General features: G+C 45.6%; 1 protein-coding gene across 1 annotated transcript; it reads left to right on the forward strand.

Moving 5' to 3' along the window:
• Positions 1-25094: 25094 nt before the first annotated feature.
• Positions 25095-235629, forward strand: REPS2 (RALBP1 associated Eps domain containing 2). Its single transcript, XM_075539155.1, has 20 exons — positions 25095-25322; positions 96251-96374; positions 109132-109280; positions 113367-113493; positions 126506-126603; positions 141487-141625; positions 144990-145053; positions 149543-149685; positions 157550-157644; positions 158141-158143; positions 162717-162783; positions 164636-164689; positions 170010-170055; positions 172902-173038; positions 188351-188412; positions 195021-195113; positions 223869-223952; positions 224870-225015; positions 226261-226366; positions 234960-235629. The coding sequence occupies exons 1-20, from the start codon at positions 25095-25097 to the stop codon at positions 235026-235028; spliced, it is 2034 nt and encodes a 677-aa protein (XP_075395270.1). The 3' UTR covers positions 235029-235629.
• The last annotated feature ends 52729 nt before the right edge of the window (positions 235630-288358 follow it).

Raw genomic sequence — 288358 nt, forward strand, 5'->3', positions numbered from 1 at the left:
CAAAGGCCAAGGAGGACAATTTTTTTTTTCTTTTACAAGTGCAACTGCAGGGTCTTTAGAACATTCCTTTAGAGCAGTGGTTCTCAACCTTCCTATGCCACGACCCTTTCATACAGTTCCTCATGTTGTGGTGACCCCTAACCCTAAAATGATTTTCGTGGCTACTTCATCACTGTCATTTTGCAGTGAAAGGGTCGTTTAACCCCCAAAGGGGTCAACCCTCAGGTTGAGAACCACTGCTGTAGATGGTTTTGCAGAAAACTTAGTTGTTTGGCTCAGTACGTTGAGTCCAGAGGACTTTCTTGGCTGTGATCTTTCTGGAAGCAGCCCGGCAAGCCTTTCTTCCCAGAAGCTGATGAGTGGGTTCAAACTACTAACCTTTGGGTTAACAACTAAGTACTTAATTGTGATATCCCTGCGGCTTCTTTCTGTTTTTCAAGTGGCATAATGTTGTCGAGGTTCATTAACGTGGCATCTGCTGGCCCTTTTCTGGATGAACACTATTCTGGGGTAGGGTTATACCACCTTTTGGGTATTCGCTCATTGGCTGGTGAACATTTGGAGTTGTTTTCACTTTAGGACTGTCCTGACTCATGCTGCTGTGACGATTCATGCACATGTTGTGTGCAGTCATATGTTTTCCCTTTTCTTGGGTAGACACCAACGTGTGGAGTTGCTGGGTCCTATGGTCCTGCTAGGTGAGATTTTTTTTTACATGCTCACCAGCTGGGGTCGAGGGTTCCGGCTTCTGCATGTTCCTCACTCGCATTTGGTACTTGGTACTCCCTGTTGATGACAGCGATCTTAGTGGGGTATGCTCTGCATGTGATGAAGCCTCACACTTTGGACTAAGTATGCATTTGAAGTCAACTGTTAAGAACAATCCCGGGTGTGTATGAAGGGTTTCTAATCCTGCCTTTTGACCAGATCTTAAGTCTGGCCAAGTGTTGCTAGTTGGGGCTCTCACTGGTGGAGGTGGGGTCGCGAAGGAGGGGAGGTGTGAGCCGTTTTGCTGTGTTTTAATTTATATTGGCTTAAATGAGACAGCCGGTGTAGGTAAACATAGAGACTGAGTTTCATAACTTCAAAAATATTTCAGATTCCAGCCCGATTTGGTGCTATGCAGGTAAGCATGGCACATACCCCACTTCCCAAATGCAAAGAATGACACAGGTGACCAATCGTTCCTCTTCTGTATTATTCGCAAAGACATATTCCTTCACACCCCGCCCTCAGAGGTTCTACAGCTTTAGAATCTAAAGCTTAAAAACAAATCAATTTTATTAGCTGCTGATTCTGGTGCTAAATGTCTTCCATTTCAGGTAAGATAATACAAAATCTAATCAAACTCACTGCTGGCATGTCAATCCCGATGCATAGACATCTGCTTGAACATGAACCAGCACTTGCCTCTCTTGCAGTTCAAAGGGAAAGCAGGCATTGTCCACCAGATGGGCGGCAGCCACAACAAAAGACTAAGCTGAGGCGTTGGGGAATCTTTCACTATATTTAAGGCGGAAAACATGACCTGAGCACACCCTTGGTCTCACATGTCTGCTTAAGGTTAAAGTGCAGGAGCCCAGATACACAGAGGTCTAGGGGCAAACTTCCGTATTGAAAGGAGTACCACCTCCCCAGCCCCACCCCAACCCCAATCACTGCCATTGAGTCATTGCTGACTCATAGCAACCCCCTGTGAGTTTCTGAGACTGTAACTGTTTTCAGTCTCAGCAAGCCCAGTCTTTCTCCCGCGGAGTTGCTGGTGGCTCCGAACTACCGACATTGCGTATCGCAACCCACTTCCTAACCACTACACCACCAGGGCTGCTTGAAATGAGTACGTAGGGTTGCAAAAGAGTTGCCGATAGGGTGGCCATATTTAAGTGTTTTTGAACTATGGAATGTAATGTAGAATGTACGTTTTCACACATAGATCTTGGACCCCGTGGTTTAGCTCGATTGACTATATTTTCCACATCGTGTTTCAAATTATCCCCTCCCCACTTTTACTTTTGTTCCAGAATATGTCTGACGGTCTAGCCTGTCATTTCACCTGAACACAAGTCAGAAGGCATCCTTTTACAATAAGGATGGTTTATATATTTTTTCTTTCCCTGGAAACTATGCTTTTGTCATGCTTTAAAAATAAGCAATAATCTGTTTACCTCATTGATTGTTTATTCTAGATTCAAATTTCCCTCAGGGTGGAGACTTCATTTTTACATTTTTTATTATTGAAAATTTTAGACATACAGAAAATAGAATAACAGATTGAGCCCCCATTTGCCTATCGCTTTGGTCAGCAACTAGCAAGTCATGGTCATGTGTCCTCTATAGCTCCCTCTTCTCTCCTCTAAGCCCTGAAGGCTTTTTTCCTTTCCAACACATCATTTCTGTACATGTACACGTGTGTGTGGCCAAATGCATGTTTAAAGGGTACAACTCTGTAGCATGTAGCACATTTCCAATGCCGGTACACCATCACCTCTGTCTAGTTCCAGAATGTTTCATCGCTCCAAGGAAACTTCCTGCTCATGAACCATGATGCTCCATTCCGCTTTCGCTTAGCCCCTTGCAACCACTAAGGTGCTTTATGTCTGTCTCGCTTTACCCTTCATACAAATGGGTACCCCTTACCATTTCATTTTTTGGGGGAATCTTTTTATTGTGCATTAAGCAGAGGCTTACAGAGCAGATCATCTGTTTTCTGGGCAACAATTCTTGCATATTTTGTTTCAACTCATCCATCACAATCCCCTCTATGTATCACCATTTCTCCCACTTCTGCTCGGTGTTTCCTGTTTCCCCTCCTCCTCCTTTTCTAGCCCTCCAAACATTGTCCTTGGGCCAATGCTGCCCCCCTGCTCATTATAGGTTTAGAATCAATCCCAGACAGACGCGATATGAGGGGGCATCAAAATGCTCATGGAAAAAGTCCATTATCTTTTCATTCAATTTTCCATGAGCTTTTTTGAATCCCCTCTGTATGAATTTCATCCATGAGTATCTTTAAAAGATCAGGACTCTTTTTCTTTAAGCCTAACCACAAGACCATGTTCACACTTGAAAAGAATTTAAAGAAAATGTTTACCGGTTTGAGTCAGGATCCTAATAAGATGCAAAGATTGTGGTGGGATATGCATTTTAAGATTCCTTTTATGCAAAATTTACTTCTCTATCTCTTCCTCCACTGCCCCTCCACCTCACTTAAACAAACAAACAAACATTTTCTTAGGACATAATCCAGACCTCATACAATTCAGTAGAGAATCCCACTGTCTGATTTGGGCTGTCTGTTTCTCTGTGGTGGTGTTTTAATATGTTTCTTCAACTTTTGTATTATCTGCACCTTGGTCATTCTGTCTGGAACTGCACTGTCCAATATGGTGACCACTAGCCCCTTGTGGCTACTGAGCACTTGAGATGTGACTAGTCAAATTTGAGATGTGTGACATACGAGTTCATTTCAAACATTTGAAAAAAAGGAAATCGACACAATTTCTGTATGTATGGATTGTGATAAGAATTGTATGAGTCCCTAATAAAATGATATTAAAAAATAAAGTTTTATTTTAATAATCATTTTTAAAAGCAATTGAGATGTGTTATAAGTTATATAATACACATCAGTTTTCAAAGACTTCAGGCAAAAAAGAGATGCAAATGATCTTACTAAATATGGGGGTAAGTAAAAAAAATTATTACTAAGGTGCAGTTCATACACACATGGCTTTATTCCAAATAAAACATGTTTAAATATATCTTTGTTATCGGTGGATGGCTGCAGACAAGTTCTGGCCACAGTAATATACTTGTTTTAGTCTCATTATGATGCTAACAAAGAAAAGATTCAAGGCCAACAGTGGTGTCCCAGGTCCATTCAAGGCAGAGAGGGCAGCGTAGAAGGTTATGGTGACTATTAGCGGGATCCCAAAGGGGTCATCCTGATGTACTTCTTAAAGGATGCATGACAACCAGCGGAGTTTACTAGAAAGAAGTTTTAAGACAATGGATGTGTTAGGGTTCTCTAGAGAAACAGAACCAGGACACTTATTATTTTATATGTATAAAAGGATAGGTTTATACAGCGAGAAGGAATATAACAGCAAATTAGTCCACACAGCAGTACAGAGGGCTCCGTTCAACTCATTTTCATGGAATAATTAATATACTACTGAAAGTCCTTCAACTCACTTGGGCTGCCAGTCCAAGGTCAAGTACTCAGACAGTGGATTCTTCCCTCAGGCAAGATAGGCAGAGTCTGCCGGCAGGCAACACACAGTTGGGCGGGTTGTTTGGGAGCAGTGGTACTTCCTAGATGGTGCTCTGTGTATTTATCCAAAAACACATAATATCCGGCCCTTTTGGTGATGTTAGTAGTTATCGATCATCAATGTTGGATTCATTTGTTCATTGTCATTGTTGTTAGCTGTCCTTGAGTTGCTTGTGACTCCTAAAGACAATGGAACAAAACAATACCACCCCCATGCTAGGTTGTAGCTCCAATTATTGTGATCCATAGGGTTTTCATTGGCAGGATTTTAGAAATAGATTACCAGGCTTTTCTTCCTAGTCCTCTGTACCTGGAAAACTCTGCTAAAATTGGTCAGCATTCTAGCAACACACAAGTCTCCAGTGCCAGATGGGTGTACTGGTTGGAAATCAAACTTGAGTCTTCTTCATTGAAGAAGTATTGGTTTATTAGGCATTGCAAAATAATGCGATTTTAATTCTGTCACTCCTTCTGCATTTATTTGCTAGGAAAAGCTCTATAAAGAGGAACCTCCCACATCTACCTCATTTCCAATGTGAGGCCCAGTGGAACAGTCCCACAGGGAAGGCAAGACTAGTGCGTGAGAGTTTGTTTTCATTAATCAATTCTCAGAGGAGTTCATTGGCTCCCAGGCAGTTGATAGATTTGAAAGACTGCATAGCCATGCTTATTTGTTTGTCCTTCTCAGATAGATTTACAAACCTCAGCAGGAATGAATGTGCGAGTGTGAAAGCAAATGGAAAACGATCTGCTCCCACACTAAGCTACATTCTACATCATAAATGGCCAGTCGTCTTCAGGACTGTCAAGGGCACCAAGACAAAGGAAGATGAAGGAAACATGACAAATAAAGGCAACATGTCATCGTGGATTGGATCCTGGACCAGGAAAAATCAATTATCTCTCCCTTTTTACGCCAAAGGACATTGGTGGGAAAATTGCTAAAAATGGAATAAGCTTTGTAGATTAGCTCTAGCTCCTTTCCGGGTTTTGATTATTGTATCTTTGTTTTCCAGAAATCTACACTCAAGCATGCAGAAGTGAAGGGATAGTATGTCTGCAAACGATTCAGAAGGGAACGGAGATCAAAAGACAAAGAAGGTGATGGAGCAAGTGCGGTAGCTCTTTGGTGGGGTGGGGGGGGGTGCGTCGAGGTGAAAGATATTCAGGAATATTTTTTGAACTGGCATATTCTTGGTTGTTGAAAGATCAGTATAGAGACATTGTGAACAATTTGTACACCATTCTTTTTTTTGGTTTCAATATGATGGGGCTTTCTTCTTTTATTAATAAATCTTTTTATTGGGGCTCATACAACTCTTATCACAATCCATACATACATCAATTGAGCAAAGCACCCTTATACATTCATTGCCCTCGTCATTCTCAAAATTCGCCTTCTGCTTGGGTTCCTGGAATCAGCTCGGTTTCCTATTATTCCCCCTCCCCCTCCCTCCCCGCTCCCCCCTGCACCCTTAATAGTTTATAAATAATTATTTTATCTTATCTTACACTGCCCGGCGTCTCCCCTCACCCACCTTCCCATTGCCCATCTCCCAGAGAGGAGGTTACACATAGATCCCCAAGATCGGTTCCCCCTTCCCTCCCAGTGTCGCCACTCCCACCGCTGGTCCTGAGGGATTCATCCGTCCTAGATTCCCTGTGTACACCATTCTTAATGCATGTATCAACATCCTAAAATGGCATAAAATTCGTTTCTAAATTCTGTGACTTTCCAGCTTAAAACTTGGAGTCTGAAAGTCATACCAACAAAATAAAATAATGTCCAAGAATTAGAAAACACACTCCCATTCTCCTTGTGAATTAACACAAACATAGGTGGGAGCAATGTGAACTCAAAGCATATTAAGACGGACTTTGCACAGTTGAGAGGTACTCTGTGAGGAACTGGAGAAGAATCTTCTCAATAGTGGCTGAAAGGACAAACCCATCTGTGTGGGAAGAAGCATGGCCAGAGTGCTCCTTAGAGACAAGGATGGCGAGACTTCATCTGACATACTTTGGACGTGTTGGCAGGAGATAGCAGTCCCTGGAGAAGGACATCATGCTTGGTAAAGTAGAGGGGCAGAGAAAAAGAGGAAGGCCTCCGATGGGCGCAGGCATAGGAGCAATCGTGAGGATGATGCCGGACCGGGCAGTGTTTTGTTTTGTTGTGCAGAAGGTTGCTATGGCTCTGAATTGACTGGATGCCACTTAACAACAACAACAACTGCAAGGAACAAGTTACAAACTGTGAGAAGTTAAGAACCTCTTCACACTGAGCGCCAATGTGGCTGCAGATGCACTCTCTTGGATCACGGGCTCTGGGAGAGGAGGCCCAGGCAGCCCCGGGGGGAGAGGTGCACAGGATGGGGGCCAGAGGTCTTTCTTGAGTCAGTGAGGAGCTAGGGCCTCCTGCTAGGAAAGGAACCATCATGGGTGCAGAGCCTCTACTCTCGTCCATCTCAGAGCTGGCTGTATAGACCCCTGTTTACTAGCTTGATATTAGACCCACACGAGCCACCCGGAGCCAGAACTCTCCAACAAAGTTTCAAGTTCCACATGCACAGGGATGGAGGTGAAAATAGGAGTTGGAAGAGTCCCCCCTGCTGAGAATTTCCATTTCCATCACAGCTATAGGAGTCAGACTCTCCACTTTAACAAGATCCCCAGGGGGTCACTGAGGAGCTGTAAGACTCACCTGGGGATCTTGTTAAACTGTAGATTGAGAGTCTGACTATCTGGTATGGAACGGCATGTTTTCAGCTGGGGCTGGACCAGAATGAGTTTGCGGCCCAGGGTCAATACTATTTTTACATTGTTTTTTTAAAAAAATCATTTTATTGGAGGCTCATGCAACACATCACAATCCATACATTTGTACATTTGTTGCCATCATCATTCTCAAAACATTTGCTTTCTACTTGAGCCCTTGGTAGCAGCTCCTCATTTTCCCCCTCCCCTCCCTGCTCCCCCTTCCCTCATGAACCCTTGATAATTTATAAATTATTATTACTTTGTCATGTCTTACACTGTCTGACATCTCCCATCGCCCACTTTTCTGTTGTCCGTCCCCCAGGGAGGAGGTTATATGTAGATCCTTGTAATCGGTTCTCCCTTTCCACCCCACCTTCCCTCCACCCTCTGGTATTACCACTCTCACCACTGATCCTGAAGGGATCATCAGTCCTGGATACCCTGTGTTTCCAGTTCCTATGGTTTTTAAACGGCCAAATCGCAGGATAAGGTGCCATGTAGCAGCAAATAACTAAGGCAAGGCCTTATCTTAAGCACCTTGAAGTCATGAGGCCTGAGGCCTACATTGCTGCCTGAACAGTCAAATCATTTTCCCACCTGATTCTGTTATAATCTGTGAATAAGAGTGGATGTAGAGGACAGTATTTCCAAGATATAACCACATTCATATTGTTATTTGGGTAACTCTTATGAATGAGATTATGGTGCCTAGAGGTCATCAGGAAGCAGCTCAACTAAAATTTAAGTCCTGTGGTTTTTTTAGTGACTGCCTATCCCACCTAGAGAAAAGAGTTTCTCAAAGAAGTTAAAAAAAATATGGATACATGCGTTGACATGGAGGAGCCTAGAAAACATTGTGCTGAGTGAAAGAAATCAGACAGAAAAGGACAAACTCCACTTCTTTGAAATATCTGATGTAGGTAGGCCAATACATGATGACAAAAGGTGATTATTGGTTTCCAGGTAACCCTGGTGGTACTTCAGAGTTGGCACTGGCTTGTTAACTGCTAAGTGGGCAGTTCAAACACACCAGCCAGCCCACCAGGAAAGAGGCAGCTGTCGGCTGCTATGAAGATTTACAGTCTCAGAATGAATCTGAATCGACTCAGTGGCAGTGAATTTGCTTTAGTGAGGTCCAGGTGGGAAGGAGAAAGAAGGTGTTGCTTTGCAGAATTGAGTGTCTGATAAGGGTTGCCATGGTGACCTGGGACTTTGAAGAACAGAAATCGATTGTCTCATAGTTCTGGATGCTGAAAGTCCAAATCATGGTCTTGGCCATGTGGATTCTATGAGCCTATCCCTTAGCATCTGCTGGCTAATGGTCAACCTAAGTATTCCTTTGCTTGTAGACGGACCCACATATTCTATCTCCCCACCCCCACCCCCTGCATGTCTCCACATCTGTGCTGCTCTTTTTATTAATTTATCTATCTATTTATTTATTCAAATCATTTTATTGGGGGCTCATACAGCTCTTTTCATAATTCATACATACATCGATTGTATAAAGCACATCTGTTCATTCGTTACCCTCACCATTCTCAAAACATTTGCTCTCCACATAAGCTCATGGCATCAGCTCCTCATTTCCACCGCTCCCTTCCCACTCCCCCATCCCTCATGAACCCTTGATAATTTCTGAATTATTATTTTATATCTTACACTATCTAACGTCTCCCTTCACCCACTTTTTTGTTTCCCATCCCTCAGGGAGGAGGTTCTATGTAGATCCTTGTAATTGGTTCCCCCTCTCTACCCCACCCTCCCTCCATCCTCCCAGTATCGCCACTCACACCACTGGTCCTGAAGGGATCATCCATCCTGGATTCCCTGTGTTTTCAGTTCCTATCTGTACCTGTGTACATCCTCTGGTCTAGCCAGATTTGCAAGGTAGAATGGAAATCATGATAGTGGGGGTGAGGGTGGTGAGGAAGTATTTAGGAACTAGAGGAAGGTTGTATGTTTCACGGTTGCTGCACTGCACCCTGATGGTGTGCTGCTCTTTTTATAAGACACCATTCAATTGAGGAGATTTAAGACTTCACCCACTCTGGCATGGCCTCATTCACCACCCAAGAAAATCTCGATTACTACACATAACCATACTTATAGGCCAACAGGTTCAGATGTTCGCATGTTTGGAAGGTTGTTGTTGTTATCATGTTGTTAGGTGTCACTGAGTGGGTTCAAGCTCATTGTGACCCTATGTACAATAGGATAAAATACTGCCCAGTCCTGTGCTATCCTCACAATTGTTGTTATAGTTGAGTCCATTGGCACATCCACTGTGCCAATCCATCTCCTCTAGGGTTGTCTTCTATTTTTGCTGGCTCAATGTTTTACTGGACGTCCTTTTCCAGGGACTGGTTGCTCTCGTGATAACACATTCAAAGTATGTGAGACAAAGTCTCTCCATCATCACTTCCCAGTTTTCTGCACCAGCCTTGTTACCAGCCTCCCCCTTCCAAAAAGTGTTCCTTAAAAGTGAAAATGTATAAGACACAGGACGCTAAGCGTGGGATGCTGCTAGGAAAGGGGGTGGAAACTAGGAGGGGATTGGGTGACAAAGGCAAACAGAAGCTTCCAAGGAAAGGGCATGATGGCAGGACACTGTGCCATGGTGCTTCTCGCACTGCTCAGGTAATTCTCATCCGTCAATTTAAATCAACAATAGTTTCTGGAGCCCCCATTGGGAAGACTTGGAGCCCGTTACTTGGAAACTGCGTTTTCTGTAAAAGAAAATGTTTCAGTCTCGTTGTCCTTATTGAATTCCTTCATTGGTTTTTAAGACTCTGTATTTAAGAAGCTGGTTTTTATTTTTAATTGGAAGTTTCTCCAAAGAGAACTGACACATCCAGAGGAGGCATGCTGTGTGCCCAAGAGAATGTTGTTCAGAATACCGTATCACTGTCGATGGAAACCCATGAGGTGAAACTGGGATATACGAACTAGCAGTCTCCTGGGAGTTGACATAGCCCCCCTCTCCCCCCCAGAAGGGACAAAGCCACGTTGGCAATTTTTAGATGACCCAGCAGCCCCATTGCCGTGGCCAAAGTAGTAAGGGGCAGGAAACAACAATGGAAATGAGACCAACTGTTGTCCGTCTGTATTCGCTGTCAAAGGGCGTGCTAGGTAAGAACTTGCAGGTGACTTGCGCTACAGGCGCTCTCTCTGTGAGAGGCGGGTCAGGTGACTGTGCTATAAACTCCAGGCTTGGATTAGGTTCTCAAGGAGCCCTGGTGGCACAGTGGTTACATGTTGGGTTGCTAGCCGCAAGGTCAATAGTTTGAAACCACCAGGAACTCCTCAGGAGAAAGACCAGGTTTTCTAGTGCTGTAAAGAGTTTCAGTCTCGGGAACCCCACAGGGCAGTTCTACCCTGTCCTATAGGGGTGCTCTGAGTCAGCATTTGACTTGTTGGCAGTGAGGAGCAGAAACAAAGCCGGGAAGTCTTGGGGAAGTGCTTCACTGTGGAGGTGCCTCACTGATCGGGGTGCTCAGGACACAGGGAGGCAGAGAGGGTAGCAGGTGCTCACCCCTTCCAGGTATTGTGCGCTGGTGAGGGGGAAATCAGGTCTTTCTTTGGCGATATTGTCGATGGAGTCATGCCAGTGTAGGATGGGTGCTAGTCCTAATCCCTTTGAAGTGATGCCTTCTAAAAGGAGGAAACAGACCCACGTATGGGGGGGTGGTGGAAGAAGGGGGGAGTGGAGAGAAGGCATCGACGACAGGGACAGATGCATGCATAAGCAGCACAGGCATGCCAAGGATTGCTAGTTGCCACCAGCAACCAGGAGAGAGGCCAAAACTAATTTGTCTGTGGACACCCCAGAAGCCACTGACACTGCCGATGCACTAAATGCAGACTTCTAGCCTCCAGCATGGTGAGTAATGGAATTTCTCTTCTGGAAAACCACTTACTTTGTGGTCCTTTGTTAGGGCATCCCCCGGAAACTAAGCCAAGAATCTCCGCAAAGGTGTGGGCTCAGCTGATGATGACTGCTAGCAAACCGATAGGACCGAGCCGAACGGCTCCGGAGGGGTTTCAAGACTCCTTCTCAGGGGAGCAGACTGTCCTATCTTTCTGCCTTGCAGTGGCTGGCAATTTCAAACTGCGGACATTTGGGGTAGCAGCTGAGCTCTTAAGCATTGTACCACCAAGACTCCTGAACCCATGGGGAACCCCAAACCAAATTAACCTGCCATCAAATCAATTCTGACTCCTATTATCCATTGTCAGATGCCGTTGAGTTGGTTCTGACTCATGTATGGCAGAACGAAATCCTGCTTGTCCGGCCTTACACTAACCTCACAATTGTTCTGTCTGGGCCCATTATTGCAGCCACAGTGTCTGTTAATCGAATCCAGGGCCTTCCTCTAATTTGCCGCCCCTCTACTTTACCAAACATGATATCCTTTTCCAGGGACTGAGTTTCCTGGTCACGTGTCCAAAGTTTACGGAGATGAAGTCTCCCCAGCCTGGCCTCTAAGGACCATTCTGATTATACTTCTTCCAAGAGAGATTGGTTTATTCTTTTGGCAGCCTTCTCGCTCTCCTATGAAGCATCTGGCAGGCTTGAGTCAGCAACCTGGCAGTCGCCAGCCCAATGCCTGTACTGGAGAATTGGTCCCCCCTTGAGGCACAGGACTGGTCTTTCATGTTGGGGTCAGTTGGTCATTGGTGGTGGGCTGATTGGTGAGGTGCCACCTCGCAAAAAGGGCTCCAATTTAGCTGGGGGTGACTCACTGAAGAAGGTGAGCCATTAGCAGAAAACACTAAGTGTGTCACCTCAAAACCAAACTCACTGACCTTGAGTCCATTCTGACTCATAGCGAGTCTATAGGACAGAGTAGAGTGGCCCCCATGGCTTTCCAAGTTATAGGGATAGAAAGCCTCATCCTTCTCCCACGGAGCAGTTGGTAGTTTTTAGCTGCTGACCTTGTGGTTAGCAACCCAATGCATAACCACTATACCACGTGGGGTTCCTGGGTGAATCACTTGGTAAAGGGAATCTTGCCCTAAAATTTTTGCACAGTAGTTATGGTAGGAAGTCCCTAGTTAGTGCAAGGGCTTGACTAGTTGAACGGTTGGTAGTTTGAGCTCACCCCCAACCTTGAAAACTCCTCGGAGCGATTCTACTCTGCACACAAAAGATCGTCATGACTTGGAACCAACTAGATGGGCTCACAACAACAGTCGTGAGATATTTCCCAAGTCCTTTTTCCTTCTTCCTGAACTCACAGCCTTCTTTGCAGTTAGGTGCAGCCATGTGACTCAGTTCTAGCCAATGAAAAACAGGCCAAAGCGCTACTTCTGGGTTTGGCCCCAAAGACCTCTAAGCAGTTTTCTGGATTCCCCCTGTTTTGAGCTTTGCTGGACTTCCTTGATCTTTGTCCAACGGCTCAACGATGCAGAGGACCTGGGGTAGCAGTGGACTCTGAGGCCCTTGGGGATGGAGGGGCCCCTTAGTCGTGTCCCTGGATGAGCACCAAGTGATTCCACCCACCCTGGTTGATCTGTCTCGAGTTGTCTGCGTCAACAGGTAGCCTACCCTGACTCACTTAATGACCCCTCCATGTTCCACAACAGGAACATTTTCTACAGCATTGGTGTTCAGAACCCTACCAATTTATTCAATAACAATCCTTTGCTTCCATCTGTGGTAATGGCAGGGCTGAATGACTATCATTAGGACATTTCTCCTATTCTTTACAAAAATAGAAAAATGCTCTGACAGTACTTTTGGGTGTTATGGTCATCAGAAATAGTACCATGAAAATATATGACCAGAATAATTATTATCCAGATTTGTTGGGGGAAAAGGAGACCAGGCAGCTGCCTTCTCAGGGCTCAGCAGCTCGCTGTTGTTAGCAGGAAGTGAGAACTCTTGGCTCCAGTTTGCCTGATGTAACTATTGGACTTTCCTGGTGCAAAGACAGCTTTGTATGCTTCTCGGTCATGCCATGGGGGCTTTGCTGGTATCTTACACAAGAGTGGGCAGGGCTTCTGAGAACAAGTTGCCCGCTCACAGCCACCATCTCAACTTGTCAATTTTAAAAATTTAGAGTTGGCATTAGTAAGGGCAAGGGCATGTTCTTTCTTTTCACACACACCAGAGGCTCACACACTACTCACATACAACCATTACCCCCCCCCCACTCACACTCACACAGACACACACACACAGCTAGATATCATTTCACCAATGTTTAAAACAAGTTTCCTGGAAGACAGGAACGTTTAAGATTCTGTCGTCATTAATAGCTTGTTGGGATGTAGGGAATGTCAAGAAACCCATCCCTTCTCTGAGCCTATTGCTCTCCCTGAGTGAGGGTGCCCAAACTGGGCATCTACAATGAAATTACTCATGCGTCTCACCCCGGCAGGTGGGAATAGAAAGCGCGAGCCTCAGAGGAGATAGACCCCTAAAGTGGGTGTGCTTTTCACGTGGAATCCGGGGCAGGGGGAGCCCCCTTCCGAGGCAGAATTCAGGGGCAGTGGTGGAGGAAACCAATGAGTATACCATGGATCATTAGAAGAATGAACACATCTGTTTTAGGAGAAGTACAGCCAGAATGTTCCTTAGAGACAAGGATGCTGAAACTTGGTCTCACATCCTTTGGACATGTTGGCAGGAGGGACCAGTCCCTGGAGAGGGACATCATGCTTGTGAAAGAGGCAGATCCTTAATGAGATGGATTGACGTGGTGGCTGGAACATCCCGCTCAAACCTCATAAGGATTATGAGGCTGGCACAGGTCAGGGCAGTGTTTTCTCCTGTTGTGCATGAGTCAGCACTGACGTGATGGCACCGGCAGCTACAACATTGGTGGAGAGAGAGACAAAGGCAAGATGGGCTGAGCCAGGACTGACCTCTTTCTTCCCCCTTCCATCACTTCACCTTCCATGGAGGAGATGAAGGGAGGGGAGCTTGGTAGGGATGTGCTGGGGCTCTTTCATATATAAGGGAGCTTCGAAGAAATTGTGGTGTCTGTAAGAGCTCCCAATAAAATGATACGAAAAGAAAAGGTTGTGGAAAGAAGGAATGGAAAGATCATGAAACCTCCTTTTTGAAACCTCCTCATATCCTCTGCTGGGGACTAGAGTAGAAACTTGCTCATCAAAATGCAGCTCGGAAAAAAGATTTGCACTCACGCTGTTCATGATTTACCTTGCTTCATTATTAGGGGAGAAAAAGAGTTTAAATCACCCAAACAGGTAGTAATGTTTACATCGATCAGGCCGTTGTGAAGTATTTTTTAAAGTCCACAATCTATGAACTGCCTTCCGCCGTAATCAATATTACTCATGAAAGATGCAGACACCTGGAGAACCCATACTGATTTCTTCCCATTGCACCCCCACCCCCTGTGGCATGTAAAGCAGACTTCAAATGGTTGCCCTCCAGTTAATGTCAACACCTAGTGACCCTATAGGACAGTGCAGACCTGCCTGATGGGGTTTCCTAGGTTGCACATCTTACTGAAGCAGCCTGCCACTGCTTTCTCCCACGGAGTTGCTAGTGGGTCCAAACGACCAACTTTGGGGTATGCAGCCAAGCATTTTAAGTACAGCATCACCAAGGCTCATTAAACTGGTCGTCCAGCCAAACGATTTCTATTGAGGCAATTCGGCCTCATAGCACCCTGTGTGGGGTTTTTAAGGTATAAATCTATGGGAACAGACAGCCTCATCTTTTTCCTGAGAAGCAGCGGCTGGGTTTGAACTGCTGACTTTGCTGTTAGCAGCCGCATGCACAACCAGGGTTCCTTGTAAACTGAAGCATAAGGAAATATTAGGTTCTGATACTTCTAAGGTTGGCAATTTTTAAAAAGGGGTTCATTAATATTTTAGGCTTTGAGGGTCATGGTTTTCTTGTCACAGTTGAATGCTTTTGTTGTGTGAAAGCAGCCTTAAACAATCCATAAAGGAATGGGTGTGGCTGTGTTCTAATAAAACTTTATTTATGGACCCTGCAGTGCAAATCTCATGGAATTCTCCCATGTTGTGAAATATTATTCAATTCACAGAGAACACTGCTTTTTTCCTAAGCATGAAAAAGAATTTTTTTCTTGTAGATTAGGTGAGGGCTTACCGATCAGATCATTATGTTTGCATTAAACAACTTATCGAAGCTCCCAATGGCTCGTCCTGTTCCTAACCATTTTTTATAGAAGAAATAAAAGCATCTCTTTACTGAACAGCTGCGCAGAAACAGGCAAGGGATCAGCTTTGGTCTCCTGGTCCCAAAAGGGAGGGGCCTGGGGGAGGCCTGAGGTGGGTCCTAGGCAATGAACCTCAGGTGGAGCCACTGCCCGTCCGGAAGCAGTTTGCACGTGTTGCTCTGCTGCTAAATAGGTTTAGGTGGAGTTTCCAGATTAGGACGAAAGATTTGAAGATCTACTCCTCAAAATCAGCCTATGAAAATCCAATGGATCACATTGCTGTGATCTTCAAGAATCGTGGGGATTTTGCAGGACTGGATAGCCTTTCTCCTCCTTGTGTGTGGGGTGGGGTCCCCGTGAATCAGTGGTTTCCAGGCTCATGCAGACTCTCCTGTGTCGAGCAGTGAGACTGGATTTCAGAGGAGAAGAGCGTAACATGGTTCTCCTGGAGTGTATTGCTATTCTGCCTTTTCTGGCTACCAGAGATAGAATAAATGGGTACAATTTGTTATTGTTAGGTGCTGTTGTACAACAGAACACAGCTCTGCCCGGTCCTTAGAATCCCCAAAAGTATGGACTTCTTGATGGTTCCTGTTCCCCATCAGCCTTAAGGGATATGCATGTTTCTAGTTTCTACAGTCTTATGTGTGTGTCTCTGGAAGTGGGATAGAGCGGTTTCTTCTATTAAATAACATGTAGGAATGAAGACTAGCACTTGATGTTCCTTACATATTTAATTTTTTCCCCAAATACATTTGTTTTCCTCCTCAGTTTTAAAACAACAACAACAATAGCTGCTGTTGTGTTTGTCTGGCAGTTACTTACCAGGCTTAATGTATGTTTACCCTTACAATCCGGCCTTCAGATCCGTAGATGTTTACCCAAATGAACTGAAATGTGCATTCCCAGAAAAACCTGTGCACCAATGTTCATAGCCACTTTATTCATAATTGCCCCAAATTGAAAGCCACCAAGATGTCCTTGGACAAACGAATGAAGCAACCAATGCTGGCACAGCCATGCTGTGGAGCTTTATTCAGTGATTAACAAGAGATGAACTGGCCACACTTTGAAAAGACCCAGAGGGACCGTAAATGCACGTTGCAAGGTGAAAGAAGCCACCCTGAAAAAGTTACACTCTGCATGATTCCAACTCGTATGATATGTTGGATAGAGACAAAGCTACAGAAACAGTGAAAAGGGCAGCGGTGGCCAGGGATTCACAGGGCTGAGGCAGGAGAGCACAGATTATTTTCAGGGTCATGTACCTGCTCTGCAGGACACTGTCATGGTAGATCATCAACATCCTGTGTTTGTCAAAATTTATAGGACTATACAACACACAGAGGACCAGAACCATGGACTTTAGTTAATAGTAATGTGGTTTACCAACCCCTCTTTTTAAATCATAAATTAAGAAGGGGGTTACATTTTGGATCCTTAACTTTGTATCCAACAGATTAAATTACAAATCAAACTGTAGTTAATAGTGATGTGGCTTACCCCTTTTAAATCGTAAACTAAGAGGGAGTTACATTTTGGATCCTTAACTTTGCATTCAACAGTTTAAATTACAAATCAACACCCTCAAAAGTTTATCCTACCCCCGCTGCTTGACCCCCCTTCTCCTTCATGTGGGTTACTACCCTCCCTTATACCCACGTTAACACCCGTCCCCTGTCTAGTCTCTTACTTTCTCTTCTCTCCCTCACTCTCCTGCCCTTGGCAGGGGCCAATGCCTGTTCCTTTTGGTATGAATGCTTTCCTCTTGGTTTGTGAATATGTTTTTCACTTATAATGGTCTCATATAATATTTGTCCTTTTGTGTTTGAGTCATTTCACTCAAACTGATGTTTTCCAGGCCCATCCATATCGGGAAGTGGTGCTTGGTTTCTTTATTTTTTAAAAGTTTATTTTATTTTATTGAGGGCTCTTATAGCTCTTATCATAATCCATCCATATATCCATTTTATCAAACACATCTTTACATACGTTGTCATCTTCTTTTTCAAAATATCGACTTTCTATTTGAGACCCTGGTATCAGCTCCTAATTTACCCCCTCCCTCCCCCTTGATCATTTATAAATTATTCTCATTTTTCATGTTTACACCAACTGCTGTCTCATTGGACAATTTTTCTGCTGTCTGTCCCTCTGGGATGAGGGACCATACGTTGATCATTGTGATCTCTCCCCCTAACCCTCCTAGTATCGCTGATCTCCTTATTGGTCCTGAGGGGTCTATCTGTTCGTGTACCAGGGTTTCTTTATCCAACTTCCCACTCATGGGCATTGAGGTTGTTTCCATCTTCTTGTTGCTGTGAACAGTGCTGCACTGAACCTGCACATGCATATGTCTGTCTGAGTTATGACTCATTCTTCTTTAGGATATGTTGAGGGAATGCTGGGTTGTGTTGTTGCTGTTAGGTGCTCTTGAGTCAGTTCTGACTCATAGCGACCTGATGTACTACAGAATCAAACACTGCTTGGTCCGGTGCCATCCTCACAATTGTTCTTACTTTTGAGCCCATTGTATAAACTACTGTGTCAATCCTTCTAATCGATGGTCTTCCTGTTTTTGTTTTTGTTTTTTGCGGACCCTCGACTTTACCAAGCAAGATGTTCTTTTCCAGGGACTGCTCTCTCCTGACATGTCCAAAATATGTGAGACGAATTCTTGCCTCGAAGGAGCATTCTTGCTGTACTTCTTCTGAGACAGATTTAGTTGTTCTTTTGGCCATCAGGGTACTTCCAATATTGTTTTCCAGTGCCATAATTCAAATGCATCATTTTTTTTCTTCAGCCTTCCTTATTCAATGTTCAACTTTCAAATGCATATGAGATCATTGAAAACATCAGGGCTTGGGTCAGGCGCACCTTAGTCCCCAAAGTAACACCCTTGCTTTTCAACAATCTAAAGATGTCTAGCACAGCAAATTTACCCAAGGCAATGCGTCCTTTGGCCTCTCGATAGCTTCTTCCATGAGCACTGCTTGTGGATCCAAGCAAGATGAAATCCTTGACAACCACTTGTCTGTCAGTTAGTCACACTGTGGTGGCTTGTGGCTTGCTGTGACGGGGGAGGCTCTGTCGCTGGTGGGTTCCACCTGCTGACCTTGCAGTGAGAAGCCCAACGCATAACCACAATGCCTCCCGGGCTTTAGAGAAGAGAAATCCCTGAGGCAGTGCCCAACAAGAAAGGCTCGATGACAGGACCTGGGTGACTGATGAGGCTGGGGAAGTGGAAGGAAAGGACAAAGAAAGAGGAGGCTTTCTACTCCTGTAAAAAAAAGTTAGTGTTTTACAAACTCACAAGGACAGTTCTACCCTGTCCTATAGGGTCACTATGAGTTGTCATCAACTTGATGGCAGTGAGTTGTTCTTGTTGTTAAGTCCCATAGCACTTAGCCCAGGGTGCAAAATTTAGCACTGAATTGTCTTTTCTTGTTGGTTTATGTTTCTTGCCTTAGTTTTGACTTTTCCTTGGGGCTGTACACTCCTTCCTTGAAGGAACATACCTTATCTTGTGTGTGTGTGTGTGTGTGTCTGCATGTAGATCCATGTTGTAGATTTTAAAATTTCTCACAGTACTCTAGGACGCCGCGATGCAAGCTTCCTGCTCCACTAGTACATGTTGACTGCCTAAGTGACAGATTTACAGACACAGATGGGAGACTTCCTGCCCATCTCTGCAGTCTATGGAGCTTCATAAATATCTGTCTGATTTCTTAAACTGAGTTGAGTAATGAAGAAGATCTGTGCCAAACCCAGTGAGTTAGTTAGTTTATTGTGCCAACGTGACCGATAAGCACATGTGGGGTTAATTGAAAGGCGGAGGGATAAATGGCTCAGTGAGCCTCGCCTTTCTAGGTCTCAGGTCTCTTGCTTTCTGATGGTCGCGCTAGGGTGCAGCTGTGTTAGCAGTTCCCTGCTTCAGCTGGCAAGGCTGACTTCCTACAAGACATTCCCAAGGAGAAGCCACATAGACCTACCCTGATGCAGCCCTGGGTGCTGAAGCACCCATGTGGAGACCCCTGCCAGCGCTGAGATTCTTACACATTCACTGACTCAGCTTTCTTCCTGCAGTCGGCATCATTGCGTCTGTTTTGTGAGATGGAGGACTTTGTGGACTTGTGTTGGAAATATGGGTTAATGGGTTAATGTTGGACTTGTGGGCTTGAGCAGCACTGGGTTGGGATGTTTTCTTGATGCGCCCTTAACTGTTATATAAACTTCTCTCTTATAAATGAGTTTCTGTGGATTTGTTTCTCTAAAGTACCCACACTAACACACCCAGTATTCCGTTGGGCAAATCAAATAATTGATGTGCCTATTTTCTCATCTGCGAAATGGAGATAAAAGCATCTTCAACCTACCTCTGAGAGTTCCTGTGAGGCCAAAATGAATAATGCGTACGAAAAGTGCTTTGAAAGGCCACTGATCACTGCGTGCCCGACAGATATTATTGGTACCTCACATTTCCTTTGCCGTGAGTCATAGAGGAAAGTGGAGCTTGGTGTTTATCATGGAGGGGGGCTTCCTTTGTAACCTCAGTTTGAATGGTACACCATTCTCAAGGACGGCTGAGGACAAACAGAAAGGTTGTTCGTTGCTGTCTGTCTACCGTAATAGGCAAAGAGCCCTGGGTAGTGTGGTGGGTTATGCATTGGGCTGCTAGCCACAAGGCCAACAGTTCAAAAACACCAGTCCCTTCAAGGGAGAACGATGAGGCTGTATACTCCCATAAATATCTACAGTCTCAGAAAACCCAAGGGACAGTTTTACTCTCTCCTATAGGGTTGCTGTGTGTCAGTATCGACGTGATGGCAGAGGATTTTTGGTTTGGATCCAATTGATTGCTCCTCTTGGTCCCCATTATGTATCCCAGAATGCAACATTTCCTGGTGCTTCGCCATCTCCTAGAATGAAACATTTCCTGGTGCTTCGCCATCTCCATGATCTCTGATATGTTTCAGTCCACTGTTGTGGCTGTTTTCAACGCATGCCCTCGAGGGCTTCTTTTGTTCTCACAGACTCTCTGCCAAACAAGATGTCTTCTTCTAGCGGTTCATCTTTCCTGATGACATAGCCGGAGTCAGCGACGGGAAGCCTCACCTTCTGGTTGTATTTCTTCTAAGGCACATTTGTTCATTCTCCTAGAAGCCCCACGGTCCGTCCAGTTCAGTCTTCTTCACCAACACCACAGTTGGAGCACATCAATTCTTCTGTCTTCCTTATTCAACTGTCACACGCATATGAGGCGACTGAAAGACCATGGCTTGGGGCAGGTGCACCATAGTCATCAAAACTGACCAATAGATGGTGGACTCCAAAGGGAGGGAGGAAATAAGCATGATCTCTTGGCTTCTGGCTTTCCTGACTCCACGGTGGGTGTTTGAGGAGCTGGGATGATCTGGAATGTTTGTGTTTTCTTGTAAACATGGATGATAGGAGAAGTTGTGGAAAATGCAAAGGTGGTGAGATTTTGACATGGAAATTCCCAAGCTAAGTTACTCACCACTGTTTCTAAGTTACCCATCCTTTCTGTACCCATGCTCCCTTGACTCTTGATGTCTTAGTCCTTTCATTTCTCTGCATTTTAAAAGAGAAATACTGTCCTGGCCATCTTTTATGAGGTTGACATCCTTTTTTTTTCTTTCTGCTTATACCTCTCTTCCTCTACCCATTATTCTTTGTCATCATTTCTTCTCCTGAGGAGAAAGACCGGGCTTTCTCCTCCCGTAAAGAGTTACAGTCTCAGAAACCTACAGGGGCAGTTCTGCCCTGTCCTGTAGGGTCACTCCGAGTCAGCACCGACTCCACGGCAGGGAGTTGTGAGTGCCATCTGCTGATGATTTTTTCTTCTCATCATCTTCTGGTCTTCATCCTCATTTTAGCTGGACCACAATAACAAGGTATACTTCATATCTTCCTTGATGTGCCATTTGTCTTCTGTTTTTCACTTATGAGTTAAAAAAAACCTATTTGCTGTGGTCATTGCGAAGATACAAAAACACTCAAGTCCAGCATCTACATGCACCAATTCAGTAGCAATGACTGGACTCTTCCAGTTGCGCCACCTCTCTTACCCTTCTTTTCTGAATTGCCCCTCCCCCAGTGACTGCTTTCTGGTTTGAATGAAAACTATTTGGCACAGAAGAAGTACACCACCATCCACCACCAGAGGAATGAAATCCATACAATCCAAAGTCGAAGGAGGGATCTGGATCATTGTGAGAATCCGGTGTGCAGAAGGCGATGGGTGACAATGGGAGCCAAGATTCATTTGTGGAACAACATAGGAAATAAGCCTTTGTAGAGCTCCCTCCACCCTGTCTAAAACTGAGGGACATGGTCACTAAACAGAGTGTTTGGAAGAGGGGAGCAGAGATCAAAGGCATAAACCTGACCTGAACAGACACAACTTTGTTAGTTGATCCCTGCTATCATGCAGACTGGACCTGATCTGCTTTCCAGAATTGTCTATATTTTTTGCTTGTGTGGTTTTTGTCTGCTTTTTGTTTGTTCATAGTAGAGTGTATCTCAGAGGTGTCATGTCAATGGAGGTCACCCTCTTGAACCTGTGTTATAGGCTTTTCTATTGTTCAGTACATGAAACCCAGGATTGATGAACCTTATAGGACCAGCAAGTAAAAGAAGGGGTTCATGGGGAGGGGGATACAGTGGTGGCAAAGTGTGTGTATAAAAGGGAGATGATGTCAAGGAGACCATGTAGAAAAAGAATGTTTAGAAACTGATTGTGTGTGTATGTATGTATGTGTGTGTGTGTGTATGTGTGTGTGTGTGTGTGTGTATATATATATATATATATATATATATATATATATATATATATGCCATAGTGAATGAAGGGGGAAGTGCAGAGTGGAGACCCAAGGCCCATTTGTCGGCCACTGGAGATCCCCTCATAGAGGGGTTTAGAAGAGGAGATGGGTCAGTCAGGTTGCGATGTAGTACCAATGAAGAACACAGCCTTCCCCCAGATCCTGGATGCTTCCTTCCCCCAACTACCATGATCCGAATTCTACCTTGCAGGACTGGATGGGGCAGAGGTTGTACACTGGTGCATATGGGAGCTGGAGGCACAGGGAATCCAGGGTGGATGATACCTTCAGGACCAGGGGTGTGAGGGGCGATGTTGGGAGAGTGGAGGGTGAGTGGGTTGGAAAGGGGGAAATGGTTACAGGGATCCACATGTGACCTCCCTGGGCGATGGATGGCAAGGAAGGGGGGAAGGGAGACTCCGGATAGAGCAAGATATGACAAAATAGCAATCTATAAATTATCAAGGGCTTGTGAGGGAGGGGGGAGCGGGGAGGAAGGGGAAAAAAAGAGGACCTGATGCAAAGGGCTTAACTGGAGAGCAAATGCTTTGAGAATGATTAGGGCAAAGAATGTGCAGATGTGCTTTATACAATTGACGTATGTATATGTATGGATTGTGATAAGAGTTGTATGAGCCCCTAATAAAATGTAAAAAAAAGAAACTGTGTTAGCAAGTGTATAATTCTACTAGATGTCATTTAAATATGGAATGATATGATATATGTGTTAAATCCCAACTAATTACAAAAAGTTCCTTGGGTTGAAACTTTTTATATATCTCTTTATTAAAGCAATTTCTGAAATGAATTTTTCTTTTAAATTGGTGGTTAACTTTGGGTTAATTTCTTTCTTTTTCTTTTAAATAATTTTATTGGGGGCTTTTACAGCTCTTATCACAATCCATATATCAATTGTATCAAGCACATTTGTACAGAAGTTGCCATCATCATTTTCTAAACATTTGCTTTCTACTACCTTGGGCTGCTTTCTTTCCCCCTCTGTGTTAGTGTTTCGGCTAATCTTAATGAATATGCATGTGCAATCCCTTCCAGGAAGGTTGACATTTATGAGAGAACTTTGGGAAAAGACAGGCAAGTATGCAGGACTAATGACCGCATCTCCAGCGTTGATGGACCCCAGGTTGTGGGGTAAACATTTTCCTTCCAGTGAAGTCCTTTCAAGACTTGTTCCTTTTTTTTTTGATTCTTCAGCCAAGACAGCAGAAGAGATGATTTATTGTTCACATTACACCGAGCCACAACTGAGGGCAGAACGAGTCCAGAATGCAGAATTCCTTAGGTCCGGGGCAAAGGATCAAAGCCAGACTGGTTAGTGTGAGCAAGGTGCCGGATCTCTTGGTGATCGAATGCCGACGGGGTTCCAGATGCGGAGACAGTGAGTAGCAGGCAGTCAACAGCTTGTAGCAGTGTTCCGGCCTCAGGCACTCCAGAGTCCTGCAGCTGTGCCTTCGGAGAGGGCGCCTGGTTGCTGTACTTGGACCTCTGCTTCATCTTTCTTCTCTTGCGCTTCAGTCTGGGCATTCTCTTCCACCTCCACTTGGCTCTTATGGCTCGGGGGTTTCTAACAAGATGGCGCTAAAGCCCAGAGAGCTCAAGACTTGTTCTTAAAAGTAGCTGGAGCGCTAGTCAGGGGAAATGAGGGGGAGCAAATAACCTTTGAAAAATGATAGCGGGGATAAAGGGGAGCAGATTTTACGGAGTTCAAGAAGAAAGAACTTGCTTTGAAAGGGATTGCAGTAGCAAGTGTCCAATACTGCTTGCTGTGATTGAACTATGGAATGTTATGATGTCTGTAAGAGCTCCCAATAAAATGATTTTTGGAAAAAAAAGCAAGAGAAAGAATAGTGTTCTCACTTGCAAATGGGGAGGAATTGGGGGATGGTGCCTGGGCAGGAGTCTAAAGATGTAGGTGTACTGTGCAGGTGTACTAGTTTTGAAGCTTTAAAAAAAAGACTATATTTTTAGGCCTTAGTTGATCAACCTGTTCCAGGCTGATATCTACTTAAGTCCAAATCATAGGACAACTCTAAGGAGACAGTGGACGTTCACGACTGCCATCTCTACCAGAACAGATGGTCATTGGAGAATGGCTGGTGGGCTTCCACCTGAGACCTTAAAGATAGCAGTTGAACACTTTCTCTGGGAGCTCCAAGGGCTCCTTCTTAGGCTGTAGATACTCAACCAGTTTGGGCCAAGGGAAAGTGCAGATGAAACCGTTCTCTCCTCATCTGGCAAACCAGGAGTTGGGCAAAATGATCCACCCAAAAGGGCCTTGTGATTCTTGGTAGGTACCAGTCGATTTCACCCTTTAGGGCCCCTACTTAACAGAGTAGGACCGCCCCGTGGGGAGATCTTGGTTGTACTTTTGACTGGAGCAGATACCCAGGCTTGCCTCTTTGCCAGCCGTGGGGGGTTACATATGGCTAATCTTTCACTTGGGGCTCCCCTGGCTCTACGATTTTGCAGTAGGGCTCAAGGTCAGGTTGGAAGCATTCCTGGGAAAGTGGCCTAACCCAGTAGCCGCCCTGGGACCTCGTTCCGATGGGGGGGCCATGTACCCCCAGCTTTTCGGGACGGAAGCAACACTGCCAAGCAAAGGAAATGGATGTTAGCTGGCTCCGGCCCTTTTTCGAGAAGGGCCTTGGAGCTCTTGGCGTGGGCACACACCTGCTCCACCTTCCCAGGGTCAGGGCCGGTCTCCCTCGCCCCGCAGTCGCCTCTGCCCAGGTGTCGGACCCGCCAGCCCTCCGCCCAGCTCCTGCGGAGCCACCTGCTCACGTCCTGGCGCGGTGGGGCGCGGCCCCTGGATGATGGGCTGCAGGTGAGGGGCGGGTCACCTGCGCAGTCGGGCGGGGCCCGGGGCGGCGATTGGCCGGCGCGCGCCCGTCTCCATGTGCCGCGCTGCAGAGGCACAACATTCACCCGGGGGCGGGGCGCGCGCCGGAGGAAGCGGCGGCGCGGCGGCAGCTGCGGGGCGTGGGGGCGGCAGTGAGGCCCCAGCCGACTCGGCGCGGCGCGGCCGGCCCTGCAGCCATGGAGGCGACGGGCGGGAGCGGCTCCGGGCCGTCGCTGCTGCTGAGCGACGCCGAGCAGCAGTGCTACTCCGAGCTGTTCGCGCGCTGCGCTGGCGCCGCGGCCGGGGCTCCCGCCGCCGGGGCCCCCGAGTCCGTCCGCCCTGTCCCCGCCGCGGCCCCAGCAGCCGCGGGCCCCGTGGCCGACCTGTTCCGGGCGTCGCAGCTGCCCGCTGAGACGCTGCACCAGGTAGGGCCCCGCGGCCCCGGGTCTCAGCGCGTCGCTGGGGACCTTGTGTGTGGCGAGAGGGGCGGGCGACAGGGCTGACCTAGGAGCCCAGAGGTTGCGGCCAGGTAGCAGAGGCAGGGCTCAGCAGGTCAGACGCGGATGGCGGCGACGCCCTTGTCCCCCGGGGGACACCCAGCCTTCTCCGCAGCTCAGCCTCGCACATGGCCGGGTGCACGCTCCTCTCCCTTCCTGGAGACCGGCTGCCACTCCCCCTGCCTCGGCCATTTCTGGGGCTCTGCAGCCGCCCAGCCACAAAGTTTGCCCTGTTCTGGAAGTGCTGTTTGCTTTGGCTGGTGTCTGGGTTCACCTCTGCTCTCCTCTCCTGCCCCTCCCTCCCGGAATGAGGGTGCTCAGGGTACCTTCTCTATGTGTATAGTCTGTTGGGCTGGGGTCCCAGGACGAAGGGTGTGTGTGTGTGTGTGTGTGTTTTCTGTCTGACCGTAGTGTTGTGTGTGTGTGCGTGTGCGTGCGTTCTGTCTGTCCATAGGGTTGTGTGTGTGTAGTTTGTCTGTAGGTGTGTATGTGTATGTGTGTCTGGGGGCCCAGAACTAAGAGGGTGTGTGTGTGTAGTCTGTCTGTAGGGCTGGAGGCCCAGAACTAAGAGGGTGGGGTGGGGTGGGATGTGTGTGTGTGCATGTGTGTGTGTGTGTGTGGGGGGGGGGTGTCGTCTGTCTGTAGGGCTGGGGGTCCAGAACTAAGGTTCTCCTGTGCATGGACAGCAAGGCTATTAGATATCAAATCTGGAAAATGTTAATGACAGGCTTTAGAGCAGGGACTTGGGGCTGGCTGCAAGAGGACTCATATCAAGGCAAAGCTGGGCTTGCCATTTGGGGCTGTGGGTAGCTCCCACACCTCCACGGTGGAGGACAGCTGTAGCTTCTGATCCCAGCCTGACTTGGACTTGAAATAGAATGGGAAGGAAGTGGGTGTTACAGCTCCCTCCTTTTTGCCGCTTCCAACCTGGAAAAAGGACGAGGGGTGGGTGAGCCACCGCAGATGCCGTTTTGTGCTTTCTCTGCAGTAAGCACTTTGTCACTGGGCGCCACCAGCACTTCGTGGTGATATGATGCTTCCTAGCAGGCTCAGCACGGGGAAGGCAGCTCTTCTTTGAAGCAGTTCCCAGGTTTGCAATGGGATGTTTCTGGGATGTTTCCCGTGGTGATTGATGAAACCTGGTTCCAAAGGAGCACGCGAGACTTTAGTGGTTCACTAGCAAGATCCCTCTTTAGAAGATATTTTTATTCATTGAAGACTGTCTGTGGGGTTTGCTGTTGGCATGTGCGTGGGTGCCCATATGTTTGTGCTACTGTTGCTGTTGACGGCTGTCAAGTTCTGATTCCGACTCATGGCGACTCAATAGGGCAGAGCAGAATTGCCCCAGAGGGTTTCTGAGGCTGAAATCTGTACAAAAGTGAATCGCCAAGGCTTTTTGTCCTCAAAATGGCTGGTGGGTTCCCCTAGTGACACTTTTGGTAGCAAAGTGCTGGTGACGTCGAACTGCCTGGCTGTTGGAGCTGGCAGGCCTCCCATTACGCACCTGTAAGTGGCTATCTGTAAATTGCCTCGTAAGCAACCTCGAAGCCCTGGGAAAGTCATGTCTTCAAACACCAAGCATGGCTACTCCATGACCCCAAATGAACCCAAACCCCTGACCTTGAGTTGATTCCAAACCCAAGCGACCATGGGAGGATTTCCAAGGAGGTAAGTCTTTACAGGAGCATACAGCCTCATCTTTCTCGTGCCAAGCTGTTGATGGTTTTGAATCTCCTCACGTTGGTCATCGCTGCCCAACACTGCCCCTCTGCCCCCCCCCTTCAGTGCCACCAGGGCTCCTGCCTGAGGCCCTCCGGTTACTCCCAGGTACAACCCCAACCAAAGCCCCCAAACCCACTGCTACCAAGGCAGTTCTGTCTGACAGTGATCCGTTAGGTCAGAGTACAACTGCTCCATTGGGTTTCTGAGACTGTCATTGTTTTCGGGAGCAGACAGCCTCATCTTTGTCTCAGGTAGCAGCTGGTGGACTTGAACTGCTGATCTTTTCTTGGCAGCCCACCACTTAACTCCCTATGTTACTTGGCTCCTTCCCAGCATGCTATCTCCACTGAGCTGCTGGGCGGTGCCCAACATCACCACACTCAGCTGCGAACTGAAAGGTTATTAGTCAGACCCTCCCAGAGGTACCCTGGAAGAAAGGCCTGGCAGTCTGCATTTGCAAGGTCACAGGTATAAAACCCTGTGGAGGGCAGAGCTCTGAAGCGATTTAGGTAGTAAGGATGGCCACTGGTTGGTTTTCGCTGGTAACTTCTTCCCAGCTGAGAGAGGAGTGGCAGTTGAGAACCTGTCTTCAGTGAATTGAGGAGGGGAGCCCTGGTGGCTACTCAGTGGACAAGGTCAGCAGTTCAAAACCACCAGCCATTCCTCAGGAGAAAGACGAGACTTTTTTACTACCGTAGGGAGTTACAGTCCTGGAACCCCACAGGGGCTGTTCTAGTCTGGCCTTCAGGGTCCCTGTGAGTCGAGATTCACTCGATGGCAGTGAATTTCGTTTTGGTCACATGGAATTGAGGGTGTTGCGGGGGGAGATAGGCAAACACAATGTGAGTTCATTGGTTGGCTCCTCAGCCATCAGGGAGGAGGGGGACTTTTCCTGGTATTCGAAACTACGCTCCCTTGCAGCCTATGTGATTGAAAAAGAAACCAAGGCACAATGCTTTGTATATGAAGCAGATTATCTGCTTGATGGCCAGTTGTGATCTGCTTGCAAGGCTGCTTCAGAGGGTGGCAGAAGAGGGCTGCCCTTGAAGATGGTTGGACCGAAACTCTGAGGGCTTGATGCTCCCTTCTTGGATCCAGCCAAAAGCACCCTGTGGCCCTGGAGCCTGATAAAATGGCCCTGGCCCACTGCTCTCTAGACAGGCGATAAGGAACTCCCAAGGCTCTGGAACAGGGAAGTGTTAGCCGAAGAGAGGAAAACAACAGCAGGTGCTCCCTGCCCCGCTTTCCCTCTACTCTTGGGAGGCTTGCGATGGGGTGGGTTTGAGTGGGTGTCGCTGTGTTCCACTAGCCTCGATGTGCATGACCCCTGTGTATGTCCTCCAGTTTGGAAAACAAAGGAAGACATTTTCACTCCCTTCTTGTTCAACAACAGGAACTTGTAAATATAGATTCAAGTGGCCCAACAGGTATAACTACTCCAATCGTGGTGACAGTGACCTCATCAGCTGAGGGAGTTTCAATGGTAAAAACCAGGATTTCCTCACAGAAAACAAAAACCTCCGACCCTCTGTCACCGAGTTGATTCTGACTTACAGCGACCCCACAACACAAGAGTCGAACTGCCCCATAGGGTCTCTAAGGCTGACATCTTTGAAGGAAGAGGGTCTTTCTAGTGGGTTCACACCTCCGACTTCTTCCAGTTACCCAGGGCTCCTTAATAAGCATGTGATTAAGGTGAACCCAATGTTTTTGGGAACGGTGGAAATTTTACCTATTTAGTAAATGTTCCATCAAAGTATTTAACTCGAAATGAGGATGGCAACATATATGCAAATGTACTTGCTACAACTGATCTATGGATTGTCATGAGAGCTGTAAGAGCCCCCAATGAAATGATTAAAATTTTAAACAAGCATTTACTTGATCTTGTCCTTGGAGTCAAAAGAAGCCATAGCACCTGTTCACTTTATCACGGACTCCAGCCTACAGTTATCTTTGGAGTGGTTTGTCAGGAATTTTGTTCCAATACTTCATAGTAGCCTTAGTGCAAAAGACATTTTGGTGTCTCTCTAGAGTACTGATCTGCCTTCCTTCGCTGATATATTCGTACAGGCTAGATGTTAGGAGTAGGAGGCAAACATGGTAGAATGAAACACTTCTAAGCTCGGAGGAATAAAAAAGATAAATGTCAGAGAAGTAGGTCAATAACTACTACTTGCTTAGTATTTTGAGATTTGTCTGTTAGTGGTTCCCTGATCCGTGCATTATTTCCTTGCTATTCAAAGGGTGGCTGATTTACTAGCAGACGAAAAGTGTGGTGGGTGACTTGGGGCTCGGGTTCTTTCATCTCCAGAAAGAATGTAGATCAAGAGTCCCTAGACTTGTGTAAATGCTGTGTGTGTGTGTGTGGGGGGCATAATCGAGGCTTTGCAGAGCATTCGGGGCCCCTGTCACAACTATCCTACTCTGCCATTATTGCAAGGGATAGTCACCATTATTCACTAAACCTTGGGATGGGCCCCCGTTTGCTGACCCCCACTGTAGATGATTCTGATAGGGCTGTTTGCAGGTATCATGATCACAATTTCCCTTTTTGGACCCGGGTCCCGTTTAGCATCTCTGCCCATTAGAGATGGGGCATCTCTGGCCCTATACCTTGAATCTGAGCTACCTATGAATTGCTTTGGATAGTAGAATGTGCTGGCAGTTTGATGTGTCAGTTCCCAACTCAGCCCTCCAGAAACTTCTACTCTCCCTCCCAGATCCCTCCAATCATCACAAGTACACATCTGGGCCAGTCTGTTGCAGGATGAGAGACCACAGAAAGCAGCAGTGGCACCGGGGGACCTCAGCCACCATAATTTACCTTCTCATGTCACAGTTTTTTCATCTGTATGAGAGTTTACCTGTCTCACTCAAAAGGCTGTGTGAGAATTAAGTAACTTGATATTTATAAATGGCTTAGAGTAACTAATGATTAGAAAGCAGTATGTGCAAATAAAAATTGAACAAATATGCACATGGGGGCCGAGTGAGGACTTACAAGTCAAGCGCTTCCCTATGGAAACCTGGGGGTTCGGTTGAGGGATTGTAAGGATTGAGGAACCCTGCTGGCTCCATGGGTTAAGTATTAGGCTGCTAACAGAAAGGGCTGACCCTACCATCTGTTCCCCAGGAAAAAGATGTGGATTTGGCTTCTGCAAAGACTTACTGTAGGGCAGTTCTTCTCTGACCTGTAGGGTCACTATGTGACGGAATGGGCTAGGTGGCCATGGCTTTGGTTGTGAATGAAGGTTATGCTGTTGAGTGTCCATCACATATCAAAGTCCTCAAATTATAGCTGTTAGTCTTGATGGCCAGATTACTGACTGTTGTCAAATTGGAAGAGACATAGTTGGAAGATTCCAACTATGGGAGTACGAAAAAGAGCAATTTAAAATCATTTTATTGAGGGCTTATACAACTCATATCACAATCCATACATACATCTATTGTGTCAAGCACATTTGCACATTTGTTGCCATCATCATTCTCAAAACATTTGCTTTCTACTTGAGCCCTTAATATCAGCTCCTCAATTTTTTCCTCACCCCCACCCTCCTTCCCTTCCTCACAAACCCTTGATCATTTATAAACTATTTTTTCATGTCTTACACTGACCGGTGTCTCCCTTCACCTACTTTTCTGTTGTCCGTCCCCCAGGGAGGGAGTTCTAAGTAGATCAATGTGATCAGTTACCTCTTTCTCTCCCCACCTTTCCCTTCCCCTCATGGTATTACTACTCTCATTATTGGTCCTGAGGGGTTTATCTGTCCTGGACTGAAAGAAGCAATTATGTCAGTGTATCCACACAACATATTTGAGTATCTGGTGTGTCAGGCACTGTCTTAGGTACTGAGGTTATAGCAATGAATGAAACCAAACCCCCTGCCCTTATGGAGTTTGCATGCTAACACACGTTTTTTTTCTCAATGTTTTAGAAATTTATTTTGTGGGGAACGTAGGGAGGGTATAAAAAATACCTTAAACTGGCAAGTCCCCCCCCTTATTTTATTTATTTTTCAACTTTTTAGTGTGCATTAGCAGAAGGTTTACAGAGTGAATTACCAATTTCACATTCAACAATTTGTACACATTCTATGTCAACTCATCCATTGCAATCCCTTTAATGGGCCATGGCTTATCCCACTTCCTCCTTGTGTCTCCTGTTTCCATTTTTCCCCATTTCCTAACCCTGAAAGCTTTGATCCTGGATCCATGCTGCCCTTTTGTTCTTAGATGCTAGCTTCTTCTACCACATGGGTGAATTCACTTCCAGCCTGGAAGGATAGCTAAGGTCCTTAGGAGACTTCTTAGAGACAAGGGTGATGAGATTTTTTCTCATGTACTTTGGGCATTTTATCAAGAGATACCAGTCTGATTGGGCTTCCACTCAAGTGCTCCTCAATACAAGAACACTGTTCTATTAAACTGGCATACCATGATGCTCACCTTCTCGACAGGATCACTAAAGACAAAGAAAAGAAAATGTGAAGAAAGCTGAGGTGCCCAGCTATCAAAAGATATAGCATCTGGGGTCTTAAAGGCTTAAAGGTAAACAAGCGGCCATCTAGCCCAGAAGCAACAGAGCCCACCTGGAAGAAGCACACCAGCCTATGTGGTAATGAGGTGTCGAAGGGATCAGGTATCAGGCATCAAAGAGCAAAAAGTCATATCATTGTGAATGAGGGAGAGTGCAGAGTGGAGACTCAAAGCCCATCTGTAGGCAACTGGACATCCCCTTACAGAAGGGTTGCAGGGAGAAGAAGAGCCAGTCAGGGTGCAGTGTAGCAACAACGAAACATACAACTTTCCTCTAGTTCCTAAATGTTTCCTCCCCTGCCCCCACCCCCACTATCATGATCTCAATTCTACCTTCCAAATCTGGCTAGACAAGAGGATGTACACTGGTGGAGATAGGAGCTGGAAACACAGGGAATCCAGAGCGGATGATCCCTTTAGGATCTGTGGTGATAGTGGTGATATTGGGAAGGTGGCATAGAAAGGGGGAACTGATTACAAGGATCTACATATAACCCCCTCACGGGGTAATGGACAACCGAAAAGTGGGTGAAGGTCGACATTGGACAGTGTAAGACATGACAAAATAATAATTTATAAACTCTCAAGGGTTCTTGAGGGAGGGAGAGGGGAAAATGAACTGATTCCAAGGACTCAAGTAGAAAGCAAATGTTTCGCGAATGATGAGGGCAACAAATGTGCTTGACACAATGGATTGGATGTATGCATTGTGATAAGAGTTATCCGAGCCCCCAATAAAATGATTTAAAAATAGAGAGAGAGACCAGTTGGTGCAGAAGTGTGGAATGCTTGGTAAAGTGGAGCGGGTGGTGAAAAAGAGGAAGACCCTAGACAGGATGGATTGACACAGTGGCTGCAGGAATGTGCTCAAAAATGGGAACATTTATGAAGCTGGTGCAGGACCAAGGTAGTATTTTGCTAAGTTGTGCATAGGGTTACTATGAGTCGGACCCGACTTGACAGCACCTACCAGCAACAACAAGGGCTATAGTATTGGGCATTCTCCCTGTCTCTTTCTGACCATAAGTCTGGTCTCTTAGGAGTTTGAGTTTTGTTTCACATTTTCTCCCACTCTGTCTAGGACCTTCTAATGTGATCTCTTCCAGAGCATGTGGTAGTGGTAGCTGGGCACCATCTAGTCCTTCTGATCTCAGGATAGTGGAGACTGATGTTTGTGTGTTCCATTAGTCCATTAACTAAATGGTTCCATAGGTGATTCAGTTTTCATCACTTTTCTTTCCTCCATATGGGGAGAGACCAGTAGGTATACCTTAACAGGTTGGTCATGAGATCTTCAGACCCCAGTCCTACTGACAAAGTACAGTATAGAATATTGTCTTTATGAATCATGTTATGCCAGTTGACCTTGGTGTTCCCCGAGACCATGGTCCTGATCCTGTACAGGCCCAGCAAGCAGTTCATTCCCTCATGGAATTTGGTTATGTCTATGATGTTTTCATAATGTTGCATGCTTTATGCTCCACAATCATGGATATATTTGTAGTAAATCCACCTATACAAATATCCTCTGCTAAACCTATATACCTTCATGGATATCCTCCCACTCTCCCTTCCACACCAATTTAGCCATGTCTATCCCGACAGCTTCTCGTAGGTCCTCACTATTTAAGAATTGTGTCTACAACAGTATTTGCCTCTGTTGTCTGTAACTATCGCAAATGAGTGCTTTCCCCTGGCACCATCATTTTTTGCTCATCTCCCTTTTGGATATTGTCTTCCCTTCTGTCCAAATGAATACCTTTCTACCCTCTACCCTATGACTTCCCCCTTTTTCTCCTTTCCCCTCCTGCCTCTGGTAGCCATCAAAGTCTGTTTCTTTTAATATGAAATCTAAAAAAAATACATAACTATGGTCTTATAGATATTTGTCTCTTTGTGCTTTCCCTCAGTATAACATCCTCCAGATTTATTCATGTCAGGCATTTCACAGATTGATCATTATTCTTCCACATTATGTAGTATTCCATTGTATGTTTGTGTGGGTGCGCACCAAAATGTACTAACCCATTCTTCCATTGATGGGCATTTAGGTGGTTTTTATCGTGTGCTAGTGTGAATAGTGCTGCGAGCAACTTGGGTGTGGAGGGACTTCTGGGTCACGTTGTATGTCTAGTTCCATCTGTTTGTTGAAGTGCCACAGTGTTTGCACCATTTTATATTCTCTTCAGTTATAGAGTCTCGCTGTCTGGGGTTCCATCAGCTGGCTAGTCTCCTGTTTGACATAATGAAGCAACACACCGTCTTCATTTAGGATCGTGTCTTAGTTTTCCTGGGTGTGCTATCTAATTGTCACATAGTCATAATTGGTTTTCATTTGTCCAGTAGTGAATTTTTGGACATTAAGGGGAACTAGTTATGAAACATTGTTGGCTCAGTATCAGGGGAAATCATTCCTGCTACCCCCGCCCCCAAGTAAAGTATGGTTGTTTGAGCACCTTGGTTGAGATAAAGAAATCACACAAAGCTGTGGGAACTAGGGGCTATTTCATAAACTCCCGTATCCAACCTCACCTTCTCGAGGAAGTCATCTTTGCAAGGTTGTGTTGTAGTTTGTTGACGCGTTTGTTTAATCATTAAAGACAATGATCGATAACAGACAACATTCTTACAAACCTCTCCCATGGCCAGATTCTTAGCCAGGAGTATTTTTTTAAATGGACATGCACAGTGTTCTGTGATTGCATTCCATCACATTCTAGAACACTACGGAAGATGCCAGTGCACAGCATACTCAAAGTAACTAGGAATACAGGCTGTCCATGAGTGGCCTCCCCCGCCTCCCAAGAGAATGAATGCTGTGAGAATGAGAGGATGAAAGAGACAAGCTATTGTGTGCTTGAAAGGAGGACATTTACATAACTTTCTTGTTGCCTCCTTCATAATAAACCGTCAGATGGACAAAGCTAGAGAACTATATAACAGATAACTGTGTGCCCACCACTCACCTAAGAAGAGTCCAGTTGGAGTCCCAGCTTCCTGTAAGCTGTTCCCTGGTCCCACGTCCCTCCCACTCTCCTACTCATCTGCCTTCCTGAATGGGGAGTGCATGGTCTGAAAAATTCCCTGTATGGTTGGTAATCAGTCATGGGCTTCAAATAATTTAACAACCAATTCACCTCCCTAACGACCATTGGAAGTATTAAAAAATGATATGCTGAAAGGTAGTCTATTGTTTCAAAGTGTTAATACTTGAATCATAAGAGGTATATAAACCTAGATTATGAGTTTTAAAATATTAATGAAAATATTAAATGCCTGACCCAAACCAGTAAAACTGTTGAAGATATTTCCATTTTGATTTTGAATGGGCCTCCTCACTTAATATCCTTCACTTTTATCCAAGCACCTGCTTTTCGGTCGGAGGAGGACCCCCTTCCTGTAGAAGCAGACCAAGCAGACAGATCACTGTGTTGGCTATATTAAAAACAGGTGACGTCTCTTCTCTGAACATACATTCATCTTTGGAAACCCCCTTTCTGGTTTTCCAGACCTTACAGGCATTGCTCTGACAATATTTTTAGCTCTTTGAACACTTTTAGGAATTGCGTACTTCAATCATAATATCTTGTGGGAATTTTGGGGATAATATAAAGCCACAATGACAGCATGTCACATTCTGGTTGTTGGGCACTTTTTGTCTTTACATTATGGGTTTGTTTACTGAAGTAACAAATTAAAAGAAATAAAAATGTAGTTCTTCAAAGGTGTAATGAGTTTTAGGAACGGAATAATTGTTACAAGCATAATCCCGCCTAGTTTTTAATATCTTTGGACGAAATGAACATGACTATGGAACTTAGAATATGCTGTTACCCAGATGAACATTAAAAATGAGTAAAGAATGTAAATTTGGTTTCCATGTTGGGCAGCTGCCGAGCCACACACTTTAGAGCAGTGGTTCTCAACCTGTGGGTCGTGACCCCTTTTGAAGTTGAATGACCCTGTCACAGGGGTTCCCTGATTCATCACAGTAGCAAGATGACAATGATGAGGTAGCAATGAAAATAATTTTATAGTTGCGGGGTCACCACCACATGAGGAACTATATTAAAGGGTCACAACATTAGGAAGGTTGAAGACCACTGCTCTAGAGAGAACCCTGATTGCACATGCTATTTTAACAACTGGCTCACTGAACTCAAATACTTAGATTATCGGTTCTCCTAAACTTTTGTCAACTGGCTGAATCCCACCACCAATGGTAATTATATGCATATGCATATACAGACAGGCATAAAGATGTCCCTGGGTTACAAATTAGATCAATTCCTATGTCTTTTAGTTGAATTTGTAGGCACCTTGAATAGGTACAAACAGTTCTTAGTTAGTCCTTGTTAGTCAAATGTTTGTCTTAGAATCTCACTCAATTCATTGACATCAAGTTGATTCCAACTCATAGCGACCCTATGGGTTTCTGAGACAACCTCTTTACAGGAGTAGAAAGTCTCATCTTCCTTATGGAGCAGCTGGTGGTTCTGGACTGACCTCAGAAACCGGAAGGAGAGCACTTCTGCTTGGTCCTAGAGGGTTGCTAAGAGCCAGAAGCTCCTTGAAGGCAGTGGATTTTCTGGTTTTATGTAGCTTTACTATATATAGATGCGTTAAATAGGTTGTATATATTTCTATGTATCTAAAATGACATTACAATACATTAAACATTTTTACATAATATAGTACACAATGCCGTAATAAATAGAACTATATACAGTACTGTACTGAAAGAGAATTTGTGTGCATATGTGTGTATGTGGGGGGTATCCAGTTCAATAAATGGCAACAGGGCCATTACGGACCTCTTCTGGCTTCCCTATTGCCACAAGGCAGGGGTCAGACAGGCCTCATCCTTCATTCCTCCCGTTCACTCTACATCTATGCTGGCTGTGATAATCTGTTGCAATGGCACACAGAACTCATAGACAAAACTAACAATTAAGGGGGTTAATTAAGAAAGTTACTAGGTTAGCATGAATTGGAATTAGTAAACAGTAAGAATACAATCATTGGTCCACAGCAACACCTGTCCTCAGTCTCAGCCGGGTGGTCCCTTGACCTTTGCCTACTTGGTCCAGGCAGGGAGCCCGCCTGCCATGTAGCCTCATAGTCCCGTCCTCTCAGGCCAGATCGAGAAAAGGTACTCCTTCATCTTGGCGCTGCTCCTTAGCCTCTGGTGCATCTGGTCACTGCAGCTTCAGCCACTTCATACAGAGAGCTTGGACATGCTTTTCCCATGGCCTTAGGATTTCTCCCAGATGGCTCTTAAGCATGGAGGAATGACTTTGCTGGAGGGACGTGGTTTTTAACTTTTAGCTGACCACCCCCACCCCAGGGAAATAAAAGGAGGTGAGAAATGCTTAGGATATAGATTTTCCAGGACTCCTAATCACTGCCCAAAGGGCATGCCACTCCACCCTAAGCCTCAACCCAAGGACAACTAACCCAGTTTTCTGGATTAAGTTACCCAGAGAAGCACCCCACTCCAGTTAGCCTCAACCAGAAGGTGCTCAAATCCACCTCTGGGAGTGGTCAGCAAGCCAGGCTCCCTCAATAAAGTGCCCAGCAGCACCCTGCTCCCAAAGCCAGTCTACTGGCTCCCAAACACTCAGCTTTACTTGCTCTTTGGGCTGATAAATCCACCACTTTGTTCCATGCTCTGGCTCTTGGTTCTGCTGCTGCTTCTCTGGTGTCACAGCTGTCTTCTGGTTTCAGGAGGTTCACTGTGCAGGGATCTTGAGGTCCAGAGGGCTTGCTTCGCTCCTAGCTCTTTCTGGTGTAAAATCCCAACCCCCTGTATTAGTCTGGGTAGGCTAGAGAAACAAATCCATGGACACATATGTGTATAAGAAAGATTTATATACATTGAGAAAACATCCCAACCCAGTCCAGTCCAAGGTCAAAAGTCCAATATTAGCCCATATGTCAGATACCAATCTATACAATCCTCTTCAGTCTCACGAAACACATGCAATGGTGCCAAATGCAGAATGATCACAGGCCAATATTGCAAAGTCAGTGGTGGTAGAAGCATCTCAGTGCTAGCCGGGATCTCCATGTGGCCAATCCAGTTCCCAGGACTACATCAGGGTAGGTCCATGTGGCATCTCCTCAGCGGTGCCTCGCAGGAAGTCAGATTTGTCAGTTGAGAGTCTCCAAGGGAGTGAACTGAGAGCGATGGTGTCTCTCACCTCCAAGAAGGAATTACCAGATTTTCCAGAATTCTCATGAGAAGGCCATGCCCACACAGAAGTCTCATTGTCTATCTCCAGATTGACAGCCTAGACTCCACCCCTACACTCTTAATCCTTAAATTGGCACCAGATTGGGTGACTACCACACCCCCCTTGTGCTTCTCAGAGGGCTCATTTTATACCCAGCTGGATAGTCATCACAACATAGCTTGTTAATAACTTACAGGTGAATGCTATCATTGTCTTCCTTTACCTTCTTAAGCAGACCTATGCATGTCATTTGGTGGAAGTTATAAAGACTATTTCTAGAAGAGCCACATTAAATAATTCACTGCCCCTGCAGAATCATATCAGCGTAAGTAGCCCCGACTGCTTCAGAATGTCCTCTTAAATAATAGGCCTGCAAGGAGGGTCTGACTCCTTGAGCCATTGGCTGAAGTAGTGATGTGGTGCTGAGTAGAAATAATGACCTTTGCATTAGAGTGAAGGCCACGTGAAGTGCTTGGATGTCCGTCGTGTGTTGGCTAAGCCACTGTGTTTGGACAAAATAGTTTAAGAACCAGTCTTCAACAATGGCAATTGTAACCCAAGCCTTTGCATTTGTCTTCAAACTATTGGGGGGAACATGCCTTAATGATGACAGCGAAGTGTCTTTGGATTTAGGGAGCAACAAACAAATACTTGAGCTTGAAATCTTTTAAATGTGTTAACCTCCAAGGCATAACATTGACCTAGCCTTCAAGTTCTGCATATGCTGAGGCATTTTTTCCCCTCTTGAAATCTTTCCTCTTTTAGGGATTTTCCCCCAGCCCACCAAATAAGTCAGTCTCATCTATATTAAATACTTTGGCAAATAACCTCCCTCCTCAATGGGTTTGCACCTTTTAGGAGAATGACCTGCACTTACACAAGTGCTCTCTGGTGGCCTCACCTGGCACTGTGGTGCTATGGAAATTTGCCCACACTCGAAGACCTGGACTCACAAATTCTCTATCACAATCACCTTCACTCGTTGTGCACACAGCTTTTATTAAACCATTGAATGAAAAGCTTTCCAGGCTCAGTGGCATATTACAATGATTTTGATTGTCTAACTAAATGATCAGTAGCCTTTTCATTTCAATAAGTAAGGTACAACGTTTTGCATACTGATCTCTGTAGCTTTCACCAGGGCAGCGCCTGTCACGTCCTCCAGGACTCTCTTGATTCCTTTGTGCTTTAAAATTGCTCCCATTATTGACTGACTGTAGCTTGTTGCAGTGACTGGAGGCGTTTGCAATTGATTTCCAATCATGATCGTTCTCTTTTAAGCATCACCGGCATCTGCATTGGATTTACACTTTGGAGGCGTGGTTACCCACTGCCCTCCAATTGATTCAGACTCATAGCGACCCTCTAGAACAGTGGTTCTCAACCTTCCTAATGCCGCGACCCTTTAATACAGTTCCTCATGTGGTGGTGACCCCCCAACCATAAAATTATTTTCCTTGCCATTTCATAAGCATCAGTTTGCTACTGTTATGAATAATCATGTAAATATGTGATATGCAGGATGTATTAGGCAACCCCTGTGAAAGGGTCATTCAATCCCCAAGGGGTCACAACCCCAGGTTGAGAACTGCTGTTCTAGGACTAGCCCCTAGTGTTTATAACTTTATGAAAGCTGACTGCCACATCCATCTCCCGTGGAATGGCTGGTGGATTCCAACCACTGACCTTTCCGATTTACAGCCTAACACGTAACCCACTGTGCTAGCAGGGCTCTTTTACTGGATGTGTCTATCACAGTGGATGCATTCATCACACTAAGATAATTTTGTGTGTGACTTTTCGACAGAAAATGCAGCACCTTGTGTTCCTTTAACTACTGCAGCTTGCTTTCCTTCTCATCATGTTTTTGAAATTTCTCCTCATCGACACAGGTAACACTAGTTGGTTTATGCTTCTTGAAAAGACAAATCTCATGGTTCCCTCTTGACAGTGACTCATCCACATGGTGCTTTAGATACCCCACTTTTTTTTTCAAGGTAAGTGGATGTCATGTTGAAATACTTAAAGTTTATTGTGCCAACCTGGCTGATAAGCACATGTGGGGTTAATTGAAGGGAGAAGGGATAAATGGCTCGATGAGCCTCGCCTTTCTAGTTCTTGGGTCTCTTGCTTTGTGATGGTCAGACCAGGATACAGATGCCTTAGCCAGTTCCCTGCTTCAGCTGGCAACGCTCACTTCCTGCAAGACATCCCCACAGAGAAGCTGCATGGACCTACTCTGATGTAACCCTGGGTGCTGGAGCAGCCGTCTGGAGACCCCTGCTAGTGCAGAGATGCTTAAACATTTACTGATTAGGTTTTCCTCCTGCAGTTGGTGTCACTGCGTGTATTTTGTGAGATGGAGGAGGACTTTGTGGCTTGGTGTCAGACATAGGGGTTAATGTTGGACTTGTGGGTTTGGGCAGTACTGGGTTGGGATGTTTCTTGATGTGCACTTAACCTTTATATGAAACTCTCTTATACATATGAGTTTCCATGGATTTGTTTCCCTAGTTTACCCAGACTAACACACACGTTTTCTCCTTTATGTTAGATGGCGCAGGACTGGGGACTGTTCAAACATGTCCGAACATGAAAGCCCCTTTTTATAAATAGCAGGGTGCATACTGATATTCTTAAGGGTGTCAGAGGACTTTTGAGCTAAGTAATTAGGTTTCTCTGGGTGTTTTTTAAATGAACAATTTTGTCCAAATAAGTTGCTAGAAGAACCATATTAAGCCCCCTTGAGCACCATCCACAACTACCAATGTGTTGCCAGTCTCGTTCTAGGTTCCCGCCTTCATTCACTTCTTCACTTATCCTGACACAAGACCCAGGCATCATCGGATTCAAAGTTTATATTATCTTTCAGGAAGGAAGCTCAGGGCGGTCAAATTAAATCTAAGTGGCATGACTCAAGACTGATTCCATACCATCGGGCCATTGGGTGGTGATGCACCCTATAGTGCAGGGAACCAATAGGCAGCCTGAAAGGGCAACACACTTAAGATTCCGGATACAAGATGGGTTTGCACACAGTAGTCACTTCACATGTCTAAATAGGGCATGTCTGACTGCAAAGACGTGGAAAATTAACGCTTGAATAATTGTTTTTCTAATTCTGAGTAGCTTCCTTCCCCCTCCCCCCTTAGAGGGTTTGGTTCCTTTTCCAGGTTTCTTCAGACATTCTTTTGGTTTCCTGGAGGCAAGTGTCTTATCTGAGGGGACTTTGTGCCACACCCAGCAAGTGCGCAGAACATTCCATTCGGATCATCAGCCAACCGGCCACCCAACCAATCTGGATTGCTCAGGACTGTGGGGTTTCCTAGGCCATGGGACTTGCCATTTTTTAACTAGGAGAGATTGTGCACACTCGTCACCCCTGGATAGGTTACTTACTACATTCGTTTCCCATTGCTGAATAATGACTGGCCACAAATGAGCAGCTTAAAGACACACACACAATATGATTTTTGCAACTTGGTTTGGCTGAGGGACTTCCTCAGCTCAGGGTTTCACATGGCTGCCACCAAGGCCAGTGTTCCATTCTGGAGCCTCGGCGTCTTCTTCCATGCTCAAGTTCACTTCTTCATGCTTTTACCACCGCAGCCCATACACAGCACCCTGCCACGTGGCCCCCTCCACAGACTGCTCACTAATAGCTGTTGGCTTCTTCATGGTTAGCAGGAGGTTTGCACTTCAGGCAGCTAAGAACTGATAACCTATCACGTTCACCATATTCTGTAGGCTAGAAACAAGGCAGAGGTTCCACTCACACGCCAGGGGAGAAGATTTCACAAACATTTCGACAGCATGAAGTAATTCATGGAGGTCACCAGAGAGTCTTTTTGCCACCCCTACCTTCCAGGGTTTATCCAAAGCAGAAATGATAGTTTTGCTTTTGGGGGCCAGAATTACATATGTGTTTTTTCACTCCGCTACTAATTTTAAATTTATCTTTAAAAAAACTTACATGCCTAATTCATTTTCTTATCCTAAGCAGAACTGGCAAATATAGGTTCACAGCTAATTTAAAATTTTAGTTTTTAGGCATTTTTTTTATTGGACACCCCCCCCAAACAAAACAAAAAAACTCCAGGTGGGAAGGCAGATGTGAATGCCCTGCTTGCCTCTGTAGCTCAGTTCTGCACAGAACATTCCAAGGCAGGGCTAATGGACCTTGATCCACTCCAGGGACCTGGGAATTTAGCTGTGGGAAAAGAATGACATCTTTATTGTTGTGTTTAAATGGAAATTGAGCATTTGTTTCCATTATCAATGTGTACAGTACACTGGATTATTTAATATGGCTCTTCTAGCCATAGTCTCTGTTACTCCCAGCAAACAACCTTTTCCTGATGAGTCTGGGCAAGAGAAGATGGCAAGGAAGACACTGATAGGATTCTTTTGTGAGTGGTTTTGAAAGAATTATTTGTACTTGCCATCCTGCGGGGTATAAAATGAGCCCTCTCAGAAGCAGGAAGGGGGTGAGTATCGCATTACCAGCAAAAGAGAAGAGCAAGGAGTGGAGGGCATCCTTTGGATCATATAATACCTGTGCATTGGACATTCTGGAACCAGGAAACACTCTTTGATACCAGAGGGGTGGCAGAGGATCAGTAGTAGCAGAACCAGGAGAGAGAGCTTGAAACAGTGGTGAACTCCCCAGCCCATTGAAGAAGTATAGCTGAAGCTGTGTGCCTTCAGGCAGGAGGCTAGCTTGTGGAGTGGAATACCTCCAGGGACTTAATTGGGGGAACTGGGTTTGCTAATCTATGGAATTGGAGCCGAGTGTCTTTGAGCTGGGGCTTCCAGCAGAGACGCATGCCCTTAGGCATTTATTAGCAGTTCTACAAAAACTTTGCAACATGCCCTGAGCAGAACAGAGGCCCACTGACCTTGTGGCTGAGAGGCCAAAGACCAAGCCTGCCTGTTAGAATGTCTAAGATGATGCTGTCCTTCCTGAATGATTGTATCCTGACCCTTTGTAACCTGTTAACTTCCTTAATAAACCCCATGATCGTACTGTCTGTGAGTACTGCATGAGTAGTGCAATGAATTCTAGAACTCAGCTGAAAAGTAGAGAGCTGTGGGAGGGACAGCTGGTGTCAGAATTGGTAGGAAGGTTGGAGGGTAGTGCATGTCTGACCTCATAGAAATTTGTCTTGGGTGATGCTAAGGTGGAGTTTCTTTTTTCCTTCTCCCTTGACTAACTGGAGGAGGTCAGATGCCACCTCCATGATGTACATCATTCTGTTTTTACAGGGCAGATAATAAGTCACAATAATAGCAATATCAGTGACTTTTTCTACCGTTTGAACTATGATATTTTAATATCGTATTATAGTTTTAGATAGTTTAATGATAGTTTAGTTTATTGAACACATCTCATTATATTGATACGCACATATATTCCTACTATAAAAAATCTTGATACTTGTATTTCTATCTTTTTTTCTCCCATTATTTTTTGAGTGCTGAATTGTATGCACTTGGAAACATGATTCTTAGAGTGCGCTAAAGGGGCCACCATCCTCAATCAATGTAGAAAAGCTGCTCTGAAAAATTGCAAGGTACTAGGAGTAGAAATACCACTTCTTCATGGTTGATTGTTTTCAAAGCAGAAATGCAGCAGCACTACTGGTGAATGTGGTGTCAGGAGTAAGATTCTAGGAGACTTCTGTGTGCCTTCCTCCTCCTGTTGGTCCTGAAGTGCTCACGCTGCTTTTTCCCTGGGCTATATTCTGCATATCCTGTGGCCCAGGCTTTGCTCTGGCCTTTTTTATCAGTCTTCTTCACTGCATTATAATGGGCAGCTCCACATTCAGAGATTACCTCTGGAGCACATGCCAGCTCACTGTTGGGTCTGTTTTACTTACTCTTACTAGCTCTTCTTCAGAGATTTTGGCTAGAATCTAGATCTAAAGGAAGCAATCATTACAAAATTAATTTTATTAGGAGCTTTTACAGATATTATAATGATCCATAATTCAATTAGATCAAGCATAATTGTATAATTTCTGCCACCATCTTTTTAAAAAACCATTTTATTGGGGGCTCCTGTAGCTCTTATCACAAGCCACACATCCATCCATGTTTGTCAAGCACATTTCCACAATTTTGCCATCATCATTTTCAAAAGCCACCGTCATTTTCAAAACATTTTCTCTCTTCTTGAACTCTTTGTTATCAGCTCCCCTCTATCCCACCCTACCCCCAGGAACCTTTATTATGTGCTAGCCTGGGTTGACTAGAGAAACAGATCCAGACATACTCATATGTGTGTAAGAAAGCTTTATAAAAAGAGCAATTATATTGATGTATGGATTGTTATAAGAGCTATAAGAACCCCAATACAATGATCTTTAAAAAAACTGCCCCAAATAACTGCTGAAGCAGTTGAGTCGGATAGTCATTAAGAGCAATTGTATATTGAGAAACATCCCAGCCCAATCCAGATCAAGTCCATAAGTCCGATATTAGCCCATATGTCCAATACTAATCCATAAATTTCTCTTTAGACTCACACAGCCATACAATAATGCCGAATGCAGGAATATCACAGGCCAGTGGGTGGAAAGTCTTGCACATCCAAGGGTGGTGGAATCATCTCAGCGCTGGTGTGGGTCTCCATGTGGCTCCTCCAGCTCTAGGGCTCTGACTCCATTAGTGTGTCTCCATGTGGCCTATCAGCAGGAATATCTCACAGAGAGAGTATTTGGCCTCCAGTGAGCTATTTATCTCTTTGGAGCCTCCAAATGAGGTCAAGCTGTGACCTGATTGACAGGCTAGACTCCACCCTTTCGCAAGTTGACAGGGATTATGGAACTGCCATCTTATATATTATTACCATATATATTTGAGTATAAGCCAACCCGAATATCAGCCGAGCCACCTAATTTTACCACAAAACTGCATTAAATGTTCTTATAAACTCGGTTTATACACAAGTATATATGGTATTTTGCTGTTTCTCACCCTACCCAATGTATCTGTTCACCTCCAATTCTGTTGTTTCTCTCAAGTCGGGTTCTTCGGTTATTATTGCTATCAGTTCCCCCTTGCCTCCTCTCTTCCCATACCCTCAGGGAATCATTACTCGCTTTACTATTTCTAAAGGGTTTATCTATCTTGGATTTCATGCATCAAATGATCTTAATTATACAAATGAACATACACAGGTCTAATAAGACCTGAGGCAAAACTAAGACCCTAATAGTTAAGGGGAAGAAATATTAAAGAACTAGAGGATAGTTATGTGTTTCATCCGTGCTGTACTGCCCCCTGGATATATCATACCTTCTGTGTGTCCCTTCTGTAAGTGGCTGTTCAATTATCTTACAGGTGGGTTTGAGGTCTCCAATTTGTCTACTCTCCTTCATGTCAATTTTATTACTTGTTTTTCAATTTCTGATACCTATTCCTGTCAATACCTCATGATCGCACAGGTTGGTGTGCTTCTTGCATGTGGGTTTTGTTGCTTCCCTGCTAGGTGACTGCTTGTTGAACTTAAACCCTTTAAGACCCCAGATGCGAATATCATACATTGCCACATTATTAGAACAAACCATTCTTGCAGTGAGATAAGATTTAACTAGAGGCCTAAAGTCTATCTGCTTCCTTATTGTATTTACATATATAAACAAATATATCTATATTTACATATCTATCTATACCTATATATAATATTTTACATTCTGGTTCTTTCCTCTTGTTCTTTTTTCTTTCCTCCTGCCCCACTATCATGTTTACCCATCATTCACTTCTCAGTAATTTGTCTCGGACACATTGCAATTGATCAAACATGACCAGGAACATTATACCCTCTTCACCGGCGCTTTTAGCTTCTTTGCTATTCCCCAGTCCCTGTCATTATTAGCTCAAAGCTCCCATCCCCCCACCTTCACCGCAACCAGCCCTCCCTCACCCCCACCCCACCCTGAACCATCATTCCATTGCCATCTCCTTGGGATTGCTTATCCTGCCTATCTTACATAGATAGACACCAAGAGGGAAAAAAAGAGACTGTACAAGTAGTTCCAAGTGTAACTGTGGTCCTGACCCAGAGTAGATGAGGCTCCTTCTGTTACATAGCTAGCAGGCCCTGATATAATCCATCGGTCCAATCCCCACCTTTTGTTTTCAGGGATCCAGAACCCAGGACCTGCTTACCTAACAACACTTATACCCCTTTAGCCCTCAGCGTTCCTGTCCAAGGGGCTTTGCCTTCTACAAGACCCCATTGCTCTTCCTGCAGTCAGGGATGTGTAGTGCACCACCTCATTATACCTTTCGACGTTGAGTGTGATCCCCTTGTGAAAATCCCCTGACCAGTTCAAATGAGGTGCCAAGTGCTAGGCCCCTACCCCTGACTCCGAGTCAGAAGTCTATAATCGGGATTCCTCAGGGACTTTGTAGCTTTGCTCCCATTGCTGGTTTGTTGCATTCCCCTCTTGGTTTGCCCCCATGTGGGTGGGTCAGACTGGCTGCACTCCCTGACTGTATCTTCAGTGCTGTCCTCTATAGCACTGTTGTCTAGGGAGGGGATGTCATGTCTTGATCTGAGGCCAGCCCTACAGAGGAAGGAGTCATTTTAATAGACCCAGGAAGTTTGGCTTCTCCTAACATCTTTAAGAACCAGGGCAATCTTCTTGTGTTCATGAACAAATGTGTGGGTTTTTTTTTACTTCATTAATTTGTAACACTTTTCAGAGTGTTTGCAGAAATTCTTTGTTCCACCTCTTGGTGGGGGTAATAAAGTGTGTCATTTGTGTTAATTTCCTGAATAATTCAAGTAAATAGCATAAAAGCCAGCAATTTAAGAAGTGCTTTTAAAGGTGGACTTTCTTAACTGTGCAATACTTGCCCCTAATGCCCTTTTTAAAAAGCTATTGAATACAACCCCCTAGGAGCTCTGGTGGAATCGTGGCTAGTGAGTTGGGCTTTCTCCTCCTGTAAAAATTTACCAGCAAAAAAAAAAAAAATTTACCGGCTTGGAAACTCTAGGGAGTAGTTCTGCCCTGTCCCATAGGGCATTTAATACAACCATTTCTGTGTTGTTTTTGCCCACTTAGCTCAGAGGTTGCCTTCTGAAAACCAGATGATTATATGAGAGGTCCTCAGAAAGTTTGTGGAAAATGTGGAATTGAAAGATAATGGAGTTTCTCTACAATATTTGTGAAGCCCTATTGCACATAAGCAGCTTTGTCTCTGAAGGTGTTGGATATGTTCTACATGTTGAGGTTTCCCTCATCCACCTTAGGATCAAAATAAGATTATCTAAAACTGTCATACTTTGGTACCTTTTAGTCTGTATGATGAGATATACTAGGCAGTCATTACTTTTTCTAAATGAAGCTTTCTCACTTGTGATTTGTGGCCAGATCATTGTGTTTGATGGTGATTGTCCTACAAAGATGCCAGTCACATCCTTGCATTTCCCCAGTTGTGACAATGAAGAAACAAGTTTCCCCTTCACAAGGGGTCACCCTCTTCATCATAGTAGCAAAATGACAGTGATGACATAGCAACAAAAATAATGTTACGGTTGGGGGGTCACCACCACATGAGGGTCGCGGCATGAGGAAGGTTGAGAACCACTGCACTAGACAGTGCTGGGCTGCCACTACCAACCATTCTGGTCAGGGCCACAATTGATCCTGGTAGAGTAGGGGAAAAAACATGGGACAGAACTTCAAATTCTTAAAAAAAAAAAATCCAGACTTACTGGACCCGTTGCGCCTGGAGGATGCACTGACGCTCCTGTCCTGAGATGCTCTTTAATCTCTGGACCTAATTGAGTCCTGGAGGTCCCCTGTTGGCCATAGAACAGCCAAAATAGGTCTTAAAGGCTTGAAGATAAACAAGCGGCCATCTAGCTCAGAAGCAACAAAGTCCACATGGAAGAACACACCAGCCTGTGTGATCGAGTGGTCCCAAAGGGATCAGTTACCAGGCATCAAAGAACAAAAAATCATATCATTGACTGCACACCTCCATGATAGGATCGCTGAAGACAAATGGGTGCATAAGCAAATGTGGTGAAGAAAGCTGATGGTGCCCGGCTATCCAAAGAGATAGTGTCTGGGGTCTTAAAGGCTTGAAGGTGAACAAGCGGCCATCTAGCTCAGAAGCAAATAAGCCCACATGGAAGAAGCACACCGGCCAGTGCGATCACGAGGTGCCCAAGGGACCAGATATAAGGCATCATGCAAAAAAAAATATAAGTGTGTGTATGTATGTGTATATATGTGTATATGTATGTGTATATATGTATATATATATCATATTAAATAAAGGGGGAAGTGCAGAGTGGAGACCCAAGGCCCAAGTGTCGGCCAATGGAGATCCCCTCATAGAGGGGTTTAGGAGAGGAGATGGGTTAATTAGGGTGTGAGGTAGTATCGATGAAGAACACAGCTTTCCCCCAGATCCTGGATGCTTCCTCCCCCCAACTACCATGATCCGAATTCTACCTTGCAGGGCTGGATAGGACAGAGGCTGTACACTGGTACATATGAGGGTTGGAGGTACAGGGAATCCAGGGTGGATGATACCTTCAGGACCAAGGGTGTAAGGGAGGATGCTGGGAGAGTGGAGGGTGAGTGGGTTGGAAAGGGGGAACTGATTACAAGGATCCACATGTGACCTCTTCCCTGGGAGAGGGACAGCAGAGAAGGGGGGAAGGGAGACTCTGGATAGGGCAAGATATGACAAAATAACGAGGTATAAATTACCAAGGGCATATGAGGGAGGGGGGAATGGGGAGGGAAGGGGGGAAAAAAAAGAGGACCTGATGCAAGGGGCTTAAGTGGAGAGCAAATGCCTTGAGAATGATTGGGGCAGGGAATGTATGGATGTGCTTTATACAATTGATGTATGTATATGTATGGATTGTGGTAAGAGTTGTTTGAGTCCCTAATAAAATGTAAAAGAAGAAAAGAGAAAAAAATGATTAGGGCAAAGACTGTACAGATGTGCTTTATACAATTGATGTATGTATATGTATGAACTGTGAAAAGAATTGAATCAGCCCCAATAAATTGTTTAAAAAAAAAGCCAAAATGAAGACTAAATTGAAGACTATCACCCATGTGTATCCCATAAACATCATCAATGTGAGATCAACAAAAATCAAAACCGAGATGAGAAGGTGAAGAGGCCGCAAAAGTAGATGAACAGGAGCAGGTCAGAAGGGTAAGAATGAGCAATGCCAGCCATGTCCCAGGACCATTTGTATAGAAACTGCTGAATGGAAACCTAAAGTCCTATACAAACCATCACCAAAACCACGATGCAATACTATTACAAAGTTTCCCGACATTGCCAGATCCTCACACCCAAACCGCCAGGCAGGTATTCTTCCCTCCCTGTCAAGAAAACCAAACCAAGGCACAGAGGTTCAGGAAGCTGTCCAAGACCACGGAGGTAAGTGGCTTCTGGATATGCCCGACTCTCACTGAGTTTTGTCTCTGAGTTTACTTTGCCAATAGATGAGATGCGGTCATTGTTCCGGAAAGCTTTGGGATTGTTTGACAAGATGGCATGGATTCAGTAGTTGGGTTGAAATTCCCTCTTGGTTGAGGAGACAAAGTGCCAGGAACCGGCATTGGAAAGGATGGTGTTCCCATGACGACACTCTTTGTTGACAGCTATTGCTGTGGGAATGGCGGACTCCTTGTTGACAGGGAGGACTCCCAGGGGGAGTGTGTGTCTGGGTAAGGACCTTGGTCCATATTTGCGGAGTGTCTGTGCTATGGTGAAGCAGAATGTGGGGCAGGTAAGGGTCAAGGAAAACATATCCAACTTTGAGGCTGAGGAAAGGTGATGTATCATTCAAGGTGCCCCAGGAAGTAGCATGTTCCCAGCAGTTGTCTGCACATAGGAATGCTGAGGCATCCAGGTGGGAAGCCATTACTACCTGACACCTGGAGGGGCAATGAGAGAGAAAGGGTATAGGATCAGCAGTTGCAGAAGAACCCCGCCATTTCCAGAACTGGGTCCAGGAAGGGAAACGGGCAGTGGGGTGGGGGTAAGTGAACTGCCCTCTGGCTCCTGCCTTCTTTTTGTTGCAGGTGTCCTAGTCTACCCTGGAGCCAGGAGACAGGGAACCCTGGGCCGAGCGGAGGGCAAAGGGCAGATCAGGCTCTGGGGACTCCTGGGGGGAAAGAACTGCCCTGCCTCCTACAGAGAATGAGTCTTGGGTGGTGCCAAGCAGGACCTGGGTGGCTGGACCCCCCGGGGAGGGGGGCAAGGGGACAGGGGCAGGCTGAGCAGGAGCCTCTAGATTCTCAGGTTTCTTTTCAGGGAGGCCCTGAGGAATGTGACTTCCTGGTTGGATATGGGGGGGTGGGGGTGGTGTGTGTGTGTGTGTGTGTGTGTGTGTGTTTTGTAGGCGGGGCATTTCCATGGGCTGGAGGGTTTCTCTTTGTTCAGGGCACTGGGAGAAAGACAGCAGGTTGGGCTTCTCTGGGGACTCTGGCAGGAGTAGCAGCTGCCCACAGTGGCAAAGGTTGCCCCAGCACCGGGGAGTGGAGAACGTACAGCAATGCTTGGGGGTAGAGCCTGGCGTTCATTTGACTTCTTTCCTTCCTTGAAGGACAGACCCCTTTAGGAATTGCTCCTCACTGTATACATAGCTCTCTGTTCATATATGCCCACTGGGGATTTCTATGGACTTGGCTCAGCCCGACCAAGGCCCTTCTGAGTCCAGCAATGCCCTGAAACCAACCCCAGCAAGGTAGACTCTTCCTCAGAGTTTAAAGTAAAAAGCCAATGTAAAGAAATAGCTTTGTTCTTTTGCCTTCTTCCTGGGTTAACATGTCTTCTGGAAAACTTGTTGCCATGGCAATGGGATATTATCTATCGCTGTAGTGCAGCACATAGAAATGGCCCTTTGTGTATGAGGATGATGCTTGTGACAGGTGGGTGGGTGTATAGAGCATTTGGCGTTCTCGGGAGCTGGTTCCCAGCATTCCCTTGATGAAAGTCAAGAAACCCAAATCAAGACTGATTCCCTCTCCCCCGGCTCCCCCTTTCCCCAAACGGAATTTTCTCTAGAAAAGGCAGGTACTGGTGTTCTGTTTAATTCTGAACTACCCACCTTCTTTTGTGGGTCAGTTTGATACTGTTGTTGGAAGCCCCCTCCCAGAACAAAGGACATGGTGTTGCTCCTCTTTCTGTCGGACCTCCCCGGAGCAGAAGCTCGCTACCTACCCCTGAACAATACTGTCCTGCAGGACAGAGCAAGCCTGCCATCGCGACCCAAGCCGACTGTGGGAGGGTTTGAACCGCCACCCTTTAGGTTACCTTCTAGCAGTGCACTTAACAACTGCACCCCTAGGGCAGAAGGTGGGGGTGAGGTGTGGAGGGATACTTTTCTCCTTGAACAAAATGGTCCTGCCGAAGTGCCTTGAATTTATGAACTGGTGTAACCCCCTGCTGGGAATTTGCATAAGCATCCCCTGGGGTTCTGGGGAAGCGGTAGATTCTGGTACAGTCTGTCTGGGGTGGAGAGGCAAATTCTCAGCAGGATGTTGGACCGGAATGAACCCATTGACAGCCCTGTTATCAACCAAGAACTGGCAAGTGATCCTGGGGGAATAGATGAGCCCCGTCTCAACGAATAACCTGGTGTAAGTTCGTAAGCAGCACAAAACGGTTCAGGTGAAGGTCGGCCTCCTTGCTTGTTTTAGAATTGGCCTCCCACATGTAGTCAGAGATGGGAGGAGACCCTCATCTGAAATGTTCCTTGGATAAAATAAAAAAGTCCTCGGGCAAGTTCTCACAGCTCTAATGGAAGTTGGTCTCACATGTAAACAGCAGCTTTTTGGTGCTGACAAAGGAAAAGCACTCTTAAAGAGGACGTTTAGAGGTCCTCTTGGGAAAATGAAGGTGCCTTGGTGGTGCTGATAGGGAAGCTAACAGTAAAGTCGGGGGTTCCAACCCATCAGTCACCCCATGGGAGAAAGTGGAGGCTGTTTGCGCCCAGAGAGAGTGGCAGCTATGGAAACTTTAGCTAGGGTCACCATGAGTTGGCATCCACTTGATGGTCGTGGATGGGCTCAGAAAATGATCCTGACTGGGCATTTTGATGCATAAAAGTTAGATCTTGCATTCGGCTAGGGATTATTCTGCTGAAACGAAATCATGGCCCAAGCTTGGTCTTTTGGGGTCAATATATGTCGCTTTTGACAGCGCTGCTGAGTGGGTTGCTGAGTACCCCATCTGACTCTGACCATTGGGTAGGATCTCATTGAATCACGATAACAGGGCTCACCTGTGTTTGTCACTGCCTGTGCCTTTTGGATTTTGCTGAGGGCGCATTCTTTGATCTTGGAGTTGGCAATGACCTCATGGTCCAAGTCTAGCTTGCTCACTGTTGTTTTGCTGAGCTGAGACTAAGAGCCCGGGTGGTGTCACAGCTTCAATGTTGGGTTGCTAACAGCAAGGCCATTGGTTCAACCATACTCACTGCTCTGTGGGGAAAGATGAGACCGTCTGCTTCCATGAAGATGGACCATCTTGGAAACCCGAAGGAACAAGGTCTACTGTCTTCCAGAAGGTTGCTGCCATGCATTGAATTGTTTAATTTGTGTAACCAGAGCCTGTGTTACTCCCACCGCGCGAAGGTGGGGGAAGATGCTGACTAGATGGTATGATTCAGCTGTGAGTGATTGTTCACAGGGTTAATTGGGTTAGGTATCCTGCTGAGTAGATAAGGAGCCATCTCAAAAGCAGAGAGGGAGGACATTTCACTACCAGTGAGAAGAAAGAGCCAGGAGCGGAGGGTGCCTTTTGGACTTCGAGATCTTGGCGCCTTGAAACTCCTTGATCCAAGAGACTGTTTTCACACCAGATTTGTCAGAGAGGAGCAGCGCCAGTAGAGCCCTGGGGCAAAGCATTGGACATCCTGGCCCAAAGAGCAAGGAAAGTTGAGTGTCTTCAGGTAGGAAGTTGGCTTGTGGAGTGGAGTGACTTCAGGCACTTAATCGGCAGAGCTACATTTGCTGATCTGCAGAACTAGAGCTGAGTGCCACCTTCAGGCTGAGGCTTATGGCAGTGACGCACCCTTTGGGCATTTGTTGGCAGCTCGAAAAGAGCTTTGCAACATCGTCGGAACAGGGTAGAAGCCAATCAGCCATGTGGTGGCTGCGAGGCCAAAGACCAGATAAATGCCTGCCCAGTGGGTATGGCGGAGAACAAGATTCTGTCCAAAGAATTGTATCTGAGCTATTGTAACTTGTTAACTTCCTTAATAAACCCCATGACCATGAGTATTGGCTGTGAGCTCTATGTGACCATTGCAATGAATTATTGAACCCAACTGAAAAGTAGAGAGAGTGGTAGGAGGGGGCAGTTGCTGTTGACTTAGAATCAACTAGGGCTTGGTTTCTGGTGTTTGGGGCCAAACCTAAGTGCGAAGCATCAATACTATTTTGTGATGTGTAAAATGATGTGAAATTCAGATCTAACTTTCCCTAACAGAGTGTCACTAGAACACAAGCAGGCGGGCTCATTTACGGCTTGTCCCTGGCTGCTTTTGAGCCTCAGCACTTGAGTTGAGAGTAGTCGAAGGCGTGCACCCCAACACTCGTTACCGCCAGCCCATTGAAATTTCTGCTCTACACTGTATTCTGCATCTAGAAGGGGAGGCTGCACCAATAGTACAATCAGCTGGCTGTATGGGAAGGTTCAGATTTGTTTGGATTTTATTTTATTTTTTGGCATGCCCTGTCTTCTGCTGAATGTTTGTTTTATTTTTTTTACAAGCTTCATTGACCTTGTTGTGGTGTAACTTAAACACACTTGAGTTCAGCTCTCTTTGCGCACTCACGTTGGTTTTTAACCTAACAGATACTCCTAAGGCTTTTCAAATGAGAGAGAGAGAGACTAATGACTTTGATCATTTTGCTGGTTAATGTGTTTTCTGTGCTGCTAGGTCAGTAATTATCATACCCCCAGCTCTCTTTATTGCTAACTGTATTGCTTTCTACTTTTGGGCCATCAGCCAACACATAAGCCATTAACAGTATAATAATCCTACTTAAGCCACCTGGACTGACAGTGTGATGTTCATTTCTGCAGTCCTCTGTGTCCCCTGCTCTGCGTTCCACATTCATCAGGTTAGATTGACCTGCTCAACCGAACATAACCAAGTTTAGAACAGTCACACAATCCTTTCACGAATGCTTTCTGATCCTTTGTCTCTTTCCCCCATTTAAAAAAAAAAAGCCCAATTTCAAATAGTTACTGCGATACAATTAACAGACCTGGACAACTTGCCCGTTTAAGCCTATATAATTCAAAGGATTTTAGTATATTTACAGAGTTGTGTGATCATTAGGCACCGCAGTTTTGGAACATTTTCTAACCTCCCAAAGAAGCCCCATACCAAATCGTAGCCACTTCACTTTTACTCCAGCGCCCCCCCCTCCTCCCGACCTTGACCTAGGCAGCCAGTTTATTTTCTGTTTTTCTCAGATCTGTTTAGAACTTCTGGTGGCATACTGGGTTATGCATTGGGCTGGTAATAACAAGGCCAGCAGTTTGAAACCACCAGCTCCTCTGCGGGAGCAAGATGGGGCTTTTAACACCTTAAAGAGGAGTTACAATCTCAGAAACTCACAGGGGCAGTTCTGCCCTGTCTTTAGGGATCTCTGAGTCAGCACTGATTCCACGACAGTGAATTAGATTTGCTTATTCTGGACATTTTATATAAATGGAATAATATACTATAGTCTTTTGTGATGGGCATCTTTTGTATCACAGAACACTCTCATATAGGTTTTTATATGGTCACATTTTCATTTCTCTAGGAATGGTAGTTCTGAGTTATCTTGCAACTCTATTTGAGGAACTATCAGACTTATATTTTTTCTTCCAAAGCGGTGGCATGCTTTTACGTTGCCACCAGCAGTGTAAAAGGGTTCCAATTCCTCCTCATTCTTGCCAGCACATGCTGGCTGTCTTGTCTTGTTTTTCTTGCCTTCTGGCAAATATGCAATGCCATCTCAATGTGGTTTGAATTTGGCCTCTTACAGTGATTAATGGTTTTGAGCATCTTTTTATATGTCTACTGGCCATTTATAGTTTCTTTAGAAAAGTGTCTATTTTGGTCCTTTGTCCTTTTTATATTGAGTTGTCTTTTTAGAAATTACGTTATAAGGATTATTTACTCTAGATACAAGTTCCTTATCTGAAAAACTATTTACAAACACTTTCTCCCCTTCTGTGAATTGTCTTTTGTCTTTCTTGATGGTGCTCTTGGAAGCACAAAAATATTAAATTTTGGTGAGGTCTGATTTGTCTTTTTTCTATGTTGTGGATTTGTGTGTGTGTGATATTTAAGACATCACTGTCTAATTTAAAGTCATAAGGATGGAGTCCTATGTTTTCTTAGAATTTTTTTAGTTTTAACTCATGTCTAGGTTTATGTTCAACTTTTGCACTTTAAAAAAAAGATTAATTATTTTATTGGAGGCTCTTACATCTCTTATTACAATGCACACATCAGTTGTATTAAGCACCCTTGTATATATGTTGCCTTCATTATTTTCAAACATTTTCTTTGTACTTGAGCCCTGGGTATCAGCTCCTCTCTTTTCCCCTCCGTCTCCTCCCCCCTCTTGACCGCTTGATAAATTATAATTTTTTTCATATTTTATACCATCCGCTGTCTCCCTTCACTCATGTTTGTTATTTGTCTTACTCTGGGGGTGGGGGTGAGGTGTTATATGTCAATTATTTTGAATGGTTCCCCTTTCTCTGCCCACCTTCCCCCTATTCTTATGGTATCGCTATTCCCATTATTGGTCCTTGGAGTTTATCTGTCCTGGATTCTGTGTGTGGAGATTTCTTATCTGTACCAGTGTGCATGCTCTGATCTAGCCGGATTTGTAATATAGAACTGGAGTCATGAGTGTGTGTGTATAAGCATTAAATAACTAGAGGAGTGTTGTGTGTTTCCTCAGTGATGTACTGGCTGGCTCATCCTTTCCTTGTGACCCTTCTGTGAGGGGATGTCCAATTGTCTGCAGATGGGCTTTGTGTCTCCATTCCGACTTCCCTCGTTTGCAGTGAAATGCTTGTTTATTTTGGGTCTTCTGATGCTTGATCTCTTTGACACCTCAGCAGAATCACACAGGTTGGTGTGTTTCTTCCATGTGGGCTTTGTTGCTTCCCTGCTAGATGGCCACTTGTTGAACTTCAAGCCTTTAGGACCCCAGACACTATATCTTTCAATTGCTGGGCACCATTAGCTTTTTTCACCACATTTGCTTATATACCCATTTTGTCTTCAGTGAGCATGTCGGGAAGGTGAGCATCACAGAATGCCAGGTTATTGGAACAAAGTGTTCTTCCGTTGAGGGAGGGCTTGAGAAAAGGCCCAATGTCCATCTGCTATCTTAATAGTTAACCTATAAATATATGTACATAGACCTATATCCCTATCATTATATATTAATATGTTTACATATGTACACGCCTATGTTTATATCTTTTGCCTCCTAGTTCTTTCCTCTGTTTCCTTTTACTCTCCTCCTGTCCCACTGTCATGTTCAACCTTCATTTGGCTCTCTCTACTTCCTCTTAGCTACATTGCACTTGATTGAACCACACCAGGCATTCTATGCCCTCCTTGCCATCAATTTTAGATCTCATTCTCTTGTTCTTGGGTTTGTTGACTCTCCCCTCCATTTCCCCCACCTCCTCCTCTCCCCTGCCCCGCAGAACTGTTGGTCCCGTTGTTTTCTCCTTCGGATTGTTTATGTTGCCTGTCTTATATAGATAGAAATGGGAAAAAAAGGAAAGAAAAAAACAACAACCCAAACCCAGAAATAGCCTATGAACTTTTCCAGGTCTGTCTGCTGACCCTTATGAATGTTTTCCAACTGGGTCTGAGGAGGTGCCAAGCCCTGCCCCCCGAGTCTGAAATCTATTTTCAGAATTCACCGGGGACTTTGTTGCTTTGCTCCCTTTGCTGCTCTGTTGTGTTCACTTCATGTTACTCCCTGGTGTGTGTGCGCGTGTGTGTGTTGTCATGTGTGTGTATGTGTGTTGTGTGTGTGTGTGTGTGTGTGTGTGTGTGTGTGGTGTTGTGTCAGACTGGGCACAATTCTCATAGTGTGTCTCCGGTGCTGCCCTCCGTAGTGCTGTGGGTCAGTAAGGGGATGTCATGCCTTCTGGTCTGACCGACCCAACGGCCCTCTCTGTGCATTGCCGGCTCCAAGTTGGAATGTCCTTGAAGCTTGGTGGGCCAGGATGCTGTTCGTTCTCTTCCCCTGTCCTCTTGGGCAAGCCTGCACCTCTCCCTGGGTTGTATCCTCAGTGCTGTTCTCTGTATGTACTAAATCTTCTACTGCTGTGAGGTAGGAGGCTAGCCAATTGTCCCAGCATCATTTGTTGTAAATACTGTATTCTTGTCTGTTGAATTGTCTTGACAACCTTTGTCTAAAATCTGTCGCCCTTAATTGTAATAGCTTATTTCTGGACTATTGATTGTTTTCTACTCGTCTGTTTCTCTGTGTGTGCTAGTATCACACTGTCTTGATTTATTTTATCTAATTTCCCAGCACATACAAGTTAAATTAGAAGATTTTATAATTAATGATGTCTTAAAATTGCATGTAAGCCTACAGCCTGGGTGTTGGTGATTTAGAAGACATTACTAGAACCCTGTGAACTCCTAGGATCAAAATGCTTGGGAAGTGGAGATGGAGCAAGAGGTGGTAAGTTGGATGGTCCCTCGGGCTTAGAAGTCCCATCATGGAGGTGAAAAATAGGCTGGTATTACATAATTCCGAAAGTCCAGCTAATGAATTAAAAAAAAAAACTTTTATTTCGGGGCCTCTTACATCTCTTATCACAATTCATACATTCCTCCAATTTGTCAAGCACATTTGCACCTATGCCGCCATCATCATTTTCAAAGCATTCTCTTCCCACTTGAGCCCCTGATATCAGCTCCCCATTTCTTCCCCCTCCCTCCCCCTCCCATCCTCCCTCACAAACCCTTGATAAGTCACAGACTATTTTTTCCATATCTTACATCATCCCCCATCACCCATCACCCACTTTTCTGTTATTCATCTCCTTGGGAGGAAGTTCTAGGTTGATCCTTGTGATCGATTCCCCCTTTCTGCCCACACCCTCCTCTGATCCTCCTGGTATCTCTACTCTCCTTGTTGGCCCTGAGGGGTTTATCTACCCTGGATTCCCTGTGTTTCGAGCTCTTATCTGTCTAATGGATTTTTAAAAGAAATGCAGCAACACAAACAATTTCAAAATAATTTTTGGAATCCAGAATTTCTGGATCCATGGAGTCTAAGGAACCCCTGAAACAATTGTCCTGAGCTGAACTTTCAACCTTCACCCAAAAAATATCCCATGATATTCTTAAAACCAAACAATTACTTAGCTAGTAAAGAGGGGGGTGTCTTTTGAACTTTGTGGTCTTTTAAGATCTAGTACCATGGGATCCATGTGATGACAGCACATTGAAAGATAAGCTAGGCAGCGAGTTTATATTTCTGGCAGAGGAACAGGTCCAGAAAGGGAGAATAAGAATGGTTGTAGAACTGGAAGAAGATCATAGGCATTACTGAATTGGACAGGCATGAAGTGTTGAATTACGTGTACCTTCTCAATAGGAACACTCCAAATGAAGCAGGCAGTGTTTTCTTGGTGCCGCCATCAGTAATGGTGTTTGAGATCTGAAATGCTCTTATCTTCCTGATTCTCGCTGTCTACACCTCAGAGGGAGCTGGATCCTTTCCCAGAGTCTGTCATGTGGATTGACTGTCTTCCTGGGCTTCAGTTCCTACAGTCATTACATGTCCATCTGTTGCCCAGCCACCATAATTTGGTTGACTTGTCTTGTCTGCTATTGTCCTCTTTCCCTTTCTCTTAGGCTTGTGGGTTTGTTTTCTTTCATTATAAAAAAAACCCCTGTATTTGGAGTGGGGGCAGTTAGTGATTAAGCTCTTTAAATTCAGGAAATTTAATATTGATACACATTTTGGACAAGTAATCCATATTCCAGTTTCATCAATTGTTCCTCAAATGTCTTTTATCCTCCTTTCTATCCCCTCCTCAGCCCATAATCCAGGATTCAGCCACGATTATGTCTTGAATTTAGTGGTCTCCTGGCTTTTGTGATTCTTTGTCTCCTGTGATATTGACATCATGCACCAGTTTTGTGGAATCGATCTCACTCTGCCCTTGGTTGGTGGCCCGTCATGTTTGATTCAGAGAACACATTTCTCTGTGGAAGATGGTATAAGGGATGTGTGTGTGTGTGTGTGTGTGTGTATGTATGGTGTTCCCAGATAATGTGTCTGAAGGCATGCTGGGTATGCACATTGCATTGGTGATTTCAACGCTGATCATTTGGTTAAAAAATGACATCTCGCCTAGTCTTAACGTGTTTTTAGCTACATGATCAATTCCTTGGAGACTGTTAGTCACAACTGTGTTGTAAGTGGAAAAATTATGATTGAAAAGGCTTTCAAAACCATTTCAAGTGACACATCCCTCACACGAAAACCCAATTCTTTTTTACGTTTTCTTTCTTGATTCATTTTTCATCATTGAAATATTAAATGCCTGATGTAGCTATTCACGAATCTTTCCTGTTCTCGTGCAGGCATTTTACATGCCATGTCGGTATTTTAGAATTAGCACTACCTTCCTGGGTTATCTGGGATAATATTGCTCACCTTTTGTATCCAAATGAGGATTATGATAAAAATGTTATTTGCCAACTAAGCAAACCCAGACCCTCTCCTCTTAAAACTCATCACCTTCTAGTCGATTCTGACTTGCAGCCACCCTATAGGACATGGGTAGAATGGCCCATGCCCTGTGGATTTCTGAGTCTGTAACTCTTTTGTGTGTAGAAAGCCCTGTCTTTCTCCACAGAGCTGCTGGTGGTTTAGAACTATGGCATTGTAGTTGGATGCTTAATGCCTAACCACTACTTTGCCAGGGTTCCGATGGACTTTAGGTAGGGTTTCTGAGGCTGGAAATCTTGATTTTCTTGTGAGGAATGTCTAGTAGATTTGAAGTGCCAACCTTGAGCTTAGCAGCCCAACGCCTACCCTACAGTGCTCCCAGGCCAGGTTATTTGCCATCTTAAAAAAAATGTCTGGCTTTTGGCAGAAGTCCAAATCCTTATAAGTGAAGCAGTTTTCTTCCGAGAGTTATCAGAAATGTTTCAGAATCATTAGATGATTTTTAAAAGTTTGCTTTTTATTAGTGCATTTTTTATGCCTCGTTTTACACGTAAATAAACTGAGATGGCAAGCCAAAAGAGCTTTCTCAGATCACAGAGGAAGTGGCCCTAACCTTTCCCTTTGTAATCTTTTCCATGAGGGGTGTGGGGTACTTTGGAAGCTTACAGTGGGCCAAGAAGGAGTCCTGGGTGGCACGGAGAGTTAGCAGGCAGGTGGGTGCCTCTAACCAACTCACAGGTGGTGTGCAAGATGGGTCGAGCAATCTGTTTTCAAAGAGTACACCCTCAGAAACTCCGGGGAAGAGTGCTATTCTGCCCCCTTGGGCTCTCCGTGAGTCTGCGTTACCTCCTGCTGACTACCCATCAGCAAAGGCAAAGCCGACCACCCAACACTTGGCCTTTCTGGAGTGGCTCTTATGTTGCTGTGATGTGGGCTGTGTTGCCAATGGTTATGAAGGGACTTCAAAAAGCTCCTAGAGAAATTCCATTGCCTTTTTCCCCCTTTTTTTCTTTTGAAGTGTATGTATCTTTTAACTCGGTATTTCCATGAGCTGTTGGAAGCGCCCCCTTTTCTTTTGCAGTTTATCCTGAATAGGTTTCAGCTGAGCTTCCAGATTCTATCATTTCTGCCCGGCAGTACCAACAAGCCCATGCCGATCATGGTGCCCGGCTATTCTCAGTTCTGGTTATATCACTCTCACAGTTTTGTTGGTGAGGAATTTGGGGCAGGTCGCCGCTGCATAGGTAGATTGTCTCTGTTCGTGATGGCTTTGGTTATGTGGCTGGAAGTGCCATTTCCTGGGTGGCCTGTGTACCTAGAGCAGTGGTTCTCAACCTTCCTCATGCTGCGATCCTTTCATACAGTTCTTCCTGTTGTGGTGAACCCCCCTCCCAACCATACAATGAATTTTGTTGCTACATAACCGAATGTTTGCTACTGTAATGAATCGGGCCACCCCTGTGAAAAGGTCATTTGACCCCAAAGAGGTCGCGACCCACAGGTTGAGAACCACTGCCCTAGAGGAATGGCCTCTGTCCTTCCATGTGGCGCCATCCTCAGAGTGCTCTGTGAGTACTTGTGTGTTTTACAGGGCAGTGGTACCTACTCAAAAGTCCCTTACATATTGGTAAAGACATTTAGTCTTGGGACTGTGATCAGCATCCTCTTATTGATGTGATGTAACCCAGTCAGGGTAGGACACTGCAGGGAAAAAGGAATCTTCATTCTTTTGCTCTGTGTGTGTGTGTATAATCAGAAACTCAAACTCGCTGCCATCAAGTCATTGCCGACTCATAGCAACCGTATAGGGGTTTGAGATTGTGAGTTTGAGATTGCAACTGTTCACATAGGAGGAGAAAGCCTCCTCTTTCTTCCTCGGAGTGGCTGTTGGTTTCAAGCTACAGACCTTGCCTTTAGCAGCCCAATGGGGAACCACTGTGCCCCCAGGGCTCCTTGTGTGTAGATAATGGGTTTGTCCACATGTCAGAGGGTCAACTTTTGGCTGCTTTGGATTACTCACTGGGACAACTCCTTCAAAAATGAGCTCACAGTACTGTCCTAGCCATCTGGCGGGAACCCAGGAAGACCTTGTGCCCTATCTGAGTAAGCTGGTAAGAATCATAAGTTGAAACATCTTGATAATAAATATATTTGCACAGCTTTTGTAGTCCCAGGTTATTGAAACTCTGCCAGTCCTGGCTGGCCTTCCATGTGCTCCCCCTGCCCCCGTGGGTAGTGTGTGTGTTTTAAGTGTATGGGTGTTTTTAAATTTTGTTTTGTTTTGCCCTTGAGCCACTCCTGCTGACTCCAAAAGGGTGCATTTAGTACTAAAAGCAGGAGCAGCATGCTGGGCAGGCTGGAATTGAACTACAGTACTCTGAAGTTCCAGGTGCTCAAGAAGACTTGGTGTACGAACAAACCCCCATTGCACAGGCTAAGAAGGAAGAGGTATGAAAATTCTTAACACCAGCATCTGATATGGGAACCCTCTCCTTCCTCATAATGACTGCTGACACAAACAGATGGGCTTTGACTATAAGGAAGAAAAACCGCTTTAATCTGGGCCTTCTGGTAAAATGTAGACGGGAATAAAATAAGATTGCCCTGTGCTCGAGATGAAGGTTTCTAGGATCCATTTGTTTCCCAGGCAGCAACGTAAACACATTTTGTCTCCTGAGCTCACGTGCAGTCCCCCACAATGACAGCACTTGCCTTCCTCCTTCCCTGGATTCTTTTTCCGTCCATACTTTGTTCCTGCCCCTGTCTGCCTTCTGTATGTCACATTGCTGTCCTGTAGGTCTTATGGATTGCTCTGAGGTGGACATTCCTCTGCGCCACGTTATAGGCCAGCTGATTTGTTTTGGTTATCGTGTGATCTTGGGGGTTGGGATCAGTTCCAAGTTTGAAGGGCATCTAAGGGGTCTAGTCTTGGGCTCTTTCAGACCAAAAAGTTCGGTCTTACTTATACATTAGAATTTTGTCCTCCATTGTTCTAGAACTCTATCCAGGACTGACTGTTGTGATTCCTAGCCGTTGGTAGTGGTGGCTGGGCAGCATCTAATTCTTCTGGTTTCAGGCTACTGGAGGCTGTGGGCCATGTGCTAAGATGTAGATTCGGAATTCGTGTAGATGGGGTAGAAAGACAAAATTTCAGCCAGGGGTCAAACCGGAATGAATGGATTCAAAGTTCTGGAGAAAAATAGCTGAACTGTACCTTTTTTTTTGGCTCCTGGTCGTATTATTTGCCACACTGACTCTTTAGAATAGGGAACAGATTCGGGAACGTTTGGAATATGATGCGGCATGGGGCGTATCTGATAACAAGTGAAGCAAAATCATGAAGGAAGGAGAGAAATTGAGTGGCTCACAGCTTCTAACCCTTTATCTTCTATGGCTTAAGTTAAGAAATGGTTAGTTAGTTTTGAGTGCAGTATAGGATAATCTCAGACTGCTGGGTCTCAAATCAGAATGCTGGTTATGTTACATTGTATGAAATACAATGCAGAGGTTGCCAAGCATCGTAGACACATCCTGTGTCCGGCAGTTGAGTGCCCATAAGCGTGTCACCAGAATGATTTTTCAACGCTTGGATTCCCCCCCACCCCACCCCCGGTTTACCACATACCCCATCATCCTCTTTACAGGATGTCAAATTCAGGGGAGGATTTAAATGAATTCCTTTAAATTCTTCGCAGGATACAGATGAGCCAGTGGGGACTGAGTGTTTTCAATTAGGACATTTCCATGGATACCGCTGAGCGTGCCAAAATTCACAGCCACAGGAGATTTGTATTTCAATATTGATGAGGAAATCTGTGAACAATCTGAAGAAACAGAGGCGGTAGGTGGAAGGTCAACCCTGGGACCAGTAGACACTTTGCTTTCTTCCCCCTGGCTAAAGGTTTGTCCAGAGAACTCCCGCGAAGGCCTGGAGTCAAAGGAAAGGGAGCCAAGCTGAGGGCTTGTGTGTCTCAGGTGCCCGTGCGCTTTGCTTATTCACATGAGCTTGCTTACTATGCCGGCTCTGGGGTATTGGCAACATGCAAGAAGAAAGGACCCTGTGGCTTAGGGAAAGAAATCTCCTGCATAATGTCTGGCAGACATTGAAATGTGTGTGCCCCTTTGTGAAGGATTCACGTCTTAGGTTATTAATTTTACCCGGGGGGGAGGGGGCTTTTCCTGGGTTCTCGGGCCTCCCAGGCGTCTGTGGAAAGAATTCAAGGACACCCTGACCTTGAGTGGAGGAAAAACAAAACACGTCGCACCTGTATTTCCGTTAACCATCGAAACTTCTCCTGATTGAAAGGCTGGAGGCAAGAAACCACACTGTGAGCGTGGCCGACCAGCCAGCCATCTGATAGCTTCTTAGTGTCCATCTCTCAAATTCTCCTTGATGCAGAGAATGATTTCAACATTTAGGTAGTTATTCGAGTTTGACTGGTTGTTGCGGTGACAATGCCAACATCGTGGCTGCAAGGACTTCAAAAGCAATGGTGGAGAAAATGGGACTCAAATGAGAAGGGAATTTTCCAGCCAACTTTCTGAGGCTCCTCCCCACTCCATATGTTAGTGTATCACAAATTTATCTTTATGCTTTTTTAGGCCACCGGGCTGCCGACTTGGGTTCTTGCAGCAACCTATGTCTTTTCATATTTAAAAACGTCATTGCTAAAAGGAGTCCCTAAAGCGTGAACCAGACTGCCAGAGGGTTCTGTGCCTTGGGGTCCCCTCCTGCCAGGTGGGGAACCCTAGGCCTCATGGAGTGTAGATGATAAGAGAGGCCTAGGCTTCCAGAGCACAGCTGTAGTAAGCTGTTTCCTACTTAAGCGCCTTTCACAGAAAGTTTTGTGAACCTAAAGTGGAACATTACAAGGGAATGGGTTTTTTGTTGGCTCTTCTGTGGGACCCCACAAAGTACTACCAATCACCTTTGGCTTTCATCTGACAATTTGGCGTCAGGTGATAAGGTAGTGTCATGGGTGGAAATTTCAGAAGAAAAAAGCATTTGAGTGGTTGGGGGGTGGGGATTATAGTCTCTAGATTAACAACAAAAAACCCCTTATTGCCACCGAGTCGATGCTGACCCATAGCAACCCTATAGGGTGGGCTGGAGCTGCCTGGTGAGTTTGACACTATTTATGAATTAGGGAGCCCTGTCTTTCTCCGGAGGAGCAGCTGGTGGTTTTGAACTTGCTGACCTTTTGAAGCGGAGCCCACCTTGTAACCACCAGGACTCCTATATTCTCAGGAAAGCGGTTTAATTCCTGGGAAAGACAGAAGGTTCATTCCTGGTGGACTGGGCCTCCATGGGTCACATCTGGGCATGTGGATGCTGATGGGAATTGGGGCTCGGCTGGCTTCCCCTGATTTCTCGCCCTGAAACCCTGTCAGCCGTGGCTGGGAAAGGAGGTATGCAGAAACACCCAGCCAAGATGACTACAGGGAGGCTTGGCTTAAACACCACACCTGACATTAGTTTGCAAGATCTTATTTCACCAAAAGTGGTGAGAGAAATCTGTGATATGTGTATTTTCTGGACCTGTTACATGACCCAGATCATGGGTAGGCAGGTGGGACTTAATCCTGTGATCAGTGCTGCCTTACAAACACAGATGGTATGTGTCCTTGTACCACGGCACATCTACTGTTGGCCAACATTGAGTTTGTGGGTCTCAGCCCTCTACCTTCCTTTGCTTCCATGTGACAATTTCTTCATCTCCCGGCAGGGAGGCGGTTGTTTGCAAGTGGGACCTAGCAGATAGCCCAGACACTCCTTACCTCCATCAGGGGGTCTCACTTAATTCACAGGCATCTGGGGTGAGGAGGACCCACAATAACAGAAACATGCCAATTCGATTAACTGGGATTGTCCAAAACAGCTGCTTCTGGAGAACTTTGTTCACATGCCACGCCCTTCCTACTTTGAGCACCCAGCTCTAGTCAGTGGTGGTCAGTGTAGTCACAGAATTACCAGAATGGGGCAGCCATCACCCCAGGCAATTGTGCAGCATTGCCCCCACCCCCAAAAGAAGGCCTGTCCCCAGGAATGGTTGTTCTTCCTTCTCCCCTTAATAGCTTTGGGTAGCCAACAATTGACTCGCTGTCTCTCTGGGATTGTCTGCCCCAGACAGTGTAGATAAGTGGAGTCATAGTCATTTAATGGAATTCTATAAGGCACCTTGGTGGTGCTGCCAGGTAAATGTTGGACTGCTCATCACAAGATCAGGGGTTCAAACCCATTAGGTGCTCTGCTGGAGAAAAATTAGACTGACTGTCCCTTCAAAGATGTACATACAGCTTTGAATAGCGATGGGGACAAGAATGAGGAAAATGTTCTCCAACTGACTGTGGTGATGATTGTGCAAGTCTTCTTGATGTGATTGAACTATTGAGTTGTATGATGTGAATTATATGCCAATAAGGTAGTTTAAAAAATCATATCATTGTGAGTGAGTGGGAGTGGGAAGTAGAGACCCAAAGCCCATCTGTAGACAATTTGACATCCCTTTACAGAAGGGTAGTGGGAAGGAGACGAGCCAGTCAGGGTGCTGTATAGCACTGTTGAAACACAAAACTTTCCTCTAGGGGGCGCTTTCCTCTAGTTCTTTAATGCTTCCTTCCCACCACTATCATGATCTCAATTCTACCTTACAAATCTGGCCAGACCAGAACATGTATACTGGTACAGGTAAGAGCTGGGAACCCAGGACACACAAACCCCTCAGGACTGATATTGAGAGTAGTAATACCAGGAGGGGAAGGGGAAGGTGGGGGAGAAATGGGGAACCAATCACAATGATCTATCTATAACTGCCTCCCAGAGGGGGTGGACAACAGAGACGGGGGTGAAGGGAGACATGACATGAAAAAATAATTTATAAATTATCATGGGTTCATGATGGAGGGTGGGTGGGGAGCGGGGCGGGGGGGCGGGAGGGATAAGCTGAGCTGATACCAAGGGCTCAAGTAGAAAGAATGTTTTGAAAATAATGGCAACAGATGTACAAATGTGCTTGACACTGGATGGATGGATTGTGATAAGAGCTGTATGAGCCCCCAATAAAATGATTTTTTAAAAAGATTTACAGTTTTAGAGACTATGGGTCACAGCTTCGCTTCTCCTTATGGCTGAATTGGATTCCGTCGTCTGGTAGACCATGTTTCCTTTATCCATGCTGCAATGCGTGGACACGTGGACTTTTCCCACCTGCTGCCTCTTGTGAGTGTTGCTGCTCTAAAGAGCCTGGGACCAGCTTTTGTTGGAACACTTGCTTTCACTTCTTTTGGATCTGTATGTAGGAATCGGAAATGTTTCAAAAATGAAATGAATTTGGAATGAAATGTAAGCTTTTAGGAACATTTCCCTTCCACCGAGCAGTTGGCACACCAATGGTCCGGGGGCATGGATTGCGACCTTAATATGTCTGTGGGCCGACAGACTGTGTTACTGCTTCACTATCCCTTTCTTGATCCCAGCCTTGGCCATGGACTTGCTGTAGCCAGTGGCCTGCAAGGGGGGAGAGTGATGTGTATCTTCTCCCAAGCAGAAACTTTGTGAGCCAGTGTGCGACTTGCCATGTCACCTGTTGTCCCTGCTGCTATGTTGCAGGTAGAGGCAGCTCCGTCAGCCTGGCTTCCACAATGACTGTGTTGTTGGGCAGAGGCAGCCATTGAGACATGGTGACTTCTCCTTTCACAGAGCATTTTTCAAGTGGAAGCAGTTTCCTTCCCCCTCCCCTCTCGGCCCTGAGACATGGATGATGGCTGGAGGTAGGGTTTTGGTTGGTACATCTGGGATGGTCTGACTGGAATCTAGCACAGAGATGTCTACTGAACATCCTCTATGGCCCAGGACAGCCAGTCCATTGAACAGAGTGGCCTGACCCTCGATGTTGACAATGCAGGGCTGCAAAAGCCTGTTTTAGCATGACCTTATTTATTCCGGAAAATGCAGGTGTGTTCAAAGGATTAAATGGAACATGTTATAGAAAACACAGGGCACCTTCCCCCGCCACCCCACCCCCCACCTTTTTTCATTTTCTGGTAATTGACAGAGCCTGGTGTCAGCTCTGAGCCGTCCCTTGCACCCATGGACAGTCTACTTCCTTGAGGCTCAGTAGTTCAGTTTAATTGTGGTTGTGGTTGTAACCCTAGACTCGGCCTTAGCAGAACCAGACCCCTAAAAAATGGGAGGGGACAAACAATGTTAATTCGATGCCATGGAATTTTCTAAGCACTTCAATTTTGACAAAACATGAATGGAAATTGCTAATCCCATTGGCACTTCAGTTTAGATGGAGAAAATGGGGGCACTGAAGTGAAGGCATGTGACCAAGATCATGTGAATTTTTTGATGGTGGGCCCAGAATCGAAGACAGGTCTGTCTTCTTCCAGAAATGTGTTCTTTCCCCAATGCTATGCTGTCTCTTTAAGGAACCCTGGTGGCGCCATGGCTCAGGTGTTGGGCTGCTAAGCATAAGGCGGGTGGTTCCAACTTGTCAGGCTCATTCCCTGAGCAAGGTAAAGGGTTGCAGTCTGGGCTAGAGAGTCACACTCTGAGTTTGAATCGACTTGATGCCAGTGGGTTTTGATTTTTTTATGTCACCTCTTTAGGATTGATTTCAACCTAAAGGAAGGCCTAATTTAGAACAAGTATGTGTTGCACTAGTTATCTATTGCTGTGTGAAAAATATAAACACAAACACACACCCCGAACCCAAGACCATCAGGTTGACTCCTGCACATAGCAATGCTATCTGACAGTAGAACAGCCCCATAGGGCTTCCAAGGCTGTAAATCTTGATGGGAACAGACTGGCACAGTGTTCTCCAAAGGATTAGCTGGTGTGTTTGAAATGCCAACCTTCCATTTAGTGGCTGAGTCTTTAATCACTACCTCATCAGGGCTCCACCTCCCGTGTAACAAATTACCCCCAATCTTTGTCAGTTTAAAACAACAGACACTCAGGTACTCCCTCAATGCAAGAACACTTTGTTCTATTAAACTGGAATTCCATGATGCTCACCTTCCCCACATGATCGCTGAAAACAAATGGGTGCATAAGCAAATGTGAACAAAGCTGATGGTGCCCGGCTATCCAAAGATATAGCGTCTGGGGTCTTAGAGGCTTGAAGGTAAACAAACGGCCATCTAGCTCAGAAGCAAAAAAGCCCACAAGGAAGAAGCACACCAGCCTGTGTGATCCTGAGGTGTCGAAGGGATCAAGTATCAGGCATCAAAGAACAAAAAATCATATTGTGAATGAGGGGGAGTGCAGATTGAGGACCCAAGACCCCATCTGTAGTCAACTGGACATCTCCTTACAGAATGGTTGCAGGGAGGAGACGAGCCAGTCAAGTGCAGTGTAGCAATGTAGCAACTTTCCTCTAATTCCTAAATGCTCCCATCCACCTCACTATCATGATCCCTATTCTGCCTTAAAAATCTGGCTAGACCAGAGGATTTACACTGGTACAGATAGGAACTGGAAACACAGGGAATCCAGGAGAGGAGGGTAGGGTAGACAGGGGGAATCGATTTGAAGGATCTACATATAACCTCCTCCCTGGGGAATGGACAACAGAAAAGTGGGTGAAGGGAGATGTCAGGCAGTGTAAGATATGACAAAATAATTTATAAATTATCATGGGTTCATAAGTGGGGGAGTGGGATGGGAGGGGGAAAATGAGCTGATGCCAGGGGCTTACGGGGAGAGCAAATGTTTTGAGAATGATGAGAGTAATGAATGTACCAATGTACTTTATACTAGTGATGTAAGCATGGATTGTGATAAGAGTTGTACGAGCACCAATAAAATGAGTAAAAAATAATAAAACAGACAGATATGATCCCACATACCATATATGCTTGTGTGTAAGCTGAGTTTTCCAGCCCATTTTTAATGCAGTTTTTGTGATAAAATTAGGTGCCTCGGCTGATACTCACGTCAGCTTATGCTCGAGTATGTACGGTACTTTCTGAGTTCCCAGGAAGCCAGGAGAGGTTTAGCGGGGTGTTGCTGGCTCCAGGGCTCCCGGGAGGTTGTAGTCATCTGAGGCCTGACTGGGGCAGGAGGATATGTTTCCCGGATGACTCCCTCACATGGCTGTTGTCAGCAGGCCTCAGCTCCTTGTTGCCTATTGGAAGGCGGCCTCAGTTCCCCTTCACTTGGGCTTCTCAGAGTGGGGCTTGGGCGTCTTTACAACATGACAGCTGGCTTTAGACCAGTGGTTCTCAATCTTTGTCATGCCTCGACCCTTTCATACAGTTCCTCCTGTGGTGGTGACCCCCCCAACCATAACCTTATCTCCGTTGCTACTTCATCACTGTCATTTTGCTACTGTGAAGAATCAGGTGACCCCTGTGAACGTGTTGTTTGACACCCCCCAGGCTGAGAACCGCTGGCCTATCATGTGTACAAAGAATCCTTATCCCTTGCAGGCAGTCCCTGGGTCATGAAGCAGGTCCATTTCTAATGGTGTCTTTAAGTGGAACTTGTTGGTGAGTGGGAACAGGTGCGTCCAGTTCTCACTTCGTTTTCCTCTCGGGGAGGAAGCAGGGAGCCCCGGCGATGCTTTGGGTTGTGCTACTAATCCCAAGGTCAGCAGCTTGAATGGAGTAGCTGCTCCGTGGGAGCAACAGGAGGCTGTCTGTTCACATAAAGCCGCACCATCGCAAACACAATGCAGCCGTCCGACTTTGTCCTGTAGGCTTGATCTGAGTCATAATCCACCCGATGGCAGGGGTGGGTGGGCCGGCAGCATGGTGGGTGGGCTAGTGCAAGAACAGACTTCTCAGTGACTTCAACGCTGCACCTGGCAGCAAGTGAAGGTGCTTGTGATGAAGAATTTGTTGGCGCTATCATTTCAAAGGGAGGCAAAATGTACATGATATAAAAAGGCAAGAAGGAGCTGTCTGCAGGGTGGACGATCGTTACCTGGGGTCTATGTGTACTTGAAAAATTATGAACTGCATTTCCTTTTCATATTCCAAACTGCCCAACCCGTTTCACAGTTTAAAGTACCCAAATCCCTCCCAACATCCAATAAAAAGACAAATTTACTTTTGTTTTTTCCTCCTCTCCACCCTAACAGTTTTTTTTTACACAAAACTAACTTTTATGAACCCTTGGTGTCATAGGTAAAACCAGCTATTGAATATAAAAGCTATGTGGCAAATACTTTGCATTTAATTGTGAATGGCTTGGGCTAACCGGCTTTGTGAGGCACGACTAAACTGGACGAATGGTGCTGTCCCCTCCCCTCTCTGGAAAACCTTCCTGTGTAGAACATCGACATTTTCAATTGTTCCAAAGCCCTTCCAAGTTCCTTACATTTCTATTGCTGATTTGATGTGCTTGAATGCCAGCCAAAGCATAAGGTACGTGGTGGATGCAAGGACTCCGTGGTTTCCATGGAGACGTCCTACAGGCACCCCTCCTCTTTTCAGTTAGCTCTTGCTGCACCAAATCTCCTTCCTGTGGATGGATGATGCCCACCAAGTGCAGTGGCTCTCAGAACAGGGGTTTGTTGAGGAAATTCAGAGCCGAGTGTTTGCTATATATTTTAAAGGTTGTATTAGGACTTCCTGAAACTAGAGCATGTTAACTGATCCCTTCCCTCCTGGAGGAGTTTCACCCTATTCTTCATTGCTTTTGGTTCTGAGCTTTGAAGAAGAAAAGTTGGGCCCTTCCTGGGTACAGAGGTGTATGGATTTACTGTGTCTAATCACACAACCATGAAATCAAAAGTGTTTCCACTTCAGGAATCAACCCATCACTTTGGGCCATTGTTGATTACTCTGGCTTAGCGCTTTCTTTGTTCTTCAAGTCATTTCCCGTTTCCTTTTAAAATTGTGTGCAGTTGGCTGTGACCGATGGGACCTGGAGGCGGGCTCACACTCTCTTGTCCTTGAAGTCTCCTGCCCCGATGTCATGCTCCATTTATGAAGGCATAGCTCTTGTTGGTTTTTGTACTTCCATCTGGTGACCTGACTTCTTCCCATGCGTCATTGTTCCTATCTGGGACACACAGAGAAAATGGCAGCACAATTGTGGATGGGAGGGAAGTCTGCAAAAGGAAGCAATGTTGGGAAAGAGGCAGCTTTCATTTCCATTTCCCCTGGGAGCCTGACTAGGCGGCACCCGGATGGGCAGACCAGCCTTCTCACACGGCACCACCAGTCTAGGTGCCAGCTCAAGGCCAGGCCAGTGGCCACTACTAGCCTTGGTTTTAAGTGTATCGTAGGCAGGGGACCTTTCCTTAATTCAGTGGCGCTAATAAAAATGAGGCCTAATTTCCCAGTTGATGGTGGCATGGGGGTGGGGTAGTGGTCAAATCCGTGATCAATGTTAATGAATGCTTTTGATCATTATAAATCCATGACAGATGCAGTTGTCTGTCTTTTTGTGAAGGGGCCAGGTGGATAAGAAGAATGCATAATGGCAAGCCATGTGAAGTGCGGAAGAGGCAGGCTGCTGCGCTCCACCAGAGACGTTTGTACGCCACTTCCATCTTGTGTTTTCCCCTTAGGGGCTAGCATTCCTGAGAGCTGACTTTCTCGCGTGTGTCAGCTCAGTCTGTTCCCGAGTGTGCTTTCATCTGCGCAACATGTTAGGTTGGGACTTGGATGGAGTGCAAATCTTTTATTGGCCTGAATCTGCATCTAATCCCTTCCATGGGTTTTGGTTAAAAAATCAATTTCCTCTGTTCTGTCAAGGTTTTTCAGGTCAGTGCTCATTGGACGTTTCCCAATGCTCTTAGATTAAAATAGATTGAGTTTTAGGTCATTGGGATTCAGAAAGGGAGAAGAGGCAGGTGGAGCAGCTGGCCAGGAGTTCTTCTAGTTTGGTGAACTTGACAGCACATGACAGCTTTGAGGACCGCCCCCCTGCCCCCCAAGGGGAGTGTGTGTTTCGAAAAGCATTATTTGGGGAGCACTTAGACCTCAGGCTTTTAGGGGGAAGGCTGTGTGACTCCGCCTTCATTAGTTGTACTCGGTAACCTTCTCATAGAGAGCAATGAATGGCAAAGAGCGGAACTGCGTATGCCCCTTGCAGTCCACTTTGCTCGTTGGTGCTGGAGGTTGTGACCAATTTTCTTGGTTTTAGTGTGGGAATACCCCCTTCTCACTTCCATGGAGTTGATTCTGACGCAGGGTGACCGTGGTTTTTTTGAGACTGTCACTCTTAATGGTAGTAGAGAGCCTCTTCTTTTTCCCAAGGAGCAGCTGGTGGTCTTGAGTTGCCAGTATTGCAGTTAGTAAGTAGCTCAACTCATCACCACTGAGTCACCAGGGCTCCTTGTAAATCCCTTCAGTCCCAGGCAAACCAGGATGGTCAGTCATGGTAGCAGCGAAAAACAAGGCATAGAAAAAAAAAAGAATAAAAAAGAAAAACAAAGCATAGCTTGGGCCTTGGGGGTACTTGTATAGGTAGGTAGAATAGGAAGAGGTTGATGCTAGACATGTAACAATACCCTCTTACTCACTAATCCTCACGGGGATGGATAATACTTTGACTTGATAGGAGAACAACAAAACAAAACCGTGGAATATGAGAGGATGTCACAGGATTTTCTTCTTTCTGCACCTAAGAGAATGTGTTTGGGCTGTTTGGTTAAAATAAAATCCCGTAAAAACAAAAAACAAAACCCACCATTAATGTTTACCTTCATCTTTCTCTTTGACAAATGCAAGGATCATGGACTTCAGATATCTTTCCCATTAAGTTATTATCATCCTGCAACATGCAGAGGACACAACTTTGCTTGGTGAAAGCCAGGGGGAACTTGAAGTACCTCCTGATGAAGATCAGAGTACAAATTCTGAAATGTAGCTTACACTTTAAAGAAAACAAAAATCCTCACAACTGGACCAATAAGCAACTTTATGATAAACGGTTAAAGAGATTGAGGTTTTCAGGGATTCTGTTTCCCTTGTGTATAGATAGTCAATGCTGTTGAAAGCAGCCATCAAGAGATCAAATGACCTGTTGTGTTAGGCTGCAAAAAGACCTCGTTAAAGTCTTAATAAACACAGATGTCAAACTTTGAGGGCCAACCAGAGTCTGATCGCAAACATGAATCACCACATGTGCATGTCAAACTGGACAAAGAATAAAGAAGAGTAAAGAATTGGTGCATTTGCATTATGCTATTGCCAAAGAACATTAAAGATACCATGCACTTCCAGAAGAATGAGCACATCGGTGTTGGAAGAACAGCCTCGTTAGAAGTGAGGCTGGAGATATTTCCCTTACATGTTTCAGACATGTTATCAGGAGGGACCAGTTCCTTGGAGAGGACATCATTGCTTGTTACAGGGTCAGGGCAAAAGAGGGAGTGACACAGTGGCTGTCACAATGGCCTCCAACAGCCTACTGTGAGGGCGGGGCAGGATTTTGCTGTGCTTTGTCCTGTTGTACACAGGGTTGCTCTGATTCTACAACCCCAACAACAATCCTCCCAATTTATTTTTTCTGAAAAACAATATGTTTTTGTGAAAGCTTACACAGTGAAGTAGATGCCCATTTGATGATTTCTAAACAACTGTCCGGTGACATTAGTTAAGTTTGTCAGTGTGTCAACAGTCTCGTCCATGGCGATCTGGCTGTCTTCCGTTTCCGGTACTCTAGTTTCCCTGCCCCCTTATGTTCTTGTCTGGGCTTTCGGGTTTTGATTGGCAGTTTGGCATTACATCGGTGGGGCCCTATTTCCCTGAAAGATGGTCTATTTATGCAGGCATCTTTGGTTCAGCTCAAACGTCGGCACGCTTTTTCGGGGAAGGGCCAGATGGTAAGTATTTCTGCCTCTGTGGGCCATATGGTCTGTAGCACAATAACTCAACTCCCTGTTAAAGTGCCAGTGTGGTAATAGACATTATGTAAATGAGTGGGTTTGCCTGTGTTACAATAAGACTTTATTTACCAAAACAGGCAGCAGGTCAGATTTGGCTCACAGCCCTTAGGTTGCCAGCTCCTGACTTAGATTTGTCTTTATATTGTCTGCTTTCTTTCCCCTCTACTCCTCGCTGTATTCCTGGCAGTCTCTCTGGGATAATTTTCAAGGTAAGCATGCCCCCTCATCGCTATTTTGCAAATATCGGTGTCAACCAACAGCCCCGTCCATAACCAGAGGTCTTAGATTTTGCTAAAATTAAACACCTTCACTCTGAGGAAAGCCCCTGTTAAGAGGATGAAAAACCAAGTCACCGACTGGGAAACTATTTACGAACATCGAGCATCATGTCTGACAAAGGACTAGTATCTAGACTATAAAAAAGAGCTCTCAAAACACAAGTCACCTGGGCACAGGGAGAGAAACGGAGTGGTCCTTCACGTACGTACTTTCCTGAATTGTGGCTGCGCGCCTGAGACCCAGCTCCGACAAGCAAAAAAACAAAACATAACAAAACAAAAAAGACAACCCTGAAAAATCACAAGGTTGAATAATATACACCCATCCCCAAGGGGGACAAATAATAGATTTCTGGGTGAAAGGAGACAACAGATGGTGTAAGATACAAAGTAACAATAATAACATATAATTGGGCAAGGATTCACAAAGATGGGAGGGAGGGGAAAAAAGAGGAGCTGATACTAAGGGCTCAAGTAGAAAGAAAAGGTTTTGACGATGATGGCAACATATGTACAGGTGTGCTTAATACAGTGGAATGATGGATTGTCAAAGATCTGTAAGAGCCCCCCCACTAAAAAGATTAATAAAAAAATCACCTGAAACAATCCACTTAGAACATGAGCAGAAGATAGTTCCCAAATAGGTACAGGAGCAAAGTTGAGTGTCATTGGCTATCATTATTAGGTGCCATTGAGTCGATTCCCACCCAAATGAACCCTATGTCCAACAGAAGGTAAAGGCTACCTGGCCCTGTATCATCCTCATGATTTGTATGGCACTGTGTTAATCCGTCTCATTCAAGGCCTTTCTTTTTTGCTGACACGCTACCGAGTGTGATGTGTTTTTCCTGGTCTCCTGAGAATATGTCCGAAGTACATGAGGAGGGGGCGGGTCTCACCATCCTTTCTTCTAAAGGCAGATCCATTTGTTCATTCTGCCGGCAGTCCGTGGCCAATGTGATCTTCACCGGCACCATCGTTCAAATGCAGCGATTCTTCTTTCATCTTCCTTCTTCGTTGACCTTGGCCAGTTTTCCCATGCATAGGAGGCAGTTGGAAATACCATGGCTTGGGTCAGGTGCACCTTTGTCCTGGAAGCCACATCCTTTGATTTCAACACTTTAAAGGAGTCCTGTACAATGCTATATGTCATTTGATTTTTTTTAACTGCTACTTCAGTGAATACTGTGGAGCCAAGTAAAATGAAATGCTCGGCAACTTCAATCCTTTCTCTGTGTTTCACAGTGTTACCTATTGCTCCACTTGGGAGGATTTTTGTTTGCAGTGAGTTATAATCCATACTGATCTTTATCAGTAAGCTCTTCAGGTTGGTGGGTTTTATTTTTACTTTCAGCAATCAAGATTGTGTTATTTGCTTATTACAGATTGTTAATGAGCCTTCTTTCAGTTCTGATGTCCTGCTCTTCATAGTTGTTTTTTCTCCAATCATCTGCTCTGAATACAGATGGGGTATGTTGAAAGGATACAACTCTTATGCACACCTCTCCTGATTTTTTAAACCTCACGCTATTCCACAGGTTCAGCATGAACACAATGGAAGTGTTCATGAACTTGCATTCTTCATCATTGTTGACCAGAGTCTGTTACGATCCACACAGTCAAATGCCTTGGCATAGTCAATAAAACACAACCAAACATTTTTCTCATATTCCCTGCTTTCAGCCAAGATCCATCTGACATCAGCAGTGATATCCTTCGCACCATGTCCTATTCTAAATCTGGCTTGAATTTCTGGTAGCTCCCTGCTGATGTATTGGTGCAACTATTTTTGAATTATCTTCAGCAAAAATTTACTTGCATATGATGTTAATGATATCGTTTGGTAACTTTGACTTTCTGATGGACCACCTGTCTTTGGAGTGGGTACAAAAATGGATCTCTTTTAGTCTGTTGGCCAAGTAGCTGTCCTCCAAATTTCTCGGCATAGACGAGTTGAGTGCATTAAGTGCTTCATCAGCTTACTGAAACATTTCAATTGGTATGCCACCTGTTCCTGAAGCCTTGTTTGTTTTTTATTTTTGCTAATGCCTTCAGTACCGCTGGGATTTTTTTCTTCAATACCATTAGTTCTTAATCATAAGCTACCTCTTCTCTTGGTTGCATGTTGGCCATTTCTTTTAAGTACTGTCACTATGTGGATTTCTTCCATTTTCTTTTGATGTTTCGTGCATTGTGTGATATTTTCCCCATGGAATCATTCATTGTTGCATCAGAGGGTTGCTTCCCTCTGCCGCCCCCCCCCCCCCCATTTCATTAGACTGTGCCTTCAGGAGCCGACTTTTGAGTTTTGGGAGGTGTTGATAATTGCCACAGCACATGAAGATCTCCTAGGAATGCGGCTGGCTGGTTGGCGGGTCGCGTGCGTGATAGAGTAAGCGAGCCAGTGCACGTGCTATACCCTAGAGTTGATGCCATGAATTCAGACTTTATTGTCCCAAATTGTGAGAAAATAAGTGTCTGTGCTCTACAGCCACACAACTTAAGGCATTTGTGGTATAGCAGCTTTAGGGGAGCCGGAGACAGTGCCATTCTAAGGTACGAGCCCAGTTTGGTTCCGAAATGGAGCCATGTCTGCCCCAGGCAGCCTCAGTATGGAAGTGTGGGTGGGACTGGCTTTTTGTGTAAATGCTTTTCTGGTTCTCTAACGTGGGAGGCTATTCACCGGGTGCCGTTTGCGGGCCTCTTCACTTTCTGGTTAGACACAAAAGCTGAGTGCACATTTCAGTTAGGGGGTCCTTCCCAAGCCCGTGAGCTTTGATGCTCGATCTCCTTGTTGTAATGGGTTTGCACTTTGGGACCGGGCAGCAGGATGCTAGACTTGTTTTTGTGAGTGGGTTTTCTCCTTGCCTGTGTGGTAGAGATGACCAGTTGTCTGCTTTGTCTACCTCCCTTGCTTTTGACCTGGCCACATGCCTACCCGGAATACAGGCTGCATTGCCTGGGTTTCATGGCAGCCAGGTGTGGCCGTGTGACCAAGTTTTCTATCACAAGGTAACTGGAGCCACCCATTTCTTTTTATACTTACCGAGTAGGTAAAACAGGAAAAGAAATTCAAACCAACCCAACTTGTGGCTATCGAGTGGATGCTACCTGCTCATAGTGACCCTGTGTTTCAGAACGAACTTGGAAGATTTTTTTTAAGTGGGTTGGGCATCCAGAGACTTTGAAATCTGCAACCTGAGACATTTGGACTGAAGATAACGCCTTTTTCCCCCCTGGAAAATTCTCTCTGTAACAAACATAGCTATTCCTAATGGTTCCCAAAGCCTTCCAATTTCTTTATATTTTTATTGCCAATTTGGTGTGCTTGAATGCCCGCCAGAGCATAAAGTACGTGGTGGATGCAAAGGACTATGTGGTTTCCATGGAGACTTTGGGCTGGAGACTTTCCTTACTTCGACAATCATGGAGAAAACATTTAGTCTCAGTCGATTTATGGGGTCTGTCAGTTAGAGGAGGCCCTTGAAAGGGGTAGGGGAGGATTCGTCTAGATTTCCTTAAAGGGGCCATGAGTTTTTCCTGTAATGTGAGGATGTTAATAAAGTTAGTCTTTCTGGACTGAATAAACCATCTTTAAGTTGTTGTTTTTGAGCTTTAGGGACTGAACAACAACGGCCCAAACCAAAAACCAAATCCCTAAACCCAAACAACTTCTGTGATTGAGTCAATTCCAACTCCCAGTGATGCTGTGTCGTGGTTACAAGTAAGGCTGCGCTCCTCATGGTCGGCTGTTCAAAACCACCAGCTGCTCCTCGGGAGAAAGACTGGACTTTCTATTCCCATAAATAGTTACAGCCTCCGAAACTCACAGGAGGTTACTGGGAGTCAGCTTTGACTCGGTGGCAGTGAGTTGAGTGGACCCCGTAGGGCAAAGTTGAACTGCCCCGCCAGGTTTCTGTGCTGGTCACTCTTTTATGGGAGCTGGGTGATAGCCTCAGTGTTCTCTTTTGGAGCGGCTGGTGGGTTTGAATATCTGACCTTGTGGTTGGCAGTCTAACAAGTCCCTGACAGCACTACTAGGACCCTTCTTGCTGTACAAGGAGGCTTCAGGAAGTTCACGGAAAAATTCTGTTTTTTAATTCCATTTTTCCAGAGACATTTTCTATCAGCAAGGTCTGGTAGGTTGAAAAATGGCCACCATCTGTGGGGTCCTCTTTTCCATCTGTAGAATCTTGCCTGGCCTTGTGACTTGGTTTGACTGGAGACTACTGGAGACCTGACCTTGTGCCACCTTTGGGCCTCAGCCTCCAGAAGACCTTCAGGGCCTCAGTCCTTCTGGGTTTGGGAACACTGCCACCATGTGGACAAGCCCAGGCTGGCCAGCTGGAGGATAGAAGACCACCTGAGAGAGCATGAAGGTCCACCCCTTCCTGGCTTCAGACGCATAAGTGAGCCCCACCTGAGGTTAGTGGCGCCTGGCCTAGACCAATAACTGTGCCCAGCTGAGGTCAGTCCAAATTGCTGGTCCCCCGGATCACCAGTTAAATGTCATGTCAATGCACTTAAGTTTTTGGAGTGTGTGTTAGGCCAAACCAATTGTCCTCGAGGTGATTCCAACTCTTGGTGTTTGTCTGAATCAAACCGTTCCATGGAGAGCCTTTTTTTTTTCTCTTCAGAATTACATTGACAGGTCTTCCTTCCAAGACCCCTCTGAGTGTAATTGCACTTCCAACCTTTCTGTTTATTGGTGTGTGTGTGTGTGTGCGCGCGTGCGTGTGCACATGCACGAGCATGCTTCCTCTTCTGTACCACCCAGGGATTTTGTTTTCTGTGCAGTGGTCGAGAATTGATGCAGCAAAGAACATTGATAGTCAAGTTTGGAAGCTCTGGGCTGATTCAGACACGAACACCCAGGATTCTTAGAATAAATACAAGTCAGCCTGGTAGTAACAGGTGTATGGTCTGTGGCGGCTTGAAGCAGAAAGAAAGTTTGGCGGTAGGATATTGGGTAGCTCAGTCTTACTCCATGAATGCTGGGTGAAGAGGTTTTGGAAATGGCACAGCGGGGGGCAGAACTGGCAAAACTACACACCCCAAGTCCCAGAATGGGCCCAGTGAGGATGCCGGGACTGTCGCTGGGAGTATCTGATGACTGCGCCACATTCCCGGCATGACCTGCACTGGGCGTTGGGTGTGGGGCTCTGCCCCACTGCCCCTGGGATTGGGAATTGCTGCTATTAGCAGAAGACAACAATCTACTCTCCGGCTGCTTGGCATCATTCCTTACATATTCAAACTCCCCTGCGGGTGTGCCTGGCCCTCCGAGCCTGCGCCCAGACCTGGATTGAGAGGAAAGCAGGAATGTGAGTATGTGGCCATTTTTTCTCATTCAGCTGGAGGCAGGTGGCTATTTTCAGCAACCTTGGCAGGAGGTTCAGATGCTGGATAGCCAAAAGGAAAGATGGCAACCGCTCACTCGCTTCTCTCCTGTGCGCTGGGCTATGGCGCGCTTCTGATGAAGCCAGCTTTGTGGTTTGTTCCGCAGCTACTGTGCACTGACAGGCTAAGAGTCCCCTCTGAGGCTCTAGCCCTTACACCTGCTCCCTCTCACAGACGGATGCTGATGGCCCTGTGGGAGGCCAGGAAATAGGGGGTCCAATTTGCTCCTTTTTCTGACTGCCCAGGCACAAAGAGTATGTGTCTTTCAGTTGGTGGGTCTGGAGAGACGCCATTCACTGCCACGTTGTGCCACCTAAGAGAGAAAAGGAGTGTTATCTCGGAAAATAAACACTTGACTGTATTTTCGGCAGAAGTGTACAAAGCAGGTTCTTATCCCTCAATCTCTGCACATCATGTCCGGTGCTGCTGGTTACAGCATGTGTCTCTGCCTCTTCTGGATTCTGTTTCAGTGGTTTCCTTTCCCTGCCCCCTAACCCGCTTTTCTCTGCTTTCGAATCACTATTGTCCATTGTTCTCCATAGGGATAGCTATAGATAGCATCAGAAACCTCCGTTCTGAGCGAACCTGCCGTGTGGTTAATAGGTGATTTCAGGAGGTACGTTTTAAACCTTGGCTAGAAGCTGGCTGAGGGTTAAAATAGCCTCGATTGCTTCCATTTTCATGGCTTCCCTACGTCTGGATCCTTTTCAAACTTTGAAGTTTTGTTCCACACCCTTTTCCATGCCCCCCCCCCTTGCTGCACCATGCCTTGCTTTTTAATCAGGATTCAACTCTTGGGATCCTGATCGGAATGTGCAGTAATAGTAGCTGGTCAGCTGGCGACCATCTTGTTCTGCTGGCTTTAAGGTAGAGGAGGCCACGGTTCCTGGAGACACTCAGTACTGTATTCAAGCTTCTGCTCTGAATCTTGGATTTTCTTTCTGAATTGTAACTTGGCGAATATGTTTGCATAATGAATCTGGTTCATGTGAAATTTAGAATAGATATTTTTGGGCCAGCAGACATTTTAATTCAATTGGATTCTCATTTTCTTATAACATAGGATTAATTTAAATATTATGAATAACACATACAAGACAGGCAGAATGCTTGATGGAGGTATGAGAGGGGTAACTCCCTCCAAAAAACCTGAAATTTTTTTCTAAAGCTATGTATTTAATTTTTTACAAAACAACTTTATCACCTTCAAAGTACTCTCCATTACACTTAATACATTTTCCAAGTGTGCAATTTCATTCTTGGAAACATTTTTCAAACTCATCTGTTTGGATGGCTGACATCATCCCCCCCTTTTTTTCTTCACCTCTCCTATGCCATCAAATTGCTCTCCTTTCATGTCCATCTTTAATTGCAGAAACCAAAACACCAGTCGGGTGTGTGGGGCAAGACAGACCTGCTGGTCTTTGTTTTTTGCCAAAAACTGGTACCCCGAGATAACCGTGTGAGCAGTGCATTGCCCTGGTGGCAAAACCAGTGCCCTGGCTGCCACAAATCAGGACATTTTGTCACACACTGTTAGGCTATCTTTCCAGAACCTCTAAATCAGTGGTTCTCAACCTGTGGGTGGTGACCCCTTTGGGGGGTGTGTCAAACGACCCTTTCACAGGGGTCACCCGATCCATCACAGTAGCAAAATGACGGTGATGAAGTAACAACAAAAATAATGTTATGGTTGGGAGGTCACCCAAAATGAACTGTATTAAAGGGGCGTGGCATTTGGAAGGTTGAGAACCACTGCTCTACATAGAAAGGGTTAAAAAAATTAGAAAGCTTGATTAACAATCTGACCTGGTGGAATGAACTCCAAATGACTATCCCCCTCACAAGAAACAACAAATGAGCACCACTTTTTGTGGTAACCCCTTGTATAGTCGGTGTTTAATAAATGCTTAACTTAAAAAAAAAACAATCATTTTAGAATTACACCCCAGATTATAAACTCTTTGAGGCCAAGGGATGCTCTTTCGGCAGGAAATATTTCTGAGTTTGGCCAGCTTCTAGGCCCTTGTGGTGAGAGCGGACTATACTTGGTCCAGGGAACCTTGGAGAACTCACAGCCCAGGGAGCTCAGCCAGTTTCAGGGGCTGGGTGGATGTTGTAAGAGCAGCAAGGGAAATCGATGTGGGGAGTTGGACCAGTGTTTACAGGTGCCTCAAGATCAGAGCTCTAGTTGGTCCTGGGGCTCCTTTCTGGCAGGTGCACATCCAAGAGAGGGTATAGATCTGGGATTTGGCTACAGGGAAACATCAGGAGGTGAGATACAAGATAAGGATGGATGGCCATAAAGAGATGGGTGTTGGAGGAAGAGGGTGGAAGGTACTGTCCAGAAGTTGGGGCATTAAAAGGGGATTTGGCCGTGGCAAAAGCGCAGTCTGGTCACATTTGTGGTCATTAGATCATAGTAGGACCAGCAGCAGATTGGCCTTGGGATTGGGTTTGAGTGGCTTGGGCCACATGCTTTCCTCTGGATTTGCCACACTGGTGCAGGGAGCCAGAGAGAGCTGTTCTGAGACCTGAGTGTTGGGAGGAGGGTCCTGTCCCCAGCATAGTCAGCCAAGAGGGATGCTAGGGAAAGCGAGGGGAGCAGTTGGTATGCCAACAGTTGGGTAGGGTTTTCCCTGGAATTTGAACAGAAGTGAAATGAGTGAAATCGGCTTGTCTCCACTGCACACTGTTTGTTTGTGATCTGGATTTAGCTCCAAGCTGCCTGGCTTTGGGCTCCAGAGTGAGGACCCCCCCACACACACACACCGGGGTCAGGGCCGGGATGACTCTGAGGGCGTCTGGGGGCTGTGTGTGGCCTTGGACTGCACTTCTCTTCTTGTGAAGTCACTGGTTTCTTTGAAAAATCAATGTAGTTGTGCCCATGTGCATGCGTGTGTGCATGTATGAAGTAAAACAAGGTTCTCAAACTTGGTCTCCCCTCCCCTTTTCAGGGGGGAAGAATTAGTGCCCTCCTGACAATGAAAACTTTTGTACTATAGCCCATTATCCACTTTGCATATCCCCCCACCCCCGGCCCCCCTGCCATTCCACCATCCCCCTCCCCAGGGGTTGGTATCACCCACTTTGGGAAAGAAGCACTGATGTAAAAGATGCCAAATAGAGTGGCCGGCAAGTAACAAAGTTAGACAAATGCCAAAGCCCCCCACCCTGTCATTTGAATTTTGAAAGACACTACAAGCGTCAATAAACAAAGAGCAGCAAAGCAAATCCTTTTGGCGTCGCACTCGGTCTGAGGTGCCAGCGCCGGTGCAAACTTCACCTCATCCTGGCGGGGCACCTGGCTCTGCCTGGGGGCTCGCCGTGGCCGCTAAGGCCGCTAAGGCAGTCTGGCCTGGGCAGGGGCCCAGAAGCTTGAAACGCACTTGCTTCTGTTGTCTGAGCTGGCATCGCATTCAGGTTCAGTTCTAGTGTCAAGATGGTGTCTGTACCCACACACAGGCCTCTGCTGTGTGCTGCCCTCATCCTCCCCTCCTGCCATTTCAGCCAGTATTGGCCGCGCAGTAAGGGTGAGTTCCACGCTTTGGGGCCACCACTCTTTGCCATGGGTCCATTTCTCAGTGCAGGCACATTGGGTGGCTGCTTCCTTTGTACCTGGGTGGGTCTCCTTGTTGCCGCCTTCATCTCTCTTCACCCCTGAAACTCTAGAGCTGCCTTCTCCCCAGGCAGGTACAAGCTCTGGAGAGCTCCTGGACCAGGTGACTGTCATGTGTGCCACCAGCTGGACAAGCTGTTGGATTGACTTGCTGAAGAGGGAGGGACGCATCATAAGAGATCTTGCTCTCATCCTTCCTCATGCCAAAGGACCATCAAGGTGCATGATAAACACTGTGGAAACACTCTGTCAACATTCAACACTCTCTCTCACCACTTAGGATCAATTTAGGCCTGATGACCTCTCACCTCAGAAACATGACCAAAGCTGCTAGGCCAGCAGTTCTCAACCTGTGGGTCGTGACCCCTTTGGTGGTCGAACGACCCTTTCACAGGGGTCGCCCAATTCATCATAGTAGCAAAATGACAGTTATGAAGTAGCAACGAAAACAATTTTATGGTTGGGGGGCACCACAACATGAACTGCATTAAAGGGTCACGGCATTAGGAAGATTGGAAACCAGCGGGCTAGGCAGAGTATGCAGTCTGCTTTTAAAGAATACAGTAAATTCCACACAAATTTGTTAACATATTTATGTGTTAATATAAAATGCGTGTCTCCTTCTCTCTCGAGTAGATTCAAAGTTTTGGAAAGGTCCATTTATCTCTCCTGGCCAGTGCTTGCATGAAAATCATTTCCCTCTTTTTTAAAAAAATAATTTTATTGGGGGCTCATACAACTCTTATCACAATCCATCCATCCATCCATCCATCCATCCATCCATCCATCCATCCATCCATCCATTGTGTCAAACACATTTGTACATTTGTTGTCATCATTCTCAAAACATTTGCTTTCTACTTGAGCCTTTGGTGTAGCAGCTCCTCATTGAAAGTCATTTCTTACAAAATGACATGCTATCAAACCCAGGGACAAGGGAACCAAAAATCAGTGGCAAGGAGGGTGTAAGCCCTGGTAGGGCTTGATCAAGGGAAATGTAACTGAGAGGAATTACTGAAACTCAAATGAAGGCTGAGCATGTTAGTGGGACAAGAAGAAAGTAAAAGGAAATAGAGCAAAGAACTAGGAGGCAAAGGGCATTTATAGGGGTCTAAATAAAGGCATGGACATTTGTAAATATATTTATATATGATGGAAAAATAGATTATGTGCATATATTTATAGGTTTACTATTAAGGTAGCAGATGGACATTGGGCCTCCACTCAAGTACTCCCTCAATGCAAGAACACTTTCTTCTATTGAACTGGCATTCCATGATGCTCACCTTCCCAACACGATCACTGAAGACAGAGCGGGTGCATAAGCAAATGTGGTGAAGAAAGCTTAGGCTGCCCGGCTATCAAAAGATATAGTGTCTGGGGTTTGAAATGCTTTAGGTAAACAAGTGGCCATCTAGCTCAGAAGCAACAAAGTCCACGTGGAATGGAGCATACCAGCCTGTGTGATCACGAGGTATGAAAGGGGTCAGGTATCTGGTACCAAAAAGCAAAAAAATCATATCATTATGTGCTCACCTTCCCGATATGATCACTGAAGACAAACGGGTGCATAAGCAAATGTGGTGAAAAAAGCTGATGGTGCCCGGCTATCAAAAGATACAGTGTCTGGGGCCTTAAAGGCTTGAAGGTAAACAAGCCTGTGTGATCACGAGGTGTTGAATGGATCAGGTATCAGGCATCAAAGAACAAAATGCCATATTGTGAATGAGGGCCAGTGCAGAGTGGGGACCTAAAGCCCATCTGTAGGCAACTGGACATCCTCTTACAGAAGGATATCAGGGAGGAGATGAGCCAGTCAGGGTGCAGTGTAGCAATATTGAAACATACAACTTTCCTTAGTTCTTAAATTCTCCCCCCCCCCACTATCTTGATCCCAATTCTACCTTACAAATCTGGCTAGACTAGAGAATGTACACTGGTACAGATAGGCATGGGCAACAGGGAATCCAGGACAGATGGACCCTTCAAGACCCCTGGTGAGAATAGTGATAATGGGAGGGTGGAAGGTGGGTGGGGTAGAAAGGGGGAACTGCTTACAAGGATCTACCTATAGCCCCCTCCTTGGGGAATGGACAATGGAAAAGTGGGTGAAGGGAGACGTCAGACAGTGTAAGATATGACCAACTAATAATACTTTATAAATTATCAAGGCTTCATGAGGGGGGAACGGGGAGGGAGGGGAAAAATGAGGAACTGATACCAAGGGCTCAAGTAGAAAGAAGATGTTTTGAGAATGATGGTAACCAATATACAAATGTGCTTGACACAATGGATGTATGTATGTGAAAAGAGGTGTGTGAGCCTCCAGTACAATGATTTTTTTAAAAAATGACAGGCTAACATGGAATCAGGCAGCCTCTCTGATCCTTTATCGCTCCTGTCAATTTATTTTTTAGGTTGGTGGATATAGTCACGCCATTCAAACCTCAAAATTGCAAAGGTGCATCCTTCCATGTTCACAGAGTGCAGGGAGGATGGATGACAGCCTGAGTGGGTGTGTTTAATGCCGGCAGCAAGTCCTCCTGGGTGGAAGTCAGTGGGGTTGGGCGCTGTGGGGAACACAAGCTGGAGTTTCAAAACAAAGGACTTGTTCTCAAGGCACTTAAGCCTTGCTGATGGAGCTAGAAGCCCTGGTGGTATAGTGGTTAATGGTTAAGAACTGGCTGTTAACCCAGAGGTCCATGGTTGAAACCCACCAGCCACTCCACATGGGAAAAGGATGACTGACTGGCTACTTAAGTGCTGATGTACATTCGGAAGCACAACAGGGCAGTTGTCTTCCGTGCAGGGTCACCATGACTCTCAATCGGCTTGCTGGCCACAGGCTTGATTGGAGTTTTCATGGTGTGTATGTATACTGCCAGTGCTGATGTATACTGGCAGATGGTATGTATACTGGCAGTGCTGATAGTCTAATGGAAAGCTGGGGGAGCAGTGCCAGAGAGGCGGCTTTGCATTCTAGGATGAGATGTCACCCCAGAATGCCTCTTCCTAAATGGGTTGCCTGTAGGTTCAGCCTCACATCTGTCTAGTCTGCCTGCCTCATTTCAGGAGATGTGACCTGAGGCCAAGGGAGGCCGGCGCTGTCCCAAGGGCACCTAGCTGGTCAGAGAGCCTTGCTGTGTGTCGGCAGCTTTGAGGGAAGAGCACGGTGCATGGGCTCCATGAGCAAGGCCTTCTGGAACTCTGCCCCGCTGAGCACTTGCGTTTTAAATGGCGCTGTGACACCAGGTGGGAGGGGAATGGAACATTTCTTGCTGCTGCGGGGCCTAAGCTGTGTGTCTTTTACTGTTTAAACCTTTTCTCAATTTGCTTTATGAATAGGTCATAAATTTTACATGATTGAAAAGTCTGAAGGCACAAAATGAAATACTGTAAACTCTTCCTACCCAGGGGTGGAGGAGAGACAGATGCCAGCCATACTTAGAAGCAGAATGTCCCACTCCTCCGCCTTTAAAAAAAAAAAACAAAAAACTTTATTGTGATTTCAGTGAAGATTAGTAATTTGGTTTTCCATTAAAAATTTCATCCATCTTTTGATTTGTGACATTGATTGCAGTCCCCACAATGTAGGGACTGTCCTCAATTCTAACCTGTTTTGGCCATTTCCATCTCTCCAATCCTTTCCTGCTATCTGAGCGTTATCCCTGAGCAAAGGCGGCACTTAGTGATCTCATATGGTTGATCTAAGGAGTGTGTAGCCCCTGGTATTATTGATAATCTCATGGCTTATTGTTCAGTTGAAATTTGAGTCGCACGGGTGAAGGGTTTCTAATGGCCATAATATCATAGGTTGTACCAGTCTGTATCAGACCAATAAGCCTGGTCTTTATTTTCAATACTTCGCATTTTGTTTGCATTTTTCGTTGACTCTATGCAGACTCTCCTATTAGTGACTCCGCTAATACCTCCTTCAGCGCCCCTAGTGTTCTTGCTTTGGAAGCAACGTTTCACGTGCTGTGCCTGATTAATGGAGCCTAGTACAAGTATATGTCTTCGCTGCCAGGGAGTTCAGGAATTTGAGTTCCGACCTGTCAGCAGGGTAGTGAGCCTTAGAAATCTTATGAAATTTCCCCAAGTACGGAAAGGCCATTCAGAAATTGATGAAGACCCATGGATATGACAGATGTCCACTAGAATTCTGTCGTGTTGGTGAACCATAACTTCTTAAAAGTGTTCTAGATGGTGGGCCTCCAGGTCTTTCCAAACTTATGCCTTGGATGATACGGGATATCCTTGTACATAAGTTATTTTCTCTGCGTAGAACTGAGCATACATTCTTAGAGAGGGCATCGGTAGATCCAAAGGTAGACTGATTCTTCGGGCGTTTGACAAATGGTTGCTGAAGGTTATAGCCATCTGAGTGTCCACTAGCAAGGAATGATTTTCAGTTTCATGTAAGTATGGAGTCCAGGGATAGTTTTCTTAGATTTCATTTCAGAGAGGGTAGCAGGCTGGATCTTCTCAACTACAGGGGCGAGCTTCAGGCATTGTGCCCCAAATGCTGACAAACCAGATTTGAACCATGACAGTGACCAGTAGAGCGTACATTTAATGTCTGGGCTGGATGTGGCTTATGGTTTAGGAGAAGCTCCCTAGTCTTAAATTAAATGGCATCTCTGGCAGGATCTAAAAAGTCCTGTAGTTTCAAAATGGATTCACAACTTGAGAGTTGCTTACATGTCGGGAGATCTTGGAGCATTTTATGTTCATAAATGCAAAAGGACGTTTTCAAAGGATGGTATGAAGATTTACACCTCTTCTTTCCGAAAATACAAAAACACCCGCAAGCTTATTTTTAGCGTGTGGGTTATTGTGCAGATTCAGTCATAGTTGAAATATGGTATTCATCCGGATGCTGTAGAAGCTTTATAGCAGGCGTCCTCAAACTGCGACCCACGGGCCACATGCGGCCTGCAGAGAACATTTATCCAGCCCGCCGTGTGTTTTTGCCTCATTTGTTTCTTTACTTCAGAATAAGCTATGTGTAGTGTGCATAGGAATTTGTTCATAGTTTTTTTCCCCCCTAAACTATAGTCCAGCCCTCCAATGGGGCTGAGGGACAGTGCACTGGCCCTGGCCCCTGTTTAAAAAGTTTGAAGACCCCTACTTTATAGTGATGCATGGGAAGGCTTTGTTTAAAAGTACCTGAAATTTTCAAACAAATGATAATGAAAATGCGTAAAAGCGGAGGGGGGGGGATGAGGAAGGAGAGGCATACTTTCCTATTCACTTATTTCTAGCTCTTGGAAGATAGAAGGTGCTACGGGACCTGCACCCCACGGAAACTCCCCTTCCATTGCCACCACACAGAAGAAGAGCTGGCTGAGTAGCAATACCAAGAGGGGAAGGGGAAGATGGGGGGATAAAGGGGTAACCGATCACAATGATCTACATATAATCCCCTCCGAGGATGGACAACAGAAAAGGGTGTGAAGGGAGACATCAGTCAGTGTAAGACATGAAAAAATAACAATTTCTAAATTATCAAGAGTTTGGGAAGGAGGGAGGAAGGGAGGGGGAAAATGTGGAGCTGATACCAAGGGTTCAAGTAGAAAGCAAATGTTTTGAGAATGTTGATGACAACAAATGTACAAATGTGTTTGACACAATGGATGCAGGAATGGATTGTGATGAGAGCTGTATGAGCCCCCAATAAAATGATTTCAAATCCTTGGGAATGGATTGCATCCTGGGGACCCAGGTCCCTGTGCTGGGAACCTCCTACACCCTGGGGACTCTTGATGCCAAGACATAGAGCTCTCCAAGGAACTCCAGGCCCACAGATGTCGAAAGGAGACCAGAACTTTCCCCCTGAGCTGGCGGAGAAAGCCCCTTCTCTGAGATTTGACACTGAGAATGAAGATTTCTGACCTCTGTAAACGATGAGACTACATTTCTATTGGTTAAAGCCGCCAGCTGTGGTATTTCCGTTACAGCAACTGTAGCCACCTAAGACACGAGGTCTCAAAGTGCTGTGTACAGATAGGTCTTTGTCTTGGAGTGATCCGGCAGGCACCACCTTAACCCCAAATGATCACCTTTGGCAGTCACTATCAGTGGGGGAGGGCTCTGACATTATGCTTCTCTCACATATGTGTCCCTGCTGTTGTGCGCCACCTAGATGATTCCAATGAATGGCGACCCATGTGACAGTAGAACTCTATAGGGTTTCCTAGCCCAAGCCCTTAACACAAGCAGATCCCTTGGAAATGAGGGGCAGGCTCCAGTTGCCCACCTTTCTGTTAGCAGTTGAGCACGGAACTGTTGGGCCACAAGAGCTCCTTCAGTAATGTGTGCACCTCTCACAGTCTGACAGTATCACCTATGTAGTGATCTTGCCAGAAATGCTTGACTTGAGTTAAAAGGAAACACCATTTCTGCAGGACCACTGATGTAGACTCTTGAAAGGATTATGCATCATGAACAATTGAGGGGGAGGCAAGTGTATCTGCCTAGAGGGAGGGAGACTGGAGACATAAGATGAAAAAATACGGCATACACATTGATGAATTCCTGGTCCAGCCAATGACAACCCAGTACTATAGGCCATTTTTAGGATAATTGAGGCAACGTGAGTGTGGACTACCACATGCCTGTGGTTTGGTATTACTATATTTATGTTGATTTCCCTACGTGTGGTGATAACAGTGTCCCTGTTCTTGGAGGTGAATCATAAAAAGTGTTTAGGGATGGTGTGTCCTGAGGTCAGTAAACTAATATTCAGATGACTTGACAAAATTGGAGGGAGACGAGTGGAGGGAGGGGGTGGAGGGTCAAGGTTGGGAGGGAGGGAGAAGTGTATGTGTCTACAGAGTAATTTGTTCAATGCGGCACAATGCCTAGCAGAGCACTGAGCACATTGCTTTCAATGGAGACGTGCCCAACATTAAAAAAACAACAACAGCAATTCTTGAGCATACACACAGCAGAATGCCAATCCAGCCATTCTTACAATTCCCTGTGACTGCTGACAGGATTTGGATTGTGCAACCATTTGCATTCTCTTTTCCTGAGCTGCTGTTCCTCCATTAACATGAACTCACTGCCCCCTATGGTCCTTACCTGGTCCCCATTTTTTTCTTCACACCCCCAGTTTGAGTCTGCTGTTGTTAGGTGCCATCAAATTGGTTCTGACTTAAGTATATAACAGAATGAAATAGTGTCCCGTCCTGTGGTATCCTCACAATTATAATGTTTGAGCCCATCAATTGGGCTGCTAATGGCAGGGTCAGCAGTTCAAAACCACACGCCTCTCCAATGGAGAAAGATGAGACTTTCTATTCTCGTAAAGAATTACAGTCTCAGAAATACACAAGGGCAATTCTACCCTGTCCTATGAGTTGGAATCAACTTAATGACAGTGAGTGTGAGTGTAGCCGTGTTATTTTTTTCCATGAAAATCTGGTTTCATTCATTTAGAAAACTCATACAGAATATACGCCAAGTTCAATGTGTACAATTCAGTGACATCAGTGACATTATTCACTGTTCCTCCCCCAATTGTTTAACCACTATTAATATAGATTCACAGTTCCCTAGCATCTCATCTAATCTTTCAATTTGCTACTGTCAATTTGACCACATAGATGGTTCTTTTAAAGAGCACAATAATCAAGGCAAACATTTCCCAGTAATTCAGCTAAATTAATCCTTACAATAACTTCAGGGGATAGTTAAAGGTGGAAAAATGTCTTCAGGGCTATAATTTTGGGGGAGAGAGACGTGAGGGCATGCATGCAGCTCCATTAGCTTCTGAAGTCTACATTTCATGAGCCCCGCCCCTTTCTGGTCAGAATTTTTAATATCTTTGTGTCAAAAAAGAGCCCCTATCTTTTAAGTTGGCTGTTGGCACTTTGATTCCATATAGATGTTAAAAGCACATATTGCCCAAGGTAAACATGCATTACTAGTGTACCTAAGCTAAACGGTTTGGTTTTAAGAGGACAAAGGTCCATCCAGTATCCACAGCTCTGGAAGTCAGAATTCCATGATAATTTGAAATTCCATTCTGCATCTTCCTCCTTTAGAATCAGGATTGCTATCTAGAATGTTAGATCACAATGTTCAGTAATCATAACAGGGCACAATCTAGTTCTGCTCTCATGACCCAGGAAGCCATTTTTTTTCTTGGAGACAATTAGCCACATATTCCCTGTCCTCCTCCTTTTCCTTTCTCTCTGTTGCTCCAGACTAAAAGACCCATTGTTACGCCTTGGGTGGGCACACAGGATCTTTTAAGACCCCAGGTGTTATAGAACAAGCAAATCCTGTGCCATTTTTAACTGCTGAAATCAGGTGTAAGCACTTAGAGCCCCCCCCCCCACACACACACCCACACCCCCCCCAGCCACCCACCACCACCACCCCAGTTTGGTTGGACTTAGGTATATTCCATGACTTCAGTTGGGTAATCGGATATGGAGGTTCATGTTTGCCGGAGTGTTTTACCTGAATCCTTCTGAACTGAAAGTCACTCCTGATTATTGGGAAGGATGAACAAAGAGGACAGGAAACCCAAGTATGTAGCTCACCTGACTCTGCAGCCGGTTCCCCAGAGACAGGTACAAGTTGTAAGCAAGCACTTCGGATTCACTTCTGTGTTTCTGGTGTCGAGTGTGCCCACTGGGCACTGACATCCATTGGAGAGTCTGCTTGAGGGGAAGGAGGCCCAGGGCTCAAGCTGAAGCCCACAGTGCAGCTCCAGAATGCTGAATGAACTGCGTGGCTGGGCAGCATCACTGAGGTAGAGATCTCTTCCCGACAGTGGTGAGGGGCGGGGGGAGCCTTTCCTCAGGCTTGGAGTGACACTGCTCAGTGCCCTCCTTAGCCAAGTAGCGTGGGAATGGAGAACGGAAGACTGCATCACATTCCTGCAGGAACCCTATGCTTCTATAGTTGGAGATGAATAATGCCAATTTAGCAGCCACGTACAAAAGTAATGACCACATGAGAGAAGGCTGTGCAAACGAATGAATTCAAGAGACATCCATCGAGCAAGTGAGTCTCCAGCAAGCGCTGAAAGTGCACATCTTGAGGGACACAGATGATAAAGACATGTTCCTGGGCACCCGGGGGTCTTAGGGGAAAAATGGGGTGCAGTAAACACAAGTCCCCCAATCCCAATTTTGCCTTATCACACAGCTAGTGATAGGACAGAAAGCGAGTGACGTATGAGGTGAATGCAGAAAGCATGCCCTAAGGACTTGACTAAGGCTTCAGAGGCAAGACTGGTCTTGAGATGATTTGAAGAAAGAGTTTGGCAAGTCAGGAACCATCAGACATTTGGATTCTGGGCAGAGGACACAGCTGGTGCCCAGAGGAATGACTGGAAATTGGCATCTGGTGGGGTGGGGAAAGGTTCAGGGTTGTGGGAAAGGGCCTGTGGGCTCAGACAGCAGGGCCTTGAAAGCCGAGTTCAAGAGTTGAGGTTTTACAGAAAAGAGAATGGGAGGCCCCGGAAGGTTTCTTATGCGGTGGGACTGTGGTACAAGTCTGGGGGAGCACTTGAAACAGTTGAGAGGAGATCCACGAACCTGACTGACACCAGCTGCAGAGGGGAGAGGAAATGGGGCTTCCCTGGATGCTCTTTCAGACGTCTTCTAGAGGAGATGTATCAAATTCTTAACATCTTTCTGAGGGAGCCTCTTTATAATTCATGAAGGAAGGACACTTACTCAAATCTCGAAACCGTTTGGGAATTTATTACAGCTGAGTTAGGAAAGTGTATTTCAGGCCAACCAGAGCATGTGTGGACTGGTTTCTCAGCAGTCACTTAGGCTTGCTGAGTTAGTTCATCCCTTTCTCGAACTTTGTCCAGGTTTCTCCCAAAAGGTCAGTGGATTTCTCTAATTCCCCTCCAGCTTCCCGGCTGTTCAGGGTACATCTGTAAGCCATAAGGACGGACGCTGATTTCATCCACTGCTTTGCCTTTTTTTAATCTCTTGCCTTCCACCTGAGAAAACAAACACTCATCTATAGGTTCTTCTCGTGTATTAGATATTTATTTATACAACTTTGTAATTGAAGATGAATGCAGCTGAGAATGTTTGGAATTTGGACTAAAGAAGATGAGTGGGATTATTTCCTTTTCTTTTTTTTTTAATTTGAAAAAAGTTCCGTGGGTGAAGGGAGACATCGGTCAGTGTAAGACATGAAAAATAATAGTAATTTATAAATTATCAGGGGTTCATGATGGAGGGGATAGGGTGGGTGAGGAGGGGAAACAACGAGGAGCTGATACCAAGAACTCAAGTAGAAAGTAAATATTTTGAGGATGATGCGGTCAACAAATGTAAAAATGTGCTTGACACGATGGATGGATGGTGATAAGAATTGTATGAGCCCCCAATAAATTGTTTTTTTTAAAAGGCGAGTCACATGAATGGTTTCAAGGATGGCCAGGAGTTTTGCTTAGTACTTTATCACCAATCCCCCCCCCCCCAAAAAAAAAAAAAAACCACCGCCATCTAGTTGATTCCAACACATAATGACCCTGTAGAGCAGTGGTTCTCAACCTTCCTCCTGCCATGACCCTTTCTTAAAGTTCCTCATGTGGTGGTGATCCCCCCCCCAACCATAACAATATTTTCATTGTTACTTCATCACTGTCACTTTGCGTCTGTTATGAATCTGGCAACCCCTATGAAAGGGTCGTTCGACCCCCAAAGGGGTCTCAACCCACAGGTTGAGAACTGCTGCTGTATAGTTGAAAAGCTGGTGAGTTTGAAGCTTGCTTCACTGGCCGTGCAGACACTCAGCAGCCCGATGCTTAGCCCACCGTGCTACCATGTCTCCTTTGTCACCCCTGTGATGCAGTGAATTCCTTGATAGGACTCAACAGCCATAGCCAGTCACTCTCAACAAATGACTTTTTCCTGATAGGTGTGGGAAGGTGCTGCAGGATGGTATGATTCAGTTGTGAGTGATTGTCAACAGTGCAAATTGTGACAATGACAACGTGGACCTCTAACACGGTGCTTTGTGCCATCCTGCCATTTCAGAAGCAGAAGGGGGTGGGGTGGGAATCTCCCTACCATCAAGAAGGACAATCTGGATGTAGAGTGTGCCTTTTGGACTCTAAGCTCCTAAGGCCAGAACCTCCTCACTGCAGGGGCAGAAAGCCATGACAGCAAGGAGTGGGGAGGAGCAGCAGACGAAGTGGGCCTGGTAGAGGAAAGTTGAATGCTGCCGGGCAGGAGGCTCACATGTGGAGTAGAGCGGCTCCAGACGCTTAATTGGGGAGCTAGGTTTGCTGAGTCACAGCAAGAGCTGAGTGCCTTTGCACTGAGGCTGTGATGGAGTGGCATGCCCTTTGGCCATTATCAGCAGTACCAAAGGAACTTTGAAAGATTGCCTGAGCAGGGCAGAGGGTAGACCAAGGGCCATAGAAAAGCTTACCTGTAGGCATAGCAGAGGAGAGGCTGTCCTGAGCAAAAAAGGGTATCCTGATTATGAATTGTAACCTGTTAATATCCCTCCTGGCATATTGGTGGAGCTGGTGGGTAAGCATTGGATTGCTACTCACAAGGTGGGTCTATAAACCCAATATGAGGCTATCGTGTCCTATAAAGATTTATAGCCTCAGACACCCTAAATAGGGTTGCTATGGCAGTGACAGTTGTCTGTGGGTTCTGTGTGGTCATTGCAACGCATTATCGAAGCCCAGCTGAGAAGTAAGGGCATGTCATGGAGGGACAGTTGGTCTCAGCGATGGAGAAGAAGGTTGAGGGCAGGCACGTCTAAGCTCGCAATGAATCACATAGGAATCAACCTTGGGCAGTTGCTGCTTCTGCTTCCCCTTCCCCTTCCCCTCCCCCTTGTGAAGTCAGAGCAGCTAAGGTGCCTGGCCACCTGGCCCTGCTTTGAACAAATTTCTACTTTCATTTGAGGCTTTGAGGACCAATGACCTTGAAATAGCTCTTTCAAAATCACTGGGGATCTGAATTTATGATTACTCACCTATCAGCGGTGGAATGTGCTGGCTGAAGGCCTGGGAAGGAAAGATCATAATCATTGTCTTAAAAATACATGTGTGATGGGCTTTGGTTTGGTAAACTGGGAGAGCCCACAAGTACGGGTAATGGCAAATCTGTCCTCGCTTCGCTCCACTGACTCTCTAGACTTTGAACATGTGAATCCACCCCCTGGGGGGGGGGGGAAGAAGTCAATCTCTTATGTAAGAAGTATATCAACCACCCTTTGTCACCTTTATTTTTATCTGTGAAAGAGGAGGAGTCCTCACTCTCGGGGTCCAGAAACCCTAGGAGTAGGTCGAAGGGAACCGAATCACCTGCTTTGTAAGCCCCTGTCTGCGCGCACCTAGGTTCTCTGAGGCCCCTCGAGGTCGCGGCACTGGGAAACCCTCCGCATTGCATCATGTGGCTTGTCTCCTCTTCCTGTTATGCAATGGGTTTCTCGGCATCAATTTTTCTTGTCTCTCGTTTCAGATCACAGATCTGTGCGGCGTGAAGCGTGTTGGCTATTTTGGGCCGACGCAATTTTACGTGGCCCTGAAATTAATTGCGGCAGCCCAGTCCGGCCTCCCGGTGCGGATGGAGAGCGTGACGTGTGGTGAGTAGCCAACACTGGCACACGTTAGTATCTGGGAGTCTGAGGATGTTTGGGGGACTGGGTTTGGCTCTTCAGTGGGCTTCCTACCTGCTCCTTCAGCTGGGGTGGGTTTGCTTCTTCCTTCCTCGCCGCCTATGTCAAATGGCTGCTTGCTTGCTTGCTTTCTCTGCAAAAAAATGCACTGAGTGACCTGAGACTAGTTCCTTTTCACTAACTTGCAGCTCAAGTACATTTCTTGCTCTAGCAGGAGGGGGTTAGGGCGGGAATTGTAGAGCCGGTAGCAAAATAACATTCTCTTGTCGACCTTTGTAGGAGCCCCGGGGTGGTGTAGGCGGTATGAGTTGGACTGTGATCTTCAAGGTCAGCAGTTTGAAACCAGCAGGTGCTCTGCGGGAGAAAGACAGGACTCTTTCTACTCCATAAGGAGTTCGTCTCTGAACCCCCCGGGGGCAGTTATTTGTTTTTGAGTCTGCTTTTTTTAAATTACAGTGTCCATTCTTTCCTGCTGATGTCACCTGCATTCATTCCCCAGACCCCCCCAAACTCCCCCAGGACTGTTCCTGATGGCGGTTTGGGCGACTGAGATTTTGACAAAATGCATTACTGTTCTGAGACGTTGTACCATTTCACCACACAAGTGGCCATCAAAGGCCCTATATTTTGAAAAATACCTGCAATAGAAACACAATCCCTCCTTTTCCCGTCAAACCAGCGTGGCCAGTACCGGTTTTCATGGCTTTTCGGTCTCGCGCCCTTTCCCTTCTGAGCAGAGTTCAGCCTTCATTTCTTGTGACTTAACCACAAGCACATTTTCCACATTGCTACATCATCTTCGCCAGACCCCGATTTTAGTGTCCGCAGGAGAGCCCAATCACATGCCTGGACCCGACACTGGATGCTTTCCCCACCTTGCCATCCCTGCCTTCACCCCACCCTCTGCTTGTGGAACCTGGTCGGCAACTCCCAGGAGCTGAGAAGATGGGGTGGCGGGCTGTGGAGGACCCAAGGCCCTTTGCACTAACCACCAGGGGTGTTCGGTCCCCTGGGTGCTATTTCTGGAGGGCGTAGTGGGCGACAGGCCCTGAGGTGAGTCCTTTCCTTAGATTCCCTCCTCTAACCCTCACAATAGCCTCCTCAGCTTCTTGGGTCACGTGGGACCAGCTGCGACCACAGATCCCAGCAAAAGAGCTGTCCTTGGACAAAAGTTTCAGCAGCTGAGGGTAACTCTGTGGGATGTTTCCGTGAGCTTGGCTGCCCTGTCTTGTGGCACCTCCAGACATACTTCCATAATGGCCACGAGAGGCCACTGGAGGCTCCCACGCTAGCACTTAAGGCAGTGGTTGTCAACCCTCCTCAATGCCGCGACCGACCCTTTCATACCCTTTCGTGTGGTGGTGACCCCCCCAACCATAAGATCGTTTTCATCGCTACTTCATCACTGTCATTTGGCTATTGTGATGAATTGGGCGACCCCTGTGAAAGGGTTGTTTGACCCTCCAAAGGAGTCACGACCCACAGGTTGAGAACCGCTGCCTTAAGTCTTCGGCCCCTGTGACTCACATGGGCGGTGACTCACACTGCATTGGCCAGAGCTTGGCACCTGGATCTGCTGAGCTGCAGGGCAGATTGGGTTAAATGTCACTCCCTCCTTTGCCTGAAAAGCGGTTGGCAAACTGCGGCTCTTTGGGTGTGTACATGCGTCTCTGAAGTCAAATTCAAAATGTAAAGGATAGTATTCAGGTATTAGTGATTTCATTTGTTTATGAAATATATTGAGGGCTCTCGAGTTATTCTTAAATTGTGGTGAGGGGTGGGATTGGCTCTTCCGTCTCACAAGGTTGTCAACCTTTAGTCTAGCTCTTAAAAGGTGTTGACTGTAACCACGACCGTTTTCTGAACGGGAAACATCTGACGCCAAAGGCATCTGCTAATACTTGATTGAGTTCACGGAACTGATGGGGCAGTTGGCTTGGTCTTCCTTGCTACAATAAGACGGGGGGAAACACATTAAAAAGACAGTTGTCATGGAGAAGACGACACTGGCATTGATTGCCGCCGCATCGCGTTGAAACAGAATTGGCATTAAGCACTAATAGTTGTCACTCATTAAGTTTGTAGCTTCTACTGACTTTCCCTTCTAGGAAAGCTAGGGCTGCTTTGTTCTGTGCAAGCATCTCTGAAAGTCAGATGCTTTTATTGCTTACCGTGAGCTAGACAGAACACCATTTCCCCGGATTTTTTGGTTTTAATAATTGCCCGGGGGGGGGGGGCGGGGGAGGGAGAGAGTAGTGTATAAACCAGCACTTTTGTAAAGGTGAATACTTTCTGCTGGTGAAAGGCCAAAGTGTGACTTGTAACTGCCGGCAGCTGCCTGCCTTTTACTTCTAAGGGTTTACATAGACCCAGAATTAATTCTGAGTTTTCTGCCATTATTTAATATTTTCTCCTTTTTAAAGATCATTTTATTGGGGGCTCTTACAACTCTTGTTACAATCCATACATCAATTGTATCCGACATATACGTACATATGCTGCCATCGTTCTTTTCTAGACATTCACTTTCTATTGAGCCCTTGGGATCAGCTCTCCCCCCCCCAAACTTCGCGGCCCCTTGATAGATTATAGATTGTGATTAGTTTCATATCTCACACTGACCGCTGTCTCCCTTCCCCTCTGGGTTCTGTTGTTCTTCCCCCTGGATGGAGGTGTGGGCTTATATGCCATTCATTGAGATTGGTACCCCTTCCCTCCCTCCTCTTCCCCCCTTCCCCCTACTTTTTGGTTTTGCTATTCCCATTTCTGTTCCTGGGATCGTATTTTAAGATTTTCATAACCATCTTTGGTCCACTTCTGCTGAGTACGAGTGAGGGCAAGTTTGTGCCAAACTTTGAGCTGTCCCTGAGAGTGCTCTGAGCCCTGGTGATGTAGTGGTTACGCAGGCTGCTTGGTGGGAGAAAGACAAGATGGGGGCTTTCTGCTCTCATCAAGAGTTAACCTCTCAGAAACCCACAAGGGCAGTTCTACCCTGTCGTACAGGGTTGCTAAGAGTCGGCATGGACTGGATGGCAATGAGTTTCCGTTTTTTTCCAGTGCTCCAGATTGTTGCTAGCAATTCATTAGCTTAGTCGTTGATGCTACACCCTGGCAGATCAGAGAGAATATTCGTGCGTGGCATTGTGCGACGTGTGAACCTCTTCCCTCCAGCCTTTCCCATTTCAGAGAATGGCAGCATTGATGGCACTCCAGCCAGAAACGTGTCCTGATGCCTTCTTTCTCCTTTTGTGTGTGTCTGCGTCTGGGTCTCCTTATCTTTTGCAGGTCCTGACATGGCAGTACAATTGTCTGCCCTTGAGAATCACTTGGAGAGAGCTTTAGAAAAAATCTAGATGCCTGGTCCCCCACCCCTAGTGATTCTGAACGAATTGCCTGGGAGGCAGCCTGAGCAGCAGAACCTTGTCCAAGTTTCCCAGGGTTAAGAATGAGTGCTTAGGAAGGCATTTTTCAAGAGTTTAGCTTAACTCTGAGTATGTATTTGACTATCCCTGGAGAGAGGTGCCCCAGATGCCTAATTTAAGGGAGCACTGCCTCTCTAGTGCTGACTGTGCATTTACATGACCCTGCGAATCGTGACTCTTTCAATATTGCACACCAGTCACGCTTCTCGCGCTACCCTAGCCCTGAGGCTGGCTTCAAAAGAGGGGGAAACGGGCCACCATCGAGTCTGAGGACCAGCTAAGAATTGGTGACCAGGCCACCACTCACCACCTGGTCCTGGAACTCCTCTACTTTGTGTCATCTGCAGACTGGACGGGGAGGGGGGTGAGGACTGGACCTGGAGTACGCTCCCCACCTTTGTTTGGTCCATGAACCCCATTGACTGCCTGAGGGCTATGGGGCCCATCTCTGAATATAATGTTTGAAATAACACATAAATGCATAGAATCCCCAATATATTTTTAAATGTGTTATATTTAAAAATACACATGAAGCAAAGGATCTAGCAGGGATGTAAATAACGACCGTATTTTTCAAAGTCGTGATGAGTCTAAGCAGTATTCTAGAAGCTTTGTGACAGTTGCTACATATGATAGACAGGAAAAGAGCTGGTGTCTGGCCATAGTGGACAGAAGTGGAAAAGTTCAGCAAAGGCACTAAAAAACATAAAGCTTTTTTTTAATACAAAGGGATGGCGGGCCTCTTAATGTCTTTCCACGACCCCTTTGGGTGTCTCTGAGCCCCGAGAGTACAAAGCCGTGCTTCTGGTAGGTGGAAAGGCAGTGTTCGCCAACCTAGCTCACTCTCTGGAGGCTGGGAAAGGAGAAAGAATTGGGACAAAAAAGGTATTTTTAAAATGAAAGGTGCTCAGGTCTAAGATGGTTCATTCAGTCTGCCTTTCATTTTGTGAACTGCCCTTTGATGACATTCAGAATGGGTAATCATTTGGGGAGAAGTGCTTTCTTTAGCAAAACAAAATGTTGCAGACTGTAGTTCTCTTTTATTAAATTTGGAGAGGGGCGGGCAGGGTGTGTCTTTTGACTATTCTAGGAAATAACAAATTTTGTGAGCTGATGCTATTGTGACTCTCTCACCAGGAAGACCTGCCTAACCCAAATGATTGAACTCCTTTTAGTGCCTCATGCGTCTGTAAGACAGTGGTTCTCAGGCCAGGTGATTTTGTCCCTCCAGAGACCATTGGCAATGTGTGGAGACATTTTTACTTGTCGTGACTGGTGTGGGTGGGTGGGTGGTACTGGTATCCAGTGGTTTGAGAGGTGGTCAGGGATGCTGCTGAATTTCCTATTATGTATAGGGTGGGCTCACGCACAACCAAAAATTCAATCTTAGCTGCCAATCTTGCTCAAGTAGAGGACCTCCCCTGTAGGCTAAGGATCCAGGCAGTAAGGACTGGTAGCTATGCCATTCTTGCCTCCTCACTTTTTGTTCCTAGGTTTCTAGAGGGAAAGGTCAGAGGATATCGTAGACATGTGGTCTGCTCCCATGTAGGTAGACTTATTTGGGTTTCACAGGTGTAATGTTTTCCAAACAAGTATTCTTTCAGCAAAAGCAAATAAAAAGATTTTCTGGATGAATTACGAGTTGAGGTCCTTGTACCCTGCTCACATGGCAAACCTTCCCATCTAGTAGGTCTAGGAGGGAAAAAGCCTTTGGGTGTATATAACAGTTTAGTGTTTCATAAAAAAGGCTATTTTTTCTTTCTTTTAAAAAAACATTTTATAGGGGGCTTATACAGCTCTTATCACAATCCTTACATCCATCCATTGTGTCAAGCACATTTGTTGCCATCATTCTGAAAACATTTGCTTTCTACTTGAGCCCTTGCTATCAGCTCCTCATTTCCCCCCTTTCTCCGTGCCTCCCTCCCTCCCTCCCTCCCTCACAAACCGTTGATAATTTATAAATTATTATTTTGTCATGTCTTACCCTGACCGATGTCTCCCTTCACCCACTTTTCTGTTGTCTCTCCCCCAGGGAGGGAGTTATATGTAGATCATTATGATCGGGTCCCCCTTATTCCCCCACCTTCCACTTCCCCTCCTGGTATTGGTACTCTATTTATTGGTCCTGAGGTGTTTATCTGTCCTGGATTCCCTGTGTTTCCAGTTCTTATCTGTACCAGTGTACATCCTTTGGTCTAGTTTGATTTGTGAGGAAGAATTGGGATCATGATAGTGTGTGTGTGTGGGGGGGTGAGCATTAAAGAACTAGAGGAAAGATGTATGTTTTATTGTTGCTATACTGTACCCTGACTGGCTTTTTGCCTCCCTGCGACCCTTCTCTAAGGGATGTTCAGTTGCCTACAGATGGGCTTTGGGTCTACACTTCACACTCCCCCTCATTCATAATGCTAAGAATTTTTGTTTTTTGATGCCTGATACCTGATTCCATTGACACCTCGTGATCACACAAGCCGGTGTTTCTTCCATATGGGCTTTGTTGTTTCTGAACTAGAAGGCCGCATGTTTACCTTCAAATCTTTAAGACCCCAGACGCTATATCTTTTGATAGCTGGGCACCATCTGCTTTCTTCACCACATTTGCTTATGCACCTGCTTTGAAAAGACTGCTTTTTTTCAAAGTGGAGTTAGAAGCTCAGAAAGGGCAGGCTGTGACGGAGGGGGTCTGGAGTATATGTGTTTGAGTAGCTCATTGTGGGTTTATGATCTAAACAGAGATGAAATTTTCAAGCCTAAGTACTAGACTGGCATCTATAATTCAGCCAAGGTCAACTCAGCCTTGCTGCATCACATTAACCCAGGCTTCCTTTCCCATTTTTCTCTTCAAAGATTGCTTTAGCAATTAAAAAAGAAAGAAAGAAAGACAATCCTCTCTTTCCCAGCATGGCTACAGGAGCCCAGAGTTGGTCCAATGTACAGCTGGCCAGTTGTGGGTACCAGGAGTCCTGCTCTCCACTCCACATTCCTTACCCTTGGCGCTACCATTAGTTATTAGGTGCCATCGAGTTGGTCCCGACCCATAGCAACTCTGTGCACAGCAGGACAGAACACCGCACAGTCCTGTGTGTCATCCTCACAGTTATTCCCAATGTTGCAGCCATTGTATCAGTCTGTCTCCTGCAGGGATTTTCTTTTTCTTTTTCGCTTTCCTTCTACTTCCCTTATCCAGGGAGATGTCTCCCCTGACAGTATGTCCAAAATGTGTGCTGCGAAGTTTCGCCATCCCTGCCTGTAAGGAGGACCCTGGCTGTACTACTTCCAAGACAGATTTGCTTGTCCTTTTGTCATTCCATGGTACTCGAAATATGCTTCTCCAGCACCACACTGCAAATGTGTGGATTCGGCTTCAGGCTTCCTTATTCAATGTCCAACTTTCACATGAACATGAGGCTATGGAAAATATCAGCATCTGGGTCAGGTGGACTTCAGTCTTCAAAGTAACATCCTTGCTTTTCAATACTCTAAAGAGGTCTTGTGCAGCAGATTTACCTAATGCGATGCATCTGTGGATCTCTTGATTGCTGCTTCCATGAGCATTGATTGGGGAGCCAAGTCAGCCAAAATCCTTCACAACTCCCCCTATTTTTCCATTTATCATGATGTCCCTGTTTAGGTATGACGATTCTGATCTTCGTTACATAGAGTCCCAATCCATACTGAAGACTGCAATCCCTGATCTTCATCACCAAGTGCACTTCAATTCCTCCTCCCTTTCCGCAAGCCTTCTCCAAAGACAACCCCCTCTCAGGCAGCGACTACCAGCCTTTGCCGATGCTATGGGATTACTTTTTGCCATTTAGTGAATGGTCTCTCAGGATAATGCCCCTTATCATTAACGAATACCTTGTCACTGTAAACATTCAGGACTCAAGGACCAAGGGTCAGTGTCTGAGTGGATGTAGAGGACATGAATTCTCCTAGAGAGGATCTTTGTTTCTATATGGAAAAATTGAAGTCCAAAGCAGTGACACGAAGGACAAGATAGGAAGAGACTAAGAGTTGCATCTTAAATGGCTGCTCACAGGCTTTTAAGACCCTTTTTGAGACCAAATTAGGAGGCAGAACACTCTTCAGTGGGCTGTGTTATGCCAATTGACTTTGGTGTGTAGGGATAGACTTTGGAGGCATAGCACCTTGTTGTCATTATTGTTTGTTATTATGTGAGTAGCTGATGTTAATGATGAAAAACAGAACCCTTCCCCCCAAAAAAATCCCAAACCCACAGTCACTAGGTCGATTCTGACTTGGAGTGAGCCTGTTTAGAGCAAGTGTCTGCAGGTGTACCTCTTCACAGGAGAGCAGCTGGTGGGCTTGAACTGGCCCACCTTACAAAGAGCCCAGCACCTAATCCACGGCACCACCATGGCTCCGATAGAAATGGAGCTGCAAGTAAAAGTAGTGGGAGGAAGAGTGGGGGTTCAGGAGCTGGGGGGCTTATTTTGAGCATAGTTCTGCCTTCACATAGCTGCATGGCTAAGACGGGGCCCACCTTCCCTTTTCTGGGCTTCTCAGATCATCTGGCAGATGGGGGCATTTAAGCTACCATTTCCTAGCTCCAAAATGCCACTCTTGCACCTAGAATGTCCTCACACGCAGTGTTTGCATTTTCAGGATGGCATAATAGACTTGGGGAGAAGAGGGTGGGCTGTGGCCCACCACAGACTCATTTTGAATCCTTGCTCTGCCACCTTCTACCAGGGTGCACTCAAGCGAATTCTCATTCTCTCTCTCTCTCTCTCTCTCTCTCTCTCTCTCTCTCTCTCTCTCTCTCTCTCTCCCTCCCTCCCTCCCTCCCCCCCCTTTCTCTCTCTCTCTCTCCCTCCCTCCCCCCCCCTCTCTCTCCCTCTCTCTCTCTCTCTCAGAAGGTGGCTCACCAGGGGAAAGGGCATAAAACAAATGAATTCCTTGTCGGTCATTTGGAAAAGCACTTGGAGTGGCTTGATCCAATCTGGTCGCCACCAGACACCTGGGCCTGGCTAATGGCATACTTGAAATGTAGTTAGTGTGACCGAGAGATTGCATTTAAAATTTACATTACTCAAGAGAAAAAAAACCAGAAATACAGTGGACTCCCCGCCCCCCTCGCACTCAGCCTAGAGCCAGAGCTCACTGGGATTGCTGTGTTCTCCCAGGCATGGCAAGCCTTCTCGCTCTGACCTTGCAGTCTGAACTCTTTTCTATTGCTCACCCTAGTGGGTTTTCCGTATTCCTCCTCGGGCAGGTTTTTGACTTGCTTAGATTGTGGCTCCTGCAGGTTGTACTGTCTTGTTCTGCCCTACACAATGGTATTGTTTTAGTGGCACTACATTTCAATGTGACCGTATCCTCCTGTTAGAGGGCAAGCCGCTGTGATGTGAAGGGCCAGATAGTAAATGTCTTAGGCCTGCTGTTGCACATGGTCTTTGTCATATCTCTGCTGTCCTGCCATGAAGGCAGCCACGGCTACTATGAAAGCAAGCGGTGCGGCTGTACCTTGAGAAAACTTTCTTTACAGACATGAAATAGTTTTGTGTTGATATTTTTTCCTTCACACATGAAGAAAGGTAGAAGCCACTTCAAAGGCATTGGCGCTACAGAAGTAGGCAGTGGGCTGACTCCGGTTTCTAGGTATTTCGCCCAGATCAGGCAATCACTCCCCATGGGGAAAACCCCACACCTGAGGACAGGAGAATGGAGAAGCATGTGTACAAAAGGAATCAGCCCTGTGCATGCAGCTAATGGACTCTGCCTGTACACAGTGCCCCAGACACCGTGCTCCACAGAAGAACCTTGTCAGAATACACACTAGACGCTTCCCCTGACAGGAAGTCCTGTAGCAGCCAAGTAAACCTGAAATGAGAAATGGCTGTTGTCTTTGAGACCAAAGGGGATTGGATTAATGGGAAAAGAACATGAAGGACAAATCTGTGTGATGGAAATATGTTATAGCTTCATTTGAGTGTTGGCTACATGGGTGTATAGATTTGTGAGAACGTAGCTATTAGTAAAGGATCCCTTCATACACAAGAACCTTTTACATAAGCAGACAAAATTAGCTGCTGACACTGAACACATGATAATGTTAATCCGATCCAGATTTCTGCTTATGCTGAGACCCTTGAACACAGTTCCTCATGCTGTGGTGAACCCCCCAACCATAAATTTTTTTTGTTGCTGGTTCATCACTGTCATTTTGCTACCGTGCTGAATTGGGCCACCCCTGTGAAAGGGCCGTTCGACCCCCAGGATGCCCAGGTTGAGAACCGATGCCCCATGGCACCCATCAGCTTGAAGCCAGAAGCTGCAGCATGGCAGTCCGTAGCGAGTGCGACTAGCCACCCTTCCCAGGTGGCGAGTCCGAATCCAGCTGGAAGATCTAGTGGGGAAGAAGGATACCATCAACCTTATTAAGAGCGTTTGAATGTTCAAATGATAATGTTGGGTGCAAAGATATTATTGGAAAGAATTTCACTTAAAAAAAATAAAGTGGCTATTCTCAAATTTAAAATGAGCGTTACCTACAGCCTATTTATGTTGAGATGGCTTTGAAAGGGCTGGAGCAACAGGTGCTAGTTTGGAAGACAGCAGGCTCTCTGCCCAGCCCCCCCCCCCTTTTGTCTAGATCCTGCGTTCAGCATCCTTGGGTATTTATCCTTGACTTTGCCCTGCTTATTGTAATAGATTGAGGAGCCGGAAGTAGTGTTTATATCCGTGGTAAACATGACCATGTGAACATGCTTCCTTTCTTTGTAGAGGCCACATGCTGTGAAAAAGGAGAGCCATACTTTCCTTTGTGCAAGTGAAGAATAGGCATTTATATTTTCTGTACAAAGAATGTCTGTGTTCAAAGGCTCCAGCCAAAGATGCCCGTTGCAATCAAGTTGCTGCCTGGCCCCTGTAGCATTTGCATCTGAACTCTTCATTTTTCTTCGCTGTTAATTGAGCAGAATTTTTTTTTACCAATTGCCACAGAGTACTTGTGATTATTTGATAATTACTCCACTGATTGTCTAAGTTGGTTAACGTAGGACTAGGAACACCTATCAGACTTCACATTTATAAGCTAGACTTCCTCCTTTTCCCTCTTAAAAAAAAACAACAAAAATGCATGCAGCAGCTTAAGGAAAGTGGGCCCCTCATTAAAGCTTTTTCAATGACAGGAAGGTTATTGTGAAGGTTTACAATTCTATTAAGCGTGTGTTGCTTGAAACCACATGGCCAAAGAAAGTACAAGAGAATTCAGCTGGCTTTTATCTTCTGCTGCTTGGTGACTGCATGGGGCGGAGGGTAGAGGAGGGAAAGGGGACGTTCTTTTTCAGTGAACAGGGAGTGTGCTAGAGAAAAGCTGCCTCCAGGGATGGGGAGATCTTGTAAAGTGACAGTGGCCCCAGATCTAAGCCTCCCCCGTTAAACCATCAGGGAGTACTTGCCATTCATATGACCTTCCCTGCCCTCTACTGCAAGGAGTCTGAATGGCACAGTGATTAAAGTGTTCCGGTGCTTCCTGAGAGGTCAGCAGTTCAAATCCATGAGACACTTCGCAGGAGGCAGATGGGGCAGCCTGCTTCTGTGGAGAAACTCCACGGGGCAGCTCCACTGTGTCCCAACTCCAGGATGGCTGTAAGTCAGCATTCTCTGGGCAGCAGTACAGTGGGCTCTCTATTGCTCCCTAGAGATGGCTGTTGGCTACCAGCAAAACACTGGTCGGGAGACTGGTAAATCCCAAATAGTTGCTGCTTTATCACCCCCACCCCCATCCCTGGCTCAAAAATGCTGACAACTAGACTGCATGCTAGTGGACAGAACAGGGGGGCAAATAGCTCAGTGGAACCTCAGACCATCTTTTTAGAGCCTTTTGGCTTACGGAACACAAAGAAATACCTTCCTGAGGTCAGAACCCAAAGAGTAGCTTAGATGTGATTTACTCTCAGGGTCTAGAATTTCTTTGGCCTTTCTCCCCCATGGAATGCATTCCAGTCTCAAGGCCTGGAGAGCTGCCCAAAGCATGGAAATATTAAAAATGGCGGCCAGGCTCTCTTTGGGGGAAGAGTCTCGGTGTAATTTTTCACCATGGTTCCTCTGTGTCTCTCGGGTCCGGGGCTGATTGATCTCGCAGAGATTTGTCATATTGCCTGTTCCTTTGCTTCCGATGTGGACATAGCAACAGCAGCAACAACAACAACAGCAACAACAACACCAGAGACCCAGGAGCAGGGAGTCTTACTTGCCGGTGCTGTGACGGGCTTGGGCTCAGGCTCAGGCTCGGGCTCCAGCATGGCATCAGTCATTGGCAGCGCAGCTGTGTTTGTGCAACAGCGAGCTGATGGAAGCACAGAGCTACACTGATGAGCATTATCCCCCAGACAATGGCTATGGATGGCAAATCAGTGTGCCTACTCCACAGCATTATCCCCATCTGTGTGGTTCTTTGTCGCGGGTGACTGGGTGTGCTGCGCGGTGCCGAGAACCGGAAGGGTGCCACAGCCGCATTTCCAGTTGCAGGATCATTTGGTTAGAAACCTGACAGGTACGTGCCCAGACCACCGGTGGATGTCCCCTCCTTTGTAGCCGTTTGAGTGCAGCGCATGTGTTGGCCAGTCAAATCAGATGGAAAAGTCAGACCCATTGCTCTAATTGGATACCGTTTTCGTGCTGGAATGAAAAGGCAGGTGGAGGCCGAGTGGGAGCACGTGACATAGTGTGACAGAGGATAAGAAAGTGGCCTGAACTGTGCGTTTGCCGTGGGAGCTATGGACACTGGTGAATAGGTGGCGGTGGGAACTCGAGTCTCGTGGCCTGGGCTCAAAGCCTGGCTCTGCCACAGACAAGCTGTGGTGTGTTTGGGGAGGGGCTTTGCCCCCTTCGTTTCTGTTTTGTTATCTGTAAAAAGAGTGATAAAGCCTTGCAGAGAGGTAGGAGGATTAAATGAGTTAATGTTTGCAAATCCTTCTTTTATGGCGTGGCTTATCTCTATGTGCTGTACTAGTCTAAGACTTAACCTGCTGCCGTTTGCTGTATGTTATACAGCGCCTCATCTTTTCTCATGGACCTGGCCTGAAGGGAGATCAGTCCTCTCCAGAGACTTGGTCTGCCTCAGTAAACAACTCAGTAAACTTGTAGCATTTTTCTGTCATGCCATTCTCATATTAGTCCTCATAGTGCCTACGTCAAAATATAATCGATATTTAGTGCTCTGAATTTTTCCCTCAACAATGATTCCTCTTTGGGCCCTTAGGTTTCCCCCTTTTGCAGTGTTCTTCACTAAACGTCTCTCCCATATGTCTCTCATTCTGGTCCTAAAGAACTGCCCCTGCCTCGCTTCATGATGTCCAAGAACGAGGGAGAAGGACGATTCGGGAACCCGGCTGAACTACATGGAACTAAGACACAAATTCCATATTTATCATCGGAAAAAAGCACACTCAAAAGACTGGATGAAGGGGACAAACAGGTAAACGATCTGACCAGGTGGGAGACTCTGATTCTGAACATCACATATGCCCCCAGAGGTGCCAGTGGTCAGGCTTGCGAAACTCAGCCATCTGGGACACAACCATAGACCTGGAAGGAAGCCAACCAAAGGTTCAAATAGCAAATGAAAGGGGCTGACACAAAGCCCACTGTATAGGAATTACCACAAGCAAGCCACAGGGGCATTAGTGTCAACTTTTGTATAAAATGGAGCCCTGGTGGCTTAGTGATTACGTGTTGAGCTGCTAACTACAAGTCAGCAGTTCAAAACCACCGGCCTTTCCAAGGGAGAAAGACGAGGCTTTCTACTCCTGTAAAGAGTTAGTCTTTGGAGACTCCAGGGAAAATTCTACCCTGTCCTATGGGCTCACTATGAGTCAGCATCCACTCGATGGCAATGAGTTTGGTTTAGTTTTTTTTTCCTTGTATACAATACGGACATCTGATTTTACTAGATCAGTAACCATGAGATTTTAATAGACCCCCCCTCCAAAAAAAACCCCAAACTCAAACCCAAGCAAAACAAACACCAAAATTTGGGAAGAGGTTTTTTAAATACATTTAAAGCAGTGGTTCTCAGCCTTGCTAATGCCGCGACCCTTTAATACAGTCCCTCATGTTGCAGTGACCCCCACCCATAAAATTATTTTTGTTGCTACTTCATCACTGTCATTTTGCTACTGCGATGAATCAGGGGACTCCGTGAAAGGGTCGTTTGACACCCCCCAAGGGGTCACGGCCCACAGGTTGAGAATCGCTTGTTTAGAGACTCCTTCTTCACTCTTGGGAGAAAGCGGACATCCCCAGTCTTGGAGGTTCAAAAAGTATTGCTCCCCAGGCTTCCAGTTCATGCATACATACATGGGCTCATTCCAAACAACACATTTAAACATGTCTCTGTGATCTGTGGATGGCTGCAGACAAGTTCTCTCAGTACTATGATCATTTTAATCTCCTTAGAGATCCTGGGTGTCATAGTGGTTACATGTTGGGCTGCAATCAGCAAGGTCAGCAGTTTGAAACCACCAGGTGCCTGCTTCTCCGCAGAAAGACTGGGCTTTCTAGTCCCATAAAAAGTTAGTCTTAGAAACTCACAAGGGTCAATTCTATCATGTTCTATAGGGCCACTGTGAGTTAGCATCCACTTAGTGGTAGTGAGTAGGGTTGGGATTTGTTGGGGTCTCCTTTGGGTGCCTTCAGAAAAAAGGTCCAACCAAAATAGTGGCCTCTGAAGGGAGCTACTGGGCTAGTTCAATTTGGGCCGAGCAAACAGCTCAGCAGGCGATGATGTCCTTAATTGTTTTATTCCAAAGAACTCATCTTGATATTTTTTTTGCCTCAAGGGTAGTTATGGGTGCTTCTTAAGAAATGGGAAAACTGCACCGGTAAGAAACAGACCAAGAAAGTTGTGCTGAGGAATTTTTTCCCCATCACAATGCTCCTGCTGAATCTTGGAAGGTAGCCAGGGATGTCCTAGGAGAATTGTGCCGGGAAACCTTACTCTTACCCGCCTTATGGTCCTGCTCTTGCCCCTTCGGCTTCCTTTTGTTCCTATGAAGAGCTGGTTTTGAGCCCCACAAGGCCAGAGATGCTCTTGGGATGTGGTGTAAATTGAAGAGAGTACAGAATTCATCAGGCAAGGGTCTCCAAACCTGAAACCAAACTCACAGCCATCGAGTCAGTGCTGACTCATAAGGACCCTCTGTGGAATTTCAAAACAGTAACTTTATGGGAGTAGAAGGTCCAATGTTTTTCCCAAGGAGCTTCTGGTGGTTTCGAACTGCTAACCATGAAGATTGCAGCCCAAAGTATAACTACTATGCTAGCAGGGTTCTGGGAAAGGTTAATTAGAGAGATGGAAACACTGCCTTCAGCTATGTTGAGAAACTGTAGCTTCACATTGTGATCTTTTTATTTCATAAAGGTTTCTATGATTTTATAGCAACACTTTTTAACTCACTGTCTTATACATTAATGCATTAAAGATCCTGAAAAAATCCTGCAGGGGAGAGGCCAGAAGACCCTGTATGGACTAGACTTTATTTTTTAACCAGGTATCCTTTCTCTGAGGGCGTGCTTGGGAGACCCCCTTGGCAATTACTGCCAGCACCCAGTTAGCAGATTGGGAGACAGAATAGGGAAGATCAGGATTTAAAAGTAGGTCATTGATAGTCGCTATGTGTCGCGTTGATTCAATGGCAGTGAGTTTGTGCTTTTTAGGTTTGGTACTGATAGTGATATGCAGATGGTGATTGGTAGATCCCAAAGTACCAAAGCCATGGACTCTCAAGAAGGGGTGAAATAGGTAGGCATCAGACAGCTTGGTCTTCTAACGATATTGATTTATGGGGGGAAGTGAGTTACATATAGCAATGATCTTTTATAAGGCAAAGACATCTGTCGTGTTTTAAGAAGGCTTGAATTGGGATGCTTAGAAAATGCAATGAAGTTTTAGCTACTGGGGGGCTACACTCGTCTGTGGCCCACCCTGACGGTGCTGGCAAAGGTGGTGGTTTATGGGGGGGGGTAATAAGAGGAGCTCTGTTGGTCAACTGGTAAAGTGCTTGGCAGCTTTCTGTAGGGTTGGTGGTTCGAACCCACCAGCTGCTCTGCAGAAGAAAGATGTGGCCATCTACTTCTGTGAAGATGACAACTTTGGAATCCCTATGGGGCAGTTCCACTCTGTCCTCACAGGGCCACCGTGGCACACTGGCAACCGGTTTTGGTTTGGGACTGGAGTTGAAGTTGGACAAGTCTTATTAAACAGTTTTGTGAGTGCTTGCTTTATAAATTTCATATGTTAAGTAGGTTCTTTGGGGATTAAAAAAGGGGTGAGGAGAGGATAAAGTGATATCTTTAAAGAACTCGCCCACGGTAACACGAAAGCAGTACTGCTTACCAATGTCAAGACTTTATAAAAGTGCTCTGGGTCTAAAGAGAAATATCCCAAGATACTGATCAAAAACTCTCCTTCAAGAGGAAGGAATGTGCTTTCTGTGAAGCATGCACTCACACCTGCAGGCGGGCTGCCTAGCATAAGCCTGGGATGCAGAGAAAAGGTGCACCCTGCTTTTCTCTCTCCAAGGACATCATTCGGTGGTAGGCAGTGAAGTCTAGGTCCATGCCAAACATGGCAAAGAATAAACCCAAATTCACTGCCATTCAGTAGATTTTTACTCGTTGCGGCCCTATAGGACAAGGTAGAACTGACCCTGTGTGTTTCTGACACCATTAACTCTTTAGTAGAGTCTAAAATCCTCTGCCCCTTTGTCTCGCTGACCTTATAGGACAGAATTGCTCCCCTGGCTTTCCGAGGCCATAAATTGGTATCCTATCTTTCTCCCGAGGAACAACTGGTGGGTCCAAACCACTGACCTCTGGTTAGCAGCCCTGTGCTTAATACACAGCACCACCAGAGCCCATTAGTCTATTGTAGCATTAAAACAAACAAAAAAGAAGAGTAAAACTGCTTATCTGCCCCAGGGTTCACATGAAGTGCATGTTACAATGGGGATGGTTCCAATTGTAGCTCTAGCCTAGTACTAAGGAGTAGGGTACTGGGAACGATTTGCCCATAATGACTTTTTGTGCAGTTTCTTGATACAACCAACCAAGCTGGCCTTTTAGTTTGCAATAGTAAGCTTGCCTTCAACCTTGGAAGCACTTACCAATGTTTGTCTATGTTTGTTGAAAGACTTGGTAAGTGATGTAGCTCTCAGAAATAGCACTCCTGGGGTATTGAAGCACAATTGACTTTACCCCCAAAGAGCTCAGGATTGGGACGTATGTACATTACTGCATATTCTCAGTGCCTTTAATTTTCCAAAGGAAAATGGATCAGAATCGCTAACAGGGCTCCTGGCTTGGTTGCACGATTTCCCTGAGTGGAGCCTCTGGAGATTCCAAATGCCACAGGGACTGCATTTGAATCCTGGGGATCTGGTTAGAAGCCCTGTCTGCCCACGTCAGATCTCCTGGGTGACCAGCAGTCTGTGTGGCTTGATCCTTACTCACTGCTGTGCTGCCTGCTCCTGTCACCACTGAACTCTGCTCTGGTTCTTTGCAGCAGGAAGCACAGTCCCCGGTGATGTCGCCACTGGCCTCCCCTCCGTCTTCCCCACCTCATTACCAGAGTGTGCCCTTGAGCCTTGGCTACAGCAAGCTGCGGAGCAGCACTGAACAGATGCAGCCAGGTAAGCGGCGAGCTGGGGCCTGATGTCCGTGCCAGCGTCCTAGCGGCTCCTTCATCTACCCAGGAGCCCGGCCGCCAGCCGCTGATGTCCCAGATTTAGTGACCTACCTTGGTCTTTGGGAATGTGGCGCAATTTAATTTGAGATTCTCCAAAAGGGCTTTGGAAAAAATGAAATGGCATTTAGTTCGGCAATGCTTTGTTTCCTGTTTCATACACCAGTTCACCTTTAGACTTGTAAACAACTTTGTGCATGATTAATTCTTCTTGCGTAGATTGCATTAAATGGGAGCACAGCCTCCGCGCGTGCGCGCGCGCATGTGTGTTTGTGTATGTGTGTGTGTTTGTGTTGGATTTGTTAGTATGTCTGCAGAAGTAACCCAATGTACCTAAATGTTGCTCAACTTCTTCAGATGACAGCCACATAAGGCTCAGGAGCAGTGAGCAGTTGGTATCGCGAGGTGCAACTCTCACAGGGCGGGGGTGGGGATGGGCAGCTCCATGACGGAAGCTGCAGGAATGTAACTAATTGATGTAGAAACTTGACTTGGGCTTCTTTGCAGAGTAGTGTCAAAAACAACCCAAACTCATGACTGAAATAGACAACACATTTCAAGACCAGATTCAGCCTGTGAAGAATGGCCGCACGCGGGGCCTGGGGTTCGCCATGTGGCTGGGAAGAAGAAGAGAAAGGCTGCAGACGTGCTGCCCTGGCCCCGTGGGAGGGTTTCCGGCCACCGTCTCCGGGGAAATCCGCTCCTTTGCACAGCTGGCTGCCCATCAATTCGCTGGAGCACCTGGTCCTCCTGGGGCACAGGCACCTGGTTTACAGTGTGACCAAGGAAGGGAATTCCAGAATTGGACAGCCAAAATACACCCGCGCCCCCCGCCCACTTATCTCCTAAGCTGTGGTTGAAAATGACCCACTGTCTGCAGATTTAAAATAATTTTCTCCTGCACTGAAAATAATGGGAACATCCAGAGGGATCCAGAAACACACACACACACATACACACACACACACACACACACACACCATGTATACTAGACCTAGTCTAAAAAAGGGCTACACTTTTGCAGAGCAGGTGATGTGGAATAGCGGAAACACTTTACTTGGCATCAGGTGCAGGTTTGAGTCCCCACCGATATAACCTTGGGCAAGCCCTGATGCTTTTCTGACCTAGAATGTCTGCTGCTCTTCTTTTTCTCCCCTTTCAATATTTTATTGTGGAGACGGGGCGGGGGGGACAAGACAGCCGTGTAGTTAGACAGGCCTTGTAACAGTCCTCTTTAACAACAAAGGCCTGAGAAAACCACTGATTTGCATCCACGTGACCACTTTGGAACCCTGGAGCATCACAGACCAGGTGGAGGAATTGGACTGCGTGCCAAGCGGAAGGAGAGACAGCACAGAACCAGTGGGCACAGAAACTGATGGGTCGCCGGCACCTTGCCAGATGAGCCTGCCTAGCTCAGCCGCACGGAGACAAAGCCTGCAGTGTTCCCAGCCCAAGCCCCCGTCACCTGCTGCAGATGGCAGGGGGGGGTGCTTTACACTCCCGTCCAGTGCACTCACCTCCCTCGCTGCGTCTGCTCCCTTCCCTTCCCATGTTGGAGATCTATCGCTCTGCTGTGCTCCCTCATCCTCTCATCCCTACCCCTGCTCCCTGCACACATGAGTTTTGGTCTGGCGGCACCTACTGCTATGTCTCCTGAACCGGAGGCCCATGGCATTGGCGGTGCCTGCCTCACTGCCTTGCCACCAGCACAGGAGAGGCGGGTGGAGGGCTACAGAAGGGCAACCCCTCCTACACCTACCACGGTGCACACAAACCATTTGTGTCCACTGATCTTCCCCACCACCCATGCTCGGAGCCCACCAATCACCAAAGCTTCCTACTTCCTCCAGCCACCTATGTCAGGGTCCTAAAGACTGGTGCCACACCCTTCCCAACATCTTGCCTTTGTGCACCAGGCCATGCTCTTGTCGTGGGCATCCATGGACTGCTGCCACGCCTCCTGCCTCGCTTCCCATACAGGCTCTCTGCAACTAGCGACTTGTCCACTCCAATAACCCCGACCCCCCCCACCCTGAGTGCCAGAATAGAGGGAAAAAACCCATCAATATGCTGTCCACAACAGACACCGTAGACACAACATAAATATGCCCATTGGTGATAGTTAAGTTTTATGTCAACTTGGTTGGATCAGGATCCTCAGTAGTTTGGCACTAAAACACCATCAAAGGGTGGGGACAAAATAACAGCCCAACAGTGATCCCACATTAGTAGGAGTGGCAATGGTAATCTCAAAATAAAATAGACTTTAAGAAAATATTCACCCTAACAGATAAGGGCATTATATACAATTATGAAAGAATCAGTCCAAGAGAACAGAACATGATACTGGTACAAAGACACACAGACCAGTGGAACCTCATTGAGGACCCAAAAGTCAATCTGTCCAGCTCAGGACAGCTGATCTGCACTAATAGGTCAAGTCCACTCAGTGTGGGAAAGATGATATCCAAGTAAATGGTGCTGAACGGTCTGCATGTAGGAAGATGAAACAGGACCCACACCTCACACTATATACACAATAACGAACTAAATGGATCGAAGACCGAAATATCAAACCTAAAGCGATGAAGATAATGGAAGAAAATATAGAAGTACGACCAGGTGCCCTGCTCTGTGGCATGAATACAATACAAAACATAACTAAGATGGGCCTGTGGGGGAGCAGAGAAGGGGAAGAGTGTTTACATGGCTGAATCCTTAGGTTTAGTCTCATATATTAAGGAGTCCAACAGGCTGGGTTTTGGGGATGGTGTGAGGCTTTTACCCTTGTGAATTGGAGGGGAGTCCCAATCAAGTTCTCGGAATGTTGTTCCCCACTGTATCCTCCCATAATATTGGTACCTTAGAGTTACTTCTTATAAGCACACGGCTGATTTTCACTGTGTACCGGCAGCTTTATCTACAGGAGCAGATGTTCTATTGCTCTCTAGGCATTGGTGTTAGGTTACTCCGCCAATATACTCAGGGACCTTTAGGGTTAAGGTGCAGCCCACTTTGTTACTTGTGGTTACCTGCAATTAGGGGGACTTGCACGGCCCCCAGAGTTTATATAAACCTTGGTTGGAAATATATTCTCTCTGCATGGACCTGGCTCCTGAAGTCATGACTGCGAAGGTGAGCGCTTGCATGCTTTCTCTTGTCCGATGGCTTTAATTTCTCCCCTCGATACTACAGTTGCCCCTTGGACCCAGGCACTTGTGGGGGCTGGTACCCCACCTGGGACTTTCTAGGACTTAATGACTCAGGCTCATCAAAAGACTTACCCAAAGAGTGAAAAGAAAATCTACAGACTGAGAAAAAGCCTCTACTATATCTAAGTTCTAATCCATACTTTCTAAAGAAACTCGAGTGCCTATAAGGCAATTGGATAATAAGATAGTCTAATTAGACAAAATGTTAGTGTAATTAAACAAAACACATTCTGGAAGTTAACAGCAAAATTTTCTCATCTCTCTCTCTCTCTTCCCCCCCCCCTCCATCCTTACTATCCTGTCCATTACTACTCATAGTGACCCTACAAGACAGGGTAGAACTGCCCCTCTGGGTTTCCCATACTGTAACTGCAAGCCTCATCTTTCTCTGGTAGAGGGGCTGGTAGTTTCAAGCTGCTGACCTTAATGGGTCTCAACCCACTGCATAACCATTATGCCTCTAAGACTCTGTTAACGCCATTAGAGAGAGGTCTATCAAAACTACATGTCCTCTTACCCTGACACTAATAAAAAGATAAACAAGCCAGGAAATTAGAAATGTTAGCCAGGCTGTGGGGATATTACAAGGCTTATGCACTGCTAGTAGGAATATCAAATGGTATATCCACTGTGGAAACGGTTCCTTAAAAAACTAGCAACACAAAACCAGCACTGTGACATGAATAGATATACTCATAACCATTCATTGTAGCATTATTGGCAATTGGGGAAAGATGGAAACCTACATGCCTGTTAATGAACAAATTGTTGTGTAGACACAATGGAATACTACACAGTGGTAAAGAATAACCGTAGTCTTCAAAACATTTTACAATGTGGATGAATTTGGAGTAGAGAGAGTTACTTATGAAAGTTACAAATATGTGGGGCTTCAAAAACCTCAAAAATTCTATTTTAAAATTTCATTTTCCATATGCTTTTTGAAGCCAATTCATATTATATGGAACCACTAATACTTTAAAAGTGTTTATACACAGAAGAAAACTCTTTGTACTAGAGGTGAGAGCAGGAGGGAAGAGAAATTACAAGATAGAAGTCACATGTTTATAATAGTGAAAGGCAATATGGAAGTTCACATGATCAAGGCAAATGAAGACACTGAGAGGATCACAAGAATGGAGGACAGCTACCATAGTATAACAGAATTAGCACACGATGATGAATGGATACACAAAGAGGTATGTGAAAGAGGTGGGGAAGGACATTGGGGAGCACATGCATCTGCTGATACAGGTTTGGCTGTGCATATTTCTAAAATACAATTTTGGGTGCTGCATGTGCACAGTTATGGAAACCCCTTCAATATTACTAAAGCCCTTGTGTGAAAAAATTCCTAGGCTTGAATGCAACAAGGGGGCTTCTCCATCAATTGACATTACATAGTCTGGAAAGACCATGTTTTCTTACCGTGTGTGTTAGTCCAGGTTGACTAGAGAAACAAATTCATAGACTCATGTGTGAGCTTTATATCAAGAGTAATTGTATATTAAAACAGCCCAGTCCAGATCCAGTTCATAAGTCCAATGTTAGCCCATATATCTGATAACAGCATGAAAATTCCTCTTTAGATTCACACAACACATGCAATGATGCTGAATGCTGGAAGATCACAAGCCAGGGAGTGGAAAGTCTTGTTGATCCAGTGGTGGTGGAAACATCTCAGTGCTGGCGTGGGTCTCCACGTGACTTCTCCAGGTCTCTGGCTCCATCAACATCACTCCATATGGCTTGTCAATAGCAATGTCTCACAAGGAGAGAGTGTGTCCTGCCTCCAGGGAGGAAGACTGGAGTTCCCAGAATCCTCAGGAGAAGACCATGCCCACACAGAGGCCTCATTGGCTATGGCCTGATTGACAGGCTAGAGTTCACCCTTCGCTTAAGTTTGCTGGAGATAATGCAACTACCACACCACCCCTTGTCAATAAGGCATGTTTACACAACTCTAACAATATATAATTTTTTGACTCCCATTTAAAAAAATTTGATATTTTTATTGGGGCTCATACAACTCTTATCACAATCCATACATCCATCCATTGAGTAAAGCACCCTTATACATTCGTTGCACTCGGCATTCTCAAAATTTGCCTTCCACTTGGGTTCCTGGAATCAGCTCGTTTTCCTTTTTTTCCCTCCCCCTCCCTCCCTGCTTCCCCTTTCCCCTGCACCCTTAATAGTTTATAAATAATTATTTTACCTTATCGTACACTGCCCGGCGACTCCCCTCACCCACCTTCCCATTGCCCATCTCCCAGAGAGAAGGTTACTCAAAGATCCCCAAGATCGGTTATATAATGTTTAAACAAAGCACAATCATATCCGCACCTAATAGAACACAACTAAAATGCATACAATTCAATATGTGCCAGCCTCATTTAGATATAATATTCTATAAACGAACAAAACAAAATATTCTATGTCTAACAATTGCAGCTAAGTGAACACCTATGAATATATTCCCCCACGTTTGGAAGTTTGTAAGCCAACAACTTCATGCCTTTATCCTCCCCATTTTGAATATCCCACCCACTTACTCTGAGGAGACAATCATAGTCTTTGATGTGAAGAATCTTCATTCCAGTCTGCATCCATTAGCAAAGTAAAATCGGGACAGGCCGTGCCCAAAGTCTACAGCAATATGCAATAGTTCACAGGCTCAAAAATCTTTTCTGGTCAGGTTCCGGTCAACTCAATGTGGGCCACCTTGCTTAGCCTCTCCAGGGTGCCTGTTGATCGCCTCACCTTTAGACTATGAAGTCCATCACAGATTTTCAACAACCCCAGCCCGATTGGGCTAGGTCATGAACTTCAGACCAATCAACCCGCTCTCCTCTTCTCCTCTAGTGAACCAGGTCCACGGGTGTCAGTGGCCAGACTCAACCCATCTCTCTATGGCTGCATTTCTCTCCCTTTCACTCAACAAATTGGATCCAAGTGGTCACCTAGCAAGTATTTTAGCCTGCCCACAGGCTCCCTTTAATGTTCAGCCCTAGAGTGGAGAGTCCTTCCATGCTCTAAATTTTTTTCCAGCTTCTGACACAAACTAGTTCAAAATAAAAAAATCCAAAGGGTTCCTTTTTTTGCTTCCCCCCTCCCATCTGTCAACAGTCCCCTAGGCACATCTCTTCACCTTTACAAGTACTCAAGACACTGGGTGGGGCTTATCCTTTCAGAACCTTCTTTGGAGGGGTGTCCTAAACCATTAAAAGATTCAAATTAATGACAAAGCAAGTGTGCTTATGAGCTCTGTATTTTCATGCTCCCAACAATCATTTCTATTAATCATATCAATAACAAATAAGCAGAAGAAATCAGTATAAACAAAGAATCAGATACTAAAATCAATTCTTAAAACAGTCAAGTTCAATTCTTATCTAAATCCTCATCTAAACTATCCCATTGATACAAAGTACGGCCTTTGCCTCTGACTGAATCAAGTAGAGCCAGGCTTTCTGTCAGCCATTTTGACCATCTGTCAGCTATTTTTCACTAAGCAGTATGGTCTCTGAGAAACTCAAGGGGGCGGTTTTGCTCCAAGTTCAAAATATACATTAATCACATTTTCTCCATTTCAAAGAGGAATGACTAAAGACAGCACCCAACAAAACGATCCAAACTTTGACGTCTTATATTCTTTCTAGAAAACAGCATGGTAAATTGCATGGCCATGTCTGACCTCTGGCTAGTCAAGGAAGAAGCACTGTCATGAGGCAGAGGTCAAGCAAGCATCCACTCTCCATCTTCATTTGTTCTCGAGAACCCAACTCCCAAGGCCCCACAATGTGTTAGTCTGGTTGACGAGAGAGAAAAAAACAGATACTTCTATATGAAAGAGCTTTAGATCAAAGATTAACTGTACATTAAGATGAAGTCCATCCATCTGGTATTACCTACTTTGGTAAGTAGTGCCTGTCATCTTAAAAGCTCATGATTGGCCATCTAAGATGCAACTGTTTGTCTATTCCACGCAGAACAAAGGGGAGTGAAGAAAACCAAAGACTCGGGGAGCAATTAGTTCAAAAGATTAATGGATCACATTAACCACAGGCTGCATGCCCTTAAGACTAGAAGAATTTTTTAAAAAACATTTTATTAGGGGCTCATACAACTCTTATCACAATCCATACATATACATACATCAATTGTATAAAGCACATCCGCACATTCCCTGCCCCAATCATTCTCAAAGCATTTGCTCTCCACTTAAGCCCTTTGCATCAGGTCCTCTTTTTCCCCCTCCCTCCCCGCTCCACCTCCCTCATGTGCCCTTGGTAATTTATACATTGTTATTTTGTCATATCTTGCCCTATCCGGAGTCTCCCTTCCCCCCCTTCTCTGCCGTCCATCTCCCAGGGAGGTGGTCACATGTGGATCCTTGTAATCAATTCCCCCTTTCCAACCCACTCACCCTCCACTCTCCCAGCATCGCCCCTCACACTCCTGGTCCTGAAGGTATCATCCACCCTGGATTCCCTGTGCCTCCAGCCCTCATATGTACCAGTGTACAACCTCTGCCCTATCCAGCCCTGCAAGGTAGAATTCGGATCCTGGTAGTTGGGGGGAGGAAGCATCCAGGATCTGGAGGAAAGCTGTGTTCTTCATCGGTACTACCTTGCACCCTGACTGACCCATCTCCTCTCCTAAACCGCTCTATGAGGGGATCTCCAGTGGCCGACACTTGGGCCTTGGAAGACTAGAAGAATTTGATGGTGCCCAACTAGCACTACTGACTTTTCTGACTGGAGTCATAACAGAGGGCACCAGACAGAGTGGGGATATAGCAGAGTAACAAAAGAAAATTAAATTCACAAATAAGACCAGAGTATGTTCTGACAGAATCTAGAGGAAGCCGCTCCCCTTCCCTCCAAGACCATGACCCTAAAACACCCATCTGATCTGGAAATGTAGCTTTTTCCAGAGACCACCTTTGGCCAAACTGGGCAATAAAATAAATCCCTGAGAGGAAATATATACCTTAGAACAATCAATTATACAAGAACCAAAGGAGAACATTTTCCCCAGATGAAAGGTGTGTTTGTCTGGGTAGACTAGAGAAACAAATCCATGGACACATACGTGTATAAGAAAGATTTATATACAAGAGAAATTGAACATTGAGAAAACATCCCAACCCAGTCCAGTCCAAGGCCATAATTCTGATATTAGTTATATGTCTAGTACCAATCTATAGAGTCCTCTTCAGACTCACAAAACACATGCAATGAAGTCAAATGCAGGATGATCACAAGCCAGTGGGTAGAAAGTCTTTTGAGTTCAGTGGCGTTGTAAGCATCTCAGTGCTAGCGGGGGTCTCTACTTGGCTTCTTTGGCTTCTGAGGTCTGGTTGCGTCCATGTGGCTTGTCTTCTGCAACGTCTCACTGGAAGTGGCCGAGAGAGAAGTGTCTTCTGCCTCCAAGGAGGAAGTACCAGATTTCCCAGGGAGAAGGCCACGTCCACACAGAAGTCTCATTGGCTATCTCCAGATTGACAGCCTAGACTCCATCCCTACACTCTTAATCCTTCAATTGACACCAGATTAGGTGACTACCACAAAAGGCTAGACAAGGAGGCAAGGAGGAATAGATAATCTTGGTGAAAGGAAATGGGGAACCCAGTGCAGAAAGGGGGAGTGTTGGCACATTTTAGGGAATGCCACCAATGTCCTAGAATACTTCATGTACAAACTATTGAACAGGAAACCAATTTACTGGGGAAGCTTTCACTTGAAGCACAATCTAAAAGAGGAAACCTTAGGAAGAAGTTCTGTTTCGCATACACAGGTCACGTGAGTTGAAATTGCCTTAATAGATTACTGTATACGCTCGAGTATAAGCTAACCTGATTATCAGCTGAGGCACCTAATTTTACCACAAAAACTGCATTTAAAATGTGCTGAAAAACTCGGCTTTTACACAAGTATATATGGTACGTGGGTGGTCCCTTCTTTACTACCTGTGTGCTAGTTCATTGTACTCTGGGGACTTGGATTTTATTTCTGGAAGCCATACCACCAACATTTTAACTATCAGCAGGGTCCTTCCTGGTCTTCAGTTCTCAATCTGTGGGTTCTGACCCCTTTGGGGGTCGAACAACCCTTTCACATGGGTCACCCGATTCATCACAGTAGCAAAATGACAGTGATGAAGTAGCAACGAAAATAATTTTATGGTTTGGCGGGCGGGGGCCGTGTGTGTCACCACAATATGAGGAACTGTATTAAAGGGTTGTGACATGAGGAAGGTTGAGAACCACTACTCTATGTGGATGAGTTTCATCAGCGCTTCTAGACTAAGAAAAAAGAAAGGTATTGTGTTACCCGACCCGCAAAGTGTTTTGGTGAAAATGTACATAGCAAGTTAGGTTTCCATCTGAGAATTTCCACACAAAATGCTCAATGATACGAATGCTTTATTAGATGATACCTGGCTAGATGGCATCTGTCCAGATCCAGCTAAGACAAAGACAGGAGTCAGCTGGATGATGGCCAAAATGTGGTGGGGGTACATCTACAGCTGATTGGAACCCATGGCCTAGATTTGTGAACAGATGGGCTTCAGAAACTCCCTTGAGCCTGTCTGATGACATAGGTCTGTTTTCCCATGGGAAGGGCCTTGTCAATGAGGAACTGGGACCTTCCCACAGCTGGCTTCCCCCCAAACGACCTCTTCTGGCCAGTAGAAGCATGCCCCACCCCTGCCCCCTGCTTATGGGAGCCAGAGGCATGTGGGACCACCTTCCCAGGCAAAGATCCTGCTTCAGCATCGCAACCATGCTGCAATCTTCCTACTATGCTTACGACCTTTCAGCACAGAGCAGTTGGTAACCCGAACCAAGCCCATAGCCTTCAAGACTGGCTGCCGAGACTGGCTGCTGATCTTTACATGAGCAGGAGCAGGCAGGCTCATTGTTCTCCCAAGGAGCAGCTGGTGGCCTTGACATTAGCAGTCCAATATTTACCCAGCAGTCACCAGGGCTCAAAGGTTTACCGTAATTGGCTATTTTACCCAAATGGAATGATTTAGGAAATTCCATTTCTCAGAAGGAAATGTCTTGTCGAGCAACTGAAACTTTGACATGGACAAAATCTTGTGCTTATGGAAGAAGCACACCGGCCAGTGCGATCACGAGGTGCCAAGGGACCAGGTATAAGGCATCATGCAAAAAAAAAAAACCCACAACGATATAAGTGTGTGTATATATGTGTATATATGTGTATATGTATATGTATATATATACCATATTAAATGAAGGGGGAAGTGCAGAGTGGAGACCCAAGGCCCAAGTGTCGGCCAATGGAGATCCCCTCATAGAGGCGTTTAGGAGAGGAGATGGGTTAATTAGGGTGCGAGGTAGTACCGATGAAGAACACAGCTTTCCCCCAGATCCTGGATGCTTCCTCCCCCCAGCTACCATGATCCGAATTCTACCTTGCAGGCCTGGATAGGACAGAGGCTGTACACTGGTACATATGAGGGCTGGAGGTACAGGGAATCCAGGGTGGATGATACCTTCAGGACCAAGGGTGTGAGGGACGATGCTGGGAGAGTGAAGGGTGAGTGGGTTGGAAAGGGGGAACTGATTACAAGGATCCACATGTGACCTCTTCCCTGGGAGAGGGACAGCAGAGAAGGGGGGAAGGGAGACTCCGGATAGGGCAAGATATGACAAAACAACGATGTATAAATTACCAAGGGCATATGAGGGAGGGGGGAAGGGGGAGGGAGGAGGGGAAAAAAAAGAGGACCTGATGCAAGGGGCTTAAGTGGAGAGCAAATGCCTTGAGAATGATTGGGGCAGGGAATGTATGGATGTGCTTTATACAATTGATGTATGTATATGTATGGATGGTGATAAGAGTTGTATGAGTCCCTAATAAAATGTAAAAGAAGAAAAGAGGAGAAAAAAAATGATAAAAAAAATCTTGTACTTAAAAAAATGTTTTATTGACATGCAATTCTCTAAATGCATTTGGTTTCTTTGAGCTGTTTTTGACCTACAGAAGAACTGTGGAGGAAGTAGAGTTCCCCTTGGCCCCCTCACCTGCCATTAGCACCCAGCATCCCTCTGGTCCATTTTCTACAAAGCACACACCCATATAAGCACATTGCTATTAACTAAAGTCAACTGTTGGGGCTGCTTTGTGTCGTACAGTCCTGTGAGCTTTGAGACATGCATAATGTCACGTGTCCACCACAGCAGTGTCCTACAGAATAGTTTTAGGAGATTTCCTTCCAAACTTGCATTATGTGTTTCTACTCAGGTTTCCTTGGCAGATTTAGTTTCTCTCCCTCTCTCTTTTGTCTTAGAAATCCATTCCTCCTAGCTTCTGAAAATCTACTTAGAGCTCTGCCAGGAAATGGTTTGGGATTTTAATGTGTTTAAGTGTTATGTTACAGTGACTTGGCAGCAATTCGGATGGGTGGGGGAAGCAGACGTGAGCCCAAGCGTCTTATGTTTTTGATGAGCTGCTGTTGCCCCTTTTTAATTTTTAAAAGCTCAAGCTGTGCTGAACTTGGTAATATAGCAGACTGCTGAGCACTCGTTCTAATGCTACGTATGAATAAGCCCCGGACAGGAAACATGTGACCTGTTTATGTGCTTTCAGAAACTTGAACTGCTAGCCCACAGGGATCAGAGGGGCTTTCACTGGGGTGATTGTTTCTCCGGGCTGGTCAGGTTCAATAATACTGTCTCCCTAATGTACTTACAAGGCCATTTTACTAAGTGCTCTGGGGGAAAGCAAAAAGGGCAGGGGCGGTATGTAAAAATGTTGTTTTATTTGCTGTTTATAATTTTTTAAGGGAGCAATATACCTTATTGGCTAGAAAAAATGAATTTGTAAGTTTTCCTGTGCTTATTTTAATATTCGAACCCATAAGCAAAAACTCTGGAAGCAGAGCGGGCTGTTAACCACACTGATGGAGCTTCAAACCTATTTGATGGCAGTGAGTTTGTCATTTTTGGTTTTAGACCCCTTGAGGGAAAGGAATCAGGGTGGTGTGTTTGAATGACAAGTGCCTTCCTTTCAGTCTTCCTCCAAATCATGTTGATGGTGAATGTTACGAGAGCGTATTTATTTTCTTGGTTGCGTGAGGGGGTGGGTGGCAGCTGGTGAATGATGAAAGGATGCCTGTGAGGCAGGTCGCAGTCGATGGCATTGCTGCACGTCTGGAATGTGAGCACCTAGAAGAACTTGTGAGCACTTTGCTCTCACGCAAACTCCCAGCCATCGAGTCAGTGCCGACTCATAGCGACCCTATAGGACAGGGTAGAAATGTGCCTGTGGGATTCCAAGACTATAGCTCTTTTCAGGAGTAGGAAACCTCATCTTTATCCTATAGAACAGCTGGTGGTTTTGAAGTGCAGACCTTGTGATTTACAGCAAAGCGCAGTGCACTAGCATCGTTGCTTGTAAGGTAGTGGCTAGTAAGAGGAGCTAGAGATTCAGGGTAGAATCTCTATCTCAGTCTCCCCCCACATCTTATTCCTAATCTTAATCTGATATAAATGCTTTCCTGTGTGGTGTGCAGTTAGTTGACTGCCACTTGGTTAGTTCAGTTGTGCCCATCATGGTGCATGCATGTGTCTGAGGTGGCCCACAGAGCACATGCTGAAATTCCTTTTCTTCCCTGAAGTGTGGCTGGTCTATCCGTTGGAATGGGAGGTTGTCACCTATCAGGGGACTCTGGATCCCAGGCTGACTTTCTCTCCCGTTCTCTCAGCTCCTTATGAAGCCAGACAGTCTCTTGTCCAACCTGAAGGAACCTCGTCTGGGGGACCTGGTGCCAAGCCTCCTCGTCTCCAGGCTACTCTTATTCGGGTAAGTGATGCTGTGTATATGTGGGGTGTGTGTGTGTGTGTGTGTGTGTGTGTGTGTGTGTGTATGTGTGTAATTCTTTGAGAGTGGGAGGGTGGAAACCTATTTTGGACTCTTGGGATTGTGCTTTGGAATGGATTCTCTCTTTTGTGAGAAGATATAAAATGGCCCCTCCATCCCCAACAAATACTGCCCTCCTTGTTGTTCTGCTTGTATGTTTTCCTAAATATTTTCTGTTCCTGTTTCTTCCTCTTCTCAGTGTCTCTAGAAGACATCTGGCGGGATCCCGGCCTTTGCTACACAGTTAATGCCCATGGCCCTCAGCCTTAGACACCCCCTCCAGGAGCACCAAGCTGTTTTTCCCACCACAACCCATCATGTCCCCACCGCCTTCTTCATTAATGCTCATTCAGTAAACAGTGAACTAACACTCTCTCTCCCTCTCCCTCTCCCTCTCCCTCTCCCTCTCTCAATCTCTGATTAGGTTGTGCGCTTCCGGAAGGCAGAATTGGCTCTTGGGACCTCTCTCAGAGAGCTTGATTTCTCGTGTGGTTGCAGAAACAAAAATCAGATTAAAATAAAGTACTTGAAAGTCATTTATTTGGTACCACAATGAAGAATCAGGGTGCCATTCTCACCTCAGCCCAGCTCAGTTTTACCCACAAGGTGCAGAAGATGGCTGTTTCTTCAGCCGGGTCCTAGACAGAGCAGTTGCATGAGCTTAGTGGTCCTAGGGACCACAAATAATGTGTCTTGAAACACGAGATTCTCCCGTTTGGAGTGGTGGTTATCTTAGGATAGGTATTGCAGGGGCTGGAGTTCAACCCCTAAATATCCAGGGGAGCTGTGTGGGTTCTTGAAGAATGTCAAGAATAAGCTGATTTTTTCAGCACATTTTAATGCAGTTTTTGTGGTAAAATTAGGTGCTTCGACTGATATACGGGTAAGCTTATACGCAAGTATATACGGTAATAGTAAATTCCATAATGTCTACAACAACATATCTACATAAATACCATGTCCACACATAAAATGCCTATAAAAATTATGTGTGGAGATGGGGAGGGGAAGGTTGTGTGGTTTTAGGGAAGGAAAAGACACAGCACATTATTTGCATACAAATATGTCAGGTGCCATCGAATCGGTTCTGACTCATAGCGACTTTATGTACAACAAAACGAAACACTACTTGGTCCCGTGCCATCCTCCCAATTATTCTTATGTTTGAGGCCATTACTGCGGCCACGGTGTCCATCCATCTCGTTGAGGGTTTTCCTCTTTTTGACTGCCCCTGTGCTTTATCAAGCATAGCATCCTTCTGCAGAGACTGCTCTCTCCTGACAACATGTCCAAAGGAGCACTGTGGCTGTACTTCTAAGACATATCTGTGTGTCCTTTCGGCAGTCCATGGCACTTTCCATATTCTTCGCCAGCACCACCATTCAAAGGCATCGCTTCTTCTTCAGCCTTCCTTCTTAGCACTCTGAAGTTTACAGAAACGAGAGCATTGCACTCCCAGTCCCTGCTCTAATGGAGTTTGCAGGCTGCTGGAGGGGAGATGGTCATTAAGGAAGCCCTTGCCAAGGAAATACGTTATTCTCATCAGTTGTGTGACTCAAAATGATCTTGTGCTATGAGGGGGAAAGTTAAGCTTGGGAGCATGACCTAGCCTTGACAGGATGATCAAGGACAGCTTCTAGAAGGTAATACCATGTGAGTTGCAGCACTGTTATCCAGGTGAGGACATGGGCTGTGGGGGGCGGGGTGTGTGTGCAGGGAGGCAGGGATAGGTGAGAGGAAATACTGAGCAAAGGGAGCTGTGAAAGATAAGGCTCTTTCTTCTTAGCACTTTCGCCTTGTGATCTCTTTAAATACAGTTATCTCACGAGGTAATTACTATGATCCTATTTTTCCAGATGACAAAACCTGGGATTTAAAGGCATTATTTAATTTGGTCACAGCTAGGAAGGAGGAAGTCTGGAATTCAAACACTGGCCACGTTGCGTTAGCCTCTGGCTCGGGAACCGGATTCGTGGTGATGCCCACTGTATAGCTTGGGGAAAGCCTGCCAGACAACTGGTGTTGGGGAGCCCTCATGAATTCAGTTTTGCGATTACCAAGAGGAAGTATTGTTGCGATAGTAGGACATATGGCTCAGGAGTTTGGGGGCCTACACAGGGGTGTTTGACTGATTGGCCATTAGAAGGTTTTTGGGTGTAGAGCAAAGAAAACCAGGCAGCTCTTGTCCAGGTCCAGTCAAACACTGTATGATCGTCGGTTGCCTCCCCCTGTGCCCCCCTTCCCCATAACAGGGCAGGGGAATGCCTGTCGCTATCAATTTGCAACCGTCTGATGCTCCCAATGTTTGACCTTGGGGGGCGGTCGGGTTTCCCCCTCCTCTCTTTGGAGCTTTGGCTTTTGTTCAAGTTGAGAGCAAGGGGCCTTTCTCAGGACAGCAGTTTGTGGGTTTGTTTGTTTCAGTGGTTAATGTGGGTTTCCATAATCAGTTCTTAGGTTTCCTTTGTATGTCAACCGGGTTGGGCTAGACGCCGCCTCCAAGGTAGCAAAATGCCTGACTGCATTCATTATGTAAAGGAGGGGATTTGAAGGTTCAGGGTGCTAGGGAATTAATATTTATTGGGCATGAGACCAGGCTAGGCTGGATAATGAATTCCCCTCCTGTTGCCATGCTAATGTGTGGTGGTGCTAGACGTCCCCTCTCCTTCTGCTTCCTCTGTGGTCTTACATTTAAGTTCTTCTGGCCTCACTCACAGGGGCATGGTCTCAGGTGCTGGGGGAAGCCCGAGTGAGGAAAGCTTTTTAGGAACTTTGGTCCACTGTTGTTTGAGGCTCATAAACTCATTGCCATTGAGTCCATTCTAACACATAGTGACCCTACAGGACAGGGTAGAACTGCTCCTGTGGGTTTTTGAGATTGTCACTCTTTATGGGAGTAGAAAACCTCATCTTTCTCCTGTGGGGCAGCTGGTGGTTTGGAACTGCTGACCTTGACATTTTGGAGGTGCTCATGGTAAATGACACGCTCTAGAATTGGAATGAAGTCTTTTGTTACTTAATAGTTGAGGAATTTCAATATATTGAACTTCTCGCTCCTTGAAATTTCAGATGCTAAGCATACTCTCTGTTGGCGGATCTCTGTGGGTTGTGAAGTCATTTGAAGGCTTTTTTCTGGTTTCACCTGTTGTGAAGTGTTTATAGGACCTTTTGGTGGTTTATGAACCCTCATGGTTCAATGATTTACACATTGAGTTGCTAAGTCCACAGGAAAATGATGAGGCAACCTGGCTTCCTAGCTTCTCTGGTCTCTCATTGTATGGTCACTAGGAGTCAGAAGCAACACAACGATAGTGGGGTTGGGTTTTTGCATGGTTTGCTTTTGCTGTTCACAAGTTTTTCTGGACACGTAGACTCTGTAGTGATCTGTACTTTTTATCACATAGAGTTGAAAATGGCACTTTCGGCTCCCGGGAGAGCTTGCCACTTGCATTTTTGACAGGGTTTCTAGGAATTGCCTTGTCCAGAGTGCTTTTCTTAGTTGATCTCTTGGCAGTTCCGAATGCTTGCAGAGCTCTTGTCCTTTGGTTTTCATGCTGTCGTACTTGCCTAGTTTGCCACCTGCTTCTCTGGCTTCTGGTTGCTGTTACTTGCCATAAGGCTGGTTCCAACTCCTGGTGATCTTCTGGATAGCAGAATGATATGTCGCTCAGTCCTTGGTATGTTTGAGCTTCTTATGGTGGCTCTTGGGTCAAACCATCTCATCCAGAGCTTTCCCTTATTTTCATTGGCCCCTACTTTGCTTGGCTTCTCTGGCTCCCTTCTCTTAATCTCCTTTTTCCATCTCCAGCCTTGGCTTCTTCCATCTGTGTTGGTGGTTCGGAACCGGATTCTCATGCTCTTTGCTCTTTAGGTCCATGGAGGCTGATGACCACAAATGTCCATCTGTTAGATGTCTAGACTTGGATTGTTCCTTTAGCAGTCGAAGCTTTCTCCTGTATGTTTCTGTCTCCAACCGGCCATCATCACAAGCCAGGTCCTTGATCTTTGACTCCCCTCTCTCCCCTTAGGCCCTTTCAGCCACCAGGTCCTGGCCATTCCAGTTTTTGAATACTTCTTAGCTGCTCATCTTTCGGTCACGTAATCGATTACCATATATACTCGAGTATAGGTCGAATTTTCCAGCACATTTTTTTTGGGTAAAATTAGGTGCCTCGGCTGATATTTGGGTCAACTTATACTCAATTATATACGACATATCTATCTTCAACTCTTTCATATTCCAGTTTGGTTCTCTTTCAATTCATTAGCCTGGCCATGGACAAAAACAGTATTTTATAACCACAAACCTTGCCATCCCACTCTGTTGGTGGAACCCTTTCACCTTTGCCCATTGCTCTTCGCTGGGGAAGTTATTATTTTGTCATATCTTGCTCTGTCCCACGTCTCCCTTGCCCCACTTTTCTGTTGTCCGTCCTCCATGGAGGAGGTCACATGTAGATCCTTGAAATAGGTTCCCCCTTTCCAACCCACTCCCCCTCTACTCTCCCAGTATCGCCCCTCACACCCCTGGCCCTGAAGGTATCATCTGCCTTGGGTTCCCTGTTTCCAGTTCCCATCTGTACCAGTGTACATCTTCTGCTCTAGTCAGACTTGCAAGGTAGGATTCAGATCATGACAGTGGGAGGAGGGGGGGAAGCATTTAGGAACTAGAGGAAGGTTGTATTTTGCATCATTGCTACATCGCACCCTGACTGTCTCATCTCCTCCCCAAGACCCTTCTGTAAGGGGACGTCCAGTGGCCTTCAAATGGGCTTTGGATCTCCACACTCCCTGGCTCATTCACTATGGTAAGATTTTTTTGTTCTGATGATGCCTGATACCTGATCCCTTGACACCTTGTGATCACACAGACTGGTTCCATGTGGGCTTTGTTGCTTCTGAGCTAGATGTCTGCTTGTTTACCTTCAAGCCTTTAAGACCGCAGACGTGAATCTTTTGATAGCTGGGCACCATCAGCTTTCTTCGCCACATTTGCTTATGCCCCCATTTGTCTTCAGCGGTCATATCAGGGAGGTGAGCACACAATGATATGATTATTTGACCTCAAGAGATAGGCTTGGCAAATTAAATAATCAGATATACCCAGGTCTCTCTAAAAGTTTATATATAATTTATATATATATATATATATCCCACTTCTCTTTCAAATGAAAACATCCTCTAGTCCTTAGCATAGTTAGCCATCTGAAGTTGTAAAGGGCAGCATTGGCCTAGGGACAATGTTTAGAAGGCAGGAAGGAAAATGACAGAAAGGCAAATAGAAATGGGAAACAGGTAGGCAGTGAAAAGAGTGTCATTAAATTGTGGGGTTTGATATCAATGTCACCAAACAAAATTGGTACGAACCGTTGCTTGGAAAACTGACATACTCTGTAAACTTTGACCCAAATCACAATAAACACTCGCATTCCACATTTGCTTTTTGAACACTAAACATACATGTTATGATATTTGCTTCTCTTTCCAGGTCGGGTGGGCATTTAGAGGGACATAACATTTGATGCTTCTGCATCAAATTCTCAATACCCATGATTCTTGGGTACTTCAAAGATGAAATAATGAGCAGAATTTCAAGGAAGGTGTCACTGCCATTGAACTTGCAGGTTTTAACTCTGTCTTCGGTCAAAGTTTTTACAGAACTTAGAGGGGAGGGATAGTAGATATTGCCACAGCCAGCCATCATACCAATCTGAACGTCTTGGGCTTGAAATGTGTTTCGTTACCTTAATAAGGTGGCTTTGATTCCTCTTCATTTTCTCATGATCTCAATGTCTTGCTGTTCTCATTTCTCCATGGATTCATCTCTTCCCTTTGGGAAGGTTTCAAAATAATATAAAAATTCTGTATGGAAAGGCTGGAGAAAGAAATAAATCCCTGCCCCCCAAGCCCTGTCAGAGAGGTCTTGGGATAGGTGGGAAAGAAGTGCTAGCCATCGCCAGGAAATTGTTCATGCTAAGACTTTTGGCGGCAGCAGAAGTTACTGTAGGTGTCTTCAGGGGAGGCAGAAGTTGCTTGGTGGCATTCCAGCTACTTTGTAGTTAGATCAGAGCACAATGCTGGGAGGATTCAGAAGGTGGAGAGTAAGAACTTGTGACTGAGAGCTTGGGATGGGCTTGAGTGTGAGTGAGATTAGAGCTGAAGGAGGAGAGAGCTGGTTCAGTGCCCTGAGTCAGGAAGAAGAGAGAAGCTGTGGATACTGCGTACCGGGGCCCACTCTGTTTTTTGACTTCATACTCAGAAGCCCCCAGACCTGTAAAGCCCCAAAGTGGGAGGAATGATTTCCCTTGGCATCACGTGGTCCTTGGGGTATTCGGTGGATAGGCTCGCTTGCAGGTCTTTTTCCTCCTGTTGGGGACCTTTCTCCTTCCTCTTGGCTGAGAGATCAGACTTTGCCTTCCGTCCCCTTCCGCGATCCTCCACTTTCCCGGACTTGGCCCATCAAAGTCATACCCGCCGACTGCTGAGTTATCTGAAGTAAAAGACTCCCGGGCAGTTGAAGGCACAACCTTGAGGCAGAGAGGAAAGAACCACTCAGTGGTGGGCTGCCCCCCTCCTCCTTGCACCCAGCAGAAGGACCCCATTTTCAGTTGCTTGTTTTGGCGGATGCAGTCAGTTCCACGACTCTTTCTTTCTTTGTACCTCCTGGGTGGTCTCAAGCTTTGAAACTCTTGTTCTTCAGAGCAATGAAAAGCCGTTTCACATATTTGCCCCCAGTGTAAAAACGTCACAAGGTTCCAGAGTGAAAGCGCTCCTTCCCTCTCTTTCCCTGCCATCTGGTCTCTGTCCCAGCGCTGACGACAGTTCCCCCATTCAGAATGGTTGATGTCTGTCCCAGGGGGTGTCACAAGGTTCGTGAAAACATTCCGCTATCTTTTCAGTTCATCGGTCCATGAAGGTTTCGAGGTGAACATAGGCCCCTGGTGGTTTGGCCCGCCTGTCCCTCCGTGGAGCCGGGGTTGAAATCCATCTGGGGGAGCCGGCGGTGGTGATATCATGAGGTGGTCCGATTTTGGAACTAAGCCTGATGCGGCCACCCACCGTGCAGAAATGGCCATGAGGGGCTTCAAAAAGTTCACGGAAAACTTCTCTTCATTCCATTTTTCCACGTCAGCCTACAAAGGGTGACAGCTACCACAAGCAATATGCCCTCCTCTTACTCTCTGAACAGGCCCAGAGATGCTTTCCTCCATGTGGTAGTCTGACCCAGGGCCACTGTCTCAGGCTTCTGCTGTCCCCATTCAGCCGGAGCTAGGGACAGCCTAGAGGAGTGGGGGGGGGGGGCAGGCCACGGGTACTCCCGTTGCATTTGCTAGCAGTCAGTCACATGGCTGGGCTGAACTGCACGGGGAACTGGTTGGGCAGCCATTCAGTGACAGCAGTCCAGCAGGCAGAGTGGAGCATGGCTTGTCAGACAGGGACTGTCTAGCCATAGTCCTGCCTGGAAGCCCCGTGTTCATTCGCTGCCTCTGCCTCCTCTTTTCCCCTTAGGCCCAGGAATGGTCAATTCCCATGCTAGCTCTTTAGCAAACTCTCCAAACACCAAACCGCGGCCATTGAGTCGGTGCGGACTCATTGTGGCCCTATAAAACAGACGTGAGCTGCCCCATGGGGCGTCAAAGGCTGGGAATGACAGGGAAGTAGACAGCCACCTCTTTCTCCAGCAGATCCCCACGGTGAGCAGTAGAGCACTTGACCCCCGGCAACGCCAGGGCTCCTTGCTCTTTCTATAGGCAGATCAGGATCCACTCAGGCTCTAGTCCTGCCCCCTAAGCCTCTTGGCTGTTCTCTTGGACGATTATTTGTTTTTCCTGTCTTGGCCCCAGCACTCGGGCAATCCGGGATCAGTTTTATTTTCCAAAGAGGGCGGATGGGTGGGTAGAAGTGCCACCCTTCTGTACTTACTGTCTGCTTGGCACAGGCGTTTGCCACTCCAGCTGGTTTGTTGACTGAATGGAAGTAGTGCCCAGAGGACCCAATAGAAAATCGTTTCTCCCTTGGAAATGAAGTGGCTGGCCCCTATGGCAGCTCCTAGAAGCTGCCTCCAGGGTGAGATTTGACTCTAGCGGCAACCGTCCTAGGATGGCAGCAGTAAAACCCTTTCCTCGCTTCTCCCCTACGGCACCAGACGGTGCCAGACGCATTCAGCTGCATTTGTGTTTTGATCTCCGTGGGGGCTAAATGTCATCTTTTGGGGGTTTTATTAAGCGTATTACTGTTTATGGAGTCCCTTGAAGTTTCTCTCATTATGTAAGCAGCCTCCCTCCCCCCCCCCCCCGAGATAATAACTTGCTGTGCCCGATATTTGCATTTGACTGGAAACCAAACCCAGAGCCTGAATGCTTCAAATACAAGCAAATCCAATTCTCTGGTGTCTGCTGAAATGGAATCAGAAACCACATGCATGTGGCTGAAGCACCTGTGGGGGATTTTGTGCCCTTGTTTGCTTTCTTTTCCACACGGACACAGCTTGTGTTTGGCACCAAGTAGCTGGGGAAACCGCTGGAGCCGGGATTGAATGGGGAAGGTCTCCTGTGACGGACTCTGGTGTTGGTGGCTGTGACTGATTTTTAAGTTGAATGGAGGAGACGGTCCCATCCATGTGTGCCCCTTCTGCAAGCTAGCTCCTGACCACTTCTCCGCTGCAGGGGGCCCTCCAACACTCCCACACTCGGGTGGTGCAGGGACCAAGAGGGGAATCTTTAATTAGATGGACTGACATGGCTCTGGCTGGGGCAAGGATTTGTCCTGTTGCGCATAAGCTGACCTTTAACAACATTGGGTCCCTACTCCCGGGCTGGGGTGGCTGTTCAGGTCTCAACTGGTCTTCTTGCCTTCTGTCTAATCCCTCTGAAGGTCCCCTGGAAGGAACCTTTCTGTAACCCACCAGCTGATGATTTCACGACCCTGCCACTAGATGCAGTACCCGAGCCTTTGCGACCCGGACCCTACTTCCTGCCTAGGTCAGCTTGAGGCAATTCCACTCAGCCCCATTCAGCCTTGGCCCTTTCTTCAAACTATCTGTTTCCTTCCTGGACCTGCAAGTTCTACTACATGTCTTTGCAAATGGGAGTGTGCTTTGAATCATCTACAAGACTTGAATCCTGACTCATAGCAACCCTACAGGCAGGGCAGAACTGCCCCTGTGGACTTCTGAGACTGGAATGGTTTATGGGAGTAGAAAGCCCACTATGTCACCAGGGCTCCCTCGCATAGGCTAGGAGGTTAGAAATTACGGGAATTCTAGTACCTGGGGAAGGCTTTCTCTCCCAGTCGGCTCTGGTGGAAGTCCCTCAGTCTTTGGTTCCTAATGATCTTCGTGTGTTGTGACATCTGTCTTCCCACAGCTCTGGTGTTCTATGCCTAAGCTGCTCTTCCGAGATCTGAAAGGTGATTGACTTCAAACACACCCAACACTGATGCTACTCTACCTCTGAGCAGAGAAACCCTTGCCCAAATGGGTTTACAACCATAGATGCAGGGGGTTAGGGTTTCTCACTCATCTTTTGGGGGATACAATGTGATCCAAACATTTTCCCCTTTGGCTCCAAGTCCATACCATTGACATCATCCCCAAAGTCTTACATCAACTCCAAGTCTCCACCAGCATTTTCGGAATTTATGTAAATCACACAAGGGGGAGATTTTAGGCTAAGTATTTCATCCTGGGGCAAAATTCCTCTGCATCTGAGAAGCTGTGAAATGTACGCTATACGCTGCCTGCTCTCTAAAGAGCGGTGGAACAGGTGGACATGGGCAGGCATAGCCACTACAAAGGCGTGCAAGGGATAATGGGAACCAAGCAAGTCAGTGCTGCAGAATAATGCACAGCAGCTCTTGCTGTTGGAAAATAACCCTCTGGGTAACAGCTCACCTGTGTGTCCCTAGCGACCAATGTCGGGGAGACTGTGGATGTTAAGTATGTTCATCTGTTGAACACATGCAGGTAAAGCTAATATGATTTTGCTTTTTGAGATGGATCGGCCCTTGTGTGGACGGTTCCAGCTGAATGCTCCAGAAATCCTCAAGAGATCGAGAACTCACAGACCAGACCCAGGGTGAACCACAGGAAGGTGGACTGGGACTTCTTTGACTAGATCTCATCCTGTAGGTCATGGCCACTTTAGGGGTTGAACGACCCTTTCACAGGGGCTGCTCGATTCATCACAGTAGCAAAATAACAGTGATGAAGTAGCAATGAAAAAAAATTTTATGATTTGGGGGGTCACCACCACATGAGGAACTGTATGAAAGGACCGTGGCATTAGGAAGGTTGAGAACCACTGCTTTAAAGTATGAAACGATTCATAGGTTTTCATAAGTCACAAAGAGCAGTGTTTCCCAATCACTTCCAATATAAACCCTACTCCTGAACTTTCTAGAACTTGTCAATCATTGACCCTGAGGCCTCTTTTTATTAGTATCTATGATGTACTTGCTTGGGGATACATATACTTGCGTATAAACCAACCCGAATGTCAGTTGAGGCATCTAATTTTATCACAAATATTACATTAAAATGTGCTGGAAAACTCAGCTTATAAATAAGTATATATGGTATTGTATCACTCCAGGTTAAAACTCGAGTGAAGATACAGTAGAATGCTTTTTCCAGTATAAAACTACGGTTTTACTATGCTTATAAGAAAAAAAATATAAAGATGTGTTAGTCTGCGTAGACTTGAAAACCACATTCATAAACACACATAGGTATATAAGGGAGAGGTTTTTATACAAAATTGAACATTGAGAAAACATCCCAACCCAGTCCAGTCCAAGGCCATAAGTTTGATATTAGCCCATATGTCCAACACCAATCTATAAAGTCCTCTTCAGACTCACAAAACACATGCAATGATGCCGAATGTAGAAGTTCACAAACCAGTGGGTAAAAAATCTTTGGTGGCAGGGGTCTCCACGTGGCCATTCCAGTTCCCAAGGCTGCATCAGGGTAGGTCCATGTAGCATCTCCTCAGGGATGCCTCGCAGGAAGTCAGACTTGTCAGTAGAGAGTCTCCCTGCCTCCAAGAAGGAATTCCCAGATTCCCCAGAATTCTCAGGAGAAGGCCATGCCTACACAGAAGTCTCACTGGCCATCTCCAGATTGACAGCCTAGACTCCACCCCTCCACTCTCAATCCTTAAAGTGACACCAGGTTAAGTGACTACCACAAAAGATATCTCAAGTATTCGCTTTATTAAATCAATCTAAAAACCTACAGTGAGAAACTAGGGGAAGGAAATAGGGGGTAGGTTCTTACATGTAGTGGAAGCCAGTTGAAGGGTCGCACTACCTGCAGGCTACGCAACCTGTGGGCTCGCTCTTTGTGTCCCAAGGTCTTGTTGCGTTTAGGGAAGGGGCACGTATTCTGTCAGCTGAAGTCTTGGAAGGGAAGGAGGACTGGATTATCATGGGAATCCAAGATACAGGCGGGCCCTCTGGCCCTAAGGATTGGAGACTTTGGGACATAGGTGCTTGTTTTCTCCTTGGGGACCCTTTACCTCCTTCATGGCCTTGAGTTGACCTCTTGGTACCCCTTATCTTTCTGCCCCAGCCATGGTGGGGGTCAAGAACAAGAATGAATGGTCCCACAGAGGTCTGGGAGGGCCAAAGTCCAAATCAGGGCCCTGACCACGTGGAGTCTGAGAGGGAGGAGACGTTCCAGTGGTGGCTGGCAATCTTTGGTGTTCTTTGCCTCGAAGACGACTCCTCCCATGTTGTGGTTTCTGAGTGCAATTCTATACCACCCCTCCCCCACCCCGGCTGGCCTTTGTTCCCCCTAACCCACGGCTCAGAAGGGCTTTGCATGCTGGCCCCCACCCTACGTGGCTATGACTTCCTAACTTAACCATAACACTGGAAAAGAAAGAGCCAATTTTCCCAAACCAGATCCCATTTCCTGGTGTAGACCTCAGGACATCAACATGTCTTTTTTTTAGGAAGGAGGTGGGTAGTGGTGGGAGGTGGGGAAACACTGATCAGTCCAGTGCAGGCGCCCACAGCCATCCTTCCCCACTTCTCTTGATATCCTGTCTGTTGATCCCATCCCGAGGGGGGCTGTCACTGTTCTCCTAACTGGAAGACCCACCTGATCCGTACTCTTTACCTGGGCCCTGCTGTGCTGCTGTGTGGGGTCTCTGTTTCTCTCTTTTTCTTATTCACGTTCCCGACAAACAAGCACCTGGCCTAACTTGCTCTTGTTAGGGAAAAGCTTTCCATGCCAGAAGATCCCAAAGGCCAGCATCCTGTGTGTTCAGGCCCCTTCCCATGCCCCTCATTCGGACAGAGGTCTGATGGGGTGTGTCGCCCACACAGGCTGCTTTGTAGTCGAGCAGAGAGCTGAGCAGTACTTCTCAAACAGCCAGTCTGGCAGAGGCGACTGTGGAGCCCTGTAGGGCAGTGGGCTGTGAGGAGCAGGTGGGATTGGAGCAGGCTGGCATCAGACGAAGGGTACTCTGGGAAAAAGTCACCAGGAGGTCAGTGCTCTGAAGGCCAGGTGGAGAAGGTGGCGGTTGTTAGCTCACAAGGACTCGATCACCCCTCTCCTGTCTGTTCCAAGAGCGGACTTGGCCCTTGCTGAGAGGCCAGGAGTGAGGGGCTGTGAGAGAGGAAAGCGGGTGGGTAGCCTGGAGCCTGAACAAACGTGGAGAACAGCTATCACTGGAATGGCCAAGGTGGGAGCAGGAATGGTGGGTGTGGTGGGGAGCGGGGTGAATTTTAGGAGAGTTGAAGCTTCCTGGTCAGAACCAGGAGGTACAGCAGCCAACTCCCAACTTGGAAAATTCCGAATCTTCAGTCAGAGGATAGAACTCGCTCGACTTGGGTCTTTGCACCATCTCTGCCTCTATAATCTGCCTGTGTAATCCAGTAGCCGTTTCACTTCGTGCAGTCAGTTCCGGCCTCTGCTGCCCATGGTCAGGCTCTGGCCTTCCTTTGTGCCTGTGATCTCAGTCAGGGCCCGCCTGGAGGGCCAGTGTGTCTGGGAGTTCCCCACAGGACTCCTGTTCCAGCTGTTCTGTACCCCGTGTCTGGCCTCCGGGACCGAGTTTGACATCTGGCTTCATTCAGAAAGAGTGCTGCAGACCTCGCCTGCGGAATCTGGAGACTCGTGTGGTCCAGGGCGGGCTGGGGGTGACGCTTGGTTCATCTTACATGCTTGTTTTCGATTGTTTGCTTATGATCAGCATGAAGATGGGCTTTGAGAAAAAAAATCTGCATATAGATAGATGTGACCCAGTGTATGGAATCCTGAGAGGCAGGGACCTGGTTTTGCATCACAGATCAAAAAGGACTAGTATTTGCTGACAGCAGGGGCTCCCTGAAAGATACCAGCAAGCCCCTTAAACTTGCCCAGCAGAGCTGATACCTCATCTGGAGAAAGGGTAGCAGTGCCTGCTGTGTCTACCTCGTTCAAGTCTTGAGTTGTGCATATGAGAGTACATACACGTGTGTGTGTGTGTGTGTGTGTGTGTGTGTGTGTGTGCTGGGGCAGGGGCTGGAGCAGAGATGCTGCCTCATTCAGGGACAGTGGACAGAATCCCTTCCTCCTTTGGAATGCCTTGAGAACGGGTTCAGACGCAGGCAACTAGTGGCCCTTCAGTAATAGTTCTCCCTTTCTTTCCTAGTTGTCTTCTGTCCTGTAGGTTCCCCTTCATTGTGTTAGTGCAGCGATTCTCAACCTGGGGGTTGCTACCCCTTCACAGGGATCGCCTAAGTCCATATTTCTGATGGTCTTAGGAACCGAGACACCACTCACTCCTCTAGCTCTCTCCAGGCAGGTCTGCCCACATGCAGATAAGCCTGCCTCCGGGGTCACCACAACATGAGGAACTGCATGAAAGGGTCGTGGCCTTAGGAATGTTGAGAACTACTGCCTTAGTGTCTTGGTTTCAAGATGTCCTGTGGCATGTAGCATCCCTTAGTCCCAGGTTGAGAGTAGGGGGTGGAACTCAGCCCAAAGATCCATCCCCCCACCCTCACCCCCCAGCGAGTACCCCAGTGGCCAGTATAGCCTAGCTGTCTGTTGGTATTTAATTTGCTGCACTCTTCAATCCTCAAGTTTGGCATGCCTGCCCCCTAGTGGCAGGTCTGGCGCATGCCTTGGTTACCGCATGTATTGTGGCCTGATGGACAGCTGTTCTCTCTCCAACCAGCTTTCTATCACTGTCACTCCCAACTGGCAAACATGGAAGCCGAGATTCGTTGGTCCTGACGACTTGCTGCTCAGACCTGAGGGCGGGGGCGGCTCCCAAAAGCTCCTGGGGAAATTCATGGTCTTTTCATTCCATTGGCTCGCAAGCTTCATAGATGTCTCATACAGGCGAAAGTGAGCTTAGACTTCGGAGCCGTAGCTCGTTCCCAGATGTGTGCAGTGATTGAAGGCTGCAAGGAAATAGATGACATGCTGGATGGGGATGTCTGTTCTGTTCTACTATATTTCCCCCCGTGATGATTTTACTACCCGCTCAGCAAACCTGGGGGGATGAAACTCTGATGGCAGTTTGTCCAGTTTTCCTCCTCCTCCTCACATTAGAAAATATTGCAGCCGTTACCGAGGGTTCTGGATTTTCTGCTCAGCCCTGCAAACACTTTGGGCGGGGGGAGGAGGGGGAGGAAGCAAGAAGAATGGAAGTCATGCTATCTGCCCTGACGAGTTTGTATGTTCATTACATTCCAGTTATGTGGCGTTCACATTGACTCCCTTGGGGACACACCTCAGTACACTGCACACTAACATTGACTGAGGTTTGATTTTCCGATTGCGTCTCCATGACAGTCGGAGTCGCTGAACTTTGGCTTGTCTTCCTCCAGTCCTTCTCCGTGGAGCGAGAGCCACAGGAGAGTAGCAGCCATTACCCAGACGAACCCTGGCGGATAACAGAGGAGCAGCGGGAATACTATGTCCATCAGTTCCGGTCCCTGCAGCCTGACCCAAGTGCTTTCATTTCAGGTAATGAACTCGGGCGGGGGGAGAAGGTAGGGCCCCCAGGTCATCATGACCTTATAAACCACACTAACCAGCTTGAGAAATTGTTCAAACACAAGTCCCACCGACGAGCGCCTGCCATTGCAATTTGCTTCCCTTTTCGATGGCATTTCTCAGCCACTATACCAGGCAGAAAAAGGAAGACAAACAACACCCTAGAGAAGAACAAAACCCCTCGGCTAGTGACATATACATCTGAGAAATGATGGTTTCATTTCAAAGGGGTTAAGTGGAAATTTGGGGGAACCTGGTCCTGATCCTATGCCTTTCAAAATGGAGCAGGGCTTGAGTAGATGGAACCCGGCACCCAGGCAGTATCTTAAATTGCTTACTAATGACAGTTGTTTTAGAGCAAGGACATATCATAAGGAGTAAGTGTCGCAGTCTCCTTTTTGTTTTCAAAATATATCTTATTAATAATAAGGTGTTGTGTATAATTCTCACATGTTCACTTGCAGATGTTTGATATTGTTATTTATGGTTCAAAACTGCTCAATTTATAAAGATATTGATATAGGGCAATAGTATTCATGGCCTGAAAAAAAAAAGAGGTATTTGGCTTAATGTCAGAATCTACTTCAAGAAGTTGTTGGAACGGAATCCCATCATAACTCAAGGGACTGCCTGTGTTCACTTCATGGGTTCAAATTCATGTTCATTTTAGTTGGCTCAGGTCCTTAGATTTTTTTTAAGAGAAATGAAAATTTGGATGGAGATTTGGCCAACATATGAATTGGCCAATATATTTATGTCCATAAATCAGTGTTCCCTTCTTGGTTGTCTTTAGAAATATGTGTTCTTATTCAAACCAAAAGGGACCAGTTTAATTGTGGTGTGACAACATTCTATTGGGCTAACATAATCAGTGGAATAGAAGAATTTTGGAGAGAAATTCATGATAGTTCTCTTTGTATTTCAATCTTGAAGAATAACATTATTATTGTATTTGTAAAGGAACATATTGAAGTGTGGAATAACACTAATTTTATCTCATGAAACAAGGTGTGTAATGAAAAGACAGATAAAATTATAAGCATCATTTAGTGATTATTAATAGCCTTGTTGAAGGCAGCATATTGAAGACACAAAAAATTAATGTTGCCAACATGATTGAACAAATAAGGTGCCTAGATTGCACTTATTGATCCCTTGCTACCATTGCCAAGGATTTCATTTTACTTGGCTCTACATGTACTACTCGTGGATGCAGCCCTTAAGAAGTTAAGTGATTTATTGGGCAAACCTTCTGCCTAAGCCCTCTTTCAGGTGTTGAAGAGGACTGAGGGGCACCTCCCCCGGAGCCATGGTCTTTCATTCACCTCCTATGCATGTGAAAGTTGGGCAGTGACTAAGGTAGACTGGAGAAAATTGATGCCTTTGAATTATAGCATGGGCGAAGAATTATTGTGGAAATTCCTGTAGACTACCAGAAAAAAAAAAAAAAGCACATCTGTCTTAGAAGAAGTACAACCAGAATGCTCCTTGGCAGTGAGGATGGCAAGATTTGATTTCACATACTTGGGACATGTCCTCAAGAGAGACCAATCCTTGGAAATGGAAAAGGGCATCAGGCTTCTTAAAATACAGAGGGTCAGGGAACTTAAAAGGAAGCCTCTCAATGTAATGAAAGGGCGGCGCAGCTGTAACGTTGGGCTCTGACTACGGTGAGGATGGTGCAGGACTGGGCGGGGCTTGGTTCTGTTGTGCAAAAGGTAGCCGTGAATCCAAACCAACTTGACAGCAGCTAACATTGACCTTGACCAACTGATTGAGAGAATCTCCTCATGAGGAATGCAGATCGTTAATGCAATACAGTTAGTTGGTAGGAATGTTTTTCTGTTCTTTGAACTACCTACTTTGAAGAATTTCAAGTGTAGATCAACGTCTTGTGGCTATCACGCTGTTCCACCAGTTTTGGCTTTATGTTTCTGTCTTACCACAGATGATTTTGAAGCATTTCTTTGGAAAATGAATGTATCTCTAAAGACGACGCTTTTTTTTTTTTTTGGGAAAACAAAACCAGTTCTTTGGTACACATAACACAAAGAACACTGGTTTCTTAATATCATTGTCTTTAAGTTCTCATGATTGTCTCCCAAATGTCCCCTTTTAAGCTTAGTTTGCTCAAGGTCAAGAGTAGGTTACAGTGAACCAAAACACCAAACCCACTGTCATGGAGTCAATTCACACTCACAGTGACTCTGTAGGATTGGGTAGAACTGCTCTGTTGGGGTTTGGAGGTGGTAACTCTTCATAGAAGTAGACTTCCTGGCCTTTCTTTGCAGGACAACTGCTAAATTTGAACCACCAACCCTTTGGTCAGCCACCTTCTGCTTAGCAGTCTGTGCCAGCAGTGCTCCTTTGAGTTCCATTAGTTGTGTGTTTTCAAAAACATCTTTATTTAAATATAGTCACCGTCCCATAAAATCCTCCCATGTAAACTATATGACTGACACAGGTGCATTTATAATGAATAGAGAAGGCAGCCCCCCTTGCTATTGGTTCTACTGAGGGGGTTCATTAATTCTGCTGGAAGCTAAAGGTACTGGCATTTCCAATGTCAGCAAGAATACCATGGTGGACTAGTTTTTCAGTGGAACTACTGGACTGAGCCGAGGAAGAAAGGCCTGGTGAAAACCCTGTGGATCCCAGCAGAATAGAGGGTGATACCGTGTTGGAAGAAGAGCCTCCAGAATACATGGTGGACGAAACAATGGACCAACAATTGTAAAGTACAGGACTGGGCATGGTTCGGGTCTGTTGTCCTCGGGGCGGCCATAAGTCAGAGCCAACTCCAAGGCAACCGACAAAAGAGAAGGAAGCAAGAGGTTCCTGGATCAGCTTCTCCAAGACCTGAAAACTCACCGCCACAGCCTTTCCAAGATGTCAGCTTTCCCTCTCTGCAGCCAGGTCACTGGTGCTCACGGCCTTCTCCTTGCTCTCGTTTTACTGTGACTGTGTGGGACTTTCCCGCCTGACGTTTGTGTTACGTTCATAATTTGGGGAGTAGGTTTTTTGAAAATTCTTTTATTAAGCAATTTCAAATTTATAGTCACAGTGAATTTGGCAGGGTTGGTTTCTATACTGTCTGTCCCAGTAAGTCTTAGGTTGAGTATTTTTGCCCTATTTGAATGCATCGGGCCGTGTAAAAGCTCCTTCCGCTGTTGCGTTTCTTTCACATGTGTCATCGGCTTTGGTGACTCCGTGTAATGGGTGACTGGTTAGTTAGGAATTACTGAAGGAAGTAATGGTGCTTTCTTGCTATGCAAATATAAACGCTGTGCTAGATAAGAAACTAATGATGTATTTCAACAATGTCTATTGACAGGGTCTGTGGCTAAGAACTTCTTCACTAAATCAAAGCTTTCCATTCCAGAACTCTCCTATATATGGTAAGTATGATTAATGACACATAATATCTCTTATCCTTTGGCCTCTAGCATTGCTTTTTTTCCCCTCCAACAATAGCTTTATCTTTTGAATGTGTTTAAGCAAGTGCGTCCAACCCGGTCTGTGTTGCTATGTAGATGAAAGAAGTTATTATCAGGAAAGTACAATGAAGAGAAGCGTGCTTGGCACAGAGTATTAGCTATTATTTTGAAAGGGATTTCCTAATTATTGCCCTCATTGAAATCCTATTTCCGGTGTGAGCATATTAGAATATCCATCTTACATATTCTATTTTCAGAATTTTTCTTCTTCTTGGCATGACACAAGTCCCCCAGGACCTTGAAAAACCTATTTATACTATTTCCTAAGGCCAGGCGACCAGATAAGGCCCAGTGAGGTTGAAGGCTCGGGCAGTCAATTCGAAGATTCTAGAAGCCTCTTGGCTTGCTCAGTCTCTCAGCTGGGCCTGAATTTGGATTTGCAGCTGTGGCCTCCTTCCACTGCCGAGTCGGCGGCAGCTGGGGCCCCAGAAGGGTGGGTCTGGCCTGCACAAATGCTCCCTTTGCGGCTACGAAAATGTGCGGGGCCTCTGCACAGCCCGGCAGGGTGTGAGTGAGTTCTACCTCGGACTGGGCAGGAAACCACAGGGCAATAAATATCGTATGGAAATATTGGAATGTTTATGCATATCTCGCCCCGCCCCCACCTGTGAGGAATTTCCGAAAATCATGAGAAGATTTAACATCTTGTCATGTGGTCCGTATCTCATTGGAAAATGATTTCGGAAAGCCTTGCTCCAGAGCTGGGCGGAGGAGCCTTTGCAATATATACTGGCTTCATGCTGTTGTTTTCACAAGCCTTCTAGTCGCTATGAAAACTAGGAACAAGTCATCACATTATCTGTTTTGAGAGAATTCCCAGCCCTAACACTGTGGCCAAGAGGCTTCCAACTGTATTGCGGAGACAGCCCTGATAGGCTACCAGCCCTATCTCCATCCAGCCCCCGATGCAGGTGCTTGGCTTCTGTCTCTGGGAAGCAGCTATTTCAGGGTTAAAACACAACCCCAAACCCAAACCCAGTGCCTGGCAAGTTGTCACCAACTCAGAGCACCCCTGAGGGACAGGGAAAACTGCCCCATAGGTTTTCCAAGGCTGCCATTGTCATCGAAGCCACGGCTTGTGCCCGCAGAGGACTTGGTGCATTCAAATCACTGCCGTTCCGGTTCATCTCTGAACACTCAGTGAGGGGTGTCATCGGGGCATTTGTTGTTTCTTTGCCATGGAGTTCTTTCCCCTCCTTGCGACCTTCTAGACAGGCTGGGGAGGAGCTGCTCCCTAGAGTTTCCCAGGCTGCCTGTCTTCATGGGAGCAGCCAACTTCACCTTTCTCTCTGAGAGCAGCTGGTACGTTCCAACTGGGACCCTTGTGGCCAAGTCGCCATATGTTGCTCCTGGCTCTGGCTGTGTTGAGGGTTAGTGTAGTCGAGGCATTTGAGATGGTCTCGGGGATTGCACGAGGGCGCTCCAAAAAGTTAGTGGGAAAGTTCTATTTTCAGTCCATTTCCCCATGGACGTTTGGACCCTTCCTCGTGCATTCTAAATAAGGAGGTCCAGGGGCTTACCTTAGATCAGCTTCCTTTCCATGAGGACAACGGTTCTCAGACAATCCAGGATGGGTTTAAGCTCTGCACTTGCACAAAGACGTGTATATTCGTCAGTGCTGATGGCATCTTAGTTCCTTTGGCAAGGAGTCCTCTTTTGTGCAGAGGAAATCGGTCTGTGCCTTGTTTTCATGAGGCTTCCTTTGTGCCTCTCCGCCTTATCTGGTTCCAGCCGCCCCGTGCTGCTAGCTTTATCTTAAAACACCATTCAAGAAATAGTTATTGAGCTGCCTTGTATTTTCCCAGGAGGCAATTCTGCAGCAAAGAACAATTTGATACAAAAATGCCCACGGCAGGAGAAATCCATGGCTTGCCCTGAAAGTTGAGCAGGAAGAGCTAGAGCACGGAAACACGAGCTTTATATAAATTGCAGAGGGGCTGGACACATGGGCACACACCTCCTGACTATGTGCCACTGCCTTGCGCAGTGTGCTCCTTTTTTAAAACAATTGACAAATACTGTGTATGCTCGAGTAAAAGCCGACCTGAATATCAGCCAAGGCACCTAATTTTACCATAAGAACTGCAGTAAAAATATTCTGAAGAAACGGCTTATATACGGGTATATACAGTATATAGGTAACGAAACATTTGACATTTCAACAGTCTTGTTAAGCATCATCAAGTCAGTTCTGACTCATACGCACTGTCAGGCTGGGTTGTCTAGAGACACATCCAGCGACACTTGTACCTGTATAAGAAAGAGCTTTATATCAGGAAGTAATTGTATATCAAGAAGGCATCCCAGCCCAGTCCAACTCAAGCCCATCAGTCCAGTGCTAGCCAGGCCCTCGGCAGGCTGAGGATGCAGGGAAAATGAAGCGAGATGCTGGGAGATCCACAAGCCCCCACGTGCAGTCACGTGGATCCAAGGTCGGTGGGCACATGGCAGGATGTCGACAGCTTGGAGGTTGGCTTCCAGGATCAGGAGCCCACGTAGGGCCACCCCTGGAGGCAGACAGAGTACCAGCAAGGCTGAAGGCAAAAGGCCAGAGAGGAAGAAGTGCCCCCTTCCCCCACCTTCTCTCCCCTTTCTCAAGGGTACACCCCCCACGAGACATCCTCAGGCTGTGACCTGATTCTGCGTGATAGGTTGGACTCCACCCCTACCTTTTTACAGAGGTACATGTTGACATAAAAGCTACCTCTCACAGGGGGCCCTATGTATCACAGAACAAAACGCTGCCAGCTTCTGCACCACCCTTAAACAACGGCGTGGTTGGTCCAGTGCTTGCAGCCGATGTGTCAATCCACATCGTTTCGGGTCTTCTTTTGCGCTGCCCCTCTACTTTACCAAGCATGGTCTCCTTCTGCAGGGGCTGATCTCTCCTGATCACATGTCCAACGTACATGAGACGAAGTCTGGCCATTCCGCTTCTAAGGAGCTCTCTCGCCATACTTCTTTCAGGACGGATTGGCTCCTATTTCTGGCAGTTCATGATCTGTCAACCCCATCATTCCAAATGCATCAGTTCTTTATCAGTTTTGAGCCTTTCCTTGTCCAGCTTCCGCCTATATATGGGATGATTTAAAGAATATGAGCGCTTGGGCCAGGTGCACTTGAGTCCTTAACATGACATCTTTGCCTTTGCCTACTCTACAGAGGTCTTCTGCCACAGAGTTACCCACTGCATGGCATCATTTGGTGTCTTCTCTGTTTCTTACGTGAGCGTTGATTGTGGATCCAAATACAACGAAATCCCTGACAACCTGGTCTCTTCTCATTAGGGTTGTGCAGCCTATTGGTCCAGTTGTGAGGATGTATAATGTTTAGGATGGCGTCATGCTAGTGAAAGAGCCCTGGGGGGTACATTTGGGGGGTTTGAACCCACCCATTGCCTCTGAGAGATACAGGCCCAGTGATCTGCTTTCAGAAAAGTGACAGTCCAGGAAACCCCAGAGGGCAGTTCGGCACTGTGTTATAGGCCCCTGTGAGCCAGCGTCAGGAGCCCTAGGGGTGCAGTGATTCTGTGCTCACTGGCTAAGTGAATGGTGGGTGGTTTGGTCCTCATAGACATTTTCATGGGAGTAAGACATCGTGATCTGTTCCACTCGGTGGCTGTGCTGCCTTTGCCCCCTAGGAAGTCTCGGGAGTCTGTTCTACTGCATCACACAGTCTCTGTCAGTCCACCGTGGACTTGATGGCATCTAGCGACAACATGTTGTTCGGTCACGAACAATCTCCAGAATTGTCTATTGCCCTTGATAGAAACTCAGTGTGCTTAAACCACAACCCCCCCCCCCACTCTTATTCCATGTCTGGTATACTCAGTGGTGTAAAACGGATCACAGGGAGCCGAAGTCCTTCACATTTTGATGTGATCATTGCTGCTGGTAGCTTTAGTGGGTCACACGTTGGGCAGGGTCGGAGTACCTGGTGGCTTAGTGGGTCACACGTTGGGCAGTGACCCACTTCAAAACTGCCAGACACTCCGAGGGAGAAAGAGGAGGCTTTCTATGCCCGTACAGAGTTGCAGTCTCAGAAACCTACAGAGGGAGTTCGCGCTTTGCCCTGTCACGTTGCTAAGTGTTGACATAACTTGATGACAGAGAGTTTTGAGTGTGGTACCCATGCCAATGCTGGGGAACAGCATCTTCCTTCCTTCCAGTGACCCTGCAGCTTTCAGAGGTCTTGACGGTTTGGTTGTCCAACAGTACCACTGGAACAGAGCCCAAGAGTGGGTGCTGGTGGTTATGTATGTATGTATGTATGTTATGTTATGTATGTATGTATGTATGTATGTGTGTGTACATGCCCATGTATGTGCTGGGAGCTGAGTCACTTTCCTTCCAAGTCCTTTGTTGAGAGCCATGACATCTGTTATCTTTAGGGAACTCAGTGATGCTGACTGTGACGGGGCCCTGACCCTGCCCGAGTTCTGTGCTGCGTTTCACCTCATTGTGGCCCGGAAGAACGGCTACCCACTGCCCGAGGGCCTGCCGCCCACTCTGCAGCCGGAGTATCTGCTGGCAGGTAAGGACTCAGCCTCACTCAGGAACTTTTTGATTCAGGCTCTACAAGTTTCTTTTTTTTAAATCATTTTATTGGGGGCTCACACACCTCTTTATCACAATCCATCCATCCATCCATTGTGTCAAGCACATTTGTACATTTTCAAAACATTTTTTCCTACATGAGCCCTCTGTCACGAAGCCTTGATCACTTATAATTATTATTTTTCATGTCTTACATTGACCGATGTCTCCCTTAACCCACTTTTCTATTGTCCGTTCCCCTGGGAGGGGCTTATATGTAGATCATTGTAATCTGTTCCCCCTTTCTCCCCACCACCTTCACTTTACCCTCCTGGTATTGCTACTCTCATTGTTGGTCCTGAGGGGTTTATCTGACCTGGATTCCCTGTGTTTCTAGTATGTACCCATGTACATGCTACGGTCTAGACGGATTTGTAAAGTAGAATTGGGGTCATGATAGTTGGTGGGAGGAAGCATTAAAGAATTAAAGGAAAGTTGTATGTTTCAGCGGTGCTATACTGCATCCTGACTGCCTCTTCTCTTCCTTGTAACCCTTCTGTGAGGGAATGTCCAATTGTCTACAGATGGGCTTTGGGTCTCCACACTCCCCCTAGTTCACATTGATAGGATTTTTTCTTTTGGGTCTTTGATGCCTGATACCTGATCCTATTGACATCTTATGATCATCCAGGCTGTTGTGCTTCCTCCATGTGGACTTTGTTGCTTCTCAGCTAGATGCCCATTTGCTTATCTTCAAGCCTATAAGACCCCAGATGCTGTATCTTTTGATAGCTGTGCACCATCAGCTTTCTTCTCCACATTTATGCTCCCACATTGCTTATCCTCAAGCCTATAAGACCCCAGATGCTGTATCTTTTGATAGCTGGGCACCATCAGCTTTCTTCACCACATTTGTTTATGCTCCCACGTTGTCTTCAGTGATTGTGTCGGGAAGCTGAGCATCACAGAATGCCAGGTTATTGAACAAAGTGTTCTTGGGTTGAGGGAGTACGTGAGTAGAGTCCCAATGCGCATCTGCAATCTAAATACTAAATCTATAAATGTATGCACATAGGTACATTTGCCCTTCATCATATATATATATATATATATAAATGTATTTACATATGTACAAGCCTATATTTAGACCTCTATATATACCCTTCACCTCCTAGTTCCCTCCTCTATTTCCTTTTACTTTCCTCTTGTCCCACTATCATGTTCAGCCTTCATTTGGGTTTCTGTAATTCTTCTGCGTTACATTGCCCTTGATCAAGCCCTACCGGGCCTCCTACACCCTCCTCACCATCAACTTTTGATCACTTGTTGTTCCCTTGTCCCTGGGTTTGTTAATACCTACTTCCTATCCCCCACCTCCCTCCCTCCCATGGCCCCTCCAAAACCATCAATCCTGTTGTTTTCTCCTCCGAATTGTTTATCCTGCCTATCTTATCTAGACATGCAGAGACAATAATAAGCACACAAAAAAGAGCAAAACCAAACAACAAAAGAAAAGAAAAAATTTTTTTAAAAAAAGTCTGTGCTTTTCTGGATCAGGTAGTGGGGGGTGGGGCCTCAGGAAAGGAGGAGGGAGACCATGTAGTTGGTGCCGGGAACAGGGAAACATACTGGGGAAAGAGTGACCCACGCTGCTCTCATAAAGTGTATGAAGGGGCGGGTCAGAGGGGAAAGGAAGTGCTAAGTCAAGGTTTCTGGCTGCTACTTCCAGCCTCCAGGAGTTTGTACCTCCAGCTAGCACCCATTTCTTCAAGGCTGTGGGAGAGCCTCAAAGCTCCCCCAAAGTCACCTGCAAGTGGACATCAGGAGAAAGTGCTGTTTCCCCCTTGCTGTCTCTCCATCTTTCTCCTCCTGTCTTCCTCTTGCTCAGATTTTTTTTGGATGGAAGTGAAAAAGCGTTGATGTTGGGGGTGCCTTCTTGGAGAGGAGGGTCCATGTAAGGTCCTAGACTCTAGGACGTAGAGGAACCCCAGGCCTCCTGGGCCCGCCATACCTCATGGTGTCCCTGGCTAGTGCCAGCTGCTAGCCCACTTTGCTGCCAACCAAAAGGTTGGAGGTTCAATTTTGTCCAGAGCCACCTCCGCAGAAAGGCGTGGCTATCTGCTTCCGCAAACACAGCCACTGAGAACCCTCTGGAGCACAGTTCTCCTGTGACCCACGTGGGGGCGCCAGAAGTTAGAGCTAGGTTTGAATCGGGATTAGCAGCCTTGTGTATTTGAGAATTCACCTCCTAAAGCCTCAGTAGGCATTTTGAAGTCTCCATGTCCCAAGCTTTCATCAGCAGGGACTCAGGAGTCTTTGGATGATTTTATGGTTGCAGCTGGCTCCTTTGGACTTACTTCTTGCAGGAGGGGCTCAGGTGGGGTGTGTACAGAAAGAAGGAGTCATCTCCCTCTGCGGGGGTGGGGTGGGGTGGGGACCTGTGCCCTCCAGGGTCTTTTAGCCAGACTGGTGGCATGAACTTCCACAGAGAACTTGAGTTCATCACGCTCCTTTCCATTGAAAACATCCACAACAAAAACACTTGTGCACCATTTCTGGGGCTTGTGGCATGTCTTAAATAATACATAGGTCTTGCCTAGCAGAACACTTGAGAGATCTCAAAAAAACACACCAACCCACCATTATGCTCAGCGACAGTAAATTATAGGCAAACCCTGAGGGTTTCGTATTTAAATTTTTAGTATTAATATTTTAAAATGTCTAATGTTTTATCACCCTGGACAGGACCTTCTAGATATTTTCGGATACTTTTATTGACTCCTTCAAAAGTATGAGTTTTCCTGCTCTTGGGAGGGGGTTCACTCTTTGGCAGCCATTTAATGCTTTTTTAAAACCTTAGTTCATATCTTGTTCCAACAGTATTTTAATTAATACATTTTAAACTTAATTTTTAAAAAAAATCCAGGCTTCTTTGTGGAGAGTAACCATTGGTTGAGGGCACCATTGCTTGCTTTTAATGCAATACACAGGAATTGTATCTGCTGTCAGGTTACCTTTAATTAAAAGGTAATTAATTAATTTAATTAAAAAGTAACAGCCCCCTTTCCCTAATGGGGAAAACTGGAACTGAGTGGGCAGGCACAGCAGCTGGGTGGTTTAACCGTAGGAAATGTTTGCTCGTTTCATGTCTGAAGTGACAAGGTGGTACACATTTTGACCAGGTAGTTCCCTAAAAGCGCTTTATTGCATACATACTCTATGAGAGGCACTGTCCTTAAATGCTGTGTAAAACAGAATTCCCACCCTCCTGGAACAATCCAGCAGTTTCAGGCTAGATGTTCATTAAACCCATAAGCATGTAATAAATGCTCTTAAGGGGAAGTAGAAGTGAAACCAGAGGGTACCCAGCCTCCTGGGCGATTTCTTCCAGTGTTAGAGGGGAAATGTGTAGGGTACACTAAGGACTAAGTAGGTAGAAGACAGTGTGTATGATGGGTAGTGAGGACAGGAGATGTGTCTGAAAGACCGACCTGAGAAGGTAGGGACTCAGGGCTTGGGGAGAGGAGTGGAAAGTTCTGGCCAGAGGGGCTGGAGGAGGAGGAGGCTGGGAAGAAGAGACCTGGCTGAGGCAGAGGTGGGGACCGGATCATGGGCAGTGTCATTCTTAGATCCCCTAAAACAATAGGTTGCTTCCCAGGGAACAGATTTTGAGGGGCAGCCGGATGATCAGGTAGAAAGTTCCGCCTCCAGCATAGCTTTCAGTGGGGACATGACTATGGGAATGGAGAGACATAGGTATGTCAGAAAGTGGTTTCCCAGTTCCTTGAAGGGATTTGATGTTCTTGGGAGTGGTAGCTTTATACATTATAGGACTTCTCAAACACCCCCAAATCACCACCACCTAGTGGATTCCACCTCATAGGAATCGTATAGGTTACTGGCCTCTGGGGTTCTCAGTCTTTATGGGAGTAGAAGAGGTCATCTTTCCCCCTTGGAGTGGGCATTAATCACCTAGTTCACAGCTTGCGGGGTGCCTCTTCTCTGAGACACATGGGGTCACCTGTAAATGGGTGGATTAGAAAGAAAACTCTTACTGTGGGGTAAAATGTCTTTTTTCTACTTTCTTTTTTTAAATAATTAAAAAATCATTGGGGGCTCGTATAACTCTTATTACAACCCATGCATACATCCATTGTGTGTCAAGCACATTTTTACATTCGTTGCCATCATCAGTCTCAAAACATTTGCTTTCCACTTGAGCCCTTGCTATCAGCTCCTGATTCCCCACCCCCACCCCCGCTGCTCCCCGCTCCCTCATGAGAACCCTTGATAATTTATAAATTATTATTTTGTCATATCTTACACTGTCTGATGTCTCCTTTCACCCACTTTTTGTCCATCCCCTAGGGAGGAGGTTATATATACATCCTTGTAATCGGGTCCCCCTTTCTGAGAGGGAGAAAATGGAGGGGCAAAGTAGAGGTAGCATTCAGCCAGAAATGTGAAGTTGAGAAAGATTTATTTGGGGAAAGAACTCCAGTGAGGGAGAGCAGAAAAAGGGACAAGAGATCTTGAGTTCCCGGGCGGGTCTGAGACCCAAGAGTTAGGTCAGGGAAGTTGCGCCTGGCAGTGAGGCAGTGGGACATATATAGGACTTGAGCCAAGGACGTATGTACTGATAAGGGGAAAGAGGCCTTCTGGTGCTGCAGTTGCAGAGTCTGAGTCAGGATGTGGTCTGTGAGAGAATCATCGTGTTTTTCTGCAAACCTTCCTGGAATGCTGAGGGAAGGGGCCATAGAGACCCAGCCCAGAGAGATAAGCTCCTTGGAATGCTGGAGGCAGGGACTGTACAATCCAGCTCCGGCCTTGAGAGGGATGGGAAGGGGCCATAAAGACCCAGCCCTGAGAGATAAACTCCTTGGAATGCTGGAGGCAGGAACTGCACAGTCCAGCTCTGGCCTTGAGAGGCGGGGAGAAGGGGCCACACAGTCTAGCAGGCTATGTTTCAGGAGATCTGGGGGAAGAAGCTGCATGGTTCAGACCTAGCCCAAACACTTTCGACCCCACCTTCCAGTATCTCCACTCTCACCACTGGTCTTGAAGGAATCACCTGTCCTGAATTCCCTGTGTTTCCAGTTCCTATTTGTACCAGTGTACATTCTCTGGTCTACTTGGATTTGTAAGGTATAACTGGAATCATGATAGTCGGGGGCAGGGGAAGCATTAAAGAATTAGAAGGAAGTTGTATGTCTCATCATTGCTACATTAGACCCTGACTGGCTCGTCTCCTCCCCATGACCCTTCTGTAAGGGGATGTCTAGTTGCCTACAGATGGGCTTTGGGTTCCTGCTCCGCACTCCCCACCTAATTCACAATATGATTTTTTTTCTTTGTTGTCTGAAACGTGATCCTTTTGACACCTTGTGATCACACAGGCTGGTGTCCTTCTTCCTTGTGGACTTTGTTGATTCTGAGTTAGATGGCCAATTGTTTACCTTCAAGCCTTTAAGACCCCAGACGCTATATCTTTTGATAGCCGGGCACCATCAGCTTTCTTCACCACATTTGCTTATGTACCCATTTGTATTCAGTGATTGTGGCAGGAAGGTGAGCATCATGGAATGCCAATTTAATATAACAGAGTGTTCTTGCATTGAGGGAGTACATGAGTGGAGGCCCAAAGTCCATCTGCTACCTTAATACTAAACCTATAAATAAATGCACATAGATCTACTTCACCATCATCACATATAAATATATTTACATATGTACATGCCTGTATTTAGACCTCTATAAATGCCCTTTGTCTCCTCGTTCTTTTCTCTGTTTCCTTTTACTTTCCTCTTGTCCCACTATCATGCTCAGCCTTCATTTGGGTTTCAGTAATTCCTCTCAGTTACATTTACCCTTGATCAAGCTCTACCAGGCCTCCTACACCCTCTTGCCATCAATTTTAGATCACTTGTTCCCTTGTCTCTGGATTGGTTAAAACCATTTCCTTTCCCCCACCTCCCCCTCTCCCATGCCCACCCCCCCCTCCCATCAGTCCAGTTGTGTTCTCCTCAGGATTGTTTATACAGCCTATCGTATCTAGATGGACCTACAGGGGTAATAATATGCACACAAAAAACCCAAGACAGAGCCAAACAAAGCAACAAAAGAAAACAAAACAATGACAAAAGGAAAGGAAAGAAAAACCTGTAAATAGTTCAAGGCCTGTTTGTTGACCTTTATTAGTGTTTTCAGGTTGAGTCTGATGGGATACCAGACCTTGACCCCAAAGTCTGAATTTGGTACTCTCTTTGCTCCTCTTGCTGTTCTGTTCCATGCCCTTCGTGTTTTGCCTCGGTGTGGTGGGGTCAGATTGGGTGCGATTCCCACTCTGTGCATCCAGTGTTGTCCCCTGTAAGGATATGGGTCAATGAGGGATGTCGTGTCTCATTAGTGGGCTGGCCATATGTGTGCATTCTCTGTGCATTGGCTGCTCTGAGCAGGGATATCGTCCTCAAGACTTGGTGGGCCAGGATGTGCTCCACTCTCTCTTCCGCCCACTTCATTTGCTCCCGTGTGCTCTGATCAGACACGTCCTTCTCCCAGAGCTGTAGTTTCAGTGCTGTCCTCAAGTAAAATTTTCTGGGTGTGGAGCAGATGTCCACGTAGTAGTTGTGATTGGGGCCAGCCCCTCAGACTTCTATACTGGTTCCCTGCTTCATGCTGGTATGAAAATTTCTCTTGGAGTTGGATCGAGCTATAGTCCTGTAAGAGATTGAGTTTTAACCCGGAAGAAAAAATAACAAAAAACCCGAACTGACCAGGCATATCCAGAGAACTCAGCAGGGCCATGGTCTGGCCCACTTGGCATCAGCGAAGTTCAGAGCAGAGCGGGCAGGTGAGTGCCTTGTACTGCACAGCTCCCACAGGGACACCTTAGTGGCGTCACTGTAGAGGGGCTGGGGGGGGAGAGGACCAATGCATGTCCAACTTTTGATTTCTAAATTTGTTTTTGGAAATGGCATTAACATTTTCATTTCTTTAAGAGCTTGTCTTGACAAATGTGATACGTAGCTGCGGTTGTATCACCAACCCCCATCTGCTTTGTTCTCTTTGGAATATTGACAACTTGAGACATTTCTCTCCTAATTACGTTGTGACAAAAAGGATGAAGCCCGATTTGCTTCTTTGAAATTGCCTAGGTGTTAAATATTAGCTTACCAGGCAGCCTGCTTTTTTTTCCACATGCTAATTTACTCAGCGTCCCAATTAACAGGCTCTGCCACTGTGGTGTGTTGGAAACAACCCCCCATGTGATCTTCTCTTCTTTGAAATCAGCAAGAATGGGTGCTGCTGTATTTGTGGTTCCTGCTCAAGAAAGGGGGGCCAAGAGCATTTCAAACAATTATCTTGAGCCTACACCACTAGAAGATCTAGCCTACTTAGAGGCAACAAGAGCTGAACAACGCATTTCCTAGTTTATGTTTACAGGCTTGAAACTTATCACCAGAGTCACTGCCTTTAAAAAATTATGCTGGTAGCATCGTTAACAGATGTTGTGATACAAACAATGTGGAAAATGGTGATGAGGCTACAACATGACATTCTGAGAATAGGGATGGAGCCCCTTGCCAGACAGCTGGGCTCCATTCCCTGCTGTTTCCCAAATGATCTTGAGTCTGCCACTCAAGGACACTGTTCCTCCGTTTCTTCTTGTGTAAAATGGGGACAGTTGAAGTATCGGGTTGTATCTGTAAAGAACTTAAAATACTACCTCAGAACGATGCCTGTTACAAGTCGCGTATAAGAGTGCACTACTTTTTCATCGTTTTATTTAACAAGAGCAGGCATTTTAATAGGAACCAATGACCCGTGGTTTTAGTATAAATTTTTATCTATTTTTCCCTTAGCTTTTCCTAAGTCCAAGCGGGAGTGTGCATTATTTGATTCTTACTCCGAGTCAATGTCAGCAAGCCAACAGTCCCGGGACGGCAATTGGAGCGAGGTAAAAGATCTTCATGTGTTACGAAGTAGGAATGTGTGCAGTATGAATGCCATTGACCTAGGTTCGTTACAGATTCTGGGAAAATCCACTTTTGTAACAGTTTCTTCTATAGTAGGTGATTCCTAGAGTTTCTGTCTTTCTTGATTGAAATACCAGTTTTATTTCTAATAATGCATAGTTTTGTATTCTCCCCCTAAACCTTGACTTGCTGAAATAAACAAAGTGGTTTTCTTGACTGTCTATAGGTTGAATGTAGATATAAGCAAACCAACCCAGAAGATGCTAGCCAAACGATTTACTTGAGCCAAGTTTCATTTGCCTAGTGAATGTTTTAAAGTTGAGTTTTTAGTAGCTAGGTATTTACAAGGTATAAGGAACAAGAATAGCTTTGAGGTTTGGGAGCCCCACATCACATTCTAGGCTGTCATTTCTCAGAGTATTTAGCTTTGGGAGCAAATGAAGAGACTGGTTTGCATGATTCCCAAAAGAAGTTTAGAAAGTCACCATAATGTTGGGCCATTAATGGATGGACATTGCAAAGTGCTACATAATTCTCAGCTGTGGATGATCACTTCTCGGCCTTTTAGCTGGGATTGAATTCTTAACTGTGGATCAGTAAATAGGAGGCATGGTTATGGTCCTGGCGATCATCATCATCATCATTGATATCAGTACCACGTCCAGTCTGGTGACAACTTAGGATACCTGAGGTCCTCTTCAAGAGAAATGCCTGGAAACATTTAACAAGTGAAGTTTTAGCTACAGACTCTATTAGAGTTCTCTGACCCTAATTCAAACCTTTCCTAGGTGATGGAAGCTGACTTTTTGACCTGGGCTTTCACACCTCTTAGGGTTTCCTGTGCTCCTTGGAGGGGGAACTAGCCTGCTTCTGCCGTGAGCTAGCTGATGCACCTCCCGCGTCTCTGAAACCGTGCCTTTGAATTGCTCCCTCCGCATTACCTTCCTCTATAGATTGTTCTTTGTGGGCGAAGGATGGACAGAAATGGGATTTCAGGAGGGGCCACATTTGAAGAATGTTTCTTTGTAAAATTCGTTCTTTGTAGACTGCATGTGCAGGAGGACGGATACAGGAGTTAGCCATTCTCCGTGGTCCCCTGTGCACTTGGATGCTTCCAGCCATTTCCGGAGAGGTCTCTCTATCGACCAACAGTGCTTGCCTCTGCAGCTGTTCTCCACGGTGACCTGCTTTTTGGCAGTAGTTCCCTCCACATTTGGTAACTTATGAGGTGGGGAAGTGATTTCCTGCAAAGTGGCATCAGTACTTGTTCTTTCTAGAGAAGAAGTTTGTTCCAGTTCACCATGACAGGTGGTGGTTGTTAGGTGCTGTCGAGTTGGTTCCAGCTCACAACAACGCCATGTACAACCGAACAAAACACTTGTTGACCCCTGCCCCAGCCTTACACTTGTTCTTTTTGTGCCCATTGTTGCAGCCACTGTGTCAGCTTGTCATGGCAAGGGTCTTCCTCTTTGGGACAGCCCCTGCATTTTACTAACCATGCTGTCCTTTCCAGGGATTGATGTCTCCTGATAACATGTCCAGAGCCCATGAGACACACAGTCTCGCCATCCTAGGCTTTAAAGAACATTCGGGCTGTACTTCTTTGAAGACAGATGTGTTTGTTCTTTTGACAGTCCATGGTACTTTCAATAGTCTACACCAGCACCGTCATTCAAATGAATCAATTCTTCATACCGGAAGAGGAGTTCAAAAAGAGCTGGGGTATCAGTCTTAATAGAAAACAAATCAGAATTTTGCACAAAATCTGTTAGAAGAGATCAAGATAGAGACAGCGAGAAAAGGGTCAGTCAAGTAAAATTAACACTCATACTTATATGTGCACTCAATGCCGGTGTACCTAAATATGTAAAGGACAGACTAACAATTGAATAGAGAAATAGACTAAAATAATAGATGGAGATTCAATATACCACTTCAACTACTGGATGCAACATCTGGGGCAAAAAGGGATCAACAAGGAAATAGAAGACTTCATTGACCACACACACCTGAGGGGGTACTCACGCCCACAAAAAATCCCTGGATTTATTTCAAAGCTATGTTTTTTTTTTTTCAAAGCTATCTCTAAATTTTTTTTCAAAGCTATGTCTAAATTTTCTTTCAAAGCTGTGTCTAAATTTTTCCTACAAAACAACCTTATCACCTTCAAAGTACTCTCCGTGACACTTCATACATTTGTTAAATCTTTGATTCCATTTTTGGAGACATTTTTCAAGCATTTCTATGGATGGCTAACAGCACCTCCCTCTTGTTTTGTTTTCACCTCTTCTACTTTGTCAAATTGCATTCCTTTCATGTCCCTCTTTATTCCTGGAAACAAAACGAAGTCACATGGAGTGAGGTCAGGTGAGTAAGGTGTGTGGGGCAAGAGAGGCCTGCTGCTTTTTGCCAAAAACTGGCACACTGAGGTGGCTGTGTGAGCAGCCGCATTGTCATGGTGGCAAAAATCAGGCCATTTTTTTACGGCACACTATTGCACAATCTTTTCAGGACCTCGAAATAGAAAGCTTGATTAATAGTCTGACCTGGTAGAAAAAACTTCGTCCATTTGGGAAGTTGACAGACATCCAGAACGAGGTGTGTCATCAATCGACATTTCACATTTTTGAAATGAGACAACCACGCATACACTTGTTTTGCCCATAGTGCTGTCCTCGCAAGCTGTGTTCAACATCATAACAGTTTCTGCAGCTTTTTTCCCAAGCAGGCAACAATTCATAGCTGCATGCTGTTCTTTTAAATTGGCCATCACAAAAATGAGGTTTGCGTGAAACTGATTTTTATGAAAAAAAATTCACTGTCCAGAGAGAACCTTCCCAGGTGATACGACTGGGTGCACTAACTCAGAAAATGCGTAGTACGAAGCTCTGCCCAGGGGAACTTTCCCCCATTTTTTGGTATCCCTTGTGTGTCTGTGTGTCTGTGTGTCTGTCTGTCTATCTATCTATCTATCTATCTATCTATCTATCTATCTATCTATCTATCTATCTATCTAATCTATCTAATCTATCTATCGAATGAGACCTGACTGGGGGAACTGACCCCTGGGAAGTGCCTTGTTGCTATCAGTGTCCCCACCTGTAATACATTGTCTATGGATGTAGCTCCCACGAAGGATGCCTGCTACCTATCACAGTAGCTTCAGCCAGTAGTCATCATCTCCAATTGGATGAGGGGAACAAACAGACCTGAGCTGACTTCTCAGGAGACTCATCCTGTTGATTTCAGACACCTGAACTAGGGGCAGTACAAGGGGCCAGGTAGAGTATTGACTATTAGAGCAGAGTTCACTGCACACGCCATCCATGGTAATTCACAGCAGGCTTGTTGCTGACGGTATCCAGGTAGGGAAGGAATTGGCACGTTTCAAATGGACCTTCTGCCTTGTGATTTTAGAGCAGATGTTTGTGTCCTGTTTCTTCTTCCTCTTTTTTTTTTTTTTGTACAGCCAGAACTTGTAGCAGTTAGGGAAGAAGAGTACTTTTTTGGCCTGTGTTGTTGGGAGAAGGGGCAGGGACAGTGAGAAAAGCGATTTTCTTTCCATGTGTGACTCATTGTTGATTACTGATTTTTGCCAGTCTGCAGTTCCCCAATGCTCCTCTTTGCTGTCCCGTTCAGTCTTTCAGAGCTGACCACAATTTCATTGTATTTGTGGGGGAGGGTTAGGATGATGGCGGTTTTATGCTACCATCTTCCCAGAATCCCAAAATCCTTTTATCCTGTTCTATTTATTTAGATCTCCCTTAGTTTCAGTAATCTATGGATTTCTTTTTTATACCTTTTCTACTCTTGCCTAATGTTTTCCATGAAAACATCTGGTTTATAATCCAGGTGGGAGAAGAAAATGTAAACAACCCATTGTTAGATACTTTCTCTGTTCTGCCCAAACTCTGTTCCATTGGTGATAATAGATGTTTTTTTCTTCTTTATCATACTTTTACTTTGAGACATGATGGAAAAAATAATAGATACCTATGGAAAATTAAGACACGATCAGAGTTGATAGTGAAGACAATCTAACCAGAAACCTTTTTCTGTCAGTTAACATAGAAGCTAAAATTAGTGATAATAGACTTTGATGGGAAATTGAATATAGAGGCTTCATTATAATGCCAAGAAGTACTGCTTGACTAAGAATTGTTCAATCATAGATTACCACCAAATCTTTCTGTGGATACATTCTTTGGAACAGTTTAAAAATACAGAAATATTACTCATCTTGCTGGGGTAGTTTGGATTCAGAGAGATGGGCCATTTGCTTTGGTATATCAGGCAGCATGCAGGTTACTCCCTTTAAGTGTTTAAAATTTATTTGATTTGTTGAATAAATTTAAAATATAACAAGCATATCCTATATTGATCCTCTCCTTCTATCCTTGTTACGTATCTATTCAGTCACCCTCAGTTCTCCTATATCTTCTAGTTTACATATATTAAAAATCAGTAGGGTTACGTTTTCTTTAATTTCATTGTAGTTCTTAGAGTATATCTTAGTTAATATTTTAGAAGAAATAAATTGATAGTAGATTTCAAATGGAATTTAAAAATAATTGATCTCATTGTTGTTTTGTCTTCTTAATATAAGTCAGAACATTTCCTATAAATGAGTTAGAAAAATTTGATTTGCTCTTAAAAATTATTGCATTTCCATAACAAGTGTATTTGATCAGAGCTTGACACCCTTTGCATAGCAGATCCTGGCAAATTCCTAGATTGCGGGGCCATTTGTAGAAAAAGTACATAAAATACTGGTTTGCTTTTGGCTGAACAAACAAGTGCTAGGCAGATCTCTGGCTAGATTCCAAGTTAGATTCTGATGTAATGTGCAGTCTATAAATCTGCCTCCATCTGAATTGTAAATTTCCCTTTCTATGCATGTAAAGTTTAAAAAAAAAAATTAAGGTCTACCTCAGTAGGGTTTACTGAAACTTTGGGGCAAAAATATTGCTTTTAGAACATGTTCATTATACATGCACACTACTTAATTTCCCTTCCCATCCATATAATTAATTCACTTTTTTCTCCCAATAAGGCATCTGCTAAAGACATGGCTGACTTCCCGGTCCCTGCCCAAGATGTGACTCTCGATGATAAACAAGGTAGGAGAAGAATGAATTTTCTTCCTTTAAGGACTGTCTATCTAGGTAGCTTTGCGTGTGTGAACCTGTGGACCCTTGACTAGTTGTTCTTCAATCATAATTGATAAGGTGGTAAAGAGAGTGTGCGTGTCCAAAGCCTCCGACTCATTGACCCTCGACTCACTGCTGACCCTTCGGCCACTGTGACACCTTGCTTTGGGATCTGCTTGCTTTGGAATCTCCTCCTTTGTCACTAGCTTAATTCACGAGGAAGTTATTTGATGACCAAGGTTTCCGTCCCTGGGCTTTATCTGACTCTCAGTGGTGTTGTGGGAGTCGGAGTGCTAGGGAGGCCAGCAGGACAATGCAGGGCGGTTCCGCGTCGTTACCATCAGAAACAGGGATGCCATGGCCTGATAGTCTAGGGCAGCAGGAAGGGGACTCCACTCCCACAGGACTTCTGTTTACTGTTTTATTGTCTACCAGGCCCTGCTTCCCACACGGCTGCATTCAGTCCTCAAAAAAAAAATGAATGGTATGTTGTATCACCTAAAATTGAAAGACAAGCAAATGGAAGTTCAGGCAGAATGAATCATTTGCTTCCTTGGGAAAGAATCCAAACTCTCTCAATTTCAAGCCAGCCTTCCTTCGTGTAGTTGATATTGCCCGCGGATGAGAGCCTTGTCTTAAGGGATGACATGTCGGTGAAGCTATTTCAGGATTCATTGTTGAGACCTGTCCATTGCTTCAGCTTTGCATTAGAAAACATACCGACAATGATCAGGCTTTTCACTGAGCAAGAATTACTCTGCTCTCTTATTCAAATATTGCTCAGGAGAAGGGCAGCAATTTGACTGCTAGCTGCAAACAGGATGCTTCATTCCCCCTTTTAATTGGTGGACATTAGGCTGCCCGTTAGAATAACTCCTACAACATAAACAATCCTGAAGTCTGGGCCTCAACCTCAGAGAGCTGATATAATTGGTCTGAGTGTTAGAAAGTAAAAAAACAAACAAAACAACTAAGTGTCGCTTTACCTCAGAGGGATCCCATGTGCAGCAGAGAAGAACTGGGTTCCATAGGGTTCTCCGAAGTAGGTCATCGGCCTTCTTTTTTCCAGAGAGACCAGTAGGTAGATTCCAACCTTTCAGTGGGCAGTGCAGCGTGTTAAATCTTTGCACTACCTGGGATTCCCATTAGGAATTAAAATGTGGAAATTCCAGATATTTCATAGTAATACTCTTCCTAGTCACTAGAGGTGCTCTGGACTTAAAAAAAGGCCCTCACTGCCACGGAGTTAATTCTGACTGCAAGTGACGCCTCTGTTTTGAGAGAATTCCCTGTCCTAACACTGTGGCCAAGAGGCTTCCTACCTTATTGTGGAGACCGCCCTGAAAGGCTACCAGCCCCATCCATCCAGCCCCTAATGCAGGTCCTTGGCTTCTGTCTCTGGGAAGCAGCCTATTTCAGGGTTAAAACACGACCCCAAACCCAAACCCGGTGCCTGGCAAGTTGTCACCAACTCAGAGCAACCTTGACAAGAAAGCCTTTTCTTTCTCCCATGGACCAGCGGGGGGCTTCGAACTGCTGGCTTTGCGATGAGCAGACCAAACCTTAACTCACGATATATCTCACTGGAAAGCTGAACATAAAGCTTTGTTCTTTGTAGGACAGGAGGTCTTCTGTTGTTGTTGTTTTGGTGACTGTCCTCCCATGGATGGCAATGGTTTGTACAGCAACGTCTAGTGGTTTGTAAGACTTTTTTCGGTAAAGGATTCTTTGTCTTAATTGTAATGTGTCTGAGAAATAAAACTTGATAGTTTTTTTCCTCCTTTCCCCCCTTTCTCTCCACAATGAAACAATACATTATTAGCTTCAAACACTACTACGGATGAAGCCTCACCAAAGGATGTGTCTGAGGATCGAGGTAGGAGCAGACCTTAATGTGGATAGATTTTTCTCGGTGGTTCTTTTTGATTTGAAAAGCACCGATTCCAGTGAGTGGGAGGCCGTTTCATCGCTGAGAGTGAGTTTTGGGATCTCCCTCAATCGCTCTCGGAATGTTCTCTTACAAGGAAACACTGGGCCTTTTTACACGTCTTTTCTGGGATGAGAAGCGAAGAATTCTGGTTCCACTGAAAAAGTGCCAGGCAAAGTTCGGCTCCCGGCAGCTGGAGCTGAGAGGGTTTCCGAGAGCTCCTGGGGCTTCTGTGTGGAGTAAGGCGCTGATGGAGTACCAGCTGGAGCTCCATAGCAGAGAATTGCCATTTCCAAAGCGAGAATCTCAAGTCGCTTAATTATACCTAAATATCCCGATGCTGCAGTAAATTGCTTCGCAGCTAACTGCAGTTTGAACCCATAGGCCGTCCTGCAGGGGGAGGATGTGGCCCATAAAGGTTTCCACACAGGTTTGTTGCATAGAGCCTGGTCCACCCTCTGCTCGGAGTCACAGTTGTCCTGAAGGCCATGGGTTTGGTTTTGATGACCACCAGGATGTAAGGGCCTTCCATGACACAGGTGATGGATAAGCTTTCCCAAGGAAAGCCGTTCCGGTCTCTGGTTCAGAAGCCAACAGGCAAGGGAAGATGTGATGATTCTGCACGTTGGCCACGAGGCTGCTTGACTCTTTTGCTGTTCTCTCCCTCATGGATTCAGTCAGGAGGGTGTTGAGATGAACCGGTCATCTTTGCAAGCTTCCTGTTTAAAGTTGGAACAGGATTGACTGCCACGCTGGGGCTTCCATTGTGGTCAAAGATGCTCCAGACACCAAGTTCGCTCCAGACTTAGATGGAGGGGGGGGGAGGCAGAGGGGAGAAGGGCCTTTGAGGGAAGAGGAGAGAGAACTGAGCATGAGTAGGAATCTGACTGAGAAGACACGATGAATGCCAGAGAATCTAAATTTGGGAAGCTCCCCAGGTGATTCTGCTCCCTACCCAACTTGGGGAAAGGCTATGTCTAAAAGGGAGTGTCTGGCCAGCGCCATTGGTTAGGCACTCAACTACTAGCCACAAGGTTTGAACCCACCCAGAAGCCCCTCAGAAGAGAGGCCTGGTGCAGTGCTTCCGCCCGGTACAATAGTTCTGTTTGGTGTATGTACGTCAGGTTGCCATGAGTCTGAACGAAGACGATGCTAATAAGTAGTCAATGAAGGCTGTGGACCAATAGAGAGTCCAGAGGTGCTGAGGCTTCCCAAGCCAGATTCTGACATTGGCTAGTCATTCATCCTGGAGTGGGGGGTTGGTAGGCAGGGGCATGCTCTATTTGTGTAGGTTAAGCCAAGCCCCAAGTGGCCTCTTTCCACCTGCTGCTTCTGGAGCCAGATTAGCTGCATCTGGGTTTTTGTGAACTTTGGATGGTGGTATCAGCAAAAGCTATGTCAATGTTTGGAGTTGAAACTGTGCAACTGGGGCTTCTCTGATAGCCTTTTAGGCTCATAACTTGATCATCTCCTCCCTGCCCCACCCCACCCCCACCCTCCACCGGAGATTTCAGCATGAGCAGCAAGTTGACTTTGGGGCACAAGTTTGAGATTTCATTTGTCACTTCCTCTCATTGAGTAGGACATGGTCCCATCAAACACACCTACGTGGGATCGAGTGCTTGCAGCACCCCTGAATTGGTTTTCCACACTAAGCTTGAGCGCAGGCTGTGTGTTTTCTTAAGCAAACCTTCTCACTGCTGCCCCCTTCTGGAGGCCAGGGATTTCCCAGGCTATGTTCATTCCCCCCCCCCCCCCCCCCAGCGTCTTTCAGCTAAATGAGAAGTCAGGCTCCATCCGTGGTTTCTGCTCGAATTCGCAACACAATGTGCCCTTGCCATTTTCGGCTGAGGTGCACACTTCCCCAGTGGAGGCCGCTGAATTGTAGGGCTTCAGAAGACTGATGGAAGCCTTCATCTAGAACAGGCATCTCCAGCCTCTTCTCCTTTGAAACCGGTGGAGCTTTCCCCCCAAGACCCACCTGGGAGATCTGTCTGCAGGTGGGGGAGGAAGCAGGCCCCTGCTGGACTCCTCCTGCAGTGGCAGTGGTGATGCTAAAGCCAGTACGTGGCAGATCAGAGAGGTGAGGGTATTTCTCGTGAGCACCATTTTCATGCGCCTGTACCCTTTTTTTGTTAGCTGCTCAAAATGTGTGTAGGAAGGGGCTTTAAAAGGTCTGTGGGGAGATGGACTTAAAGAGGACAGAATTTCCCCACATACTTGTTGAAGCCTCCACTTAATCCGTAGAGACGAATAGGGCTCTTGAAAGCGTAACGTTCCAACCTAATTCAGCAGAACAGAATTAGTCTTTCTCTTGGCGTCGTTGGTTCAGCTGTAGTCTCCAGACTGCTGTGACGATTCCAGCCCCAGGGACAGCCATGACCCAGTGGTTCTATTGGCTTTGAGCACTTCTTTCCTTCTGTGACCTGCTCCCATCGAACCCCTGTGCTGTTCTAGAAAGAACTGAACATAGAAACCAAATTCCGAAGCCTGAACAATTCGGAATCTTTAGTTTTGCATTCTGGAATGATAACCTTTTAGAACTCTGCAATCCGTTTTCAAAGTGCCTTGCTACCCCTCTGCGTGAAGCAGGCAGGAGTGTGGCTTCACGCAGAGGGGTAGCAAGGCACTTTGAACAGGGAGGTTCCAGGACGGCCCGGGAGCTCCTGTGAAGAACTCAGGCCTGGGACTCCCGCCTAACCTGTGAGCTGCTCTCCACGATTGAACGCCGCCCTTTGCCCCGTCTGTCTGTCCAGTTATCTCTTACAAACAGGGCTCACCCCTCACTCCACACCCATTCCTAGCCCAGAGAATGAAACAGATAATGGCAGTTGACAAGGGAATTGATGGTCACCGTAGTTTGGTTTGGGAAACAGTATTTTAAGGCAGCCACAGACTGCGAGAGTTGGAGTCTGAGGAAGAAGAGGAGCTGGCGACCAGTGGTGGGGGGCCTGCCAACAGGGCTCCCCCGTCCTTGGTGAGTCCATCCCCACTGTTCCCCTGCCACCCCCTCCCCAGGCATGCCCTGTGGCTGGGAGGACCTGCTCCCCTTGGGCCACAGTTTTTGTTGTCTGGCGTTTTGTATGAGGGAGGCTTTTTCTCTATCCCCATCCAAGATTGTGTGCGTCCACAACCGAGCTAGAGAGTCCGTGGACACACGGGGGCTTTCCAGGCTGGCTCTCGTGGTTCTGGCAGCATTGCAGAGGTGTAGAGCCCCTTGTTCTCCCGACAACAAGCCAAAGTGCTTAGGCCAGGCAAAGGCCTCTCTCTCTAAGAGCAGCTGAGCACGTCCAAGGGAATGTAAACTGGGGGTGTACTGTGTGCTCTGTTAGTGTCTCTGAGAGTCCTACCCAAGGATTTTCATGCTGCTCATAACTTTAGGGGATGTTCAACTGGGGAGCAGTGAGGCAGAGAGTGTAGGGTACTTCTGAGTGACATTGCCTTTGGGAAGACTTGGTGCACTCAGACACAGATGGGCATCACTTAATGCCCATGATCTGTGAAATGGGACATTATGCGGTTTGGATGTGGCTCGGGTGCCACATTAAAACAGAGAGGAGCTCACTTCTGGTTGTCCTTGTAGCCACCACTGCTGCTGGAACTGCGGGAGCGGGTCAGAGGAATGCCCAGCATGCAGGGGTGGGGAAGAGAGAGGGGATGTGAGCTGGTTCACTGAGCCCAGAAGCAGCCTGGGCCTGCTGCAGTCCCAGAGCCACCTTCTCTGCTTCACTTGCTGGTGTCCCACCCACGGTCCAGAGCTACAAGAGTCTCGGGTCAAGGTCTTTAAAAACCATTCGGGGGAAATCATAATAGAAGTGCTTTCCAGAGGATGTACACTGGTGCAGATAGGAGCTGGAAGCACAGGGAATCCAGGGCGGACGATCCCTTCAGGACCAGGGGTGTGAGGGGCGATACTGGGAGCGTAGAGGGAGAGGGGGTTGGAAAGAGGGAACCGATTACAAGGATCTACATGTGACCTCCTCCCTGCGGGGACGGACAACAGAAAAGGGGGTGAAGGGAGACGTCGGACAGGGCAAGATATGACAAAATAATAACTTATAAATTATCAAGGGCTCATGAGGGAGGGGAGTGCGGGGAGGGAGGGGAAAAATATAAAAAGAGGACCTGATGCAGAGGGCTTAAGTGGAGAGCATATGCTTTGAAGATGATGAGGGCAAAGAATGTAGGGATGTGCTTTACACAATTGATGTATGTATGGATTGTGATAAGAGTTGTATGAGCCCTAATAAAATGTTTTTTTTTAAAGTACAAATACTACAAATAAAAGACTGGAGAAAATAATAGAAGTGCTTTCTCTTAAACAAAAAAAGTGGGGGGGGGGCAAAGGCATGTATGTGCTTATATGTTGCCTGAACAGATATTAAGCAACACATTAATTCTACCTTTTCTATGAATTTAATGACATTTCATTTTGGATGAATTTTCAAAGTTTTCAAAACCCTTACCATAGCTCGTGTTTTCTAAAGTTGGCTCCCATAAGAATTGGAGCCATAAAAAACAAACAAGGTTTCAGCTCGCCTAAAATGCTGCTCAAGATTCTGGACAATTTCTGATGGGAGACTGAGGCTGCACAGCTGTCGATCATGAGAAATCTTCTGAGTGAAACTTGATGAGGAAAAGTCTTAGTCTTGACAGAATACGAGAATGATTTCACTCTGTTCTCTAGTATGATTTGGTCCTAGAGACCTGGAGCCCAGCACGGTTTTCTTCTTGGGAAAGCTTCGGGGCTCATTTCAACAGTCCTGTGGGCTTTACTTTCTTGCGGCCTTGCTGCTGTTGCAGTTTATTTTAAGAACTGAGGATCCCAAGAGGGTTTTTCCTAGTCTTCAGGAGAGGTTTATTCAGAATCAATTACTAGGCTACCAGGATCAACTGAGATACCTGAAAGTACAAAGCCATCGTTACACATCGATACATACTTCTTGGAAAGATTGTCTTCTTTCCAATTCCAGAATTCCAGTCTGGAATTTCATTATTCATTAACTTAAATGCGAGGAATGGCTTCTTAATGTTCTGACGAAAGGGAAAAATATGTTAGTTTTCCTCTCCTTTTAATGGTGCCATTAGTTGTAGAAATAAATAAAAGTAAGAAATTATGAGCCTGTGGACGGTGTCCAAGCTCCCCACATGGCCACCTGTGCCCGGTGTGTACCTGTGGGTGTGCACTGCACTGGCCCGGGCCCTGCAGAAAATCCTGCTGAACTGCAGAATGGAAATCTAAGCAAACAACAAATAATCTTTGTTTCAGTGGCTCCTAAGGATTCCAACAGTCTCAAAGCAAGACCAAGATCCAGGTAGTGTTTGTTTAATTTCTGCTTTAATACCCTTTGTGCACCACTCCTGCCTCAGTATGCAAACCTAACCTGTGTTTTGAGTTGAGTTGGATATATATATGTATGTATGTATATAATGAAATCAAAATAAATTTATATAAATGCATTAGAATATGACTACAAATTGCTATAAAATATATTTGAAGGGGATTTTAAAAGTTCCTGGAAAATTCCATTATCTTTTAATTTCATTAATCCGTGCACATTTTAAAGTGCCTTTACATACATATATATTTTTTACGGGTTTGTATCCTGGTCTGACTTGGAGATTATGACACCCAACTGGGTCTCGTATGATGGGAATCAAATTATTTTATCTTCCTTTTAAAAATAATAAAGCCTTCTTGGGGAAGAAGGGAAGTCATCATCCCACACAACGACATCCATCATTTTGCTATACAAGGATAAGTCACGCAGTATTGCTATAAAAGCACAGAAACCTTGATTAAAGCTGTTGCTTCTCAGCATATTGCCCCTCTGAGTTGATACACTTTTGAAGGTGGTGGCTGTGTCTCTAATGCTTCCCTGAAAGAATTGTGTGCTCTTTGATGTACATCATGGCGGAACGGCCATTCGGGAATTCTCAAGGGACTCAAATTGGGTTCCTTTTCCATATATTGGATTTTTGAGTTTGAAGAGCAAAAAAAAAAAAAGGCCGAAGGAGCAAGATCAGAGGTGGTAGGTGGGATAGAGTGCCATTTGCCCCCAGAATTCTCCTTGCTGCCCTCAGAGATTGAGCACAAAGCCATGGTTGTGATGGAAAACAATTCTTCCATGCAGTTTTTTTCTGGCATGTTTCTCAACAATACAGTTTTCCCTTTTCATTCAACTTCGTAGTAATAAACCCCCATGTTCGGCTTGTGTCCTTTGAGAAAATCGATTAAGGAGTCCATAAAATATAGTCGCTTTTACCTTCTCAGTGGACATCTTTGTTGACCTCTTTGCCTTGAATTGAACTGGCCTAGTGGATTCCCTCGGAAGCCACTGTGTTGATTGGACCTCTTTTTGTGTAATGCACTCTAGATGACCAGGAGACCAGTGCCTTCCTGAGAGAACTTGTTTACAGTCACCGCTGATCAAAGAGACATGCTTACACTTATCTTATTTGGAATAAAACATTGCATGCATGAACTGGAGCACCTCGTAGCAATACTTTTTGACTTACTCTTGTATTTTAATTGGTCATGGATACCATCTTGCTTATTTTCCATATGAAAATAGAAACAGATTGTATGTGGCCATGGGCTAAGTGGTTGTGGGGTGCTATGGGGTCTACCTGAAACTCGTGAGAGCTGGAACTGGATGGGGCGGCTTTGGTCTTCCTGGTCTCACAAGTTTTCGGTCTTTGGCAGGGCACAGTCTTACTAACCTTCTCTCTTAGCGGCAGACATTTCAGTGCTCCTTTGCGGACAGGTTTCTGCCCGACTCAGGTTCTGAGTTTCACAGAGTATGTGTCTTTATCGATTTTTCAAAAATTATTATTATTACAAGGTATCAGAAAGTCTATACCTGGCATAGAAAGTTCTTTGAATTTCTAGTTAGGACCACCAATTTCCTTTTAAACCGTGAGTTCCCATCGAACACCTTTGCTTTCATATTAGCCATTGTATGTGAAAGTGCTGGAACCATCTTCCCTACTAGCCCGCTGCATGCCTTTTGCCTTGCCTGCTTTGCCGCCTGTTCTTGAGGCCACCAGAGAGGATGCCACATGGCAGTAGGGTGGCTTTCCTTTCCTTTGCCAGACAAAGAAAACCCTGGAATTCCCTAAATGAAACCTTGAGGCGAACTCATCCAGGAAATGAAACACTCGCCATGGCAGAAGCAGCTTGGCCGAGAAGGCGAGGAGCGTAACTGTCTGTGTCGAGTGCCACTGAAACCACTGAGTAGGAAGACCAGCTCTAAGGAAGGGTCGCTGCGAGGCTGACCAGCACAGATGTAGCCACGTGGCTCTCCCAAGTCCTCTTCTTGATCATCAGCATTAGGAGCCTTTCTTAAAGCTGGTTGCCAAGCAATAGGTCAAGGGACTGAGGTCGAATGAATTTAGGGAGGTAGCAGGTCTCTATGTGATGCTCCAGCCACTGTTGCCAAAGGAGTGCTTCCCTGACTCACAAGGCAAGAACAGAATGTTTTGGAAAAGGAATTTAGAGACCGAGCACTTGGTGCTTGAAGTGTATGCCTGCAACTTTACTAGCTGATGACCTTTGGTCAGTCATTCAGTCCGTGGCTCTTTAAATGTCATCAGTGGAGTCCCAGTCTCCAAGCTTGCTTCCTTAGGTACCGCCTTCAACAGGGCTTTCCCTTTGCAAATTTCCGAAAGAACCCCCATTTCTCAGGGCATGAAAACCTGCACCCCTAAACCTGATGGATGCATGTGTCCACCCCCACCATTCCATTTGTGGCATATTTCCTTGCACATGTATTTTTTAGGAATCATACTGGGGGCTCTGACAGCTCTTGTAATCATTACGTTCAGTGTTATCTTCCCGGCGCCGGTCATCCCATGTGCATGTCACCCAGAGAACGAGCCTGCACTCAATACCCTGCGGCCCTTCGCTTCAAACATGGGAGGCTGTAAGCTGAGGGCTTGACATCGTTTCCTTCTGAGAACATTTAGGTCTAAGGAGAGCAAGAAGCTTGAAGACGATCCCAACTGTGGGCGCTTCTTGTCACCTGGGGGCATCTGCCTGGGGAACTTGGTCACCCCTTTGCGGTCAGGCTGACCTGCAGGGTATTTTCCCTTTCAAGATCCAACTGCCGAGAGTAAAGCTGTGCCATGTCCGTCCTGACCTCCCCTTATTTCGCTGCAGATCTTACTCTAGCACCTCCATAGAAGAGGCCATGAAAAGGGGCGAGGACCCTCCCACCCCACCACCGCGGCCACAGAAAACCCATTCCAGAGCCTCCTCCTTGGATCTGAATAAAGTCTTCCAGCCCACTGTGCCAGGTGAATTCACACCCCGCCCCAGTCCTTGCCCTCCAGGTCGGAGCCAGTGGGTGGGTGTGGATCCCAGAGGCCTTTGGGGGTACAGAGGAAGGGCACTGAGGGCGTGCTGTTGGTCCGGGTTCTCCAGGGTCGGGGAGGCAGGTCGAAGCAGAGGCATAGCCCGTGTATCTGGAGCCTGAAGCACACTTGCTTTGGACCCAGAATTGGTAAATTCTGTAGCAAGAAGTGGAAAACGGAGGCCACCCCAGACAGCCTTGAGTGAGGGGTTCGGGTCTTGTTCTCAGCTCCACGGTAACGTGTAAACAAAGTTGTTGTCTATCATAGCGGCTACCACAATGAGCTCAATCATAGGAACAATTGTGATGAATGCGCACGACTGGGCAGCGTTTGGTTCTGTGGTGTGTGCTCCTATGGATCAGAACCGACTGGATGGAACCTAACAGCAATAACACCATTTCCCCTGACCCTTGTGTAGTTCTTTGAAAGGCCTTGGTGATCAGCAGCTTAACTCGAACCTTCTCTGACATGTATTCCTATGGTGAAGATCCTGTGTCCCATAGGATTTAATGCTAAGGGAGCTTGTTCTAAGAAAGTCTGCCCGATGGTTAGGCAGTTGGTGGAGGGATCAAGGGCAACGGTCCCTTCAAGTTGGAAGAGTTCTGAGGCTTCTGGCTTGGGGTGTTGTGACGCTAACTGCCGTCTAGCTGGCCTGCAAGTCCAGGAGCTCAGCAGCACCTGTCTCATGCCTCCTTAGCATTCAAGCATCCTAGCCCTGCCTTAGGGAAAATGATGGAGTTCGGCCCCCTCCCAAATGTTATTTGGGGAGCAGCAGGGGCCTTTCCACTGACGAATGCAGACATGCCACGCGTATTTCCTGGAACTCTCTGTCTGTATCTGTGTGCATGTTCGATCCAGCCAGCCTCACATGCTAGTGATTTGTGATGCTGATCTTTCCTCCTAAAGTGAGACCAGACTTTCCATGGCCGACACATTAGCATGACCTCGCTGTCCTGGCAGAGCGCAGCAGGTTTTATTTGTTCTAATAAAGCCCTCTCCTCACAGTAAAGTTAGAGATGGGGTTTTTAAGACACTCGACTCTAGGACTCCCTATGAAATCTGAGTCTCAGCCGTGAGTTCATCAGGCAAAAATTTGCCTTGAATCCACAACCCACCCTCCCAACCTCGCCCCATCCTGTGATCTGGATTCTTGCTTAACTTCACAGTCACTGGCGTTTGGGGTAGGGGGCAGCCCCGATGCTGATGCTATTAAAAAAAACCACCCCACAAGGCAGGTGGATAATAACCGAGATGAGTTTTCTATGGATCCGCAAAGATGCAAACAGTCTGGGCAGCAATCTCTGCCCACGAGGGATGCTGGCCTGTTGTGCACATCTCTCGAGTGGGTAACCAGCCAGGAGATGCCAACCAGGTTGGGGATCGGACATCCTAGGGGTTTTACGCCAAGTACAGTGGAAAAGATAAAACTGGAGGCAGAGCCCAGCTCAGCTGCTTCTTAATTAACACTGGGTTTTAGGCAATACATCTACTCTGCAAAAGAGAGCTGCCACCCCCTGCCTCATGTGGTTTCAGGGAAGATAATAGACACAATCTGAATCCCCGCTCTCTCTCCTTTGTCACCACACCACCAGGATCGCACACAATTCATGATTTTGAATTTGTAGGTTTGCTGTTGGTTGAGAGGCCTTGTCGAAAACGCTACCCAATCCAGTTATCCCACCAGCAACATTGTCTGAGGATGTTGTATGACATGCCAACACTGGTTAGTGCTCATCTTTTCGGTCCTTGCCGATCTAGGAGGGGATTCCCAGTGAAGCTAACCAACTTTTCTCATCACTTTTTAAAAATTTAATTGACAGCTCAGAAAGCTTGTCCAGCTTCCGTGGCTGCATCCCTCTGCCTTACCCTGTGCCCACAGAGACCTCTTGCCTGCATATTGTTCTCGGAGGCTCTGCGCCTCTGATCGCCAACCCCTGGGCTTGGAGGTGGGCACGGCGCTGCTAAGTTACTGCTGCACTGGGACATTGTCCCTCCAGCCCCTGCCCCCACCCCCCTTTCTCCTCTGTATGGTACAGGACAGACTCTCTGGCCTGCTCTGCCTGGTTTTAACAACAGGCTAAGAAGGGAAGTTATAAAAAGGGAAGAAAATGTGAGGTGACACAAGCTACGTAGACTTCAGCTACAGAAGCAGGAGATAGAAATGCAACTAATGTTAAAACAAGAAAAGATTCATCGGCTTGTGAAAAGCAGACTAGGAGACAAAGTTAGCGCGACTGAGGGGCCTCCTGAAGTGGTGTGGTTGGATTGAAAAGGGACCAAGATGCCAGGATGAAAGATAGCTAACCATAACACAAAGATTGAGTGGTCATTCAGTAGGAGGGACGGTGTTTGTACAATGGAAGCAGGAGGAGACAGCTAAAAGACTTTGGACCCTGGACAGGAGAGACCACAGGCTCTCTCTGGTGGGTGACACAACACATGAGGGAAAAAATAACAAAGGGGGGTTTAGGTTGTACCTCCATGAAAGGGTGCAAGGTCAACTTTGGAAATGATGAGACAATTGGCTTACACGTTGACATCTGTGAAGAGAGTGAGGAGGAGGCCCGGTAGCACAGTGGGCTATGTATGCATTAGGCTGCTAACCACACGGTCAGCCGTTTGAAACCTCTAGCTGCTCTACGGAGAAAGATGAGGCTTTCTACTCTGGTAGCAAATTACAGTATGCGAAACTCAGCGGCAATTAGACCCTATCCTTACAGGGTTGTGAAGGAGCCAGAAGTGACTTGATAGTAGTGAGCGTGGTTTTTGGTTTTGGGGGAGACAACGCCAGGCGGTACACGTGGTTAATGCACTCTTCTGCTAACCGAAAGGGTGGAAGTTCAAGTCCTCCCAGAGGCACCTGAGAAGAAAATCTGGTGATCAATTCCCAAACTGGTTGGTGTCCGAGGAACTTGATGGTATCGGGTCTGGTCACACTTCCTGCTCGGGATTGGCATCAAACCAAGAAGGGAGTGGGGGTGGAGGTGTGGGCAGGGGTAGTGAGAGTTTGTGGATCACAGGAAGAAGCTGCTCTGAAATGGTAACTGTGGGTCATTGCACCTCTTCACAGTCCCCAATAGCTGTGTTTGAGTAGCAAGAAAGTCTGTGAGGCACGAGGCCTGTGTACACAGCCCCTGGTTTGCTCAGTGACGGTTCCGTGGTTCAATTTTATGGCGCTGTACGGATAGTCATGAAATACCTTTTCTTATTGAAACTCCTGTAAAAAAATCACACCGTGAAGCCAATCCTTTGTAGACTCAGACCTCTTTTTGCATCTCAGCAGTTGTTTTCATGAGGTTTGTTTATTGGAAGAAAGGGGTTTCTTCTGTGTGCTTTCCTGTTTCCTCTCTCGCTTCGGACCTGAGCCCTCCTCAGGCAGACCTGAGCTCTCTCTGGTGACTGTCAGAGCCTCACTGCCTCTGCTTCGCAGTTCTGTGCCAGTCACTTAGCCTGGCAGAGGGGCAGAGAGTCCGTGGACGACACGGAGCTGTTCCTTCAAGCCATCAGACCCAGAATGTTCTTCACTGCCACTGGAATCCAAGTGCGAACCCTCATCCCGTGGGTAGGCCTCACTGCCAGCGAGGCTTATTTGCCTCCCAAAATGAAGAATGGATGTTGGGGGGCAGCTTTTCCCACCCCACTCCATTTGGCCCAAATCATTGTGATTCACAATATGCTCAAGGTGGTCAGGGCTGAAACCAAAGCACAGCCATGGGGCACGTCTGCCTGTGAGATGTGAGAGGGGCATTTCCTTGCTCTGCTTTGGGAAAAACAATCATGAAGAACTCTTCAAAGGCCAGTCTGTGGCTAAGAGGTGGTCATCTTATGAAGTTGTTGAGACAACAAGGTAGCTTTGTGTGTGTATGAGTCAGAAAGCTGTCTGATAGAGATGGCGTGGAACAGGTCTGTGTTTGTCAAGAAGTGTACAGAGGTTTTCAGAAAGGACGTTTGCAGGGGGGCGGGTGGTAGCAGTGGCCGCCTATAAAGAAGAGGAGAGAGGGTGCCTGGGAACAGGAGAGAGAGAGAGAGAGACTGGCTTTCTCCTGAATAGCCATTTATCACTTTAATTTTATGTCACATCCATTTACCTGTTGCATCAAATAATTCCAAACCTGCCATGACCAGATGGTGCGTGAAAGTGCTAGAGAGGCCCCTCCTGGCTGAGGTTACCTGTCTCTCACGTGCCTGCCATTTGGTATCCACAGTCTCCTTAGAACCATCTGTCACCAAATGGATAGAATGCAACTGAAGGGACAGCATTCCAGAGTATTCTTTAAGGACCCGAACGTTCCCACAGAATCATCATTACCTCCTCAACTCCCCCTCAACCTGGAGGAATATTTTGGGGGAAACTATCTGGGCTGCTAACTGCCAGGTCAGCAGTTCAAAACCACCAATTGCTTTGCAGAAGAAAGAGGAGGTTTTCCATTCCGGTACAGAGTTACAGCCTCCCCAAGTCCCAGGGGGCAGTTCTACCTTGTAGGGTCAGGATGAGTCAGAACCAATTCAATGGCAGTGAGTTTGAATTGGGTTTGGTTCCAGGTCTCTACTGGGAGATGCTCAGTTGATCAAAGTGTCATGAACTAGTTAAGACAAGTGTTTATTGAGCAGTGAATGGATAAGAGTCTATTTGGGGGGTTCGAAAGTGAATATGTAACTGAGAAATACCGAACCCCCTTGGGAGAAGGTATTCTCAAGACATTCGATGTTAAGCTGATTGCTGTCCTGTGTCCTGTACTTTCCGTACAGTAGTAAATGCATCTGAATGGGAGGGGATTTTTGGCAAGAAAACTTCCTAGTGCTGTGGAAGTCTTCTTATTGCAACACATTAGGAAATCTCTGGTGCGTAATTCCGGTTTTGTGAGGTTTGATGGATCAGTATATTTAGGTTGTATCAGCCTGATACCTGTTCAGAGTCCATGAGACAAAGTCTACCATTCTTGCTTTTAAGGAATATTTGGCTGTACCTTTTCCAAGATGGATCAGTTTGTCTTTTTCGCAGTCTATGTGTTTTCAGTATTTTTTCCCGGCACCACAATGCAAATGCATCTATTCTCCTTCAGTCTTCCTTATTCACGGCCCAACTGTCACATGCATACGAGGCGACTGAAAATGCCATGGCTGGGGTCAGGTGCATCTTAGTCGTCAAAGTCACACCCCTGCGTTTCAACACTTTGCAGGGCTCTTTTATGTTTAGTATTTTATTTGCCATTGTAAGATGGTGATCCACTTAATTTTGTCTCTTCTGTATTTATTGAATGGGACTATAATTTATGTAACCAGGTTCCTATTGTTGGACATGTAGCTTGTGTGACTTATCCGGAAGGCTGTGGGCGGAAGGAAACCATAGAGCAATATAATTATTGGTACATCAGTAACATTTTATGTGCATCTGAGGTTGTCAAATTACATGAAAACTGAAATAGACTTCAGTTATGGAGAGCAGGAAAAGCACCTTCTTCGGCCAGCCAGCGTTTACTGTGTGCTTGACAATATATGAAAACCCCCCAGAGAAATGGGGATAATGCCACATCAGGCAAGGTTAACAGTGAAGTTATATGCGGCAGTGCAAAAGGTGTTGGGTCTGGGTGGTCTCTAGACTGGACTAACAGCAGCTGTCTTGGGGATGGATGGACACAGAGCTATTGAACTAAACTCTGAAGCATGGCTATGATTTTTAGTGTCAAAATCTGCTGATTCTCCTTGGCACCTGCCTTGGTTGAGTGCTTAGGATTTATCATTGTCTGGGCAACTATGGTCATCTCAAATCTGGTTTACTCGGTTCATTCTTCCTAAGTCAGGGTTCATTTCTTCAAGCACAACTGTGATGTCACCTTCCTACTCAAAAGCTCCTGGGACCTACTGTGCAAACATCACATTCCTCCTTTGTCTTGACACCGGAACCTGAAGTCCTTAAAATACCTTGGTGTTCCCGAGGAGAGGGGGCTGGAGAAATGTATTTCAGGAAGAAAATGGAGACCCCAAATCTCAAGGCAGTTGGCTGGGTAAAAAGAGAGGAGATTGAAAGAGGAGGCGTGTATAGACAGGGGTCTTTGAAAGGCTCAGGATGACAGTCTCATGGCTGCATGGGGGTGGGGTGCATCCCGATTACAAAAGGTTGGGGACAGGGCGAGAAACTCTGATATGGAGTTGTCCTTACAAATTCATTTAGAAATGTTTATATTTCAGACAGTTGCTCTGAATGTATTTTCTATTTTAAAAATTCATGTTGGGAAAGAGATGATTCCATTGGACTCGTTTCTTTTTCTAGATTGTCGTAGTTGTTAATTTTGCTGTATCTCCTTCACATACACACACACACACACACACACACACACACAGGCTGATTAAAAGAGATTAAGAAGTCGATGGCTAGTGCAAATGGTGGATGTGTTCTGCTGCTAATTGACGGGTTGGAGGTTTGGGTTCCCCCAGAAGTGCCTTGGAAAAACAGCCAGTTGATCTTCTGAAAGATCAGCTACGGAACTTTCTGGAACAGAATGGTGCTCTGACACACATGAGGTTGCCATGTGTCAGAATCTACCCAATGACACCTGCAATAGCAAAATTAGGAAAAATGCACACCCGCAGATAGAATATTAGACTTGACACTAGAGCCCTGTCTCTCATGCAGATTATGTCTTATGCACTTTTGTCTCTTCATTTTGCCCATGTCTCCATCTGGGACCTACTGAACCTTTGTCATATAGAGGCATAAACACTGGTAAAAAAATTCTAGAATCATGGAGTGTCAATGCTGAAAGCTAGCAAATATTTTCTCCAGTGCTCTGTTATTACATATGGAGAGACTGAGGTACAGAGGTTGTCCCTGTTTCATTGTCCATTGAAGAGGAAACTCTTTGTTATGGCAGCTGTGGCCTCAGAGGAAGCCATCGGCATTCCTGTAGTGGGGGGCGGGGATCGTCCAGCTCACTCTTTTTCTCCAAATTTTCACCATTTTTCACCAATTCAAATGCAGCAGCCACTCGGCAGGAGAAAGAGGAGGTTGTCTGCTCCCATAAGGATTTACAGCCAGGGGATCCTTTACTTTGTACAATGTCTTTGAGGCTTTCTACGCCCATGACACGTTAACAGCCTCCAAACCCCACGAGGCCAAGTCTCCCCTGCCCTAAAGGGTGCCTGTGAGTCAGAATTGCCTCGATGGCAGGGAGGTTTTTGTGTGTGTGACACAGTGTGTATCAGTAACTGTCATTCCCTTTCACCCCTCAGTAGTGGGTAGTTCAGTGTACAACATAGACCATATTTAGTTACCCATGGACGGACAGTCGGGGTATGTCCACTCTGACTACTAGGAATCATCCTGTGGCAAATGTTTCCATGCCAGTGTGGGCTAGACGGGTGTTTTCATTTGTCTTGGCTGAATATCTAGGAGTACAATGATGGGTCACAGGGTGAGCTTGATAAGAAACTGCCCAACTGTTGCCCACAGTGGCTTCCCATCCTAGGAGGGTTGCCATGTCTTCACAGCCGCCCTAGCAGGCATCACTGTCCTTGATTACAGCTGTCCTAGCGGGGCGAAGGAGGAGCCCTGGCGGCGTAGTGGGGTATGCATTGGGCGGAACCCACTCTCTGCTCCGTGGGAGGAAGATGAGGCTCTCAGCTCCGGGAACGCACGGGGGCAGCACTCCTCGGTGCTCTAGGGTTGCCGTGAATTGGAATTGACGAAATGGCAGGGGGCCGGTGGTGGCGTGGTGTAAAGTGGCATCTCTTGTTGGGTTTCATAGGTATTTTTCTGAGAACTGCCATTGAGAATTTATGTTGGAATGGTCGCCTTGGCAGACATTTTTCTCTATGCACGCACAGCTGTGTACAACATGCATGCCATCCCGCTGTATCCCTCGGTGACCAAGGAAGATGGGGCCAAAGTCACACATGCGTTCGTGATTAGAAAGGAGGGACCAAAGCACAATTTCTATGAGAAAGAAATTGCCGTTTTTAACGCACTTGCCAAGAAGATAAATGTCCTTCCAGATGAAATGGTTGAAGCGTTGCCGAGGGCGAATTCTCTCTGAGACCGAGACCTAACCGAGACCTCTGACTGGCCACCTCGTTTCCTCTCCTCACCCCACCTCACCCCCAACTTTGGCATTTGAATGCTTTTATTTTCTTCTTAAAGTTTTCCTGGTTATGCGTGGATGAGAATCCTTTTCTGCAGCTGACGTTCCTCCAAGTTTTCACTCCCCCAGCTTCCCCTGGCCACCTCTGCTGTGATAGGCCCACCCTGTCACTTGGAACGTGTTTCCATTTAGTCATTGATTTAGGGCTTTGTAAAAAAAAACAACCTGAAGTGCTTGAGTAAATATTCAGTATTAGCTGAATACTACTTTGCCTGGAAATGCCTCCGCATGATAGATAAGGGAGGAAAACCCGAGAGAGGTGAGGGCTTTTGCGGAAGATCCCAGGAAGCTGCGGGCCGATAGCTCAGTGTCAGAGGTGCCCCTCTCTCAAGGAGCTTTAGAAACACTAGGGACTTATACTACAGATTCTGGATTCAGAATGCAGTGGCCAAAGTCCAAGCTCCTGGCCATGGAGTCCGCTCCGGCTTATATAGCAATTCTATAGGACCGAGTGGAACTGCCTCTGTGGAGTTCCGAGACGGCAACTCTTTACCGGAGCAGAACGCCTCATCTTGCCTCAGTAGAGCGGCTGGTGGTTTCGAACCGCTTATCTTGTGGTCCGCAGCCCACCGAGTAACCCACGTGGACCTTTTCTTCTGACTTTCAGGAACTAGAGTGTTGATTCCGGTTGGCTGAGGGTCATTTTCAAAGAATCTTTTTGGGTTGACAAAGCTTTATTGCTGTCTGGGCTCCTGCTGTGTGGCTTGCAAGGCTTCCGGTAGAAGCCTGCCATTGCCTCACTAGTTTGGTGTCTTTTAATGCGTGCAGAAAAGGGCTGGCTATCTCTCCTCCCTCTCCTTACCTCTCTTCTCCTCCCTCCCATCTCACCCCCTTTTTCCTGCCAGGGAAAAAGCCCTGCCACTACTAGCAGGCACAGTCTTAGCGTTTGCCAGGTTACACTGGATGATGTAGCTGAAGTGCCCCCCCCCAACCCCCAGTTTCACTGTGTATCAAGGTCTTTCTTTTCTCCCTCCCTTCCCCCTTTCCTTCCCTGGTGCTTGATTAGTGCACCGTGGAGAGCATAGTTGAGTAGCAATTGTAAACGGGGAAGGGACTAAAACTAGGAGATTCTCACCTACATTAAATTCTGATCCTTCAGTTACCATGGGAGGAGGGAGGACGAGGCAGTGTGATGTGCTTTGAGAGACAATCAAATGAGGCGAATGAGGCGAGATTAAGATCTCCTGCCATAAAAGAAAATGAATACAAAATAGTCACCCCCGGAAGGGGGTCCCCCTCTCTGCCAGTGGCAACAAAGCAGGAAAGGCATGTGAACTACCACCATTTTAATCACATTTTATGGTTTAAATAGATCACAAACCTACATGAATAGAAATCATTAATCCTGCGACTCATAACTGAAGAGAGAGGTAAACCATTTAACTCGTGATGTGGCCGAAATGCTGTTTCTTTTTGCTTTGGGGCTCAGATTGATTTATTTATTTTTGCTGAGTGGCCTCCGAAGGAAAGTGCTAGGCTTCTGAGCGCTCTCACCTCGGCCAGTTTCCCTCCACAGAGGTCTGTGTTGTGAGTAGGTAAATCTGCAGTCCTGGTAGCCGCCATGAAGCAAGTGAGTGAGGGCTCTTAGTGGTCTCGCCACCCCACCCCCTTGACTAAAGGCCAGGGGAAATAGCTCTGGAAAGAGAAGGGAGAAGCTAGTCAGGGACTAATCACAGCTGCTGATGTCTGGTGGAGGGGAAGCCCAGGGCCGCTACTGAGCCAAGGGGACAGATCGAAGGCTGAGGTATCCCTCAAAGGGCATGTCAATTATTGATGGCATGTCGACACCTTATTGATGTGCTGGACTCGAGGTACAATAGGAGGAGGGACTACTAAGTTCTCTGCCATCCTCACGGTCAACATCATCCTCACCATGAACCTTAATTCCTAGGAAAAGACACTCTACTGTAGTGGTTTTACTGTGGGTGGTTTGGGTGCAGCATCTACTTCACGAGTTTTAGAAAACACAGTTTTCTCTCCTTGATGGCTTTTTCTTTCTTTTAAGTTTCAAAATGGTAAGTGATCTTTTAATTTTTCTTTTATTTTACATCTATCATCTTCCCTCCCCAGCTAGTGCCTTTCCCTTCTCCAACCCTCCCACTATAGCTATTTAATAATTTTGTTTATATTCATATTTACATTACTGTGGTTAGGTAGATGTTAAGCCATGATAGGAAATTGATGGCTTTTAATATTTATGATGTTTTTTCCCTTTGGCTTGCAAGGAAAATGCACCTTGTTTTTAATATTACTTGCCACAGATTTAACTGTAGGTTCCCCCAATTATCCAGAATTCCTATTAGGAAATTCTGAGGTGTTAGATTTTTCCTTTAGGGTCGTATCCCCCTCCTCCCCGCCAATATCTCCAGGAATTTCTGAAATGCTTCACACTGAGCTGATTGCTTTCTATACCTGGTGCACATCGTGTGTGGAACCTGTCCCCACACTGCCACTGCAACAGTTCCTTCCTCGTTCTCCAGGCTGGATCTCCTTGTGTCTGTATCTCATGTGTTCCTTAGTGTTGTTGACACTCTTATTTTGTGTAGAACTTTCTGGAGTAGCTTCCTTAGAAAAGGCCCATGCAGCTCATTTTGAGTCTTACAATGTTGAAACATTTCTTTAATTACACTCTCACACAAGTGTCCAGTTTGGGAATTTAATCGTCCGGGCTATGCTTTTTCTCTCCCCTTTGGAATTTTGATGAAATTCTATAATTCTAATTTCCGATGGTGCATCCTCAAAACACCAAACTCACTGACATTGAGTCAATGCCAACTCATAGCAACCCTGTAGGACAGGGTAGAACTCCCCCTGTGAATTTCCAGACTGTAACTCCTTAAGGAAGTAGAGAACCCCATCTTTGCCCAAGGATTATGGCTGGTGGTTTTGAACTACTGACCTTGCAGTTAGCAGTGTAAAAGTTTGGACTCCTGATCCTGCATATGTGGCCTTTCATCCTCTTGCCCCCTCTGCTGGGAACTTGACAGATCTTACAAGTAGTTTGATATGGCTTTGTTTTTTTCTGGGACAATTTTTGAACTATGTAGTCAATTTCTTCTTGCTCTTTTCGGTTTGTTTTGGTAGAGCTTTTACTTGGATATTGCCCTACTTCCTAAGAGATTTCTTCATCTAATCTCTGAAGCCTGGTGGTGTTGTGGTTATGCTTTGGGCTGCCATCTGCATGGTTGGTAGATCGAAACCACCACCAGCTTCTTGGGAGAAAGGCTGGGCTTTCTACTCCCGTCAACAGTTACAGTCCCAGATACCCACAGGGGTCAGCATTGACTCGATGGCAGTGAGTCAATCTTTGAACACTTTTCTTGAGCTTTCTCTTCCTGCTATCATATTTTTAATTTCCAAGTGATCTTTTTATTTGTTTCAAAAGAATTTTCCAACAGCATCCATTTATTTCCCCTTTACAATAACATCACTCTTATTGAAGCTTTTCCTGATGATATCATTTCAAATTTCATCCTCTATCCCCATAACAAACCTCTAGTGTGCATAACACTTAATGGTGAAATCTTGAAAGCTGTTCCTTTGAGATCAAGAGAAGGCAAGGGAGTCCATTTGTACACTCAACATTCATGGTCAGTCGATACTCTTGCCGGGTAAGGAATTGAAAGAAAAAAAACACACCAAAATTGGTATTGAAAGGAAGAAATAAAGCTGTGGTATTTGTGTTTGGGTTAATTTTCTTTAACTAGAAAAATGTTTGTTGCAAGTGATATAGGTCACGCATTTGAAGAGGAGAGAGATGACCTCTAACCCCAATGTCGAGCAATACACAGTCAACACCTGGGTTGACTTTAATTCCTATCTCTGTTCAAGATGGTTGTAGCATTGTGTAACTTTTTCCCCTAAAATATATGTTGTGCACATTGTTTTGTTTAGTGATTGGGTAGCAATGTAACAATATATATTTAAAATTTTGACATTTTATTGTGGTAAAATACACATACCAAACTTGGCCACCATAACTTTGTAAGTGGTATGGCTTACATGCAGTGTTGTGGAGCCAGCAGCAGTAGTCCCTCCATTCCCCTCCCCTCAGTCCCTGATAACCACTAATCTGTATATACTTGAGTATAAGCCTACCCAAATATCGGCCAAGGCACCTAATTTTACCACAAAAAAACCTGCATTAAAATATGTGCTGAAAAACTCGGCTTCTACATGAGTATATACGGTATTCTCTGTCCCTTGCCCTCTCTCTGTATTTGCCTATTCTAGATGTTTCCTAGGGCCCTGGATGGCATAGTAGTTATGCATTGGGCTGTTAACTGCAAAGTCTGCAGTTAAAAACAACCTGCTTTTCCGAAGGAAGACAAGGCTTTCTACTCCTGTAAAGAGTTACAGTCTCAGAAACCCACCAGGGGGCAGTTCTACCACGTGCTATGGCAGGGCCACACAAGAAGTGTGACCTTTTATGTCTGGCTTTTTTTTTTTTTTCACTTAGCACGGTGTTTTCAAGGTATATCTGTTTCCAAGATGCATTTATAGATATATACATTTATTGGTAGTATGTGTCAGGACTTCATTTCGTTTTGGGGCTGATTCATACACCCTTGCCTGAATACCTTTTCTGTCATTTTTTGATGGACACTTGGGTCTTTTCCACCTTTTGGATCTTGAGGCCAGTGTTACTGTGAACATAGGCACCCCTGTTTACATTTGAGTCCCTGCATTCAATTCCTTTTGAGTATTTGAGAAACCAGAAAACTTCCACAGTGCCTGCAGCCTTTACATTGCCATCAGCATTTAGATAGATTGTATCCAAAGGGTTTTCAGAAAGTGATGCACACCTCATCTTTTATGAAAAGGCTTTTGTCTCTTTAAAAATTTACATGGGTTGTTGTTGATGATGATGATGTGTTGAATGAATGAATCAGATGAGAATCTGGCTCATAGGTTTCTTTCTAGAAACATTGACCAGGCAGGCGGGTGGGGCAGAGCCTCCTCTGTTTAATCTCAGTGTCTTGAAAACTCTTTGAGATGCTTCATCTCTGCTTGGTTGGGGGCCTTTTGGAAAGGAAGGGAAATCCAGTCTCTACTACCCCATCTAGGACAGAAATGGAAGAGAATAATTAAGGAAAATGCAATGGCTTATGATTTCTTGTTTGGTTTTTTTTTTTTTTTTGCCACCAGTTAAACACGTTTAGTCCCTGTAGCAAATCAGAAAGTGTTAATAAAAGGCATTTTTGCACCCACTGTGATGTGGTACCACTGCCTGTCCTTTTCCTTAGGAACCTACCCAGATTTCTGTCAGTGTTCTTTGGTTTTGAAGTAACTGGTCAATTAAAGGCCACTCTGGCGGGCCTTTGAGATGGGTAATATCAAAAACTCTTGTCAGAACACAAGAACACAGCTTTCCCCCAGATCCTGGATGCTTCCTCCCCCCAACTACCATGATCCGAATTCTACCTTGAAGGGCTGGATAGGACAGAGGCTGTACACTGGTACATATGAGGGCTGGAGGTACAGGGAATCCAGGGTAGATGATACCTTCAGGACCAAGGGCGTGAGGGACGATGCTGGGAGAGTGGAGGGTGAGTGGGTTGGAAAGGGGGAACTGATTACAAGGAGCCACATGTGACCTCTTCCCTGGGAGAGGGACAGCAGAGAAGGGGGGAAGGGAGACCCCGGATAGGGCAAGATATGACAAAATAACGATGTATAAATTACCAAGGGCATATGAGGCAGGGGGGAAAGGGGAGGGAGGGGGGGGGAAAGAGGACCTGATGCAAGGGGCTTAAGTGGAGAGCAAATGCCTTGAGAATGATTGGGGCAGGGAATGTATGGATGTGCTTTATACAATTGATGTATGTATATGTATGGATTGTGGTAAGAGTTGTTTGAGTCCCTAATAAAAGGTAAAAGAAGAAAAGAGAAAAAAAATGATTAGGGCAAAGACTGTACAGATGTGCTTTATACAATTGATGTATGTTTATGTATGAACTGTGAAAAGAATTGTATCAGCCCCAATAAATTGTTAAAAACAAAAAAAAAACCAAAAAAAAAAAAAACTCTTGTCACTTGCTTGTAAATGTTGGTATCAATGACTCTTAAGGGCTCACCACCGCTGAAGTTTTGGTCCAGTGGTGTATTTCATAAATGGTAATGAACGACAGATTTTGAGAATCCATGGATGGGCCAGCCTGGGTGTCCCCTACCTATGCGCTGGTATTACTCTGAGACCATGTGGGGGGAAGCCCTGAACTCAATCCTTCAGCCTGTCTGCCCCAGCCAGGGCAGATCAAATGTGACCTGTGAAATCTTTTGTCGTCTTGGTACATTGCTCTGATTTCCTATTAAGGCGTAGAAGGTGGTCCAAACACTAGCACACACGTTCCGGATTTGCAAACGTGGCGTGTCGTCATGGAGGGCACAGTGTCGTTCCCTCGAGTTTTTAAATGAATGTGGCTCCACTTGCCAGTTTGTGACGCGAAACATATTTCGTGTGTGCGATTGTGAGCTTGCTTTATAATTTGATAGCATCTGTTTATTTTCATTGTTAAATTACCTTTCTGATATTCTTGGCTTACCTCGGATTTTCTCTGATGAAATGGGCAGAGAGAGAAAACACACACACACACACACACACACACACACGCAATGGGACTCCCTTATAAACAGGGATCAGAGAGAGAAAGGGAAACTGAGATCCTTGAGGAATCCCTAGCTGTCATTTGCAGCCATCACGTTTGGTCTCTCTCAGCTGCTGTCAAACCCTTGCACTGGACATCACCGGGTGGCATAGCATTGGGGTTCCCGCTTCCTTAATTTCTGCTGCTGCCTCACTGAGCTCATGCGCATTGGGATGGGGGGGAAATAGGGGAGAAGCCAAAGGGCAGCGGCTACTCAAGACTGGTCAGAGGATGTCATTTCCTTGCTCTTTTTATGCTGCTGTGGTCTTAGCAGCCCATATACCACTTGAGGTTGGGGCAATAGAAATGAGAAAGGGCTTAGAAATAGCCTACCTTCTTAATTTTTCCAACGAGGCTTCAGTTGCTTTTAAAAAACAAATGTGTGTCAAGTGCTGTTGTTATTTCTAGTTAACAAGTGGCCGGGTGTTGTGATTTCTGCTGGTCTCTAACAGCATGGTTTTTCTTTGCAGCTGCTAAGTCAGGATCGCTGCCTCAACCACCTGCACTCCCTCCGAGACCCTGTCCGTCACAGGTAAGCCACAGGAGGGACTTGTGTAGACTGTTTTGAAGTGGGGACTTTGTCTGAGCCCTCTGCATCTTGGAAGGGGTTGAGTGCCACAGACTAGATGGCCAAGGTGCCATTTGGACGAAGAGAACTGGAAGTGATTGCATTTTTCTCATCAAGTCAACCTCTTGTGGGAAAGTGGAAGTTTCCTCAATATGTCACCGAGCCAATGCATGAGAGTTGACTATTGGCACCTGGGAGTTGCATGTGGTTTAAATACAGAAGAATAGAAGAAAAGGATCTCTTCGATTAGAACTGAGGGCTGTGGTTTTTCTGTGTAGCACACAGTCTGAGTGTCTATATTTTCATCAGCATTTGAGGAGTTATGCTGCTGATGATGTAGATCCGCGCCGAGTTGTTAAACCACAAGACCAGCAGTTCAAAACCACCAGCTACTCATCGGGAGAAGGATTAGACTTTTTACTCCCACCAAGACTTAGTCTCAGAAACGCTCAGGGGCAGCCCTACCTTGTCCTATAGGTTCACTGTGAATCTGAATGGACCCAATGGCAATGCATTTGATTTTGGTCTTGGCGAATTCTGCGTGAGCTGAAAGGAAATGGTCATCACCATGGGGTGGGTGCTGTGGTTTAGAGCCATGATGCTTTCGCTAGACCAGTGTTTCTCAACCTGTGGGTCGTGACCCCTTTGGGGGCTAGAACGACCCTTTCCCAGGGGTCGCCCGATTCATCACAGTAGCAAAATGACAGTGATGAAGTAGCAACGAAAATAATGCTCTGGTTGGGGGTCGCTACGACATGAGGAACTGTATGAAAGGGGCGCGCGGCATGAGGAAGGTTGAGAACCACTGCCCTAGACATTCATCCCCATGGAACAATATGCTGAAGCAAAACCTGGGTTAGCTGTAAATTAATTCTGCCTTATTTACATGCGCTACTATGGCCTGATTCATCAACACGTTCTCTAAGCTGAAAATGAGAAGCAAGCAGCAAAACTGTGCAGGATTGGTGCCGAAGAAGCCTTTGATCTTTAACGCCCCTCCGGCTCCTGTCAGAAAACATTGAGGCATTTTTCTATGCACAGCCGCGGGTCTCCCTCCTGGCTCTGAGTGACTCAGAGTATACCTTCTCCCAGGGTGCATCTCAGACCTGGCTGAAGGTGGCTAATACTTGTTCTTCCTTCATTAGACAGTCTGTAGAGTACAGTCCACCTTGACATGCAAATGCTATGAGATGTAGTGGCTCCATGCTATTGCTTGTAGGATGGCTGGGTATGCTGAAAGGGGAGTTAAAATTTGCTTGGAGAAGAAGTTTTGGGCTTGTACTAAACCCAAGCCCCAACTTAAAAACAATCAGTTCTTATATCATGGCCCTGCTCCATACTCACCATCATGGGAGGATCACTGAAGATAAGGGTGCTAAAGTAAAGTATGGTGAAGAAAGCAGATGGTGCCTGGCTATCAATCTGAATCTTGTCTGGGGTCTTAAAGGCTTGTGTTGAAACAAGCAGTCATCTAAGCGAGGAGTCAACTAAGTCCACACAGAGAAAGCACACCACCTTGTTTGATCCAAAGACGACAATTGCAAAACTTGAATCTGGTGAGGAGAAAAGAATCAGAGCAAAAATTATGAACACCCAATTTGTGGAAGGTTATGGGGGATAGCGAGAGCCCCAAACCCATCTGCAGAGTATCTAGGCAGGCTGAGCCACTGCCAAGAGTCTCGATCAGCCTTACTACCCGGCAGAGACCATTGTAATCCTGATTCTGCTGCATTAAATTCGACACTTGGCCAGTTGACTCGACCTGAATTTTTACTGGTTCCATGCCAGATTTTTTTCCTCTGGCTTTTTGCATGTTGCTGGGGGTCTTTTCTTTCTTATGCATTGTTTTTATTTTGTCTTTGTACCACTATGATTTTATCCTTACCACCTTAGTGTGATTTTGCTTTCTATTGGGTCTCCCAGCCTTGAAGCACAGGAGGAGTGAATGCATAATGATAGTAATGGATACAGGGGATATAGGGAATACAGGGCTGGGGTGAGTAGGGAGGGAAAGGGGATTTGGGGAGTAAATAATGAAGACAGGAGGAGGAGGGAGCATTAGAATGGAGTGTGATTGCTTAAATCATCTTAGAGACAATTTAACCAGTGTGTGTGTGTGTGTGTGTGCGTGCGTGCGTGTTGCTCTAAAATGGTGTGGGGGTGATTGTCTAATTCTCCTTGATAGGATTGCGTGATTAAACTATTTAATTAGATGATATGTAAATTACTTGCCAATAAAACTTTTAAAAATTGCCTGGAAGGCACAGGTTTGATTTTAAGCTAGAAGCCTATATAGAGTTGGAGGCTTAGGTGGAAACCTGACTTCCACCCAGTATTGCTGAGAAAACAGGAGATTACATTTGAAGGGAAGACCTGCCAAGTGTGAATGTATGTGTGCGGGGGGTGGGGGGGGGGTGGGGGGGGGTGGGGGAGTGATGACTGTTTGTCCTTTTGAATTTTGAGCAAGTATTTTGCTTTTAAATGCATCAAGGTAAGAAAAGTCTGTGCCAATCTGAGAAAATCCCCTTTTCTAACGAAGTTAAAGAGAGTCAGTGAGGTGGTATGCTTGTGATAACCACCCAAGTGTGCCTACTTGTGGAAGAGAAGTGGGAAAGAGGCAGAGAGGAAGAGATGGCTTTTAAGGACATGTCAAATTGCACCCGTTGACCTAGTCAACAGAGGCTAGAGGTAAGAGAGGAGGGGAAGGGCTGTCTGGTTTGAAGTTAGCAGCAGCAGAACCAGAGCAGTGAACTTCCCAGCCAACAGAGCAAGTCAAGCTGAGTGCTTTTGGCAAGAGACAGGTTTGTGCAGTGGGTGACTTTAGGCACTGAGTTAGGGTTGCTAGGTTTGCTGAATCCTGGTGCTGGAGCTGAGTAAATTCAGGCTGCAGTTTATGGTGGATTGGCATGCCCTTTGGGCATTTATTAGCAACTCGGAAAGAGCTTTTGCAACATTGCCCAAGCAGGGAAGAAGCTAGATCAAGAGGCGGAGGCCTGAATTGTAACCCATTAACTTCTGCCAATTGGAAGTATAGTCTGTGAATTGTGTGTGGCCATTGCAATTAATTATTGAACCCAGCCACAGCAATTAGTGTCAGACATCCCCTTACAGAAGGGTCGTGGGGAGGAGACGAGCCAGTCAGGGTGCAGTATAGCATTGATGAAACATAAAACTTTCCTCTAGTTCTTTAATGCTTCCTCCCCTCCCCACTATCATGATCCCACTTCTGACTTACAAATCTGGCTAGACCAGAGGATGTACACTGGTACAGATAAGAGCTGGAAACACAGGGAATCCAGGACCAATAATGAGAGTAGCAATACCAGGATGGTAAGTGAAAGGTGTGGGGAGAAAGGGGAAACCGATCACAGTGATCTACATATAACCCCCTTCATGGGGCCAGACAACAGAAAAGTGGGTGAAGGGAGACATCAGTCAGTATAAGACATGAAAAAAAAATAATTTATAAGTTATCAAGGGTTAGTGAGGGAGGAAGGGTGGGGAGGGAAGGGAAAAAATGAAGAGCTGATAGCAAGGGCTCAAGTAGAAAGAAAATGTTTTGAAAATGATGATGGCAACAAATGTACAAATGTTCTTGACACAATGGATGGATGGTGATAGGAGTTGTACGAACTCCCAATAAAATGATTTTTAAAAAAAGAAATTGGTGTCAGAATTCGTTGGAGGGTCGATGTATGCCTGACCCTGTAGCATTCTGCCTTGGGAGTCAGAGTAGATCAGATGTGGCCCCCACCCCATTTAATCACTTGTTCTTCCTGACATACACGTAAACAAGGGGGAGCTCCCTTTTCCTATATCCTACCATTGATTGGCAGTGGCATTCGAAGAGATTACTTTGAAATAGACAGTGGTAATAGTTACAAAACACAATGAATGTAATTAATGGCACTGGATGGTACATTGAAAAGTTAAAATGGCAAGTGTTATATAAGTTTTGCTATAATAAAATAAATATATATTGGTGAACCAGCCAATAGGTGCATATCGAGTCCCTGTTACATAGCACTTCCTACATGTTAGTTCCTCTGTGAGCCTTCCCCAGACTATGGTTTCTCCTCATTTATGTCAGTATTTATATCAGTAGCTACATTAATTGAGCATCTACACCATAGGTCCCCAAACTTATGTGTCCTGTCCCCTTTTCAGGAAAAAACAATTACTCGAGTCCCCTGAGTAATAAAAACCTTTTACACTATAGCCCATAATCTAGTATAAGGTGTAGGGTTCTGTCCCCCCCCCCATCATTCCAGTTCCCCACAGGGGGCAGTGACACCGATTTTGGGAAACACTATTCTGCACTCTGTACTGGGAAAATCTGACATGACTTCTTTAAAGCGTTAAAAAGTAAAGATATTACTTTGAGGACTAAAGTGCCCCTGATCCACGCTATGGTATTTTCAGTCACCTCATACTCATGTGAAAGGTGGACAGTGAATAAAGACTGCAGAAGAACTGATACCATGTTTCAACTACAGTGTTGGCAACACACACACACACACACACAGATATATATATATATATAGTGTATTTCCAAAAGAACAAACAAATCTGTCATGGTATTTTCAGTCACCTCATATGCATGTGAAAGTTGGACAGTGAATAAAGACTGCAGAAGAATTGATACCATGTTTCAATTACAGTGTTGGCAATATATATATATATATATAGTGTATTTCCGAAAGAACAAACAAATCTGTCTTGGAGGAAAGACAGCCCGAACGTCTCTTAGAAGCAAGACCAGCAGACTTTGTCTTATATACTTCAGACCTCAGGAAAGACTAGTCCCTGGAAAAGAACATCACACTTGGGAGAGTAGAGGGGAAGCAAAAAAGGAAGGCCTTCCTTGAGATGGATGGACACAGTGGCTGCAACAATGGGCTCAAGCAAAACTGTGGGGGAGCAGACCAGCTGTCCTGCATCAAGCTGGGCTCGAACTGAGGCGTGCGGATGATAGAAAAAGAAAGAGCTATGTACAAAGCATGGGATCTGGAGGACTCCAATCTCATGGACTGAAGTGCCGAGTATATTTGAAGCTTGGTTGTTATATTTTTCTTACACAAGGGAATAGGTTACAAAACAAATATCAAAGAATTTAAACATTCCTAAACTCTTATCTATGCAAATGTTACTTAACTAGTCACAGGTTCTTAACTTTAGAATAATAAAAGCACTAGGTGCAAGGACAATCACACGGATATGCAATATTCAAGAGAGCCTCTAAGAGATGTAAATAGCTGAGTTATCCCTCAATGCTTTTAGCAGCAAAGTCACAAACAACAGTCATTTTGCAATGCTTTTGTCTGCAGAGACACAGTGTTTACTAGTCACCCATTAGTAAACACCTTGATCAGCTGGATGCTTCCTACACATAACAGTTGTGAGGATGGCCTAGGACTGGGCAAGTGGGTCATTCTGTTGGCACCTAAGTCACCATCACCACACTACGCAGGCATCGGGCTAAGCGCTTTCCATGCATTTTCTCCCTCCATTTTATTGGGACTCTTACCGATATTATAACAATCCAAAGTTGAATTAGATCAAGCATGATTGTACAATTGCTGCCACCATCATTTTCAGAACCTTTTCTTTCTACTTGTACTCTTTGATATCAGCCCCCCTTTATCCCCACCCTACTCCAGGAACACTTGTTATTATATTAAATATTATTCTTTCCCTTTTTTGGCCGTATCTTACACCATCCAATATCTCCATTCACCTACCAATCTGTTATTTGTTCCCCTCGACTGGGGTTATATATAGGTATCTTCAGGCATTATGTAACTCGCACAACAACCCTGTGAAGTAGGCATTAATAGTCTGCCCTTTTAGAGGTAAGGAAGTTGAGGTCCACAGAGGTGAAGCAAGTTGCCCAAAGTGAGGTGGCCAGGAGAGCTAGCTCTCCAACTGAAGTCTGCTCTTCAGAGCCCCTGAGCTTGCCATGGCTGTTGTCAGTGTCTGTGTATCACAGAGCTGCCACCCTGGACCACAGAGCTGCCACGGAGTGTCCCACCAGCCCTCTGCAAAGGGGCTCTCAATGTGATGGGGTCCTTGGGTGGCACAAATGGTTATGTGGTTGACTAGGCAAAAAGCTGGCTGTTGGAACTCACCCAGGGGTACCTTGGAAGACAGGCCTGGAACCGGTCTCCTCCACACCCCTGCAGTCAACACGAGGCAGAATTGACTCGATGAGGCTCCTGTTTTGCACTGACAGGAAACCTGGACTTTGGCAGAAGAAAGGGAGAGGGCCGTCTAGGGGCAATTGCCTAGCAGCGGCTGCTTTCAGACAGAGGGTTGGGAGCCAGCAGACGGAGCATGTGTGGAAGACGTGTCAGGACGTTTGTGATTCGCAGGCTTCTCTTTCTGCCGCACCACGTTCAGTAGTCCCTTCCTAGGATGGAACCCCGCTGCTGCCATCCACAGGCCTCATCTGAGCTGCAAAGGGGCTTCCTGCCTTCTTCGGGACTTCGTGGCGGGAGGATCTGGTAGGGGCTGCACCTTCTCCAGGCACTGTTCGTGAAGGAGTCGGCTTTTTTGTTGTTGTTGTTTTTCAGGTTTCCCAGCACAGTGTGAACAGTGAGCCTGGTGCTCCGCCTAAGCCTTCGGCTCAGCTGGCCAACTATGGGGATTTCCGCCTACAGGAGCAGGTGCGTACCGAATGCAGAAAGAATGCCTTCTGCCATCCCAGTGCTCCTTTGTCCACCCAGTCTCCGTTCTAAATGGGCCACACAGATTCAACATAGGCCGTCCTGGGCAGTGCTTAGTCTGTACTGACTGTGTCAAATTCCTAAAGAATCTCACCTAACCTCCCTGTACAGAACGCCCATTCCACAGCCCTGTCCAGACTACTTATGAGAAGACAGTCTTCTGGGAGATGTCAGTATACAAGGAAAAGCACTACGCCACCACTGCACACCCCACCCCACCCCCCTTTCTGGGAGATGTCAAGTGTCGATTAGCCCACCAAAGGCTCTGAATTTCCACAGTAAAGCAACTTGGTAAAGTCTGTGTAAATGGCCATCCATCTTTTTATTTATAACATAGCTATTACAATCCTGAGGGGTCAGTGGTTAGGAAGCATTATTAAATACCGGCCTTAAGCTATTGGTAAGAACTCTTCCAACCCTCTCTCCTCTGTCTTCTCAGTGATATATTGTGTAATTAACACTGGGCTTCTCACTGGTTTGAACTAGTTCAGTCATGGCCAACCAAGTGCCATTGGAACAGGTCCAAAATGATCACCAGAATGGGAACCATTCCCAAAGGAAGCCCTGCAATGGATGACTCCACCAGGCAATAATGAGCCCATTCCGGAGCCTGATAGTGCAGCTGGGTTATTGGCAGGACTGTGGAGAACTGCGCACCTTCAACGCAGGGCTATCAGCTACCATCTTTGAGTGGGACACTGTTGTTTCTGACTCTGTGGGTCAATAGATTTGATTGCTATGCAATGTACACACTGCTCTTGTTTTCAAAGAGGAAGGTAAAGTCTCTAGCAGGATGTCAACTCATAATTTTTCCCATTCCACTTACTTTTACAGTTCACCTATATTTTATATATTCAGGTAAGTTCTAGTTGCACTTTGTAGCCTGATTTTGAACCATGGAGAACCGTTGTGAAGCCCTGCATTAAAGTTAACTTTCATAGTGCACACCACTAGTTTCTTCTAGAATAGTTAAAAAATGAACAGAAAGGGGTATTTTCATGTTTTCAGTTTGTTGTTTCCTTCTCTGCATTTCTATTCCATCATGGTTTCACTCTTGTGAAGTAATTTTCAACATTTCACAACACATACACTGTATATACTCGAGTATAAGCTGACCCGAATATCAGCCGAGGCACCTAATTTAACCACAAAAATGGCATTTAAAATGTGCTGAAAAACTCGGTTTATACATGAGTATATATGTTAATTACAAAAGACTGAAACACACGGAAATCTTTGGATTGTTGTGAATGCTTTCTATGGACATCAGAAAGTGTGTGTATGTGACAGAGAGAGAAAAAAAAACGATGTTTGATGGGATTTAAAATGTACTATTATCACCAGGAGATCTAGGGAGAAACAAAGAAACTACGTATGGTTACAAATCAGTAAACTTATTAATAGATCTGGGAAGAGATTAAAATAAATCCTTGGGATTATTTTGGGGTTTAAATTTTCCCTCATTATTTAACTGGCTCTGTGGCCAGGACCTAGATTTTAAAACACAAGAAAGCATTTTGATCCTAAAGAAGCTGCACGGTTTAAAAAAATCAAATGTGGCCACTCATTGATGAATGTCCGGGTTTTACGTAGAGAAGAGAAATGAGCTTGTACATCTGCAGCTGTGTACACAAGTTATATCTCGACCCTTTCTACACGCGTCAGACCCCTACCTCTCCTTTTATCAAGTGAAAGAGAAGAGGCATAGCTTTTCAGCAGAACATGCAGTTGAGCTGGTCCTGACATAGACCAAGCCCCCCTGTGACGTGGACATCTGGATTCAGTTATACAGATGGGGCCCTGGAGTTGGGGAAAAGGAATCCATTCAAAGAGCCAGAACTGTTTTCTTTTCATACTATAGGAAAACTCAGGTGGTTCCCGTGCCACTGTCTCCGTTGAAAAGATAGGGACCTGAGCGTGGTATTTTGGTTCCGCTCTGAAGGGGTGATACCTTAAAAACGACTAAAAAGAAACCAGAAATGATTTCCTATGGAGGAATTCTGGTGGCACCGCGGTTCACACACTTGACCGCTAGTCATAGGGTCAGTGACTTGAAACCACACGCAGTTTGAGCCCGCCAGTTGCCTGGCAGGAAACAAAGCTGTGTCCATCTCCTGTCAAGATTGAACAGGGAACTCCCCATGGGGCTGTTCTGCTGTGTCTGTCCTCCGGGGTTGCTCTGAGTCACAGGCAGTGGCCTGGGTTTCGGGTGTGGGGTCGTGGAGTGCTTCTGTGAGAATAGGTTGAACATAGTGGCTTACTGCTTGTGCGTATATTCATGGAATGATGCGCCGTCTGTAGAGTGTGTCCTTGTTCTGTAGGTCAGTCCCTGTGAAAGGCTTATTTGGGGCTGCAAATGCTAACCCCCTTTAATAGGATTGGTTGCCTGACAACTTTCCTATGGCAATTTTGTGATAGAGCCAGAGCGCCCTTGTAATTATCTTTACTAAAGAAAAGATTTTCTGGGTTCAAAGGTTTATCTTTTAAAGTGTTATCTTAGCACCGCATTTAATGAATTGGGAGTTCTCCAGAGACTAATGTGCTCAGAATTTACCTATTTATAGCCAGTCATTTCTTTCTTTTTTTCTCTCAGGGTACCATAGAAGAAATATTTTCTTAATACTTTTAAGCTTAGTGAGAGACAGAAATGAATTTTAAAGAAACAGGAGAACTTTTCAGTTGACTGAAGGCATCACCCCCCCCCCACACACACACACATACAAAAGAAGTGAGCATGTCTGTGGCATTGCTGGGGACTTGGGAAGACAGGCGAGTGCAGGGAAGGTGGCAATGAGCGAGCCACTGCCTCACCTCTAATCCAAGGGGTATCCCGAGGGGAGGGCTTCCTTACCCATTAACCCACTGCCCTTGAGTCCATTCAGCCTCATTGTGACCCTCTAGGGTGGAGCAGGCTTGACCTATAAGGTTTCTGAGGCTCTAAATCTTGATGGAAGCAGACAGCCTCATCTTTTTCCTGAGGAGTGGCTGATGGGTTTGAACCGTTGATCTTTCGGTTAACAGCTCAGGGACTTAAGGTTCCTGTCAGCAGTCCCTTTAGAGGAGGAATTAGACCAAGGGTTCTCAACTTTGGCTATACAATGGAACCATTGGGGGAGGTTAACATTTTCTAATATCTAGGGTCCCACCCCCAGAGGTTTGGGTATGCGGTGAGGCCTGGGCCTGGGGATTTATTTCTCCCAGCTCCCTGGGTGATTTTGAAATGCTGCCAGGGTTGAGAAGCTGTGGACTAAGGCAAGAGGAAGAACTGGCCAGGGAACGGACCGAGAAGAGAGGTGGCTCAGGCAATACTGGCCTGTTGAGTTTTTCAGGGTCCAGGGGAAGGATTTCTTGTATTGTTTGCATACGTTAATTCCAAGTTGGTGATAAAAACAGTCAGTTCTTCGGGGAGAAACTAATTTCCAGAACATTCTTTTTTGAGGGATGACTCAGATGATTTTTTTTATTGTTAAGGTATATAGAACACATTTGGTCATCCCATGGTTTTCCTATGTACAGTTTCACATGTACAGTGACATTGGTTGTTGCCACCTTTGTCATCATAAACTAATGCATTTTCTAACTGGCTCTATTTGTAAAATGTAAAGTTTATTACAGGATACAACGGGGACTTCGAGAAGTTTGTCGGAAAAAAATGGAAAGATAATGGAATTTTACCCAGACATTTTTGAAGGCACCCCTTCCTGCTCCCCCCATACAGATCCATTCTTTTATTGAAGTAAAATATCTAGCAGAACACTGGCCATTTAAAAACCATGTTTAAGCATACAGTTCAGGCACATTAATTATATTCACCATGTGTACACCCATCACCACTCTCAAGTTTGAAGACTATTCCTTTAAACAGAAATTCTAAGACCCCTTAAGTAATGACTAGTGCATCCCCCCCCTCCGAACTCATTCATCAATTTCCTCTCTGCAATATTTCACTCAGCATGTTTTCAAGACTCCTCCGTGGTGTCGCCCATATGAGTGAGTACTTCATTTCCCGCCATGGCTGAGACATATTCCATTATCTGGGTAGACCACATTTTGGTTATCCCGTCATCTGTGGCTAGACACTGGAGGTTTGCTCTCTTTGAACCATTTGGCTATTGTGAAGAGTACCACAAGGAAGATTAGTTTCAAGGACCTCATTGGGTCCCTTCCTCCCAATTCTTTTGAGTATATACCTAGGAGTGAAAATGATGAGCCCGATGTAGTAATTCTCTTTCACTTCCCAGACTGCTGTTCTACCAGCAGTAGATGACGAGGGTCCCAGTTTCTCTGTGTCGTCACCCACACTTGCTATCTTCCATTATCTGGCCATGCCCATCCTTGTGTGGCTAAAGTGGTGTAGGTCCATCTGTAACACAGACTGTGTCTTTTTATTTTTTTATTTTATATTTTATCAATTTATTAGGGGCTCATACAATTCCCATCACAGTTCATACATATACATACATCAACTGTATAAAGCACATCTGTACAGTCCCTGCCCTAATCATTTTTTTCTCCTCTTTTCTTTTTTTTACATTTTATTAGGGACTCATACAACTCTTATCACCATCCATACATATACATACATCAATTGTATAAAGCACATCCATACATTCCCTGCCCCAATCATTCTCAAGGCATCCGCTCTCCACCCAAGCCCCCTGCATCAGGTCCTCTTTTTTTTTCCCCCTCCCTCCCCTTTCCCCCCTCCCTCATGTGCCCTTGGTAATTTACACCTCGCTATTTTGTCATATCTTGCCCTATCCGGAGTCTCCCTTCCCCCCTTCTCTGCTGTCCCTCTCCCAGGGAAGAGGTCACATGTAGATCCTTGTAATCAGTTCCCCCTTTCCAACCCACTCACCCTCCACTCTCCCAGCATCGTCCCTCACACCCTTGGTCCTGAAGGTATCATCCACCCTGGATTCCCTGTACCTCCAGCCCTCATGTGTACCAGTGTATAGCCTCTGTCCTATCCAGGCCTTTTTTTTTAAGTGAAATTTTATTTCAAACAGGACTAAGAAATTCGCAAGAACTGTTTTTCAAATATAGACAACATGGAATGTCACTGCTTAAAATAACTTTTTTTCTTTATTAAAGAAAATGTAGATTTTTGTTGTACTGTACTCATGTGACCTCATATCATGTCTCTAAAGCCATGGAATCACCTTAATGTACCGCCAGCGTTCCTAAACCATGTTGGTGAGCTGTCAAAAGTATCCTAAGTTTTACTTGGGGGAACCTGGATGGCATAGTGTGTGACACCCTGGGCGACCATCTGCAAGGCCTACAGTTTGAAACCATATGCTTTGCAGGGGAAAGATGAGACTTTCTACTCCTTAAAGAGTAGAAACCCACTGGGGCAGTTCTACCCTGTCTTATAGGGTCGCTGTGAGTTGGAATCAACTCAATGGCAGTGAGAATTTTTACATATCCAAATACAGATTTAATATGTACTAAGAGGTGTTTTTTTCCTACTTAAACGCAGGGATCAGAAACTCGGCAATCATTCGGAAACGAATGTGTAAACATCTGTCACTTAAGATGCCACCTTCATGTTCTTCCAGGGTAGTCTGCTGTTCTGGCCTACAAACCTTAATGGAAAATGACAGTGTCTCGGTGGTGAAGGGACAGAGAATGACGAAGTGTATGCATCTCTTCATCTGTCATAAGGATCGAACCTGCGGCGCTAAATGAAAGTGTGGATCTGTGGTCTCTTTCTGGGCTCTGCTACTGTCACTCTCTAGCTTCATGGGAATTAAATAATGAGTCCCATGGATCGATTGCCGCGTCTCCAAAATGAGGCGATCCTAGTCTAGGTGGATCCTTCTAGCACTGATGCCTCTGATTCTATTTTCATTTCAAGAAAAATAATGATTTCAATATGAGGGGGCTCCAAGACAGTTCATAGGAAATGCAAGGAAAAGGCAATAGAATTTCCCCGTGAGGTTTTTTGAGGTGAAACATCATAAAATGCAATCCGTGGGGCTTTGGAGAAGAACTTCTCCCTTGTTACTTTTTGCAAAGTGCGGCCAGGATACCTGGGCATCAGTTCATGGAAAGGAGAGGGACCCCATGGCTCAAGGAATGCCATGGCCATGAGCTCCCCAGGGTTCCTTTTGATCTTTCATCCCTCTCAGACTTGGCCCTGGAACCACAGGAGGACCACGCTGGAGCCAGAGCACTGGGAAGTAGCACATTGATGTCCTCTTCAGACTTTCGCTGCGGCTGCGGCTGCGGCTGCTATGAATTCAACCCTCCCCATGGCTTTGGTTCCTTCCGAGCTCATGTGTCTTTCCTGTGGCTCTTTCAAGTTTCCTCTTTAATGTTCTTTCCATTTCATGGTCGACTCAGAGGGACCATTTTACATTTCTGTGTCTGAGTTGACATCCGTGGTCACTTTGGATCTAGAAAATGGTGGCTTTTGTATAAGTCACCGCTCGGCAGGGTTAGCTTCTCTACTTGTTTTGTGTTGTGTTTTCTTTTTTTACTATCCTCAGATACCAATGACTCCTATTACTAGGTCTGTCAATCCATCTTGCATTCCTGGAGTCCTGATTCCTTCATCTCTCTGGGCTGCTCCTGAATCACATCTTACAGATGAAGAATGATTGGTACAACCTGAGAGGGCCAGAATGGGTCCTGTCTCATTTTTGAACGTCAATGACCATTCTTCATTTTTTGTGATCCATGTTTTTTACTATCGATCTGTTTGTTTTATTTGTCCCTATTTTATCACACTTGTCTCTCCCCCCCCTTTAATTGGGAGCTCTACAGGTAATATAACAATCTATAGTTCAATTAGAACAAGCATGATTGTATAACTGCTGCCACCATCATTTTCAAATCATTTTTTTCTTGTACTCTTTGGTATCAGCTCCCTTTTATCCCCACCCTCCCCCCACCCTAACTCAAGAACCCTTGGTATTATGTTAAATATTATTATTCTTTACCCCCCATATCTCACCCCATCCGATGGATCTGTTGCCCTGCTATTCTGTTATTCGTTCCCCTCGAGTGGGGTTATAGAGTCATCAATGCTATCTGCTCCCCCTCCCTCCCCCTCCTTTCTGTGTCCTCAGGGAATCATTGCTCCCTAAAGGGTTTATCTGTCTTGGATTTCATGCATTGAATGCTTTTTAAGTATACACATGAATATATGCAGGTCTAATAAGATTAATGAGGTAAAACTAAGACCATAATAATAGGGGGAGGAAATATTAAAAGAACTAGAGGAAAGTTATGTGTTCTAACTGTGCTGTACCACACCCTGAATATATCATCCCTTCCCTGTGTCCCTTCTGTGAGAGACTGTGCCATTATCTTTTTTTTCTATTTTTAAAAAACATTTTATTAGGGGCTCATACAACTCTTATCACAATCCATACATATACATACGTCAATGGTATAAAGCACATCCGCACATTCCCTGCCCCAATCATTCTCAAAGCATTTGCTCTCCACTTAAGCCCTTTGCATCAGGTCCTCTTTTTTTCCCCTCCCTCCCCACTCCCCCCCCTCATGTGCCCTTGATAATCCACAGATTGTTATTTTGTCATATCTTGCCCTATCCGGAGTCTCCCTTCCCCCCCTTCTCTGCCATCCATCTCCCTGGGAGGAGGTCACATGTGGATCCTTCTTGTAATCAGTTCCCCCTTTCCAACCCACTCACCCTCCACTCTCCCAGCATCGCCCCTCACACCCTTGGTCCTGAAGGTATCATCCACCCTGGATTCCCTGTACCTCCAGCCCTCATATGTACCAGTGTACAACCTCTGCCCTATCCAGCCCTGCAAGGTAGTATTCGGATCATGGTAATTGGGGAGAGGAAGCATCCAGGATCTGGGGGAAAGCTGTGTTCTTCATCGGTACTACCTCGCACCCTGACTGACCCATCTCCTCTCCTAAACCCCTCTATGAGGGGATCTCCAGTGGCCGACACGTGAGCCTTGGGTCTCCACTCTGCTCTTCCCCCTTCATTCAATATGGTGTGTATATATATATATATATATATATACACACATATATATATACACATATATATACACACACATATATACATATATATATCTTTTTTTTGCATGATGCCTTATACCTGGTCCCTTTGGCACCTCGTGATCACACTGGCTGGTGTGCTTCTTCCATGTGGGCCTTTTTGCTTCTGAGCTAGATGGCCGCTTGTTCACCTTCAAGCCTTTAAGACCCCAGACACTAACTCTTTTGATAGCCAGACTGTGCCATTATCTTATAGGTAGTCTTTGGATCTTCACTTTGTCTATGTGTCACCTTGATTTGGTTGCTTGCTTTTGAACTTCTGATGTTTGTTCCTGTCAACACCTCTTGATCACACAGACTGGTGTGCTTCTTCCATGTCGACTTTGTTGCTTCCCTGCTAGATAGCCGCCTGTTTAACTATAAGCCTGTAAGACCCCAGACACTGTAGTTTTTAGTAGCCAGGCACCATCAGCTTTCTTCACACTTGCTTATGCACCCATTTTGTCTTTAGTGATCGTGTCGGGAAGGCATACTTGTCTGTTTTTAAAGGAGGTATTTCTTCTAAATTTGTGGTTTCTAGACATACTTTCTTTGAAGTTATTGTCAACTTGTTTGGTTTTCATTCTTTGCCAGAAGTGAATTTAGCTTCTCTCTGTTTTGGTACCGCAGTGGTTACATGCTAGGGTGCAGTTCAGGCCCACCAGGTGTGCTGTAGGAGAAAGATGAGGCTGTCTGCTCCTCTAAAGAGTTACAGTTTCAGAAGCCCACAGGCACAGTTCTACCCTGCTGTATATAGGGTCACTATGAGTTAGAATCTACTTGATGGCAGTGTGAGTTAAGTGATTCACTCTCCCTCGCCTTTCCATCCCTGGTAACCACCAAAGAATAGTTCCTTCTGTATATAAATTTCATTTTGACTTTTTATAATTATGATCTTATTCAGCATTTGTATTTTGGCGATTGATTTCTGTGATTCTCTAGAGAAACATAATAATTTTATATATATTTATACAGATAGATAGATGTACAACATATGAAATAAACAGTTAATTAAATTAAAAAGCAGTACAAATGGATCAGTGCAACTCACTCCCATGAGGCAGTTTTGAGACACTGGCAGTCCTTCAAGTCTTGAGGGCCACAGGGTAGTCCTCTGTAGAGCAATTCAGGCTATCTGGGCACAGGCAGCAAACAGCAAGGCAGGTCACCAACAGTCAACCAGATGACAGGGTTTGACAGTCCCCAGCTCAAGCGATGTAAATTCCAATTGTGTGGTGAAGCAGGTCTTGAAGGAGTCTCAAATTACAGTGACACAGTCCACGGGTTAGGTGTCCCACAGGTAGTGTAGCTTGCAAATTGGGGCACAGAACAAGCAAGGCAACCACACACTGGTCCGGTGATCAACAAGTAAGGGACAAAAAAGGCAAGGCTCGCCGAGCCATTTAACTCTCCGCCCCTCACTCTATCCCATGTGTTTATCAGCCAGGTTGGCACAATAAACTAACTACCTCAGAATGATTTTACTTACCATAATGCCATCCCCACTCATCCATGGGTGAGACATTTACCTGAGTCATCATTGTTCTTCATCAGTCTCTAAAAGTCCATTGTCTGCATGAACCACAATTTCGCATTTGCCTGCTGTTGCATACTCAGTTAGATCGTTGTGCCATTGTGAACAATGCTGCGGTGAGCATGGGTGCACACCGATCTGTTGATGTCACTGCTCCTTTTCTTCTCTAGGCTATGCACCTAGGAGCGGTAATGCTGCCTCATATGGTATGTTTCCATTCTAGGTGTTTATGCGCTCATCACACACCCTCTCTCATAGTGTTTATACCATCTTGCAGTCCGTCCCCCCAGTGGGGTCTGCGAGTTCCAGTCTCTCCATAGTTTCCCCGGCAGTCGCCTTCTGCTTCTTTTGATCAGGGCCATTATTGGCGTGCTCTAAGCTGGAAGGGTTTGCAAGCCTCTTGTCATGTGTTCCTTAACAGCCCGCATAGCATCTCTGGTAAAATATCTGTTAACGGCATTTGCCCATTTACAACTTTGATTGTTTGCTCTTTCTCTTGTTGAAGCGTTCTATAAACGTTTGAGATTCGACCCTTGTCAAATCAGTTGTTGTCAACAATTTTTTCTACCAGTCTATAGATTCTTTTTACTGTTTTGGAAAAAATCCTTCCATTTTGAAAAGGCTCTGGTCATGTGCTCTGGGAGCCCTAGTGGGAGCGTAGTTACGTGTTCTGCTGCCACAGGAGTCAGATGGGGCGTTCTACGCCTGCAAACAGAGTCGCAGCCTCAGAAACTCACAGGGGAGTTCTGCCCTGTCCTATAGGGTCACTGCGAGTCAGTGTCCACTCAAGGGCAGGGAATTCGGTTTACTCTTTAGCATTATCTGCTTGATCTTCTGCTGTTTGTACATTATTACCATATATACACAAGTATAAGCTGACACACATAATTTTTACCACAAAAACGGCATTAAAAGTGTGCTGAAAAACTCGACTTATACATGAGAATATACAGTAATTATAATTACTATCTTCTGAGCCATAGATTAGGGTCCTTAGCTTTATCTCTAAGTTTTTCCTAGGATCTTTAAAGTTTAGTTTAGGTTTAGAGTTTTAATCCATTTTGAGTGGAGTGTCGTTTCTGTGTGCGGTTTTTCGAGTGACTCTGTTTTCATTTTTTCTGAAATTAGGTATTTAGTTTTACCAGTTGGTCGAAAATCAACGGTCCATAGCCTGGTGAATTTCTTGCTGAGTCTCAGTTCTGTTCCATTGGCCAGGCTGTCTGTCATTGTACTAGTGCCAGACTGGTTTGACCACCGTCGCTGTGTAGTGAGTTCTAAGATTGGGGACCCAGGAAACCTTCTATTCGGTTAGTGTTGTTCAATAATGACTTAGCTGTCTGAGCCCTCTTCCCCTCCTGTTCAGAGTTGGAGATTGGGTTTTCCATTTTCATTAAAAAATGCTATAGGGATTTGGATTGGGATTGTATTATATCTGTAGATTTGAGGGAGGATTGACATTTTCACAATGTTAAGACGTTCTATCCTCAGGCCTGGTATGTTTTCCCATTTTTGTAGGTGTCTTTTAGTCGATGATCTGACTTGGTAAGTTTCCTAGCCTCTCTATACTTTTCTTCGCATGTGAAATGGGGGCGATGACCATGTCACTGTCCATAATGTTGGCATGATGAAATGAATTACTGGTAATAGCTGTAAAGCACTTACAACGGTGCCTGGCACATAGCCAAACATCAACAACAGTCAGCTGTTACAATGATTTCCTCAGCCCAGCGAAACAGAGGCCGGATTCTAGTTGATCAGTGTGGAAGAAATGCCTCTGGATCCCTAGATGTTCAAGGTACCAGGCCTAGGATGAAAGTGGGGCAGGCTCACTAAGCCTCCTATCACAGAATCCAGTTCTTTACACTTGCTGGGACCAAGAGGAACTGGTCCTCCATCTGCATCAAGGGCTGCAAGCAATACGCGCCACCACCCCCCACCCCCCCCCACCCCCCCCCCACCCCCACCCCCCCGCCCTGCCGGCCTCGCCCTGCAAACTCGGGCCGCCCCCGACGCGAAAGGTGGGTAGACCAGCAGCCTGGGAGAAGATATCTTGTCCTCCTCCTCGTTGCCGCTAGGGGGAATCGTCGGGAGTTTCCCCGGGTCCGGGCGAGCCTTCGCCCACGTGCGCATGCGCGCTGTGGCGCGCCCGGTGGGCCGACCACCGCACCGCACTGCACCGCTCCCCTCCCCCTCCTACTCTCAACCTGCAAACCAAAGCCAAACTGCCCCGTGCCTTTGTCAGTGACAGAAATGGGAAGGAGAAGAATGGATGGAAACACAGTTAGACTTTTCAGTCCACTGTCTCTTGAAACAAGGATTGTAATGGAGCCATTTTTCCTTGTGAGTCAACCTTTGACCAAGACGCTGTCTTTCAGACTTTACTAGCAAAACCCTGGGCTAGTACCTTCAGCACGTAACTTCAAAGGTTTAAGTCCCTGCTGCTCCAGCATCCTTGGAAGAAACCCTATGGAAGTCATGCCCCAGAAGTCTACCCGGCAGGTGAAGAAGGAGGGTAAAGGGAAAAGAAAGAAGGTGAAGGGACTTCTTTCTCCCAAGCTCCCTCCTAATGTTCTGCTCTGCTCAGCAATTCTGTGGGGATCTCTGAAAACCTGCAGCATTTGCTGGCTTCTCTGTTGTAAATCGTCCCTCTCTGGCCGGCGGCCAGCAGAGCGGTGAGCAGAAAGCACATAATCGGCTTATTGTCCTAGTGTGCTCTGTAGTAGCCACCTCTCCTGACCTACCTCCTAATGTCTTATGTCTGGACGCTGTTGGAGCCCACTGCCGGGACGTCCTGCTAGAAATGTGGCCACAGTTTTGAAGTTGTGAGAGCCCAGGTGGGTTTATATGCAGCAGTTTGAAACCACCAGCTGCTCTGTGGGAGTAAAATGAAGCTTTCCCGCCTGCCCCCCCCCCGCCCCCCGCTGTTCTACTCTGTAATAGAGGGTCGGTTGCTATGAGTCACAATCGATTTCATTGCATTTGGTTTGGTTTAGGTTGGAGAGGTGAAGCGTCCTTCTTGTTTACATTTAGCTGGTGCCACTAGGTGGCAGTTTAAGGACATTGCCGGAAATGGATGCTCCTGGATTTCGTGATTCCCCCACCTTTTTCTTTTTCTTTTTTTTTATTGAAGTACAATATGCAGTGAGAAATGTGCACATTGAGTGTGCTACTCTGGTTTCTCCCAGTAACCAACACTTACCCCAAGAAGCAGAATGCATGCGACTAGTACCCAGAAGGCCCCCGCCCTTGTGTCCCTTCCAGTCACTCGTCGCCGTTCTGTAGGTTACTGCTGTTTGCACTTGGACCAGAGCGCCTGGTGTTGCCGGTTCGGTCCATTAAGGGAATGGAGCTGTGCAGCTCTCATACTCTTGGGTCTGACTTCTTTGTTCACCCGGTGTTTATGTGTTTGAGGCACCGTGTTGTGTGTGCTTGTACATCGTTGCCGTGTAATATTGCCCTGTGTGTGTGTCGACATGCCAGGGTCTCCATTCTACTCTTGGCGACTTTGGGCGGGGAGCTTGAAAATGATGACTGTTCTGAATAACACACACATACCGAGGAGTCAAGGTTCTGGGTCACAGGACAGACGGATGCTCAGCTTGAAGAGATGAGCGCAGATCAGCGCTTCAAAGTGGCCATGCCAGTTTTTATAGTCCGTCAGCAGAATTCCAGTTTCGGTTGTCTCTCTTTGCCGATATCAGACTGACTTTATGGCTGGTCCCTAAGTGTTGCTTAGGTTTACCAGCCCCCTCTCTAGCCAGCTTTTTCCAGTTGAACTTAAAAAAATAAGAAAAGCCCCCTTCCTCTGCTGGACCTGGCCTCCAGCAGGAAGGGCCGGGTCAACTCCAACAGGGATACGTACCACAGGCACCAGTACACAGTCTCCATCGTTAGAGAAAGTGTTTGTTGCACATGCTATCAACACTGAGCACTGGAACCTAGAACGGTATTTTAAAAAATCAACATAATAGTGAGTGGGATCCGGGCTTTGGGGTCTTTTGAAAATTTTACATAATTCTGTTGCAGTTGTCAGGAATGGGGCACACGCCAAAAAGAATTTCTAAAGCCCTCAGAGCGAGATGGCTTTGCCCGGTGATGGTGGTGTGGCCCCAGAGTTAACATCTGTTTGGTTTAGCAAAGCACATCCCTGGAGGTGCTGCAAAAATGACTGGCTCCCGTAGCTGTTGACCCAAAGGATGTTTGCACCCCTTCCCTGGTGGTCTAGGGGGTTATGCTTTGGGCTACTAATCAATGCCAGCAGTTCAAACCCACTAGCTCCTCCCAGGGAGATAAATTTGGTTTTCTGCTCCTGTAAAGCGTTAGTCTTGGAAACCCCCTGGGGCAGTTCTACTTTGTCCTATAGCGTTGCTCTGAGTCAGAATTGACTGGATGGCAGTGGGTTTTGGGGTGAGGGGCCTCAGAAGAAAGGCCTGGAGATCTACTTCTGAAGAAAAAAATCAGCCATGGAAAACTGGCTCACCCTGCGTTTGAGCAGCCACCATAGCAAACAATCTTATGTGCAGAGTTCTCTTTCTTTCATTTTATCCAGCGGGGAACATAAATGGTAGGAGACTCCTGTCATCAATTGCCTGCCTTGTGAGGTTGCCTGTGTTGTTGACTCTGTGAGCGGTGTTCTGTTGCTTTAAGATAGATAGCATGATGAATTAGATGGCAGGCTTAGACTTGGTTCCCATTTCTGTTCCAGGAACTTGAACTAGAAGAACAAAAACTCTGGTCATGGTCAAAATACTTGTCATCTCAACTGAAGGAAAGGCACCATGGTCCTTTAGCTAAAACAGTCGGTTGCATGAATAGTGTCGATTAACTAATGGATTCCAGGAATCCTTCGGGGATTCTGCACTGTGACAGCGGGAGCCAGGAACTAGTTGTCCACGATGATTCCTTCCCTCCAAATCATCTCTGAGTTCTCTTGTCAACATTTTCCTGGGTGGCTCCAATGTTGTGTTGGCCTACAACCAGGGCCACCAGAGGATCAGTTGACAGACACCCTCAGTGCAGACTGCCTGGGAGCTCTGTGCTGGCGCAGCCCTGAATTCATTGAGACTGAAAGGGCTTTTACATTTTGACATTGTATCCTCCAGTGCTGGGGGAATTGACGTTTAGTGACACAATTTTGGATCATGGGTAGCTTGATTTGTGGAACCTGCTTATTAGGCAAGTGGAAGTCTGCATTTTTTTTCATGTTAGGTTTTATTTCCTTGGCAGGGCAGGAAAAGTCCCCAATATTGAATTGAGTACTGCTTTCTGTAGTAGAAAGAATGCTTGGGAAACCAGTATTGTAATTTTAATCCAAATTATTATTGTAGACTGAAAACCAGACTCATGGCCATCTAGTTGATTCTGACTCACAGCGACCCTGTAGGGCAGGGTAGAACTGCTGCTATGGGTTTCTGAGGCTGTCACGCGTCATTCAGCAATTGCTATGAAATGGTGCTTGATGCTCGAGACAGATTACGTCACTTCACCTTCAGAATGTGAGCTAGGTGGGTTATCCCCATGAAGAAACTGTGGCGCAGAGAGGTTAAGCATGTGCCCCAGGTTATACAACCGAGCAAGTGGCAAGCCTGGATTTGACCCCCAAACCTGCGCCCTGTATAGCTGCTCTGACTCGTGGCTGCCCCTTAGCCAGTGGAACAGCACCCTGTTGGGGTCATCCGTGGCTCTTTCTGCACATTGATTAGAGGACCCACGCTTTACTGGAATTCTCCTCAGGCAGTGGGAAATTTAAAGCGAAACAAGATCCAGGTGGTGATAATCCAGCGTTCTTGGCCCAGATTTCATGAGTAAAGACTCTGGCTGACCTGTCTCGCCAAAATTCAGTCCCTTTGACTCTCTTGAGGCCCACGGACTTGCTCACTGTGAGGCTAGCTGTAGAATGATGCCCAGGGTGCTGCTGGCCCTTAGTGTGCCATCTCCCAGACCTGCGTGGCATTGGATGGCTTTCTGCCGAGTGGAGATGGTGGCCGGGTGAAATAGCAGTCAGGTGCTGGAGGGCCCGTAGAGACTTCTGTGGCAGGAATGCCATCTGTGTAGAATTCTCTCTTTGGCTCCACAATCGCCAGTCTTGGGATTTAACCGGTTGAATATCTTTTTCTAATCTGTCAGTAGCCTGCATATTACATGCAACTTTTAAAAATACATCACCCTTTAACCACATCTTGACAAAGTTCTGCAGGCAGATTGAATTTCTTTTAAAGAGATTTGATGCTTTCTCTTTTTTGTCACTTTGATGTGTCAACAAAATCTTACTGTGGTGTAGTGCATTACTTAATATGGACCTTCTAGCCGTGCTCTTTATTACTCTCGCCCACTGTTTGCGTGGGGATATGCATATAAGGGGCCTGTGGCCCGCCTTAGGGATTGGCTAGCCAGCAAGCTGTATGGAAACCATGGTGGTTAGGGTCTTGTGCCAACTTGGCTGGGCCATAACTTTCAGCAGTCTGGCAATCAGGTAATAATGTCATTTGTCAGCTATGTAATGCTATGAATGTCCTCCATTTTATTATGTGATGTGGTTCTTGATTTTGTGATATGTTTTCATCTTAGCCTAAAGGCCTACGGGTATGGTCTTATTTAGTAGTGAGTTGTCCATCATATTGTGTCAGAACAAGGGAGCATGTATCTTGAACCTCCAAGGCTACCACAGTCACCAGCCTTACCACTTCAGTCAAGTCACTGCGTCCCTTGCACCACATTGCTCAAGTAAGGTGTAAGGTGTAGTCTGTAGCCAATGTAGACTTTTTGCTTTGGCAAAGGTCTCTCTTGCTCCGGATCCCATGTCTGGCTTGTCGTCAGCTGATCTCTGGGGCTTGGACTTTGAGCCAACAGCCTATGATCTGACCTGATTCACCAGGTTCCACCATGGTGTGAAGCCAGTCATTTGACCTGCCAATTTGGATTCATAAGCCCCCGCAGACAAGGAAGTCCAGAGAAGCTTCCAGTCTGATGTCTGATTCACGGGTTTGGGATTTGCCAACCTCTCCAACCATGCGACGAATCATCCTTGATTGTTTGTAAGATGTTGCAGTGATGGGCTGGAGACTACGAATGATGGACATTTGGGATAGCTTTCACTTCCTTTGTATGGGAACCAGCTTCATGCCTATCCTTCTAAAAGTATTCAACTACTTATTGATGAAGATTTCCCAGTTTTAAATATTTATTCATATAGTCAGAAGTATGTGGCATACAAATCCTATTCCTTCCATGATAGGTGGAGATGCAAATAAGGAGCAGCCCAGAGCAGCTGTAGCACACTCTCAACCTTCCCCATTCCACTTCTAGTGAGTTGATTCCAACTCATAGCATCACTGCATTGGGTTTCTAGGACTGTGCATCTTTACAGCCTCATCTCTTTCCCACAGAGCAGCTGGGGGATTTGAAACTCTGATTTTATGGCTAGCAATCCAACGCTTACCCAACAGCACCACCAGATCTGGGTTGTTGTTTTCATCTCTGGAAAAAAAACTGAATCAAGAGTTGGGACCCTTAATGGTCACCAGATAATTTGGGATAGCTACATTTAAAAAGAAAGCCACCTATGAAATTTGTTAAAACTATAGATTTCGAATGCTCCAAACGCTAAGATATTCTGGATAGGGAAGTCTGGGACAGTGTATAGAAGCCTATAATGTATTTTTTTTTTTTTAAAAACCCAGAGACGTCTGCTCTGTAGCTATGTCTGGGAACCACAGAGCAGGTGGGTGTAGAGCAGGCTTCCTCAAATTGCGGCCCGCGGGCCACCTGCGGCCCACCGAGGACATTTATGCAGCCTGCTGGGTGTTTTTGCCCCGTTTGCTTTTTTAATTAAAAATAAGATCTGTGCAGTGTGCATAGGTATTTGTTCATAGTTTTTTTTTAAGCTACAGTCTGGCCTGCAACAGGTCTGAGGGACAGTGAACTGGCCCCCGGTTTAAAAAAGTATGAGGACCCTTGGGGTAGAGCCAACAGATTTTGAGTTGGGAAGGAACTTATGGGGTGTTTGAAAATGCAGGGAATTCTTGTGGGTCTGGAATGGGTTGTATAGGGGTAAACAAACACAGTTATGGAGACACAAATAGGAGCCAGATGATGAAGACCTTTCAGGACTGGCTAAGGGGCTGCATTGTGTGCCATAGGCCTTAGGGACCCATTGAAGGGCTTTGAGCAAGAGACCATTTTGATGAAAATGGTACTTTACAAGATTGGTTGCTCAGTGGTGAGCGGAGTGGAATTGGCCCAGCAAAAGACCCACTGGTGTGTGTGTGCAGTGGCCCAGGCAAGAGTTGTGGTGAGCACCTGGACGGAGCTAGCTGTGTGTGTGTGTGTGTCCTTTGTAAAGCTGGCCTGCCAGCATAGAACTGGAACCTGAGACCTGTTGTTTGAAGCTACTTTCCAGGAAAACAAATTCATAATTTATCAGTATTGCTCTCATCTGTTTTGACCATTAAAATGGATGCTTTTTATTGTGTCTTCCCAGGAAGTTTTAGAGAACCCACTAAATAAAGCCACGCAGAGAAGGAGTGGGCAGTGGCAGCAACAGCTGCTGCTGCTGCTTCGGGCAAGAAGAGGGTAAGGAGAGAGCCCTCCTTGCCAAGCACACCTTGTGGTTATCCTGTGGGCCAAAGCACGAAGTCAGGTCTGAAAACCATTGTGGAGAATGCCCCTCCAGGAAGGTCAGGTGCAGAACGTGGTGCGTGGTATTCAAGTGAAATGGAATGATGTTCTTCTGCTCAGACCGTGTCTAGGCCGGGCTTTTCCATATGATCCATTGATCATTTGTGCTGTTAGATGCTAATTGGAATTACATTAGAAGAAAGGACTTAAACTAAGTAAATTCGGGAACTGCAGGGCTCTGGACTTCTGTTACCACCCCCCACAGAAAGACTATGCAGTGCTTCCTGAACTTCCCTGTTGAATCCCAGCCCCCCCTTTCCAGGCTAGTAGTTAAAGGAGTTCTCTTGGTGCAGTGAATTATGCCTTTGGGTTTGTAACCACAAGGTCAGCAGTTCAAAACTACCAGCAGCTGTTTGGGAGAAAAATGAGGCTTTCTGCTCTTATGAAGATTGACAGTGTGGGAAATAGACAGGGGCTGCTTTCTACTCTGTCCTATAGGGTCACTCTGAGTACGAATTTACTCAATGCCAGTAAGTGTGGAGGCGAGGGATTAGCAAACTCGGGCCTACAGACCCAAGCCATCCCACCGCCTGTTTTTAGAAACAAAATGTTATCAGAACACTGCCGAGCCCACGTATATTGTCTGCGGCTCCTTTCACACGCTGGCAGGGTGGCGTAATTGCAGCAGCAACTGCGTGGCCCGCTCTTCGGCTCTTTAAGACAGAGCTTGCTGATCATGCTCTGGCCGATCCGTGGACCTAGTGAGTAGTCACTGAAACCCTAGGCATCTGGGAGATCAGCCATAAGGAGAGATAGCTGGGCGGTTCTCGCACTGCTTGGCAATGAACCTGCTGAGTTGTATTCTGCTGCTACACTACTACATGAATTTCCTCTTGACTGAAGATATTTTGCCCCCCTTCGGGCCACCGTGCAAGATTGAAAGCTGAGCTCCAGGGGTCACTCGTCTGTGACCCACCACATTTCCTCCATCCCTGGTCTCCAGGCCAAACCGTTTTCGAATGGGATTCTCCTCCCGCCCAACAGTTGTTTAAAAGCCTATCACGTCGCGTTGTCTTCTTCAGCCTTCCGATTGAGATCCCATCCCCACCGTGTGGGTTGCTACCAATTCCTTTCACTTGCTGGGCTCAGAATAATCCTTCTAAAACACAAGTCTACTCAGATCATTTCCCGACTTGACAAATCCTTGGGCAACCCCGGGCCCTCAGGACAAGCCCCGAATTCCTCAACCTGAGTGTGTCAGTTGGGGTTTGGTAAGGGAAACCGAAACCATCCCAGGTGGAGGAGAGGATTCACGTAAATCAAGGAGTTAGGTACTTGCAAACATGATTTCAGGGTCAGAGCAGCAAAGAGGAAGGAAGGTCAGGCCAGGCCTGCTTGGGCTTTCCGCACGTTGGTGGGACGGGCGTTGCAAGCACTGAAGGGCACAGCTGGGAATGATCTGGCTGGCTGTATCCCCTTAGTAATGACTTGCAGGGAAATGCCCCAAGGCCACTATCACCAGCTACCTCGATTGCCAGCCACGTGCAGGCTTTTCTGCCCACCCCGGCCAGAGCAGCAAGGGTATCAGCAAAAGTAAGGCTGCTGGTTGGTTTTTCTTTTTGCCCTCTTGATTTCATGGGTGAGACTCATTGGCAACCAAGCTTCTGGAAAAGTCACTCTGTCCTCTGCACTGTAGGGATGTCGGGAGCCCCGGGAAAGTGCTGAGTCACCTGCAGACCCTCCCGGGAATGGCCTGTAAGACCAGGCACGAGCCACCCCTGCTGCGCTCCACCAGCTGCTACTCCCACCCCCCACCCCGTCCCCCCTGCTAGACTCCAAATCCCACCCATGGGAGTGTGTGCGTCTCCCTCCTCCTTCTGGGAGCACTTTACCAAGTGTCCTTGGGAGCAGCACCTGCGATAGGGAGTCCTGGAAAGTGATTTGTGGAGGGAGAACTGTTCAGGAAAACTCTAGAAAAAAGACGAGGGAAGCAAGAGAGGGCAAAGGAAAGAGCTCAGCAAGGATGTGACTGCAGGTCCACACGGGGAGGCCTGGCGGGGTCCACACGGGGAGGCCTGGCGGCAACAGGACTGGTCTTTTATGCCTTCCTATGAGTGCTGCTGGGAGGGGTGGGTGAGAAGTGGGTACCCATTAAAGAAGTCAGTAGTAAGTCCTTGTAGCCACCCTTCAACATGGTGAAGGGACGGAGGAGCCAGCCAGATAAAGGGGATCCGGGTACCACACCATCACCTACACCTGGCTTCCTCCTCGTCTCCAAGTACCTTCCCTGAGATGAATGGGCGAGCCCTTCTGGTGAGTGAGCCTAAGGGCTATTCTCTCTGGATCTGTACCGGTTTCTGGGAGACCAGTTGAGCTGAGCAAGGACCACATGTCCCCTCAAGCCCAGGAAGGGGCAAAATCCCAGAATGTTCTCCACAGCACCTTCTAAGTTCCAGTGAGCTCTTAGGCTTTTCACTGTAAAGTGAGAATGAAAATATATTTGCCATTCGTGGATAGGGGAATGGCAATATTTAAATACAAGATAAATATTGTCGCGCAGAGCCGTAGCTCTAGCTCCAATGAGCTCTTTGCTACAAGCACATTTCCCTGCCTTGTCACATTCAGTCCGGGTATTTGTTGTTAACATATGGAGCCCGGGGGAAAGGGCCACCATTTGTAATGTCTGTTGTTTGCAGATATTTATTTCATTCACCAGCGTCGGGCTCGGTGTGGTGAATTACCACGGCCCTTCTAGCTCTGGTTTTTGGAACTCCCACCCAAAGTGGTGGTGGGGTTAGGTGCTATGGAGTCGATGCTGACTCAGAGAGACTCTGCACATGCACAGCAGAACCCCGCCCATCCTCACAGGCATCCGTTCGTCTGAGCCCATTGCAGCAGCTGTTGTGTCAGTCCATCTCCTTGAGGGTCTGCCTCTAGCTTCTGAGGAGCACTCTGGCTCCACTTCTTCCAAGATAGAGTTGTTGATTCTTCTGGAAGTCTGCAGACCTTTTGCCTCTGAATAATTCAGATACATCCAGTATTCTGCTGATTGTCCAACTGTCCCGCGCTTATGAAGCAACGGAAACGAGCCATGGCTTGGGTCAGCAGGAGCACCTTAGTCTTCAGAGGGACACCCTTGGCCTCCCTTCCTGCAGAGAGAGCTTGGGCAGCAGATTTGCCCACTTGAAGACATCATTTGGTTTCTTGCCTGCTGCTCCCATGGGCATTGACTGCAGAGCTAAGCAAAAGGAAGTCGTCGACAACTGCGATCGTTTCTCTGTTGATCAGACTGCCCTATGGTGTTTTTCTTTTTCTTTTAATTTTTATTAATATTTTTTCTTTTTTTTTATTAAAAAACATTTCATTAGGGGCTCATACAACTCTTATCACAATCCATACATATACATACATCAATTGTATAAAACACATCTGTACATTCTTTGCCCTAATCATTTTCTTTTTCTTTTTTTTTAAATTTTAACAATTTATTAGGGGCTCATACAATTCTTATCACAGTTCATACATATACATACATCAATTGTATAAAGCAAATCTGTACAGTCCCTGCCCCAATCATTCTCAAAGCATTTGCTCTCCACTTAAGCCCCTTGCATCAGGTCCTCTTTTTTTTCCCCCTCCCTCCCCGTTCCCCCCTCCCTCATGTGCCCTTGGTAATTTATACCTCGTTATTTTGCCATATCTTGCCCTATCTGGAGTCTCCCTTCCCCCCTTCTCTGCTGTCCCTCTCCCAGGGAAGAGGTCACATGTGGATCCTTGTAATCAGTTCCCCCCTTCCAACCCACTCACTCTCCACTCTCCCAGCATCGCCCCTCACACCCTTGGTCCTGAAGGTATCATCCACCCTGGATTCCCTATATCTCCAGCCCTCATATGTACCAGTGTACAGCCTCTGCCCTATCCAGCCCTGCAAGGTAGAATTCGGATCATGGTAGTTGGGGGGAGGAAGCATCCAGGATCTGGGGGAAAGCTGTGTTCTTCATCGGTACTGCCTCGCACCCTAATTAACCCATCTCCTCTCCTAAACCCCTCTATGAGGGGATCTCCATTGGCTGACACTTGGGCCTTGGGTCTCCACTCTGCACTTCCCCCTTCATTTAATATGGTATATATATACATATACACATATATACACATATATACACACACTTATCTCGTTTTTTTTTGCATGATGCCTTATACCTGGTCCCTTGGCACCTCGTGATCGCAGTGGCCGGTGTGCTTCTTCCATGTGGGCTTTTTTGCTTCTGAGCTAGATGGCTGCTTGTTCACCTTCAAGCCTTTAAGACCCCAGACACTATCTCTTTTGATAGCCGGGCACCATCAGCTTTCTTCACCACATTTACTTGTTCACCCACTTTGGCTCCAGCCGTTGTGTCGGGAGAGTGAGCATCATAGAGTTCCAATTTAATAAAAGAAAGTATTCATGCATTGAGGGAGTGTTTGAGTAGAGGCCCAAGGTCCTTCCGCCACCTTAATACTTGACCTATAAATATAGACACATAGATCTATTTCCCCATCTTCCTATATATATTTGCATGTACATGTCTTTGTCTAGACCTCCATGAATGCCCTTTGACTCCTAGCTCTTTCCTCCATCTCCCTTGACTTTCCTCCTGCCCTACTACCATGCTTCATTGCCACCTGGGCTAGAGTATACCTCTTCTCTAAGCAACCTTACCCTTGATCATTTCCCATGGTGTTTTCTTTACATCGAGTTGCAAGTCATACCAAACAAAGGGTGCAGGCTGTGATTTTCGTCAGTGAATGCTTTAAGTCACCCTCACTGTTATTTTCAGCAAGCTAATATAAGCCTTCTCCCAATTCCGATCCCATATTCTTCTCCATATAGGCCAGCTTCTTCCGTGACTCACTCTGCGTGCAGATTGAGTCAGTATGCTGAGAGAGTAAAAGCATGCTGCACATGTTTCCTGATTGTAAACCATGCAGGGTTTCTTTGTTCTGTTCATGTGACTGCTAATTGTGCCATGCCTAGGTTCTGCATGAGCACTTTAGCATCTTCTGGATTTCCCATTCTTCTCAGTGCTATCCATAGTTTGTTATGATTCCCGCAGCAGTCAAGTGCCCTTGCTCAGTCATTAAAAACACAAATTAACATTCTTCTGGTATTCTCTATCAGCCAAGATCCCTTAGGCACCGGTAGTGATATTCCTTAGGCCACATTCTCTCCTAAATCCAGCTTGAATCTCTGGCATCTCCCTGATGATGTAGTGCTGCGACCATTGCTGTATTATCTTCAGTGACATTTTCCTTGTGTGGAATATAAATATAATTGGTCGGTAGATTCCACATTCTATTGGGTCATCTTTTGTTGGAATGAGCACAGATATGGATCTCCTTGTCAGTTGGCCACGTAGCTGTTTTCCAAATGTCTTGGCATAGACAAGTGGGAGCTTGATCAGCTTGTTGACCCATTGCCATTGGTATTCTGTCAATTCCTGACGCCTTGTTTTTGATGAATGCCTTCAGTGTAACCCGAAGGTCTTCTTCAGAATCATTGGTTCTTGAGTGCATGCTACCTTCTGAACCCGTTGAAAGTTGACCAGTTCTTTTTGGTACCATGACTCTGATGTTCCATGCATCATTCAAAATTTTCCCCATATAATCTTGTATTATTGCAACTCGAGGCTTGTAATTTTTTCTTGCGTTTTCTCAGCTTGATGTGTGCTAAGCAGAAGTTTGAGTAGAACTATGTGCATCACGAGGTGTTTGTTGCTCACCACGGGGGTTAAACAGTGTGCTCATAATGTAAATCAGGTATAGGGCACACCTGTGGGGCTGGGCCCGTACAGATTATACATGTGGAACCATATCATGGGGATTGCTTACTTTGCTACCCTGCGTGATCCCAGCTTCAGACAAGTGGGATCTCACTACCATCCAGAAAGAAGAGTCAGACGTGGAGTGCGCCCTTCAGCTCCAAGATCCCTGTGCTGGCACCTCCTCAGTCCAGGGGACAGAGAGCTGTTTTGTTGGAGACAGACAGAGACAGCCAGAGGTGGCAAGGAGCAATAGTAGCGACATGCGGGCAGCAGAACAATGCGACAGCGAGCGGCGTGTTGAGTAACCCACGTTAAGAAAGCTGAGTACCCCGTGGCCCCTGCCGAGGTAGTTCGGTTTGCAGATCCACCGAGGTAGAGCTGAGTACTTTGGGGCTGAGGCTTACTGACAAAGAATAGCTGCCTCTGTGGCATGTGATTGTCAGAGCTAAAGGAACGTTGTAACACCAGCCCAAGCAGGGCAGAGGCCAGGCTGGCCCAAGAGGCCTCAGAGAGTCCAATGTCCAAATGCTGAGAGCCCGAGAGAGACCTGCTGGCATAGCTGAGAAGAGGCTGTCCTGATTGAAGAACTGACTCCTGAAGGTTCCTGAACTCAAGTTACAACCTGCTACTTCTCATGTGAGTTCTGAAGGACCATGGCAAGGGATGATCAAACCCAGTGGAGCAATAGCGAATGCTGCGGGGGAGGCATGGTTGGTGGTAAAAATAGCAAAAAGGATTGTGTTAGTCTGGGTTGACTAGAGAAAGAAATTCATGGACACTGACATGTGGATAGGAACGAGCTTCATAGACAAGAGCAGTTGAATATTGAGAAAGCATCCCAGCCCAGTCCAGATCAAGTCCATAAGTTCGATATTAGCCCATATGTCTGATACCAATCTATAAAGCCCTCTTCAGACTCAGGAAACACATGCAATGATGCTGAATGCAGGGCAGTCACAGGCCAGTGGGTAGAAAGTCTTTGGATCCAGTGGTGGTGTGAACATGTCAGCATTGGCAGGGGTCTCCACATAGCTCCTCCAGGTCCCAGGGCACAGGGTCTGGCAGCATAGTGCCAAGCGTCTTGTCAGTAGCGCTTCCTTAGCGAGTGGGCAGAGAGAGAAGTGTCTCGCGCCTCCAACGGGGAAATAGAGCATTTCCCAGAATCCTCAAGGGAAGGCCATGCCCATGCAGAGGCCTCATCGGCTATACAATGATGGACAGGCTACACTCCACCTCTTCACTCATACTCCTCTAAAGTTGACAACAGATTATATACCACAAGGTCGAAGAGAGGCATGCCTGCCCTCTGCCTCGTAGGAGTTAGCCCTGCGCCGTGGATCTTGACTTGCTTCCCCCGCTTGTGAGATTAGAGGAGGGCAGACGTTGTCCCCGGGCCATTTTTACACAGGCATGGGATTTCGGTTCAAATACCCGAAATATTGGAGCAAAGACATGTCTGAATGGCGCTATTGTTGCCCCATTCTTGACTACACTGAGGAAACAGGCAAAATTGGTGACTTAGAAAATTCTGTGTGAAGAACTAGCAGCTGCCCCTTCTCCCTTTGTTCTGCCTTTCAGCTTTGGGCTTGATAAAAGTCTCATACAATTCATGAAGGAATAAGAATTAGTTTATTGAAAAGAGGGGATTTTGTGCATCTAAATCGTTAGTTTCGTTGACCATACAGTTGAGTTTCTTCCCCCACCTCTTTTCCTTGGACGGCCTCTGCCTCTGACAAGCTTTGCCTTCTTCCGGTGTCTTCACGGGCTGCAGGCCTCTGAGTGGTCGGTGGATCGATCCATTGGGAATAGTAAGTCTTGGACCAGTATATAGGGCCAGGGCAGCCGCACGTTTCTTCCCACAGAGATTGATGAGTGGAGTCAGCTTGACGTAACACGGTGGGATTGTCAGCGATCATAAAGTTGGGAAGCCCAGGCCCTTTAGTTCAAGGTCAGGCAGGGATAAACATTTTCAGAGATGGCTCACAGCCTGCGCCTTCAGCCTTCCCAACCTCGTGCTCCGGTGTTGATGCGGTTAGAGACGCAAGGGCCACCCAGGCAGTGACGGAGACCTCTGCTGCTCTATGTGGAATCCTCCTGTGTGTTGGAAAGAGGGTCACTTTGTCATGCCCCCTCAGTATTACTTTAAAATACTTCATCTCCCCATGCCAAGGATGCATTAGAGCAAACCCTTCCCTCTGTCCTGATGATGGAGAAGAACCGACTGACCCAAAGGCTAGGTGGCTTTGTCTGTCACTCCACTCTCCGGTGGCTGGTAACAGCAGAACACGTAGACTTGGGGCCAAACATGTTTCCAAGGAATAGAATCTGGAGTGGAGGCAAGAAGAGTCTTTGGGACCAAGTTGTATCCTTCAGCACAGTTTCCTGGAAGCCCTGTGAGCCCCGGGGGGCCTTTGGGCCCTCTCTGGGCTGTTAACAAAGCCCATGGGTGGCTTCCCTTTGACTTGTGGATCCTGGCGGGCTTGCATTCCCCAGGCTGCTAGACATGCATGGCTCCTGGGCGGCTTCACTGGAATGTCTCCCAGGACTTCCAACCGGGCGTGCTGAAAAGTGAACTCCTCTTTAAACCGAGTCTTCCTGCGTCTCCTGTCATGGGGAAATGGCCTGAGCAGCTTTTTGGTATCCCCACGCGGACATTCAGGGGGTCCTAACACAGAGGGCCCTTCATGAGCGCACATGAATCCCCTTTCTCTTGCATCTCTTCACACGTTCTCCTATTAGCTCCTCAGGCGGCAGCTGAAACATCACCTTCTCTCCAGTCTTGAGACACACCAGACTAGGCGTCCCTGCAGCCTCTGGACTTCCGCACCAGAGTCCTTTCCCCAAGGGAATGGATACAGTTGCCTGCTCATCTTTCCGTATCCCCCACTGCACTGGCAGCTCCCTGTGTGGTACCGATGTGTGTTGTTCATCTGACTACCCGTCGGCAGGTGCCTGTCACAGATGCCTGATAAACACTCAGGCCTCAGAGTCCCTGAGGCAGTATAGTCTGGCTACACCTGAGGGTGTACAGGGGGGCTTGATGAAGATCGTAGAAAATGGCATGGGAAGATGATGGGCGTTGTCTCCCAGGAATGTTTTCAAGCCCCCTCGTAGAGCCTGGTGGTTACAAACTGAGCTCTGAGTGCGCGTGGAGAGCGCACTGATTACAAACCAGCGTTGGGTCCTAAGGCCTACATTCACACCCTGCTATTTGCGTGCTCTTGTGGGGGTGGGGGGCTTTCTTACCTCCTCCAGCCTCCATCTCTTCATTGATGAGATGGACATCATGACGCCTTCCGAGGGCTGTACTGACAAAACGAGAGAATCCAGCAGAGCTCTACGAGCGGTGCCCGCTGCATGGTAAATGTTCAGTGTTTGTCAATGACCTTTACCAGAGATGGCAGTAGTAAGGAAGAAGATCCATCCATAACGGAAAAGAGAACTCGGTGGCCTTAGAAACCAGGCCGTGCTGAGGGGGAAGAGGTGGAATACGGAATAAGGACCCAGGTGTCTAGCTAGAGCAGTTACAAGAGTTGCAGGTGAGGGTGCCCTGGGAACAGATGAGCAGAGGGGGAAGTGGGGCAGGAGACCGGAAGCCAGAAGCTTGAGAGAGCTTCTAGGTGAGTGGTGAGAAGTCCCAATCGGAAAGGGGAGGTAGGGTCCCAAGCAGGGGGTGATCTAAGAGACGGGGGCTGGGCAGATGCCAGGGACTGGAGTTTAATCAAGATGGACAGGGGTGCCAGAGGGTCGACGGGGAAGGAAGACTCAACTTGGGGAGCAGTAGTGCTTGAAGAAACACATGGCAAGAGGTTCAAGGATGTCAGCTTGGGGATGAGGCAGTCACTCTGGCAGCTTGCTCTGCGTCACTACCTTGAGATTAGGGTCTGGAGAGAGACCAGAGGCGGTGTACAGTAGCAGACCTGGTGTTCTGATGCAGCTCGTTGACAGTGCACATCACTGATGGGTAGCCACCGATGTTAGAAAGCGCTGGAGCTCTGAGTTCTCCCTGGTCCCTTGCCCCGTGCTCTTGCACCTGCCTGAAAGCACCTGCTCTGTGTTCAGGGCCTTGCTCGCACTGAGTCCTGAGTGCTCACTGACCTCAAGCCTTCTGCTCAGAGACCAGGTACTTTGTGTGTGTGTGTGTGCGCGTGTGTGTCTGTCTGTCTGTCTCTCTCTCACACACACACACACACACACACACACACACACCTACACCCTTTTAAGGTAAAGAGCTATATAAGGGGGCTTTAACAAATGTGTGGGAAATGATTCGTTTTTAATTCCATTTTTTCCGCAAACATTTTGAAGGCCCTCCATATTTATGAGAGGCTGTATTGCCAATGGAGCATTTCTTCAGATGGGGTGGTCTAGCACGATGGTGGTTTTTGTAGCACTTGAAGTAAATTTTATATCATCTTTGTCATTTATGTTTCCCCGCGTACCTTCTTATCTTTGGTGTGCAACCTTGTGAGGTGTGGGTCTCTTAAGGAACCCACGTGGCCGCTGATAGAAGAAAGCCCCCTGACTCCTCATCCTAAGGTCCCCCGGTGCTGCAAGCAGAGCTGGGAAGGTGAGCTGCAGTGCCTGGCAGAGACCTTTGTGAGGATCAAGGGACCTGCCTGAGTGAATTTTCCCAGAGCGACTCGTCCTGCGCCCCCGCTTATCTGTTCCCCAGGTGGTTTCTCAGTTCTGTGTTTATGCTCTCTGTTGCTCCAGTCTGAACCACCGGCCGAGGCTGAGGCGCCCCCACTGTCGAGCAGAGGCCCCGCCCAGGCTGCGGAGAGTAGTCCTGCCAAGAAGGTAAGTAAGGCAGCTCGGTGCCCTGAGGATAGCTCGGTGCCCTGAGGACGTCATAGCCTCACCCCAGGCCACATGGGGCTGCAAGCAAGTCTGTCATCATGCAACATGTGTGTCCTAAAGGAGCGTCAGTGTTAAGTGGCTTAACATTTGGATCCTTGCTTCACGTTAGGTCCTTTCAATTCCTGAGCTGTGCACTCGGCTGTCCACAGAGATCTGTGCTCCCATCTTCGACTTCCAGGATGACTGTGGCCGGGAGGGGGGCGGGGGCTGTGTGGACTTGGGTTTCACCAGATCACAGGAGGTGCCGGGGGGAGGGGCAGAGGCCTTACAGAAAACCCCTATGAGACTCTCCTCCCTTGTCTTTGAATCAGGGGTGCTTCCTTTTTTTTTTTTTAAACATTTTATTAGGGGCTCATACAACTCTTATCACAATCCATACATATACATCCATCTATTGTATAAAGAACATCTGTACATTCTTTGCCCTAATCATTTTCTTTCTTTTTTTCCTACATTTTATTAGGGGCTCATACAACTCTTATCACAATCCATACATGTACAGACAGAATAGGCATCCATAGGGTTGCCTACGCTGTGGCTAGTGGGTTCAAATTACGAGCCTTCTAGTTAGCTGCTGGATGATTAATCCCCCGTTCCACCAGGGTTCCTCAAGCAGAGGGCTGTCGACTGCTTGACACATTAAAAGTGAAGGCAAATAGGGAGAATCTGCCTCTAGTGTTCATTGAGCTGGAAATCGGCCTTGTAATTCTTGGCGATGGATCTAGATCATCTGCCTGGCTTTGGGGACAGAGGACAGGGCCACTGGGGCATGGACACGGGCAAAGAGGAGAGTCATTTGCTTTTTTTTAACACTTTGATTTTTCACCCCCCTCCTTGTTTTGTTTTTTAATCCATAGGATATACCACACGCTCAGCCTCCATCAAAGCCCATCCGCCGGAAATTCAGACCTGAGAATCAAGCTCCAGAGAACACTGAGCATCCTCCTGCTGCTGGGGGACCAGCTTCTGCCCCAAGTGTGAAACCCCATCCCACAGTGCAAAAGTAAGTCAAGGTCGAACTGGGAGCAAGCCGCGAAAACTCCTTGTCAGCCTGCGGCTGTGCGTATGCCTAAGGCAATTTGCATTTCCTCTCACAGACTGAGAAGGGGTCCATGGCTAGTTTCTTACCTTGATGTCCCTGGGAGGGCATTGAAGTCTCTCAATCATGTAGAAGGAGACTCGAGGAGCCATAAGCTTTCAGGCGTTCCTGCCATGCGCTTAAGAAAACACGTTCGATTATATCTGTGGTAACCACCTTGCTTTCTCATCTCCCATGTGGACCCTTTTGAGCGAGAGGGGGATATTGGTACTAATTCTGGCAGGTCACATGCTGAAAACAGAAACTGTAGTGGACAAGCTGTAACCCAGGGTCACCCTGGCTACACCCGGCTAGCCATTTGACTGTTGACGGAACTTGAACACTGGTATGAAAATAGTCCATGTCCAGGGGTGTGAGGGACGATCCTGGGAGAGTAGAGGGTGAGTGGGTTGGAAATGGCGAACTGATTACAAGGATCCACGTGTGATCTCCTCCCTGGGGGACGGACAGCAGAGAAGGGGGGAAGGGAGACTCCGGATAGGGCAAGATATGACAAAATAATAACTATAAATTATCAAGGGCTCATGAGGGAGGGGGGAGCGGGGAGGGAGGGGAAAAAAAGAGGACCTGATGCAAAGGGCTTAAGTGGAGACCAAATGCTTTGAATATGATTAAGGCAAAGAATGTACGGATGTGGTTTATACACTTGATCTATGTATTTGTATGGATTGTGATAAGAGTTGTATGAGCCCCTAATCAAATGTAAAAAATAAAATAGAACTTTACCTATTGAAAAGAAAAAAGATAGTCCATGTTTTCCTCAAGTGTGACAGATGTAGGCCAGGCGTGTGCGCGCGCTCCGTGCGGCTGACTGAAGTTCATGTAGGATTTTGCTGCTAGTTCTGCTGTCCTTTTCCTTCAAACGTGGCCGCCGGGACCACCCGCGGGCTTTGAAATGCTACCCAAAAAGGGCCGCCCAGTTAAGACTATTTGTCCGGAGGAAATATCTACCAGAACGGTTGGGAATAAATTGAACACAAAGTATTGGGAAAACCCCATTTCAAAGCTTTTCTTCAGACCGTGAAATGGGAATGACTTTGTCTCACTTGGTGCCGGTCTGCCTGCCCACCTGCTGGCCTTGGACTGCTCCTTTGGAGTCCCCTAATGTTGGCTCCTATGCTAATTCGAATGAGTGTACTCTTTCTGTAGGCAATCGTCCAAACAGAAGAAGGCGATTCAGACCGCGATCCGCAAAAATAAAGAGGCCAATGCCGTGCTGGCCAGGCTGAACAGTGAACTCCAGCAGCAACTCAAGGTGAGCAGGGCTCTCCATGTGTGTCTCAGAAGACTGGTGACTGTGGTGTGTAGGCTTCATGCTGTGTGTCAGCTCACAGGCCACTTGCTGTGTGTAAGTTCAGAAGCTGTGGGGAGCATTCTTTGTCATCCCCAAAGCTCCTGGGCACACCCTCGTTTATGTCTTTCCTGAATGGTGCTCTGCTTACAGACAGCGCAAAGAGCGTGGCCTTGGTGCTGTCAAAGGCCACTTGTCATCTCACCTTCTCAGGAATACCCCCCTTGTCCCTATCACTTCTTTCTTTCCGTCATCCATTCTCTCCTCCCCACCTGACTCACCCCCTCCCCAGCCCCTGGCCTATTCTGGATCTTTCCCCAGGTTTTCTCCTCTCCTGTCCCCACTCCGGCGTGATCATTCTGGCCAACTCCAGGGGCCAGTGCTTTCATAGCCATGTAACAGGGCTTCACTTTTCAGAAGCATTCTGTACCTTCTCAGATCGCTGTCCCCAGAACTTGTGGGACACCGCTCTTCTCAGCTGTGCTTTCCACCTCACTGTTGTTTCCCTCACATTCTTTACTGGCTTTCTCTTGCCTGACTTCTTGATTAAGTTCTTCCCCTTTGCCCCCAAGGTCTTGGTAAAAATTTCAAACACAGGAAAGCTCAATCATTCTGTGAATATTCATTTTTCTACCACTTGCATTCTCCAGTTAAGATTTTGCTAGATGCTGTATGTATTTTATCATGTATCTGTCTATTAACCCCATCCATCAGTTCATCTTTTTTTGACATACCATATATGCTAGTGTATAAGCTTAGTTTTTCAGCACATTAAAAAATAGTTTTATTGGGGGCTCATATAACTCTTATCACAATCCATCCATCCATCCATTGTGCCAAGCACATTTGTACATTTGTTGCCATCATCATTCTCAAAACATTTTCTTTCTACTTGAGCCCTTGGTATCAGCTCCTCTTTTTCCCCCTCCTCCCCCACTCTGCCCTCCCTTATGAGCCCTTGATAATTTATAAAGTATTATTTTATACCAGAATATTGGGTACATGACACCCCACAGTATGCCTTGGACGCAACAATTCTGTCATTCAGCCTCCTCAGGCCATGGCCAGCCCACTTGCATGCAGCGCAGTGCAGCCTTTTTTGTTGCCCGGTCGTATTCCATGTAGCGAATGTGCCAGTTCTTCCACATCAAAGGGCAGCAGGACGGTTTCTAGCTTTTGGCTATTGTGACGAAAACTGCCTTCTCGAACAAGTCAGCATGGAACTATGCTCTCCTTTCTTTCAGGCACATCCATAAGATTAGAATTAGTAGGTAATATCAGTGTAATTGATTACTTTTATTAGAAATGATCAGAATTTCCCCCCAAAGATAGTAGAGTTCCCTTTGTTCTAGATTCTTGCCAAGAACCTTGTTCTTTTTTTTGGAGGGGGGGCAGGGGTGGGGGGGCATCTTGTGGTGACGTTTTATTTTGCACACTTGCCTATGTGTGTGTTGACTTTTCGGATAACTTGTTTTATGAAGTGAGCTCACATGTTGGTGGCCATTTAAGAAATGGGATGTTTACTCTTGTAGGTGGGCTTTGAGTCGGTGCTCCCTCCAGATCTTGGAGGCGGGTATTTGACATATATGTGTTTTATGAGGGTCTCCTGCCAGTCTTTGTTCTGTCGGTTCCGTTTATTCATTGTATCTTTCCATGAGCAGAAGGTTTTGATTTTTTTTTTAACAATTTATTGGGGCTCATACAATTCTTATCACAGTTCATACATATACATACATCAATTGTATAAAGCACATCTGTACAGTCTTTGCCCTAATCATTTTTTTCTCCTCTTTTCTTCTTTTACATTTTATTAGGGACTCATACAACTCTTATCACCATCCATACATATACATACATCAATTGTACAAAGCACATCCATACATTCCCTGCCCCAATCATTCTCAAGGCATTTGCTCTCCACTTAAGCCCCTCGCATCAGGTCCTCTTTTTTTTTCCCCTCCCTCCCCTTTCCCCCCTCCCTCATGTGCCCTTGGTAATTTATACATCGTTATTTTGTCATATCTTGCCCTATCCGGAGTCTCCCTTCCCCCCTTCTCTGCTGTCCCTCTCCCAGGGAAGAGGTCACATGTGGATCCTTGTAATCAGTTCCCCCTTTCCAACCCACTCACCCTCCACTCTCCTAGCATCGCCCCTCATACCCCTGGTCTTGAAGGTATCATCCACCCTGGATTCCCTGTACCTCCAGCCCTCATATGTACCAGTGTACAGCCTCTGTCCTATCCAGGCCTGCAAGGTAGAATTCGGATCATGGTAGTTGGGGGGAGGAAGCATCCAGGATCTGGGGGAAAGCTGTGTTCTTCATCGGTACTACCTCGCACCCTAATTAACCCATCTCCTCTCCTAAACCCCTCTATGAGGGGATCTCCATTGGCTGACACTTGGGCCTTGGGTCTCCACTCTGCACTTCCCCCTTCATTTAATATGGTATATATATACATATACATATACACATATATACACATACATACAAACACTTATATCGTTTATTTTTTTTGCATGATGCCTTATACCTGGTCCCTTGGCACCTCGTGATCGCACTGGCCGGTGTGCTTCTTCCATGTGGGCTTTTTTGCTTCTGAGCTAGATGGCTGCTTGTTCACCTTCAAGCCTTTAAGACCCCAGACACTATCTCTTTTGATAGCCAGGCACCATCAGCTTTCTTCACCACATTTGCTTATGCACCCATTTGTCTTCAGCGATCCTATCATGGAGGTGTGCAGTCAATGATAGGATTTTTTGTTCTTTGATGCCTGGTAACTGATCCCTTCGGGACCACTCGATCACACAGGCTGGTGTGTTCTTCCATGTGGACTTTGTTGCTTCTGAGCTAGATGGCCGCTTGTTTATCTTCAAGCCTTTAAGACCCCAGACACTATCTCTTTTGATAGCCGGGCACCATCAGCTTTCTGCACCACATTTACTTGTTCACCCACTTTGGCTCCAGCCGTTGTGTCGGGAGAGTGAGCATCATAGAGTTCCAATTTAATAAAAGAAGGTATTCATGCATTGAGGGAGTGTTTGAGTAGAGGCCCAAGGTCCTTCTACCACCTTAATACTTGACCTATAAATATAGACACATAGATCTATTTCCCCATCCTCCTATATATATTTGCATGTACATGTCTTTGTCTAGACCTCCATGAATGCCCTTTGCCTCCTAGCTCTTTCCTCCATCTCCCTTGACTTTCCTCCTGCCCTACTACCATGCTTCGTCGCCACCTGGGCTAGAGTATACCTCTTCTCTAAGCAACCTTACCCTTGATCGTTTCCCACCAGACCTGCCACTCCCCCTTCTCTACCATTTGGGGTCCCGTGTTTTTCCCTTGTCCCTGGGTTTGTTAACACCACTTGAAGGTTTTGATTTTGCAGAGGTCGAATTTTGTTTTCTTTTTTCTTTGGTGGCTCTTGTTCTTATCCAAGGACAGTTTGCCTACCTGCAAGTCTTCTAAGCACTTAATTGTTTTAACATTTATGGTTCAATCTGTGATCTATCTCAAGTTAGATTTTACGTATAGTATGAAATTTCTAGTCAAGGCCAATGTTTGGTTTTTCTTCATAGGGCTACCTAGTTAGTCCAGTATAGTTTATTTGAAAAGACTGTTCTTTCGCTCTTGGGTTATGTGGGCGCCTTTGTCAAAAATCTATTGACCTCAAAGTGCAGGTTTATTTCTGGGTTTCTTTGTTCCATTCATCTGTTTCTTCATCCTTGATCCTAACGCCTATAGGACACAGTCTTCGTTATTGTTACTCTTTAGTAAGTTTGAAAATCAAGTAATATAACTACCTATTTTTAAAACCATTTTTTGGGAGCTTATATAGCTCCATCCGTCCATCCTTCCATCCATCCATCCATTGTGTCAAGCACATTTGTACATTTGTGCCATCATCATTCTCAAAACATTTGCTTTCTAATTGAGTCCTTCCCTCTCCTACCCTCCCTCCCTCATGAACATTTGATAATTTATAAATTATTATTTTTTCATGTCTCTCACTGACTGATGTCCCCCTTCACCCACTTTTCTGTTGTTCATCTCCCAGGGAGGGAGTTACATGTAGATCGCTGTGATTGGTTCCCACTTTCTTCCTCCAACTCCTGGTATCACTACTCTCATTATTGGTCCTGAGGGTTTTGTCTGTCCTGGATGCCCTGTGTTTCTGGCTCTTATTTGTACACATGTACAATCTCTGACTTAGCTGGATTTGTAAGGTAGAACTGGGGTCCTGATAGTGGGGGGAGGGGGTAAAGCATTAAAGAAGTTGAAGAAAGTTGTATGTTTCATCAATGCTATACTGCACCCTGACTGGTTGGTCTCTTTCTGGTGACCCTTCTGTAAGAGGATGTCCAGTTGTCTACAGGTGGGCTCTGGGTCTCCACTCTGCACTCCCCTTATCCACATTGAGAGGATTTTTTTGTTCGGGGTCTTTGATGCCTGAGACCTGATCCCATTAACCCCTCATGATCACCCAGGCTGATGTGCTTCTTCCATGTGGGCTTTGTAGCTTCTCAAACCTTTAAGACCACAGAAGCTATATCTTTTTGATAGTTTGGAACCTCATCTTTCTTCATCACATTTGCTGTGCACTTGCTTTGTCTTCAGTGATCGTGTCGGGAAGGTGAGCATCATGGAATGCCAGTTTAATAGAACAAAGTGTTCTTGTGTTGAGGGAGTACTTGAGTGAAGGTCCAGTGTTTATCTGCTACCTTGATAATTAACATATAAATATATGTACATAGATCTATCCCCCCATTGTTATATAAAAACATATTTACATGTGTACATGCCTGTATCTCGACCTGTGTAAATGCCCTTTGCCTCCTAGTTCTTTCTTCTATTTCCTTTTACTTTCCTCTTGTCCCACTATCATGTTTGGCCTTCATTCGAATTTCAGTAATTCCTCTTGGGTATATTGCCCTTGATTAAGCTTTACCAGACATTCTATGTCCCCCTCACCATCGATTTAGGATCACTTGTTGTTCCCTTGTCCCTGGGTTTGTTAACATCCACTTTCTTTCCCCACCTCCCTTCTCCCATGTCCCCTTGCCCACCTCTCCACCCCCCCACCCTTGAACCATTGGTCCCGTTGTTTTTTTCTCTGAATTGTTTATCCAGCTTATCTTATCTAGATATACATGCAGAGACAATAATAAGCACAAAAACAAGGCAGAGCAAAATAAACAACAAAAATTTTAAAAAGCCTATAAATAGTTCCAGGTCTGTTCATTGATTTTTAGGCATGTGTTCTGGTAGAGTCTGATGGGGTGCCATGCCCTGATCTCAAAGTCTATTTTTGGTATTCCCCAGGGATTTCATTGGAATTGTGCCAATTTCTACAAAAGGGACATTTGGCCTGGCTGTTAAAATATTGAGGATGGTCTTATCTTTCTTATTCCTTGTTTATGTTTTTAATCTTTATATTACTATTGTTTTTGTCCTCACCATGTCATTTCGTGTTTGCTCTTTAGTGTTTCTGTTGGGTTTACCAGTCTGTGAAGGACAGAAGGAGTGGATGCGCACTGATAAGAACTGATGCAAGGGTTGGTAGGAGATGTAGGGGGTGGTGGGGGGGAGATGGGGAGGGGGAGGGTATTTGGGGAGCAAACAATGAAGGCGGGAGGGGGAGGGAGCACTAGAACAGAATGTGATTACACAATTCATTTTTAATGGGAGGGGGGAGAAAATGTTCTAACATTGATGGTGGTAATGATTACCCAATTCTTCTTGATATAATTGAGTGAATGAATTATATGGGATGTGGATTATGTGCCAATAAAACTGTAAAAAGAAAAAGAAAAAAGTGAAACAAAACCAGAAATCCCTAAAGGGACATTTAGGAGGAGGACAGGGTTTTCCATGAATCTGTAGCCCAATCACAGGAGTGCTGGTAACAGTATGATTAGGCATTGGCTGCTAAAATGAAGGTCAGCAGAGTAAACCCACCGCCTGCTCTGGGGGCAAAAGAGAAGACTCTCTGCTTTCATAAAGATTTACAGTCTTGGAAACCCTCGACTCTGTCTCTGAATTGACTTGATGGGATTGGGTATGCTTTGGGAGGACGAGCCCAATTTGACATATACATAATACCGAGTCTCCCCTTCCATGACCAGAGCATCTCTCTTCTAATTACTTAGGTCTTCTAGAATTTCTAGTAGTTCTGCAGACTGTACAAATCTTACATAGCTTTTAAAATTTTCAATCACAAGCATTTTGGAACATTATTATGAATTGAAGGCACCCTAATGGCCCTATTGGATAAGCACTGGACTGCTAACCTTCAGGGCAGCAGTTCAAACCCACCAGCTCACTCCTAGGGAGCTAGGTGAGGCTGTCTGCTCCCATCATGAGCTACAACTTCAGAAGCCCTACATAGGATCACTATGACTTGGGATTGACTCCATGGTAGTGGAGTTATCAATGGAATAGTTTTTTATGTCGTTTTCGAATTGTTTACTAAGGAGCCCTGGTGGTGCAGTGGTTATGCGTTGGCCTGCGCACCGCAAGGTCGGCAGTTTGAAGCCACCAGCTGCTCCCAGGGAGAAAGATGAGGCCTTCTATTCCCATAAAGAGTTCCAATCTCAGAAACCCACGGGGCGTTTCTGCCCTGCTCTGTTGTGTCACCACGATCAGAATGGCAGTGAGTTTGTTTTTGTTTCTGATTCTGTCAGATTTCTGATCATCACTTCATTGTTGGAGAGTTTCCCTTCTCAACTTGTGTCCCTTCTACACTAAAATTTCCTTTCTGGCAACAAATGTACAAATGTGCTTGACACAATAGATGGATTTATGGATTGTGATAAGAATTGTACGAGCCCCCAATACAATGATTTTAAAACAATAAATTAATACAGGAAAAAATATTCCTTTCACCTCTTTTTGCGGATTCTGGTGGTGTCTTGACAGGACCTGGTCATAGCCAGCTGAGGGAGCCAGAGGGGGCCACCCAATGGCCTTTCTCTTCTTCCAGAACACTTTGCTCTCCCTGGAGTCGCCGTGGTCTTGTTGGTCTCATGCACTCAGTTACCTTTTCGCTCACAACCAGCGCAGCCCCGGCCATGCTGATGCTGTTGCATGTCTTCTCAAGTTGTGTAGCGCCAGCAGTTCCCCCCTTTCAACCCCTTTTCTAGAAGAAACTTCTTGCTGTATCCCATCTCTGCTGGGTGCCTCCTGCCCCTGGAGCCTAGGGGCCAGCTTGTGGTCTTTCCTCACCCCTGTCTGAAGGCTTTCCTTGGGAGAAGATTTCTCCTGTCTCGCGTCATCTTTCTTGATGTACTTGCTCTTGTTGCTGGAGTCAATTACAAAGAAAACGGAGGAGGAGAAAGGAGATTTAAAAAAAATTGGAACCCACAGTGTTTGAGAATGATGAGTTTAACTTCACACTTAGTTTGAGTGAAGAATTCTAGGTTGGAACATGGTGTCCTTTAGAATTTTGAGCAGCAGTTCTCAACCTGTGGGTCACGGCCCCTTTGGGGTTTGAGCGACCCTTTCACAGGGGTGGCCTGATTCATCACAGTAGCAAAATGACAGTGATGAAGTAGCAACGAAAATAATGTTATGGTTGGGGAGGGGTCATCACAACATGAGGAACCAGATTAAAGGGTCGTGGCATTAGGAAGGTTGAAAACCACTGATTTAGAAGAAGGCATTATTGTCTACCTTTTAATTCAGCTATTGAAAAGCCAGAAATGGACCTTTCTCTCCCTCCCACTTATGAATTATAAACAGAACGCACGAACACCTGTCTGAAAACTCCAGAAAGGAAACATGAACAAGGCACCCAGAGTTCACAGGACCCAAATTTCAGTCACCCTTCCCCCACAGCCCCCAGTAGTCTGACCTGAACACTCCACTCAGCCTCATGTGGGGAAGCGAGCACTGTGGGTGGAGGGAAGGAGATCGGGCAGCAGGCCTCCCCTCTCCAGCTCTGGGGCTGGACACGCTGAGGCCTCCTTTTGCTCCATTCTCCTGTGCCTGGCCTCAGGGCAGCTGCCAGGAGTGGGAGCTTGGAAGGAGGGAGGGAGCCTCCTTCCCAGAAGATGATGCCACACCTGGGCCGGGGTCACACTTCAGAGCTCGCCCTCTTGTACCAGACTGTGATGTCAGAGGAGGTGCAGTTTTAAAAGTGTAGTGTGTCTGCCCGGAAGGCCCCAAAGCAAGTGAGGGCTAAAAGAGAATGAAGGTCACACTCTACCCAAATGCTTAACCCTTTGGCATGACGTCATCTCCTGCCAGTGTCCTGGTGGCAGAGTGGTTACCCATGGGGCTGCTAACCACCAGGTCAGCAGTTTGAAACCACCAGCCACTCTGTGGAAGAAAGATAGGGCTTTCTACTCCTATAAAGAGTTCCTGGCTCGGAACCCCCCAGGGGGGCAGTTCTACACTGTCCCGCGGGGTTGCTATGAGAGGCCATCGACTTGATGGCAGTGAGTTGGGCTTGTTTGGCTTTGGGGTTCCCCTGTGTGGGTGTGATGCATTAGGGATGCACCCGAAGAATGACCTCTCTCTTCTTTTATTTTTCTTCTCTGCTCTGCACCACTCAGGAGGTTCACCAGGAGCGCATTGCATTGGAAAACCAACTGGAGCAACTTCGCCCCGTCACCGTGTTGTGACTGCCTCCTCAAGGCTCGTGTGACCCTCCTTGCCAAGGTCGTCCCTGCAAATGTTTCCACCCAACTCCTTGCCCTAGATGTCCGTGTCCAGAGCTGCGAGCAGCTGAAGTAGAATCCATGTCACCTTTTCTCTCGCACTTTACCTGTACATTTCACTGCAGTGGGAAAAGAGAGAGAGACAGAGAAGAGCGCGTGAGCGCTTCAACTGATGGTCACAGTGAAATGTCAGTTAGCAGTAGACTTGTAGCCCCCATTCTGAGTACTTCTTCAAGGTGGTAGCTGCTGCTCCTTACCAAAAATCAACCTGCTAGCAAACTAAAAAAATAACTTAGAGCCGTCTTTAGTTAAAGAAGTTATGATTTGTACAAACATCTTATAGTCAAGTACCTTCAGGATGCTTGTTTTATTTTTGGTATGCCTATCCTCGTACACATAGGTTGGCTTCCTGAATAATTGGGATTCCAACTGGATAGTCTCTGGCATGAGGATACTAAAAAAACACACCCAGAAAATAACACAACAGCATCAGATTTAGACTGGCGCTCTGCCCTCCACCACTGTCTGCCAAAAATTGCTTCTCGAGTGCCATTTTGATATTATATCTACCTATAAATAATACATGACTATTGTTTTCTATTGAATGTCAAAGACTTACTGGGTCTTTGCACCTCTGGAAAGCAGAGGTTTGGGCAATGATCTGTTTAACTTGGCCAAGATGGGCTGTCAAACCAGATAACTCAGTCCTTTCATGTAAATTTTTGGGCATGAGCAATCTGTTTTAACTGCCTCGCCCTATCAAATTAAATAAATAGTTGCCAGATCTCGACTTTTATCCTGCGTAAGGACATCCTATCTGTATGTAAATGCATGCATTTGGAAACTGCCCAAGAGACACGAGAGGCTGATGAGGCTGTTTGCATGGGTAAACACTGCTTGTTTGGACGAGGGGGATCCAAATGGAGGAAGAAGGGAAGTGGTTGTTTCCAACAACTTTTGGTAGTTGGTTTTGTCTTTATTATTTTGACCTGGATTCTGACTAGATTGGGCACAAAGTATGTCCTTGGGAAGGCAGTGGGTCAGATCTCATGCAGAGGAACCAAATTGCTCCAGGGGAAGTGCTGCGAAGCAGTGCAGCTCACCTGGGAGAACTTGGTACCCAGATGGAAAGTAGGAAGTCCCGTCCCTAGTGCAGGCCGTTCTGTTGGCCACTCTCCGGCCTGAGGGGTGTGGGATGCTGAGAGTCCTTTGGGAAGTGGTTTGGGATAGGTTCACAGTATGTGGGATTCATTCTTCCACTTCAACCGAGCTGAGTGAGAGCTTTTAGCAAATGTAGGTGTTGATTCGAGGCTTGTATATTCCATCGTCAAACTTTATTAATAGTCTAATGGCAGAAGAAAAGGGTGCAAACAGACGGTGTTTTTCCAAAGGAGGGGGAAGGGGAACTGTTGATTCTACTCTGCGCATACCTATGAGGTTGGAATGGATTTGATTCTGAAAATTACCAACTGTGCGCTCTCTCAGGGGTTTGTTTTTTTTTTCTTCCCCTTTGGCTATCCTTCTTGTCCCCATGGGAAGGGTTGGGATGAGATAAACCCATCCTAAGGTTGAGAGGGTCAGTGCCACAGTTATAGGTGGCCTCTTTTCCCATGTTCGGAGCTCAGGGGTGCTGTAACACATTTTCTAAACCGTGTTCTTGGGGCAGCCGGTTCACAACCTGTGTGTAGCATGTGCACTTTATCTCATCAGCTCCCAGTACTTCGGTCCACACCCAGATGAACACTTCATAGCCATTAACCAGGCATGTCAACTAAGGAGTGTTAGACTATGGTGTGCCTTGCGACACTACTGACCAGCATTTTTTTTTCTTCCCCATCAGGCCAATGGGCCAAATTAGAAGACATTCTGTTTCATTGGTTTGGTCCTCATTCAAGAAGAAAAGCAATCAAGCTTATATTGGACAATCGCAGCCCCCTGAGCTATATGGTCTCACTTGCATTTTGAGGGAGACCCGGCATTAAAGCACACTCCAATAATATCTCTATCCAACCACCTTGGCTGAAGCCCACACAACTAGTTATTAGAAGTAGTTTTTTTTTAAAGAAAGCAGTTAATGAGTGTATGTATGCACATGTTAGTAGTCGTATCTAAAGTAGTGCTCTTCCTTGGCTTCTGTTTTCCTAGTATGTACTTGGCCATTTATGATGTTAACTCACTCATGATCGTGCTTCTGTGAGCCTCTGTCTAGTTCGGTTTTTAGGAAGGCTGGTTATTCAAATCACCATCATACCTCTTTGAGAAAATACCACCCAAATGAGACTTATCGGCAGGGCAGAAAGTGGCAGACTGAGGGAGGTCAGCGTTCTCCGCCACCATGGGGGCTTTAATGACCCGATCATTAAGTGGCCTTTGCCATTGGGAGGTCCTACAAGCCCCATGGATGGAAGCACAGCCAAAGCTATACCGACCTTCTTAGCTTTTATGATGCCTCTTGTAAGTGGCCTCTCTTGCCTTTGCCGCCGCCTCTGTCTCGCGCAGGCATGAAGCAAAACCACAAGGTAACTGTTTGGAACGGATATGTGCGTGGTCGCCAAGGCAGACTGAGTGGGGGGGGGGGATCTGAGGTGCTTTATAGATATTGTAGACAAGTGCTTTGGGCCTGTTTAGGAGAGGAGGCCACTTAGCTCAAAGCTTCATCATCTTACTATCTCTGGAGAAGATGTTTTAAGAGCTGAGAACCCATCAGTTTTCATGTGCAGAAATCAGTCTGCCCTAAAAGCCACAGTTCCTGGCCCAAGACTCCATAGAAAGAGGTAACTATTGTCAGAGTTGCAATACCAACCAGTCCGATTTGATGGACTCTTGAGTTTACATCCTTCAGCTTCCAGCAATACTAAAACTGCTACAAAACAACCAGGTGGCATTTTATTGATGTAATAATTAGCCTTAAAACATGCAAACATTTTGACGAGTTTGGGGTCTAGCACGGTCTCTTGGATTGAAGCAAAAAAGAGAAAACCTACGGGGAGAAAATGTGACTGAACTCCTTGTTCTTCTGAGCACCTCGCCTTGTTCCTGAGGCAGTGAGTTACCCTGAGTGTCTTGGCAGAACTTGAGACAGCTGCTGTTGCTTTGACTGGATCCCATTCCTGTATTCCTTATGGGAGTTGGTTCTTTAAACGAGACGACTGTGATCGCAGGGAACTCAATATGGTTACAGTTTTTCTTCAATATATCTTTGGTTCTTTAGATCACAAATGTTCAAGTCTAGCTTTTTGTGGTTGGGGGGGGCGGCGGGAGGGAGGGGTAAATACATCGGAAACAGGATATTTCCTTTGATTTCCTACCAGTGTCTGAACCATCATAAAGCATTCTCTCTTCAGATGTGATTCAGTCTGATAGTCTATTTCTCAGCGAGTCCTTAAATGATCTCACAGCCATGGTCATAGCTGATGTGTACTCAGACGACCAATAAGTTCAACTCGAGAATGGAGAGTGTCTCCCAATTAAAACAGTGTTGTAAAATATTTTCTCCGGGCTAGTTGTTGGAAGGATCTCAACTACACTCTTACCACCTTCGAGCTACAAACATTTTGTAAAATGTGTTTCTAGAAACACACCTCCCGACTAGATATTGCCAAGGGATGTGATTTTTTAAATGGGAAAAAAAACCCACATTACGTTTATTAGCAGTCAGATCCTCCTATATTATTGACAACTCAGCCTTAGTTGGTTGGGGCAGGAACAGTCACGAACGTGACGATGAACTATCAGTTGGAAAGTCTTTTTACACTGGAAACTCTGCTTTCTCTTTCCAACTTGCTGACGGTGTTTCAAGTGTGTTCTGGAAACGTCTGCTCTCCACCGCTCAGTTGCCTCTCCTGTTCCATTTTGAGGGTTTTGGTTAAGGGGGTTTGCAGTTTCTAGTAAGAAGGGCTTAGGGAGTCGGGAGTCCGGAGCCAGCATATCCTGCCATTCCTTCACAGGCTCCAGGAGCTATCAGTGAGTCATGGCTATCTGAAGGTTATCTAGTCACCTGACCTGCTCTTTTCACTATAAACAGGCAAAGCAAGGGGGATCCAGAGGGATAACCTTCTTACTAGAAGGTTATGCCTATGGGCAACTCCAAGGGCAGCGGATGGGACGTGGCAGACGTTTAAAACCGCGCCAGCAAACGCTGGAGCAGTTGCTTCTGTCTCCAGAAACAAGGTTCTCAGAGACGGCCTTATCAGCGAAACCTAAGCTTGCCCTGAAACAGCTAGTCTGTTAGTGTGGGTAAGACGTTCCAGGCATTGTAAGCATTTACCAATGTACCTGATGCTAAAGACGCCTTTGCTGAAAATGTCATATTGCCAGGTTTCTATTGTGCTAGCTACACAAGCCTTGCTCTGTGCTCAACAATTGGGACATATTTCATTTTCATGTTTTGTGAATTTTCCTGCCTTGCTGGTTAGTTCATCGCTCGACTATGGGAGAAGGTTGAAAGTAGGGGTTGGATAATCTAACGCCACCCACCCCTTCGATCTTTGAGGCTTGAACTGAACTGGAATGTGGGGACTACAGTAGGGTCTCCCCAAGTGCCCTCTTGGCTGACAGACCTAGACCACAGAGCATCTTCAAGGGACTGTTCCATGGAAACAGTCACCTCATTGTGTGGATGTTGGGCAGGCTGAGTTGTATAGTTTTTGTCTGTTTTTAAAGAAAACTCGTCTGTGAGCTTTAGCTGCACCCATTCAAGTAGCCCCTTGAACACCACCTTCCTTTTGGTCTTTAGAACAAATACCATATTTGAGTGAGCCAGAGGCCAGGAGTGTGCCGTCTTAGTCTCTGTAGCTACTGGGAACAAGAGAGACTGAGCTGATGGTCTATTTTCACTTAGAGAGTAAAAGAACTAAATGTATATTTTTTCACTGCAGTGCATCGAACAGTTAAAATGCATAACAGCAAAGTATATATTTGATGCCTTCTGTCTTCTCATGATAACGTGCGAACAAATTGTGCTCATATTTTCCTCAGAGTCTCATTCATTTGCTATGCATCCGGGGCATTATGTATATCGATCCTTCCACACAAATAAATCCCGGGGGCGTCCTATATTTGGAGTTTGACTTGTAGACTCAAGCTAACCTTCCTGCCTCTTTTTCACACTTGTCGTGAAGTCTGTGAAGAACAGAGTTGGTTAAGGATCTTCAACTTTGGAAAATGTACATGATGTGAAACTGGGGTGTTATGTTAAAAATAAATGTATTATAACCACGTGTGGCTTTCATGAAGTCTTGGTGTCGTACAGCGTGGCTTGCATTGGGTCTCGTGTGCATTTCATGCAGGTGATGGGACGAGGCGCTGGGGTCTTACCAATCAAATCAAAGTGGGTGATTTGGCAATTTCAACCTATTAGCAAGCTAGAGGTAAGCCTTTGAACGATCTGCACACAGTGAAAGGAAGCACTTGGCAGTGACAGGACAGTGCATGTTTAAGGTCCACTGGATTAAAAACTTGGCTTATAGTGAGGCCAGGTTTGATCCCTCCGTCCAGCTGATGTTCGTTTGTTCAGCTGTGCTTCCCCATAGCCTTCGCTGGAGTGAGGGTTGATGGGGAGGTCGGTGGAAGCGCTGATAGGAAGCAGAGACACATGTCCATCAAACTGAAAACTCCATCAGGTTGATAGAAATTAACAAGACTTTACCCCAGGTAGTGCCAGTAATAGGGTGTTCCCCAGTCGTCTCTACAAAACGTGGGCTATAGATTTGCAGAGCCCAGTGCAAAATGGAAATGAGGGACCCCTTGGTCAACAGCAGAGCATGAACCCAAATAGGGGGTTCTTTTCAGTGCACTCTGGAAGCTGGCCCAGGCAGTAGTAGCGGGAATGGTGATTACAGCTGGTGACTTTCTCATGCAGGTGCTGTGCAACCATGTACCCCACCGAAACGTCTGCTTCGGTCCTTTGATAATGCCCATTTTAGGGATCGGGAAACTGAAGCTTAGAAAAGCTAAGCAACTGCCCTCAAGTCTCAGTGCTTAGGGGATTGTCCAACCCAACTCGGATTGATTCCAATGCACATGTTCCTTGACACTCGACACTCCCACAAACCTGGCGTGGTCTTTGACCTACGACTTTGGTGGATGATGTTGGATGCAACGGAGTCAATTTTGGGCTGATCGTGCCCCTGGGTGACAGGAAAACTGCCCCTATAGGCTCTGGTACACATCTCAAAAATACATTTTGAAGTTCATTGTTGTACTGCTTTCAATTTTAAGCATACATAAAACTCGAAGGGATCCTATAGATTCTATGCCAATGGCAATAACTGAGTTTTATTCTTGGGTCTTTCTGCGACCATCAAGGAGTCCTGGTGTAGTGGACACAAGTTAGGCTGCAATCCTCGTGGTTGGCTGTTCGAAACCACCAGCAACTCCATGGTGGGAGAAAGACTGGGCTTTCCACTGCTGTAATAAACAGTTACAGTCTCAGAAACCCACAGCGGGATGCTATGAGTCAGCATTGACTCGATGGTAGCAAGTGGGCTTCTGTGGTATCACGACTAATTTCAGATGGGTGTGAACACAGGAATATGTAGTGCCACAGGGATTTGAGGCTTGAGCCTCACCTGAAGTGGTCTAGAATAATTCTGAGTTGCCTGAAGTTGCTTTTCGAATAAACATACACATGGCTGTGCCTGTGTGTGCATGACTGGGAATGCTGCAAGTCCGTGTAGGACACTTGTGCTGGTTAAAGGATAAGTCATAAAGATGTTGCTTGCCATTTGAAGCACATATACAAGAATCTCGCGATACAAGGCTAAGTCCCAACACATTGCTACACAATCATAGAAACCTTTATTAAACAAAAAAAATAGCAAAAGGTGAAGCTGTTATTTCTCACTTGTCCTTTATCAAGGTCTGTACCCTTCAGAAGGTGGTGGCTTCGTTTCTCAAATTCTTCCCCAAAGCCCTCTGTGCTCTTCAACTCAAAGGGCCATCCTGGGCATCGTCAAAGGACTCAAAATGTGTTCCTTCTTAAGGTTCTCTGAGTTTGGGGAGCAAAGTGTCTGAGAGGCCAAGATCAGTGCTGTCAGGTAGATAGGGTAAGATGTCCCACTGAACTTCTAGGACAACCCTAGCTGCCCTCTGAGAATACGCAGATGCATTGATATGCTGGGAAAATAATTCTGGGCCACAGCTTCTTAAACCTTCCCAAGGGCTAGTAAGCCCTTGTGATTTCCCTGTATCCTTCAAGAAAAATCTTTCACGAGGATCTCTTTGAAATGAAGAATACAACACGAACTAACATGCACACCTATGTTTATTGCAGCAATTTCCACAGTAGCAAAATCATGGAATTACGCAACCTAAAACCTCAACTACAGAGGAATGGATTAAAGAAAAAGCTGTGGTACATTCATATTATAGGTTTTTACGTATCAGTTTTTAAAAAGCGGCCCAAACACCATAAGACATGGACAAAACTAGAGAACAGTATGCTTAGCAAGTTCAGTCAATCTTAGAAAGAAAACGATATCACTGTTGTTATTTTAAGCAAACTGAGCACGAAATGTGTGCGCACCAAAAGACAAGACTTTGATGCCTTAGAGGTGGCCAGGCATAGGGGTGGGGACAAGGAGGAGAGGGAGGCCAGAAACGGAAAAAACATTAATTTCCCAAACCAGTTGCCATAACCAGCGAAGTTTATTGCTTTGCTTTGAATGTCACTGACCCAGCAGCTACCCACAGAAGCTACTGTTTTGGTGGGATCCTAATGGTAAATCCAAGACTTGTCCCCAGGTTCAAATTGATTAGCTTTGCTATTGCCTACAAGAGCCTCAAAGTTAGCTGGTCTTTGCGCAGTGCTTTGGATACCCAGCGAGCCCACGTTTGCAGAGCCCAAGACGTTTGCTGGAAATTGAAAACACTGAACCCTGTGAAATCCCAACCGCAGTAGCTATCGCACCAATGGTCATTCTTCCACTTGTTTCTAGACGTAGTTTCCATTTGCCCAGGTTGATGGTCTTCCCTTTCTTGCCTCATTTTGACGTCTTCCTGACCTTTCAGAAAATGCTTTCCCCATCTAAAAATGATTGCAAAGTCGATTTTGAGTTCTGTGGAGAATTGGATATTTGCCCTGTCCTCAAAATGCCCCAGCCCCAGCACAAAAGTATCCTATTTTGTTAAGACACCAAAACAGGACTCAGACAAGATATTGGTATTCTTTTTAACTTTTTTAGGAGTTGGGTAAAGGTTTCCATACCGTATCCATTTTGCATTCAACAACTCGTACACATTTTGTCATTAATTGCAACGATCCCCACTGTGTAACATCACTGGTCCTTCTTCCCTGTGAAACTTGTTCCCATTCCTACTCCTTCTATAACCATTTTGAACGTTGCCCTTGGGTGACTGCTGCCCTGTTGGTCTCAAATGGTTGATTATTCTAAGGTCTGTGTACCTCTCTAGAGTTGTCGTTCCCCTTAGCCACCTATTTTGGGGCTGAAGTTGAGTCATTTCCAGACTTGAAGGCTAACCTTGGTACAGTCTCAGGGATCCACCAGTCTCTATCTGATCAGTAACTGGTTTGGTTTGTTTATGATTTTGAGTTTTGTTCCACAGGTTTCTCCCACTCTATCCAGGACCTTCTAACATCCTTTGCAGAGCAGTTGATGCCGGTAGTCAGGTACCATCTAGTTCTTCCCGTCTCCCAGTTGGGGAGGCTGATGTGTGCACAGGCCAACTAGTCCACTGCATAATGGTTTCCCCATGTCTTCACTTTCTGACAAGCAAAGGCCAATAGCGAGGTATACCCCCAGATGGCTGTGCAGGACCTTTTAAGACTCCCATCATGCTGTAATTGGCAAAACCACCAGCAGCTCTTCTGGAGAAAGACCCCATCACTATTCTCCAAAGGAGGATGTGGAACATTGTCTTGGTGGACTCTAGTTTTGTCAATTGACTTTAATGTCTCTGAGACTCTAGTCCTGAGCCCCCGGGCTCGTGGATTCATTCCCTCAAGTTGTGTGGTGATGTCTAAGAGGTTTTCATGTCTTTTCCCTGATATGTACCACCACATTCATGAATGAATTTGTATCCTAGATAAATCCCCATGTCCATAGTCCCTCTGCTAAGCCTGTACCTATTCATACATATACTCCCACTCTCCCACACCCATTCAGCCTGTGTGTCTATCCACTCATCTGCTCGTAGATCCCCATTATTGCAGGATCGTGTCGTTAGCAGGAGTTGCCTCTGCTGCCTTTACCACTCTTCCTAGTGTTCTTCCTGTGCTGACCTCCTCCCCTTCACCCATAGACAAATGTAATATTTCGAGAACTTGACAGCAGTCATCACGGATTGCAAAGACATGATTGAAATGTGTTGTTTGCAGTAAGCCATTGCATGTATGAACAAATCCTAGTAGCAATAACTCCCCCCACCCCCCAATCCTAAGTGATGTTTATTATCAATTTTCATCATAGAATAGTATGTGATAAATACAGCTGGAAATCTCTTGAATATAATATTTTTAATATGACTTGACTACTACCATTCACAGAATGATGAATAACCACATTATCAATAACTGAGAGGAAGCCTCTTTTGATTCCCCTCCACCCTTTTAATTGCTATTTCATTCTCAAAACAAGTGCTGTAGGTTCACAAATATGACTCACTGCAATATTATAACTAAAGCACCCGAAAATTGGACAAAATCAGTGACTATCGAACACCAGTAGGAATGAACACAACAGCCAGTGTGGTCAAAACCACATAATTCACAGTATCATAACTGGATAATAAACACTTTGATGGGAGCGCATCAGAAGTTTCAAAAAATAAATCAGCATAGAGTTGTCTTATGGATCCATGTAACCATGGCTTGCCCCCGCAAACTTTTTTGTTACAGAAAACTACAGGAATCTTTTTATAAGAAGTATTATGTTTTTGCTAAAACGCGGCACAAAAGTCATGCAGACATTCTAATGTCATCCCTTCTGATGGTGTCATCTGGTACCGCCTGCATCTCCTGCACTCTGCTGCTTGGCCATTGGTGCCACTACGTTTTACTTACCCTCGTGTGTGTGTGTGTGTGTGTGTGTGTGTGTGTGTGTGTGTGTGTGTGTCAAGGATAACCAGCATGTGGACTATCAATAAAAAGGTGGGGCCAGAGTACTATCTTACATTTTCCTACAGGGCACACCCCCCTTATTCCTGGACCTGGGGTAGCCTCTCCCATCCTTGGTAGACCTCCGTAGAACAAAGCACAGCCCCCAGGCCCTATATGAGACTCCATTCGAACTACAAGGCAGAAAGAAACCAAAGGGGAGAAAGATAAGACCGGGCCCCAATACAGGAAAGCAATGCAAATTACATGCAGATATAAAGAATTGTGATATAGGCCCATTGAAATTCAAATAAGATGATCCCACATCTCAACCCAAGTGTGGTGGAAGCTGCATCCCCATCTTCCTGGGCACCTGAGAGGCAACAGTGTAGGGGCTGTTTTTTTTTCCAACGTTGTGAATGCTTTTATTTGCATTTTTTTTAATTTTAACAATTTATTAGGGGCTCATACAATTCTTATCACAGTTCATACATATACATACATCAACTGTATAAAGCACATCTGTACGGTCTTTGCCCTAATCATTTTTTTCTCCTCTTTTCTTTTTTTACATTTTATTAGGGACTCATACAACTCATCACCATCCATACATATACATACATCAATTATATAAAGCACATCCATACATTCCCTGCCCCAATCATTCTCAAGGCATTTGCTCTCCACTTAGGGCTGTTTTTTTTATTGTTATTTTTATTCCACTCACTTCTGGCTTTGATATGCATCCTAAGAATTAGTTCAGCAGATAGATCAGCTGTTATCCCTAAAATATCATTCACACGAGGCATTTGTGCATAGAGGCATGGAAAAAATGGGTAAGGGGCAGAAGTTATACAAGATAGAGGGCCATATGGTTTTGAAATAGCTTCTATCCAGGAGCACCACTGCACAGCCAAAGGGGATACTGCTCATGTTGTGTCCACATGTAGGGTGCCCCTGGCAGTGTGCGCACAGCTGTCCTGTTCACAGCTCTGTGCAGCAGAGCCCAACTTTCTCTCAACGCCTACCTCTTTCCCATTTTATAGAGCAATGGGTTATCTGCTGCAATAAAGGTGGAGGTAGGAACTTGGGCATTCTGCTCGCATTTCTAACTCTGTCCCAGTACTTTTTGTAGTCTATCGTCACTTCCTGTTTCCACTACTGGTCTAGGCCAGGAGTGTTCAAGTGGATGCCATTCTGTCCCTGCCTCCCTGGGGAAATGTGCCAATGGCTTGCGACATTTTCATCATCACTACCAGGGAGCCGTCTATTGCTCAGGGATGCTGTGGTATCCTACAATGCACAGGGCAGTCTTCCCACTCCCCAAAATGACCCAACCCCAAATGCCTGTAGTACCAAGGGTGGGAAATGTTCTAGAGAAGATCCTCGGGTATCAGTTATCCGGAGCGATTGAGCTTTCTGGTCACAAGGAGGGACATCCTTTTCCAGGGGTAATGCTACAGCAGCAGGCTTGGCTAAATGAGTTCATTCATTCACATAGTAACATGAGTTGAGTGAAGCTTGCCAGGAATATCATGAAAACTAGCAGCCACCCATCTGCCTCAGTGACGGGGCACAATAGAGCATGGCGGGGACTATGACAAGTTGGAGCTGGAGATTATTGCCATGCAACCTCCAGTGTCGCCAGATTTCTGATTCCTTGAGAGATACTAGGCAGGGTGGCGGCTGATTGGGAGGGGGGCACCAGGATCTCTGGGGGGTATTGAAAGAAAAGAACTGCCATTCCATTTTTTTGTATTGAAGTGTCCAGCTGAATGGTCAAGATGCTCTCGAAGAAGAAAGACTGATTATAAAACTAGTTCTTAAGGCACTGTGGAATTATTGCGAATGATAGACAATTGGATCAATAGAACAGAACAGAGACACAGACATGCAGGCCCATATTCAACCTCGTGATCTATAGGAAAGGTGCCAGTGGAATTTCCCGCAGGAAGAGCTGGTCTTTCCAGTAAAGGGTGCGGGAGCCCTAGGAAATCCACCTGAAGAAAATGACCCCTGAGCTCTACTTCACACCAGCCAGGAAACGGCGTGCCCGATGGGCCAGAGACCGAAACGTCAAAGGTCAAAGAATACAGCCTCTAGACGAATGCATAGGATAATATCTTCATACGCTTCATAAAGGGTGTTTTTTTATGAAGCAGGGCCTACAAAGCACTAACCATCATGGAAAATATTGATGAATTGGACTTCATTAAAATGAAGAACTGGGTCTTATCAACATTTACCACCAAGAGTATAAAAGGCAAGCTGCAGAACAGGAGAAGATAGAATACAGCTGTCAAAGAATTCTTGCCCATTTTTTAAAACGTTGGCAGCGATTTCCAATGTAAAACACGGAGGGTGGGGGAAACACTCATGCAGGCTGGTAGTATGCAGGCCAAACGAAACATGACTTCAGCCAGTTCTGGCCCACGCCTTGCCAGCTGGCGACCTTCCTTTCGGTGGCAGAGACGAATGGTAGAGTTGAGCAGTTCCACTTCTCCTTTTTTCTTGCGCAGCCTCTGTGAGAAGAAGAACTGGTGGAGACATCAATTTCCTGATAAGAAGCAGAACGGTTGGTGAGCGGTATGTTGAATGTAGGGCTTCAGGAGCACTTCCCTCCCGCCGTGGTAGACATCATCCTTGAAAATATCTTTAAAATGGGATTCAGCCGAGGCTTCCTTGACCCCAATGGGTGAGTTCAGGCCCGCTGGCCCTGTGAGGCCGTGGCTGGAGCCCTCCGCTGCTAACTCAAAGAAGGCTGGTGCAGAGAGAGGGGCTGCTTCGGTCAAGATGGCAGCCTGGGGAACGCGATGGGGAACTCTCCTCGATCCTCCAGTGCTGCAATGAAGCGGCATGGACTCAAAGGCCACGTGGCTGAAGCTCTTTGTGTGTTGTGGGGGAAGCCTCTGTGGAGACTGTATTTTGAGTCCAGAATTTCAGCATCTCTGGGATGATAGTCAAAAGCCCCGAGAAGCCTGTTTCAAGTTGCGATGAGGCAGAAGACATGGAGAAGTGAGGTTTAAACTTGAGTTGATTCATACCCACCATCCTTAGGTCCCACCTCATCTTCACACTCTGGTTTTAGACTCTGTTTCCTCTCTCCCTTCTCTCCTTTTCTTGATTGTCTTTATTTTACAGTTTTGCTGGCATATAATTCACATATACAATTCAATAGTTCAATCACAACAAGAACACTCATCACCACAATCGGTTTTAGAACATTTTCTTCATTCTTGTACTCAGTATTGGTAGCTCCCCATTTCCCCCAACCTCCCCCGCCAGGCCCCCAGGGAACCATTAAGCCCAATTTCTTTATGTATAGATTTACCTATCCTGAAGTTCATATAGAGAAAGACATTTTTTTTCCAAAATGAACAACAATAACATAGCAAAACAGATTAAACCTCAAGCGAAGAGAACGCAAAAATGTTAAAAGCTAGAACAAATTTGAAACGGATCAAAAGGAAGAAAAAATACGGTGTTGAATTTTAGCTAAACGGCATATTCAGGATCCACTTTGCAATGCTCTGCATGAGAGACAGCAAGGCTGCTCACATTCCTGGTCTGCTCAGAAGGGATTTCCTGGAGGTTTAATCCACGCATATTTCCTTTTCACCTTTTGTGTCTTTGTTTTTAAACCGAAACAACTTTTAAATGGGTCAAAAGGGAGATCAAATGCTAAGATACTACATTTTAACCTATTTATGCCTGCCATGACCGACTTACAATGTTCTCTGTCTGATTTACAAGGTGATTCGCATCCCTCAACTGTGACCAGAGGGGATTCTCCAGAGGTTTCATCCATGTGGGTCCCTGCAAATGGACGTTGGGTGTCCGCTGGCATCCAGCGTCTTCTGCAAACCAGGTGTTCACAATTTGAACTCTGATACCATCCCCTCCTTCGGATTTGGATTTTATTGTTTACAACCCTTGGATGACACAAGCGGGTGTGCTTCTTCCATGTGCACATAGTTGACGCCTCACTTAGATGGCCGCTTGTTTGGAAACATGCCTTTAAGAGCACAGATGTTATTCTTTCCGGTAGCCAGGCAAACAGTGAGGAGCCACCCCCATCGAGGGGAAAAACAAAACACATCAAAACAACAACAACAAAACACTTAACAATACTTATATAGAACCCAAGGAGAACCCAAGGGGAAAATATGCCTGGTGCTACTTTCTTATTTGGACATTGTTGACCTAATTTCTGTGCAGCTGTTGGTGGCCCAGTCAGTGTGCTATACAACTGGGACTGTACACTCTGCTCTTTTGAGGCACACCCCATCCTTCATAGGCCACACCAGAAGGCCTCAATGTGAAAATCCCACTAAGTGAGTTGGGGTCTGCCTCACACTCACCTGTAGCCCTTGGACTTAAGGCTGACACTCTGTAGTGTGAGAATCTAAGAAAATTCAGTCACCCAAAATTTAACGAAGCGCATAAAAATGGCATCCTACTCGTTTGGATTGAAATGGACTGAACTAGGTCATTTTGAATTGGACAATCAGATAGATTACAATGCCAAACATGACAAAGTCAAGAGGTAGGGTGTTGCATTCATCACCAAAGAGAATACTTCAAGGTCTACCTTGAAGCATACTGCTGTCTATGATAGGCTATCTAAACATCTCCAAAGAAGACCAGTTACTATGACTGTTATTCAGATGCACCCACTCGCCAGTAAAGGCATTCAAGAAGAAACCACGACAGAAGGAATGGGAGCACTCCTCCAACGAATGCAGCCTCCAAAGGAGCAAACCTGCCACGGGGACGCTCTGATAATTGCTGGCGATTGCAAGTGACACTTGGAAACAAACAGGGAGGATGAACACTTGGAAAATATGACCTTGATGATCACAATTATGCTGGGGATCACATGATAAATAGTTTTAGGCCAATGATGTCTTTTTAAAACAATCTCATTGGCACTTCAGCCACATGTCATACAATTCAATCATATCAAGAAGAGTTGTACAATGATCGCCACATTGAATTCCAGAACATATTTTTCTTCCTTGCACTCCTTGTTACTTATGTAATATATTTTTCTAATTTGGGGAAAAAATGTACACAACAAACCATTCTCCAATTCCACACCTTCTACATGTATAATTCAGTGCCATTGATTATACTCTTCATGTTGTATAACCATTATTGATATCATTTTCCAGATTATTCCACCACCATGGACATAAACTCAATGCCCCCTAAGCAATAATTGTTTCCCCTTCACTCATGGTAACCCTTGGTAAAGTTTGGTTTCTTTCTTGTTTTCTTTCCTTCTTTCTTTCTTTCTTTTGTGGTTTTCCTGTATAATATTCACATATCATACACTTTTTTAAAAGAGTTGCTTATAGACCATCACAATCAGTTCTAGTGCTCCTTTCTGCATTACATTCATTGTTTGCTTCCTATATCCCCTCATCCTCCCCACTCAGTATCCCCACTCCACATCCCGGATAAACACTTGTATCAGTTATTCTCTCTATGCATCCATTCCTGTGCTTCACAAACTGGGAAACCTAACAGCAACAACAAGAAACAAAAACAAAATGACAAGATTAAAATAGTAGTACAACAATAAAACTACAAATAAAGTGTGATAAAGAAAATATCCCCATCCATGTTTAAAAAGCCGGAGAAGAAATGTCTGTTCTGGAACAAGTGAGGAGTACTTGAGCCTAGAGCAAATTCAGGTGGGGTCAAGGGGGAGGTCAACTGACCAAGCATCATGTTATACCATAGTTTGATTCACCGTAATCAAGTTTACAATAATTTCTGTCTGATTGTAAAGCCAGAGGGGATGTGCCAGAGGCTTATTCTGACTAGCTACTCTGCACATGGATTTTGGGCTCCCACTGTCCTCCATATAGACTTGTACAAATTGTCATCTTTGGATCACACAAGCTGATGGGCTTCTTCAGTGTGGATTTAGTTGCCGCCTCACTTAAATGGCTGCTTGCTTGAATACAAACCATTACGACCCCAGACACTTCCATTTGATAGCTAGGCACCATCTGCTTTCTTCAGCACACTTTGTTATAGCACCGTTATCTTCGGTGATAATTACATCAAGGCTAGTATTGAGCAGGACCATGCTATGAAAACATTGGATTGGGGCTAGAGTTCAGTGGGAGCCCCGAAACCACCTGCTTTTCCACGGAGTATGAATGACCCTGGTTTACTTTAGCGGTTGTATAATGAAAAAACAAAACCCCACAAGAACAACAACAAATACAAGAAAACAAAGAAACAAAAATGAAAAACATTGTCACTCATGCCACTGGGGGATATTGATAACATCAATAACTTTTCCAATGACGTAGAACTGAAGATATTGTTGATATGAGTATAGTTTATTCATATAGTCCAACTGTGAGTACAGTCGAACTGCGATCTGCAACCCATGAGTTGTTGCTCAGTGCACATTGATTTCCTAATTGATTGAGCTCGGTTTACACTGAGCATTGGTATTGGTGCTATGGGAAAATTCCTGTATCAATCCTTACAGGTGCAGATCCTTAGCTAACAGACGAAAACCTGTCATATTAATGCAAGGGGAGCATTGAGGTATTAAATATATGGTATATCTGGGTCCTCTTTCATTGGACACTCACTAAGCAAGGGGGCCTACCCAATGTCCAAGGACCACCAGTTCCACAGTTTTGGGGTGGCCATCCTTTGCTTCCTCTCCGATCAGAATATTTCAGTCCTAAGTCCAAGGGTGCAGGTAGTTTTGAGGGCCCAATGATGTTTTCATTGCAAATACTTTGTATTTCAAAAACATAAGCAGGAACAACTATGCATGTGAACCTCACCTGATGGAATTCACAGGAATCTAATGGACTACATCTGTGGGAAGAGGTGATGGAAAAACCCAATATCATCAGCCAAAACAAGGCCAGGGATGGCCTGTGGAACAGACCATCAGTTGTTCATATGCTGAAGAAAATTAAAACAGGTCTATGTCAGTCAAAATATGACTTTGAGCATATCCTACCTGAATTTAGAGCTCTTCAAAAGCATTGAACACAAATGACTGGAAACCAGATGCATTGTTGGGTGACATAAAGAAGATTGTATGTGAAGAAAGAAAACGATCATTGAAAAGACTGATGTAGATGCCAGAAGAGTCTTTGAAACTTGCTCTTAGAGAAATGAGGAAATAAAATAGCAGAACAGAGTATTTCAAAGCTAAATATTTCAATGAAATATGCAAAGCTCTGAAGTTAGACAATTGAAAAGAACATGCTCAGCATTTCTTAAGTTGAAACAATTGAAGAAAACATTCAAACCTTGAGTTGCAATACTGAAGGAGTCTATGGGGCAATATATTGAATGATACAAGCAGGAAGGCAAGATGGAAGGAGTACAGAGTCTCTGTACCAAAAAGCACCTTTTCAGAAAGTAGCATATGATCAAAACCAATGATATTGAACGAAGATACCCAAGAGGCACTGAAGGTATTGGTGAAAAGCAAGGCTCCAGGAATTGATGAAATACCAATAGAAATGTTTCCACAAGTAGATGAAGTGCTGGAGGTGTTCTCTCATGTATGCCAAGAAATTTAATAGATAGCTACCAACTTACTGGAAGAGATCCATATTTGTGCCCCCCAAGTGATCCAACAGAATGTAGAAATTATTGAGCAATATCATTAATATCACACAAGTGAACTTTTACTGAAGACAACTTTAAAATGGTTACATTGTGCATTTACAGGGAACTGCCAGAAATTCAAGCTGGATTCAGAAGAGGATGTAGATAAACGAGCGGCCATCTAGCTGAGAAGCAACAAAACCTACATGGAAGAAGCACACCACCCTGTGTGATCATGACATGTCGATGGGATCAGGGATCAGGCATCAAAGAACAACAAATCATGTCATTGTGAATGAGGGGGAGTGTGGAGTGGGGACACAAAGCCTATCTTTAGGTAAATGGACACCCCCTTACAGAAGGGTCACAGGGATGAGATGAGCCAACTTGGTCAATAAGCAACATACGGATATATAGAGCAAAGGTTGAAGTTTTCAAGGATTTCATTTTACTTCGATTCATAATCAATGTCCATGAAAGCAGCAGGCAGGAAATAAAATGATATATTGATTTTTGGCAAATCCTTTGCAAATGATCTATCTATACTGTTAAACATCTAGGATGTCAATTTGAAGACTAAGGTAAACCTGACCTAAAACTTGACATTTCCAATTTCTTCAGATGCGTGTGAAAGCTGAACAGTAAATAAGGAAGACTGCGAAATGATGCCTTTGAATTCAAGGCAGGATGACAACTTGGCCAAATTCCCCAATCCCTGTCTTTCTTGAACCGAAACAAAATATCACCTCTGGGTGGTTTGATGGCATTGTTCTTGTAGAGTCTTTGTAATGGCTGGGATCCAAAAGACACTGAGAGGATAATTAAGATGATTCTGTGGTGCAATCTGTCTTCTAAAATTATAACTAAAGTTATTATGCAGGTGAAGAAACCTTTAACCATGAGAAGCAAAGTGAGTTACCCAAACATGGTGGCATGAAATTGAAAAAAATCCTACTGTCTTGCGCAGACAGCCTAAGGATGTTGTAACAAATTACCACAAGGTGGGTGGCTTGAAACAACTGAAACTTATTCTTTCACCATCTTAGAAAGTAGAAGCCCAACTTCAGGGGATAGATCCTGGGAATCTAGATCCTATATCTAGGGGAAGATCCTTTTTATCTCTGGTAATTTCTGGTAGGCCCAGTGTGTTAGACAGGGTCCTCTAGAGAAACAAATCCAGGACACTTATGATTATTTATATAAATAAATATGGATAGATATATACAGCAAGAAGGATTATCACAGCTAATTAATCCACACAGCAGTACAGAGGGCTCAGTTCAACTCACTTCCGTGGAACAGTTAATATACTGGAAGTCCTTCAACTCATGAGGGCTGCTGGGTCCAAGGTCTAGGAAGCAGAAAGCTGAATCTTCCCTAGGGCAATGCAGGCAGTCAGGCCACAGGCAGCAAACATTAGGGTGGTCACCAACTGTCAGCAACTCAGGAGCTTAGCAAAACAGGCCTGGCTGGGATTTCAAACTCAAGCAATGCAAAATGACAGGCTCCAACAGCGACAAGCTCAGGTTATGTAATATACATCAGCAGCGTGGCAAAGCAGGGCTTGAGGGAACCTCAAACTCTAGCAACATGATCCACAGGTTGGCTGTCCCACAGGTGGTGTAGCTTACAAGTTGAGGCAGAGAACTAGCTAAAGCAGCCGCATGCTGGTCCAATCACCAGAGAGCAAGAACGAGAGGGGTGGGACTTGCAGAACTGTTTATCTCTGTGCCCTCCAATCAAACTGTGACCTTATCTCACATGTTCTTATTGGCCAGGGTGGCACAATAAACCTACCTGTTATACCCAGGTATTCCTTAGCTTGTGGTAGCATACTTCCATTTCTGCCTTCATCTTCACATGTCTGTCTTCCCTATATGCATGTCTCAACATTTCCCCCCTCCTTTTTATAAGTATAGCAGTCACACTGGGAAGGCCCTATTCCAATATGACCCCAGGCTATCTTAATGAATTTTGAAAGTGAAGAACCTATTTCCCAAAGTGTCATCTTTACAGGTACCAAGGTTTAGGACTTCAATGTATTTTTAGATGACATAATTCAACCTATTACAGAACCTATGATGAGTAGAAAGATGGATATTAAAGATTGGTGGTGAGGTCTCAGAAGGAAGAAAGGTGAATTATGGATAAACCCTAAATTGCCTTAGTAAAAGCCTAAGTACCTCTGAACTCAGTAGAAATCAGCACTTGGAGGCGGCGGCGGCTGCTGCTGCTGCTGCTGCTGCTGCTGCTGCTGCTGCTGCTGCTGCTGCTGCTGCTGCTGCTGCTGCTGCTGCTGCTGCTGCTGCTGCTGCTGCTGCTGCTGCTGCTGCTGCTGCTGAAGGACTCATTAGGAAGTGAGGAACCTGTTATTGGAAACTGGATTCAGGGAGAATCTTGTTATAAAGCACCAGGAAGTTGAGCAGAATTGTGTCCTGCAGTGATGTGGAAGGCAGAACCAGTGAATATTTACTTGAGGAAATCTCCAAGCAAGTGTTGAAGGTGCAGCCTGGTGTATACAGTAACACGTGAGACTTACTCACGGACATTGAGTCAATGCTGCCTCATAACTCTGGATTTCTGAGACTAATTGTTGACAGGAGTAGAAAGCCCAGTCTTTCTTTTGTGGAGCTGCTGGTGGTTTCAAACTGTTGCCCATGCAGATCACAACCCACTGTGTAAATACTACACCAGCAGGGCTCCTCAGGAGAGAGATAAATTGAGGGAAGAACTACTTAACATAAGGGAACCAGGACTTGATGATTCAGGATGCTTAATTCATCCATATGGCAAAAAGTACAAGCATTTACTAATACAAAAGTATAACTCACAGATTCCCACCGTCCAACCAAGGACCTCCAAAAAACTCTGGACTCCCACTGGTAACAAGCAGGCTGATCGAAATACTCAGCTGCAGACATATGTCAAATTTCATAAAAAGGAAGAGCGACTCAGAGGGTGGAGCCAAGAGCCCAGAGGGTGGAGCCAAGAGCCCAGAGGGTGGAGCCAAGAGCCCAGACGGTGGAGCCAAGAGCCCAGAGGTGGAACTAAGAGTTTAGAAGGTAACCTGGAGGTCCAACTGAAGAATATTCCCAGACCTTGAAACCTAGTGGAGTTTGCTTGACTGAATTTAAGAACCTCTTTGGCTCAATTGAGTAATTTCGACCTTCTATTTCTCTCCCCGTGGAGCCATGCGTATGACTTTCGGTATATCCCGTCTGTCCCACCGTTATAGGTTGAGGGCCGACCACTCACTTCTTTTATTTTACACCTCCGTAGATGGAGAGGATTACACCCCAGGGTAAGACATCTTACTTAGCCTCATCTGCACCTGATTATGATGGTGAAATGTGGGACTTTTGCACTAATGAGATGCAGGTGAGAATTTTAGATTTTGAGTTGATGCTGTCATGCAGTATAACCTGTGGGGGACTTGGGTTGAAGTGAATCTATTTGATGTATTGGTGGACTTGAATCCTGGGGCCTTTCAGAGAACAGATGGGTAAACATTATTTTGGCCCCCATGATCTCCACCCTCTGTTATTCTTCCTGTAGTTATGTTTCCTGGCAGTGGGATCTTTGCAGAGGTTATTAAGGTTCCTAATCATCTGGTCTTAAAGTAGAGAGTTTGTTCTAGAGTATTCCATGACTTGCGCACCAGGCAAAGACACATTTCAGGCTGTCTGAAGCTTTCAACGTTAGAAGGTCCAGTGGAATCACATGGGCCCACACGTGATTTAAGGCATGAAGAGGAGCTGAAGACGAACTTCGAAAAGGTTAAGAGTACGACTCACAGATCCCCTCAATCAAATCAGACCTCGAGAGAGCGTCAGAGCATTGTCCCTCAGCATCTCTACAGAAGTCCCCAGTGGTAGCTACATATTCTGGTGTCAACTTGAGACTATGAAGAGTGAAGGGGTGAGTTGTCAATCAGGTCACAGCTTTGATGTCCTCATTTGGAGGCACGATGGAGATAAAGAGCTCACTGGAGGCCAGACCCACACTCTGCTTAGTTTTCCTGTTGACAAGCCACATGCAGCTGTGCTAATGGAGTCAGAGCCCTAGAGCTGGAGGAGCCATGTGGAGACCCCTGCCAGTGCTGAGATACCTCCATTGCCTCTGGATCTACAGGACTGGCCTATTATCATCATGCATTCGGCCTCATTGCATGTGTTGTGTGAGTCTGAAAGGACATTAGAGATTGGTATCAGACATATGAGCTAATATCAGACTTATGGACTTGGTCTGAACTGGGTTGGGGTGTTTTCTGAATATATAATTGCTGTTTTATATAAAGCTCTTTCGCATGCACATATGAGTGTCTCTGGATTTGTTTCTCTCATCAACCCCTTTCTCTAGTCTCCCCATGAGAGAACAGTGTAGCTCACCAAAGTTTGTTAGAAGGAATGGTTTCCACGGGGCTTAAAGAGCTGAGAAAGACTCCAGCTGATAGCCAGGAAGGAAATGGGGACTTTAGCCCTATAGTGCCAAGGAATGGAATTCTGCCAACAATTTGAGCGTAGAAGCAGATTCTTCCCCCTGAGACTCCACAAAGACGTGGTGCCACCCTATCCAACACTTTGATTTTGTGAAATTCTGAGGACTCTGTCAAACCATGTTCTGTGCAGATGTCTGTCATTAAGAACTGTGAGGTAATATAATGGCGGCATCTGAAGCCACGGACGTTGATGGTAAGTTGTCATAGCAGCAACAGAAAATCACTACAAAGTCCTTATTCAACCTCCAACATTATGGTGGTCACCAGACATTTCCTCCTTTTCCTGGGGTAGGGGGAAGATGCAAGGGGGTGGGGTGGGCAAAAGATAGAGGGCCCTTCCTGACCTCTGTGAGCAGTCATGGTTTTTAATGAAAGACTCTCTTTCGACAAATAAAATTTTTCAAAAGGTCACAGAGGTACATTGGGTGCTTCTAGAAGGGTTTCTGTTCTTGTCTCCATCAGTCCAAAGAGAGTCATTATTAAGTGCCCAGTTCACGAGCAGGGCCGTGAAAGCCGCCTTTCTTAGCTCACTTGCAAACTGAGGTTAGGAAAGGGAGCATCAGACAGTGTGGAATGTGGGTCTCTGGCTGGGGTGGGGTCCACTGAATACTAAGCTTTTCAGAGGAGCACCCTGAGGGCTGTATACTGGTAGCTGGGCCTCCGAGAGAAGTGACCTGGAGTCAGAAGGCTGCCAGCTCTGGGCTGTGAAAATCACTCCTTCTAACTTCTGGTGGCACTGTAGGATAGGCTTTGGGCTGCTAACTGCAAGTCAGCAGTTCAAACCCACCAGCTGCTCTGTGAGAGAAAGACAAGACTTCCTGCTACCGTAGATTTGCAGTTTCAAGAGGCAAGAATGACCCCTGGATTGACCAAAAGCAGCATGCTGGCACTGTCACCAGCACGCTCTAAAGAAAGGCTGAAGGGGATCCTAAGGGACATAATTCCAAGGTGAAGGATAAGCCTCTGAGGAGATCAGCAAGGTTATCTGCTAAAGCTCCTCCTTCCAAACCAGAGCCTAGGTCTACAAAGGCCCCCTGGAAAGGAGGGGGAAAAGGTACCCATAGGGAACAAGGGGGAAAGTTGATGCTAGCAGGGGTGGGACCAACTCTGCAGAAAATGGAGATGCCTAAGCAGACCAGGCACAGTAAGCTGCAGGTGATGGCGATGCCAAGTGAAGCATTTTTGATAACTGTTTACTTTTGGTGACTGTATCCTTTGAAATACTATTTTTATCAAGTTTAATAAAAATGTAGAATTTTGTTTTACTTCTTTTTGTCAGCTATGTTGTTAGCACACGGAGCACTTCATTGTTGTCTTTGCGGGGGAGGGGCAAATGTCATGTACAGGCTGTCTTCAAACGCTGGATGAATGTGGGACACACCACTTTGCCCTGCTAGTCTTGAAAGATTCCCTCTGGGTTCCCAGGAAGAGGGATTCCCTGACGTTGGCACATGTGAACCACCTGGGCACCAGCTGCTTGGGATAGGGAAAAAGAACCAATTGTTATTTACATCCTCATACCCTCTTCTCCCTCTCTGCCTTCAGCATAGACTTGACTCCTATAAACCCAGAGACATGCTGGGATCTGACCTCAAATCATTGGCTCTTAGTCTATCAGGTAATCTGGACTGTCCAGGGACACCATCCAAATGGCATCCCTCAAGAGAGTAGGGGTCCCTTGGTGCAGATGTTGGATCTTCAGATGGGTCGTGCTACTGTGTTCATTTCATTTTCTGAACGTAGGGGTCTGCTCGTGAACAGTTGTTAAAACAATATGCTAATAGGTGAAATCTCAACCCTTACTCTAAACGTTTCCTGTTCAGAGGATCCGATGAAGGCTTCAGTGGGCTTAAAGTGACTTTCTTACTTGGGTTGTCCATTGAACAAAGTAGTTTGAAAGTTGTTGTACGCTGTTCATGATGGTCTGCCCATGTCCTTCCTGAATACCTTGAGTATGTATGAAATGTATCGTTAATAAAGCTGGGTACAATTTGAAGGGAAAAAAGATTTAAAGTTTTGAAAATTCTACATAGGGTTGCTATGGGTCAGAACTGACACAATGGCAGTTGTTTGGTTTTGGTTTCACTTCTCCTCAGCTTCCTATCATAAAACGTGGATGAGGAGAAGACCTGCCTTGAGGAATTGCAGCCCCAATTAAATGGCATGCTGCACATGGAAATATTAAGTCAGCTGTACAGCATTGTACACTGGCATGTTAGGCCGGGTAGACTAGAGAAACAAAATCATGGACTCTCATATATGTATGAGAAAGATTTTTATATAAAAGACTAATTGTCTATGAAGAAAGCTTCCCAGCCCAGTCCAGTTCGAGTCCATAAGTCTGATATTAACACATATGTCTGATACTAGTCTATAAATTCATCTTCAGACTCACGCAACACACACAATGATGCCCAATGCCAGAAGATCACAGGCCAGTGGGTGGAAAGTCTTGTGGCTCCAGTGGCAGTGGAAAACATCTCAGTGCTGGCTGGGGTCTCCACGTGGCTCCTTCAGCTCTAGGGCTCTAGCGTAGCTCCATGGGTCTTGTCAGCAAGCATGCCTCACAGGGCGTGAGCGTGTGGCCTGCCTCCAATGAGGTATGTATCTCCTTAGCGGTTCCAAATGAGGTCATCAAACTGTGTCCTGATTGATAGGCTAAACTCTATACCTCTTCACTTTTAAGTCTCAACTTGACAACAGATTATGTACCTACCACAACTGGCTACAGAAATGAAATCAGCAGCCATTGATCAAGTGCTTCTTGAAAAATAAAAATGCCTAGGAGAAGACATCTACTGAATGGTAGATGTAGATGCCAACTCCTGGCAACATTGGCTAGAATTTCTTAGAGGACTTTTATGTCCTTTGTGTCTCCAGTGTCGATGAGGGTAAACAATGACCAGCTGCCTCTCTACCATTCTTTCCGCTGCTGCTGCTGCTGTTACATGTCGAGACAGTTGCAACTCATAGAGACCTTCTGTACCGCGCAATGAAATGCTGCCCAGTGCTGTGCCATCTTCATAATTGTTATGCTGAGTCCATTGCTGCAGCCACTGTGTCAATCCATCTCTTGATGGACTGTGGTAGTTATATAATCAGTGGTCAATTTGAGAGGATTAAGAGGGAAGGGGTGGAGTCTAGCCTGTCAATTAGGTGATAGCCAATGAGGCCTCTGTGTGTGCTCTGGGAATTCCTGTCTTCCTCCTTGGAGGCGGGGGACACTCTCGCTGCTCACTCCCTGTGAGACATTTCTGAGGAGAAGCCACATGAAGCTGCCCTGAGGCAGTCAGATTTTGGGAGCTGAAGGAAACACATGGAGATCCCTGCCAGCTCTGAGTTGCTTATAACACCACTGGATCCACAAGACGTACAACCCATTGGCTTGTGATCTTCTTGAATTCTGCGTCATTGCATGTATTCTGTGAGTCTGAAGAGGACTTTATGGATTGGTATTGGACATATGGGCTAATTTCGGACTTACAGACTTGATCTGAACTGGGCTGAGATGGTTTTTCAATATCCAATTGTTCTTTTACACAAACCTCTTTCTTATACACATGTGAGTGTCTATGGATTTGTTTCTCTAGTCCACCCAGACTAACACACGGGTCTTCCTCATTTTCACTAACCCTCTACTTGACTAAATAAGATGCACGTCTACAGGGATTGACCCTTCCTAATGACATGTCCAAAGTACACGAGACAAAGTCTTGCCATTCTTGAGCCTAAAGAGCACTCCAGCCGCACATCTTCCAAGATACGTTTATTCATTCTTTTGTCAGTCCATGGTGCATTAAATACTCTTCACCAGTACCATAATCAAAGGCATTACTTCTTTGTCAATCTTCCTTACTTATTGTCCAACTCTCAGATGCCTACCAGCAATCGAAAATGCAATGGCTTAGATCAAACACACATCAGTTCTCAGTGACATCTTTGCTTTCAAACATCTTGAAGAGGTCTTTTACAGCAGATTGCCCCAATGCAGCATGCCATTTGATATCTCTATTGCTACTTCAATGGGAATTAATTATGAATCCAAGTACTATGAAATCCTTGAGAACTTCAGTCTTTTCTCCCATTTATCATAATGTTGCTTATTGGTCCAGCTGTAAGGATTTCTGTTTCTCTATGGAGGTATAATCCATACTAAAGGCTCTCCTCTTTGATTTTCTTTTTGGTTGTAATTGTGGATTAAGTAAAGGTTTACAAAGTGGGTTATTGGTTGTACATTCGACAATCCCTACACATTTTCTTTGAACTCTTCCATTGTAACCCTACTATGTATCATCATCACATAGTACATTTTTTCCTCTTCTTTTCTGTTTCCATTCCTCCATCTTTCCTAACCCTCTGTACTGTGTCCTTCGGTAAATACTGCCCCTTTGGTCTTAAATTAGCGGTTCTCAACCTATGGACTGCAACCTCTTTGGGAGTCGAATGACCCTTTCACAGGGGTTGCCTAAGACCATTGGAAAACACATATTTCCGTTGGTCTGAGGAACCAAGACACCGCCCCTCTATCCATCTCCAGGTGCCCTCTATCCATCTCCAGGTGGCTCCGCCCACATGTAGGAGTACCTGGCATGAAGACTGTTACCCATGCTACACCATGCTTCAAGACAAATTTCATTTATTTTTCATTAGAAATAAATATTTCACCATATATAATTGCATATTATTTTTGTGACTAATCACTATGCTTTAATTATGTTCAATTGTAACAATGAAAATACATCCTGCATATAAGATGTTTTATGATTCACAACAGTAGCAAAATTATAGTTATGAAATAGCAATTAAAATGATTTTATGATTGGGGGTCACCACAACATGAAGAACTGTATTAAAGGGTGGCGGCATTAGGAAGGTTGAGAACCACTGTCTAACATGGTTGATATGGCAATTACATAATCTCCTGTCAACTTACAAAGGCTTGGAGTCTAGCCTGTCAATCAGGTCACAGCTTGATGACCTCATTTGGAGGTGCAATGGAGATAAATAGCTCACTAAAGGCCAACCACACGCATTCTCTGCTTCGAATTCCTGATGGCAAGACACATGGAGCTACACTAGAGCCCTGAAGATGGAGGAGCCACATGGAGACCCATGCAAGCACTAAGATGCTTCCGCCGCCACTGGATCCACAAGACTTTCCACCCACTGGCCTGTGATTTTTGTACACATGTGCTGCGTGAGTGTAAAGAATTTGTAGTCTGGTAACAGACATATGGGCTAATACTGGATTTATATACTTGACCTGGACCTGGCTGGGATGTTTTCTTAATGTACAATTGTTCTTTGCTATAAAGTTCTCTTTTACACACATATCAGTGTCTCTGTATTTGTTTCTCTAGTCTACCTGGTCTAACGCAGTTGATGATTCTAATACTGAGGTGAATTCAGTTCTGCTCCACCAGTCTCTGACCAATAAGCCTGCTCTCTGTTATGATTTTAAGTTCTGTTCTACATTTTGCTTCCACTTCTATCTAGAACCTTCTACTGCAGGCATCCGTGGGCCACATGTGACCTGCTGAGGACATTTATCCAGCCCACCGGGTGTTTTCGCCCTGTTCGTTTTTTTACTTCACAATAAGATATGCGCCATGTGCATAGGAATTTGTTCATAGATCTTTTTTTTAACTATAGTCCGGCCCTCCAGCGGGTCTGAGGGACAGTGAACTGGCCCCCTGTTTAAAAAGTTTGAGGACCCCTGTTCTAATGTGATCCTTTTTTTGAGCCATCTAGCTCTTCCTGTCTCAGGGTGATGGAAGAATTGTAGTCATTGATCTCCACCAAGGTTTTACGTCCTCTTCACTTTCAACCTCTGTCCCCGAGGCCAAATTTTCCAGCTACCGATCCTTTCCCTTTGTTGCCAACTTTCGATTTCTAATAATCCGTTATTATCAATACATCTTGGATAAATATTTGCTCACTTTGGGTCTGCAGAAATTAGTAACAGAATCTTCAGTTTCCTCATCATTGGCTTTAGTTCTTAGTATGTACATCGGAATGATAGCCGAGTTAACGGGTTTTCCTTATCAGCATATGGATATTATCCTATTACTCTACTGGCAGCATTGGTATTGATCTTAAAGTGTTCTTTCCGACAATTCATGCAATAGCATTCCTCTTGAATGTTTCATTCCTGTCACGATTAATCATGTGATTGTCTGATGCAAAATGGCCAACACCAGTCCATTTTAGCTCACTAACGCCTAGGATAGTCACCCTGGTGGCATAGTGGTTGCATGTTCGGCTGTTAACTGCAACGTCGGCAGTTTGAAACCACTAACCACTCTTTATGAGAAAGGTGAGGCTTTCTACTCCCATAAAGAGTTACACTCTAGGAAACCCACAGGGACAGTTCTATCCTGTCCTATATGGTCGCTATGAATTGGAATCGACTCGATGAGTGTGAGCCTTTTGTTTGTTAATGCCTAAGATATTAATCTGTATGTGTTCCACTTCATTTTTGATGATTTTGTAGCATCGTGACTTTGAGTGGGTTTCAAGGTTAACATTTCTCCCTGAACCTGCTGTGAGAGCATGTGTGTATGTGCATGGGTTCACACATACCTACATGCAATGTGTGACAAATGGAATTCGTGTTTTGACTACCCCAACCTCCATTTCCAAATGGTCTTGAGTTTTAGAACAGAAGGAACGGGGTGTGTCTCCTTTTCACAGGTAAATAAAAGAGGATTGTTTTTAAAAATTTGGTGCCTGAAAATGACTTACAGGAGTGTCTGGAATTGCATAGGGAAATTTCTAGAAGCTGGAAGCTTCCAGGCAACACACACAAATAAATGTTAAAGAATAAAAAGCATCCGGTGAAAAACCCTATTCAGAGAGGTGACTCCTTAGTAAGGGAATTTATTATCTCATAAAGTAAAAATTCCCAAGAAAGAGTACTTTTTTAGATTCATTAAATGGCTTGGCAACCCTCTTTAGAGCCCAAGTTCTTCCCATCCTTTTGTCCTGCTTTCTTTAGGTTGCTCTCCTTCTGATCACCAGATGAATTGGGGCAACCAGTGAGTTGGGGCAACCCCCCCCTAGTTTATCATATCTATCAACACTCTATCCCCAAAGGTGATAACTATGTCAGATACTGCTATTTTTAGAAACTTTAATTTCCAATATCTAGATTTTCTATGGGCTTTATTTGCCAGGCGAATGGGTGAAAGAAATTGTTCATTGTCAGTGAATGCATTGTTTTCAAGCCTTAAGCTCAGCACTCCCTCTCATTAGGATAATTGCCTTATAAAATTCCAGCTTTGTACAATGAACTTCCTCTTCCCCTTTATTCTCAGAGATCTCATGAAAACAAACAAGTAAGCGATAGCAAAAACAAAATTGCCAGGGGTGAAGAGTTGCTAAACATTGGCATATAGGTAAATACATATTGGATTAACACTGTTCAACTTATAATAAACTGAGTCCTGGCCAAGATGGCCTGAATTACTTATCAAACGTGGTCAGAAAAAGATAAATTCTGAGCCAGTTGCTCATGTTTAGTTGTGGTCGTTCTATAGATAGAAATTCTAAAATGCATTTATAGCCTGAAAATGCACACACACACACACACACACACGTTTGGATTCTTGAAATTACTGGTAGTTTTTAATTTGAGGGAAGTATATTTCTCAGTGTTTTAGAAAAGGAAGGCTCCTCTCTTCCCAGAAGGTGCACAGTGCATCTCTGTCTTGGTTTGGGTTCTCCCCAGAAAGCATCCTTGAAACAGAGACTCAAGTGCAAGCATTTGATTTGGATGCAACAGAAATGCCAGCAGGGAGGTGGGGCAGCAAGACAAGGCTGGGAAGGCAACCAATAAAGGACATGTTATCAGATCAGTATTGTCCAAATTGGAGAGCATGGCCCGACGTGGAATGCTGGGAAACAGAGGAGAACATGCATTTCAGAGTCAGGATAAGTGATTGCCTTATAAAACTGTAGCTTTGTACAGTAAGTGCATTCTCTCCCTTCTCAGAGATCTTATGAAAACAAACAAATAAGGGATTTCAGAAGGACACAGCAAAAGTCTAGGGCACTTTTTTCAGTCTGCCACACCTACCAACTCTCTAATTCTCTACTGTATCTATGCCAGATACTGCTATTTCCAGAACTATTTTTGTTTCCAATATCTAGATTTGCTGTGCCTTTTGATTGCCAGGTTATACAAATTGTGATACAATTGTGTCAACTCTCATCAGTCACAATTTGAGGGCAGTCCTCTGGAGGTATTAATTTCTTGACACTTCTGGCCTGACATATGGGTAGTCATAGTGGGCTTCAGCAGCCAGTGAAAGCCCCATAGGCAAATGCACACACTGGCCATTAGAAGTTGCACCAGCCATGCATTGAAGTGGTAAGGATATGCTCTGATATGCTTTGATATGCCCTAGCATATACTCTGATGCTTGTATCAGAGGTATTGGAACAGTTGTTCTTTTGCCTATAAGATGTTTGCCTTTTATATTGTATTGAAAGTGCCAAATTGTTAACATCTCATAAGAATATATAAATCAATGAAATGAAAGCATTTTAGCTTAATAAAGGTACATTTGATGTATAATAAATAAGTCGCCCACATCTAAAGTGCACGATTTGATGACTGTAGGCAGTTATTGCTGTGATGGCCTGAAGAAGATCCTCTAGTTCCCTCATCTCTTCTCCATTTATTAATTGAAATTCTTCTGAAAGCAATCTTTTTCTGTTCTCCATTTATTAATTCAACCATTCATTTATCTTGGTAAGGATTTATGGATATTTATTTTATTCTTCAACTATAATCCAATATTATCACTATCTATTTGGCCGCGTTAGGCCATTGAGAAGTCCTCGTGGTTGGATTCTGTGCCGTTTGACTTGTCTCTGTTTTGAAAGTTCCTCCAGTGTAAGCAAATTTTTGTTGCATTCATGACGAATTGTGGCTGTATACAACAAAAAAATCCAAGGTATTCTGCGGCAGTTCCATAATCTGGTGTCAATTTGTGAAGGGGTGGAGTCCAGCCTGTCAATCAGATCACAGTTTGATGACTTCAGTGGGAGGTGACACAGAGACAAGTAGCTCATTGGAGGCCAGATACACTCACTCTCTATGAGATATTATTGAGGACAATGAGCCTGATGGAGCTATGCTGATGCAGCCAGAGCCCTGAAGCTGGAGGAGCCACGTGGAGACCCATGCCAGTGCTAAGATGTCTACACTGCCAGTGGATCCACAAGACTTTGCACCGACTGGCCTGTGATCTTCCCTGCATTTGGCATCATTGAGTGTGCTGTGTGAGTCTGAAGAGGAATTTATAGATTGGCTCGGACATATGGGCTAATATCGGATTTATGGACTTGAACTGGACTGGGCTGGGATGTGTTCTCAATATCCAATTACTCTTTTATATAAAACTCTTTCTTGCACACATATGAGTATCTGTGCATTTGTTTCTCTAGTCAACCCAGATTAACACACACACACACACACACACACTAAGATAGAATTTTATTTTTTTCCTCTCATAACATATCATATTTAAAATATATTGTTGAGAACTAGGGGGCTGGAGCAGAGATGCAAAGCCCATCTATGGATAGTGGAACAATCCCCCCACAGAGGGCCTACAGGGAGGGGATGAGTCACCAGGGTGCAGTAAAGCATTGAGGCTTCCTCCCCCACTCCCCCCAACAACCATGACCCCAGTGCTGCTTCCCAGTTCAGACTAGACCGGAACATGTACACAGGTATAGAAAGGGATGGTAGCTCACGACACACAGAATCCAGGAGTGGGAATGGTGATGCTGGAAGGGTAGGGGGAAGATGGGGAGAGGAAGGGAGAAAGGGGGAACCAATCACAATGATCAACACATAACCATATACCCCTCTACAGGGGGAAGAACAACAGAAAACAGGGGTAGGGAGACAGCGGTCGGTGTGAGAGATGAAAATAAAAACAATGTACAATCTATTGGGGGGTTATGAGGGTGTGGGAGAAGGGGAGGGAAAAAAAGAGCTGTTACCTAGGGCTCAATAGAAAGGAAATGTCTAGAAAAGAATGAAGGCAACTTATGTATAAACCTGCCTGATTCAACTGATGTATGGATTGTGAATAAGAATTGTATGAGCCCCCAATAAAATGATTTATTTTTTTAAAAAACATATCATATTCATGGAGCAGAAGGCTTATTATTAGGAAATTTCTTTTTCCAAAATGATCTGTAGATTCAAAACAATTCCACAAGTCCTTTTTGTAGAAACTGACAAGCTGATTCTAAAGTTTTATAGAAAATTAAAGGAACTAGAGCAGCCAAAATAATCTTGAAAGAAAAAACAAAAAAGAATAGGGAGAGACAAATTTGGAAGACTCTCACTAATCTATTTTACGTTTTTTCATACAGTTATAGTAATCAAGACACTGAATTATTGACATAAGAATAGACAAAATAGTAAAACAAAATAGTCCCCTATGGAAATATATAGTCAGTTCATTTTTGATAAAGATGCCAGAGGTAATTGGATACGGAAAAGATAGAACTTTCAACAAATAATTCTGGAATAATTTGATAACTAGATTGAAATTTATCAAAATAGATTGAACTTCCACTTATCTGGCACCATTGTAGAAATTAATTTGAAATGTATCATAAACTAAAATATATTAGTTAAAATTATAAAAATTCTACAAGAAAGCATAAAAGAATCTTTGGGATTTGGGGTAGACAAATTATTGTTAAACAGTATGCAAAACACGTAAGCCATAAAATGAGGAATTGGTAAATTAAACCATTAAAATTTAAAGCATCTGCTCCTGTAAGACTGTTAAGAAATGCAAAAACAAATCACATCCTGGGAGAAAATATGTAAGAAATACACATCTCTTGAAGGGTTTCTACCCTAAATTTATAAAAGTTCTTACAGCTCAATATTTAGAAGACAATTGAATTAAAAGTGCGGGCAAAAGAGCTAAATACCTATTTCACAAGTGAAAAAGAAATACATGGAAAGATGCTCAACAATACTAATTATTATTTTTAAACTTCTTATTGTGAATTAGGTAAAGATTTACCCAGCAGATTTACCGAGCAGATCATAATTTTATATCCAGCATTACAAATACATTCTGATCGAACTTATCCATTGCCTAAAGGTGCCATTGCTTGTCTCCCTCCCTCCATGTTTTTTTTCTGATTCTATTACATGGAGGTGAGTTCACTTCCAGATCTGAAAGGCCCACAGTCTTGGGGGTCCCACCAGTCTCTCTCTGACCAGCAACCCTGGTCTCTTTTATGATTCTCTGTTCTGATTCATGTTTTCCTCCCATTCTACCTAGTACCTCCTAATGGGATCCTTTTCAGGGTAGTTGGAAGTGGTGACCCGGCACCGGGCCTGTCCTGGTCTCAAGGTTGTGCAGAAGGATGTGTGCAGGTCCATTAGTCCATTGATTTCATTTTTCTCATGCGTCTTTTGATTGTAGTCCCATTTGTTTCCTGTGGGGCGAGACCAATAGTTGCTGCTCACAAGCTTTTAAGATTCCAGTCACTACTCACCAAAGAAGGATGTAGGACACTGTTTCAACATTATTATTAAAATCCATTGCTATCGAGTCTATAGTGACTCAGTGAGCCTGTGGGACAGACTAGAAGTGCCTCCCAAGTGGTTTTCAAAGCTGTACATTTTTATAGAGACAGACTGCCACACTAGTGGCTAGTGGGTTGAAACTACCCATCTTTTGCTTAGCAGCTGAGCGCTTAACCACTATGTCACCAGTTGCCTTTAAGTATTAGAGAAGTGACCTTTGAAACCAAGATGAGCTATCACTACACACCTACGAGAATGGCTGAAATGAACAATTCTGACAATACCCAGTATTGATGTGGATGTAGAGCAATTCATTTTGGCAGCTTCTGAAAAAGTTAAATATCCACTTATTCACTACACCTATGAATCCCGCTCAAGAAAAATGAGATATGTCCACAGTAGAACTTGTCCGCAAATATTTCTAGCAGCTTTATTTGTAATCACCAACATTGGAAACAACCCAAATATTCATCAACTGCCAAAAGGATCAACAAACTGGACAATTAGAAAAAAAGAAACAGTTAGTGATATAATGTCATGGCCAGGAGGAATTTTGCAAGCATTATGCTAAGTGAAAATAGCCAGACACAAAAGGCTTCATACTGCGTGAGTCCAATTATGTGACATTCTGGACTAGGAAAAAATACTTTGGACGGAAATCAGATTAGTTGTCGCCAGAGGCTGGGGGTGGAGGAGGAGTCGAATGCAAAGGACCATGAGGGAACTTTCTGGAGGGCGGGTTGAAGTTGTTTTACATCTCGATTGCGGGGGTGATTATATGACTGCATCAATTCTTCAAAAACACATCAAACTGTACATCAAGAAAAATGGTGAGGATTCCCTTTTGCACGCTGGGCTTCTAGCTAGCAAATAAACTCTTTTTGCCACTTAAAAAAATGGTGAATTTTACTGCATGCAAATTGCACAGTATAGTTGGCTTAAAAACAATCTTGGTTTTCTCTCGGGCAAAAGGAATCCAGAGCTCGCATGGTGGCTCCATGTGGTGCCAGGAACCCTGGTGGACATCTACCTGGTTGGTTGGTTGGGTTTTTTTTTTTTTAGAAATCCATAACATGTGGTTTCCCTTTTTATGCTCTTTCATGGTCCATATCGTGCCTTGGTTTGGCAGTCATCGCAATCAAAAGGAACAAACTAGTGATATAATGAATCGACATAGATGGACCTCTGAGTAGCAAAGGGTGGGAACCTTTAAACTTACCATGAGGTAGGACTACACATGTATGAAACCAAAGACCAGATTCACTGCCATCAACTCAATGCCAACTCGTAGCAGCCCTATAGGACAGGGCAGAACTGCCCCCTGTGAGTTTCTGAGGCTCTGACTGTTAGGTAGCTAGAGGCAGAATGAAGGGCTGTCCCTCTACATGCCAAAGCCTCCCTGCCCCCTCACAGGAAGTTGAAAGATTGCTTAAAGCTGGAGGACATGCACACATTCAGGTCCTTGAGACAGGAAGCTGGTCAACCTGGATGGGACCTCATCCAGGCCAGGTGGGTTTAATTCAGCCAATGGGGTCAAACAGAACAGTATCCTTGACTACGCCTTCCAACGGGAGTGGGGTGAGGGGCGGGTGTCTCTGAAAAGCCAGAATTTTTCTCCCTGGCTCTCTCTCCCACACAGTTCAGCGTGGCTGGGCTGCGTCCTGCACAACCGTGCCTCAGACTCTGTCTGGCTTGTGTTCCATTTACTGTTGAACCTGAACCTGCTACTATTCTCTGTACACTCACTTGGATCACACACCAGGCTTCAGTGTGAATTCTTTCTGGCGCGGAGCCAAGGACTGAGGTATTTCTCCCACGAGAGAGATGTAACATAACTTTTTAGGGGAGTAGAAAGCCTGGTCTTTCTCCTGAGGAGTGGCTGGTGGTTTCGAACTGTTGATCTGGTGGTTAGCAGCCCAATGAGGAACCCCTGCACCACAAGTGCTTTTTGCATTATCTATTAGAATGGCTAAAGAGAAGCATTCTGACAATACCAAGTACTGACAACAATGGAGTGCAATTGGAATGTTTGCACATTGCTGGTGGGTGGAAACAGTTCTGGCAGATTCTTATAAAGGTCAATGTCCTCTTTTCGTTCCACCTGCCAGTCCCATTCAAAGAAGGAGAAAGAGGCAGCCAAGGGGATTCCCACTTCATTAAGGAGACTTCCTGTAAGCCACATAGATTTCCATTTATATTTCCTTAGCTATTATTTAGTCACTTGGTTTTATTTAATTGCAAGAGAGGCTGGGGAAATGTCTTTAAGCAAGACCATGTTTATGTCGACTAAAACTGGGGTTTTATTACTGAAAAGCGTATGATGAGTATTGAAATAGGCAAGCAACACTGGTTGTCTCAAAGTTACCAAATTGTGACTCTGCCCTACATGGCCAGCCCCCAAGCAGGAAGCTAGGCTTGCCTTATGGTTCGTTTCTATAGGGAAGGTGTTTCCTCTTTCATTTAGAAAAGCCATCCTTCTGTGATGTGCATAAGGTCCTCTCAAAGGGAGTTTGAAAACCGAACCTGTTGGCTGTTGAGTCTATTTCAAACCATGTATGCCATCTTTTAAAAAATAAATAGTAATCAATTGTATTTAAAGCACCTAAAGCCATCACTTATGTCATTGCTTTGCTTAAATCTAAAGCCCTCTGTTTTCAGGGTTTCTTTATTTAAAAAATCATTTTATTGGGGGCTCTTACAGCTCTTAATATATTGCCATCATCATTTTCTAAACATGTACTTTCATTTTTTTACTAGTTCTTTTTTTAATGAAAAAATATTGTTTACAATGTTTTTTTAAATCGTTTTATTAGGGGCTCATACAACTCTTATCACAATCCATACATACATCAATTGTGTAAAGCACATTTGGGCATTCATTGCCCTCATCATTCTCAAAACATCTGCTCTCCACTTAAATCCCTGGCATCGGTTCCTCATTTCCCACCCCCCACTACCCTGTCCCTCATGAACCCTTGATAATTTACAAATTATTATTTTGTCATATCTTTCCCTGTCCAACATATCCCATCACCCACTTTTTTGTTGCCCGTCCCCCAGGGAGGAGGTCACATGTAGATCCTTGTAATTGGTTCCCCCTTTCCACCCACCCTCCCTACACCCTCCGAGTATCGCCATTCACACCACTGTTCCTGAAGGGATCATCCGCCCTGGATTCCCTACATTTCCAGTTCCTATCTGTACCACTATATATCCTCTGGTCTAGCCAGATTTGAATCCTTGGTATCAGCTCCTCTTTTTTCCCTTCCCACTCTCCCACCCTCATGAACTCTCGATAAATTATAAATTATTATTATTTTCATATCTTACACTGACCATTGTCTCCCTTCACACACGTTTATGTTGTTCGTCCCCCTGATGTGTGTGTGATGTGTCAATCATTGCGATTGGTTCCCCCCTCTTCCCCTCTTCCCCTGCCTTTCCCCTACCTTCCTAGTATCGCTATTCCTATTTCTGTTCCTGAGGGGTTTATCTGACATGGATTCTGTGTGTCCAGATTTGTTATCTGTACCAGTGTCCATGCCCTGGTCTAACTAGAACTGAAATGCAGGACTGGGGTCATGATAGTTGGGGGTGAGGAAGCCCCAAAGAACCAGAGGAATATTTGACTCATCCCTTCCTTGTGACCCTTCTGTGAGGGGATGTCCCATTTTCTACAGATGGGTTTTGGGTCTCTGCTCTGCCCCCCCCCCCCCGTCATTCTCAACAATATGTTGTTTTTGTTTTGGGTCTTCTGATGCTTGTTACCGGATCCTGTCGACACCTCAGGATCACACACATGGGCTTGTTGCTTCTCTGCTAGATTGTTGCACTTCAAGTCTTTAAGACCCCAGATGCTATCTTTATGGAAGCTGGTTGGCAGTTTTCTCCCAGGGAGCCTCAAACTACTAGTGGGCGTTCGCATGTCTCGAGATAGAGGACAACAGCAGAAAGCTAAGGGGCTCCCAAACCCCAACCCCGCTCCCTGCCATTGAGTCCAGGCTGACTCAACGCACCCGCTGTGGATTTCTGCGACTGTGACTGTGTCGAAAAAGCTGTCTTTCTCCTGCGGAGCTGTTGGTGGTTTCAAACTGCCCACCCTGTGAATGGCAGCCCAATGCATAACCACTGCACCACCAGGGTTCCTAGCTAAACTGCTAGGCTTGAGATATTACCTATTTGAAGTTGCTCACAATCTCACAGGATACATGCTTTCTTAGGCCTAGAAAAGACATAGCCAATTCTTCTATGCTGCCGTCGATCTGGCACATTACTATCATGTGTTGTTGTTGGTAGGTGCCGACTCTGTGTACAACAGACCCCCGATGTACAATGGAGCGACACACGGCTCAATCCTGTGTCATCCTCACAATCGTTCTTATGCTTGAGCCCATTTTTTGCAGCCATTGCGTCAATCCCCCTTGCCAAAAGTCTCCTTTTCCGCTGCTCTGTTACTGTTACCAAGCATGATGCCTTTCTCTGGGGACTGGTCTCTCCTGATAATATGTCCAAAGTACGTGAGACTTTCTGATGACCTGTCCTAAGTCTCATAATTTTTTTGCCTCTAAGGAGCATTCTGGCCGTACTTCTAAGACAGATCTGTTTGTTCTTTTGGCAGATCAGTAAATGATCATCATCCTGATTTACATCATTCGTCGTTTAGAATTTACCTATGAGAACTACGGAGCCCTAGTGGCCCTGAACGGGTAAGCTTTGGACAGTGGAGAGGTCGTTGGTTCAAACTTACCAGCCACTCCAGAGGAGAAAAATGAGGCAGTCCATTCCTGTTAAAAGATTGACGGCCTCAGAAGCCCGATAAAGTCATAGTGAGCCCACTCACTATGAGTTGCACTTCACTCAATGGCAGTGAGTATTAACACTAATTATTTAACTGTGTAAGAGACAGCCATCAATGGTAAAAAAAACATATATATAGCACGACATAACCATACTTTTACTACCATGAGAGAATTCGCTGTTTTCCCGTGAATGTGTTTGTCAGTATTTTAACTCCATTATCTAGGCTCATGGGGGGGGGGGTGGACATGAAGGCAACGACACCGACAAAGTCAGTGAATCCAAAGCAACGAGGGATTCTGAACAATCAAACCTGAGCCCTCTTGCCATCAGACAAACCTTAGCTATCTACTGCGGGCTTCTTTTCAAGCTTCTCTGTGTCCTCATTGCTGTGCTTCACACACACACACCACTAAATTCACAGGAAATAAACATATCATCTTTTTCATAAAGACACTAAAAGCCAACAAATGGGACCTTCTTCAGCTTCCAACCACCAAACGTACTCAGCAGCCCTGGTTTATGCCACCAAGGCAGGAGCAGGTGAGTCCGTCTGGCTGTGAGTCCTGGCAATACCTTTTTCCATCAAACTGCACATCTAAGGCAGAGAAGGACAAACCAGTTTGGAGAAACTAAGGGGACTTGTTTTTTTGCCAAGCACAGCCAGCAGAACTAGGGTGGGTCCCGACTTGGGATGGGCTCAGCTGTGGAATTCTTTGTTTGTTTGCTGGGTAGCAATTGTTCTGGGAATCCAGCTCTCACCTCAGGCATTTAAGGTGGGTCCAGCATTTTCTCCTGTCTTTTCCGCCAATCTTGGTTCAAAGCCTATCACTCTGTGTTCCCATCTGGGTGAGAGTGAAGGTTATGCATCAGATGGCCCCGTTGAGTTGCCTGAGGGAGGAGTCCAGTATGTATGAGCAGATGCTGTGTTTGAAAGTTACTGGGTCTTTTTACAACATCTTGTCCTAGTGTTGGAACATCATGCCAGAGAGATTGTTATCCATCCCTTGTTTACTGATAAGCTTTGGTGACAGCAAGGATAAGGAAGGTGGGTACTGGGGAGGAAAGAGAACAGACCGTGCAGTTGTGTTCTCGTGGCGGTGACAATGTTACTATGCCCTATTCTTATTCTTGAAAGAAATGAGGCGAACTCTCTTACATCACCAGTAGGATTGTATAACCACTATGGAAATTCATATGGCGCGTCCTAAGACAAAGGCAAATATGAGTAGGCTATGATCCAGCAATCTCTCTACTGGGTATATACTCTAAAGAAAGAAAAAACACAACATGAACAGACATATGCACACCTATGTTTATTTCATCAATTTCCATAACAGCAAAAAAAAAAACAACCCACGGAAACAATAAAAAAACTCTGATTATTGAGGAATGGATAAATAAACATTTATACAATGGAATATCATGCATCGATAAAAAACCATGACAACTCTCTTAAACGCTACAAAACATGGACCAAAGTAGAGAACAGTATGCTTAGCAAACTTAGTCACATAAATATGTAATGACACCATTATTATAAGGAAAAACAAAGACAAAGAAATATGGTTTGGAGAGAGGAATTACTGAAACCCACATGAAGACTGAGCATGATAGTGGGACAAGGGGAAAGTAAAAGGAAATAGAGAAAAGAACTAGGAAGCAAAGGACATTTATAGAGGTCTAAATACAGGCATGTACATATGTAAATATATTTATATTTAATGATGGGGAAATAGATCTATGTGTATATCTTTATAGATTTAGTATTAAAGTAGCATATGGACATTGGGTCCCCACTTATGTACTTCCTCAATGTAAGAACACTTTGTTTTATTAAACTTGCATTCCATGATGTTCACCTTCCCGACATGATTGCTGAAGACAAAGCGGGTGCATAAGTAAATGTGGTGAAGAAAGCTGATGGTGCCCGGCTATCAATAGATATAGCATCTGGGGTCTTAAAGGCTTGAAGGTAAAAAAGTGCCCATCAAGCTCAGAAGCAACAAAGCCCACATGGAAGAAGCACACCAGTGTATGTGATCATGAAGTGTCTAAGGGATCAGGTATCAGGCATAAAAGAACCAAAACTCACATCACTGTGAATGAGGGGAGTGGGGAGTGGAATGGAGACCAAAGCCCATCTGTAGGCTGGTGAATATCCCCTTAAAGAAGGGTCGCTTGGAGTTGACGAGCTAGTCAGGGTGCAGTGTTGCAATGATGAAACATACAACTTTCCTCTAGATCTTAAATGCTTCCTCCCCGTCCCCCCCGCAGCCCATTATCATGATCCCAATTCTACCTTACAAATATGGCTAGACCAGAGGATGTACACTGGTACAGGTAGGAACTGGAAACACAGGGAATACAGGGAAGATGAATCCCTCAGGACCAGTGGTGTGAGTGGCGATATCGGGAAGGTGGAGGGAAGGTGGGGTAGAAAGGGAGAACCAACTGCAAAGATCTACATATAACCCCCTCCCTGGGGGGCGGACAGCAGAAAAGTGGGTGAAGGGAGACATCGGACAGTGTAAGACATGACAAAATAATAATAATTTATAAATTATCAAGGGTTCATGAGGGAGGGAAAGTTCATGAAGGTTCATGAAGGAGGAAAAAGTGAGCTGATACTAAGGGCTCAAGTAGAAAGCAAATGTTTTTTTAAATAATGAGGACAACAAATGTACAAATGTGCTTGACACAATGGATGGATGAATTGATTGTGTTATGAGTTGTATGAGACCTCAATAAAATGATTTTTTAAAATGTGGTTTGGACACCAAAAAATAAGAATTTGAAGACTATAAGGAGTCCAGGGACAGAGAGAATAAGGAGAAGGGAGGACTAGAAAATTCTAGATGGAGGGAGGAAGGATGGGAGAGGGGGGTGGAGAAAAAGAACTACATTTATGAAGAGTTTAGTGGAATATTATTACTGATTTCATTTAGTGAGATTGCCTGGGGAATTATATAGAATGTGCTTCTTTAAAACACCAAATTAACAAAGCCAGTGTGAAGGCTCACAGCTTTAAAAACTAAAGCAACACTAAAAGAGCCACTCCAGAATTCCTTACATCTTGGTCCTACATATTGGTCTGATGAGCAAAAAAATAAAAAAGAAAAGAAAAGGAGAAAAATAAAACAGAAGTGAACTTGGAGTCTTTAGTGACATACAAGCTCATTTCAATTATATGGAAAAGAAAAAAATATGATGCGTAGCTTAACCCAATAACCTTCATGCCTAACCCTCTCCCCCAAGTATGATTAGACACTGGGGCATATGTGACCCAGGGAGAGGCCCTGGCATTTATTGACAAAGAGAAAGAAGATAAGGAGGGAGGAGGGGAAGGAACAGAAGAATTCGGCTGGGGACCTTTTAACATTCTATTCCTAAAATCCCTTTAAAACTTCATCAGTATGACATATAAATTTTAGCAGACTTTCCTGGGCTCCAGCACAAGAGAAAATGAAATCATTGCTTAGCTCATGTGTGAAGCTCTGCTTCTATGGCCCAGGGCCTGCGTGGCAATGCCAGTGGAGTGGGTGGCACTTGCTTGGGAGAAGAGATGCAGGGAGGATGTTGTTTTTTGTTTGTTTGCTACCCACAGAGTCCTTGAGTATTTTTCTCCTCTGGTTCCAGGCATAGTGTTGAGACAGATCGAGGGGACTTGGCTGTCACTTCAGTGACCACAAGCCACTCCTCAGGAAATACATTGGTTTCATTGCTTCTAATCCATAGCCTGCTGTAAGGGGAGGGGTGGGGGGAATCCTAACTAAGCCCAGATTGTTATGTTGGGTTTTAGCTCCTTGACTTAAAAAGGCTGAGATTTTTATGGTCATGAACATCTGCCATCCTTGTAGTCACTCTTTGCAAGGGACCATAAAGTTTATGGAAAAACGAAGGAATCCTCCCAGGCATGAAGGAGACCTGAGGACAGGCAGCCAGCAGCGCTCCTGTATATGTCTACCCCAGTCATGCTCCCAGAGCCCTGAGGGCATGCTGGGCGCTTTCTCATTTGGGCTCACCCCTTGAATGCTCACAGTGGCCCTAGTGGCAGCCATCACGCCTCTGCCCGACAGTGTACTCATACAAGTATAAGGACACTTGGGAACATTTGAACCTCAAATTTGTCTCTGAAGTCTGAATTCGCAGTTATGTGAGAGAAAGAAGCAGTCAACAGAGGCAACGTCTTATCAGAGAGCAAGAGAGAGAGAGAGAGACAAAGAGCGAGCGAGCATTGGGTTGAGATTTGGAGACCTCCATTACTGTCACAAGGAGCCCTGGTGGCACAGTGGCTCAGTTGCTAACGATGTGGCGGTCTGCGCCCATAAAAGTGACAGCCTTGGGAGCCCCATGGCGCAGTTCTACTCTGTCCTAGAGGGTCACTGAGAGGCAGAATTAACTCTCTGACAACGGGTATCCTGGTCTCAGCTCTGGGGACTTCTTAAGAGCCCTGAAATTCTTTGGGACCTTATGTTTTTCACTTATTCAATGAGAAGATGGAATCCATTTTCTCTGCCTTTTCTTGCTGAATTAGCTAGGAATCAATATCCAGTACATCTTCAGCCCTGTAACATAAATAGTCGAGTTTTCTGTGGTTACCTTAGCTTATGAGGGTTTGCTAATGTTTTTCTTGAATATTTTAGCATCTTCTACATTTTTTATTTTATACATGTATATATAACCAGGAAAAGGGTAAAAAATGAGCCATTATTTTTAATGATGTTATTATCGTTAGTTGCCATCAAGTTGATTCTAAATCATGGCCACTCTATGTCAGTCCATCTTGTTGAAGGTCTTCCTTTTTGTCACCACTCCTTTACTTTACCAAGCATGATGTCCTTCCTCAGGGACTGGTCTCTCCTGACATGTCCTCACATGTCCTGATATGTTCGTGGGAGATAAAGTCTCGACATACTTGCCTCTAAGGAGCACTCTGACTCTACTTCTTCCAAGACATGTATGTATGTATGTATGTATGTATGTATGTATGTATGTATGTATGTATGTCTTGGCAGTATTCTTCACCATCACCATAATTCAAAGGCATCGATTCTTCTTCGGTTCAACTTTCACATGCATATTCGGTAATTCAAAATACCATGGCTTGGGTCAGGCACACCTTAATCCTCAAAGTCACATCTCTGCTTTTCAACACTTTCAAGAGGCCTTTTGCAGCAGATTTATCGAATGCAATGTGTCATTTGAACTCTTGACTGCTGCTTCTATGAGCATTGATTATGGATTCAAGCACCATGAAATCTTTGACAACTTCAATCTTTTCTTCGTTTATCCTGATATCACCTGGTCCTGAGGAGTTTGTTTGTTTGTTTTTTACATTGAGTTGTAATCTGCTCTAAAGGCTTCAATCGTTGACCTTCGTCTGCAAGTGCTTTCAGTCCCCCTCACTTCCAGCAAGCAATGCCATGCCATCTGAATGCCACAGACTGTTACTAAGCCTTCCTTCAATCCTGATGCCCCCTTCACCATCTAATCCAGCTTCTCCGATTTTTTGCTCAGCATAGAGATGGAATAAGGATGGTGAGAGGATACAACCCTGAAGCACACATTTTCCAATTAGAAACCATGCAGTACTCCTTTGTTCTGTTCACACAACTGCATCTTGAGCCATGTACAGGTCCTGCATGAGGACACTGCGGTGTTCTGGAATTCCCATTCTCAAGGCTATACACAGTTTGTTATGGTTTGCACAGCCTTTGCAGTCTTGCCCCTAGAGAAAGACAAAGACAGGGGAGGTTTTAGGTAGATGATACAATGTTAGGAAGGCATGGAGGTGGGTGAATAGACTTAAGTGTGTTTGTGTGTGTGTGTGTGTGTGTGTGTTTTAGGAGCTCTGCAGAGCTTCCCACAAAGAGGTGGAGTCTATTTTGCTGTTACTTGAATCTGAACTGGCCTTGTGATTCATGTTGTCCAATACAGTGCTGCAGAAGGGACGTGTAAGTTCTAAGCTTATGCCTCAAAAGACTGTTTCCAAGCTTACTGTAAGTTTGTCACTGCCAGGCTTTCAAACCAGGGCTAGTCTACTGGAGACTGAGAGACCACATGAAGCAGAGACAAGCTGTCCCAGTCAGTCCAAGCCAACCCGGAAACTGACCACAGACACATCGGTGAGCCCAGATGTCCCAGAAAAACTTGGCCCAGCTGAACCCAACCCAAATTACCAACCTGCAGCATTTTGTGTTCAGTGAGTGGTGGTTGTTTCAGGCCATGGGATGTGGGGACAGTGCATGATGCAGCAAAAGGTAACCGTGATAGCTGGAGAACATTAGGCTATCCTGATTGGCCAGAACATCATGCACATAAGACTGGAATAGATTAGGATTGGCTGTGCACGCCATCCTAAAGAGTTTGGAATTCATCTATTAAGTGAAGAGCCACTGTGGAAGAGGTCTGGCTTTCCCTTTCATAGTGTTGTTGCTTGAAAGGTCTGTTCAGCCAGGGAATACATTTTGCCAGCCTTTTCCCTTATCAAGACCAATTCTCTCTGATCGGGCATGAGTAGGAGAGCTGTGTTTAGCCTATAGGCTGAGATGGCTAGGTATCAGATATAGGATTTTTCCTGCCTGTTCTCCCTCTGTCTACCAGGGCAACATCGAACTCCCAAGATGGTAGAAACTCAAGATTCCCGAGTCTCTCCTTAGAGGCAAACCATTCCGCAAAGTGGACTTTGCATGAGGAAGAAATAAACTTTTATCATGTCAAGTCATTGAAATTTGGGGATTATTTATGTTATAGCATCTGGTATTACTCAACCTGACTAATGCAGGGAGCACTGCAGAAATCTGAATGGCATATTGACTCTTTCATAACAGTGATTTGGAGATGTTGACTTTGGCAGCTAAATGCAAGGTAAAAGGCTCCTGTGGGGTCTGACTCAGAAGACAAGGCTCTGGCCTTGGCTATGAACCCTAAAAGAAAGGCATCAAGGTAGAAAGTCCTTTTAAGTTGACCGTTTCCCTTCCAGAAGAGGAAGCCAGTTAAATCACAGACAGACCTGCCATGCACAGAAAGATATTTATGTAAAGCTGTTTCTACTTATTTGGTTAGGAGTAAAAATAGGTCTAGGAATTTCAGGATGAAATCTCATAGAAAGCCAGACGTAGGATGGGTTTTGAATGTCATCTCAAAGAGCTTGGAATTCCTCTAGAAAGTGCAGAGGAGCTATGGAAGAGGTGGCTCCTAATGATTCAGGTTTTCCTCAGAGTATAGGAATGCACACACCTGAAAGTGCTTTTGTAAGGTGCCCTGGTGGTACAATGGTGAAGTGCTTGGCCTTTCATTCGAAGGTCAGCCACTCTGTAGGAGACAAATAGGGCCGTTTGCTTTGTAAAAATTATAACCGTGGCATTGAAACTACTGTTGTTGCTGCTGTTGCTGCTGCCGCCAACTTCGCTTCCTTACGAACTGGCCCGGGTAGCTTTCTGACTTCACATCTTTATCCCACACCTTGCTCATCGACCCACCGACCCTGGGAGCTAGCAATAGCCTGCATGTTACCAGCTGACCTGGGCTTCAGGTTGACTCCACATCCACGAGCCTGACTTGTTCACTTGGGATTCATCTGCCTCTGCCTCTGCCTCCACCAGCTTGTGGTCCTTCTGCTTCTTGGCTAATCTTCCTGCCTCCTGGTTCATTGGCCCCAGCCAAGAAATGCTTACAGCTTAATTAATGTCTGAACCATTGACTTGAACCAGACTAGATGTAATCGCTTCTAAAACTGCGTGAGCCACTTTCTAGATATAAAATTATTCATATATGGCCTTGGAAACCCTATGGAACAGTTCAACTCTATTCTATTGGGTCTCTATGAGTCAGAGTCGGCTCAATGGCAATGGGTGATGGTTCTTTTCAATGATCAGGATAAAGGCTGACTTACCAGAGAGGCACTGCCTCGTCTCTAAGTCTCCGTACAGTCCCTTGCTCCTTCTATCCCATGCTCCAGTCCCGTGCTCTAACCAACGTGGATGCCTCCATTTGGCTGTGTGGTTCTTTGTGAGTATGGAGACAGGTGGGTCCTTCAGGAGTTTTCTTGGGGAAGATGTAAATGTATTTCAGTCTTTGCCCTGTTCACCCAGGGAAACAATTTGGGGGCTGTTCATGGAAGTGTTTGGGAACTGTATGTTTCTTTGAGAGACTCATCCTTTGGACACACAACTATTCATGCTGTCTTGTAGCTGTGGCCCTGGAAACCCATATCCTGGCTCCTTTGTACTTGGTCTACCCCCTGCCCACTGTGCTTTGCCGGACTTTTCTCTTCCCAAGAGCAGGACTGTCCAGGTAGTGAAATCTTTGCCTATTGCCTCTGGCCACATCTCCAGACACTCCACCTACCGGCCCCCTGGTGTTGGCCCCTCTGCCTGCCTGAGGCTGTTTGTCTCCTTGGTCTGCCCAGCCCCAGCCAAGCCCAGATTTTGACACTATCCCAAGGACAGCTGTAGCTCTTCAGCTGTGCTTCACGGTGGCCTTGGAATGCTTCCACCTCCCCACCCCACCCCGGAGGCCCGTGGAATGTTGGGTTTTGAGAGCTGTGACCTAGACCTGGCTCACCTCACACCATAACTAACCGGTTTATTATTACAGCATGCAATAAACCTCAAAGCAGCTCGACTCCGATTCTTAAAGGGCCAATTCCAGCCACTTCATGTCACTCCAACCGAAGCCTGGGGCTGACTTTATTTCACACAGTGCGATTCTAGCCATGAGTGGACAAAAGGTGTATCTTCAATATTCCACAGCGCCCTGTTTTGAGATGTATTTGTACCTATGGCTGGACACGTGGACTTTTCCAGGCCATGTTTTTATGGTACTTGAGTTGGGGCTCTGACAAACAGGGTAGCCAGGAATTCATTGACAAAGAAACCAAAATATCGATCTTCCCCTAATAATGAAGTTATTAACATATTTATCCCCTGTCAGGTCTGTCTCTGTGTACTTAGGTGTTTCAGAGGATGTCATAGCCCTTCTAATCTCGTTGAAAGTGTGCATGGATGATAATTCTTACGTAGTTTTCCTTTGTATTAGATTAAACCTGAGAACACCACCAGAGCTGGAATATTGGTCAATCCTACAGGTTTCAAGATGATGATGATGATGATGACGATGATACTGGCCAACATTTTGGAGCACCTATTTAATGCCCCGCTCATTTCCAAATATATGATATAGTCTCTCTGATTGAATCTTCATGATACCCCTGCCCTATGAGGTGGGTACTATTATTTTAAGTGATAAAGAAAAAGAAGCACAGAGACTAAATAATTTACCCAACTTCCAAAACTCCAAAGATTTTGTGTAATTTTGAATCTCGATAGTGTGCCTTTTTTTTTACTCTTAATTAAATATGGGGCAATGGTGGTAGATTTTCAGCCCTAAATTGAAGAGAATAAATGGAAGTTATTTATTCTCTCTAATTACACTAGTGTCAGCTCTGCAAAGTAGAAAAGTTAAAATTCCAGAGTTCTAGGATATGGAATTCCACCATAATTTGACTACCCTTAGATAATCACTAGCATTTGAAGGTTTTGTTCAGTATCTTTGTCTTTATCTGGTTAGACTAGCGAAACAAATCCATGGACACACATATGTGTATAAGAAAGAGATTTACATACAAGAGCAATTGAACATTGAGAAAACATCCCAGCCCAGTCCTGATCAAGTTCATAAGTCCGATATTAGCCCATATGTCTGATACCAATCTAGAAATTCCCCTTCACACTCATGAAACACATGCAATGATGCCGAATGTAGAAGATCACAGGTCAGTAGGTAGAAAGTCTTTGGATCCAATGTCATTGGAAACATCTCAGCATTGGCAGGGATCTCTGCATCAGGGTGTGTCCATGTGTCTTGTCAGTGCTCTGTCTCCCAGAGTATGAGCAGAGTCTCCTACCTCCAAGGAGGAAGTGCCGGATTTCCCAGAATTCTCAGGAGAAGGCCATGCCCACACAGAGGCCTCATTGGCTATGATCTGATCGGCAAGCTAGACTCCAGCCCTACACTCTTAATCCTCAAATTGACAAATGATTATATATGTACCATAATCTTTATTTTCAATGTTAGCTAATGTTAACACTATGAGTAATCTCACAAGGTATAGAGGAATAAATACAAAGAAATTGAAGTCAGCCTAAGTTCTACAGTGCTATTTGCTTTCCAGATTCTGTCTGTGTGCAAGGGTTAGATCATATTGCTTTATAATCTAAACTTTGTAAGTCAGTAATGTTTTAGAAATGTTTCTCATGCAAAAGACTATTCCTACACAATATCTCTGTTATTTCACTATTTCAGTGTAAAGCATTACCACAAATTCAGAGGCTTAAAATCACATACAACTATTCTCTCACAGTTCTCTATCAGGAGTCTGAGCACAGTTTAGTTGGGTCCTCTACTGGCTCTGCAATCATGGTACCAGTCAGGCGGCATTCTCATCTGAAGGCTGGACTAGGGAAGAAGCCACACGCAAGCTCATTCAGGTTGTTGGCGGAATTCATTTTCTTGCAGCTGTATGACGAAGTGTCCATAGCAAACCGAGTGCCCAGTTTCTTCCTGGCTGTCAAAGGAAGGTTACCCCTCCATCTTAGAAGTGACTCAAATTTCCCTGTCACCTAGCCTTCCTCCTCCAGGCAATTCATAGTATGGCGGGTTGCTTCGTCAAGGACAGCATGAGAACCTTTCTAATGTGTGCTAGGCAGATGAGATCAGTTATAAATGAATGAATGAATAAGCAAACAAATAAATAAAATTCCATTATCTATTAATTTCATTTTCCCATGAGCCTTTTGAAGACTTCTTGTGTATAATTTCAGTGGAGTGTGACCCTGTAATCTTTGTCATATACTATGACTTAATCATGAGTGTGACATCCTTTCTCATATTCTGTTGTTTAGAAGTGAGTCAGGGCCTCAACCCATGCTCAAGAGGAGGGACATCGCCAGTTTGAACTTGGGGGTTACCAAAGGTCTATCTGTCACACACCATTTAAAACGGAGTCACAGTATTCCAGCTCGTCGACATGCTACAATTTATTTAATGAATCCATTATATTTGAACATTAGTGTTTCCATTTTGGGGGGGGGCATGGTAAATAAAGTTGCAATGACCACCCTTGTGGTTAACTTTTTTTCATACACCCTTCATTCTCTCCTTTGCATGAATTCTCAGCAAGGGAGTTTCTGGGTCAAAGAGTGCACACATTTTAAAGGCAATTGATCGTATTGCTCAAGGACCTCCCACCCCCCCCAGAGCAATTTCTGGGCTGGTGTAGGGGGGCATGTAGGTTGCGTTCAGGGAACTAAGCTGAGTTCATGGTGCCTTGGTGGCGCAGTGGGTTAAGCACTAGGCTTGTAACCAAAAGTTGGTGTTTTGAATCACCAGTTGCTCTGCAGGACAAAGACGAAGACATTGGCTTCCATAAAGACTGAGCCTCGGAAAGCCGAGGGAGCAGCTTCCTCTTAGAGTGGTGCTGTGAGTCAGAATCGCATTGGGAAGAAATGCTGCCCACGAGCTCTTTAAAATGTCGAAGAGCAAGGATATCACTTTGAGAACTCAGATGCACCTTGGTATTTTCAATCATCTCGACTATATATGAAAGTTAGACCTTAAATAAGAAAGACCAAAGAAGAAGTGCTGCATTTGAATGGAGGTGTTAGGAAGAATATTGTAAGCACCTCTCTCACACGCTCGTGTCCTTGCTGCCTAGATGACAAAGAAAAAGGCGTAGCAATGGTCGTGCCAAGGAAGGTGGTGGCCATGTGTGGCCCATTCGCTGTATGAACAGCCCCCATGGCATGTGCGTGCCCCAAGCCAAGGTCATGAGGAAGTTTGTAATAAGAAACGCAGTGTCTCTGGCACATACATGCTTCCCAAGCCATACACAAAGCTACGTTATTGTGGGAGTTGTACCATTCACAGCATGGTGGTGGTCAGGGACACGAAGCCCAGAAGGACCAACCCCCCGACCCCGATTTAGACCTGCAGGTGCTGCCCCAGAACCTCCTCCAAAGCCTATTTAAAGATCTGAAGCTGAAGTAAAACCAACTGGAAAGGAAATAAAATGGAAATTGTTCTTATAAAACAAAGAAAAGAAAAGGAGAAGGAGGAGATATTGAAAGGAACTTAGCCTGGCAGAAGAACAAACAAACCGGTCTTGGAAGAAGTACAGCCAGAGCGCACCTTAGAATTGTGGGTGGTCACACCTGGTCTCATGTACCTTGAACATATGAACAGGAGAGACTGGACGGGACAGGAGGCTTGGTAAAGTAGAGGGCGGACAAAACAAAAAGGGAGACCCTCCATGAAATGAGTTGATACCTTAACTACAACAATTGGCTGAGACATAGCAGCAACTGCCAGGTTGGTACAGGCCCCGGGCAGAGTTTCGATCTGTAGTGTCATCCATCCGAGGGGACTCAACAGCACTGAACAACCACGTGAGCCTGAAGAGACTGGACGGCAGTGGGTTTGGATTCGGTTTCGTAATCCGAGTGAATCTTTGTAAACCGCTTCCATCGGGCTTGGCCCACTGTAAGGCCATTTGTAATTACTGGACCAAACATATTTGTATTTTACTGGACCAAACATATAAAAACTATTTTTTCCATTGAGTTGTCTGAGTCTTATCTGGGTCTTAAAATAATCCTATGAGGTGGGCACTACTGCGAGGCCCATTGCACAGAGACAGAAGATGAAGGGTTAAGGAGAAAGACGATTGACTGAAAATCACCAAACACCTGCTCCTCCGCTTCTCAAGCTTATGATGGTGAGTAAAATCTGTTTTCATTGCGTCCTCTGTGAAACGGGGCCCACAGCGCTTACCTTCCCTGTGTCACCAGAGCTAATGCTTGAGCAAGGACTTGGATGCTGTAGACCAGCAATTCTCACCCTGGGCTGGCCGCACCACGGAATCACCCACAGGCTTTCAAATCAGCAGGTGCCTAGGTCCCAGCCCTCCAAATTCTGCTGTGGGTCCTGGCGTGGGCATCAGGATTTTTGTAGAGCACCCAGATGATTCGAATGTACAGCCAGTGCAGCCTCTCCCACCAGCGCATGCCACACTTGCGAAGAATCATTTTCCCATACAGCTGAAGCAGCAACATTCAGTTCTTGGTCTCCGCTCTGAGCTGTCAGGAAATGGCCCTCTAGGGTCAGGCTGGAATCAAACCCCTGTCTCAAACTCCAGAGTCAACTCAGACTGCTAAGTTCGTTTGGGAAACCATCAATTACCTGCTGTTTTCCCCTCCGGTGTGGGCCCCTAGGCAGCGGGGCGTCGGCATCAGCCTTGCTGGCAGGGCTGCTTTCCAACCGAGCCTGCTGCTGCTGCTGTTGCTGCTGCTGCTATTTGTTCTAGAAGCCAAAGCGAATCCTCACATCAGAGCTTCAGCTCCCTGCTGTCAGTCAGTCACAGCCGCACGACTGAGGCTGAGGGACCAGACGCCTGGCTACCCGCCATCGGAGCTGGGTATCAGATTTGCTGAGGTGTCTTTGGGACCAGGCCAGCTTTCCATCTCCCCGAGAGGGCTGGGGAGGCGTTTCTCTCGGCAGCCAAATGGAGCTCAAAATGAACGGGCTCCATCAGCAGAAAGAAAGCCTGGGCCAAGGTGCCCCCGCGTGACAGAGAAGGCCAGTGCTGGCCACCACTTCCCTTGCACCAGATGAATTGCCAGGGGTGTGTGTATGTCTCCCAGTTTGTTAAGTCCACACACAAATGACGGAGTCTCTGGGGAATGCAAATGACGAACAGGATCTGCTGCTAGTGAAAGTTTTGAAGTTCCAGTCACCCACAGATACCTTTAAGAAAGGACAGCCTGGTGATCTACTTCTGAAAAAGAAAAATGAAAAAGTCAGGCATTGAGCATCTTGTGGAGCGCAGTTCTACTTTGACACGCATGGGGTCGCCATGAGTTCGAATGGACGCCACAGCAACTGGTTACTGGTTAACCGGATGTCAGGTGTTGTACAGTCACATTTGATGCGTAACCCCATTGCATGAGAGACTCCCAGCACCCAAGTGGTGACCCCATCTTACAAATAAGGACGTCTAGCTTGCCCAGTGACATGTTGCAAGACTTCTACAAGGATGCTTTGCCTCCAAGGCTCGAAACCATACGCTGGCCCGCAGGCCTTCACAGCACTTGTTCCTACACTTGATCTTAGCCAAAAGGCCGAGAAGCGATAACAGCACTTGTTCCTTTACCCCACTTTGGAAGGGACATTTGGATCCAGGGAGCTAGCTGCTTATTGGTTTGTGTACTTTGTGTGTTAGGGTTATCACCAACAAGGCCTATCTTTGGTCCAAGCACGTGAACATTGAGAGTTGCTTTTGTCATTGTGGTAGTTACATAATCTTGTCAATGTGAGACTTAGGGGTGAGGGGGGAGATTTAGCTCATCACTCAGGTCTCAGCTTGATGACCACATTTGGACGCACTAATGGGATAAATAGCTCATTGGAGACGGGGCACACACTCACTCCCTGGGAGACATTGCAGCTGACTAGACGCATGGAGCTAAGCTAGCGCCCTGAGCTGGAGGAGCCATGTGGAGCCCTGCCAGCGCTGAGATGCTTCCACCTCCACTGGATCCACAAGACTTTGTACCCACTGGCTTGTGATCTTCCTGCATTCGGCATCATTGCATATGTTCTGTGAGTCTGAAGAGGAATTTCTAGATTGGTATCAGACATATGGGCTAATATTGGACTTATGGACTTGGTCTGTACTGGCCTGGGATGTTTTCTCAATATTCAATTGC

Source organism: Tenrec ecaudatus, chromosome X, assembly GCF_050624435.1.
Source record: "Tenrec ecaudatus isolate mTenEca1 chromosome X, mTenEca1.hap1, whole genome shotgun sequence".
Taxonomy (NCBI): domain Eukaryota; kingdom Metazoa; phylum Chordata; class Mammalia; order Afrosoricida; family Tenrecidae; genus Tenrec; species Tenrec ecaudatus.

What these genes read in the sequence shown, in the direction of transcription:
- REPS2 (XM_075539155.1), top strand. Translation starts at nt 25,095, where the DNA reads ATGGAGGCGACGGGCGGGAGCGGCTCCGGGCCGTCGCTGCTGCTGAGC. An exon ending in CCGCTGAGACGCTGCACCAG is followed by an intron (nt 25,323 to 96,250) that starts GTAGGGCCCCGC and finishes CTCTCGTTTCAG; the next exon opens with ATCACAGATCTGTGCGGCGT. An exon ending in GACTCTCGATGATAAACAAG is followed by an intron (nt 162,784 to 164,635) that starts GTAGGAGAAGAA and finishes ATACATTATTAG; the next exon opens with CTTCAAACACTACTACGGAT.